Consider the following 288358-nt stretch of genomic DNA (forward strand, 5'->3'; position numbering starts at 1 on the left):
AGACAACTTCTACTTATTTTAAGATACAAACAGGTGCATCCATATGGCACTTACTGCCTGCTGGCTTCTAATAAGTACTTATATTAAAAATATAGGTACTTATGAAACAATCCAATGCCTGATGAATTGGGTACCCCTTTAGAGTTGTGTGTGTGTGTGTGTGTGTGTGTACAGTGTGTTTATCTCCTAACTGACTTTAGCTTGAAAGGATGCAGCTATCTGAAGTTTAGATATCTTTTGACATGATATAAATGCTGCTACAGGAAAAAAAAATCAGGGATTCAGAAAATTACAGTTCTTTAGGTCAGCTTTGTAGAATTTTTGCTTCAGGAACATCTCATGGCTGCATGCATAGATGCAAAATGAACTCCTGCTGAAACATCAGTACTGTTCAGAAGCCATGTACTAATGTCCAACGTGGGCTCGTCCCGATATGTCCCTGAACAGCTGTCATACTGACTGGGGGCAAAAATGAGAAAATGTCAGTTTGTCTTTGTCCTTTCAGTCTTAACTTGATAAATAGAGCTAAACTGTGGGTACTGCTGCTAACAGAATTGTCGTTATGGCAACAAATACAGTGTAATCCAATTCCAAAGAGAAGGTGGGCATTGGAGTGTAAGCATTTCAATGTGACTTTTGAATTCCACAGATGTATTCTTCAAATCATTGTCAAAAATAAGAGACAGGGTAGTCCTAACAAAGGGTCCTAATCAGGATATGAGTACTAGTAAGCTTGGCAATGTGGGATGGGCTGAACAAGAAATCTTGAATTCAAAGGTAATATAGATTCAATGCTTACAAGAGCTATGCCATGTGGAATGTATTTTATGACAAACAAGCACTACTTTGGAATAAAAACAATTTGGCATGGGGGGGGGGATACACTGCAAGGCTTCTAAATTGTTTGTATATACATGCTGCTTTGAGCTGTTGAGGAAGACTAGAGTATATTGAGAAACATATATATAAAATATCCCTAACATCCTTGCCCCCATGTTGAAAAGGCTGCAAAAATGGCCAGACAAACCCATTAGGTCTCTGGTCCACATATGTCGTCATTAAAAGGCTAGCCTCACTTGTGTTCGTTTCATGCATGCAGTTGCAGGAAGTGGCTAGATTTATACTGATTGTGCGTCCTTACAAATCTCCAAAGCAGACTGAAAGCAAGGCAATTTGTTTAAGAGAAGACTAAATCCCTTTAGGGGAAAGTCTGAATCTATTTCAATTCAAGCTTTGGTCTTTATTTAAACCGAATATACACCCTGTGTTGAATGTTCCTGTTATTATTTGGAGCTAAAGCATATTTTTGAACTTAATTATTCTTTTCTATTTTTACATAAAAGTCTTAAACCCAGGAGAGATGACATATAATTATATCCTGAATAATTTTATAGTTTGCATAAATCTGCTAGGGTTATTCAACGTCATGATAAAGTACCTTATCACTCTGCCTCCAGACATGTAATTGAGGTTTCTTCCGTCACAAACCAAATAAAGAAATTAAATGTATAGATGAATATAGATAAGACTGAGCATCAGATTATGGTTCTAGAGATTTGAATCCTCTTTCAGCCATGGAATAGATTTGGCTGGCCTTGGGCAGATCAGTCACTCTCAGCTCCTGGAGAAAATAAAGGTAAGCCCACTCTGAACAAATCTGGCCAAGTAAACCCTCTTGTAGTCTGGCAAGCATCAGAGGATTTTTCTGAATATTCAGGGGATGAGGGAGATGATGGGTTCCAAGATGAGGAATCTATGAGTGTTCAGAGGGAATTGCAGGCAAACAAGGCTGATGTTTTGGATTCTTCAGTTTGATTCCAAGGTAACGAGAAAATAAAAGTACCAGTTCCCTTGAGAAAAAGCCTTGGGAAGACGAGTAGTTTTCAAGGGAGAATAGATTAGACCTGAAAACGCAGGGCATGAAACTAAATATTCTCAGGTAATTCAAGATAAGACCTTGAGGTCCAGATGTGTTCGACATGATGTCATGGGTGTCTTGGAAACTAAAATGAAGTGGCTTGCTTTCAGTCTTTCAGAAGAGAGAACTTACTAAAGGAAATTGGTCTCCAGTTTTTATTCCAAGTTCTTGGTTCATGTATTGTCGAGGTTTCTGTTTCATGTTCCTATTTATGCCTATGTATTCTTGGAGAAATTACTTTGAAGAAGTTCCTGTCTTCATATTCATTGATATAGCTTTGGATTAGTGTTATGCTTTTGGATTACTGGGTTTTTTTATTTTAATCTGGCATTTTTGGATTACTGTTATTGATCATAGAATCATAGAACCAAAGAGTTGGAAGATGCCATCCAGTCCAACCCCCTGCCAAGAAGCAGGAATATTGCATTGTTAGTGAGTAAAAGTCTTCATTTACAATACTGAATGACAAGACTAACAATTGATCCCTCGCCTCTTTTGAGAATTGTATTTTATATCTTTATTGACTCATTTGTGTTTTGCCTTTTTCCTTTTTATATACTTTTTATATAAACATTATTTTGTTGGAGTACTGGAGTACTGGTGTAGGGTGAAAAGGGTGATCCAGTGCTAGAGTGCAACAAACTCCACAACAGGGTTCTGGCCATCTTTGGGGTGCTATAAGTCAAAACAATTTGAAGGTGCCCAACAAAAACAACAAAAATGTTAGTGTCCCACATTTCTTGTCCTGTTCTTCCTTAAAACTATGCACTTTCTTCCAAGGAGGAAAACTTGGCATTAATTGAGAACTAAGGCTCAGTTTGAACATATGCGTTCGAGAGCTTGAATAACAGCCAAGGATTCTAGGAACAGTAGCCAGCAAAAGTTATTTATCCAAATTCTGCTGACTTGCATTCAAGTTTGAGCTACGAATGAGGAAAAGGTACTAACAGGAGCATTGTTTCTTACTTAGGTAGGCAGGAGTGGAAGAATGCTATTAGATGCTAATATTTCTTATGTCATTTCCAATGGACTCAATGTGATCTAAAAGAGTTAAGCATATGAGTAAAAGTCTTCATTTACAATACTGAATGACAAGACTAACAATAGGTACATGCAAGAGGTACACTAACAAGGGCCCTTAATAGATTTAGATTCTCTCATAAGGCAGTGAGTTGTTCACAAGGAAATGTGTCCATGCAAAAATAATGCAAAAGGCCTGCTGAGAATTCCTAGGAAGCCTGGATAAGGAGGCCAGGAAGTGAGATTTTGTTTGCTTTCCATGCTCAGTCGCATCCTCCTTCATAACTACCATCTAATTCTTTCTCTGCCACTTATTTGTGAATCATCACATAGAACCATGTATTCTCCAAGAGACCTCAACTCCAAACACTATGCCTTGGCCTTTGTAGTCAAAACCTATGGTCTGCCCTTCTTTGTCATCTCAGGTTGATGGGAGTGATGTGACAGAAGAAATGAAATAGTTTCTGATTTATAAATATAAATAAGTAGAAGTGACCAGGAAACAAGGGTCTGGATTTTCAGAACAAGATACTGTCTCCTCAAAAAGCATCCTTATCGGTTCAGTTACATTTTCACCAGATTAGAAATGGCATTATGATTGGACTGGGAAGAGGTCAAATATATCTCTGGTGTCTGGCTCTCTGGTGGAGTTACATTAATAAAGACTTTTGAGCAATAGCAAAGCAGGTGTCTTGGATGTGTATCAGGATGGGCATTCACAGTGAGATAGCGTATCTTTATAGTTTTTTTCTTAAATAAATGTCTGGTAGAATAAACATCCAAGCAGCCCATTCTGATGCAACTTAAGATAGATTGAGGCTGTTTTCTCCATCTTGAATTCATAGTACAAATTTACCTGCATTTTATAATGCTGTAGTGATTGTGGGGGAGATATCTTTAAAGGTTTTTAGGAAACCGAGCTAAAACAAGTTTTTCCCCCGTGTCAGGAGCGACTTGAGAAACTGCAAGTCACTTCTGGTGTGACAGAATTAGCTGTCTGCAAGGACATTGCCCAGGGGTCGCCCAGATATTTTTATGTTTTTAACATCCTTGTGGGAAGTTTCTCTCATGTTCCCTGCATGGGGAGCTGGAGCTGACCGAGGGAGCTCATCTGTACTCTCCCTGGATTCAAACCAGAAACAAGTGCAAGGAGGAAACTGGAACCTTTTAAAGGCAGCTGAAAAAGTGGGACAACAGATAATTCATCAGGACAGATGGAGGTTATGTAAATAGGTGTGGGATCTAGAATGAACGAAATGAAGGGTAGTGATCTTTGCAACCATTGAAAGCACACCATTTTCACTTTCAAAGTTCAATCTAATTTATGGAATACATTATTTGAGAAGTGTTAGGTCTGTTTCTGAAACAATATCAGCAGTGGATGAAATGTTGCGTGTAGAGGCTCAACAAAGTCGCGCAAAAATATAGATTAATAAATGCCTGATTCACTTGATACACAATTAAGTCTTTTTCTGCTCAAATTGGAATATCCAGTGCTTTTCACTGATAATGAATTATTTCAGACTGAGATCCCTTTATTAAATAGCTGAACAATTGCCTTTGAAAGCATGGCATCGACACACACCAGCTTATTCGGTCACCTTTCAAAGCTGAGAGCCACTTTGCTCTTAGTCTGAAACCACAAAAAATAGTTAAATCTGGGTAGACTATAAAATGTGGAGACTCTAAATGAAATAAACACGCACAGAAAAAGACGCTTCCTATTCATACAAACACATTTACTGCTCAAGATGATTTACTGTCTGCTTCTCGTGTCTAAGTAAGTGGACTAAAGGCATCAACATAAGCACAATATCTGAGTCTTGTCTAGACTGTTTTATTTATAGATTCAGGAATTAATGGCGTTATTTATAAACAGATTCACCTTTAATGCTAACATTTTTAGCTATTTAGAAGGGAGCAGCTACAAACAAGAACTCTGATCCAAGTTGCTGTGAGTTTTCTGGGATGCATGGCCATGTTCCAGAAGCATTCTCTCCCAAGGATGTCTGCCATTGATGTGGGTGAAACATCAAGAGAGAATGCTTCTGGAACATGGCCATACAGCCTGGAAAACTCACAGCAACCCAGTTATTCTGGCCATGAAAGCTTTCAACAACACTTTGATCCAAGCGTTCATGTATGCAGCAGATCCTACGAATGAACACCACGTCTTCTGCTGTGTCCCTAACTCTAGTCCACATTCCCTCATTTTTCAAAGAGGCTGGTGCTGTTGGAGCTGAGCATATATTTGTAGTGCACTCACATACCTGATCCCATAGCATCTAAGTATGAGATAACTTTCTCTGTGTAGTAATCCTCTGTATGAAAACAACAGTTCACTAAAGTTGGCCCTCCATATCTACGGATTTCGCATCTCTGGATTCAACCATCCATAGCTTTATTTTTTTTTAAAATTGAAAAGGTAAATTTTGATTTCGACTTTTTATATATGGGATGCCATTGTACTATGCCATTGTAGAAAAAGTAATGGGACTTGAGTATCCATGGATTTTGCTATCACAGGGGATCCTAGAACCAACTCCCAGCAGACACTAAGGGCTTACTGTACAGTGTATAACTTATGAAACACCCAAACTGTTTGCTGTTTTGCTTTCATATACAACTGTCAGGGAATAAAGACTTCAATGGCTTGGACCCAGTATACCTGGAAGCAACCATGGGGTCAGGAGACACAGGTACCGCTTTGCAGTTAAACCTAGTCAAAGTTTTTAACCCCAGCCTATAATTTGCAAACTCGATTACTGCTGTAGGAAAACTCTCTTTTAAAAAGACATTTTTATCTGCTGTGCCTGTCTCTGTTATTCTGGTTTGTATTAAAATATGTTTTCTGAATAAATATGTTTTCTGAATAATAGTCTGTCCACAGAAACATGTAGCTTTTCCCCTCCCCTAATAAGAGAATCAGTCTTAAATTTTAACTCTCCTTTCTAAGGTGCATTTGCATTGGAAAAGCAAAACAAAATGATAGGGGATTTAAAGTGCAATCCAATTCAGAAGTAGAAGTCCCATTAAATGAATCTGCCAAGTACATATAAGATTGCACCCCAAATTAGTACATTTTATCTTCTTTTATTTGTCTATGTTTTTTTCCTCTAACGCATGAACCCCTGCATGCATGGAATGACTATATGGAATGGCTTCAGGGGTGTTTCACTAAGTTGGGGGGAATGTACATGGCTCAACATAGCATGGGTTCCAAAGGTATGAACAACTTTGAGGCAGTGTTTTGGATGGACCTTAGAATTTGTAAATAGCTTGTGGGTACTTCTGTATTCTGAAATTACATGACATCCAGAAATAATTTAAAAGAATATTAAATAGCAGCTGGCACCAATGCATAGCCAGAGGCTTGTAATGAAAACTAATACATAATCACATGTAAGTTATATAGTTATTTCCCCCCAGAATGATCGGTACTAACATATAATATTATACATTTGGCACTATGTTTGCCATTGGTCCAGCAATTGGCAAAAATGTTTCTTATATATATATATATATATATATGTATATAAATTTTTGATTAATTAAACATTAGATCTGGCATATTTTACTATTTATAAAAAAATATTTAGACAGTAAGCTCACGTTGAATAACTAGGTCTACTGTATTCTGGAAACTCTTCAGTAGTAATACAGCTTTCTCATGTTCCATATGTACAAAACTGTGTCCATTCGCCTGTAACAGACAAAAGAGAAAAAATTAACATGACAGTTTATAGTTTTGAAGATGTTCAGAGAAAGAGATACCACCATCTTTCTAGGTAATTGTATTGTCAAACTACTCTTACTGTCTATGGCTCAGTCAAAATGAACTTAAAACCATTGAATCTGAATCCTCCTCTCTGTGACACATCTCATATTTATAAGTATCACTGGAATTCTTTATGATCTCCTACAACAGTGGTTCTCAACCTGTGGGTCCCCAGGTTTTTGGCCTACAACTCCTAGAAATCCCAGCCAGTTTACCAGGTGTTAGGATTTCTGGGAGTTGAAGGCCAAAACATCTGAGGACCCACAGGTTGAGAACTATTGTTCTACATTATGTAACTTTATGTTTACTTAGGAGAAGGGCTAAAAAAACCAGCACCTCCGTTACTAAATTGTGAAGATGTGTAACAATACACCAGCAAAAATGTCCAATGCTAATTGAGATCAGGGTGCATGGCAATGTGCACAACGATGATGTGCATTAGTGCACAATGTGAGCCAATGTGCAATCTATATCAGCTCCAACAGCACTGGCCTCAACTCTGATCTGCATTGTGTGCTTATTTGCACCAATGTACATTGGGCACTTTGCTGGCTCTGCCACATAGTAATATAAAGTAGCCTTTTTCTCATGGACATTGTGCAGCTGCGCAACACGAATTCTCGTAGTGTAATCCTGTCTACAAAGATGTAAGGCATCAACAAAGATTCTGGCAAAGAATCCTGTCATCATGGAGTCCTCTCTTCAAGCTCGGTTCCCCATACATTCTAAGATTTCTCTTCCATGTCTCCTATTATCCTTGTTCCTTTTCCTACAATTTGTCGATCTCCTTCTTAAAATGGGACATGCAGAACTGAACCACATTAATGTATTTTGCTTAATTTGTTTATTTGTTAATTTATGACAGGAGAAAACCAGAAGGTGACAGAAAATGAAGCTAGGTGGTGATAAGAGGACATAGAACTGGAAAAGCAAGAAACTGCAGAAGCGGCTGGTATGTGGAGTTAGGTTTTGGGATTTTTGGAATTTTTTTCCATCAACCCTGAATTCTAGAAAATGCTGACTATGTTCTTGAGGTATGCAGACTCTGCATAAAACTGTTAAAGATGGATAAAATTGCACAGATATGTCCTATGCCCTGATTTGTGAATCTGTAAAGGCCGCTGCTTGGCATTTCTGAGGAAACATAATGCTGGAACAAACAAGAGAGATCTGTTGAAAATACTGGATGGAATCCTATTGGTGACATTTGCTTGAATAATCTAGAGTTATGTGGCCATATGTCATTTTGGGGATGTTGTGGAAGGAAGTGCTTTATTCCTCTTTGTGCAATATCCTCTTCCTCCAGCAGACATAGGATTTATATGGTCAGGAGATTTTCTTATCCTGCCCTTCTGGCAAGAGGTTCAGTGTGACATACTGTATATGCGCAGGTCTTAGAATTGTACATTTAAAAATAAACTAGTTACTTTACTCATTACTCTGATCACCCAACAAGTCATTACTTATTAATATGGTCCAGAAAAGTCAGTTGCTGGGATTATAACTCTTACTATGCAATAAGGAAAATAATCTCTGGCTAGTTCAGTTATTATACCCTGAACATTTGGGGGAACAATACAAAAGATATAGCAAAGCAACCCTTCCTGGCTGCAGAAAAAGACAATGACCCTTTCTTTTCCCATTTCCATTTCTCAGACTGAGTCCACACACACAAGCAGTTATAAGTAATGGGCACCTGTCAATTCAAAAGTAGTGAACTACAATCATGGCTGTTACATGAGGATTTTCCCCAGCCTGAGACTGGATCTACACTCCCCTATAATCCAGATTATGTGATATGAACTGGATTATATGAATCTACACTGCCATATAATCCAGTTCAAAGAAGATAAACTGGATTTTATATGGCAGTGTACACGGGGCCTGAGTTTAATGACTAAGTACACTGATTTGAATCACATAGATTACCAAAAAAAGAAAAAAGAAAGTAAAAAGTCCAAATGTGTTCATGTTAATGACTAAGGCATTTTTTACATACAAAAAATTATAGAACCACAGTGTCTATATACCACAGATGTAGAGACCAAGGGGGAAAAACAGAAAAATTGTTTTCATAGTTTTTGGAGATGACAGTGAGGTTCTTATTCCCTTTGTTTTCTGCTGGACTCTCTCCACTACATACACAGACCTGCGTGTTCAGTTTTCTCTATTAGCTTCAATGAGAGAAACAGCTCAATTTTTGTATACAGAGTTGTAACTTCTATTCAAGCAAATAAATGAAAAGCCAGTGCAGACAGAAAGGACAACACTCTTGTTATATTTCTAAGAAAATTACTAGGTGAACATCTATTTGTACAGAATGGTGAGAAAAAAAATATATAGACATCACAATGCAATAAGAGCTTGACAAGGAATGTCAGATAGGAAAAAAAACTACCCTATCCCTTTAATGAGAGAGGAAGCATAATAAAGACAAAGCCAACACACTACAGAGAAATTTCTTTTTATTAATTTAAATGTTGCTTTAACAAATAGCAGGAAAATAATTTAAGAGAAAGAGTACAAATTCCAGACAGATCAAAGACATTCAACAAAGCCTTGAATTATATGTGCAAAACCTCAGTGGAATATTTTCTGGTAACCCACCATATGCTGGGCTCCATATAGATTTTAGGGTGGGTTTTATATTCGTAAAGGCTAATGGTCCATTGTGTTGTATTAATGGCCTTAAGTGCAAAAACATCTGTCTGAATGTCCCTTTCTCATATCCTGATGACCTAATTTTGGCTTCCAACATAAGTATTGAAAAACTCTAACACAGGCCACAATTCTCCATCCACTTACTTCAGAGTAGTCCTATTGATTTTAGGAGGGGGTAAGAGGATGGCAGATGGTTTTCTGAATTGAAATGAGTAAACTTATTTTCATTTTTGGTTCTATTTCAATTCTGATGTAGTGCAAAGGGCCAATAAGAACGTAAAAACATCCTTTACTTCACTTCTCCAAGGGGTTCATCAGAGGATGAGACTATGATCCCAAAGCCTGCAGCGTGGATCACCTGACACACTATAAGTTTATCATAGTCAGGTTTCCAAGCTTCCAGCCCTCTCTCTTTCACATTGTTTTACCTGAAAATTAAATGCCATTGACTATAAAGAGCACATAAAAATGTAAGAAGGCGTAAGGTTTCACTGATATATTACTATATTCTACAGGATGTTGATGTTGACACCAATTGAGGTGGAAAACTCAAAAGAATCCTAGCAATATCCTCCTGAAAGAAACTGATTATTTAGGGCAGAGTTAAAGCACATACACATTGTAATTCTCTTGAAAGCACAATGCAAGAGAAATTAGAATTACAGTGAAACTTTTGAATCTCAAAACTTCTAAACGGGAGGAGCTATGTAGTCAATGGTTCCACACGGAAGTGGCACCATCATGCGTCAAGTGCACAAAGTTGTTTTCTTAAAGATGTATGCCTTGGATAATGACATTTGAGGTCAAAATATTATTTTTCCACTTTAGTGCAAGATGAAAATTTGAATTGAGTCATAATACCAAACCAACAGATCATATATGATCCCCTTCAAGGGTAAGCTTGAAAAGTAGTTGTCCTTAACAAGAATTGCATGCTGGACTTCTGAGTAAGGGAGTATGATCCTTGTAGACGACATGTTCCATTTTCCTATTATTTGGCCTTGATACCAACATGTTTGTTCAAAACAACTTTATCTAGTTTATACTGCTGAAGTTATTTGCCATTAAAAATAATAATCAGAAGATAGCCTTTGTGATGAGCAAAGTCTTTTGTAGATGAACCATATCAATGCATGAGGCAGGCAAATAATATATATTTCAGTTTCCTTAACTCAGACGGTTTGATGATGCTTTAGAGTGGACTGTGTGAGGCAACCCTGGATACTGAAATAGGGTTTAAAAGATATCCAATATTTCATGTGTACTCAGTGCCATCTGCAATAAGAACAAACATATTTCAGAATCTCATTGGGTAACTTTGGTTTCCAAATTACTCAGTTTAAATTCATTGTTAGACTTACCATGAAACCACCCCAGATTTGCTGGCCAGAAGTCAGGGTAATATTCAGGCTCTGAAATCTGAAAAAGGAAAGTATTGTGGCTGTGGTTTGGCTACTTTGCCACTGCCGACTTATAGATAATTGGTTCTTGAATGCCAGCAGTTTATAGGAAAGTCTAAGACAAAGTCCATACGCTAAGGAGTACCTATGACAGTTTAATCTGTGTGACACAGATGTGCTTGATTGATTAACTGCAACATTAACAACACTTCATTGGCCAATTTCACATTATTTACACCCGAAGTGTGTTCTCATGCACAAAGGTTAATGCAATGAGCACTAAAATAGGTGATAGATACATTTGTTCAAATTCATGTTTTATCCAAATCATGTTATAAAAATTTGTGAAATGAGAGAGTATATATGTGTATGGGTAAAGATAACAGAACTTTCCCAGTGCCTGCATACCTCGAGTGCCTTTCTTTTCCAGCATTTCTTTCTCAGATGTGATTAATTCAGGCACTAAAATACATCTGAGAAGTACAGAACAGTCAGAAGTAACCTGCTAGGAAGGCAGTATCTGCTGTGCACTCTTCTAGTTGACAAATAATAACATTGCCTTCGCTTAAGATGTGATTGGACAGACCTGAATTTAAAGAAATGGATCCTCCATGTTACATCTAGTTTGGCTTTCTCTAAATTAGTACAGATTTCATGTAAATATTATAGTTTATGATGCAAAGTTATGGGAAATGGCTTAGTGATTCTAAGAAACGGATGTAGAAGGCAAAACTCAAAAGATGCAAAGATTTGCTGAGCAAAATTCCAAAATATTCTGAGTCTGAACATTAAAAACCATGAAATGTAACATGAACACATACATACAGACACAGGTACACCCCTCTTTATGGTATAGTGACTCCAATCCAGGTCGAGAACATAATGTGCATCTTGTGGGAAAACAAACATTCCACCTGTTTGGTTGGATTGACCCTAGCTTAAATCAAGACACCACACACACACACACACACACACATTTTTTAAAGGGATGTATTCCTGAATACTGAATATTAACTACAACATGTAGTTTGGTCCAGTAGTATTTGAAGTTACAAACATGACAACATTATGATAAAACTAGTACAGTAACTACCGTGTTTTCTTGAGTATAATGCACCATTGGTTGATTTGAAGGTGTGCATTACAAAAACAAATTGTTGTTGAAAGTAATGCACAGCTTTCTCTTACCTGTTGGCATGACCTCTCTATCAGGTTAAGGCTGACAAACTTGCTAGCTTTGGGCTGATGGATAAATGGTGGCTCTCCAACTAAGGCCTCATTTACGAGGCCTTCAAAACTGAAAAGGAGGTTTAGAAGGCCTTGTGAATTAGGCCATTTGTGATGCCATGTTAGCAGCAGTCAACCTTATAATTTACCTACCCATGATGAAGAAACATAATCTCAAATATCCCATTGTTATACCTTGTAATATGTAGAGTTTGCCTTAAGTGTTGCAAAGAGTTTTTATTTGTATGTACGTCTCCTCCCCAAAATACCTTCTAGTGATACTAACTGTCGGTAACAGGTCAACCAGGTCCTTTGGTTTCAATTATGCATTCTTTTGCTGAATTCATTTATAATTCTGAAAAATAAAGTCAGCCATGTCAGAATTGCTATTAAGCAAATCCAGATAAGGGGAAACAGAAATGAGCTGCATTTATCAAGTTTCCATTGATTTATGGTGTAGTCAATATGCATTACCCGTGCTTTCTGACTGAGTAAAAGGTTTAATGACTGTCTCACTTTGAAAAGGTGAATATTTAACCCAATTACTGTATACTTTGGATTATTATGAAGTGGGTCTGATTAAGTGCATAGTCTCTTGAGACCTATGCAACTTCTACTGAAATTAATCGAATCAAAGTACAACTCCAGAAAAGCTCATTTTAGTACAACTTTACTGTTATAGATTACACGGAATATTTTGGATCTTCAATTTAAACTTAAATAAATCAATTAATATATTTTAAAAACGTATAAGAAGTTATGTATATTGATTCCTGGCAGTTCAGAATTAAACCTGACGATTTATTCTAAATCAGAACACAGAAGAAGTACTCTTCAGAATTACAATTTCTGCAGTCTCCATTTTTTACAGCAATATGGTCTGAGGAATTAGAGATTTGTAATGAACACCCATTTCCTCCAATTCTTGTTAATCTACTAATGAGTAAAGTGGCCATAACATCTATGTTAAACTTGACTAAGTGTGGGATTGTTAGTGCTTTGAAAAAGGGATCAACCCCCATGACTAGGCTAGACTGTGTGTGCTAAACTTGCCTTGAAATGATCAGGCAAAACTAGACCATCAAAACTCTCCATAGTTGAGCCTCCTCAGATATTATCAATGAAAAGCATCCTCTATCTTCTATACATATAAAAGTATGTATCTATGTTGGTTTGAAGTACAAAGGCTCCTACATGGCTTGATAGATCTGGACCAAACATGGCACACATACCCTTCATTACCCAACATAATTGATAGGATTGAACTAAAAAACCTACCACTTTCAGATCCAGGGAGGAGGGAGGAAAAAGAAACAATGCAGATTCACTGTGGCTAGGTGAAGTGTGTATGAGGAAGGGAGGGACGGAGGGAAGAAAGAAAAAGCAGGGAAGGACGTGAAAAGAAAGGGGAAAAGGTATGATGGGAGAGGAGGAAAGAAAGAGAAAGAAGGGGGAAAAAGGAAGGGGGAAGGAAGAGAGGGAGTTGGAAGAAAGAAAAAGGAGTGATGGAAGGGAAAGAAAGAGAGAGAGAGAGAAGAAGAAAATGGGAAAGGTGTGTGAGAGAAATCATCATGTGTATAGTTTCTTCTGTTCTGAAATAATATGAAAACACTAGAAAAGTTGCAGAAAAGGTAAATCAAAACCATCAATGGGCAACTTCTGTATCAGGAAAAGCTACAGCATTTTAACTTTTAAAAGAAGTCAGGCAGAGAAGAACAAAATGTCCAGTATCTGTCTGTCTATTTATCCATTTTACATATATATAAAAGTCAGTTATATATGTATATCTGTGGCCTTCTGTGATATAACTGGATTGACTGTTGCTAGGTGAAAGCATGGCTGTTGCTAGGGGAAGTGGCCCTCTATGGTGTCACTGAATAAGAAAGGTGACATGAGCATGAGGGGAAGGGAGGAAAGAAAGAAAGAAAGAAAGAAAGGGAAAAATCCAAGGAGAAGGAAGGGAGGGAGGAGAGAAGGAAAGAAAAAGGAGGAAAGGGAAGAAGAGAAAAAGGGAAAAGGTATGGAAGGGGAGAAAATAAATAGAAAGAAGGAAAGAAAAAAGGAACAAAAGAAGAGAGGGAAGGGAGAAAAAGTAGGAAAGAGAAAGTATAGATAGAAATAAGGGGGGGGGGGGGGAGTATATGGCTTTAGAACAGTGGTTCCCAACCATTTTTTGCCCAGGGACAACTTTGACCAGAGACCACTTGACCAGGGACCACTCTCCAACATTAGTACCAAAAGGGTTATGAATCAGTTTTTGGTCAACGTTAGATTTGGTTTGGTTATTTGGAGTGCTGATTCAGAAAACTGCATTGGATAGACCACATCAAGCTGTAGCTTTTGATACAGAACATACGTCACCCAGTAGTCACAATCTGCTCGCCCACAGAAAACCATCTTTAATAATATGATGTGGTCCATTCAAGGGGTCTGGGTTTGTCAGCGTCAGGGAAGGAGTGGCAGGCAGTGTGAAAGGAGCAGAAATAAAATAAAATAAAATAAAATAAAATAAAATAAAGGGGAAGGAGGCTTGCGGACTAGATTTTTGTCCTCGCAGCCCACTGGTGGTCCGCAGCTCACAGGTTAAGAGCCACAGCTTTAGATCAGAGGCATCTCGGGTCTCATACTGATCTCACTTTCAGCACCTCATCTCACTCTGTATTTTTGTTGTGTGCCAACCCTTTTAGGTACAAATGATGATGATGATGATTGGAGAAGTGGTTGGAAAACAAGATTAACATACAAAGGGGAAGAGAAAAACAGGAGAAATGCATGCCTAGAGAACAGAAGATTCACTCATTTACTGGTTATACTAATAGGGGGGGGGGGCATTTGTTTATTGTGGGTTTTAGGAAATAGTTATTAAAAGTAGAAGGATGATTATATAACAGCATTTAAAGGGAAATAGCAAACAGATAAAAATCAGCATGCAGTGAGTGAGAAGTGTATAGATTTGTTAGTTTTCTTCTTATTATGGAGGTGTCTATCTTTGTTTTATGTTTGTTAAGTAGTTCTTTTTTAAAAAGAAACACAACAGCAACATTGTAATTTGTGTTAACAAGCTTTAGGGGTTTCTTTGTCTTTGAATAATTTTTAAAGGTGGAATAAAATTGCTATAATCACATAGTGTTGTTTATCTCGCACACCAAGATCACTATCTCATGGAAAGATGGCATACTGTTTGCTAAACTAACACCTTTCTCCTAGATATGCTAATATAATCTTGGCATCTTTAAGGAACTTTTTTTAGAGCGGGGCAGCATTTGTACCCCTCTTCTTGCATGTGTCAAGCAAACTGTATGAGCTACAGATTTGGCACAGTGGGTGGAAACCGTATTTCATATTTCAGTTCAGAAAGAGAAGCAGAGCTAGAAACAAGAGAAGCTATAATTACAAGGTCACCTTGAAGAAGGTACCAGGATTTTCAATTTTGTATTTATGAAGGGAACAAAAAGTTCTTATAATTGAATTTCTTTTAAATTTTTGCACCTTTGTTGCATTTTAGTTTAAGGTGGGAACATTACAGGTTTTAGTTTAAGTTTGCAATATTGCTGAACAGTATATATACCGAAGAGTCTCATAGTTGAGCCTTGTGCTGTCTTCCCTTTGAATGCATGTAACTGGGCCACTATGTGGCTGATTTAATATATTTTATGATGCATTGTTGCTGCTATTTTAAAATGAATGAACTTGTATTGTAATTGGTCCCACAGAAACCAAGAAAGAAGTACATAAGCAAGTCTTAAAATTCAAAGGAAGAGAAGGAAATGAATAGCTCACTTCTATGTATTGCCATGCACACCTATCTCTAACTCAACTCAGGGGTCCTCCCTATCTGGCTAGATGTCCCTTCATTTCCAAGTAGAGGAAAAAACAGGCAGGGATTTATCAAGTATTTATCAGAGAAGAAAAAGTGGCAATTATTATTTAACTGATTCCTAGTTGTAATGCCAGCATTATTTCATTTATGCTGAAATCAGTCACTGATTTCAATTAACAAATGTCACAGAGACCTAGAGAAGCTGGCTGTAAGTTTTGTGGTAGATTATCTACATGTTGTAGGAGTTACAGATACTGTTGGAGTTGACGCTCACTGTACACACCAACTAGAACTGTGTCGGTGACCAATGCAGTTTTGGGGGGCTTCACAAAAGAGGTATTCTCTACATCTTTGTGCAACATTCCCTTCCACCCTTCGGAGAGCTTGAAATAATTGGAACCCACTGCCATATAGTTCTGGTGGTTGCACTTGAGAAAATATACTGCAAAATTTAAAAAGATAAAGAAAATTATCTGATTAAAACAGAGGTGTCTAGTGTACTTTCTGTGTAGGACTGATGGTGTTTTTGCACATTCTGGGAATTTTGCATATAGTACATGAGAGAGAATTTCTAGAAAATCATACCATTAAAATGGAGATGGGATGAGGACTTGAGGGAATGGTAGGAGACTACAAAAGTAGGGTCCAGTGGCCCCATGTGGCCTATTCACTATACTTTGCCCACCCCTATGTCACTCTTGGTAAATTAAAATAGAGTCTAGAAAATTGGAACCACTCTACAGTATGCTAATCGCAGGAGATTCATCATCATTGTGTGCATCAAGTCTCCACTGCAACACACAACAATAACAACATGATCTGAAGCAGTATTTTTTGGATTTTAAAAATAACATATCTTATTTCAGCTTTAGGAAGTACAAAAAAATCAAAACCATTTGAGATTCTCTTAATGGTTGTCCCATGTCACATGCAAGTTAACCTATATTATGAACTTTCTTCCAAAAAAGCAAAATATTCCCTTAAGGTTTAGGACTTAAGCAAAAAATCATAAATATAGCTTCTAAAAAAAATACTATCAAAATTCATACCAAGTAGTTTTAAGTTCAAATTAAATAATAGCTCATGGATTATATGGCAGTGCAGACTCATACATATTTTTGCTTGTGCTAAAATATTAAGGAAACTGTGTTATTTCCATCATGAATATCTATTTGATAACTGAAGGAAGATGGTGATACTGCACCAATGATTTATCAAATGGTTTAGTAATTACCCTGCCTCAAGCTATCATGACCAAACATCTTGATTTACAATTTCATACAAACTGTTTTTCAGATTGCTATCCTAAATAACAGCGCATATTCAACAGAAATGATAAAATTTACAAAATTATATTTATTGTGATATATCAATTGATTTTCTGATTTGTACTTAACATCAACACTCCATAGTCGTATGTGTCAATCTGATTATATTCTGAAATGGACTAGGTGTAAAGAGGCATTGGGAAAATATCCCAGAATAAGAATTAACAATACACAAACAGCACTATTGCAGTATTGGATCCTGCAGTTTACATTAACTTATTATTTTCACCATTTCATATCACTAGTGACCAGAGCATCTTTCTGATCTTTGACTGGCAGCCTATTTCTGTTTCAAAACCCTTGGCAAATCAGAAAGATCACTGGGATACTCTGGATCACTGTAGATTGTAAAATTCTCATGTGCAATTCTGAGTTGCTTCTTGTACAGCAATCATCAAGATGATTAAACACAATGATTAAGACTTAATATCTCATTTAATAGGAATAACAAGTGAGAGGAAGAGGAAATAACATCTGGGAACTCAGAGTATCCAAAGAAGAGCAACACTAAATGTTTCACAGAAAATACAGTTTTTGGTATTGTCGAAGGTTTTCATGGCTGGAATCACTGGGTTGTTGTAGGTTTTTCGGGCTATATGGCCATATTCTAGAAGCATTCTCTCTTGACATTTTGCCTGCATCTATGGCAAGCAGCCTCAGAGGTTGTGAGGTCACAACCTCTGAGGATGCTTGTCATAGATGCAGGCAAAACATCAGGAGAGAATGCTTCTAGAACATGGCCATATAGCCCGAAAAACCTACAACAATACAGTTTTTGGATGAATGAAAACCAAGAAGAGGACAGACTGGCAAGCAAGGGAGCATGACAATGAGCCCCTATCATATGATTACTTTTTTTCTTTACTACAAGTGAAATTGTTTGGTGACCATACATTTGATATAAGATAAGAAAGAAAACAAGGCCTTTGTGAACAAGGAGGACATATGAAATACCTGGCACAAATATAATGGAATGCAATATGAAATGGCATGTTATTCTGGCTTTTAAATGTTTTATGTTTACATTCTATTAGTTTTGATTTCTAAGCTTTGTTTTCAAATGCTTATTTGTTTAAACATGTATTTTAGCTGTGTGATGCCTAATATTTCTGTAATGTTTTACCATTGTCTTATGTTGATGTCTAATGTGTTACTAGTTGATTTATGGTTTGTTTCTTTGCTTTCGGTCACACTTTATGGCATTGAATGTTTGCCACTGTATGTTGTAAAATGCCCTGAGTCCCCATTGGGGAGACAGGGTGGGATAGAAATAAAGTTTTATATTATAGTGTGGCATGTGTGCCCAGACTGTTTTAATCCATTTTTGGGGAAATTCTCATGGCCTTATTATAAAGTCCTTTTGGCATATTGTTTCACTGGAACTTTAGTGATCTGCTGCTCAGTCTTGGGTATACATAAGAAATAGTTTACCACTGAATTTTTAGCTTGATTTGTAATTTTGTAAGCTGCTTTGAAAGCAGACGGGTTGCAAAGTAGGCTATCAATACTTACAAATGCAGATACTTCAAAAAAGATCAGTTCTGGATAAGATTACTTCCCTCTAATGCATTCTGATTCCAAGTATAAGCAATAGTACCCATGAATAAAGCTGAGTTTGTAAATAACTCTGCACCCTCAGTGATCACTTACTGTATATTGTCATGCATAAGTTTAGAAATTTTAGTCAAAAATTGATCAAAATGACTTGGTGTTTTGGCCCATGGGTCAATATAACTACTGTTCCCAACTTTTATTTTTTTAAAAGTAACTATCTCTTATTAGAACAGCAAAAGGGGATGGTCCAGTCCATCCTAGGAGAATCTAAAAGAAGCACCAAATCCCTCTACCCTCTTCAGCACATTTCCATTTTTGGTTCTTTTGAATGTGGGGAATGGCAGCAGTCAGGGTGGTTAATCCCTGCAGTGGAGCAAGTATATAAATATATATGGGTTGCTGTGAGTTTTCCAGGCTGCATGGCCATGTTCCAAAAGCATTCTCTCCTGACGTTTTGCCCACATCTATGGCAGGCATTCTTAGAGGTTGTGAGGTCTGTTAGAAACTAGGCAAGTGAGGTTTACATATCTGTGGAATGCCCAGGATGGGAGAAAGAACTTTTTCTGCTTGAGGCAGGTGTGAATGTTGCAGTTGACCACCTTGATTATCATTGAATGGCCTTGAAGCTTCAAAGACTAGCTGTTTCCTACCTAGGGAACATGGCTATACAGCCAGGAAAACTCACAGCAAACTGGTGATGCTGGGCATGAAAGCCTTTGGCAACACAATAAGTTTATATGGTAACTATGGTAACTATAGATAATGTTTCTAAAACAAACTCAGTAAAACAAAAAGCCATTTAAAATAATAATTCTTCTCGTATGGCTTTATTGCACTGCAGTAGCAAGTAATATCACATTAACACTGTAAATTATAAATCAACAGGTTACCACCATGCTACCTAAAGAGTTAATAATGTCTATAGGATCTTTTTTTCTCTCAACCACTATCACAAAATACTGATACTTTTATTTGCCATAAAATGAGAGCATATAATGTTATAATTCATACGAAAGGAAAGGCTAGGTAAGGCAAGAAAGTACATATGCAAATCAAATTTCACCTTGATGCAGTAACATTGATCAGAGGATTCTGGGAACCTTAAACTCCCAGACAATGTATCATTTGCAAGGTTGGAAGAATTCAATTTAGGCCCCATCTACACTGCCATATAATGTAGTTTCAGAATACAGATTAACTGCATTGAACTGGATTATATGGCAGTGTAGACTCATAAAATCCAGTACAATGCAGTTCAATCTGCATTACACACACACGCACACGCACACACACACCATTATAATGCAGTACAAACTGCATTATATGGCAGTGTAGATAGGGCCCCAGTCAAATAGCTTAGTTGTCTCTTCTAGACTAGTGGCTCACACTTTATATGGATCTGAGTCTCAGCCCTCATTTACAAATACTTGCTTCCTCTTCAGACATTTCCAGAAAGTACTATTCCAAACCCTATATGAAAAACACTGCTTCATGTCTCAATTACTGAATACCAAAAAAAATCCCCAACAACTCCTTATCATTTTTAGCAGCCAAACACATGCAAACTCACATATGCAAAAATATATATGCAAAAGAGTCAGTTTGGATGTATAATAGTCAAAGTCTGAGCCATCGTAAGCCAAAATACTTGTGTTTAAAGCAATGTGTGCTCCAGAACATCAGTCCCATTAGCTCCACGGGAATCAGCACTGCATTCTTAATACACAGATCTTGGAAATACGTATAACTGGTTTTATTGTCACTTATACTGCAGCATACATACTTAGGATAAAGGAGTCAAGTAGCCTAAATCCCACCACTCCAATTTAACAGCGATATGAATAATCTTTTCTGATGGCTGACTGACTACACAGAGGATAATATTTTGAAATTTAGAGGCGGAATAGTGGGAGATATTACAATACCTGAATTGATAAAGTACTTCTAATACGTCACATGCTTCTGAATATATTGAAGCCAGCTGAGTCCTAAACTATCACATTGGACATACCTATACAAATCATAGTGACCCAATCATCAACCTAAGATACCTTCAGACTGAACATCCTAGACTTCTCCTGGCAGAAAATGCTGCATTGTGTTCCTGTCATCATGCAGTAACATGACAATCCTGACTTAATTGCCTATATTTACAATGTAGACTAGTGATGAAGTAATAAATAAAGTGGCACTCATGAAGAAATGCTGGAGACATTGGAAAAGAGAAGATCTCCCTTCCACCATAACTGCCACTGCATTGGCCTTGGAGGGAGAAACGAAGCAGCAGTATCTGTCTCCTTCCTTGCTACCATTCCTTTTTTACTTCTTTGTCACATCTTATTTAAATAGTAAGCCTAAGGGCAAATTACTGATGCGTAAGCCATCCTGAGAGCCTAAATAGCTGTAGAGTAAATAGATGAAATAATTAATATGGGAAAAAGCCATGCGAAGTATAGACCAAAGATTGGTTATGAATTCACGTGTCTTTGAAATTACAATGTTAGATACATACAAGGATAGTTCAGGCCAGCTCTCCCATCACCTGAAGGAGGGAAGTATAACAGCAGTGGCAACTCTCTCTCAGCTTCATTGGAAGAGAATACAGTCAGCCTTTCACACTTACTGGAGTTAGGGGCATAGGACCCCAGTGCAAATGAAAAATCACGAATATAGTAATTGCTGCTTTTTCATCTGCCCAAATGTCTCTCTAGGAATTTCTAGGACTTCCAGCCTGACTCTATGGTCAACATAGAGCGAAGAGAGGGGAGGCCAGGGGACAGCACCATCTTGTCTCCTGCATTTGCCATCCGTTGGGGACCCCTCCCCCCAGCACCAACTGCCGCTCTGGGCTGGAGTGAAGAGAGGGGAGGCCAGGGGACAGCACCATCTTGTCTCCTGCATTTGCCATCCATTGGGGACCCCTCCCCCCAGCACCAACTGCCGCTCTGGGCCGGAGTGAAGAGAGGGGAGGCCAGGGGACAGCACCATCTTGTCTCCTGCATTTGCCATCCATTGGGGACCCCTCCCCCCAGCACCAACTGCCGCTCTGGGCCAGAGCGAAGAGAGGGGAGGCCAGGGGACAGCACCATTTTGTCTCCTGCATATGCCATCCATTGGGGACCCCTCCCCCCAGCACCAACTGCCGCTCTGGGCCGGAGTAAAGAGAGGGGAGGCCAGGGGACAGCACCATCTTGTCTCCTGCATTTGCCATCCGTTGGGGATCCCTGCCCCCAGCACCAACTGCCGCTCTGGGCCGGAGTGAAGAGAGGGGAGGCCAGGGGACAGCACCATCTTGTCTCCTGCATATGCCATCCATTGGGGACCCCTCCCCCCAGCACCAACTGCCGCTCTGGGCCGGAGTGAAGAGAGGGGAGGCCAGGGGACAGCACCATCTTGTCTCCTGCATATGCCATCCATTGGGGACCCCTCCCCCCAGCACCAACTGCCGCTCTGGGCCGGAGTAAAGAGAGGGGAGGCCAGGGGACAGCACCATCTTGTCTCCTGCATTTGCCATCCGTTGGGGATCCCTGCCTCCAGCACCAACTGCCGCTCTGGGCCGGAGTGAAGAGAGGGGAGGCCAGGGGACAGCACCATCTTGTCTCCTGCATTTGCCATCAATTGGGGACCCCTCCCCCCAGCACCAACTGCCGCTCTGGGCCAGAGCGAAGAGAGGGGAGGCCAGGGGACAGCACCATCTTGTCTCCTGCATTTGCCATCCATTGGGGACCCCTCCCCCCAGCACCAACTGCCGCTTTGGGCCAGAGCGAAGGGGCCAGGGGACAGTTCCACCTTGTCTCCTGTGCTATTCTAATAATATGTTATAATATAATATATTGTATATACATATAATATTTATAATATTGTAATGTAATGCAATATAATACTAGTAATTGTTTTTAAATGCATAATGATTTTGTATTCTGTATATCTAAACTGTTGTAAACCGCCCTGAGTCGCCTAAAGGGTTGAGAAGAGCGGTATACAAATAAAGTAAATAAATAAATAAATAAATAAACATCCACTGGAACTTGGCTCCAGCCACACTGGAGGACCTACAGATTCCAAGAGAGAATATATTTGAGCAAATCCATGAATAATCAAATCTATAAAAGTCAAAATCATATATGTGGAAGAACAACTGTGGTATACAAAATTGCAATGATAGTAGTTCACTGATAAGGCAGTAGATGAAGCAGTTGTGCCTGAAACTTCCTGGCCAAGTCCCTAAGGAGGAGTTAGTGGCACCTGTGTGCCCCAGCATAAGAGAAAGATGTCACAGTGCCCACAGTGCTTGTTATTTCAAAAGGGAGAAGGATGTGGTGATGGTGCTTGCATATTTGTCTAAAGGAGAGGAAGGAAAATGTGTTGATAGCATGCCTTGGTTCTTTCCCAAAAATAAGGATGGCACTGCTACCACCACCAGTTGTCTCTACATAGAGCTGGCTTCTGAGTGCTTGACTCTAAGGGCCTTCAGAGTTAGTCCCTAATAGAAAAAGTGATAATGTTACACCTCAATCAGTTTTTCTAGTAATTTCTTTCAAAATGCCTGGTTCTTGGATGTTCAGAATCTGGAGCCAAGTATGAAGAGATCAGTCTACTCTGGAAAGCTCTCTAGATGAGTGGGATTTGGATAGAGACAGCAGGAGGGCTTTCACAGCTTCCTGTAATCTGTTTCATTAGACAACTGTTTTACTAAGGCTCATGAAGCCCTGTATGCAGATATTTTTGTCAGTATTCCAAAGACATTTACATCCACATGGCTATAAACTAGGACAAGCTGGATGAGATCTAATTTATTTGTTAATTCTTGTAAAGATTAACAAACTCTGGTGAAGAAAACTGAATTTGTATTTGTGATATTTTTAATTAATGCCTCACAATGTAAAAGTTCTTTTACCTCCTTGGGACTATAATTACAGTATTGAAGAAATGTAATGAATAGTGAAAAAAATGCATGGAAAAGAGTTATAGAAATAAACAAAGGAAAATGTAATTCAAATTGGAGGGGGAAATTGTACCGACTTCCCCTTTTAATATTCTAGGCTATACATTTTCAGAGTAGGTGAAGAGTTCAGTATGACGAAATGAGAACTGGATGTATATCTGTGAAAGCTCGAATGTTCCATAAATCCAGATAAGTTAGTTAAAAAAACATAAGTCCCCCAAAATACAACCGGAATGCCTACTGAATCTTATTATGATCCTGTTCTTGATGTTAATTGCTATTAAGTCAACTTTGACTTACAGTGACCCTGTGAATGAGAAACCTCTAAGTCAACTTGGGCTTGCAAGTTCAGGACCAAGGATTCCTTGATTGAGTCTATCAATTTAGACGGCAAATAAACCCCCTTGATCAAAGTATTTGTGCTATCTTCTATTTTCTCTTCAAGCAGTTAAAAGTTAACAGGGGCAGAAATACAATGTGGACCATTAACTTGGTTCTACTATTCATTTTCACATTAGTCCTAGGTAGGCATCTCTACACCAGCTAATCTCAATTCAAATTAAGCTAATGTAAAATTTACATCAAGAATGACAAGACAGAAGTTCTATATATTCACAACATATGTCTAATGTTCATATTGGGCAAATGTCACACTGATGTCTTACTAAAATGACATGGTAAATGCCATTTCTCAAAGCTTGTAGAACCCAGCCCAAACTTTGATCAGGAGTGTAATTGGTGACCTAACTCTACAAAGCAAGCAACCTATTCCTCTCTGACATGCTTTCTAGAATTTATTAAAATGTAGCTGTATAATCTCCGTTCAATTCATTTTTCTCTTTAAATGGGTCCAAAGATTCCCAAGGGGCCACTTCCATGCCCATTGATTCCTGGCATTATGTCCACTTATGATAGAAGCAATTTCAGCAGTGCACATTCAAAGGTCACCAGAAACCTATTTTGGGCACGCAGGCAGGGAAAATAACAATATGATAGCATGCATATATGATGGAATATTTGCACTAAAACCATGTTTTTGTTAAATGAAAGTCCTACTTACCTGAAGAATCTTATCACCAGGCTGGAGCAGATTGGATGCTGGCCCATCAGGCTGAACCCTAGTAACAAAGATACCCTATAAGTCAGAAGTAACAGAGGTTAGGATACTACCACCAAGAACTAGGCTAAAGATTTGTATATGAATTGATGACTGCCTGAATGATTGATCTTATTTTCTATATTTCTGAACATTAACATTTCATATTAACTAGCATCTAGCACTAATTACCTTATATACTCATGTATAAGTCTAGAAATTTTAGGAATAAAACCAATCCCAAAGCCCTGGATAAACCTATCTACAAGCCAGTGCAGATGCTGTACCTTGTAGAAATATGTTTGAATATGTGCATTTTATATAATGTTCCTGATGATTATGTGTTTTTAAGCTGTGTTGTAACCTGTCTCGAGCAATGAGGTTAGGTGGGTAAGAAATAATAATAATAATAATAATAATAATAATAATAATAATAATTGTCATATAAAAAGTAGAGAGGTGAAAGACAAGAGCTAAGTCCATCCCAAGAGAAACTAGAAGAAGTACCAGCCCCCTCTATTCTCTCCTTCATGGTGCCACGTCAGGCCTTTATAAATTCCTAAGTGAGGAAATGGTGGCAGGGGCCTGGGGTGCTGGTTCTCTTGAGGAGGCATTGGTGCTTTCCCCTCTGCAGAATGAGCAACGACTTATTCATGGTCATATCAAATCCATAATTTTGGCCTTGAAAACTGCCCTTGATCTATACATGTGGTCAACCTATACATGAGTATATATGGAAAGTAATATGATCTTGTTATCACAGAATGAATAATAGTAATACTTCATTACAGGTTAGCCGGTTTATATTTTTATTTCCAGTGTACTAGCTTGGAAGGCAAGACCTCGAACCTAGTTGGCCTAGTTGAACCTAGTATGTTATCCTTGTGGTATTTTAGATCTTCAGCCATAGTCACACATTATATATGGCCAGTTGCCTGAATTTGCCTTTAATGCTCAAGACCTTTATCCCAAAATTGTGAGCCATTTTTAGCAAAGATGGCTAAAAGCAAAATAAAAAGAACTATGGACTTGCAGGAAGGAATAACTCTGCTCATACAAAAGAGTTACATAGCTCATTCATCTGAAAAAGCTGGTGTTCAGTAGTATCACCTAGTACATGAATGACACCAAATTCATGGTGTCACTCCCCCCACCCTCCGAACGTGCTTCTGTGCCAGGCATGGGCAAACATTGGCTGTCCAGGTGTTTTGGATTTCAACTCACACAATTCCTAATAGCCAAGAGGCTATTAGGAATTGTGGGAGCTGGAGTATAAAACATCTGGTTGCCCAAAGTTTGCCCATGTCTATTCTATACAATGCCACACTACAAATTTGATACCAGAAAGTATGACAAAAGTGTGCCTAAAAAGCCAGCAGCACCAAAAACAATACTGCGTACTTTCAAAAACCACATGTTTTAATGCATGTGTGTCAAGCATAAGAATCGTCAGTCAAATCCGGCCTTCCATATCACTTTATGTAGCCTTCAAGGATTTCAGTACTGGGGCAACATAGTTACATTTATACAATCTTACAATTATAACTGGCCTGTTGAAGGCAAGCATAAGGCTGACGTCATCCTCAATTAAAATAAGCTTGACACTCCTGGAAGTGTCATAGTAGTTGGATAAGAATGACAGATCTGACTGCACCACCAGAGCATAAGAAGGGTCAACATTTAAATTAGCATAGAGTTTTAGCCTTTGTAGGTATATTGATACACTACATGTAAGGTGAGTTGAAGAAAATGTGTATGTGGGTTTTTTTTTTTTTTGGTCATATCTAACTATAGGGACACACACACACACATATATTTAAATAGTAACTTTTTGCTGAAAAACTCCACAAATATTTTATAGGTAAATCATTTCTGTGTCACCTCATCTGAGGTGTCACCTGAAGCAATCTGCATCCTCCACATCCCCTAGTATCACCATTGCTGGTGTTACATGACTCTACAATATGAAAATATTCAGTGGATCCAAAAACCTCAAAAAGAGGTTTTATTCAGTTTTCAGAACTGGAGAAACAGGAAAATTGAATGTAGGGTCTGTTTGTCCCTCACATTTCAATCCACAAGAATAGGATGTTCTTGTTATTTGTTGATCTGACTCTCATATTATGTTGTTAGCCAACACATATAGAGATTATGAGTTCTATGACATTTCATAAACCTAGTGAAAATATAAGGTGAGATAAAAACAGCCTAAACTTCATCCTGTTTTGCTAGGAACATCCCATGTACTTCATCAGATTTCAGTGTAACACATTTTTGTTACTTAACCCACATCTGCTATTTTCTCCCCTTTCTCAGACATCTCTCTGTCACCACATCAAATATGCATATTCTACATACATGGAGGAAAGATTCTGCTATTGTATTCAGTGCCTCAAAACTTCAGGGTGTATTGCTAAGAATGAAAAATGAACTAATTGAGACTTGTTTCACACATGTTTTATTTCAGCTGCACAGGATAGATTGCTGAGTCCCTGAAGTCCCTGAACAATCAGCCTGCTTTTCTTCTGCCTTTTCTTATAATCAATTCAGAACCCTTCAGAACCCTATTTAGTTGTGCGTGCTCTAGCTAACTTGATCCCTTTCATTCATATCAGCAGAAATGTTACTTTTCCCTGCTGGTCTTTAACAAGCAGGACAGATTCTTCTGGTAATCCTAACAAGAAATTATGCCTCCAATCTAACAACTATGAAAAGACTACTTGCAAGCTAAAGCCCTATGAGGCATCAGAGCACACACTCAAATAGCTGAAAAGGAATAGATTTGCATGCATATACACACACACTCCAAAATATACCTTCTGGCAAGGGACTTGCTATAGACAGGAAGATTCAGTTTGCCTTTTGTATTAATATAACATGTTCCAAAAGCATGTAGAGAAAATTCCATAATTGTATTGTGTAAAAATCCACTAATTTCAAATGACTTAAAAAGATTTGGCTAAAGTGTTAAAAATAATCAGACAAAAAAATTGCAATAATCTGAAACAATTAATGAAAAAGGTTCAAACTCTGGGGGGAAAAACACTCTGGAAATATATTATTAATGTGGTTAAAATGAATACCATGAAGAAATTGCTGAGTTGAGCTTTCTTATAAAGTAATTCTATGTTATTTCATTTTAGGCAATGAACTGCTAATAATTCAAAATAATTACAATTTTGCTGCATGCATTTGTTACAAGATTAAATCTATTCACCATGAAAACATTTCATGGTGGCCCTTGGCTTCGGTCCACTCAGTATTGGCTTCAATTGGACCAAATTAGTGTGAAAACTGATGTTGTAATTAACATGGGATTATTAATGGAAAGAGCTGCCTATTTGAGTTTAATTCTTTTCCTCCCAAAGTATCTAGTCAAACGAATTGTAATACGTAGGGAGCAATTGCTCTGGCTCTCAGTGGTTTCCACCTAGTACTATGGAACAAAGTAGCTGAAATGTGGAATGCTGTTAACGTTTATCTTAAATAGTCAGTCTAATCAAGGAATTAATATCTTACCTTATCAGAAGGTTTGAATGGATTTCCTTGTCCACTTATTCCTCCACTGATACTAAATCCAAGGCCTGGATTCTTTTCTATCCTTACACAAAACTGCATTTAAAAGATACAACTGTGACTAAAACATTGCATTAAATTAATCAATACAAATGTGCAATTTCCTGTCAAGTGTTGGCTCCAATTAATATTTCAGTGAGACTAATTTCATTAATATAATCAAGTATACAGCCCAATAAAAATATTTCTTAGTGTTTTGTTTTCAGGTCTGTTTTGGGGTTATTTGGGGCACTGATTCAGAGAATTGCATTGGATCGACAGCATCAACTCTAGTTTCTTAGATAGGGTTATGATTTTCTATAGATGAGTACATGACAACTGGTATATAACAAATATTTTGTATTTCATAAACTAGAGCTAATCAGGGAAAATTGGTGTCCTTTTTTGAATCAGTAGCTCTAATGTACCTAGAAAAAGGTATCACATTTGAGGCACCAAAATTTGTGATTTTAGACATAACTTCTATGGATGTACGGATTGCTCAGCCTTAACACAACCATAGAAAAGAAAAAAAACGTTGATACAATTTTGAGAAAATATTTCGTCAACATTTTCATTTTTAAAGGAATCAGACAGAAATTAAATTACAATCTGAAACAACTGTGCAAAGGACAGGGATTTACTGAAATCACAGCATTCCCGCTATCTACCAGATCTTTCCATTTCCACTTTCCATTCACTGCACAAGCAGTGAAACTACTTTTTCAGCAAAAGGTCTTTACTTTCACACAATAAATCCTTTCAGATCCTTTCAGATTTCAATTCATCATGCTTACCTGTTCTGGATAGCCATCCATACTCCTCTGCCCCTTAGTCTGGATGACACATCTTCCTGCTTGTGGTGCCCGAGCGCTCTGGGAAGGGATCTGTATCGGCAGTGGTGGCTGATACTGCTGGATGGTTACTTTATTCATGCTACCCTCATATGGCTGTTCTCGGCTCCGATGCTGTAAACTTTGTGATCCCATCAGAGTCTGGATATGGCTGCCTGCCTGTGTATAATAGGAACACATAAGGAGAGGAATTTAGAAAACTGGAATAAAAAACATTAAAATTTGTAAAGCCTATGCCCCCCCCCCCTATAATTATCCAGATGTTTGCCTTCTACAGTTGCAAGAAGTAATAACTAAAACAACCAACACCAGGAACAGAACACATGAAGAATCAAAATAGAAAATTATAAAATAGAAAAATTACTTTTATCTTATATCTTAGATTTTCATATAAATAAATATTATGCCATGCATTAATACAGGGTATTTCAAAGTGATGGACCCAATTTCACAGCAGTGACAACATATTACAGTTACACAAAAATTACGACTGTTTTATGAGTTATCAAGTTTTATTCGCCATTTTGAGCCAGAAACAAATCTAGGAATAATCACTGGAAACTCTATACCCCACCCTTTCAAGTGATAAGAGTATCATGGCTGCAGAGATATGGGCATTTCCAATTGGGACCATCTTTTTGAAACACCCTGTATTTTATTTTACTACAGCCTCATATCACTTTAGATCAGTGGTTCTCAACCTGTGGGTCCCCAGCTGTTTTGACCTACAACTCCCAAAAATCCAGCCAGTTTACCAGCTGTTAAAATTTCTGGGAGTTGAAGGTCAAAACATCTGGGGACCATAGGTTGAGAACTACTTTAGATACTTTAAAATATGGTTAGTTCAAAAGATGCTAAAATGGCTTTAAATTCTAGTTTAAGCTTATTAACTGTGGATGTAAATTAACTAAAATAAGTAGTTTTGAATCTAATACAGAATTCTGGTTGTTTTAAAGTTGGGAAAAGGTGCTTCCATTGCTTTCCTGTGGTCTATGTTAGAGGAAGAAAGGACAGTGAGACACCAATAGACTAAAAGATATACATATATGACTTCAGTATATGCCAACACGTACTCTATGTATTGATCCTTTTTCAGTGTGTGGCTTCAGTAGGCAGCATATTAAAAAAGTTTAAAGATTTCATCCTGTTAGAGGTGTAGCTACCAGTCTTACAAAATCAACTTTTATATATCTCACCTATTAAAAACCACAAGTTGAAAAAAAGCTTATAGGGGCAATAAAAGAGTCAGAGCTGAACACATTTAACTTGTATGTACATCCTAATGAATACAATGTGTCCGAGCTGAACACATTTAACTAGGATGTACAACTTAATACACTGTAACTTACTTTGGAGTGAATACAAAAGACCTGTGTGGTGTCATTCTCATTTTATATAGTTACTTTTTTATTAGACCAACTTTAGCAAACAAACTATTACAGTCAGTTTCACATGATTCAGTTGTTTCAACCTTTAGCTACTGCAAAAATGTGTCACCAAAAAACTGAATTCAATGAAAGGAGATTAGCATGACTAGAGTGGCATGCAAAAATACCCCTATCAATGGGGAAAGGCAGGTAAATAGTTTTCATAATTCATTTTCTCACCTATTTTAATTAGGTTTTCTTTATTTGCAAAACCTTATATTGCTACTGCATAGACATTCATAACAGCTTCTACTATAAATGAATGAACTAGAAACAAAATTACTTATTCTGATTGGGAAAATACTCTCCATTGTGTAAATATATTTGGCAAGATTTCATTGCATTATATATATATTCCTTTTTAACATCTGTCACAAAAGCTAATTCATTCAAGACAGGAATATTCTATTGACTGCACAATTCAACTGTTGGCAAGGAATATTAATAGTGGGTAGTGTCTAGAAGATTCCAGTAAATGGAGTAGCCACTTAGCACAGAAAACCAGTAAAAGCAAGAACCAACAGGACATTGAAAAATAGGCATGTGGGGTAAAAAAAATTAAATTGTAATTGTGCAGATGGGAAACCAAGGTATCAAGAGATAAGTGATCCTCTTCTGCCTCTCCTGAAGTTAAGAATGTATCTGCATAGGCACTTTTTAACTCAGAGCAAACCAAAATCTGCTCCATGGCATCCACATATGGCATCTTGCCCCCAATGCAAGGGTAGTGTGAACTGGGCCAGTTCTGAATTGGAACTGGCCCTGATGTCCACACAGCTTTTCCCAGGCTCTTTTGTGTGGTGACAGGAGATAGCACTTACCTTTATTGTCCTGTCCACATTGCAGTTGTGGCCACAGAGCTCCACACAACTCCTGGCCATCCCTGGGTGCCTTTGCTGACATGAGCAAGGCACTTGCACTACTCAAAGAGATGAGATGGATCACCCCCTCCTACTCAAATCATAAGGATGCATTTGTTGATGTAGGGAAAGGTGCTTAAAGATGGCCAGGAGATCTTTGGGGCTTCATGACTGCAGCTAAGATGGTGACAGGGCAGCAAACATAAGGATGGCTCTTCAGCAAGGCTAAACCAGGTTCAGCCCAACTGGACAGTGTGGACTTTGTTCCACAGCCAACATCAGTGACATGGAACAAATCAATGTACTGACCCTGTGGCCATTCTGGACCAGGCCTGAGCCCCCCCCCCCACCAAGTAGATGCACCCCGAGAAAAGGAAGTGGTATGAGAACAGTGCAGATGGCAGTCACTCAATAGCAGATGTGAGATCAGGACAACACAATGGGACTGTGAGCTACCTTCTTCAATCAAACTGAACTATGGGTAACCATCGACGTTGTAATGACTGATCATGGTTAATAGAAAATGTTAGATTGGCTTTATTGTACACCACCCTAAGATTTTTTTTTATAAAGGGTGGGTCACATGTTTGCAAATCAAATTCAAATCAAATTCAAGTCCTGTACAAAAAGAAGCATGCTAACATTAATGACAATGTAATACTCAGATACTCTTAAAATCCATAGGAGAAAATCAAGAAGCCAAAACTTAAAATCTCATGGCCTATTTTGGTTCTTTAGTTACTAGTAAGAGTTCACTGGATCGTAACAGCACTACAGTACCACTAATACGGTTTCTATATGCTTCCAATATTATTTCTTGTGGGATAGGTTACCTTTTTAGCAACAGTTTCTGGTGGCACATCTCGCCTTCCAAGAGGATATGGATTCCATTGGCTGCCAGCTGAAACATCTTCCTGTCCATTGTCTAGAATGCTGCTCTGTTGTGATGGAGTCTGTTTTTAGAAAGTTAATTAATTCAGTGAGAGGAAGATCAATATAATTAAGTTATGATTTAAGTATCACATTAGCCCTTTTGATAAACAGTTTACTTTTTTGTGATGGGAATATCTGCATCTGTTTATCATTTTAAATCCACATATCTTGTACTATAGCAACAAAACTGTATACAACTTTAATGCCAGTTCCTGTCAGTTTACTAAGGAACTGGAAAGAACTTACACCATGTATTTCAGACACACTTCTAATGTACATAGAAAGACATATTTAATAATGACACTATTGGCTTCTCCTTGATACACATTTTGTAGAAGCCCCAGATCAATTAAACAAAGACATCAAACTCAAGAATGGGTTGCTGTGAGTTTTCTGGGCTGTATGGCCATGTTCCAGAAGCATTCTCTCCAGACATTCCCACCCTGGACATTCCACATATAAATCTCATTTGCCTTGTTCCCAACAGACCTCACAACCTCTGAGGATGCCTGCCAAAGATAGGAGAGTATGATTTTGAAACATGGCCCTATAGCCTGGAAAACTCACAGCAACTCAGCAATTCCAGCCATGAAAGCCTTTGACAAACACAAGGATGTTTGAGCTGTGTGCATTTACTATTGACAAAAGATCCCTCAAGATGAAGGCAGGAATCCTGTGTGAATTAGAAAAAGGCAGTTCCATAAGATCTATTTCCAGGGAAATAACTGTGGCTATATTGTAAGTCAGCAAGTGGCCATTGTGTAATAGGACCGATAAAAAAACTGGACAAATGTGCACTGAAGATCAATTCTTCCAATACGTAGCTTCACAATTCACTAACAGGCATTCTTACACCCCGGTCTGCTACATGAGACAAAGGGTGACATAGAACATTATAGTCATTTCTTAATATTCAGATGACTGTTATATAAAAGATGTTGCTCCAGAAGGCAGGACTAAAAAGAATATATTCAAATTATACTCTCTATGCACACAGACAGAGATGATTTAGATTCAACATGAAGAAATTCATGATGGTATAAAATGTCCAACAGCTAAAGAGAATGTAGTTAGACTGCCTTCATTCATTTTTTTAAAGGATGAATTATAGATTTCACCAATACAGAAGGAATGAGGTAAAGGTTTTTCCCTGACATTAAGTCCAGTAGTGTCCGACTCTGGGGGTTGGAGCTCATCTCAATTTCTCAGCCGATTGGCCGGCATTGTCCATAGACACCTCCAAGGTCATGTGGCTGGCATGACTGCATAGAGCGCAGTTACCTTCCCGCCAGAAGGGTACCTATTGATCTACTCATATTTGCATGTTTTTGTACTGCTAGGTTGGCAGAAGCTGGGGCTAATAGCGGTAGCTCATGCCACTCCCATTATTCAAACCTGCGAACTTTCAGTCAGCAAGTTCAGCAGCTCAGCAGTTTACTCCACTGCACCACTGGGGGCTCCAAGGATGGAATTTCGTATTTGTGATACAGTGACTAGTGACATCCATAATTTTTGTCCTTTTTTATATAAACACAGAAGCAAGCAACTCATTTGTTGTATTTTCATGGTGGAATTGTTCTGGTTATTTTTCTAATATTTGAGGTTATAGTCTTCTTTGGAGAGCTTAGAACAGTAGTTCTCAACCTGTGGGTCTTCAGATGTTTTGACCTTCAACTATCAAAAATCACAACAGTTGGTAAACTGTCTGGGGTTTCTGGGAGTTGCAGCCCAAAACACCTGGGAACCCACAGGTTGAGAACCACTGGCATATTAAAATCTGCAGCCTGGCTCACTGTGATAACCTTCCTCAGTCTGCGCTCTTCTAGATGTTTTAGAGGCTACTACCAATGGTCAGGGAAAATGGAATTGTAGGCCAAAATATCAGGAGAGATATTGGTTAGGAAAGAGACCCAAAATATGGAAGTCTGCTTACTACACATTTTGAACATTATCTGTAGAAGTGAACAAATTATAGGTCACACTCATCAAATGAACATCTTGGCAGTAGGTAAGGGCCAAAATCACAATAAACTGAACTTCCTCAGGTCACAGATAGGTCTTTAGTCCCTCACTTTCCAAATAAAAGTACCATTAATGATTAAACTATTTTGCAAATAAACTTTATTGTAAAAAAGGGGGAATTTCAATTAATATCAAGTAATTACATTTATTATCAAGTCCTTAAAAGCAAAGAGGCTGAAGCAAAAGGTCTCTTCCAGTGGGAAGACAGGGGAGGAGAGAAAGTCAGCACTCTTCTGTACAAAATCACCTTTCCAGTAGTGAGACGCAGTTGAGCAATAGAGCAACTGGATCCCACTGCCAGCCAAGCCTTGGGGCGGGAATAAGGGGGTCAGTCTCTCTCTCTCTCTCTCTCTCTCTGACACAAAGCTCAAAGGATTGTTTTAAAAGGGGGGAGGGCGCTTTCTTCTCCTAATATGGCAACAGGAAGTGTGTATATTGGGCCTTCTGGGTGAAGGAAGGAGGGAGCCAGAGCAGGAGATGGTTGTGTTGGTGAAGAGGAAGAAAGAACTGGGAGAGAGCCTTGGGTGTGCAGGCTTGCCTGGGTTTCTTCCTGGTCCTCAGTGCAGGAATAGCTGATTTCCCTGCCTATCAATTGTGCAACAGAAGGAGAGAAACAATCTGTTGAGCCTTGCTATTCTTTTACACCTTTTACAGGCCATCCAAAATCCTTTGACGGCTGCAAGCGACCCACACAACATACGATCCACAGGTTGTATGTTGTGGTCTGCTTTAGGATGGTTTATGACAGGATTTGGAAATACGATGTAAAAAACAATGATGTTAGGCATATGATGAGTAGTGATGTTCCTTTTACTTTCATAACATGTAAAATAATGGCCTTTTAAAGGGGCAATTAATAGCAAATACTCATTACCTTGAAATGTTGTTTCAAAGACTGGGATCTGGGAATATTTTACTATGTTAATGGTTTAAAAATTAATGAAAGGGAACACTTTATGGGTCATCTTGCATTACAAACAAATTCTAAAGGAAGAATAAGTGAGGAAGAGCATATTCAATGAATCTAAGAAGAAGCAAAGCTAGCTGAATTCTCGCTCCAATTTGGGAAACAAAGCATCCATAAAAGTTTGGGAAGCAACATTCCATGTAGTGAGAGGGACATTGGAAAGGAAAATATGAGAAGCCTTAAATTGGACTTGATAAAGATTTGGGCTGTTATATTGATAAGCTTCTGCAAAAGCTGCTGCCTGTGAATGCAAACTCAATGGATATACTGCTTGCACTGTGTTTGCGTGAATGAATGCATGTGTATGTGTGTTGTTGTCATGGAGTAAGAGACCCATTGCACAACTGGCCTTCTTAATGAATTATCCATATAAACCATAATCTCTGTTCTGACACTTTCATAACATTAAAGAAATACAATAAAATATTCCAGATTTACTACTAGGCAGGATATAAAAATACTACAAGATTTTCAAGTATTAGAAAAATTTAAAGTTTGGCATTGGGTCATTAGTTTTTCTGATTTCCCATGCATATACAGAAATGCAAATAAACTACATGACATAAGGAAGAAAATACATGGGCAATCAAAGAATTAACAAATCCATTATAAATTTACTCTGGCTACCAGCAAGTTAGACACACACATGCACACACATAACATTTCACTCAACATATCAGATTGCAAGAGATAGCTACACTGGAGCAAAAGTTTCAGTCAGACACATGATTTCCTGGTCATTTATTTTCTTGTGTTGGGTCATTTATCAACTGCAACAACATTCAAACCTTTAGTGCATTGAGAAAATGAATTATATGTCCACATACTGGAATGGACAGTCATAAAAAGATTGGAAAGAAAATGAAAGGAAGATTTTTGCTAATGCAGCAATAATATTCATTGGTATTTTAAATGCATATCTAGTTGGGATTGGTTTAACTTTTGGACAACAGGAACACAGTAACTTGTAATATTCTAGATTAATAAATAATACATTAAACACAATTTAAAAGGGGAAACCTTAATTAATACTAAATAAATATACCTGGTAATGAATTAAATGCATACTTTTAGCTCAGTATAATTTTGGCCTGGAGTATGTTCCTGCTCGACTTAAAATGCTTAAGAAATATCACAGAATCACATATTCAGTACTAGAAGAAACTCACAGCTAATGTATCCTTTGCATACTGGTAAATCCCCTCTCTTCACAATGCCAAAGCTTAATATACATTATAACTTTGAAAGAAACTAATCTTATGTCTTTCCTAAATGACTTTCCATTATCCATGGCTAAGATTGTGAGCACTTCAGTGCTATACAATTAAAGCAGTTGGATCTCATTGTGCCATGATTCAGCCTTATACAATGGATCCATAGAAGCTAAAGTGATATCAAATTTCAACAATTATATATTTCAGATACATTATTTTACTGCCTTTTTGGTGGACAACTATAGCCTGCAACTTAAATCTAGGGTGTTGCAGTTCATATCCATTATTTCTTATTTTCTTCCTAACAGCAATGAAGAATAGTTTTTCCATTGTCTGTGCATGTCAACTTCACACACATTTCAAAATTTCTATCAATTATTAGTAATCTATCAACAATTAGTAAATAGATCTATTCACTCAGGGTCATGAATTCACCTTGAAATATAGTTTGATTCAGTATGATTTAGGAAGACATCCATGAGTTTGTTGTTGTGTGCACTCAAGTCACCTCCAACATTATGGTGGAAGGCAAACCTAACACAGAATTTTCTTGGCAAGATATGTTCAGAGAAGTTTGCCTTTGCTTTACTCTGAGATTGAGGGAGTATGACATGCCCAACATTTCCCCAGTAGGTTTCCATAGTCAGGGGGGAATTTGAACTCTGGCCCCCAGAATCATAGGGCACTTCCACACAGCGCCAAAATCCGTGCCAAAATGGGTTTAAAAACCTGCTTTGGTGCGGATTCCTGTCCCCCCTCCCCTCCCCCAAAAACATGGGTTCAGGGGCTACATGCCATCTCAATTAAAATCAGGGTGGCATGCAGCGAAACCTCCCCCCCCCCCCCCCCATTTACCCCTAAAAATAAATTAAAGCTTACTTGGCCACTTCTCCTTGGCCCTCCTTCATCTCTTGCCACATCATTTTGTGGCAGGAGGAACATTTGTGTGGTCAAGTAAGTTTTACTTTATTTTTAGGGGAAATGGTAGGTTTGGGGGAGGGGATGGGGGTCATCCTGGACCTTTGGGCTCCAGAAACCCAAAAGGTTCAGGATGGCAAATGGGGACTTCCAGGATGGCAAATTGGGACTCCCAGGACTACCCAGAAGCTAGTCCCCACAGGCCCATTACCCCATTAGATCCAGGCATTTCAGGAAGGCCCACTAATGGGATTGTCTAATTAATTCAGGATAACTTAGGTTATTCCAAATTAATTTGTTTTTACCAGAGGCGTCATTTGGACGCTTCTGGTTAAAATCCAGACAGGTCCCAGGATATGGTACTGTCTGGATGGGCCTATAGTGTAATGCATAAACCACTACACCATGCTGAAGTTACATCTCCCAGTAAGATCACAATAGATAATTTAAAATACACACAGGTATATGTTTACACACAACAATTAATTCCACTGTGTTCTACATAAGAAATGCACAAATATAATAAAAATGAGAATGGAACATACATTTTGAAATGCCATTTGAACTATGAATTTAGTCCAGATTTAAACTGGGGTGACAAACTACAATACCTGTAGGCCACAGGCTCCTATGACGCCATCCTAAATGATAAGGTAGTTTGTGATGATCCTTTCCTGATATTTAAGGACTACGCCATTCTAACAGTACTGACATCTACAACATGAAACATGACCCTCAGGCCTTTTTGGCTAACATGATGGCTATATTAGGCTGCAACAGAAGAGCAGAAAAAGCAGCATGACTGTCACGTGGTAGGCCAATTACTTGAGTAAGCAAAGATGTTAAGTAGGTAAATTACATTAGCAACTTTGCCTCTTTTGTTTATTTTGGGACACAAGCATGAATAATATACTAAGCCTAAAAAGGAAGAGGAAAGAGAGTATGAAAAAGTATTAATCTCTGATGTTGGATATCGGCAGGCTATCTCATACTTACTTTCGGTAGAGGTAGCTCTTGATGCATTTGGTTTTCAAATTTAGATTTAGTCTGCAAGTTTAATGTCATGCTTCTGCCCGCATGCATTGCTGACAAACCTCCAGAGCGCAGCATGCCAAGGTTAACAGTGTTGTGTTTATAAGCAGCAGTCTGAGTAGAGGAAATAACAACCACGTGACAGGGTATGAACACACATGCTCATTAAGAGAAAATATTGAACATACATGACTAACTACACATGATCTTAATTAAAGCAAACGAACAATACTAAAGTAGCTGTTTTATGCATGCACTGAGTCGGACAGAAGCACATAGAGTGCTAGTTGTACATAAAATGGTTACCATAAAAAGACATTTACAAGACAGATTCCTGAAGAGCAAAAGGTTTTAAACAGTCAAAGAACATGATACAGAATTGCCTGTGTACTACGAAAGCTACGTAAGACCATGGCATGATTGGATATTTGAATCTTTCTGATTCATTGCATGATTTATTTTCACAGAGATCAACAACAGCAAAAACAAACCTCAGTTCAGATCTTCTAATTACTGTGAGAAGATGTCCATTAAAACCGATTTCAGAGAACATATTGCAGAAGTCACATGTTAGTTTTGAATCTATACTGGTAAAAGATTATCTACTGCACGTACAGTTTAATGTTCAATGATCCTATTTTAATAAGTCAGCAAACAACTTTTATGAATTAGTCTTGATTATTTATAAAGTATTAAATTAGCATAAAGTCAAAGATGTAATTTAACCTGAGTAGATTTCCAGAAAAATAAAGCTGACCTTGCAACATCTGTTTCATCTGTCCATGCAAATGAAGTAATACTTTGCATCTCTTCAGGATGAACAGTTTAGACACAGATAAAATACTCAATTGAATAAGCTTTATCCTTATGAAAATTCGCTGCAATCACTCTCAATCCCCCAAACTATGTATGCCTTTAAAGTATAACTTGTTTACTTGATAAACATAATAGAAGCTTGCATAATATATTAACTGAATACATATGTAGAAAATTACAACAAAATAATGTGCTCCAATAACAACATTTGGGGGTCCTACCACAATTACTTTTCTCAAGACACTCCAATACCAGGAAATCACTGCAAAAGTCATTTCCCAACACCTCCATTTCCAGCACTCTGGAAATGCTCTGGTTGGGATGCTACAAGGTAGCAAATGTAGGTTTGGGTGTCTCATTCAATCATTCAGAAACATGAACATGAATCATCAGCAGTTATGAGACTTTAAATCCAGTTTATAATCTTGTAATTGTTCAACAAGATGCCAGCCACATATTGGTGAACAAGGGGAGCAACAACTAACCTAATGCTTATACTGTTTTCAAATACAGTTTACTGTGTCCTATATTCTTTGAAGATGCACATATGTGGCCGCGTGCATGTGTAAATATGCACATGCACATCAGTTATTAATAGTTTTCTGACGTATTCAGCATGCATCCCTCTCTAATATGAGAAATTTAATAACATTAAATCCCAGTTAGAGTAGGCTCTCTAAATCAACAGTGTTGACTTCACAACAGTGAATGGGTTTAACTCTAGCTGGGGCTAACAATTAAATTTAGCCCTCATTCAGTTTTGAATTTATTTCTTTTTCTTTTTCTTTATTTTCTTCACTTGTATACCACTTTTTTTCCCTCAGCAGGAGACTCAAAGCAGTTTCCAACATAATTATGGCAAAATGTAATGCCTCACATACAGAAAGGCATTTGGTAGCACAGTTGGGTTGCAAATGTTTTCTGGAGAGTACCTCACTAGTATTGACCCCTTTAGGTTAAGCAGACCCTATAATCATTTGTATATACTCCTAATTTCTTATTATTTGAGGGAAAAAAAATCTGAAGGTTTAATTTTCTTGTTAGCAATATGCCCTAAGCCAAACAGTTTGATCACTTCTAAAACTGGAATGTTTTTATTATTTCCTATAAATATTAGAAACAAATTTATTTCATTTTTCAACATTAAATTTAGCTAAGAGGTGGTGAAAGGGCTGCTCGTGACTTGCACTGGAACCCCCACATAGATTCCAAGACTCCCCATTTTCTAACATAAAAAATTCAAATAATTTTTTAAAATTAAAATTTGTGGCCTAGGAGAGACACTAAAATAAAGCGAAGCAATTTTGGTTTCATTTCACTTCCTTGTTAAATAACCACTCAAAACTGTTCCCACAGCTGCTGTTTTCTTTAATAAAATGGGAATGGGGATTGAAATGCAGCTTTTCAGGGTCCTACAGAAGTACCCTGTTTTACCACTCTCAGCAATTGATAATCTCTACCTTCAGAAGCCCTATTTATTGGCTACAATCTAGTGTACTAACTTAAGTGGAATTCAAGTTTCATTGGACTTATTGGGGCTTACTTCTGAGTAGACATGGAAAGCAGCATACTGAAAAAGAAATGTGGCCAAGCTTGGAACCATGTATAACAATATAGTGCTGCCTGGAAAAAGTCATTTTTTCCTACTAGATATACTGAAGGAATTGTAGCTAGACTGAGTGGAGAGTCATGGGAGTAAGAGCTGATGGCATATCCCTTGCTAATCAAGTCTTGCCTGTAATAGACCACTACTGCACATGGGAATTCCTGAGAATAAAGAAGTACACACACTTACATATCTTCTAAATTTTCACAGATGGGGCACATGTGGTCAAGTTACACTAAAATGTAGTTACAATGGCAAATGTTGTTAATGTGGAAGGACACAGTACTAGTTGCAACAGTTAACTTTTGCCAGAGTCTACTGCAAAGGGCCAAGTGTCTTCTACTTCTTATCCTCTCCCCCATCCTGAGTTAATTGCACGCAGATTACTTTTTCACCTTGAATTCAGTCTGCAGCAATTGAAATACAATTTGGACAAAGAAGGAAAGTGGAAGGGGGAGAGAGAAAGTAGGAAATGTTCAAAGCACATGAAAAACTGGGATTGCAGCTGATTAATTGGTACTCACTATTCCTGCCAAACCAGGACAGTTGTATGGTATGCACTTATACATCAAAGAAAAGGATAGCCACAGAACAAATACACAACATTAAAAGGGTCTGATATATAGTATATGCAGAGGAGCCTTTGCCCTTTTTCATTTACCAGATATCTCTCTCTCTAGAGCCTGAAAACCTTAGGTTCAGAATTGGGAAAAGGCCCTAAATCAGTCTCTTAAGTGCATAGAACAACAATAACAACATATCCATTTTACTTTCTGGACCCCCAAATTGCATTAAAAAAACTTTGTTTCCAGCTGGGAAGAGTACTGAACAACAGAACAGATGTTAGCAGCTGGTAGTATTCTGCTTCAGGTCATGACATCAAATTATTATCAACTGATATGTAATTATTTTATATTATTCATTCTCTGAAAAAAAGTAAGATAGAGCCCACTGAAGAAAATCTGTGGTTTAAGCAGAAGACAGAAAAATAAAATCTTGCCCTCAAATTCTGTGTTGACAATCAGAGTTCCACGAAGATCCCCGAGTTGATTTTTTTGTCAGGATTCAAGCAGAGGGATACATATAGAGAATTAAGAGGAGACAATATCTGCATTGCATTTCACACAAGCCTATACAACATAAACTTGTTTCCAAGCTGCACAAAGAATGGCATGGGGGGAGAGGAAGGCATTGGCTAGTGGTCCAGTATTGGAATTAGACCAAGATTAACAGGTAGAAAACAAATGCACTGGAGGAATGTAATTTAAACTGTACACACCTTGTATGGAGACACTTAAGTGGGAGGATCAATGCATATAGGATGCTTCCCAATCCACAGGCCCCTTATCGCTTTGAGCAGAGGGGGCAATTCCACATGTGCACTATATTGTCCCCAAACAACTATGAACAGATAAATATGCTTTTGCAGGATGTCTGCATTCTTATGAGAACTGTGGGCTTGTCTACACTGATAAAAAGATTGCTCTGCACCGTATTTTCCTATCCCCAATGGTTGCACACACCAACATGAGACCACTGTAACTAGGCATACATTACCCCTTGTAAACTCACCTTAGTGTAAGGTGATGGTCAACAATCTCCAATTATTCACATAATTTTTATCCACATAGCCATGCCCACTCTGCTCCCCCCCCCCCCCCCGCCATGCATGTGCATATACATATTTCCTGTCAAGCGGAGATGGGCTGATATACTGTTCTGTCAGCATCATTCTTAAAGAAAATACTGGCAAACTTAACATTTTAAATAACTCTCACCAAACTGTGTTTCATCCACCACTAAATCCTCCCCTCAACTTCACAACAACACAATGCCACTTTGGAGTGCCAGCCAGGTGCCAAAAAACCTGGATTTTCTGGAAAACTGTGGGATAATGGGCAAGGTTTGTTGAACCCAATTAATGCCCAAAGAACTGTATTGCAAGCAGAACATCAATAACATCATGTGTTCAGATCACAGTGCTGAAAAAAAGTGTTTTTTTTTTTTTTACTGTGTAGACAACCTTTGTGTTGGGAAAACAATTACATATTGGATTTAACCACAGATGGTTTTAAAATTTCTCATATACCAAAGAGGAAGTCTCACTTTTCAAAACCCAGTGCTGTGTGGACATTCCAGTTGCTTGCTTTAAATTCTGTTTTAGATTTGCTGAAGTATGCATGACCTACTCCTAGTTTGCCATTTCTCTACTCCTATTAGATACATAAAGTTGTTTTTCACTTCACAGGCTTCATAGGCCAAGTGTAGATAAGGGGAAGCAATTTGAAAAGAAAAATCTACAAAACTCATCCTCACCTCTTCACACAAAATTACAGATGTGTTATGTTCACAAGGCCAGCTGACACTTCTTTGTTCTAAACAGCTTTCTTCCTAAGTAGCTTCCGATAAGGTTGGGTTTTCATTAACACTTGGTTTTATAAAACTTAGTAGGGCACTAAAAGTAAGCCACGCAATTTCAAGATGGACTAGTCATACATATTATGTCCCTCATGACACTGTGCCTCTATAAATTAAGATTGCATTTTGGAATGTTCCTCCATTCAAAGTTAGCATGGAAAGAAAGCAAGTAACTGGCATGCAAGCTAGAATATCCTGAATGATGTACTTACTTCTTTAGAAAAAAAGAATTTTGTTGTGCACCTTTCTTAAAATGGCACTTTGCAGTATTACAATGCTAAAACAGTTGTACTTCATGTCATTACTGGGCAGTTCAACTTGCAACGAATCACAATTAAACTGTGAACTTGCTCCACTAACAAACAGTGATATAATGTAAAATGTTTCTATTTGTATGTTTTTGAACATACAAATAGAAAGGTAATACTATCAAGAAATACAATAGTAATTCCCATCACAGGACTTTGAAGAGTAAGGTCTATAGGCTTCAATGCATTTGTGAATCTCAGTTTTCACATTTTTATGACAACATTTGGGAACATGATTAACCGTGGAAACAAACGCTTCATAATTCAATGTATATTTCTATGCAGGAGTTGGAGGATGTGTGCAGTTTATTGTTGTTCCATGTCTTCAAGTCGTTTCTGATGTATGGCAACCCTAAGAAAAACCAAGTTGGGTATAGGGCCTAAATACTTTAAAGGCACCAGATTCTAATCTTGGAAGACAAGCAGAGTCAGTCCTGGTTAATGCTTGGATGGAAGACTGGCAATGAGGCTACCATATATTTAAGAAAAAGAAACTGTCAAAACAAGCTCTGAATATTTCTTGCCTAAGAAAACCTTATGAAATTTGTAGGGTTATCATAAATTGATAAGTGAATCAAAAGCAAATATACATACATACTGTAAGATGAAAGTATCACAGGAGGTTCTTTGCCTTCCTCTGAGATTTTGGGCCCATCTACACAGCCCTATATCCCAGAATATTAAGACAGAAAATCCCAAAATATCTGCTTTGAACTGGGTTATCGGAGTCCACACCCAGAGAATGTGGGATTTTCTGCCTTGATATTCTGAGATATAGGGCTGTGTGGAAGGGCCCTTAGAGAGTGAGACTTGCTCAAGGTCACCTAGTCGATATCCATGGCTGCACAGCAATTTGACTTTTGGTCTGTAAAGTCATAATCCAGTGCTCAAATCACTACATCATGTTGGTTTTCACACACAATAATTAAATATAACAAACGTCATTTCACAGTCATGATAGATTGCTGAAAAGGGTATCCAGGTCTATGGGAGTCTTAACAGGAGACACGGCATTCAATAAGTACAAGGTAATGCAAAACAACATAACAGCAACAAAGTAATGCCAAAGTAATGATTCTCTTGATTGTGTCTGAAGACTTTCTTTTCTTTAACACAAAGCAGCTATAGTAACACGGATCTGCTAAATTCATAATTCCTTCCCCTAGAGCTGGTATCTCACTAAAAACCATCAATCACAGTTTCCTTTATCCTCCCCGTGAGGAGAAAATATGATTGTATTTTCTACTCAGTATTAAGAAGATGGGGAACAAAATTGATTTGTAGTCTAAGAGGTCAAAGGACTGAACATGTCTCCTTTTGCACCAAACTTCTACTCAAAATAGAGATTCAGTAGCTGGATTATATAACCAAACCAAAAGTTCAATACTAGAACTACATGTGATGCATGTTTTCCAACTGTATTTTCCATATTTCAGTCATTATTATATACTACTTTAAGGTAAAGGTTTCCCCTGACATTAAGTCTAATCGTGTCTGACTCTGGGGGGTGGTGTTCATCTCCATTTCTAAGCTGAAGAGCCAGTGTTGTCCATAGATGCCTCCAAGGTCATGTGGCTGGCATGACTGCATGGAACACCATTACCTTCCCGTCAAAGTGGTATCTATTGATCTACTCACACTTGCATGTTTTCGAACTGCTAAATTGGCAGAAGCTGGGCCTAACAGCGGGAGCTCACCGCGCTCCCCGGATTCGAACCGCCAACCTTTTGGTCAGCAAGTTCAGCAGCTCAGTGGTTTATCCTGCTGCACCACCTGGGAGCCCATATATACTACTTTACTCATCAATACATTTTAGAAAATTACTTATAAGTATTTCAAATAATACAGTACATTTTCCTAATTCCTCGCACTTTGGAAACACTACAGAAGCTAATAAATATTTTTAAAGAAAGGTTTTCGAAAATATATTTACTACTATGTAAAACATATTAGATTTAGATACTATGTTATGTATCCTGAGAATATCTGGATATAAAGGAAACTCAGGTCCACTAATTTCATTTCAAGTAAATACATTCAAGACTGAAGTAACCAAAACACAAGTAATATAATCCATTCCTTCGGTGGCAGAATGTTTTAAATATGAATACATTGCTGTGTTAGTGTATATATGGTGACTTCTAAGCACACCATTTTAAGCACACAAAATGTATTAATGACACTAAAAATATATAAGACAGGTTCTGCATGTAGAATCTGGAATTGTGCTCATCAGTTAAAAGGCTGCTTAGATCAAACTTCATTACTGTTGCGTTGATTCATTATTTTCTCTCATTATTGCAAGAGCTAACAAATCACATTTTTGATACATTTTAAATGCGTAATTTTAACATAATCAGTAATCCATACTGAAGACAATATTACTAGAAGTGGCGATGATAATTTTTGTATTTAAAAAACCCAACAATGTTACATCAGGGATATTATTTTGTAATTTTCACCCAGGGAGCCCTGTTACTAACTCATCATTGATAATTCTGTACACAGAAGACTTCATGTTAAATTTGACTGATAACACAAATCTGGGAATTATGATTAGATAACATATTAATCACTGCAAGCAGATAGTTTTGATATATAAAAATATAAAAACTAAAGGCATTAATTGCAGAGAAATGCCAAACATACCCTGTCTAACCTTCTAGCTTCTATATGTCTAAGTAGCTGTTGTCTCCAGTCAGCGGGCATTTTACCACAGCTCTCATTTCCCTTCACAGGGGTAGGCCTTGTCTTTATATCAGTGTTATCTGGAGGCTTGTCACCATAGTTACCCAAGTTATAGTCTGATGGTATCTTTTCCAACAGAGCTGCCATTGTAGGCCTAGCTGAAACTGGCCTGGTTTGGGAGGTACCATAACTCTCTGTACTGTAGCTTCTTGCAGACAATGGCCTCCTTTGTGTAAGGTTTTTAACTGGAAAACTTCCAGACTGGGCTTTCACTTCTTGATATGAAGGGTGTTCATCTTCATACCTGCCATTTCTTTTGAGGAACTGGGATTCAGGCACTGACATGCTGCTTTGGCGCTCCATAGCTCCTCTATACTGATGTCTGTTATACCTATCACTCTGCGGCAGTTCCTGTGGCTCACTGACTCTTCTGTACATTGACATGTCTGTGGAACTGGCCAGTGAATCAGCTCTTCTCAGATATCCAGCCCTTGATCCCTGACTTGAGAACTGAGTATTGACAGTCTCTTCATTAACAGAAGGCTGGGAGAATGAAAACATGTGCTCCATGGGTGGGTATCCACGGTAGGCTCTTGGGCTGACCAAATCCTTGGAGACATTTTTAGTCTGCTGGGGAATGTATTCTGGAGTATGCTGAAAAGGTGGTGGTATCCTCTTTTCCGCTTTGACTTCCACTGATCCTTGGGGATTGAAACTTTGGTCAAACTGGTACACTTTTTTAGTCACCGAAGGTTTTTGCTGCTGCTGTACCTTAACGCTTCCATAGGTCAACATCTCATCATCCAGCATTGGTACAGACTGGCTACGAGACATGCTAGACATCCCATGTTCTGTCCCCATCATTTTGTCTGACCTCTCGTGCATTCCTGCATTGTCCGTAGTCGCTGCATAGTTCTCTAGTGGTATATTATAAACTTTATAAGCGCCAATATCTATCTCGTCTATACTTTGTGACTTTTTAAATCTGTTTGTCTTCAAATCCCTCATCATTGGGGAAAGCCTTTCTGTACTCTTGCTGATGGAAATCATATTTTTAGAAGGCTCCTGGTGACAATGAATATGTGAAAACATATTACCAAGACTCCTGTTTGCATTTGGATCATGATACTCCCATTGTGTCCCTGGGGGGAAAGTGCCACTCATTTCAGGAGAGCCTTTCACGTGATCTTTCCTATCAGGTAAAGGGCTGCCAGTTGGCGTGCTCTCCAGCTTAGAAGGAAAGGCTGTCCTATCTTCGAAAGGGCTAGGGGTTCTGGTCCAGTTCTGCCAAGGGTTTGATGGAGGCACTTCTGATTCAGGTGTGTTTCTCATAGTGGGCTGTTCAAGTTCAAGGGGAATACCAACTATCCGGTCTTGCCGAATTAAAGGCCTGCGCCCATGAGCAGATGTGCTTCTTGACTTGGAGCTTAAGAGGGGGTTAGCGCTGGGATTCTCCGCTGTGCTCTCCTCTGCCACAAATCCCGTGTTGTCATAGTGTGAGCCATCATTCCAGCTGTCAGCAAAGGTGTCACTCATCGGACGCCGATCATTATGCTGCTGCATGTTTCCTGCCGGAGCAGAGTCCCGCTGGCTGAGCAATGGCTTTGTCTCCAGGGGCTGAGGAAAAGATTGGACAAGCCTGCAAGAAAGATAGATTTAAGAGAAAAAAATTAACCTGTATCTGACAAAGAGCAATCGGAAAAACAAAAGGCCTTACCTTACACTACTGTACAATAAGTACAGTCAGCCCTCCACATTCACTGGAGCTATGGGCACAAGACTGTGAAAGTGAAAATTGTGATAAAGAAATTGCTGTTTTCTTTAATCTGAGATATTTTTTGGGAATCTCTAGGTCTTCCAGTATGCCCTAGAGTCAATCTCTGTGGACTACAGAATTGCACTAGTGGACTTAGAGATGTTCTCTCAAAACATTTTAAGGTCTTTCAGCATAACTGAAAAAGGTTGACCACAGAGTCACACTGGAAGGCCCAGAGGTTCCCAGAAAGAAGATGCTAATCAAATCTGAGAATAATCAAAACCCATGAAAGTCAAAACCACATCTGTAGAGGGACAATTGAATAGTTTAATAAATCTAATAATGAGCAGGAATGCTAGCCTATTAGCAGCATAATAAGAAAAATGGTTGGGAACTTTGAAACTTTTTTTCAGTGCTAACCCTTTATATTTGTAGAAATTGAGTAAAAATCGGAAAGGGAGTGGGTACGTTTCCAGATTTGTATGGCCCCTAATATTTGAAGCAAAAATAGAAAGTGAAGAAACTATCATGGAATTAATTATCCAAGGCAAACAGGCCCATATTATTTCATGGAAAATCAGCTTTGTGTGCTATTTCCTTCTAGAGACCAGAGCTTTGTAACTGAATGTTCCATTTTGAAGATTTGGGGGGGGGGGGGGGTGGAGAAGCTTAGAAATATGTCACCCAAGTTTAAAGAACCCATAAGAATTTATCCATGATTTTAACAAACCACATAATGGTACAATTAAATAACAGGATTGCCGCAAAGGTTATCAAATGTTTTAAGAAGTGAATTAATCACACATACTATAGCTGTTACAGCTGTGCTTATATATACCTTTGTTAGCTGCCGACTTATGGCACTCTCATTTTTTAGGGTTTTCTCAGACAAGTATAAATATGTGAGAGGAAGCCACAGGGAGGAGGGAGCAAGCTTGTTTTCTGCTTCCTTGGAGACTAGGACGCGGAACAATGGCTTCAAACTACAAGAGAGGAGATTCCATCTGAACATTAGGAAGAACTTCCTGACTGTGAGAGCCGTTCAGCAGTGGAACTCTCTGCCCCGGAGTGTGGTGGAGGCTCCTTCTTTGGAAGCTTTTAAGCAGAGGCTGGATGGCCATCTGTCAGGGGTGATTTGAATGCAATATTCCTGCTTCTTGGCAGGGGGTTGGACTGGATGGCCCATGAGGTCTCTTCCAACTCTTTGATTCTATGATTCTAAGGAATACTCAGACATAAGAATAATAAGAATCCCTCTGTTAACACTCATGTTGTAATCATGGGAAAATGTTTAAAAGTAATCATTTTGTGGTATTCATGTTGAGATGAAGTTTTGAAAGTACATTTCTTTTCCTGAAAACTTAGGATTGTTTATTTATAAAAATAACAAGTTGGCAATGAAAGGAAATGTTCACATAAAGGAGGAAAAGATAAAAGTGCAATGAAAAAATGGGAAAAATGACAAAAATATTTCAACCAATAAAAATGAATATAGGAATTAGTTGATTTAGAAACATTAATGTTAATCACATTCTTTCCAAAAATATCTTGAATGTTCATTTCCCTCCTAAATGTCTTGCTGAAATCAAACTCTTAATTGAGTTTGATACCTTGATACATAATTTCATTTGACCATTTGCTCCCACAGCTTCTAGATAATTTGCTTTAATCTAGTGAAGAAAATATTTTGTATAAGCAAAGTAACCAAGTTATATGGGGTACAATCAAACCAAGCTGGTATACATCTGACAGCTTAATTTATCCCTCAATATGAACGGTACTTAATTTTTTGCCATGTTGGCTGTATTGTGTTCCTTATGAATATCTAAATGCATTCAATTCATTTTGCATGCAATGTCAAAGAGAATGACAGAGGGAGAAAGAGAGAAGCGCAATATCCCCATTTGCATGTATATAAAAATGGCTTTTGCATAAACCTAATTATCTGTCTACACAGAAGTTTGGAAGAAAAATCCATATGCAAATGATTCCTAAGCACACAGCTGAGCAGGCATGCAATGTCAAAGCCTCTTTGAAAATTCAACCTACTGTATTTCTATTGGAATAAAACTTCTCTCTACCTAATTTAATCACCCCATATAGGAATGTATAAGTGGCAGAGAAAAACTGAAGGATGCATCATATTTATGGCTCTTTCATTCTTGTTATTGTGTTACAACAATATGATGCTACTCTTTGTGATATACATTGGAGTAGGCAGACAAACCTGAATTCTAGATGGAAGACTGAATCCGGAGCACTATTTTGCTGGTACTGGTACAAATATGTTAAACCCCCACCTTCAGTACATTTCACAAAAATCCCTATCATTTAAAAAAAAGAAAAAATCATTCTTTTATAAAGATCTCTTATAAATTAGATCTCTTATATAAAAATTCTTACACTTCAGGATTTCTTATCTTTATTTACATTCAAAACTGGCATCAGAAATGGACCCTGAAAAGTGAACATACCTGTTCCCCCATAAAGAATTGTTCACAGCATCTTTAGCAGTAGTTTGCAACGACCCCATTTTAACGCGAGCATTCGAAGACCCTGACGAAGCCTGTGAAGGTGAATAGTCTGAGTAGGTTCCTGAAGAAACACTGTTGTTCATGCAGTGAACTTTATCAGCTTCAGACTCATCTGTTGACTCTACAAACGAAATGAGAAGTATGACATTAAAATTTCATGGAAGAGGAAAGCATAACACTGGCATATGTAAAAAAAAAAAAACAACTGCTGTGGAAAAAGTAGTTTCCACTTCTACACTGTTCAATTGTATAGTCAGCTGTGCAGTTTATCTACAGAAATAATTAAGAATATTATACATATGATGTCTTTTTTAATGTTCCCATGTGGCCTTTTCACTGTTGTAATCAATAAGCATGGATTGTTCTGCAGCAGGTATACATATTGCTTCACTATTATCCTTTAAGTGCAATATATGTTCTGTTAAAATGTTCTGTTTGTCCAAAAGAAATGTAACTTGTTGACTGAAATGGAAAAATAAGAGGAGATGGAGAGAGAGGTGAAGGAAATTGTTTATATCTTCCTTGTATTATTCATGAACCACACTGCTAGTGCCACAGACAAGTGGATGTGCTAAGCGTTTCGGTTGCAGACTGCTCACCAACCTTAGACGAAGAATTTAGCTGTTGTGATCTTTATTATCATAATAGTGTACATTTCTCAGCTTTTCACAATTCACTTATAGCCAATTTCGCAGCTATGCAATTAGTATATAGGATGTGTGGCTTCACAGTACATTTGTGATCGATACTAAAGAGTAGCATTCCTTGAAAGTGTTTATAGCAAAGAATGTGTATATTGTCACAGCTGATATACAATATTTTAAATACATGAATGCAGAATTCAAATAATAACCATTCTGAATTCTTGCTTTTGAAATAAAGACTTACATTAGGACCACATGAGTGCTGCCCATGGTGATTGTTGAACTAGAATACTACTACTGCTATTACTACTATTTACGCTGCTACTACTAGCAAAAACAACAATAAAAATATCTTACCCACCTTCCCTATGGATCAAGTCAGGGAACACCAACACATTAAAATAAAAAATAGGGCACATAATACTAGCTTAAATCATATACCACCAATTAAAATGTATATTACAAGTTAAAAGAGCATGTAAAACCAATTCATATTAAAAGTAATCAATGCATAGTTTACATCTTATAATTAAAAAATGTCACTTTAATAGGTCTAGCAGCAAAGACTGGTCTTTACTGATGTTTTGAAATTATGCAGGTTATCCAGCTAGTAGGTAATTCCATAATCTTGGGGTGGCAGCAGAAAATGTCCACTGCGTAACAGAGCCCCGTCTATACTGACCATTCATGCAGTTCAAAGCTAGCTTTAAACTGTGGCAGCCAGAAAACAAACTTCCACAAAAGTGCATGAAAGAAAGACCTTTCTTTGATGATGACTATAGTCTTATATAGACTGTAAGAAAAGGTCTACTGGAAAAGAGAAACAAAAACCAGTATGGAAAGATTATTTTCCCTTTCCCCTCTTCCAGTGAATAGACATAGAATGGCCAATCCAAGATAGCATATTCATAAAATAATTTCTAAATTCACTCCAGCCACTTTTTTAAAATAAAAAAACATAACTTATATTTGGATATCTAACAACTTATGTCTTTGAATAAAATGAGTACCTTTTTTTTCTTTTCCCAAGAGAACAAGTTTGGGTTGGTACAATGGTGCTTCTGCCATTGAGGGTCGAAGTTCTGCTATCCTCATATCATTCACAGGGTGCACAAAAGGGTCCTGCAAAATGCAAAAAAATAAAATAAAATTGCATAATTAAGTAACATTTTAAAAAAGAAATCATGCTAAAGAAACATTTTGTTTAAAGAGCAAAATAAACTATAGTGCTGAATTAGAACATTATTACAGGCACATATACATTGAGTATAAGCTGCCAAAAGTAGTCTTGAACTGGGGCATCTGCAGCATGACTACTCCATTTTCCCCACAAATATGGTCTACTATTCATTGTGATAGAAGAGTATCATCTAGCCTGCAATAACTGTGACCTATCCTAAATACTTGAAAAAACCCTAGCCTTAGAGCTGGCAAATTGGGAACCCCTTCAAACTCTGTGATGCTAAATCTTAAAGAAAGGAAAAAAGTAAACATCAGTTTGAGCAATTTGTCACAAAAACTGTAGTAGATCTGTGCTTGTCTCCTCTGGAGCTCCAGTCTCATTTAGGCCCTGATTACATCCTCTCAGGTTCATTGGGATGGGACACATTAGGCACTTAGAAGACCATTTGGTCACACCTGTTCTCCATCCCCATGCGTTGGGTTTTTAAAAAGGCCATTCCTGGACCTAAATTGCCCCAGGGGAAGCACAAAATGAAGCAGAAATGCACCTCAACAATATTTGGAAACATTTGACGGAAAACCTTTTTTTGGAAATATTTTGCAAACAATATTTTGCATTTCTGGATCACAGTCCCCTGAGCACACAGAGGACTGGGCGACTTGGAAGGTGCTGAACAGACTGCGCTCTGGCACCACGAGATGCAGAGCCAATCTTCAGAAATGGGGCTACAAAGTGGAATCCTCGACATGCGAGTGTGGAGAGGAGCAAACCACTGACCACCTGCTGCAATGCAACCTGAGCCCTGCCACATGCACAATGGAGGACCTTCTTGCAGCAACACCAGAAGCACTCCAAGTGGCCAGATACTGGTCAAAGGACATTTAATCAACTACCAAACTCACAAATTTTGTATTTTGTCTGTTTGTTTGCTTTGTTCTGTTAGAAATGTAATATAATTTGACTGGTTGTCCTGACACGACAAATAAATAAATTTCTGGATCGCCCAGGAGAACCCTGAGAATAGTAGAAATACCTTCCACTTCCCACTGAGTGCATTTTAGGACATTCTAGAGCAAATCTTAACAAGGGGTCTACAGATCCCTTGGTTTCTATGGGAATATTTCAATGTGTCCATAACACTGAATTGAAAAAAAACCCCCAACTTATTGTCTTTATTTTCTTTGCCCACTAACTGCAATTTAGCATTCCTTCACTTATGAATGAATGCAATAAGTTTCAGTAGCATTCATTTCATATCACATTACAGTTGTTGAATATCTCAAAAAAATATTTGAGCAGATCTTGCACAATGTTAGGTTATCAGGTATTGAAATTGTGGGAAAGTTGTACAAGGTTGTTTTGGGTAATGCTAAGAATTAATTTACAGACATGCCTATGTTGAGTGTCATAAAACTATTTGCCACTACATTCTGAGAAGGGGTCTGTGGATTTCACCTGATTGGCAAAGGGGTCAGTGGAACAAAAGTGGTTAAGAACCTCTGTTCTAAAGCAGTAAAAAAGGGGGAGGAAATCTTGAAAACGTTTTTAAAAGATAGACAGAAAGGGCACTAAAGCAGCCCTGGGGTCACTTTGTCTACCTCTGATTTAAAGGGGAAGTAAAATTGTATTCAGCTAGAACAGTGGTGGACAAGGTATGGTACTTAAAGGCCATTTTTGTGGTTTTCAGTGTCCCCTGAAAACTCCCAAATCTAAAAGCCATTGCTAATCCCTATTGGAATAGATTCAATGAATCAATGGCAATTTGGTAAATTAATACCTGTGTCAATTATTGATTCAATTGACCTGCTCATGTTATGATCCTCCTGTCCCTATAATATTTATTTTTTATTTTCAGTGGTTTTCACCTCAAACACATCTCCCAGTAAAAATATGTCAAATTCCCATGTCTGCATTTTAGAGAGAGGGGGAGTGAGTGATAAATAAGCTTACTGGTGCACTATCTTAATAAAATGATCTATATTACACTGGAACTAACACTGATTGTTTTTGTGTTATCGAAAGCTTTCATGGCCAGAATCACTGGGTTGGTGTGAGCTTTTTGGACTGTATGGCCATGTTTCAGTAGCATTCTTTCCTGACATTTCACCTGCATCTGTGACTGGCATCTTCAGAGGTTCTGTTGCTAGTGAGGCAAGTGGGGTGTATATACATCTGTGAAATGTCCAGGGACTTTGCAGCTACAAGGCTACGGAATGCTAATCAAGCTTGCGAATTGCAACAGTCACACTTGCTTCAAAACTCACAGCAATCCATGGATTGTTTTAATCCCATTGTTACTTCTTACCTCCACCGATATTTCCTTTGGTGCCATTGGCCACTTGTGCTCATATTTTTCCTTCACCGCTTGCTCTGAGACAGCTGTTGGTGTTGAATTCTCAGGCCTCACTCCATGGGGAGATTTGCCCACCAGATTTTGAACAGATTTCACCATATTCTTTAAATCTTCTGGGTAGGGAGTTGGATATCGCTTTAAGTTTATTTCAACCTGAGCATTCATTTCACAAAATAAATTAAAAGCACAAACAGGGAATAAAAATAATCATTAAGCATCTAATTTTGATTGCCAAGACCATATTAAACGCAAAACACAGAGACAGTGAGTTTAGGCATTTGAGACAATGTTAACATAAAACATTTGCTATTCTGTGTTCTGAACTGTTAACGCCTATGTCATTTACAACATGGCAAAAACAAAACTGAAATAATTCTCCCCCCCCCCCTTGCCTAAACTTCATAATTTGACAATATTGCTGTTAAATTATATCTCGACGTTCAGACAATTAAATAAACCTTTAATCATTTGGACAGAATCTAGAAATCTGGTAATATTTGGGAAGTCACTGTAGACTTATAATACAAGATTGTGATAGTTATTTGAATGTACTAGTAGAAATCTAAAAAAGTCTAATTGTTTTGAAGTCCTACCTATCAGTTTTTATGGATTGTTCGCCCAGTATGGAAAAGTTTTTTGCCCTGCTCTGATGAATGTATTTGTATAAAAGTGTGACATCACTGATTTTACCACAAAAGCAAAAGTGGCATGTACAGCCAAGGTTCCAGTGCAGACATTAATAGGCATCCATTCAAAAAGCTTGACTGATGTGAAGAGTACAAACTATGGTAGCAACTTACACTTAGCACTGAAGTATAATAAGGAATGCAGAACAAACAAACACATCCAAACGTGGCTCTCAATAACAGATGCAAAATACTACATTACAGGTCAATGTACAACTACAAAGAAAACTAAATAAGGATGTATAGAATATAGCACTGCTGTAGCAGCTCTAACTGGCTTACAATGGAAAAACTATAATTGCTGATAGTGGCTTTGCTATTGGGCCATGGTTTTACTAAGATTGACAGGAAACCTTAAGGACAGCCCAATAGTAATACATGCATTGCAAAAGATACTAAAAAAACAGAATAAGTAAATTTGAATAAAGTCAATTTATCTTAGAGTCAATATTAACTTGCACTGTTACATGTGCTCTCAGATGTGCTAGATAGAATTAGGGTGAAGATATTCCCATATTGATATTAAAAATGATAATTACCAATGAAGTCTAGACTCCCTTTTTAGTCATGGTCTTTTATGTTTCACATTTAAAGTTACCTCAGAAGTAGCATGCCGCTGGGGATAAAAACCTTCCAAAGTGCAATATTCCTGGATAGAAGAATTTCTTTTTTAATTTCTAATGTCAAATTCATGTCAGCAAACAATGATATATATTTGAGCAAAAGGCCCATCAATACAAAGTTTTTTATAGAATTATATCAAACATTTCATTTAAACACAAGATAACGAAACAGACCCTGTTGAACCTCAAATGAATGCAAAGTCTGATGTAGGGCACTGATTTCCTTGAAAATTAGGGCCTTGATATGGAGAGTTGTTTCACTCCTCGGAATAATGTCTTCATATCAGCCAAACAGAAAGATGTCTGCAGTTGATATGTAACACATTGATAATTAAGATGCCAACAAATAATAAAATAAAACCCATGGTGGCTTGGAAGCACCAGCATGGCTCCATCTTTACTCTGCAGTATGTTTACTTAATAAAAATGTAGGAGAGTCATCTTCAAATATTTATTCACAATCTATCATTTTGTTAAGATTTAATGAAGTTAAAATTTGCAAAGGAACAGAACAAAAACACTTCCACAATATTTTTTAAAATACATTTAACATTCCAAAATTCTAGCATCACTGATATATATTTTACCCGTGTAACATATTTAATTTGGCATTTTTGCTATTACTAAATGAAAATACTATAGGTTATCTCACCTTTAACTTTAAGAAAAAACCTGCCATTTTATTAAATTTGAAAATACCATTGTTAAAGCAAAACAGAACATTGAGTACTTCACACACATATATTTATTACTCAGTGTTTTATCACTAGTACTAGTAATTTTATTGATTAGCCCTTAGGCCATATCACAATAAGAAACAGCAGTGTTTTATCACTTGATGGTATGCAACAGTGAAATAAATTGCAATTATCAGATAAATAAATCAGATTTTGTGTTTTAGTGAGCAGTTTTACAAGAACGTTGCATAAACAAGAGAGGGAAAGAATATTAATTTCTATAAACAGATTAGATAGAATCTTGTTAGTCTTTTTATTCACTTAAGTAAAAAAAAAACAATTTCAAAACATTCTGGTTTCACAATATAAAAAGAAATATGAAGTATTTTATGAGACTGATTGCTATTTTCCTATATATTCCCCAAACTTGGAAATTTTATGTTTTTTTGTTATTCCCAAACTATAAATGTGCTGTTTTAGAATTAAACCACTCATGTCAGTCCAGCAGGGCAACAATATATTGCTGGAAGCACACCAGAAAGCTCTGCCTGGATTTGGAAACATATACAAACTATTGAATGTATGGGTGCCCAACCCTATGAGTTTAAGTATGGGGTACGAAGCCATCTGCAGACAAATGAGACAAAATTTAAATGTCAAGGCAAGAATGAGGTACATCCAATGATCTACTATGGAGCTTTCATCCTATCACTTTCCTACTTCAACATTCCACATCACCTGAAAACTTGTTGTTGGGTTTCCTAGTCCTCCAGAATCACATGGACGCCTGCTTTGGGGACTACAAATGGGAGGGGAAATCTGGTTACAGTGACTACTACTATACTGTCAGTAGAACATCCTCACAGGAAACTAACTTTATGATATTAGGTAAAGCTTTGAGATCTAGAACTGGTATGGTAGTTATATTTTGAAGATTCACATCAGGAAAAAGTAAAAAACATAAATGTGGTATATCTCCTCGTGGCTCTAAGACAAATGACTCTATCGGACTCTATATTTACTAATGGAAGATAGAGGAATTTTTAATGAACTTCCTCCAATTTTAGTGTGAAAAAGGTATCATGGCTCTTTTATCTATGGCGTATTTCTAGCTTTCACTTCAGAATACACAGACATACAGTTACATAGGACTAAATCCAGTTATATGGGACTAGAGTAGACCTATTGAATTAATGAGACTTAAATCAACATATGGGTCGGTTCCACTAATTATAGTTGGATCTACACTGCCATATAATTCAGTTTTTGAATCCAGGTTATCTGTGTTGAGCTGGATTATACGAGTCTATAATACATTGCCATATAATTCAGTTCAAAGCAGGTAATCTGGATTCAGAAAGTGGATTATATGGTAGTGTAGATTCAGTCTCAATTGGTCTATCCTAGTTAAGATTAACAATTGCTTTATGTTCAACGACTGATTATGATCAGGGTCTATGTGAAGGTTTAAAAATTTCTGAAGAAAAAACTAAATTATGTCTGTGAGCACCAGGGCCAGCATCATCAATAGGCACAATGGGTGCCTGCTTCAAGCCAGAAACAGTGGGAATAGAGTGTGATGGTGAGACATTAGGACTGAGTGCTGTATGCCATGGTGCACCTATTCCTTTATAGACTCTCTTGCCTTCAGATGTGGTGAACTAGTGTGCTGCTCCACTAATGTTAGAAGAAATTGCTACTGACTCTTTGCACAGAAATTGCACATATTATCTTGGCCCTAAGAAACAAAACCTCTGAGTAATCTTTGGTGAACAAAGGGATTGTAGGTATTGTTGAAGGTTTTCGTGGCCGGAATCACTGGGTTGTTGTAGGGTTTTTCAGCCTATATGGTCATGTTCTAGAGGCATTCTCTCCTGACCTTTCGCCTCCATCTATGGCAAGCATCCTCAGAGGTAGTGAGGTACCTCTGAGGATGCTTGCCATAGATGCAGGCGAAATGTCAGGAGAGAATGCCTCTAGAACATGGCCATATAGCCTGAAAAAACCTACAACAACCCAGGATTGCAGGTATTTCCTTATGCAAGACACTGATATTCATGAAGGAATAACTTGTGCTAAGATTAGAGGACAATAAGGATTCTCAATACACACAAACATTCAAGGCATTTAGTCATTTTGTAACTACGTAAGGATGACATTCCTCAATACTAACATAAGAATTTAATTATCGATATTATCAGTCATCTTTGCAGGTCTTATGGAAGAGTTATTTCAAAGGGCTATTTGCTTCTCAGTTAGCTAATTGAAGAACTCTATGGGAACCTAAGCCATCTGCTTCCATTTTCACTTGAGGTTACTCTTTTTAAAATGGGTCACGCTAAGATGTGTAATTTGAGCAGTCTTATCCCATTTTGCCAAACATGATTCACACAAAACAATATATAATTCTCAGTCTCCCAAGATATTGAAAAGACTGCCAATTCCTTTCTTTATAAATGTCACAAGCCTTAATAGACCATTATGACAATTGTCTAGACAATGTCAAGTAAAGGTGCATACAAAGAAGACAGCTGACTATTTTGGAAAAAGAGGTCAGATTTTTTCAATATAGTAAAGTAGTGCAGCTCCATGTACATGCTGGACTTCCTCTAAGCCAGCTACAGAGGGAGGAAGCTTGTGAGCACCTGGAAAGTTCTATCGATCTCAATGAACACTCTAAAGCAGTGGTTCTTCACCTGTGGTTCCCCAAGTGTATGGGTCTACAACTCCCAGAAATCCCAGCCAGTTTACCAGCTGTTAGGATTTCTGGGAGTTGAAGGCCAAAACATCTGGGGACCCACAGGTTGAGAAACACTGCTCTATGGTTTAATGGCATTCATATTTCAGGAAAGCTTATAGTGCAATTCTGTGCATGTTTATTCAGGCATAATCCTTTTCTCCAATTCTGATTTTTAGATTTATATATGTACAGATTTCGTCAATAATGGCTCTACACATTTACAAGTAATATTTATTCTCTTTGAGTTTTGTTCACTGAACTTTACCTCAAAAAAAAAAAGCAAAAATGAAGAAACACAATTACCTTAACTTTTCCTGCATTTTCCTCTTCTCCCTTTTTTTCTTCAAATTCAAAGGCAACTGTCATACGCTGTTGTCGCTGTTCCTCCCACAGTGTAGGATTAAAACTATCACTGTCTGACTGGAAATCTAGTTAGTTAGAAAATTAATGCCAGAATCAAATGAAACCTCACTCATAATGCACAATCACATTACCAGCAATGCAAAAAAGTGTCCTTTATACCAATTACTAACTTTTTAAAAACATGTAAGTTGGAAACATTTCCATTCTGTCTCTGGGAAGTGATTGCAAATAATTAAAATTTGTCTCACAGTAGGACTCAGATTATGAGCATACTGAGGTAGGTAAAGTCACTGAGGACTTTTGTTCATGGAAAACACCTACCTGGCTCTGACATCAGAGCCAAAAGATAATATAGAGGGAAACCTTCAAGAAATACATAAAGCTAAATATCAACTATACCTACTGAAAAAAAACCTAGGGCACCAATTGCTTTAGAAATACAAAATGGATTCTTTAGGTTGCATTATAAAAGATACAATTTTATTTAGTTAGTTTTTTTCCAGTATTTATACCTGCCCTTCTCACCCCAAAGAGGACTCAGAACAGTTTTACAGAACACATACACAGCAAACATTCAAGGCTTAATTATACAATTAACAAGGACAGACAACACAGAAGAGGTAAGGGCAGTTTTTTCACATATTATTTCTGGCATCTTTGGAGGTTGTGCTCGACTCCAGCCACAGGGGTACTGTTGCTTCATCTTCCATGCAGAGGATCTCTTCCTGATCCTCTCAGCTGATATCCTTTTAGGTACTACTTTTTAGCCTCCCCGCTAAAAAGTAGTACCTATTTTGTCTACTAACATTTTCTGCTTTCAACCCTGATAGGTGTGCAAATGAGCTGGGGCTAATGCCCAACCCGGGCTTGAACTGCTGACTTTTAAATTAGTAGGATCTTTTTGCTGCACAGTGGTTTAGCCTGCTGTGCTAAGCCTAGCCCCTTACAACTACCAATAGTACCACTGTTTGGAACATTTAAGCTGGCATTAAATAATTATTTCATAGATTTCTGTATTTAGAAAACCAGGCTGACAGAACTTTACCTTCATCACCACGGGGCTGCTGAGGAAACATGTAGTTAGTCAGCACTCTTTGCTTTGTTTCTGGATGTGCCTCGGTTTGAAGAGGGATAAGGGCCTTAGACTGTAAGTGAAGAACACACACAAAAACTACAATAACTCCCAAAGGACTATGTGGCAATTAAACAAAGTGATGTTATCTATCAAATAAGAAGAATGTTAAGAAATTCTATGACAAGGAGCACTCTTGTTCATATTTGTTTTTGCTGAAAATATGTTAGCAGCATGATTTTACAGGTGTGATATTAACACGTCAAAATTAGGACATAACACGTCCAACCAATACATAAATCTTTACTTTTGGATGGTTTATTCATTTATATGTTGTTTTGTTGTTTCATTACAAAGAATAAATTGTTATGGTCAAAATCCAGTCTAGTGCTGCTAGCATACTTCCATGGAATCAACATCTCTTGTCCGCTGGAAAGGAAGGGTGGAAATGTCCAGTCCAAAAGCAGCAAGGTGGGCAGTTACGGCATCCTGCTAAGAGCTTTGGGGAGCCCATCAGTGATCATTTTGGCTCATGGAAAAGTGAGCATATGCCCATAGGTCCAACCAGCATGTAACTTGTTTGCTGTGCCACCTAGATGAACAGAAGGAAATACCTGATTCCTTAAGCAAGTCTGAAAAAGGACATTGCCTCTATTAGATTTACCAAGGATATTGTCTCTATATTGTCACCACAGGATGCCCAGAAACACAAATACAATCCCAAATATACATTTACACAAACACTTTCCCTATGTTATAATTTTACAGTTTATATACTTGTTGTTTGTGCTCAATCATTTCTGATTTATGGCAACTATAAGGGAAACGTAGCATGTGGTTTTTCTGGAAAGCTTTTATTCAGAGGGGGTTGCTATTGCTTTCCTCTGAGACTGACTGTGACTTGCCCAAGGTTACCCAATGGGTTTTCATGGCAGAGCAGGAATTCAAACTCTGGTCTCCAGAGTCACAGTCATAGTCAAAAAGGGCTAAAAGCCAATCTCAAGTCCCTTCTACCATGTATAAAATCCACATTATCTGCTTCGAACTGGATTATATAGCAGTGTAGACTAAGAAAACCCAGTTCAAATCAGATGTGGATTTTCTGCTTTGATAACCTGGATTATCTGGCAGTGTGGAAGGGGTCTCAGTGGTCACATAACAGTTCACACTTATGCAGGTTATTCAAGAGCAAGTCTCACTAATTTAAATTTCTAGGCAAGTGCTTGCATACCACCAAATGCAGTTAACATCAAGTGAGGCCTGAGAAGATCTGACTTCAAATCTGCATTTGGCTATGAAGCTCAGTGACTGAGCACGGTATTCATTTTATTCTGAAAACAATAGGCTATAAAACGCAATAGAAATTGGTTCTTGATAGGCAACCCAATCCCAAGATTTTAAACCTTCCTGTAACATTTGGTAATCTTCACTGGGACATCTGTGGAAGGGAAAAACATTAAGGAGGTATGTGTGTGTACTATGAACATATATGGGTCAACCTCTGAATTTTTCATTTGAATTAATGTGTTTTCAAACACTCACAGTTCAATATAAACATTGCAGAAATACAGCTGAATTTGCTGCAAGGACAAAGAAAGTCAGTAAATAAATATGTACCTGGTTGTCTGAGAGCCAGAGTGCAGCAAGTTCTTTAAGCTTTGTAAAAGTGATAGGCAAATTTTTCAATCTGGAAAAAAATTACAGCATTGCGATAATGAGAGTGTTATCATGTAGAGAACACCCTATTTTCTAACATAGAGTTAGCAACAGCTAGTAATACATTGCAGTCAGGTAACAAGGAATGCCCAATTTCCTATCACTTTGTTTATTTTTTTGTACTGCTTTAGAAAATATTCACTTTATTGATTCCCTTCCCCCAATGTTTTCTCATCTAAAAATCCATATTTTACTTAACTTCCTAATCCTCAGACAATATTCATAAGACCCAGATGGTTAAAATAATACATAAAAATACTGCCAGCTTGACTGCACAGATGTGGTTTGTTTATTTGTAGCCAACATCTATGCAGGCACTTAATTTTTATATTTAGGTAAATGGGAGTCTACAAAATGCTATTTAATAGAATAAAATTGACCCTCTTGCTCACTTTCTGTTATTCTATCTTTATCTGGAGGCCCATTTTCTGATTCTACTTAAGAATTTCCTGAAGCTCACCACCACAGGATATAATCTTTATTTTTCCCCAACACTAACTACATTACAATAGGAAAATAAAAATGTCTAAATAAAATTCCTAGTTCTACTGCTGACTAAATTTAAAATTTAAATTGGTGAAATTATGGAAAAGAGATAAATTTTCAATCCAGCATGCCTCTTCATCCTTTAAAATATTTTGTGCCACACCAGGAGCTCTTTTTGGTGTGTGATGCACTTCTGTGTGTTATTCTAGTCCTGTGGAGGTACTCCTGAGCATCAAAAAGATGAAAGCCATGCTGTGAACATGCAGACCCTTTCATGAAGCTGAAGAGTTTTACACGAGTGCCAACTTTATTTTATTACGATCAAAGGCTGCCCAGATTTTATCGTATCAAGGAGTGCTTTTCAACCTTTAGAAAATCTTCAGTCATAAGAAAAGCATATTGTCCCTGAGATAGTAATCTGTACCAGCAGTTAAGGTTTGTGATGGCAAAATGATGCTCTCTCTCTCGTGTTGAAAAGGCAAGGCTATTGCTTCCATAATCAAGAAATAGTTTTCTAAGATCTACAGAGATACTCGCAGGAACACTCCAGCAAGCAAGAGTTCAAAAGTGGCAGGCAAAATCCACAACTTCAACCCATGGCTCATATCAAATAAGGGACTCCCTCCTGGGCACACAGAAGGCTGGGCAACTTTGAAGGTGTTGAACAGACTGCACTCTGGCACCACGAGACGCAGAGCCAATCTTAAGAAATGGGGCCACAAATTGGAGTCCACAATATGCGAGTGCGGAAAAGAGCAAAACACAGACCACCTGCTACAATGCAGTCTGAGCCCTGCCACCTGCACAATGGAGGACCTTCTTATAGCAACACCAGAGGCACTCCAAGTGACCAGCTACTGGTCAAAGGACATTTAATATAATGCCACATTTTTTAAACTTTGTGTTTTTTAAACACATTACAACTGTACTCTTGGTTTGCTCCTGATAAGACAAATAAATAGGAAGTGGAACTTTAAAGCTTGGGAAATGTCAATTCTAAATGCTAATCTTTTCCCCACAAATTTTTATCTTTCATGCCTGGAGATTTTGCACTTCTTCAGCTCATTAATGTTACTTGTTTCCCTATAGTTTTGTTAGAACATAACTTTACTTTCCATATTTCTCTGATACCTCATAGATCAGTCTGCCTAATTGGAAGATTATACAGAGTTCAGTAACTATTCAGATCTTTTCTTCATCCAGTTGAATGGTTACTGAACTCTGTGGAATCTTCCAATTCATAAAAAAATCGATACAAAATGGAAATGAAAGGTGCCCTTATCATGATCTCATCCATTCTCTTCAGTGCAGTTTTCTATTATTCTTGTTTGGGAAATGAGAAAACAAAAACTAGTGGTTTGCTATAATAATAATAATAATAATAATAATCAAGGATTGATATTTACCACTTTACTAAACCAACTAAGGGAGCCCCCAGTGGGGCAGTGGGTTAAACCACTGAGCTGCTGAACTTGCTGACTGAAAGGTTGGCATTCGAATCCAGGGAGCGGGGTGAGCTCCAGCTGTTATCCACAGCTTCTGCCAACCTAGCAGTTCGAAAACATGCAAGTATGAGTAGATCAATAGGTAGGAAGGTAACAGCACTCCATGCAGTGATGCTGGCCACATGACCTTGGAGGTATCTAAAGACAATGCCAGCTCTTCAGCTTAGAAATAGAGATGAACACCACTCCCAGAGCCAGACATGACTAGACTTAATGTAAAGGGGAAACCTTTAAACTGACTGAACTTGGTTACATGGGCTATTATTTGTTCTAGACGTTGTAAAATCCACTCAAACTTCTGGGCTATATCTTCTGGTCCCAACCAAGAATTTCCTCTCGTTCCAATCTTGAATTCTGTCTATATTCATATTATATACCATACTGGGATAAAACCAGGTTCAAATTTCATGTTTTAGTAATGCTTTTTTTTTTGTTAAAGCGGTCTCTTAAAAAAACAGAGCTGTATATAAAAACCCAAGATGTTAAGAGACACTTAAGTAAGTTGAAGTTGACTTTTACTACATTTTCCTGTCATTTGAATTTGTAGATTTGACCAGTATGAACTTTCAAGAACATATTCAAGATAATTATTCATAAATGGACTAGTAATATTTAAGTAATAAAGTAAGAAAAACAGATGATCATAATCTTTTATCAGCTGGAATTCTACATTAAAAATATTACAATAACAACAGTAATTCCACCAGTACATCTTTAAATAATTGGAAATATAGCATTTTCAAAGCAGAGTTCTTGCCTTGAGGGAAAATGTCTGAATCTCATTCAAATGATAAGGGGAACTGTATAATTTCCTATCAATGGATAATCTGAACGTACTTGAATGAACATTTTAATAACTACAGCCAAATGATAACCTTGAAATGCTTTAAGAAATGAAAATTTCACTAACTATAAATCTGGAAGAGATAGAAACACTAGTTACATGTGAAATTTTTAAAGATAAAAAAGGATTACCTGTTGTCACTCAAATTTAAGACTCGGAGTTTTTGCATCTGACCAATCTCATCAGGAAGAAATTCCAGCTTGTTTGAGCGTAGAGACATAACTGTTACATTTTTACAACTTCCAATCTGTGGGTATCAAGTACAATTGAGGAAACACTTGATATGTTTTCATAATTACTATTATATATACACATGGATTAGATATACTTCTAGAATAGGATATATGTTGATTTCACATAATGCCCTATAGCACCCAGTTTACACATAGATTAATCAGGAATTATATCTGATTCTTATATATCATTTATTGATATGAGACAATGCCAAATACTTCCCATATAGGAAGATACATTTGTTTAGAAACTGAAATATAACTCAGTTTGGAAGTACTCGTAATTTAAAACCATATTTCTCTACTCAGACCATCATATGGATGTATAGTTTGTATTCTTTGAGTCATGAATATTGGTACAATGGGACATAGGACTGAAATACCACTAAATTCTAGCAGGCTAAATTCAATTCTGGAATTAGCTAATCTATGAAGCAATGCAGCATCTTTTTTTCTCCAGTAACAATGGAATACTGCCTAGGCATACTTTTCCCCATGGAAAAGGGCAACTTTTCCCCATGGTTTAATTGCCCAATTATCCAAATTGGCAATATGGATTTAAAAAGAAGCTATTGGACTTGTCGTTTCTTGGGGCCCTTCCACACAGCCCTATATCCCAGAATATCAAGGAAGAAAATCCCAAATATATGTTTTGAACTGGTTTATCTGAGTCTACACTGTCATATAACCTGGTTCAAAGCAGAAAATGTGGGATTTTATTCAGCTGTGTGGAAGGGGCTAATGGCTCCTTCTACAATGCCATATAAAATATAGATTATCTACTTTGAGCTAGATTATATGGCAATGTAGACTCATATAATTCAGTTCAAAGACGATAATGTGGATTACCTGTTTTGATAATCTGGATTATGTGGCAGAGTTGAAGGGGCCTCTGGCCCATTCCACACAGCTGTATAAAATCCACATGAATTGGATTATATGGCAGTTTAGACTCAGATAATCCAGTTCAAAGCAGATATTGTGGATTATCTGCCTTGATATTCTGGAATATATGGCTGTATGGAAGTGCCCTCTGTAGATGGCATGAACTTGTATTCAACCATTAGCTAGAGTAGCCATATGCTGGAAGCCATGTACTGCCTGAGTGGGCAAATGCTGTTATGCGCTTTCTCTACTGTTTAAAATGCAGAAGCTGATCGCTTTAACCAGAAGGGAAATCAAACAATCCACCAGTGACACTCCACAGGCAGAAACACTGCACTTGTTGAAATAGTTTCTGTACCTTTAATGACAGTGCAAAAAAAAAAAAAAGAATTTTCAGCAAATGTTGCTTGTGACCTGATTGTGTGACAAGCAAAACTCTCCTATAAAAGAGTTAAAAATACAGGAGCTGTCTCCAGTTTTCAGTCTAACAACTCTATATTCCAGATCCTGATTAGCATACCTAAGCTATGCAATGGAAAACAGAAATGGTTAAGAACAAAAATTTCTGAAAGCCATTACTGATTATCATAATTACTGTGGGACTATTCTCATTTATCAGTGTGCACACTATATACACCTGACTATTTGTATTTCCTGTTTTATACAGGTACCCATATGGGCCAAAATCATTTTAATTTTCATAACATTTCTTGATTTTTTTCTGGAAAAAATAACATTTTCAAATAAACTATATTTCATAATAATCCTTACTTCTCTGGGCAGTTCAGGCAGGAAATTTTCATCTACAGCTAGCGTCCGGAGACTGTGCAGGTAGCCAATGGTGGGAGGTAGAGACTCCAGTTCATTACAGCTGCAGTCAAATTCTTCTAATAAAGATAAACTGAAATTTTAAGAACATTTGTAAGTCTGTTTTACAAAACTATCCATTATTAGTTTCCTTCTGTTTTATCTTTAACATTCCAGATTTGAAAAACAGACAAACAGGCAAAAGACCAACAGTGGATTAAGTGAATTTTGGGAATGACATTATGAAGATCTATTTGAAGAACATGGACATGCATTCAAAGTAAATGTTTAATTTAAACAGAAGAATGGTTCAGTCTGGGACTAACTTTTTTAGAATCTAGAAGTTGCCTTATACAAAACAACGTCTAATTATTAAAGTCCCACATACAATAACATGTTTGAAGTAATTCTGATACATCTCAATATATATTTTGCCATGTGATTAATTGTACACCCTTGCAACACACACTTATGTCAACATGTACACATGCACTTGAATGATAAGCAAAATGAACCATGTTCTGTCAAAAGATCTCTTAATTACAAATTTGGCAAGTTCATATGTGAGGAATTGATACAAGAGTCTTATACTGCTTGGCAACTAGCCTAACAAAAAGCTACAAACCTTCTGCTGTACACGTAAGTAATTATATTTATTTGATTTGGGGGGAAAGGCCCCAGTGAATTATTTCACTGACTGCTGTTGTTATTTGAGGCACATAATATTTCTACATTATTGCCTCACCATTCCACAAACTGTACTAAGAATCACATTTCTGCACCAAGAACAGGAAATAAAATGGTACTTGTGCAATAAATAGTGCCTGTTCTGGGAACTGACTAGAATGAAGAGAAACGTTAATACACAATATGATGGCACAGCATATTTTAAAAATATGTCACCATCAACAGAATCTTAAATATGATAAGACATTTGCTGGTGAAAGCACAAATCAGCAACTCAAATCTCAGGACATCTGTCTCACCCTAATCTCACAAGGATCAGCCACCATTTGTAAGCATGTATTTTCTCTCAAACTGAGAAATAAATTTCTGTAATACTGGGATGACATGACATAAAATTACTCTATGATAAAAATGGAAATTAAAGCAATTCCCATCAGAAGATTTTCGTGCTTTCATTTTGTAAAAGTATATTCCAATCCTGTACTACTAACAAGTTACCCTCATCGAGTTGAATAGGTTTTACTTCTAAGTAAGCACTTGTATATATGTATTTTCACCCTTACATATCTTCATAATAAGACAGAAAATTAACATTTACTTGATAAATAGATCATATGATTGGAATCATAACAATCACAAACTAGGTACTTGTTTGTTTATTGTATTGTGAAAGAGTTTCATGGCCAGAATCACTGGGTTGTTGTAGGTTTTTCATGCTAAATGGGCATGTTCTAGAAGTATTCTCTCCTGATGTTTCGCTTGCATCTATGGCAGGCATCCTCAGAGGTTGTGAGGTCTGTTTGTTTATTTTTTTAACAAGGTGAATTATTTGGGATAGGTACCTATTACTGTACTTAATTTACAAATGAGTGCAAGATCAATTTGCAAAAGTGAACTGAGGGCTTCATCCTAAGAGGAAAGGTTTATAGCTGACCAAGACTCAATCCTTTATCCTCCTATGATCACTGGCAACAAGGAAAATAGTAAGTACTGGATTAGATGTTGTTTTCTTTTCAGTTATATATCTTTAATGTTTTTCAGGCTAAAGAATCTAAAAAAAAAAACCGATCTACAACCCACACCCTATCTTTTCTTCTGTCACTGACTACAAGACTACGCTAGTCTGGAGGATTGAAGTGTGTCACCCTTTTCAGAGCTGCAGAGTGATTAATGAAGTGGGTTGGGAACAGAACAGCTGAAAGCTTTGTTAGACTTTTTATTATATGCCTATGGGTGCCAAGCTGTCATTCAGACCCGGGGAAGTGATCATTTCCAAAAGCAACATCCAGACAAATTGTCCCAGATGCGCATTAGGTTTGTGCTTGACTGAGGCAGTTGCAGACTTAAGTGAACGTGCCTTAGTGGAGCACCTGGCAAAACTGTCCTGCTGCACTTGCCAAAAAATACTTTTTTCCCATGCTATTCCCCGTAGGTTACCACCAGAGTGAAAATGAATAATGATACTGGGAAAAATGGCATCCATACCAATATTGTGACCATGGATCTGTGCAATCTCAATTTAGGTAACCATTCACTAGTGTAATATTGAAATATCAGTTTCAAAGCCCAGGAAACATATTCATATACCTGTTTTCCCTTCTCAGTCCTAAATATTATCCATGTTATACTCCATTACAATAAAGATTTTTTTTGGATATAATCTGAACAAGAGAAAGTCAGGCAGCTTCATGCCTGGGTGGACAACTGTAGTGGCTGAATTAACTTCCTTGAAGCCCTCTGACTACCCTATGAAATATTTGCCAAAAGCCTATGCCAGACTTGAAACCACATGGGAAGTAGTATTCTAGCCTTAGTTGTATAGCAACTAAGATTTTCAAATAGTAATTCATTTTTTTCCAGTGATAAAACAACAAGTTCCACCAGGTTAGGAGCACTGCCATTTCTCTCCCCCCCCCCCCCCCCCACACACACACACTTTCCACCTAGATTTCTTGAAAAATATCCTTTCCAGAATATGCTGTCTTTTGACCACAACCAAAATGTCTTCGAACCAATTCAAACATTCAGCATAATCACTCCACACCACTGTTTGGACTCTCCGCTTTTGGATTGCAGAGATATGATAATATGATGATGTTGAATATTTAGCTACAGTTTTACATACACATTCACAAAGAAAAACAGGATTATAAAACGAAGAAATCAGTGATGGGTTGGAAGGATGATGAGAGCACTGTCCCTACCAAGTGAGAATTTTGTCTCCTTAGGTGAAATTGTCCTTAAGTCTCCACATTTCCAGTACTACAGTAAAATAGAGTGTTAGTTGAATGTTTAGAAACACATGCATTCAAAAAAGGGGTCAAGCTAAAAGCCAATAACTATGATACCAGGAGAATATGAACACAGCAAGAGTTCTACATGTGAAAGTTTTTGTAGCGTTGCACTCTCTGCTCTGCTAGAAATTCGGGGAATGAAAAAAAATTCCATGGGCTGTATGCGAATTCTTATTTGGGGGTGTACACCCTCATTCTGCCACTCCCCCTGTAGCTACCTCCTTGTATTCTTTCTAATGTGCTGCCTCACTACTTCTAGTGCTTGTATAAACTGATCTAACATCCACAGTGTCATATAGAGGTTGTCTGCTGGGCTGGCTCTATTTTGCTTCTCGAGGCATTTCCCCCTTTCATTGTACTATGTAGGCTTCTGACAGATGGGAATAAAGTACTCTCTAGGCACTTCCATCATTTCTCCCAGATTATTGCTGGGTTCGGGGTCAGTACTCAAACCAGAGTAGCGCTTGAAATATGCACCTCCTTTGGGAATAATGTTGTGACAATTTAATACAAAGCAGGTCAAAATGGAATGGAAGTACACCTTTATTTCCTGCCAATTTCTCTCCTTTTCAAGAGAAAAAAGTATATTTTGCTGTGTAAGGAAGCCAGTAAACAGCCTACTTATTCAAGGGGACTTGTAAGTTCCGGAAAGCAACACAATGGTTCTAAATGTTTAAAGTGTCCATTTCAAGATTTGTATTTAGAGGGCTAACTTATGAGGACTGCTGGTATGATTGTCTGTTAGTCTACCTCTCACCTTTGTTTATCCTTTTTTAACCTTCAGGACTGGCGATAGAGAGGACTGAAAGGTTAGAGTGCTCTCTACAAACAAATAAGTAGTCAATGGAAGAGGTGTTAATCTTGTGGCCCTCCAGATGTTTGGGACTCCAGCTGCCAGAAACTTTAGTCAGCTGGTCCAATTGCCAAGAATTCTGGTGTCTGTAGTCCACCTGAAGGGCTACAAGTTTGATACCACTGGTCTACAATATTCACCAGATTCCTTCTGGAATCTTATACTGCTACAAAGCCAGTTACAGCTGTATTACAAATGGTTACAGTTTTTACACACATGCATAAGGAGGGATCTGGTATTCTCTTACAGAAGCCATGTGAAGGCATTTACTCCAGCTTAGAACCAGTTTGGGAGAAATCAGTTTAACTGTTCAGGTGATTAGATTGACAGGTCTTAAATTTATTGGAGGTCAGGAAAGTGATTACATTAACCACAGAACCTGGCAGAAAACCTGTCTGCAGGATCCCCCTCCCAACACATTTCTCTCCATTTCCAAAGAGGTGCATGCCAACACTACAGAGACATAGGAGATTTTGAAGAAGTGACAGTTGAGAATGGAGGTAGTCAATTACCCATCCCAGGGGTCAGTTATCTCCCTGCTAGCCATCCATGCCCATGGGGCATTTTTCAGTACCCCCTCATCCCACACTCTCCAGCCCCAAAGTGCTTCAGCAAGACCAGGGATCTACAATGCACACTGCAATCCATGGAGCCAATTTTGCCCTGCAATTTGAGATATATTGGGATCTGCTGCATAGCATGGAAGAGCCTAACTTGGACTTTCCTGCAATTTTCTTTCATGAGCTGTTTTCACGCTGTAGTGCACATTGGCGGCATGCGTTTTGTAGCTACCATAGATTTGAGTTGACTTGGAGTTGCATTAAATGTGTAAATGGGACCAAAGAGAATGAAGGTGGTAGCAATTTTTTCTCTTGGTCTCTAAAGCTCTTTGCATACTGATATTCCAGATTAACCCAGCTATGTTTTTGAATCTTACACATTACGTTCCTACAGTGTAATGTGTCAGGTTGAAGACATGTGTTGCATACAGGCAGAGCCTTGACGCACCTCCCAAACCCTGAATTGCTTAGCACAACTATTGGAACATTACCTGGAGCAGTCATTGTATGTGCTTACAAAATCTCTTGATAAGTTTTTCAAAACACTCAGACAGAACATTCACAAGAAAGATAAGCAGGGATAAGCACATTGTACTGAACCTATTATTACTTGTTGCAAACATGAGATAAGGGTTAAATTCAGTACACATGGGGAGACTGGAGAGAAATATTCTGTTTTAAACATAAGTTTCAATTCTTTTCATGTTATTTGTATTGCTATCTAATCTGACTTGAAAACATTTAAAGCTGAAAGGCACAATAAAAATACCCTAAACAATAAACAATTTAAAATTTTCTCTTTATTACTATCATAGATTAATATAATTCAGGTGAACGGCGTAACCTTTTAAAGCAGTAAGATTGATTTAAAAGCATCCTCAGAGTCATGAATCATATACCCCCAACATTTAACAGTTGAAAACTGGGACAGGTTTAGCTGAACAATATCTGAATGTGATCAGGGGAAGAACATACATAACCACAACATAACTGACACACATAAAAATGTAGAGTTGAAAGTACAGAGTGTGATTGGTACTTTAGTCCTCATAAATAAGCTAACAGACATAAGAAGTTTCCATTGCTTGTCTGGCCATGCCTCCACTGTCTTTTCTTTCAAGAGAAAAGATAGATAAGATAATTGGAATGCCCCATGGGGACAGAATGAAAATAATTCTCTCACCACTGACAGCAGGAGCTGTATCTGAGAAGCATTAGAATAGACCATATAATAGAAAAGAACATTGTGGGTACAATCCGGCTGAAGATAAGCACTTCTTAAGTTTCATGTGTTTTTAGTCAAGTAATTGTTTAATTCTTTGGTTGAAATCAACTGTGCTAAAAGAAAAACAGACTACTTAAAATGGGCTTGTGACTCTTCAAGCAGTCATCAGTATGATCACAGAAGTGCCATCATAGATTTGTTTCTTTTTGTTGTTGTTGTTGTTCAGTCAAAGAAACCGATGAAAAGATGCAGGGCATCTGGATGCAGAACATCTGGAAGAGCTCCCCAGTCATGGACGAGTACATGGATCTCGCCTGAGGTAACATCACCATCAGCATTGGACAGACCTTACCATTCAAAAGATACATCCTTGATATAAGAACATTTTTTTCTGAGTAAGTACTGCCACATGCAATGCATCGTGTCTGCAGAGAACAGAAGACTCTACTTTAATGTTGAAATAATAGTTTGGTATATACTGGAGACAAGCTTGTAGCCAGGATTTTGATTCAGGGGGAGGGGAATGAGTTTGATTTGGGGGGGGGGGGGCTGAGTCTGAGTGAGAGAAGATCTACCCTAGCAAACCTTTTGTATCGTTATGGAGGGGGATGGAGACTCTGGAACTGTTGCTTAGCTGAGCGATGGACTCCATGTTGGAAAAACCCATGCTCACTGATCACTTGGTAGGTGAAAAAAAGGAGGTATCCTTTTCCAGAGAAATGATATGCCTAATTGGGTATCTAAACAGAAAATACTACCATGAAATAGAATTTATTCCCCATCTCATCCAGCTCTATATGACCCGGGGACATCTATGGATGTCTAGATTGCAGGGACTAGTACTATAACTGTGTTTTTAGTATTGGCAGTTCCTGGCTCACCAGCATTCAGGAAAGACATTACTACATGGGAGAAGCCCTATGAGAATAGATACACTACAGATGGAGAGTTCATAGCTTATGATGAAAGCAGTGAGACATGGAGTCATTCTACAACAGAAAGATGAATGGTTTAATATCCTCTTCAGAGTTGATACCAATGTCTTAGACCCCTCCCATGCCCTTTAAAGAATATGTCCCTAAAATTGACAGCAATACAGAAAACGGTCATTGCAATTTGTCTAAAGATAAGTAGAAGAGAAGGTGGCTAAGTCAGAGGCACCTCAGATAATAAGTACTAAGACACAGTCTTTCCACTCTATGTTTTCATCTCTGCAGAGCCTGTGGAGAGAGGGCTCATGGACTTCCAGACTTACTCGTGTTCTATTTTGAAATGGTCATATGACTGGTCAAATAAATAAATATTATTATTGTTGTTGTTGACTTCCAGACCCAATGAACTAGATCATTTCCTTTGCTCACTGATGAGGAAACCGACTGCAAGTTGAGGTCCAGTGCTGATACTCGTAAGAAAAAAAAATAGCAGCTCTGTATGGTCTACCACCATAGAAGGTGAACTTATAACCCAAAAAAATTGCCATAGTATTAACAACTTTTTGTCAGTTGAGAAAGAAAGACTTAACCGTCAGCAATAACATGGACATAGCAGAGGTTTTTGGGCCATTAGTCACTTCAGCCTCAATAGTCAGATCAGTCACTAAGTAGTAGTCTGGAACATGGCCATCCAGCCCGGAAAATTCACAACAACACAATGATTCCAGCCATGAAAGCCTTCAACAATACACTAAGTAATAGTTTGCTGGTTTAATTAAATCATTTTGAAAGCATGCCCTTTCAACAAACAAGTGCACATGAGCAGAGGAGACCAAATAATCTCATCCAATGCAAAATTATAAAGAAATAAATAATACTTGGTTTTATAGCCGATTTTTCAGTAGTAGCGCTTGCTGCGTTTTTATTGAGTATATTATTTAAATTGAGTTGGGTTTTTTGTTAATTTCTGTAAGTGTTATTTTATATCAATGGGTGTTCCTGATATTTATAAATCTATATGTATTTTATGTGTCTTGTGTGGCACCATCATGTGCTGCTCAGGAAGCTGACCTGAGTCCCACCCAGGAGATAGTGGTGGGATATTATTATTTGTTATTATTAATAATACCAAAGTAAAAAAAGTTTAAAAGATTGAAGGAAAAAACATGCTTAATGGAGGAAAAGAAAAAAAAGTGCAACAGAACAAAATCTAAGGAATATTCTCACAGATGCTATCATCACAATGGTCAAGAAGTGATGGAAGGAATTTTGAATGTGTGTCATGAGAGATGGCTTCCCTCCAAAACAATCACTGCCTATTATTTATGTTTAAATTGCTTTTAACCTCATTTAGATTTTTAACTAAATGTTATTTGATTGTTGAATTGTTTAAGGTATTGAACTTTTCCTCTGCTGTAAGTCACCTTGAGTCGCCTTCGGGGTTGAGAAGGGTGGGATATAAATATAGTAAATAAATAAATACCTTAGAACATCTGAATGTTTGTTCTCCTTAGGCTTAGAATCCCATGTGTACAAGAAAAAATTGGGTGAATCATGTTCCTGGAGGATACATTTCCTATCTATTCTACAATCTTAAACATATTTAAAATGAGTAAGTGCCACTGAGCATGCTGGGATTTACTTCCAAGTACAGGATTATGCTGTACACTATGGCTGACGGTAAAAATCTACAAAATCTTTTGAACTTACTTTCCAATGGCATTGGGCAGGACTGTGAGCTGATTGTCATCTACTTTTAGAGTAGTAAGCCTTTTCAAAAGCCCTGAGAAGACAAGAAGAAAAGAAAAGGAAGATGAGATGAGATGTGGCATTAGCATACCGTTTCCTTTAATTATTTTTGTAGCACAAAGTGCAGGGTTTGAGTGTTTTGGGCTTTTTTTTTTCTACAACCACTGAATGGTGCCTATTCAGTAGAAGTGAACTGAAGTGAAGATCTTTTTAAGATAAAAGGTGCCTGGCATTCTAATTCAAAGTATCTTCTTCTTGAGATGAGCAGCCAGCTGTTCCAAACATACCTGAGAGCTTTTGCCATTGGCAAGTGCATTATTTACAAAAGTAATTCATACATTAGCAACAGTAAAATAAAATAACTGTAATCATACCATTTAAAATTAAATTCTTACATTATATATTTGCAATTGTAATTTCATATATAATTAGACATATGAAGACATGAATTAGATATAACATGAGTCATTACAGGATATTTCTTCTTAGCAAATGCCTAAATAAATTACGTATGTGACTTCTGCTGCATGTCCTGGAATTAAAAATACATTGGAGATGGAATTTCAAAGTTTAAAGAGAAGTTGTGTTGCTGTTGTGTGTCTTCAAATTGTTTCCGATTGATAACAACCCCAAGGCAAACCTGGGGCTGGTAATGCATCACTTGCCCATGATTCCTAGTAAGTTTTCATAGCTGAGTGGTGAATCTAATCCTGGTCTTCAGAGTTGTAGCCCAATGCTCAAACTACTACATCACACTGGTTCTCTGTATAGAAAAGTGGAACCCTCTATATATGAAAATGAAATACACTCTTTATCGTGAAGCAAAAATTCAAAACATTGTATCTGTATTCTTCAGATGTAATGCAAAATTGTGTGTTCTTATAGAGGCAATACAGCTAATGGCTCATGGTTATTGACTCAGATAATGCATGATGGCAATGATGGTAGGAAGGTTAAATCTGGTTCTCTGCTTATAGGAAATGTTTGGAAACAAATTAATTGAAATTCCTTTTTGTAATAACAGACCCTCAAAATTAACCATAACATTCATGCTGTTTATTTACCTATAGAGTCTGGCAGTTGTTGCAGCATGTTGGAGGACAACAGTAGATCTTCAAGGGCTTCACATCCTGATACGTCCATATCTATACTTTCTATCCTATTTTTTGACACATCCAAGTATACCAACTGCTTTAATCTTCCTATAGACTTGATGACAACACATAGGAATAGGGTTAGTAGCGCAGATTGAAAAGGCAAGCAATAGCTAATATGTAAACATAATGCAATACCATGAGTTTGTACATTTAGTCAAAAGGGACTCCAAAGGCAATGTATTCAGTCCTGATGTTATATAGGAAAACAAATATGGATCTAGTCTCACATAAGCTGGGATCCCAAGAAATCACAAAACTCAGCACACACTACTGCAAGGAATGAAAGCCCTATAAATGCCCCTATATTTCCTTCATTCCATTTTCTTCATTCGTTTAGAGACTATGAGATTGAGATCCTTGGGAGCTATGGGAGAGAATGACATAAAGCAATGGTTCTCAACCTGTGGGTCCCCAGGTGTTTTGGCCTACAGAAAGCCCAGCCAGTTTACCAGCTGTTAGGATTTCTGGGAGTTGAAGGCCAGAACATCTGGAGACCCACAGGTTGAGAATCACTGACATAAGAGAAAAAAATTACTTTTGATTTTATATTACAATGCAGTTTGGTTTCTTCACATAGCACAAGCTGCATAAGTGCAAACCACAGGGATGTTGTCTTCATGTTTTATGATCTCACACAAATATACATATCCATGCTCTCAATTTAAGAAGGCATCTTTCTATATATTTTACATGACTGTATTTAAGGGATTTTTTTTCAAGTCAGGAGCAACTTGAGAAACTGTAAGTTGCTTCTGGTGATTAAAATTCCATTTCGAAACATCTTGTGCCATCACAACCAAGATATTCCTTAGATGATGCACCATACTTATTCTTATGTTTACAAGTTAGTGAAACTAAAGCATGAGTAAATCTAGAATATCATTTACAGGATATATTTTGAGGTTTAATTCAGTTCTCTCATCATCAGCTTCCATGATGACTTCTAAAACCAGTTAGGACTGTCATGGTTGAGGGAGAGCTTACAAATGAATATTGCAGAAGCTTGAGAGACAAGAGCCACATATTATACTATGCTATTTTTCCAAGATAATATTCTTGGAATGGTAATACTATCATGGCATCGTAGTCCTGTCATGGTATCTGGATATTAAAAAATGATAGTATATTGAGTCGGATGATATGGACAGAGTTAATCATAATGCAGGATTTGCAACAATCATGTAGGTGAGTAACACTTCTCTCTTATTTGGTATGCATCTCAAAAACTGCTTAAGTATATTTTCTAGTTCCAACGGAATAGCTATTAGGAGTCTGATTATATAGTATCAACATTATTGGTTCCAGATACAGCTCTTCAGAAATATCTGTTATGCAAATCTGAGTGGCAGCCACTTTATTATGCCAGACATGTTTAAATTATGCAACTTGAGGAGCCTGCCACAGAAAAAAATCAACTTAGTTCAAGTTCAAATGCACACACCTCCCTTCCTCCTCCAGCACGCTCTAGCTCATTTGAAAATACATTTAGTCACTAGGAGTGAGTGTGTGTGTGTGTGTGGGGGGGGGGGGGGGCTCTTTCACATTTGCAAACAAGCACATAAAATTTAACTTTCTCAATTTCAGAAACCTGTGCAGTGCTGCTGGAAAAAATGTATCATTTACTGATGGACATTCAGTAATAGTAACAACATGAATAGTTTGTCCACAAACTAGTATGAACAAAATGTATACTCACACTAACCTTTCTGTGTTATCAGAAATACATGAAAAAAGCAACAAGAATTTCCAAAATATTCATTTTTCATATTTCTGCACAAAACTATACAACAAATATCCATACCCCAGGTAGTGTTTGAAGGGCATTATTGTCCATCCATAATTCCTTTAGATTTTGTATTTGCTCCAGAACCTCAGGCTGTAAAAAAGTAGGTTTTTATATATACAGTACTTAATTAAACAATTTAAACAATCTTACATAAAACTAAACAGAACTGCAACTCTTTAATCTGCCTTTTCTGTCATTCTCTTATAATAATGCTGTGATTGCAACTTGTGATTGTTATGTGAACTATTCATAAAAGTAACATTCCTGATTGTAAATGGTGATTTCTAAACCAGTGGCCTGACCCATGAAGCAACTTCAGCAAACTATTTAAAACCAAGAAGGTTAGAAACCAATTACACAAGGGTAAATCTGGATATGGACTTTTTCTGATGTGCTATTGAATCTTTATGGTTTATTCTTGAACTGTTTTTAATCTTTTTGATAAAAAATAAAAGCTAAAATGTGATTAAATTAACTACATAAAGTTCATTGAATCCCAAAGTGACGGAAAAACTGGATGATGATGATGATAATGATGATGATGATTTCTGAAGTATCGGGTGCTTACATTTCTCTGTTTCAGTGCTCTAAAATGAGACCCTTTTAATGCATCAATCCATTCCCCAGATTAAGTCACATAACAGCAAGTGAGATCTAGAGGGACCGTTTGTATTCTTTCACTCTTTATATAAAACATCTCACATGCAGAAATACACAGGGGATATATTTCTGAATCTACCGTTTGAACAGAAAGCTGTAGGAGGACCAAGAAAATTCCTAGAGAACTATCCTCTCAGATTTGTATTGCTCCTCCAGTGAGACTCCAGAGTAACATCTGGCAGAAGCATATCATAGAATAGGACCTTAAACATTCCTAGAAATTGCTTTTTCTGCAATTATCAGTATACCTGCATGGGCAGTCCCTGCCAGGAGAAGAAAGTCAGAGGGATTGGGTCAATTTAATAGTGAAGTATTCTTCTGTACAAAAGCAATTTATTAGGCAGTTTGTAAATTAAGTTTTCTTACCAGCTCAGAAAATTCATTATTGCCTAGGTCAAGCCTCTCCAGCTGTGTCAGTTTGTGCATTGACCTGTAAAAAAGAAAACCCTGATCATGACAATTGTATCCAGAAGTAACAATTAGACCACATTTACAGTAAAGAATCTTATAAAAGATATGGGGTTTATATGTTCTTAAAATTATATAAGAGCATATTAGATAACACACTGAACATTTCTAATTTTTCATAGTTGAGACCGATCAGAACAAAACATTCAAAACCATGTGATAAACCTAGTTAAAATGAGAGAATTTTGGGAATATATTATGTGTCCATAAACATTCCAAGACACACATTAGTCTTGTATTAATAGGCACTTTAAGTAGAAAGGTATGATATATCAAAGAACCACAGAATTGTATTCCCCTATCTTCTAATTGTCCTGATTTGGACGGGTCAGTCTGGATTATTCCTCTGTCATCTAACTTTCCAGCTGCTTTTAATTCTCTTTCATTTATTTCACTTTGTCCACAGTTTACTGAGTTCAAATTAGAAAAATAGTTTGTTCTCAATTAATTCAGCAGTGAAGAGAGGAGGCTGGGACAAAATTTTGCACTATGGAATTAGCCACTGTTATAGTTTCTCCTTGGCAAGAGCCAGACGATTCTGATGAGGATAATAGGTTTCAAAATGAAGTGTCTGAGAGCATTCAGAGAGATTTGCAGACATGCCAGTCTGAGACAGGTCGGCTTGATCCTGAAGCAGCAGATGTTGTGCATTCCAGGGAAAGTGAAGGTGAACTTTCCCTGGATAAAAGGCCCTAGGAAGATGCAGAGGGCACAGACGTCTTGAGGAAGTGCAGATTAGATCTCAGGACTCAGGGCATAAATAGCAGGCAATTAAGACATTCCCAGAGAATTAGAGATAGTGTTTAAGTCCAGATGTGGCAACGATGGTGTCATGAGGGCCTTGGTGAGTTTAAATTAGGTGTTTGATTCTCAGCATTTCAGAGAAGACAACTTTGCCATGGGGAAACAGTCTTCTGCTCATGTTGCCAAGTTTTAAAGTCTTTGGTTCTTGTAATGTCAAGATCCTTGTTTCATGTTCATGCCTTTGCCTTTGTACCTTGGAGAAGTTTTGCCTGGATTAAGTTTCCTGTGTTCATGTTCCTGCATTTTACCTTGGATTATTTCTATGTTCTTGGATTTTTAGTTCCTGTGAAGTTTCCATGCATTTCATAAAATACTTTTATTGAACTCTGACTGCTTTTGTATATTGCTGTTTATATCCTGACTGTTACTTTTGGATATATCCTTTTCCCCCTTTTATTATTGCTTATTCAATTGACTCTTTATTATTGGACTATTGGCCTCTGGTGTGGTGCTGGGTGAAGAGGTGCCCTCAGGGCTAAAATGCAACACTCCTAGCTTGTGTGTTCTTCCCCATTAATCATTTTTGCCCAACCTGACCACACTGATGTTCCTTGGCTATGCAAATCCTAGTCTTAGTGAAATGTTAGAAAACAGGAAGCCATCACTGGAAAGGCCATTGAATGGAAGGTTCCATATGCACAACATGATGCCTGCATTTTATAACCAATCCAGGAATTTCCCATTTAAATGCTTTATAGCCACACATTGAATAAACATATCAGATGGACAAACTCCTTTTTTTAGAAGAAATTTAATGGAGGGAAAACTCCACCAAGTGTGAATTGTCCTGCCATTGTTTTTTCAATGGCTTGGCAAAAGTAAAGAACATTAGAGAGCTGTGGCATGTGGAGTAAGCAGCCTAGCGGAAAGGGTTGTATTTCACCTGTGCTTTGGAAAGGGTTGTATTTCACCTCACCGCCCCGAGTCGCCCTCGGGCTGAGAGGGGCGGTCAATAAATGCAAGAAATAAATAAATAAATAAATTTGAACTAGCCAGATGGATAACATGGAAGAAAAATATTAAAATACTTTTAAATATAAAGAGGAGAAATCCAATCAAACCCAAATGCAGCACAAAATCTATTCAAAGTTTATAAAAGGAAGTAAAGAATGTAAGCAAGCACAGCACATAATCAAGAAAAAGGTAAGAAGAGAAAAGGCGATGTGTTACTCTGCTGATGGTTTCAGACTATAAAACAGACTGCTGCATCGCTTTTAACATACACATTGCAATCTGCATTACTGAGATTCCAGTCATCTGAAATAATAGTTATTCATTGTGCTCTCTATATATCTTGTGCAATTCAGAAACCAATTTCATTTTTATTTTTATTATGAAAATATTTAATAGTTCATATCCCTCCACAATTCTATACCATATAAAAGACATTCTCATAAATTCCAGGAAACATATAAAATACTTCTGAATTGTAATTTCCTCATGAGTCTATTAGCTGCTATTTGTAAATGCATGATTTACAACTGCTTCCTAAAAGAGTCAAAATTTGCCTATAACAGGATTACATTGATCTGCTTGCTCTGGACCAGTATATTTCTATTATGCCTTGACAATAGATTTTTCAGGTATTAAGCGTACATAAATAATGGAAGCATATTTTAAATGCTCTGGTATTAATTTTTTATCACTGTGAAAGGATAGACTCAAATGTGAAGAAATGCATGAGTCATGCTATTTGGTAATGAAAAAAAACTGGCATTCTTTGATATTTAGAGTAGCTTGGTTAATAACAATACATACTAATTCCTGGGCATAAATCCAAGTCAAATAGGGTTGCACAGGCTGTGGCAGTCTTCTGACCATGGAGGACTTGGTACAAACTGATCTAAAAACCCAATACATTTTTAGTGTGAGTTGGGGGGGGGGGGAGGTAGAGAAAAATATGGGGTGAGATTTTCAAGTGTATCTTAATTGCTTTTGAAATAGATGCTTAAAAACATTCTGCCTAAAAATATTCTGCCTTTCTATAATGTAGAGCAGTGTATTTGAAACCGTGCTCTTCCAGGTGTTCAGATCCCAGAAGTCCCAGTTAGCTAGCCAGTTCTTACAAATTTTGGGTGCTGAAGTCCAAAATACCTGGAAGAGCACAGTTTCAAATCCACTGATGTAGAGGAAAAGTGGTATCCAGAGGTCTGCTGTTCTAGGACTCTCAAATCCATAGGTGTTCAAGTCCCATTATATATAATGGTGTACAAAATTGGGATCTTATATAAAAAGGTGTAAAACTCATAATGACTTCTCTAGACCATATCAAACCTGGCTTCAGTCATGGATATTCACCCCCCCCCCCCTTGCTATTTTTGTTTATGTGAGGCTAGAACAGCATGAAGCAGAAGGAACAATAATGGAAAGAAAAGATGACAACAAATTGTATAGGCTACTATTTTCTTATACGATTTACTATTTAGAATTATCATGAGTGCTGGTTGTTACATTTATGCTACATAGGAACACATTTGTTAGGCATACAAATGTATGCAGAGTATTATCAGAAGAATGAAAAAGTGATACAAATAATACAAATAATACTGCGTTTGCTAGCACCTATGTTTCACATCCCTCTTTAGGGAAAATTTGTACTGCTCTTTAGGGAAAAATATGAAGAAATATTGGTGCGAAATTTAATTTTAAATTGTTCTTTCCCCTCAATTCAAATCCATCCTACTTATGATAAAATGCTCATTTTATATAGACAATATTACAGTTGCTCTAATATCAATATATCCCAAGATAACACAAATAGTGTTCAGTGTGCTTATTTCTTCAAACATAGATCCTTGAGGATATGGTGATGTGATTGCTATGGTTTTATGTTCTTCATTTCTTTTACGACTAAATCTAATAATCACACTATGCTTCTGTCATACTTTCCAACGGTCCTGGGCCAAAGCTAATATTTTATTGTTTATACTTTCTACATTTGAACCAAAATCCAATACATTCAGGCATGTTCAATCCAGTTCATCTTCATTTTATGACTGTATGTGTTCCCCACACCAACAAATATTTGTGACTCTGTAAGAGAGAATCCTAAACTTTTTCCAACAAGTCTTTAAAAAATCAGCTTAATTACCTATCAGTTAATTGACTAATCAAGCCCCCTGGTGGATCAGCGGGTGAAACCACTGAGCTGCTGAACTTGCTGACTGAAAGGTTGGCAGTTCGAATCCAGGGAACAGGGTGAGTTCTTGCGGTTAGGCCCAGCTTCTGCCAACCTAGCAGTTTGAAAACATGCAAATATGAGTAGATCAATAGGTACCTCTTCAATGGGAAGGTAACAGCGTTCCATGCAGTCATGCTGGCCACATGACCTTGGATGCATCTACAGACAACAATGGCTGTTCAGCTTAGAAATGAAGATGAACACCACCCCCCAGAGTTGGACACGACTAGACTTAATGTCAGGGGAAACCTTTACCTTAAAGGAGTATATAATAATGACTGAAATATGAAAAATACATTTGGAAAGCATGTATCACATGTAGTTCTAGCATTGAACTTTTGGTTTGGTTATATAATCCAGCTACTGAATCTCTATTTTGCATAGAAGTTTGGTGCAAAAGGGGATAAGCACTCCCCCTCCCCCAGAGTAGGACACGACTAGACTTTATATCAAGGAGAAACTTTTACCTTTACCTAATTGACTAATCAGGCTGGCATCTAAAGGCAGGATCCAATGCTTGACTTTCACTGAAGTATGAGGAAGGAATGCCCTACTACCCACAATTTCCCACTCCCACTGCAGTAATTTGTCCATAACAACCACAGCAGTTAAAAATAAGATTGTCAATTTTTCAAAACAGGAATAAGGGGTAGTTGAAATTCATGAGATGTAGCATTGAAAATTAGGGAAGTAACTATTAACAAAGCTGTATTCTACCAAAATACCTATTAAATGTATTGAGCGTGCATATGTCATTAACAAGATGCCAGACAAACCACTATTCACATACACATCTCACATGCACTTCTTTCTCTCTCATCCCCCCCCCCCAACATACACACACACAACTGCAACCTCTGTCTCCCTCTCCACCTCGGCCTGTCATGACTCCTGGAATGGGTAAGTGAACAAGGTGTTTGGGCAGTTGAAGTCATAATTTATTAGTCATTCTGCTCCCCTGTTCCTCACCAGACAACATGCTTTCTTATTCTTGCAAGTCAGCCTCCCGTTTTCTTAAAGGGTCAAGATTTGATAACACAGGATTTTTGGCAATCTGGTCAATATACAGGTAGCCCTCCAGACTTTCAGATTCGATTATTCACAGATTTGCTTAATATGTCATCTTTAGGAATCCGTAAGTTCTCCAATGTAAAACATCCTGAAGTATCTAGAAATTCTCAGAGAGATGTTCTCTCTGGTAAAAAAAAAAAATGTAGTATTTTGAAATCCACATTTTTTCGCTATTGTAAAATCCCCTTTGAAAGCAGAGAACCTACTGTATTACAGAATAAAAATGCAATAGTTTAAATAATCTAACGGATACAGTACATATTACATAAAGTTGACTCTAACCTTGGAAATCAATATGATTTTTAAAAAAGAAAATGTTATATTAAACCAACAAGAAACTTCTTCAGATTTCATATTGGCTTTAACTAACAACCTCTTACATAATGCTACTTCACATTTGGGATGTAAATGTTCACCTATTTCATTTTTTCATGCAAGGACAAACAATTACATTAGTTTTCTCCTCACTGTGGGAGTAAATGAATAAACCCCTTTTTTCCCAGCTCCAGCAGACCTCTGAGGAAGCCTGCCATAGATGCAGGCGAAACGTCAGGAGAAATGCCTCTAGAACATGGCCATATAGCCCGAAAAAACCCACAAGAACTGAGTGATTCCGGCCATGAAAGCCTTCGACAATACATTAAATGAATACAGTTCATCATATTCCCCCCATATTTGAAAAGTCCTAAAGTATTTCAATGGAATGTCCTAAAGTACTGTGTTCTACAAAAGAAATGCATTTTCTGTGTAAAAAACAGATTTTTAGACAAAACAATAATTGACATACCAAGTCTTAAATGGTTCAGTGAGCTGTTTAGATCATGGTAGGCATGTGCTATCGATTAAAAAAAGTTTCAAAACTCATTACAAAACTGGGGGGTGCTGGCATTTAGTTTCTAAAGTGTTTCTAAAGAATAGTTAGTAAAAAATATTGTTACTATAACAAGAAAAATGAAATTTCGTTACTTTTTTTGTTAAGTAATTCAGCAAGTGGGGAAACTTCAGGGGCTCATTTCTTCAATATTTTTAGAGCTATCATGATGAAACTTGCTATAATTGTACCACACATTTTTGACTGTTAGCCCACCAAACAATTTTTGTGGATTTCTTTTATTTTTTTACAAACAATATTTTTTTAAAAAACCACAGGAGCTATCTACTTGAATTTTATATACAATGAACAAGATAAACAGGACATCAATCCCCAGAAGTTTCAGAAAGATTCACACATCTACTGATTTTTGGGGATTTTAAAAAAATTAGACAAAAACATCTATCCCCCTTCCAAAAAAGTCACAACAGCAATCCCTTGAATGCCTGTTTATATTACAATTAAACACATAACTTCAACTTAGCACACATTTATACTATTACTTACTTACTTTAGTCCTATTTGCTGATTCAATATATTTATTTATTATGTATTATTTGACTCACTCTAAATGGCTGGCTGCTGCAGACTTCATTGGAGCTTTCTGATGCTGACCACTGCATTCTGGGATATGTAGTTTAGGGCAGGGCCTTTGAATTCTCTTCCGCAGGAGCCTTGCCTTTCCAAATTACATTTCCCAGAATGTTATGTCCTCAGCCTCCTGCCCAACTCTGCTAGTTCCACCCCCAGCTGCTCTTCCTTATGGCAACCGGCAAAAGGATCTTAATTTAAAACACCCACAATGACCTTTTGGGTAAAGTTGCTTAATACTTATACTGAAAATTAAACTGACCTCAGGAGGCATCTGAAAGTTACAGAATCTTAACAAAAATTGGTGAGTGTTTCGATTCTAGCCCCTCTTACCTGCATGTTCTAGCCCCCCTTTCCTCCTGTAGTGATTCATATACACAAATTTAATAAATTTGCTAAACCTTACAAAGAGTAATGATTTTTTTTCACACCCCTAATAGTTATGCTTAAAACTCAAAAGTTTGGAGAGAACTCAAAACTGTGGATCAGCCCTTTCTGCTGTGATAAGAAATGTATTTTCCAAGAAGCAACACAGAGTCTAGAAATTGTGTTATCCTTAAAACTGAAGTATTTTTATTGTGTTATTTACTGCATGGCAGGGGGTTGAACTTGATGGCCCATGTGGTCTCTTCCAACTCGATGATTCTATGACAATACATACATTCTACTTTAACACTGTAAACTGGAATAATTGTAATGGAAAATATGTGATATTTCCCTTTGCATGCTGTTCAACAGTTTACAAATACATGCAAAATTTAAAATCTGCAATGAGAAAAGGCATCTTTAAATCCTGAAACATCCCTCAGGAAAAGTGGTCAACTACTATGAGACTCCCCTCTCCCTGAATTCTTGGTCCTTTTTTGTGGAAATGTTGTGGCAGCTTTGTGCAAAAGAACCAATTTTTACAGATAACTTTTTGTGTGCAAAATTTTAAAGAGAAATGATTTTTGCACAGAGAACTATTTTGTATCATTTTTTAAAAAAAGATGCTTGACATTATTTTTTTTCCACCAAAAGCCCCAAAATAAATAAAAGTATTTTTTAAAAATATCTCCAAATCTTACTCAGTAGGAAAAAACTTGAAATTATTGCTCTCACATACAAGAATGAAATAAACAAATATTTACACCCCCAGCTCTCACCAATATGCAGACAATCATGTGAGGCTAGAAGAGGATAGAAAATATTTCGGTTGTGACAAGTATGTCCCACAACTGTTTGGACGCAACTGTTTTACCTTGTCTTTTCTATTTCTAATAAAGAAAACAATAACAGGAGTTTACTTTCTCTTACTCTATTTGTAATGTGCCAGTACAAAACATATGGAAGTTGTTTCTTGAACAAATGTTTTAAAACGTAAATTGATCATGTTATTGTTGAAAAATGCTGCTACTACCATATTTTATATAATTTTTCCATGTTGTTTTTATACCACAAGAAATAGATATGTAAACTCCATGCTTGTCCTGAAAGATTCCAGACACTTTTCCGTTTTTGAACTGTTTTTTTAGAAATGGATGTAAAGTGACCTTATCATGTTGGAACTCATACTGTAAATTTTGACAATGGACAATGCACATACACACATCTACCAAAAGACATATCTTTGATAAACCCTTTACCTCTTCTCTATACTATATACATCAACATATATACACCTTTCAAGAAAGTATGACAAATGAAATGATGGTGTACTAACTTTTAAGAATATTACATTTTAAACCCATTAAAATGTCCTATTTCTATACTGCACTACAACACCAATCTTTTCCAATACAAACCTTATCCGACATCTCAGCAAAATGCCTACAAAGTTTTCTGTTTTAAGGTTTATAAGAATACACCTACATTTATTCTAGTGTTGAAGAATAGTAACACTGGCAGAGCTGTTTTTTTTTCTCTATGCATAAGCCAGAGCTATTTGAAACAGCCCAGAGAGACCCAGAGTGGGATTCAGAAACCATTTCCCATAGGGGACATAAGTGTCTGTTAATACGCATTGAGGCTTGTAAACATGTGAATATTAAGCACAAGCCAATCTTGCCTCTCTGAAATGTCTGATGCACTCTGTGAGAAAAAAGGTCATTTTTGAAGCAACTTCAATAGTGAAGATTGGAACCATTAATAAAAATGTGAAGCTTACCTACAGAATTCCTATATTGAGATGAATGCCACTTCAAATGTATTGTTATTGTTAAAGAGTAAAATACCTTTGAAAAAGTATTACGCAAGATATAGTGGCTGCTTCAGCTATGTTATAAATTAATAAATATTGATCTTGAAAATGTATGGCTGTGCTGTGAATGGATAAATTTCCTGGGAACTGACCCAGTGCACATCTAAGTAGAAGTTCACACATTCAGAGAACAGATTTTCTTCTTCAAGAAAATGTGCACATTCAAAACCACAGCAAACATTTTTCACAAAGGTCATTATGGTAAGAGGCAGCCTCCATCAGCATGTACTATCCCCAAACTGTTTTGGTTTCATAGTATAGTGTGGGAGAACTACCTCAACACAGCCTATTCGTGCTGATGCTCCTGATGCTGCCATTTCAGGTGCTCGAAAAGGTGCTGCCTTCACATCCTCTGCTGTTGGTGCCATAGTACTCTCCCAGGCGATGGGGCAAGGGGCACACTCTGGATCTTCAAATGCTAAGATGAGAAAAATCAATTTCAATGCCCAAAAGATGGAACTGCTAGAGCAGAAGTAGTGACTAACACTACCAAATGGATTATGGCACTAAAGAGAGAGCTTACGTATAACAAAAGGAAAGAATTGGAAACTAAATTATCTGTCTTTCTATGTCATCTTAAACAAAATGATAGATCTGAAGACTGAGAAGAAATGGGGGTATTTTCCCACAAATTTAGGCCATATAGACACAAGGTCAAGGGCAGAAAAAAGAAGATTATTCTTTGCAGCAAAGTGTTTTCACAAGGCTCTTCACTGAAATGATCCACCAATTCATGATGGGATAAAATAATTTGGAAATTAACCTAAACAGCTAAAGTAAAATCTTAGTTTTAGTTCTGAATCCTAACCCAGTTTCTCATGCTTAATGTTTGACTTGTTGAAATCACCATTCTCTGATCATGAGATTATGATGTGGCCGATGTACCCTGTGAATGACCCCTAACCTAATAAAATGAAGTATCAGGGCTGTTTGATCCTGGAAACTGATACGTCCTCTAAATCTCTAAATATCAGAGAAAATATCCATTAAATGAATTCAAAAAAATGAAGATGACAACTTATACTGTGAAAGAAATAAAGCACAAATAGTTTAGATGAGGCTGCAGTCTTATCAATGAACAATTACATGGAGTAAATATCATTGAACTTTGTGAAGCTTACTTCTAAGTAAACATGATTACAATTGTGTTGTATAGAAGATGTTAATACGCACTTTTATATTCCCATACAATTGCATTCCTTCTCTAACTTTTACTCCTTCATGTATCATTAATAAAATTCAAACCAAATTATTGCTATATATGCTTATCAATTCAGAACAGGGAAACTGAATTAATATCACAGGACAATGATAGACACAAAGAAAACTGGTGTTATAGTGGGATCCAGTGTAATTACACTGGTGTACATTTAGACTGCCAAAATGCTCAAGCTGAGGTCCCATCTACACTGCCGTATAATGCAGTTTGAAACTGCATGATATGGCAGTGCAAATGTGGCATGAGATGAAACCCTGATAAAATTAGTATCAGAGTCCATCTGCATAAAAGTAGACATTTTATTCTTGTTAATTCATGGAAATAATTTGCATATACCACAAAATAAGGAATACCTCTAATGTTATATTGTTTAAAAGTTGCTTTTTTGCTATTATATAGAAACATTATTTTAAAAATATTGCCTAATAGACCAGTTAAATTGATAAGTTAAATTATCAGATTAATTTCGTTTTGAAAAACTTTTTTGTTTTCTTATAGAATATCACTTATTTTATGAACTCAAAAATGATGTCTATGATTTACTTCACTAAATCAGGGCAATGTATCTTGTATGATGGCAAGCTCATACCATTTTGTCTACCTATGGCGTAAGTTTTGTATACAGATCTTCATTTAAAGTAATTCTTCAGTGGCAGCCATCCCAAATTAATTCATAACAGTAAAAGCCTTTTTAATTTATGGGATGCTATGATGTATTCAAAACACATTCACATTAATAGATATTACTTTTTATTGACAATTATTGAACCGTCAGTAGTTTAGGCTAAATTAAAGTTATATTTCTTTTGTTCTCTAAGAAATTAAGTAAATCTACCAGTAAATTAGGAATTAAGCCTTTGAAGAGTTACACACAGACTTAATCCTTTTAAATCGCAAACCTATTTTTAATCAAACATGAACCTGTTTGAATCTTGAGCCAGATCCTTCCCTCTGTAGCTCAAGATAACAGAGATACCAAAACAGTTTCAGAACAAAACATATAGAACAGACAGCATTGATTTTTGTTGTTGCCTTCCTAATTCTCAAGTATGAATGCAGTGTCAATTATACATATGAGAAAAGTTAAATCTCCAGGCCAATGTGAATATCCCATGAGTGATAGAAAGCTTTTCCTAATACACTGCAAATCTGTCTTACATACATAATCTTGTATTGCTCAAGTCAGTAAACTTGTAAAACCCTTCGGCAGACTGATTTGGGAATACTTACACTACACAGTGCAATGCTCCAATATTCCCTCAGAATTATTTTAAATAAAGGATCTTTATTTTAAAAAATCTTGCTCTGGAATCAACAATTAGATTAACCAGAAATTGGCTTTCATCCAAGAGCATCCTTGCTTTGATCCAAGATAAACATGGCATATGCCAAGTAATTTACCCATGTATTACATACTCATATTAAAGATGCCATGTAATTTGGGATGGTAAGCAAAAAGATGCTATTTAATATGGGAATATGAGCATAAACTCTTGTTATTTACTGATGGATGATAAGCTGGTGTTGTTACATTCAGGGTCTGAACATTCTGTGCCCTACCTGATGAGCCCTATCAATGACTAGAGAGCAGTCATGGGCAAAATTCAGCCCTAATCCTAATCAGACTGCCACGTAGGACTAATCTGGCATTTGGGATACTGGATTGGACCTGCATGTTTGGTCATAGTAGAACTGCCTCGTGTCAGTCTCCTTTCTTGAGACTATTTAGCCAAGACTAAGCACAAAGCTATTTGAGATTTATCACCTAAGATTTTATTTTATAACCATCAGATAGGGTTTATATATATATATATATATATATATATATATATATATATATATATGTAGAATGTCCATTTATAGTACAGTGAAAAATATACGCACCACCACGTTTGAATAATTAAAATTTGATAGTAATTGTTTTCCAAGTGACATCCCAAGAAAAAGCCAAATACAAGACAACACCATGTTCTGGTTTGAGATAGTATCACCTTAATTTTCCATTGCTTTCTAAATGACATCACTACAAAAAAGCACATAATAGACAAACAAAATCTTTAACACATGCATAAATCCGTATGTTATTGGTGCTATTGGGCACCTATTTAAAAAACCTTACTTTTGATTAGTCTTGGATAAATTGACATGTCGAAAGGAGTGAGTTGTATGGTAGTCTCACTGTACAAAAGTTCTTGATGGCTTTGGTAGGATCAACATATTTACATAGTAATTCACTTGGTGCAGAGGATAGAGGTGTGCAAGAAATAAATGGCTATGGCTGTGGTAGCTTGTAAGGAGTCCATATTCCTAGTGGTTAATACTGTAACCCACACATTTTACTACACAAATTACACTAACAGGTTTGCTCTCATAAAAAGCTTGATTATTATATACAAGTATTATCTTAACTAAATTCAAAATCTCAATTCAGATTTATTAGAACTTGCTTCATAACTCAATATCAAATTACGTTGTTCTGATATCACCTCAGAAAAAGGTTGTTCTTCATTAAAACATATCAAAAGTACCACCCGTATTTGAAGCAATTTTGACTAGCACAGCTTTAATATTATGACTTCAAGTGGTCTTTATGTATCCTAATAACAGTCACCATAAAATGAGCAAAAATAAGGGCAAAAGAGTAGGACCCTTCCATGTATCGCTGTATATTAAGAAATGGGATAACTACAATTTACTGGGACCTTTGCTGATGGAGTCACTATGCATTAAAGAAATACATTCTTTAAATTATCCATTCACATTACATTTTAATGAACAGGGTAGAGATAAATCTATTCATTATAATCAAATGCTTTCTCCACATCCAAAAATATAATTATGATGGTGACAAGGGTTTTTAAATCACCCTAGTTTCTAGGATTTGCATTTTCTCACTCAGACATATTTCTGTGGAGATTATTGTCACAAAGTTCTCCTTGGAAACTAGTTACCATATTTCTTTTCAAATTTCTGTTTCTACTAAAATTTATTTAATCTCCACCAGTGTATGGTTATTTGATCTCAGCAGTCCCTGAGTTACAAATATCCAGCTTACAAATTACTCATAGCTAAGAATGGAGGTGAGACAATAGGTGAGGGGGGAAATCTACCCCTATGATGGGAAATTCACTCCGGAAAGAGTTATCATTGGGAAAAGATGTCGCCAATGAAGCTTTTTCACCAATTCTTGTTTCCAAAACAAGCCACATTTTTCAATATCCAAATAACACAGGGACATAAAGTGAGGTGAAAATAGGGGCACAGATAGTAAAACAAACTCCACAGGGGTGTTAAGCCTTTCCTATCCTATTCGCACACACACCCTATGCTATCCTATATATATAATATATATATCCATCTTACATACAATTTTAACTTAAGATCAAACCTACAGAACCTATCTTGTTTGTAACTTGGGGACTTAGTGTACATGATTCTGCTAAGGCTTCAGTGTTTTATTGATTTACCTGGAACAACCTTAAATCCAACCAATACCATTTTTCAACATACATATATTCTGGGACATCCTAGACATGATGATCTTTAAATTCTTATTAAATAAAAATAAGAGAATTGTACAAAACCATCACAGATTGATCTTTCTTCAGAATACTGAAAACTCATCCAGCCAAGTTTAAATGTTACACATATATTTTAATTCCCAAGAGTCGTGTTCTTGCAGAATTAATGTGGAACTAAACTTATAAGGAATCAGTTTACAGCACTGACACATGACATTGTAAGCAATGTCTCTCAATTTCTCTCACCTTTCTGTATGTGTGTATTTGCAGCGAAAACATACAATTTTAAAATTATTTTCTTTTTTTGCAGTAGCTTTGTTGTCATTGTGCTATTGCACAACAAAATAAAATGTCTCCCCCCACATACAACAAATAACACACCCACCCATCCCTCCACACAGCCCTCAATGCCACATCAATGCAAAGCTATAGAGTTTGACATGGCCACAGATCTAGGATAAAAGCTATATTTCAGTCTGTTTATCCTTGTTTTTGTCACATTGTACCATCTGCCAGATGGCAATAATTCAAAAAAGAAATATGCTGGATGAGATGGATCCCCAAGAATTGCTTAGCTTTCTTAAGGCTTCGGGACCTATAAAGTTCTTCCAAAGAGAGGAGAGGGCAACCAATGATTCTCTATACAGTAGTTGTGACCCTTTGGAGCACCTTTCTATCTTCCAGTGTGCAGCTATCAAACCATGTGCAGATGCAGTAGATTAGGACACTGCCTATAGCGTAGCAATAGAAAGTCACCTGCAGTTTTTCATTCAGTTGTTGGTTCCTCGTAAGTCTCAGGTAGTACAGCCTCTGCTGGGCTCTCTTAACCAATGCTGCTGTACGGGTGCCCCAGGTCAGATCCTCCTTAAGTGACACCCAGGAACAGGCCACCTGCTCCACTTGGTCTCAATTTATAACCAAGGGCTGAATTTCTGGCCTGTTCTTTCTATAGTCCACTATAAGATCCTTGATGTTAAAAACCAGATTATTGTCCCTGCACCACGGGAGAAGCTGCACCACAGGAGAAGCTGATCCACCTCATCCCGATAGGTAGGCTCATCTCCTCTCAGAGATAAGCCCCTCCACAGTTGTATCATCTCCAAATTTGGTAATAATATTGCTATGGTGGGTGGGGTGCAATCATATGTGTAAAGGGTATAAAGCAGAGCACTCAGCACCCAGCCCTGTGGTGTCCCAATGTTGAGTGATAGTTAACAAGGTATGATTACCTAATCTAGCCCTCTGGGAACATCCAGACAGGAAGTCCATAATCCAGGAACAGATTGAATATGACATTCCAATAGATGTCAAGGTGACCAACTTGGATTTTATACACTATAGAAAGCATGGATGGTGTTTGTTTTGTTTTCTTGAACCTCTGAACCTGGACACTGCATCACTCTGATAAAAGAATTTGGGGGTGTAGCGAAAGTGTTCTTTCTGTCACGGACAAGACAAAAGGTTCTTCTCAGTAATTGTATTTCTAGGAATTGAGTCTGATTCACTTCAATAGCATTGCAAGCTGCTTGAGCAGAAACTAATCTGAGGAAAAAACATCTCACCCTTAAACAACTACAGAAATTTTGCTTGTCAGTTTCTTGCTGCCTTCTTCTTGTTCTTCTGGTCACCAAATGGCAGCAGCAGTCCCTGCTTGGGACTTTACAGTTGCAAGGTGGGGAGAGAGGTGCAGAGCTACATATGCAGAGCATTCATTACACTACACAAGAATAATGAAGGAAAGATATAAAGGACTGGACAGAAACCAAAAGAAAATATTTGTTCTTCATTTTTTTAAATTTTGTAGTCAAAACACAGTTTTCTGCAAATGCCCTTTTTTCTTTCTTTCTTTTTTCATGAAACGAAAGGCTTTGCAATTAAATCCATCCCCCTCAGCATACATGCACATTGTAGCTCAGTATGGATTTAATTCATGTCAGGTCTCAGTGCTGGAGCAATATAATTTTGGTACAAAATTTAGTTACTAACACAGGAACTCTTAAACACAGCCCACTTCACCTAGTCACCCATCCAAGTATAACCATATTTGACTTTGCTTCAAATTCAGATGAGATTTGGTTTCTTGTATTTAGGCTTGTATACAAAAAAGTCAAAATAAATTCTTCAAGATTTTGTAAACGGTTCTACTACTGAGCTGTAGAGTAAAATATTTTAGTGATCATATTGCCAGCATTGTACAAAATATGTGACATTGTGTCAGGGAGGTTGTGTAAATCAATAATTTAAGGTTTTCTCTTGATTTCAGTCATCTAGCAGAAGAATTCCTTTCCTTTTTGAACAGATTACTTGATTAATAGATTGGCAGTGTATCACTGACATTGTGCCAGATCTAATTTTCTGGAACATGCATTCCTAACATTGTTTTAAAAAGGCAGAATCTAGGTCATTACTCTGGACAAAAGTATTTGCAGCTATAAAAAAGCATTACCAACAGAACTCATCATTTTACTGTCTACTATATACAGACAGGAATTTTCTGGGAAAAAAGACTCCACTTCCCTCAATATGTGTGGGGGCTGTATGTGTAATCAGGAACGCTGTTGTTGTATGCCTTCAAATTGTTTCCAACTTATGGTGATCCAAAGGTGAACCTATCAAGGGCTGAGGGTGTGTGACTTGCTCAAAGTCACCCAATGGCTGAGTGGATAATCAAACCATGGTCTTCAGAGTCAACTATTACACAATGCTGGCTTCTTGATGAATACTTATTTCTACTCCTCATATATTTATTTACCTTATTTCAAATGTCAGAACAGATCTATACAGGAGACTTTCTCATTTATGCACTGACTGTATATGATTGGTCAAGGCCATCCCCACCCCCCACTCTTATACACTTGTAGGTTTCTGGAAAAGTTTTCTGAAGACTTGTAGCAACCCACAGAGAACCACAGGAACATGACGCATAATATAGTTTAGCTGAAATGTTTATTTCAGAGCATCAAAAGGATATATGTGATCTAAAACATTTAGTTTTACAGCAGTGGTTTCATTCATATTTGAAGCTTTAATCTGTGACTGTTCAGAATAGAAGTTTATCATAACTTAGAAGGCAGATTATAGTATTTCCCACAGGGAGTTATCTAAGATAATGGGGTGACCGGAAAATGAAAGCCCATATTGTCATAATACTAAAAGCAGAATCTGAAGATTTTGTATTTCAAGCCAGTGAAACGGATTTTATCAATTCTATTAACTGGAATATGTTTTGAAGAGAGATGTGTTTGCTAGATAATTTCTCAGCATGTGGTTATTCTGAGAATAGAAATGGGTGAAAAGTAAAACACGAATCAGGGTGTGTTCCATTTTTAACCAAGAGGCTGCTCACAATTTTCCTACCTCAACATTCCTATATAGGCAATGTGGGTCAAGCATATATCTGCTCTTCCAAGCACAGAGTTTATCTGTCAGCTGATGGAACATACTTCCATGCCAATGTAGTGGTTGGAGAAGGGTGGGTTGCCCATACAGCTCTTGGCTCCATTCTATAGCAAGAAGATGACATTATTCTTGCATACTTCAGGTTTCATAGTACTCAAATCACACAAGTATCACTATTTATACTTAAAAGTAAAAGTACATTATGAACGATCAGCTATGCTTTCAAGTCCAAGCTGATTAAGATCACTAATTCATTCTTCCTAATGGTAGAACCAGTCCTAAACATGTATAACTTCCCTAGAATTATAAATTAAGCATCGAAGAAGGCTGTATTCATATTTATGGCTGATACTTATGAAATATTCACTACGTTAAAAAATAACATTGGAAATTATGTACCAACAACAAGGTCATAATTATAAGTTTAATACATAAATTCCAGGAGCTAAACACAATTACGTGTTTTAGATTTTATTTTCTCCCTGGTTTGTATGTGTATGTGCATGCGCGTGCACACATACTATGATGAACCTTTATGAAGAATGGTACATAAATACTATAACTATAAAACATGATTATTTATTAAAATAGCATTTACTTTGATCGATTCATGGCTGTCAGGATAACAGAACACAACATTTTATGGCTTCATTGCTGATAAGCAAGATAACTGTCAAGTTATCTTGCTTATGTGAAGGGTTATCCATACAAAGTATTTTATAACCAGGTACGTTTTTTTTCTAGTACATAAGCAGTTATATTTAGAAAGCAGAAAATCTCAACAGAGCAAATTTCCTAAAGAGAGGTATATTTAAAGAAACACAGAAGGGCAATCCCTTTCCTCTTACTAAAATTGGTGTCTCATGTACAGACATATTGGATAGTAAAATAGGTTTAGTATTTAATCTCTGATGATTGGGATGCAGAATGGACAACTAGAAAGACATTTTGAAACCATGAAAAAAAAATCAGGCGCTTCTGCAGTGAAAAATACATTCATTGTTTTTTTTTAAGTGAAGAGGAGGAGAAAAGCATAAAACTCAGGACCTCATCACAGTCCAGTGTTGTGATTTGCCAGCCTCCATGGCGAATCTGGGCAGCATCCGGGTGGCAGCGGGGCAAGCCTGGCATCCCAGCCACCAGCTGATGTCTTCTCTTCCCATGTGGGAAAACGCTGCCACTCCCTGTTGTTCTCTTCCTTCCACCACTGTTTCCATTTCCCTTTATACAAGGCTGACAGCACTAGAAAATCCCAGGTAGAAGATATACAAATGGAGACCTTTTTCATTGAGCTGTAATTTTAAGTATTCTCTATGTCCATTTTTATATATATAAACAAAACAAAAATGATTAATTCTAGGCAAGAGGGAGTGTTGCTGAAGGATGATCTCATTCATTTTTATAAGAGGTTGTAGACTTGCCAGATTAAGCTGCTGAGTTGTGCCCAAGGTTGCTGAGATGTGTGTTGGGGATTTAGTTTCATGTACATTTATAGTATCATGCTTTATTGCCATTGGTTTTGATTGCATGTGTTTATGTTATTCTCTTTGGTGAAAAAAGCATTATAAATGAAAGCTATTGGTGGTGTTAGTGTGAATAGATTCAATTGAGGAAGTCACAATACTGAGTCTGTAAGACCTAAAAAAAATTTTAAAAATAAAAAATAACAAAAATGCAATTCATTGAGTCAGCATAATTAAAATTGCTTATGATTTTTTTTCAGAGAGTTTCCATAAGAAAGGTGCTAGGGTACCATATACAGTTGTCTCGCTCCATTTTACGCACCCTCTTTTAAAGTATTGGAAATGTTGATTCATGTAGGAACCAATGATACTGCAAGGCATACGTTTCAAAAGATCACAAATGATTTTCGAGCTCTAGGAGCAAAGCTAAAAGAATGTAATGTACAGGTGGTCTTTTCATCCCTCCTCCCTGTTGTAAGACACGGACCCACAAGAGCCAGAAAAATAGTACAGGTCAATGACTGGCTTAGAAAATGGTGTCAGGAGGAACGCTTTGGCTTCCTCGACCATGGCCTGCTTTTCCAGGAGGATGGCCTACTGGCAAGGGATGGGGTGCATCTCACACAAGTAGGAAAACACCTTTTTGCTCACAGATTCGCAAACCTCATTAGACGCACTTTAAACTAGGTCCACCGGGGGAGGGGGACAACAGCCTTGCGAACACTACTTTACCCATAATGTCTGGGAATCGCCAGAAGGCTAAACGGAGGGCTGCACAAACACAACAAAGACCAAGTACCAAAAGCACAATAATCCCAATTAAACAGCTCAAGGGAAGATCCCAGGGGCTCACATGTCTTTACACTAATGCACAGAGCATGGGAAATAAACAAGACGAACTCCAACTCTTAGCACAACACCACAAATATGATATCATAGGGATCACTGAAACCTGGTGGGATGACTCCTATCGCTGGAATGTAGATATCGAGGGGTATAACCTCTTTCACAGAAACCGAACAAAGGGGAGAGGAGGCGGAGTAGCCTTATATGTCAAAAACTCTTATGCTGCAGAAGAGATTCAAGAGAGCAATCTGGGAAACCAGCTTGAAATCATCTGGATAAGAATCAAGGGAACTGGGACTCAAAAAGATGTCGTTGTAGGCGTCTACTACAGACCCCCAAGCCAGGAGGAAGAACTTGATGAAGTCTTCTGCCAACAGTTGACCAAACAGGCACAGAAAAGAGATGTAGTAGTCATGGGCGATTTCAACTATCCCGATATTTGCTGGAAAACAAACTCGGCCAAGAGTACAAGGTCCAACAAATTCCTCGCTTGCCTTGCAGACAATTTCATGGTCCAGAAGGTAGAAGAGGCAACAAGGGGATTGGCTACTCTTGATCTCATCCTAACAAATGCGGAGGACCTGATCGATGCGGTCGAAGTGGTAGGATCCTTAGGGGCAAGTGACCATGTGCTCCTGCAATTTGAGGTACAAAGGAAGGCCGAAACTAAGACAAGTCAAACCCGCATTTTGGACTTTAGGAGAGCTGATTTCCAAAAAATGAAGGAAACGCTGAGCAGCATTCCGTGGACACAGATACTAAAAGACAAGGGAGTTACGGATGGATGGGAATTTCTCAAGAGTGAAATACTCAAGACGCAATTGCAAACCGTGCCAACAAAGAGAAAAAATAGGACAAGTGCAAAGAAGCCAGAATGGATGTCCAAAGAACTTCTAACTGTGCTAAGACACAAAAGAGACATGCACAAGAAGTGGAAAAAGGGAGAAATCACCAAAGAAGAATTCAAACAAATAGCCAACACCTGTAGGGAAAAGGTCCGCAAGGCTAAAGCACAAAACGAGCTCAGGCTTGCCAGGGACATTAAAAACAATAAAAAGGGCTTCCATTCTTATGTCAGTAGAAAAAGGAAAAACAAGGAGGCGATAGGACCTCTTCGAGGAGAAGATGGGGCAATGCTGACAGGGGATAGGGAAAAGGCAGAACTACTTAATGCCTTCTTTGCCTCGGTCTTCTCACAAAAAGAGAGTCTTCAACCTCAGCAAGATGGAGTGGATGAGAGATTGGAGGACATCCAACCCCAAATTGGGAAAGAAGTTATCCAGGAATACCTGGCCGCTCTTAATGAGTTCAAGTCCCCAGGGCCAGATCAACTACACCCCAGAGTATTGAAGGAACTAGCGGAAGTCATTTCGGAACCATTGGCAACCATCTTTGAGAGTTCTTGGAGAACGGGAGAAGTTCCAGCAGATTGAAGGAGGGCCAATGTGGTCCCAATCTTAAGAAGGGAAAAAAGGATGACCCAAACAACTACTGTCCGGTCAGCCTCACGTCGATACCGGGCAAGATTCTGGAAAAGATTGTTAAGGAAGCGGTCTGCAAACACTTAGAAACAAATGCAGTCATCGCTAATAGTCAACATGGATTTATCAAAAACAAGTCATGCCAGACTAATCTGATCTCTTTCTTCGATAGAGCTACAAGCTGGGTAGATGCAGGGAATGCCGTGGATGTAGCGTACCTGGATTTCAGTAAGGCCTTCGACAAGGTCCCCCATGACCTTCTGGCAAGGAAACTAGTCCAATGTGGGCTAGGCAAAACTACGGTGAGGTGGATCTGTAATTGGTTAAGTGGACGAACACAGAGAGTGCTCACTAATGCTTCCTCTTCATCTTGGAAAGAAGTGACGAGCGGAGTGCCGCAGGGTTCCGTCCTGGGCCCGGTCCTGTTCAACATCTTTATTAATGACTTAGATGAAGGGCTAGAAGGCATGATAATCAAGTTTGCAGACGACACCAAATTGGGAGGGATAGCCAATAGTCCAGAGGACAGGAGCAGAATTCAAAACGATCTTGACAGATTAGAGAGATGGGCCAAAACTAACAAAATGAAGTTCAACAGTGACAAATGCAAGATACTCCACTTTGGCAGAAAAAATGAAATGCAAAGATACAGAATGGGGGACGCCTGGCTCGAGAGCAGTACGTGTGAAAAAGATCTTGGAGTCCTCGTGGACAACAAGTTAAACATGAGCCTACAATGTGATGTGGCGGCAAAAAAAGCCAATGGGATTTTGGCCTGCATCAATAGGAGCATAGTGTCTAGATCTAAGGAAGTAATGCTACCCCTCTATTCTGCTTTGGTTAGACCACATCTGGAATATTGTGTCCAATTCTGGGCACCACAATTCAAGAGAGATATTGACAAGCTGGAATGTGTCCAGAGGAGGGCGACTAAAATGATCAAGGGTCTGGAGAACAAGCCCTATGAGGAGCGGCTTAGGGAACTGGGCATGTTTAGCCTGAAGAAGAGAAGGCTGAGAGGAGATATGATAGCCATGTATAAATATGTGAGAGGAAGCCACAGGGAGGAGGGAGCAAGCTTGTTTTCTGCTTCCTTGGAGACTAGGACGCGGAACAATGGCTTCAAACTACAAGAGAGGAGATTCCATCTGAACATTAGGAAGAACTTCCTGACTGTGAGAGCCGTTCAGCAGTGGAACTCTCTGCCCCGGAGTGTGGTGGGGGCTCCTTCTTTGGAAGCTTTTAAGCAGAGGCTGGATGGCCATCTGTCAGGGGTGATTTGAATGCAATATTCCTGCTTCTTGGCAGGGGGTTGGACTGGATGGCCCATGAGGTCTCTTCCAACTCTTTGATTCTATTCTATTCTATTCTATTCTATTCTATTCTATTCTATTCTATTCTAAATTATCACCATTAAAAGAGATGCCAATTATATAGAAGTGTCATTTTCAAGTGATAAGTTATTTAATGATCTATAATGTCCCAGGCTAATTATACAAGTTGAAATGCTTGAAACCATAAGTGGAATTTGCATTTTATTTCAAATGTTGAAATACCTGCCTTTACATATATGTATATTATGAGATATCTTGGAGATGGAATCTTGTCTAAACATTATATTCATTTATATGAGTATGCCTTATCAACATTTTTCAATAATTCTCAAAACATTTTCAATGTTCAATATGTTCAATAATTTTATGTATGTATGAAACAAATTATGTGTGCATGAAATCACCAGAAAATAAAGGTATTCTCTCAGCTACCTTTGTGGATAATTTTGAATTTTTGGGTATTTCAGATTTTTGGACAAGGGATCCTCAGCCTGTGCTACTTTTTACAAAGCAGATATGAACCTTCCTTCTGCAGTTATAATATGACCATGTTCTTTTACAAAGTGATAGGTTTTCTTAAATTCTTAAACCCTGCCCTCCAAAACCCATGTTCTAATTATTTATATTCAGTAGATTATCTCATAGGCCAGTGGTCCAACCCCCCCCCCCATCTTCTTATGGAAAAACATATTTTAAATTGTACCACCTTCTAGAGACATAGATTCATACTCTGCATGTTCTTGTACAGTCCAAGTAGTTATTAAGGGGGATGCAAGACTGCCATCAGCCCTCTATCTCCTCTAAACATATTTTTGAGCAAAAAAAATAAAAAACAATAACAAAAAAAAAACATCCCACAAGACATATCATTATAGTTGGCATTTTTCAGCCTTGCTTCAGATCACTTGTTGCCACTTACATCTGACAGGAGACATTAAAGAAAATATTAGCCATTTCTTTCACCAAATGTCACTAGGAGACAAGGAACAGCCAGAAATATCTTCAATATTATAAATAGCTAAATTCATTTTGTACAAAGTTCAGACTTACATTACAGCATAAAACTAAATGAAGAAATGGTTTAAAGCCTAAGAAGTATCATAGTTCTATTGGAGTGAGGATGCCATCTTTTATTCCAGAAATTTGCTATCAAAGAAAATGGGAAAAAAATAAAATAAAAGGGTATTACCTGAGGTACCCTTTTTATATCCTGAAATCCCCAAAATTAAGTATTCCTTAACTGTCACTCTTTAACCAAAGCATTTTCTTACAAGTACAGTACATAAAATAAGGCATCACAGTAATTTGAGAAAATCTCATAGACAATTCAAAGGCATTTTGAATTGTATTTAACCAATACTGATCCCCACCCAAATATAATCCTCAAACACCTGTCCCTAGCAGAGTGATTTTTAGCAACTACCTCTTAACTGGGCAAACATTGATTCCCATAACAGTAACAGACTGGTTTTTCTTTTTTGCTGTTTTCATATAAGTGGTGCAAAATGAACATATGTAAGGACAAACAGAAACTCTTTGTTGACAGAATGTCTTTGTTGATGGTGAATGTGACTAATAACCACAATTGTAAAGCCACAGCACATTCATGCACATATACCCTCTCTGTACTCTGCATAGACTATTACAGAATTGCTTTAAAATGCTCTCTTCTGGGGATACTTTAAGTACAGATGCCTTTTCCTGCCCTAAATTATAATAACCAGGATGATCAATAAACTCACCACCCACAAACGCCCATATCATCTGCATTCCTTGATTATAATTTGCACAAATGCAGAATCTCTCCTTTCTTTTCTAAGTCCAAATGATATGATTATGGTTGTTTTCACAATTGTATCCAAAACTACTAACAATCACTAAATGTATGATGTTGAAAAGAATCCATCTGGCTGTTTCCTTCAAAAGGACATTGATCTGTTTATATGAATATCTAGAGATCTCTTTTTCCAAAATATAACAATTAATACAACAATATCCAGGGGGGTAACCATGGACGTATGCTGCTAGAAACAGCACAGACTTAACAAGTTCTATGTGGCATAAGCTTTTGTGGGTTGCATGTAAAAAAAGGCAGGTGCAATCTACAAAGCCTATGCCAAATAATCTCGTTAGCCTTTAAGTTGATGCAAGACCTTTTCCAATTAATATGTATGCGCTACTGAGAAGTTTCTGGACACCCAGCATTCATTTCCCAACCAATGTGCGAAGGCATCATAGCTCAGCCAATGAAAACACAAAGCTATTCTAACTAGCCTAGCAGATAATTAGTCCAATGCTGTTACAGTACTAGAGAGGGGCTATAACTGCCGCGCTCCTGTTCCTTAAAATGACTCAAGCATAGGCTCAATCTTTTGAACTCCTTGGGAAGCTGTGAAATAGAAGTCATCTGTTAATAGTGCCATAATCTTGAAAAGGGATGCCTAGCATGACTTTTTAAACTTCAGAAGTGATGACTAAGTTCGGTTCAGAAAAACATTTGATAACTCCACTCCATTTGAACACATGGAGCAATTATTCAACATTCTACTTCTCTGTTCCAGTTTCCCCAATACATATATTACATGGCATGTTCACTATTTTTTAAAAAAACTCTTGTGTTTTGTACGCATAGGACTAATTTAAAAGTGTTTATTCCATGTTCTACACATTAAATCAATATCCTTTTCTATATTAACCAGTGTCAAAACAGAACTACATTGCACGTTATATACATATATCTATTGCAAATGATAATGGAAACCTGTTCAGGTTTAATAAACCTTTAGCAGACAAAAAAGACTGCAATACATATCCCAAGGTGGATTCTTCTATGATCCATCAATCTGAGTGCTTAACCTTGTTTTCCTATGCAGAGAACCTTACGGGGTACATGGGTAAACCACAAATTGATGTATTTCACTGTAGGCACACTTACACCAGTACTGAATAATATATATTTTTGTTTTCTAAGTATAATATTCAAAAGTTTCATGTTTTTAAAAAGTTAAGAGAAAATTCTTCCATGCTCACATTTTTCCAAATCAGAATTGTTTAAATGCATGAAACAAATTGACTGCCATTCTGAAGGGGATAAGGAGGTAGGGCCAGCAATCAATGTCAAATAATAGTTTTACTCTTTTAGGATTACCGTCGCTAGCACAGAGGTAGTTTGAAGGAGAATGAGTTTCAATTCCTAATGAACAGCATTTACTCATAACCACCATGCAGTTATACTAATATGTGAGATGTGCTTACAGCTCCTAAAGTCAAACAACTGTTTGAGATACAAAAACTGATTGAGAAACATTAGAGGACTCTAAAGCGGTGTAAAGTGCAGATGAAGTACAGTAGTATCAAATGTTAACATAAGGATTTGCATGTCAAACATATGGTGAGCCACACGTTGATGGAAGACCACACAATTTGCCTCCACAAGCCCAGGTCTAATACAAGTAAAATTATTTCCTTGGCTGAGGAATAATCTTATCAGAAACTAAATATTGCTGACTTAGAAATACTATGCAAGTTGAAAATATTGTCAAAATGGGTAATTATGTCAATTTCTTGCAAAACAGCTAACTTTGCTCATATATGCCTAGTAAGTCTCAAAAACATATCAATGAAAGCTTAATTGTACAGGGTAGCAGAACTATAGAATTCAGTAAATTAGATTTAGGAAAATAAGGTTCAGATTCTGGGGCTTATAAATAATATATACCTGATATTATGTGATAAATAACTCTGGATCCATTTTTCTGCTGTTAATAATAGTAGAACTCTTATTGTCCATAGATAGAAGGAAATCATAGACAATACATTGAAAATAATGAAATGCACTTCAACATACCTTTTCTGTATAGTTATGCACAAAATGCATAACCTGATCAGACTTATTTGAGATCAGAAAAAGGACAGCGAGGAAATTTTTCACAAGATAATAACACTCCCCAAATGCTACATGTTAAAACCATTATGTCTTCTTTTTTAAAAAACAGACAAACACTAATATGGTTTTCGATAGAAATGATAATCTTCACAGTTCTGGGCTTATTCTATGCAAAATTGATTTTTTTTCCTCTGTAGAGAAAATAATATGTAGAAAAAGCTATTTTTCGTTTAAAAACACTGTAATTGGATACTTAATCTGCCCAAAAATGTGTGATTGATACTTTCAAAAAGCAGTATTTTCTATGCAGGAAGTATGTTTGTACATAAAATTATTTTTGACTATGCAGAAATATATTTTTATGTGCAAAAAAGCTCGAGAATTTTTCCGCACAAAAATGCAGGTTTCCGCTCAGAAAAGTTGTTTTCTGTGTAAATTAATCATGTGCAATAAATCCCAAATTTTGAATAGGTCTTCATAGATTTTCTCACAATGGGAAAAACAGCTAAAACACCAATTGCCTGTTTTGAGCAGAAAATTAATGAGGCATTACAACCTATTGATGGAAAGTAGTTCCATACCAACAAAAGATATCTAGATACTTCATGCCACTATATTGCCTTGAATTAGACCAATCCTATCTGATATTGAAAGTTGAGCAGGGGCAGAGCTGCTAAATGAATGGAAAACCTCAAATAGTAAAGAGTGTCTGAAACCTTTGACAGCAACTATTGGTATGTGCTGAAATATATCAAGTACATGGACCAAAGTTCTGACTCAACATAAAACAATTTCCTATATTTTTCTACACTTTCCCCGAGTAATTCAGTCCTTCTATATATTACTTTACTGAATTTGACTTTAAGCTATGTTAAATATATATTAGAATGTAGGTGTGGTGCCTTTTTGATGGTGTTTAATTACTTAGAATTTCTAGTAATTTATATTGTTGCTTTAAAATATATGCCCCAAAAAGGTTGTTTTCCAAAACTTATAAAATACAAATTACAATGGGAATAATTCAGCAAAACAACAACATTCTCAATGGATGGAGGAAGGGGAAAGCTATCCTCTGAACATACAGGTAACTAAATTATAAATGCACTTACTTTGGTAGAGTTTTCAAGTGATTCTCTCGTAATTCCAGTATTCGTAATTTAACAAGTCTAGAAGTTTTAAGGATTAAAAAATAAATTCACCATTTGACATTTATTAACTGCATACACAAATTACTAGCACGTTCTTTTTTCTAACAGCAATGATATTACCCATATATTACCATGAAATTATTCCTTTGCACCTGGCCAGCCTCTAATGAGAATATAACCATATGTCTTCAGTTGGAAATAACTGCTTTAAATTATTTTTTGCTGATTATTCCAGTAAGATGAGGATGCTAAACAATATTCAGCAGACATTTCCAGCTCTAGAATATTAAGTAACTTCAAGGCTGTATTAATCAGCTATGATTTCTGGCAGGGAAGATTCAGAAAATTCTGAAGCCGCATGAGAACAATTAAATAGAGGAGGTTAGGGCTAATAGAGAATGCTAAAATAAATGCATGTTACAATCAATTACTCTCTAGGAATTATCTAGGTCCTCCAGGTATCTGTGATATGCTTACACAAGTTACCATAGAGTCTTGCTGAAAGATCAAACAGATTCCTGGACAGAATATCTCTCTAGGAATGATCTATGTCATACAGCAAAGCTCTACGGTAACTCCTGGTAGAAGTCATTCATTTCTATAGAGAAACATTCCATGGTATGTTCAGGTATATTTCCTCCAGAGATACATAGTTTTATACTTAATAAGCTAACAAATTAGAAATGTTACTAAAATTACAAATTACCAAAGGGAAAACCACGAAAAGAAATAACTGCTACTAGAGGTTTCAAAGGAGTAAAGAAAAGCTATTCTAAAAGAGTGATGCTCTTTTTATTTGAGAATATAAAATCTTAACCATGTCAATAAATTTTGACAGGTTTAATAGCTTTGCCATTATTAATATTTTAAACTTTAGAATATAAAGCATAAACTTTTGAATTTTACATGGATTAAGTGTATGTCAGTGATACACAACTTGATTTGAAAAATCCCTAATGATTGGTTAAGTAAGAGAACTTTCGGAAAGCAATATATTACTGTAAGATCTGTTCAACAGTGAAATATGTTTACTTGAATCTAGTGTGCATCTTTTTTGACTATATTATGTAGCCAAAATTGAGATGTGCATTATATTCGAGGGGACATCATACTCATGTAAAATATGGTACACTGAGTTGGAAGGTGGTGGACTCTTCATCTTTGGAGGTTTTAAACAGTGCTTCAATTATGTATTGCTACAAGTCAGGGACTTGGACTAGATGGCCTTTGTGGTTCCTCTCACATTCTATAATTCTATGCAACTGATGTTTCAAAGGAATTGTTACCTTGGAGTCCAAAACTGAACTTAGTTTTCTGTTGCTCAATCTCAAGCCCCCAAATAACCATTTGAACTGATATAATAAAAATTTTGGATAATGATCTGTTATGCATTTCTACATTTGCCTAATCACTCTTAGCTATCTCACCTTCCTACAACTCAGAAATTATTTGCTTTCCCTCATTATCCAAAGAGATTATGCAATTATCAAGACCATGCTTTGGATTGACAAGTGTAATTCATTATTTGTTTTAACAGCATTCTTGATTAAAGGCTGGGCCTCAGCAGTTTACAGCATAGCTTCCTGCTTTGGGTGTTCTATGATTATCCAGCTCATAATGATTTTTCTCCTGTTTTTATCATGATCCCATCACACCAGTAGTATTCTAGTACTAAGATAGATCTCTTTATCCAAGGGTACATCATGAAGAAACATTAATTAATTCACTTCTAATTCAAAAAGTAATGGAAGAACCATAGAATTTGAAAAGTACATATTCTAGTTTATATGAAATCTGTATGTTTTTTTTTTTGTTAACACCGAGGCAGTATATTGAAAACTTACCTTCCAAAGTTAGCTGGAAGAAATTCGAGAAAGGCATCATTTAAGTACAGCTGGGTCAAGTTTAAAAGCTGGGTGAAACCATCTGGGAGCCTAAAAAAATGAGTTAAAGATTTAGCTTTGATACTCTAAGAACAATACAAATATAAGTCCCAACAGACAGATCTCCTCAGTTGTTGCACTGTGAAAAAATTATTGAACCATTTGTTAAAGCTAACATCTTGCCTCTTGCACACCTCCTCTTTCGAGGAGAGATTTATGTACCTGACAATTTAAGGTTACATCATCTTTTCATATGTCTGTGTAAGACTTTCAGTGGTGGATTTAATTTTGAAATGAGAACTAGACTGTATCAATGTCATTTTTATGATCTCCAGAATGAATCATTTTATTGATACTGAAAGAACATGGAGTTTTACGCAGATTGAGGGCACTGTCCTATGAAACGCATTGTTATAAAGTTACTGTTTTTTCAGTTTTTCTTATTTGAGCTATATACTGCACTTTCTTTGAATTAGCATAATTGAATTACTGAAAAAATGCAAAGGAAAAATTGTCAATGTATTGGAAGAAAGCTACAATGTATGAAAACCATATTTTTGTATATTTACTCCCTAACAATTGACTTACTTAATTAATCATGGTTGTTTTGAATTAAATTGTTTTATCTAACAAAATACAGTCAATACAACTGTATTTGACGCATTTGGTCTTATAGAATGTAATGTAGAAAAAATAGCATATTTATTAAATACAGGAAGTCCTCAAGTTACGGACAAGATAGGTTCTGTAGGTTTGTTTTTTAGTTGAATGGGTATGTTAGTTGGAATAGGTACATTTTAAAGTACAACTTCAGCCATATATATATATATATATATATAGAGAGAGAGAGAGAGAGAGAGAGAGTTTTAGTTTTGGATAGCATTTAGAAGGGTTAACACTCTTGTGACATTTACTTTGCTGTCTGTGCCCCTGCTCAAAAGATTTCACCTCACTTTCTGTCCCTGTGATAATTGGATTTTGAAAAATTGGGTTTGTTGGGGAAACAAGGGTTTGTGATAAAGTTTCAGTGGAGACACCTTTTCCTCATGATAACTCTTTCAGGAGTGAATTTCCCTTCCTAGTGGTAGATTTCTCTCACTTCCTGTTCTTAAGTATGAGTTGTTTGTAAGTTGGATGTTTGTAACTCAGGCACAGTATAACACCCTTAAAGGGCATTTTAAAAATAATACAATGCATATTTATCTAAATTAAGTCCTATGGTATTTAACAGGGTCTTTTCAGGCTATTGAAAAAAATAACTATTTAACTGGATTTACTCCATAAGAAAGTATGCACAGGAATGCAGTCTTGCCTAGTAGACTTGCATACAATTCTCACCCATTTTGGATCAACCTTGTCATTACTGCTACATACAAATTATATAGTCACCAAAAGTAACTAGTATGCTTTCATAAAATATCCACCACAGACTGATGTTTCAAACATATTTTCTTAAATTGTATCTTTATAAGCATTTAAGATGTTGTAAGACAATAGAAAATCCAAGAACAAGGATGCAAAAGGTGTCATACATATCTGAAAACCCTCTGGATTTGACAGAGCATCTACTGATGTAAACAACAAGCAGGAGAAATCAATTAAATCTATGCAACAATGTTACTTCTCAAAAACATGAAGTAATTGGTATTCTGGGCTATATATATGATATGGTTTTAATTTTCACCACAGTAAACGTGCCGCACACAGGAGTGAATAGTATTCTGAAGACATAGTACCTTGGACGCATAATTCAATACACTTATTCAATTCCCTGCATTCATTATAAATACATGGAGGTGGTCCAAGAACAGGTATGTTGGCTAGGGATCATGAGACTTTCAGTGCAGCAATATCTGGAGGGCTGCAAACCCTCAATCTCTGCTTCAAATCAAATTAAACAGCAAGGAGTCCCCTATTCTTAAGACAGTAGGAAGGAAGTTAAATCTCAAAAGGTACAGCTTTCTACAAATGGGACCACAAATGAAAAATCTCTGTTATTGTTGGTGCTAGCTTTGGCTAGCTCCCAGTTTAGACCCATGATATGTACTGAGTATATCAGACTTTGTATGGGAGAAGACTTTCTCTAAGGACCTTGGTCCATTATCATGTGGAAAGTTAAAAGTTAACTGCTATTTTAACTGATGGAACAGCTGATGCAGCTGTTCCAGCACTGGTGAAATGTGATCTACATTCGAAAATCCTGCCACAATCTGCTCAAGTTTCTAAACAATTTTTAAATATAGTAGCATACATCAACATAATCAAAACATGTATAGCAGGCATGTACAAGCTTGGGCCCTCCAGGTGTTTTGGGCTTCCTAACAGCATACTGGCTGTTAAGAATTGTGGGAGTTGAAGTCCAAAACACCTGGAGGACCCAAGTTTGCCCATGCCTGACATATAGCATCATGTCTAGGACAATAAGATTCCCTTCACACCACAAATATTAAAAAGATGCCATGTATAACAGCTACAATCTGCACATCCAGGAACAGAATTAGATATAGAGGCATCAGAATTGAATGCCAGAATTTTAAGGGGCAGCACGGTCCCATTACAATGGGGATCTAATGAAGATTTAGAAAGTTTCCTGTCTAAAATGTTCAAAAACTACAACTAGTTGTAGAGCACACTATGTTAAATGAAACAAAGGTCTGACTTTGTACATGGCAATTTATTTTTTAAAATAAAGAAACTGAGGCTATGGAGCAGCAAACTACTTCATTGATCAATAGCCATATCAATTTATAAAAACAAAAACTAAACTAGTACTTCATTCAATACAACGTTTAAAGATATCACCATTTTTTTCTTCTACCAACCACTATGGAATTGCTATGCCCGTTTAGTTCTCTCTGACTCATTCTATTCCTGACATGTTTTTTATTACAAATGATAATGCTACTACCTCCACATTACACTTTCATGTGTAAAATACTGCACATATAAAATGAAGAAACAGTTAACTCCACTGGTGGATACTCACTTAGAAATAGGATTGACACTGGCTTCAATTATTGTTAAACACTTACAGCACTTTATGTTTTCTGGAAAATCTTGGATCCCTAAAAAACAAAAATGTTTTGTTACATGTGGCACACATTATTGTTCTTTAAAATGGGAAAACTTTCATTTTAATCCTAAAGAGATTGCAAGAGTCACATCAAGTATGAACTATTTAACAACTATGATTGTGATTTAGATCCAATTATCATGTATCAGTACCTCTGAAAAAACACCAGTTATCACCACTGCTCCTCATGTGAATTCTCATGTTTCACTGATATCGTCTTCCCAATGTCAAGTGGGCAGGAGGAGTGCCTTGCTGAGTAAGTGCCTTAGAATCTGATATGCACATGAAGTTATCTCAAAATCTTATCTACAAACAAATCTGGTATTTGTAGTAGCCGGTCAGTTGAATGAAATATGTCCCAAGCAAAAATCATAGCTAAGACTAACTAAACATCTACTTTAGCAATGTATCGAGCATGTCATAAATATATAAAAAATGTCTACTTGATATTCATTTTAGGGGTCATTAATGTTGTAGAAGAGGTATCTTGTATCATATTTCTGATCCTTGTACATCAGGCTTTCGAATACTAGACCAGATAGAAAAGTGGAACAAGCCTTAAGTAAATGTATAAATAAGTTCAACCAGCTTGATGCAAGTCCACAGCTCCATGAAACCAAACTTAGTACTATGTACTAAGACAGCCAAGGCGGCAGCGGGGGGGGGGGGGGGGTGGGTGTCAAGAAATCGGCTGCCATATTTCCCCCACAAAAGGGATCAAAATGCAAAAGATACAAAATCTTGATACTAAACTGAAAAAAAGATTCACAACTCATACTCAGACCCCATCCTGGGAGAAAACCAGATGACTTGTTGAATCTTACTGAGTAAAGAAATTAGGGACAGACTAGAAAAAATTTATACTTGTGACATCACCATTGAGAAATCCCATTTTCAAGTGCCCATCAGCTAGAATTGAGGCAATTCTTGATAGAACAGCTAGTTTTGGAATACATAGTATACTGGACGGTATCTGGAAATGATCTTCTTAAATATATGTCTTCCATAATTTATTGTTTCCAAGTCAAAATTTCAGTTTTAATGTATTCAGAACAGGGTACTGTAATGTTCCAATGCAGAGAAGAGACTTTTGCTTTAAACAATATTATAATTCAAAATAAAGTTTGTAGAAACATGACCGTTTCACCTACAACTTGATATGAGTGCAAGCTCTGTGTCAATAACAGGAAGTTCTGCAACTGTTTTTTTAATCTACTCATGTCTATCAAGAATTCGTCTCTAGGGAAGGAAATGAAGTGCTCTGGGGGATTTTACTGACTTTGTATGTGTATCCCTATTATTTTTATTTCTTAGCCCATGAGTCACCACTGACACATACTTATGTTAATTTTTTATTAGGCATGTCAGGGCAATAGCCTGTGGACGTTTATTTGGTAAATGAAATGAAATAAATCATCTGGGATGGATAAAATGCAAGAGAAGTCATGGAGGAATGACAGAGAAAAAACAAAGTATCGCAACTGAATTTATTAGCCAAGGACAAAGATAATGCCCTCTTTCAAATACTCCTTCTCTTTGTAGAGGAATGAACTTTTCTAGTAAAAATAGAAATGTTAAAGAAGATTATTGTTGGGTGTCCTCCTAGACCCCACAAGTCTTCAGTCCCCAATGAGTAATTAGACTAAGAAAGCAGGATTTGAAAGAGGGATTCCTTTCTCTATTCCTATCAATACCTTCCTAGAAGGGGCTTTATGTCTCTACTCCTCTCTTCCTGTTTGCTACTATCTCCTCCCCATGTGAAATTTAGAAATGTGATCTCTTTGAGGTATGAGGAAACTTCCTCTTTGCCGCCATTTTGATTGGGTCTAGGCTTCAACAACATGGTCGGCCTTCATTTTCTCCCTCTTCTGCCTTTTGTCTCCTCCTGTGAAGACACATCTTGCCATTCTCTAGGTAAGATGTAGCTGAATGCATATTTTTCTGATATCTTTACCTTTGCCTTCCTTAGAATATGAGATTTAGAAAGATAGTAAGCTCCAAAAACTTTCCTAACCATAATGTATTTCTTTTCCTTCAATAAATACTTTTGAACTTATATTTTGACTCTGCAATCCTGTGCCATCCTAAGCAACAGAAGGTTATCCCAGCTCACCACACCTAAGTTTCTGCCGGTTGTGAAGTGTGCTTCTAGCACTCTGCTATATTTTTGGTGGAATCACCACAAGAGAAGGTTATTTTTTAGTCTAACCACTCATAGATTCCTAACAATTGTAATGCATTTGGCAAGAGTTTTTCCTACTCTTTCATAGGGATGGGTTTGTCCACAGAATCCTAAACCTCTTCCATTGAATAGGACTCTATAGAAAAACCTACAAGATATGCTCTTGGTGTAATATTGCTGCCTAAGAATTTTTGGAGCTACCCCACTTTTCTCTAAAAGAGACAACTGTAGCAGTACAGTTAACCCTTCACATGAAAACTTAATGATACTTTTCTTGGATGACAACTCGCAGAATCCCAAATCCTGAATGGCCAACCCCACGCTGATTTTAATAGGGCAATCCAGGTGAAACCGTAGCTGTTGTCAATCAGGATTGCTGAATGCCTCAATGGGTGCCAAAAACAGAAATCTGCCCGTTATAAGCAAAGTTCTTAGGCAGCTTTAAGAAACACACTTTAAGTTGTAGTTAATATTTTTATTGTAAGAATGCCTTTCTTTCTTTCTTTCTTTCTTTCTTTCTTTTGTTGGATACTTTGTAGGGGTTAAATGTTTTCAAAATATAGTAAAAAAAATACTAGATGGCTTTACTTGGTCTGAAAAGTGAGCTCTAAGAATTGCTGTTGCATATACAGAGGAAAGCTGAGAAAGTTTAAATTAAATTGGCTCTAAAATAAAGCAGGCATTCACTGCAACGATGTGGGAGATGATTTAATAAAAATAAAAATAGCACTAGCATACCCTAAAGACAGACCGAATATAACATAATTTTCATCTTAATGATACGGCCCGTGCATTATGTAACACTTTTTATTCTGACACCATTTAAAAAGCAGAGTGCCAGAATGCATAGCACTGGAAATTAAAGAGAATCAGTTATGTGCAGTGTAGTCAGACTTTGGCCTTTTGAGACTTTCTTCAGCTCAGGAACCCCCCCCCCCCCCATGGCTTTTAGAAATTGCTTTGCTTTTGGTGAGTCCCAATTTGAAGACTATATTAAGGTGTATTCTGCAGAGCATGCAGTCTTCCTTCTTATTGGACAGTAACACCTTCAGCTGGTCTTCACAGATGAAACTACCAAAGCTGTCATTTATATGAACACGTTGTTTTTGTGTAAAATGTAGCACTTTCCCATTAACTTTTGCATAAAGTACCATTTTTGTGCATCATTGTGTTTTGTGTAAAATTTCAAAAATAAATGGGGACTAAGTGCTTGAAATTTCTCACGCTTATGTGCAAAACTAAAATAAATAAATTGCATCTCAATTTTGAACAAAAAAGCTTCAGTAGTCCCTTGGATTAACTATCTTATATTTAAGGTTTTGTAGGAGTATCATAGAGCAGTAATGTTTTTATATTATTACTTTAATATCGTATTTATAATTACTAAAATTAAGTTGGATCCAGAGTTTTCTGTCACAGCCTTGAAAGGGTAAGTGACTATAATTTAATACCTTTGGTCTCTCAAAAACCTGCTCCAGACAGTTGGAATACTTTCTGGAACTGAAGTAGTGAACTAAGGATGAACAAAACATGTCTTTCTTCCTTGTAATAGTGGGGTTATTTACCAGATTACGGTCCTATGAACACAAAAGTTCCTTCTATTCCAGGCTAGCCAGTTAAATCTAAACCATTAAATGAAAGTGTTGGATTAATTTTAAAATTGTCTTAGAGATCTCTTCCAAGGACATGAATCTTTTCCCCACTTTGATAAGGCCAAGAGAAATAATTATTCTCCTGATAGAAGCTTGTAGAGATCAAAAGCATGTGATCTTCCTACTACACAGGCTCTGCACAAGCAAGAGAAAAGAAAGGTGAAGAACAAAATTCCCTCATATATTATATATATTACACATCTCTTATATACTATCCTTAAAGGCAACTGAGATCCTTCCATGCTGTCAAAATCATTATGCATGAAAGAAATTGTCTAAAATTGTCCATTTTTCAGTCTGGTGCAGCAAATGATAAAAATCAAAATAAAACAGTTTCTTTTAGTGGGCACTTTATATTGGTTTTTTGTTTTTGTTTTTTGTAATTCTGTATGTAAGAAATCAGGAAGCACCAACCGTTTGTACAGTGAGCAGTCCCTAACCAAAATGGCTTTCAGCTAAAATTTGAAGGAAAATAATAGATGAAGAGGATGGGAAGGGATGCACAAGGAAACACAGGGAAAATGCATCATTATTTTAGTTGCCTACATGTTCAATTAGTAATAATAATATGTAACCTAGGGTCTGGAAGATGGAACCTTGAGATCTAACATTTTAATCCTCCCCTGAATTTAAGAACTAGTAGTAAAGCTCAGGATATAAGCAGAATGTTGCATTGGTTTGAAATACTGATAAAGCATTTTCCACAGATTACATTCATTTCTCATTAGCAATTAGCAGCCCAAAAAGGCAAACAAAAATTATCTTGTTTGTCACAATATATACCAATAATTACCTGACACTCATAATTTGTCTACCTACAGAAAAAGTATACAAGCCTCTGCATGGATCCATGAATCCTTGAAACAGTAGTTGATTGATTACTGATCAGTTTCTGATTCATTTATGTCTTTTCCCTAGCACTAAGTCATTGTTTCCATTATTTTTTTTAATAGAAAACAGCATCTAGCTGGCAACTAAAACTGCACTATTTTTATGGCATTTGGTCATTATCAATGTAAGCCTTTCAAACTGTTGTGTGAATGTGGTTTATCAAAATGAACCGGTTTATTAAAACTCCTCTGACATATTTTTTAAAAAATGCTTTCTTTGTTTCTGTTTTTTGTGCATTGCCTCAGGTGCCCTGGAGGACTGAGAGATGACAAACAAACACACAAATAAACAAACAAACATGTTTGTTTTGCAGATGTGCATCAATTTCTGATTCATGCGGCCATAACCGATGAAACAGAAGGCCACTAGCCCTATAATCTATATTAACTGGCATGTCAAATAAGGTTAAAGCTGTGAAAAACTGCGATAGAGGAATTTTCTTTATGCTTTAATTACACAATAAAATTCAGCATTGTCACTATGCAAATGATGCCCAATTAAGACATACAATGGTGCACTATGTCCTTACAAAAATGATAGGGTTTTTGGGGGGACAATCTTTGGGCATATCCCTATCACGCCTCTGCCAAACTGGTATTTTTCCTATTTTCATAACTAGTTTGAAGAGGTGAAAAAACAAATGGGAGAACACAATCACTATTTGCACAATAGCAATTAGCACATGTTTGTGGAGTCATATTTGTTTTCTGGCATAACTGTGGATACACAGCAGTTAGTAAGCTACTTTTTAGCCAAAAACAATTTTGTAGTTGGAGTACAATGGCAGAAGATTAAAGGAGAGCGGAAATGCACAAAAAGGGAAAACTAAACACTATTTAGAACTGTTTGTGCTTAAGTTAGTTAGATCATTATTATATGCATGAGTGCAAAAGAAATAAGATAAGTTTTAATGTTGTTTTATTATTGCTTTAAAAACTCCTCTTATGATCCTATAATAAATGAAATCCAGTAGAAGAACCATATTCCTTACCATTTTTACTGATGTCAAGTTCTTTAAGATTAACTAAACTGGCAATGCTGGTTGGCAGGCTTGAAAGGTCATTGTCTGGGATACTCAGTTTACGCAGAGCTTGACAGTTGAATAATTGCTACAAAAAAAAGAGAAAATTGATTACAATACTCCCATGTAATATTACCACAGTATTAACATTTAAAGGCAATACAAATATAGCATAAAATACCGAACGTTTGCTCATAGTCAGTGAGGCCTAGTTCACACAATGCAAGACTGCTCTCTCAAGTGTGGCTAAGCATGCTCAGACTATCCTGAGTAAACTGTCCCACATAATGTCATGATTCCAGGAAAAAGATACATCAACACAAGAGAAAAATGAACACTTCTCTTTTCTTAGGACCTTATCAGACAGTAAAATGCCTCGTGTCTGATGTCCTTTGCATATTAGTTTTTATGGGTTCCATCACATGATGCATGGTCCATTTCACAGGAAGCATAGCAACCTGTAGGCAAAAGATCTACAGACAGCGCCTTTTGTAAAACAGGTAGGAATCAACTTTGCTCTTGTTTATTTTGTCTGTACATATCAGATGTGTGCTATTTAATGTGTGATGGTTACACCCATCTGCAGGTTGTTGGTAGCTCTCCCTTTGTTAACAGATCTTAGGTCTCTTAATGAAAGAAATGGATTAACAGATTGTGATGTTTACATGTCTAGAAGTACTTCAGAGTGGTCTATTAGGGTTTCCCATTGAAAAAATGGTTTAAGAAGATTATGGATTTCCCATTGAAAGAAGTGGATTAACAGATTATGGCATCTATATAGCTTGAAATGATTTAGCAGATTGTGCATTTCCCACTGAAAGAAGTGGCTTAGCAAATCATAGTGTTTGCATGGCTAAAAGTGGTTTAGCATATTGTGGGTTTCTCTCTGAAAGAAGTCTGGTTGCTGATGACAGCTTCAAAAAGTTAGAATAATTTGACCCTAGGTGCATAAACATTTTAGATTGAATCAGTTAGAACTACAGGCTTAAGCAAATAGCCCTATTGGTACTGTTCCATTATCTGGACGGAGACTACAAGAGGGTGCTAGACAGAGAAGGATAGTCCATTTTAGGGGGTGGGGGAGGAGTTGAAGGAAGAAAACAATTTCCCCCATTTTCAGTGGTTATTCCCCACCCCCACCCCCAGCCTCCCATATCATAAATGATGGTTGTTTCAATGAAAGTGACATGGGTGGGGAGAAAAACAGGAACACAGGGGGAAATGATTTAACTCCTTCAACCTCCCCCCCCCCCATGAACTATATTTCTCTATCTAGCACCTCTTTGTGGCCTCCGTCTGCATTTTACTTGTTGTCTAAATAAATTCAATACTAGTGTTTGTTGAGCCTCCTGGACATTCTACAATTGGGTTGTCACAGTTCAAATGACCCTATCTTGTATTCCCATACAGCATATTGACAGAGGATGGTTCCTCCAGCTGACTTCAATTCTTAGTCAGGTACATGTGGTAGGATGTGTTCTTTCAAGTAGCAAGGAACCCAGCTGATTTTGTTTTGAGGGCTCCCAACTGATGTTGAGACACAGATTCAAGTACCTTAAAATTGGGTGCTTTTCTCTTAAAACAAAAGTTGCAACAAGACCCTGTAGTTAAACTAAAACAACTACTAAAACAACTACCATGGACAGCTTCATGTGTTCGTGTTGTTCGGGAGAAAGAAATGGAACTCTTTGGGTTTAGGTCTCATAAGAAATCGTGAACTCTATTGAAAAATAAAACTGCCCAGTAGCCTGTTTATAATACATAGATATTCTTTTATGGATACTTGTAAAAGCAGAAGGTATAATAATGTGCTTACTTTGGATATGTTTTAATGGATTTTAACTGTGATTTTTTCATACTATTATGTCTAATGCTGTTCTAATGTTTGCATTTTTGTTTATTTTAAATTGTGTGGTCATACTTTTAATGTAAGCCACTTTCAGTCTCCTTCAGGAGTGATAAAGCGAAACAACAACAACAACAACAACAACATGATGGTTTCCCCTTGACATTAAGTCTAGTTGTGTCCAACTCTGGGGGGTGGTGCTCATTTCCATTTCTAAGTCGAAGAGTCAGCGTTGTCTATAGACACCTCCAAAGTCATGTGGCTAACATGACTGCATGGAGCGCCGTTACCTTCCTGCCAGAGCGGTACCTACTGATCTACTCACATTTGCATGTTTTCGAACTGCTAGGTTGGCAGAAGCTGGAGCTAACAGTGGGAGCTCACTCCATTCCCCGGATTTGAACCGCTGACCTTTTGGTCAGAAAGTTCAGCAGCTCAGTGGTTTAACCTGCTGTGCCAGTGGGGGGCTCCAATAATAATAATAATAATAATAGTAATAATAATAATAATAATAATAATAATAATTTGATTGGCCATAATTCTTAACATTTCTTCCCAAACCACATGTTCATCCAGTAATAGCTCATCTTAAATTATTATCAAATATCATAGATAGACATTATTATCTCAGAACTAATGACATGCAAATAAAACTTTTTTCCTACTGATACAAAAATTGAATTTCTCAGTCTGAAAGGCATTAATCTAGCAACACAGAAATGAAACTTAGGAATTTAGAAACAGATACATTGCATTTTACCTACTACAGACATCAGAAATATATTTTCCCATAATTTTTATACTACAGAATTTTATAATTTCATTTCTAACTTGTAAGAAAAACCTAGACTACTGAATTGGCAGTTTGGGATAGATGACTGATAATTCTTTGTTGATTTCAATGAACTGCCAAATATTACAGCCAAAAATGCATATTTCATTGTAAAATTCAAAAGGTGTTTACAAGGGAAAAATGAAATGTACGCCTTCCAGGTTTACTATTACTCTATATAAATGGAGAATGTCAATATATTCAAGTACATATATTTATTTATTTACCGCATTTTTATCCCACCCTTTTCAGCCCAAAGGCATCTCAGGGCAGCGTACAGATTGGCAACAATTAAATGCCGCAGCATACATACATAAATACATACGTATCAATTAAAAACAGTTAATACCACATAATAAAATCCATATAAAATCACTTAAAACTGTAATATTATAAATACAGCTGTCCCACTATATCCATGGATTCTGTATCCACAGTCTTGATTCTGCCATTCTAAATAATGCCATTGTACCAGGATGGGGGGTGAGCATGCACACATTTTGATATTAAGGGGATCTTGAAACCAAACTCCAGCAGATACCAAGGGCCCACTATATGCACATATATCTCCTATCACCTCGTATCATAAAAAGCTTGCTTTTGTTTAATGTCTTCTATCTGAAATGCATCAGTAACCCAACTCTTAAGCTAAGGTTCTATACTTTATGCCTTCTGTTGATATCCTACTGAAATTTCAAGCCCACTGATATTTCAGCTTGACTCCCAAAGGAATCCATTTAAATTATCTCAACATGATATCCACGTCATCTTCTCTGGATACTTTGTGGGTTTGGGCAGGTAGAATGGGCATAGTAGCACATAGACTTTGATTATAGTTATTCAAATGAGTGTATGCCTACCATACTGGGGGATGTGGGAGACAATCTATCTCTTCATGACACAGTATATTCCATACAATAAGATATCTATCTATCTATCTATCTATCTATCTATCTATCTATCTATCTACTTGGTTCCATTACCACTCCATTTTATGCACACTCAAATATGTGCTTTATCTTTTTTGTATACCTTAAAAAAAGTAATCTTTAAAAAACCTAAAACCCTTTTATATTATTAGTATCACAGATCATGATTAAAAAGAAGAAATAACTCTGAACTATACACTCACAAATTGACCTCTATCACACTCCATTTCATCTCTATGAGGCAGAAAAATATGATTTGGTATCCAGAGTCTTCACTGAGAGCAGATATATACAGCTGGGAAGTGACTCACTTCTCTATATCACTTTTCTTTCAACCCCCTGGTGAGTATAACTAAATTGCTTCTGAGTTATAAACAACTGCCCAATGAAGTGAACAAAGCACAGCATTGAGCATTCAAATTTGGCCAAAGAAAGGCAGCTTAAGCAATAGAACAAAGCAATGCTGGTCAGATCCACCCAAGGAAGAACAAAAATTACTTTTAAATACAGTGCTCAAAGTATGCTATCATACACATATTAAAGAATAAGTCTTATTAAACTCAGTAAACTGTATAAAATACTGTACATAAAATTACTTTTAGGCTATGTGTATAAGGTGTATGTACAATTTCATTTTTAGATTGGTATCCCATTTCCATTATCATAAAATGCAATTATTCCAAAATAAAAAATCCAAATCCAAAACATCTCTGGTCCCAAACATTTTGGCTAAGGAATGTTCAATTTATACCATATGAATGTGCATTGGTTTAGGCATCACAACATCTAGATGGCATGTTTTATTTGTTCAAAAAGAGCCACAGATACATATCTGAAATGACTGCTAGTAAATAATATAACGTCTTCAACTGTGAACAGCACTTGAATAGGTGTGGAAGAAAAGAAGGCAAAGAAACATATGGCAGAATGTGTGTATATGTGCATACAGGAAGGAAAGAAGGGCCAACCAGAGGCGGCCATAGGTAATTTTCAGCGGTAAGCAAACAGTATTCCCCCCCCCCCAACCAATCACTGATACATATTTTCTGCTCGTCGTGGGAGTTCTGTGTGCCATATTTGGTTCAATTCCATCATTGGTGGAGTTCAGAATGCTCTTTGATTTTAGGTGAACTATACATCCCAGTAACTATAACTCGCATATGTCAAGGTCTATTTCTCCCCAAGAGTGCCTCAAGAGCGCCCCTGTGCAAAATCAACTATACTGCAAATGCTTACTTTGCGTAATGGGTTGAGCCACCCCTGATGCCAACAGAATTATAAAATATGTGGAATGATTTAAAACCTAAATCAAACATGTAATTCCAATATATGTTTTCCTCTGCCATATTTTTCAGTCCTAATCAGTCCCCACAATTAGACACACTCACAACTAACTACTCAATGGGGTTGATAAATCAATACTTGGACACACTTTTTGTCACTTTAATACCTTACTGTCCTATTTACAAATATGCTAATTTATTTGGCTTATGGGCTTCCAGTGGGCAACAGGATGGTCATCATTATGCAAAAAGAATACTGGACTGGAAAGACTTTCAGACTGATATATTTTCATGTACCATGGAACTCTTTCTCTGATCATTTTGTGATCCTCCCATCTATCTCACTAAGGAAGAGAACAAACTGAAGACAAGAACAATCTGCCCACTGAAGTGAGAAAAGGCCACCACTGCCAGCTATAAAACTATACACAGCTATAAAGATGATACAGTGGCATAGTGAAGCCTGCCTCCACCACAAGGTGCTGCTGTAACATTTCAAGTCCCATTACCAAATGAGCAAGGACAGGAAAGAAATTTGTTGAGTCTGCACACTGACACACTATGGTGACATTTGCATGTAGGAGTACTGGCTATTAACTACTAACTGGATTTATGAGCCAGCCTTTCAATTGCCGTAGTGTGCCTTCAAGCCATTTCTGACATAACAACAAACCTAAGGCAAACCTAATGGAGTTATCTTTGTGAGATTTATTCAGTAGAGGTGAGATTTTCTTGCTTTGGGATAAATGGAATTTAAACTACAATGTGAGTTCCTTGAATTGCACCTGTTGTTTCAACTTGTGTTGAAATGTGCAATGAGGATTGTTCCAGAAGAGGCAAGGGATAATCTGTTTTGCAATGGAAAGAAAAGATAAGGAACAGCTGGTAAACTCTTCTCAGTGTGACAGAAGGCAGTGATAGGCATAAAGTGATGGTAGTTTGACAAGGATATATCTAATTTCTTAGTGGTGTATCTTTTGCCAAGTTCAATGAAAGATCTGGTGTGTGAGCAATGTTAGGTGTTCTCAACACCAGTGATCCAGAAGATCCAAAGCTGTAGCTATCTACACCAGTGATCCAGAAGATCCAAAGCTGTAGCTATCGATACCATCGATCATGGTATCCTTCTGGGTCGTCTCTCCGGGATGGGCCTTGGGGGCACGGTTCTGTCGTGGCTCCAGTCCTTCCTGGAGGGACGAACTCAGATGGTGAAGCTGGGAGACGCCTGCTCTGACCCCTGGCCTTTGACCTGTGGGGTCCCGCAAGGCTCTATTTTGTCGCCCATGCTTTTTAACATCTACATGAAACCGCTGGGAGAGGTCATCCGGAGTTTTGGAGTTGGGTGCCATCTCTACGCGGATGACACACAACTCTACTACTCTTTTCCACCTAACTCCAAGGAGGCTTCTCAGGTGCTAGACGAGTGCCTGGCCGCTGTGTCGATCTGGATGAGGAAGAACAAGCTGAAGATCAAGACAGAGGTCCTCCTGGTCGATCGCAAACCAGATCGGGGTATAGGGTGGTCACCTGTGTTGGACGGGGTTACACTCCCCCTGAAACCACAGGTCCGCAGTTTGGGCGTCCTCTTGGATTCTTCGCTTACACTTGAGGCTCAGGTGTCGGCAGTATCCGGGAGGGCCTTTGCGCAACTGAGACTTGTGCGCCAACTGCGACCATACCTCGTGAAGGCTGATCTGGCTGGGGTGGTCCATGCCTTGGTCACCTCTAGAATGGATTACTGCAATGCGCTCTACGTGGGGCTGCCCTTGAAGACGGCTCGGAAACTTCAATTGGTCCAGCGGGCAGCAGCCAGGATATTAACAGGAGCTCATTATCAAGAGAGGTCTACCCCTCTGTTTAAGGAGCTCCATTGGCTGCCATTTGTCTTCCGAGTCCAATTCAAGGTGCAGGTGCTCACCTACAAAGCCCTAAACGGTTTGGGACCACCCTACCTGCGTGACCGCATCACCATCTACGAACCCACGCGCTCGTTACGGTCATTTGGAGAGGCCCTGCTCGTGATCCCACCCACGTCGCAAGCGCGCTTGGTGGGGACACGTGACAGGGCCTTTACTGTGGCGGCCCCCCGACTTTGGAACGCCCTCCCAAAAGATCTCAGACAGGCCCCCACTCTAGCCGTTTTCAGAAGGAACTTAAAAACTTGGCTGTTCCGTTGTGCCTTCCCAGACTAGGAATCCCCACCCCAAGTCCTAGTAGCACCTTAGCATAACAAATTGTCGCTGCACATCGCACTTTTAACCTTACGTGCCTCCTGCCATTCAGCACTTTTAACCCTTGTACCCCAGTGCGCCGGCCGAACCAGTTTTTAATAATGTCCTGATGTACTGCCATTGTTGTTATTTTGCTTATTGTTTGATTTGCTTAGTACTGCGGTGTTATGTTATTTTGCTTATTGTTTGATCTGCCTTGTTGTTGTGATGTTATATTCTCTATTGTATTGTGTTTGAGGCTTCGGCCTGTGTAAGCCGCATCGAGTCCTCTGGGAGATGCTAGCGGGGTACAAATAAAGTTAATAATAATAATAATAATACTTAGTAGTGTGTATTGGGTGGCTTCAGATATTAAATCTTGCCTTTATAAATGAGCGCAGTAGTATCCTCCTGTAGTCACCATATATCCATTTTGAAAATCTCTTCAGTTTTTGCCCTAATTTCACATAATCTAAAGCAACCTTAACATTTTTGGATGCTGCTGGTCCAGTTTTGCTTTTTAGACTGTGCCTTTGGCAATCAATGCCTCTTCTGCTTCATGGGTGTCTGTGAATGCATATGCAGAAGGGAGACGGCGAATGAATGTACTGGCACAGAGAAAGAGCCACACAATTCAGCAACACCACACATCTCATGCAGTTTCTGCTATAGTTTCACTCCAGCACCTTTTTTCCAGTGGGTTACCTCCATAGGAAAAAGCAGTCCCATTACATTAGTAGTGCAAAACAGTTGTCAATGGGTACAATTTTCACAATTTTTTGTTATAGCTATATCTTTTGTTATGTGTCTCCAGAGGTTAACAAGAGATTCAAATCTCAGTAGTCAGCATACTATTGCCCTCAATTTCTTTTGCAGATGACTATCTTGTGTTGTATTGTTCAGCTCTCATTACCTGTTATTTCAAGCTATTTTCTAAGAAAATCTTATTTACAAAGATCTACAAATATTTATTTCAGCTTGTTAAACACTACCTCTTCTTATCACGACACAAAGTGTAATTTACTTGTCTAAAAACTAAAAAGAAAAAAAATCACCTATAAACCATGGCTTTCATTTGGTATCACTAATTAGCGTCCAGAGAGCTCGTATTTTCACAACCACTGACATTTATGCAGCTTTACATCAGTCCACAGACAGATGTTCTAAATGCCTGTTTAGTCTTCACACAGTATTGGAGACAGCAATAGCTGTATAATAAAACCCATAACATCACTGAATCATGTACTCAGGAAATACCGAGCTGGAATGGCTTTAAAAGCCATCAAACCAAACTTCCTCAACCTACGATTACGCATATTATTTGCAGAGAGTATTTTAGGACAGTCAATTGCACTAATTTTGCAGTCTTGCCAGCTGCAAAATTTGAATTTTGCCAACTGCAAAATTAAAAATAAAATTTTCTGTGACAAGTTCATGGGTGTCTGTGAATGCTTATGTACAAGGGAGACAGAGAATGAATGTGTCCTTAAGATAACATGTGAATTATCTATTCTGTGCTCTCACCAGTGACAGCCAATAACATGAACCATATTATGCCATGGCATGGCATTTATTATATATAAATCATGCCTTATATTTCCACAAAATGTTAATGGGAGAGGAGAGAGATACCAGTCTAGGTTTCACTATGTCTAGTTCTCCAGCCTGAAAATGTATAATACCCTTTTCATTTTCAACAAAGGAAGCATATCACTGACTTTCAGTTAACATACACTGGAACTGAGAATTTACTATGAATTCAGAAACTTATTCCAGCCTATTATAGATCAACTTCTATGCCTTGAGTACAATGACTTTAACAAAGAGTTTTTCACAGATATATTTCCAGGAACAGAATCCAATTCAACCCCTTTATATCTGCTGGAAGAACAATATATTTTCTAAAATCAGATATATTTTTTTGTTATTTGCCACTTTGAACAAGTTAGGCATTTGTCAATACAAATTCATAGATAGCATTCCAGAATGTTTATGTTACAACTTCTCAATTTGCTTCTAACACAATAAATAAATAAATAGATCTAACAACTGCATGTGCTTATAACAAAAAAAAGTCAGGGTTTACCTTAGGTAGCTCTTCAATTTGATTGGCATCTAGATAAAGTTCCTCTAATGTCCGTTCAAAGTTAAAAACCTCCTTTGGCACCTGCTGAAGGCTGCAATGGGAGTAATCAAGCACTGAGACTATTTCTTCTTCCCCTCGAAAACATCGGCATGGCACCAATCGGCCAATAATTTTCCTTTTGGTTGTCATCTCCAAATGCTGCACTGAAGGAGGAGAGAGGAGAGAGAAGAAAGAAAAACAGATAAATTGTTGCCCAATTCATTACTCATTTTGTTATAAGATACCTATTTGGAATGCCTAAAGTTAGTTTCAATAGCATGTTTAACCTCAAACCAGGAAATTCTATAAACTATCAATATACATTATATAAGGACTTTTACATTACACACAGGGTATGTATCAACTTCCCATTTTCCATGTTCTAATCCTTTCCAGCTTGGTTAATTCTGTATGCAGTTGGCAAACCAGGCTAGCAAAATTTCCTCTGAATGCAAGAAAAAGTTTTGTCCTTACTCTTTTTCTTCACTACACATAGACATCAGCACTCATTAGAGCTTGGTTGAACTCCTAACTCCCAAAATCCCCAAGCAGCACATCCAGGACTTTATTAAGCTCTACAAGTTACACTGAATTTGGTCACTGGGGTTAGTTTCACCTCTCTCTACTTTGTAACATAACGGTACATGTCCAGGCTACCAAATATGGTGGAACGCCTTTAGTCGGATTTTGCTAGATGTTTCTGGTTATTGTCACTCCTGCTGCCAGTTACTTTCTTATACTATGGTTTCTTTTTTCTGGCATTCTTTCTGGCAGGTTTGAGCAGAGCTTAGTAATATCTTCAATCTATACATTGGGGCCTTCATATGTCATTATACTTCAATGTTTTTCTTCCCTCACAAGTCCCTCTGCCTTAGCACTAAAATGGTAGTCCCCAATGACATTACTGGTGTTCTCAGAAAAGTCATTTCTCTGTGAATTTAAATAATGATGTCAATGATATTTCCTTTCTTACTCTCCCAGTCATTGCCTCTTAAACCGTAAGAACCTACCCCAAATGGGGTCCCTTTAGGTAAATACTGCAGTCATGAAAAATTTGGCAACAGTAAAAGGTTCCTGAACACCAATCATAGTCGCAAATCTGTAAGCAACAACATAATGTTTTCTGCAGTGGACTCTGCAGAAATTTCTTCAGCTTTACTCCACCAAAAGGAAAATCTGGCTGATAGCAAGCCTTGCAAATGCCGATTTATTATCAGTGTTTGATTTTATGCCTATTTTATGCCTATACCATACCTGGAGTCACATAAAAAATTACTGGGCAGAAAGGAGTCGCAAGCCCTACTTCCAATCACCACCAAGGACTTCAAGCCCAGGAAAAGCCAAGTACATTTCACAGGCTATAATTTCCTTCTTTTGAACTTCAGTAGATTACAGCTTTCAGCTGTGTACTTTTCTTTACTAATCTTATATTCTTACATTTTGTACATTTAACTCATTAGGTGCATTGTGACTGGTAGTGATTTGGTTACTTTTGAATTTGCTTACAATATTTCCATGCTCTGGGAATCCACTTGCTACGCTTCCATTAAAAAAAAACTGGGGGAAGGGAGGACCAAGAACTTTGGCTATATAGCTGCATTTAGATTCAGATTTTCTATGTATTCCAAGACAAAATAGTATGTGGGTGAATGTGCAACATGCACACTCTTTCACTAACTGTCAGACAGAAAATCTGTGTCAGTCAAAGTACTACTGTGTTTAGGAAAGTACTACTGTATTTGACTGGCTCAAAAATGTAAACTACAGTTTTTACAGTTTTTACGTGAATCACAGTTCAAACACTAACCAAAATTAACAAACGGGTTAAGTACAGTGGTCCTATCCTATCCAAATGCGGAGGACCTGATCGATGCGGTCGAAGTGGTAGGATCCTTAGGGGCAAGTGACCATGTGCTCCTGCAATTTGAGGTACAAAGGAAGGCCGAAACTAAGACAAGTCAAACCCACATTTTGGACTTTAGGAGAGCTGATTTCCAAAAAATGAAGGAAACGCTGAGCAGCATTCCGTGGACACAGATACTAAAAGACAAGGGAGCTACGGATGGATAGGAATTTCTCAAGAGTGAAATACTCAAGGCGCAATTGCAAACCATGCCAACAAAGAGAAAAAATAGGACAAGTGCAAAGAAGCCAGAATGGATGTCCAAAGAACTTCTAACTGTGCTAAGACACAAAAGAGACATGCACAAGAAGTGGAAAAAGGGAGAAATCACCAAAGAAGAATTCAAACAAATAGCCAACACCTATAGGGAAAAGGTCCGCAAGGCTAAAGCACAAAACGAGCTCAGGCTTGCCAGGGACATTAAAAACAATAAAAAGGGCTTCCATTCTTATGTCAGTAGAAAAAGGAAAAACAAGGAGGCGATAGGACCTCTTCGAGGAGAAGATGGGGCAATGCTGACAGGGGATAGGGAAAAGGCAGAACTACTTAATGCCTTCTTTGCCTCGGTCTTCTCACAAAATGAGAGTCTTCAACCTCAGCAAGATGGAGTGGATGAGGGATTGGAGGACATCCAACCCCAAATTGGGAAAGAAGTCGTCCAGGAATACCTGGCCGCTCTTAATGAGTTCAAGTCCCCAGGGCCAGATCAACTACACCCAAGAGTACTGAAGGAACTAGCGGAAGTCATTTCGGAACCATTGGCAACCATCTTTGAGAGTTATTGGAGAACGGGAGAAGTTCCAGCAGATTGGAGGAGGGCCAATGTGGTCCCAATCTTCAAGAAGGGAAAAAAGGATGACCCAAACAACTACCGTCCGGTCAGCCTCACGTCGATACCGGGCAAGATTCTGGAAAAGATTGTTAAGGAAGCGGTCTGCAAACACTTAGAAACAAATGCAGTCATCGCTAATAGTCAACATGGATTTATCAAAAACAAGTCATGCCAGACTAATCTGATCTCTTTCTTCGATAGAGCTACAAGCTGGGTAGATGCGGGGAATGCCGTGGATGTAGCGTACCTGGATTTCAGTAAGGCCTTCGACAAGGTCCCCCATGACCTTCTGGCAAGGAAACTAGTCCAATGTGGGCTAGGCAAAACTACGGTGAGGTGGATCTGTAATTGGTTAAGTGGACGAACACAGAGAGTGCTCACTAATGCTTCCTCTTCATCTTGGAAAGAAGTGACGAGCGGAGTGCCGCAGGGTTCCGTCCTGGGCCCGGTCCTGTTCAACATCTTTATTAATGACTTAGATGAAGGGCTAGAAGGCATGATCATCAAGTTTGCAGATGACACCAAATTGGGAGGGATAGCCAATAGTCCAGAGGACAGGAGCAGAATTCAAAACGATCTTGACAGATTAGAGAGATGGGCCAAAACTAACAAAATGAAGTTCAACAGTGACAAATGCAAGATACTCCACTTTGGCAGAAAAAATGAAATGCAAAGATACAGAATGGGGGACGCCTGGCTCGAGAGCAGTACGTGTGAAAAAGATCTTGGAGTCCTCGTGGACAACAAGTTAAACATAAGCCAACAATGTGATGTGGCAGCAAAAAAAAGCCAATGGGATTTTGGCCTGCATCAATAGGAGCATAGTGTCTAGATCTAAGGAAGTAATGCTACCCCTCTATTCTGCTTTGGTTAGACCACATCTGGAATACTGTGTCCAATTCTGGGCACCACAATTCAAGAGAGATATTGACAAGCTGGAATGTGTCCAGAGGAGGGCGACTAAAATGATCAAGGGTCTGGAGAACAAGCCCTATGAGGAGCGGCTTAGGGAACTGGGCATGTTTAGCCTGAAGAAGAGAAGGCTGAGAGGAGATATGATAGCCATGTATAAATATGTGAGAGGAAGCCACAGGGAGGAGGGAGCAAGCTTGTTTTCTGCTTCCTTGGAGACTAGGACGCGGAACAATGGCTTCAAACTACAAGAGAGGAGACTCCATCTGAACATTAGGAAGAACTTCCTGACTGTGAGAGCCATTCAGCAGTGGAACTCTCTGCCCCGGAGTGTGGTGGAGGCTCCTTCTTTGGAAGCTTTTAAGCAGAGGCTGGATGGCCATTTGTCAGGGGTGATTTGAATGCAATATTCCTGCTTCTTGGCAGGGGGTTGGACTGGATGGCCCATGAGGTCTCTTCCAACTCTTTGATTCTATGATTCTATGGTTTTACTTCCTACTGTTTCAGTTGTAGGATGCAGTCTAAATACATCATAGGAAAATTCCAGACAAAAAAAATCTGTACGTTTTAAATTTTGCACCACATTTACATACTTTTATCACAGTACATTAATATCAACCTTTCGCTATTAGTTATTATTAATTTCTCACTGTGTCTAATTTATAAATTAAACTTTATCTTAGGTATGTATTTATACAAGAAAACATATAGTAGTGTATACTATTCATGACTTATACATAAGTATATATGGTACAGATTGACACATATTCAATATTTGTTTCAATACAGATCTCAGCAATGCTACTGCCCCCATCTCAGTTTATCATATAACTATTTCTCCCTTCCTTTCCCTCCTACTCCCTCATCCCTTGTCTCATCTCACACTCTCACAATGTGTCACTCTCTTGTTTCTTGAACTTCTTGAACTCAATCACTTGTGCTATTTATTCTCACTTCTTGCATTCCATTGGTTGCACCTCTCACTCTGTCTTCTCTTCTATATTTTCCCTTGCCTTACTTGCAACCTTGTAATGAAATCTGTGCTTCCCTTGCTTATGAATTCTACTGCCTTCCCTTGTATTCTATCTTTGCTTCACTTTGCCTCTTGACAGGGAAAAGCTGATACTTTCAGAACAACTGGGCAGAATATGAGCAGTGTACATATCTCAACTTCTAAAAGACTTGTTTAAAAATAAAAATGAAAGTTCAAAATCTGAGCTAGATAATGATCTAAATGAGTGTTCATAGAGGCATGTTAGAATCTGGGTAAAACACGACCAATGAGATGGTTTGGCAACTCTTTTCTGGGACATTACTGTATTGATCCATTTGCATGTATATTTCTTTGTAGATTTAATATAGAATTTTACATTACATTGTAAACAGGCAAGTTCCTTGCTTTGGGGTTTTTTGTTTTTTGTATTTTTTGGTTTAGATTGTTTGTACCATTGAATGCTATTGTCACTGCCCCACTGGGACCAATCTCTCACAGTAGACAGACAACATTTATTTTGTAAGAAAAAAGATAGACATTACAATTCCTATATTGCCGTACTCGTGTATAGAGTACCTCTACCTTCACCGATTCCGTTATGTTAAGGGAGACAAACACATACATTTTTATCCTAACCAGTTTGCCTGTGCGATCAATGAAAAAAATGTTTCAATACTCATTATGAAATTAGGGGGTGAGGGATGGGGTCTGTATCGTAAGTTTAAAGGATAGGTTTCTGTATAGGTTTATAAAAGCTGGATAGCATAGAAAGCTGAAAGGAAGAAAATCAACTCATTTGAAATATAATGCTTGAGAAGAGTACCAAAGGTATTATGGCTACTAATACATTAAATAAATAGGTCCAATTGAAAATTAACTCTGAACTCATCTAAGAATGCAAAGTGACTAATCTAGGGCTTTCATACTTTGAACATATCATTATAAAAGACTAAGATAGTAGGAAGTGATGGCAATATTACAGGTGAATAGCTTCAATTAAGGAACCCAGGCCCCTGAGTTTGCAAGACCTAAGTAAGGCTATTAATAACAGGGAAACTATCTTTCCTAAACTGGAAATGACTTAACAACCACAAAGCTTAAAAGAAACAAATTCACTTTGTGGTCAAATGTATATAGCAAACATTTACTGATCTCTTGTTCTTTCTTTCATGTTAAAATATATTTTTGCATTAACAGAAATCTGCTTACTCTTTCCACCATGATATTTTGACTATAACTTCAAGCTCCATCAAAATATCAAAATAAGGAACTCTGACCCTAAATTCTCTCTAACTCTTCCCAAGTGCCAAAACCTCAGTGTTTTTAACATCTCTCTGTTAGGGAAAATTTTTAAATTAATGCAGTTTGACAACAACTTGTTACTATGGAAATCAAGCTCTTGTGGTTCGTTGAGGCACCAAGACTCTTTGGCAGAGAAGGCTTGTAAAATTACAGCTCTCATCATTCCATAACACTGAGCTGCTCTGCTTCCTTATGGTTTTAGGAAACCTAATTAACATTTTTCCTCATTCTGCTGACAACACCATAGTAGCCATGTCATTAAACCAACACTTTCGTTATTATTTTCTAAGAATTAACTATGATCCCATGCATGCTTTTTCAGGAGGAAATAACACAAAATTCAAGAGGCTTATTCTAATTTAGGTCAAAGTCTACTTTTATTATACATAGCATGCATATAAACTGTATTATTATGGCATAGGATTGTAAAATTCCCTATGAAACAAACTATATAAATAAATACATTAGTTCATGGTTACTTTGTAGGTAAGCTTATTTTTGGAAGTTTTTCTATTTCTGCTTGGAAGAGAGGGATTTTACAATTCCTTATTCTTCCCAACTGATTTTCTAGTATGTGGACCTGGCTTTAGAACAGGGAAAGGGAACGCTGGTGTTGTAGGTGGTGTGCTCTCCCAAGTCCCATGAGGGATGTGTGCAAATCCCATATCTGTACCATAGCCCACTTCTGATTCACAATATCTGGCTGGAGAAAAATATTTCATGAAAACTTCATACTCAAGTTCAGGTTTGTGAATTCTGAATAGTTAAGTCATGTGTTTACAAGTTACAACTCATTAAGTTCATGAATTATAATATCTGAATATATAATGATTGGCAAAATCACTAGCTTTGAATTTAACTTTTCATCTTATTTGCAAGTATCATTGTGCATGATACTTATTTGAATTGGACTTGCATGGCAATGTCAAATATCCCACTTTGAATATTCATAACACAAACTATATTACATGCTAAAAGCATGAAAGCCAAAATACATGTACAAAAGGAGTTTTTTGAGCAGAGATCATGCTAGGTTCCTGAAGAATATCATGTTTTGCTCCTGGAAAAACCGTTGGAATTATAAGGGGTATATTCATACTTTTCAGTCCTTGAAAAGTATGCTATACAGGATTGCAAACCCTTTGGAAGAGAAGGTATGGCAGCAATGGGGATTGCAATGGGAAGAGGAAAGTATAAAAATCGTCATCAAAAAGGGAAACCTCTTCTAGGTTATAGGTATCCCACCCAATAAATGGGATGAACATTTCCTTTTATTGAGGATTATATGCCAATCCAAACCAGCATGGTGTTGTGGTTTTAGCATTAGATTACAATTTGGAAGACCATGGCTCTATCAGCGTAGCTATGGAAACTCACTAAGTGACCTTGGACTAGTCATGTTCTCTTAGCCAAAAAGGAAGGCAAAGACCTTGTAAACAAATCTTGCTAAGAAAATCCACTATTAGGTTTACATTTGTTTTTGTGTGACTTCTAGTAATTTCTGACTTATGGTGATTCTAAAGCCAACCTAACATGGAGTTTGCCTTTGCCTCTCTCTGAGGCTCAAAGAGTGTGCCATAATAAACCAAAGTAACCTTAGTCAAACTTAGAAGAAGAAGAAAAAAACAAGTGGGGCAGAGGTAGTGAAATGCCTCCATTTAGATGGTGTAATAAACAAACCATGCACCAATAGAATGCTTCTAGACCATGGCCATGTAGCCCGAAAAACCAACAACAACCCATGCACCAAAGCTTTTTGTTTACCCTTTGTCTCTGCTTCACTGGTTTGTTTCTTCTTCTAGGCTTGATTAATGTTACTTTGTTTTGTTGGGAGATGAACAAAGTAGAGAGGAAAGCATCCATGCTCAGATAACATAATATACAAAGCATGGATTTATTTAGCTAACACAGAGAGAGGTTCCTTCTGTTCTCTGGCCATTCGGTCAGTCTACCTGGCATTGGTACACTGAGTTTCTATAGTCTTCCAGGCATAAAGATATATACACATATCTTTTTCTGTCCACGGGTGTTATGGTTTTGGTACTTTCCTACTTTTCTATCTTCTTATATTATTTTCCCACTTTCGCTGTAATTACATAAAATTCAATAAAAATGTATATAAAAAAGAAAAAGATATATACACATATTTAAATATAACTGTATCAGTTTGCTACCTGAGTCTGAATGGACAAAGGTCAAGAAACAAACTAACATTCATTATTCTGGGGCTAATTAGCAACTATTTGCAGATACAGGAGCTCATTACAGTAACTACTCCTTGTTTATTTTTTAGCATTTAAGCTCAAAAATAGAGACATAATTTCATATTCACTTCCTATCCCATTCATCTGGCAAAGAAACACTACTTCATGTGCAAACATGTATTTGACAGCACACTATTTGGAAGAAGCAAATCACTTAAAGATCGCTCCACTGATGGAAACTAGAAAGTTCAATCAACATGTGCCAGGGTAGAAATGATTTTCTATATTATTGTCCTCACTTTCTTCTTCTAATTTCCAAAGGAATTTTACATAATATCTGGAAACTATAAACTAAACAGAAAAAGTGAAGAGAGGACTGAGAAGTAATGTGTCAGTTATCGTCAAATATCTGAAGGGCTGTCATGTGGAAGCTAAATCAAGTTTGTCTTCTGCTGCTGCAAGCAGGACCATGTATGTGTTGGATATGGAGCTGCTCTGGGGTAAATATACACCAGAGTAAGCTGTCCAGTGTAGATGCGACTTTAACAAGTTACTGAAAAAATAAATGGAGATGAAACCAACTACCCTGAGTTTCTGCTCTGAGAAAAAGGTAGAAGGAGGAAACAAAATGGGGGGGGGGGGGGAATCAAATAGACTGACCCCTAATTTTAGTCCATAGCCATTGGATGAAGTTAAAAAATGCTGATATTTAAATGGGTCCAAATCAGTTAGGAATAATAATAGGCCAGAGAGTTTCCAGAGGCATGGCGATACAAAACTTGCACCCTGCTCCCCAAAACACAAACACAATACTGTATAGAGCCTTGTGGTGTTTTTAAAGATTCATTCTCTTTCTTTCCCTCCCTATAACTACAAATGTTGGTGCCCACAAACATTTATAGTTATAGAGAGGGAAAGAGAGTGTTTTCCTTAGATTCATAAAATATATTGAGAACTTCCTCTCTCTCTCTCTCTCACACACACACACACACACACACACATGGGGAGAGAGAGAGAATGATGGAGAATACATGGCTGGTGTACTGAGAATAGAATAGTAAACTGTGAAGTCAGAAGAAAATTTAATGCAGAACGTCCTGCAAGTGACAATTACACTATTAAGAGTAGCTACTATTTGCAACAACAAAACAGTTATTGCAGATAACAGAAATGCCAATTATGTAAGTCAATTTAAATGCATGGAAGGAAGGAAAGCAAAGAAGAGAGAGAATGTTCTAAAACCTTAACTCAATTTAACCCTCGGGCAGTAGAACTGAACTCTTTCATGAACTGCATATTAGCAGTCTCTTTTTCCAATTCTCCTCTTTTACATTTCTTTCCTGACCAAAGCACATTCTCCCAAAATTTCTTAGATATCATATTTTGCTATCAGATTTAAGCCTATTTATTATTTTATCAAGACAATGGCCTGCATGTCTTCTGTCGAACATGGTCATTGCTGACCTGAAATGGCACGTATCACATTGAAATTTGAGAAAATAGTTGAAATCTAATTTTGTGAATAAGTAGAAACTGTGCAACAGTCTGTGTCAGACCAGGTAAGCAAGCTGCAACGTCCTTAATTTGAATACTATATATGAAAAACAGAGAAGTCAGTAGCAGTGTATTCCATGCCAACAACCGTTGTCTTCTGGACCATGTGAAATTGCTCTAATTGTGTTGTGAATGAAAGCTAGACCTTTCACAACTGATCTTGGCAACTACCATGGGGAAATACAAGAGCCAGTGCTGTGTAATAGCAGAGTATTGGGCCAGAACCAGAAGACCAATATTGAATACTTAATTAAAGAGAACCAAGAAACAGACTCTTCAGCTTCAACATTATGGTACACATTAAAGGCAATTCTAAGAGGAAACTGCATTGAGGAACATAGTTACATACAATGACTTTCTCAGGAAGGAAGAAAAAAACATACTGGTAGATATCCAAGCTCTTGAAACTCAACACAAATTAACTAATATTCAATATTATTCAAGTTAAATAAAAGGATATTGTTACACCTAGAACTAAAATCACTTCAGGTTGAAAAAATAAAGCATGGTCTCCAACATACTAACACGAGCTTATGAAGCAATAGATGAATATAGGCAGTCCCCAAGTTACAAACATCTGGCTTAGAAATGACTCATTGTTAAAAATGGAGTAGAGACAACAGGAAATGAGAGAAATTTACCCCTCGAAGGGAAATTCACTCCTGAAAAAGTTTTCATGAGAAAAGGTGTCTCTATTGAAGCTTTATCACCAATCCTTGTTTACACAACAAGCCATTTTTTTCAAAATCCAATTATACAGGGACAGAAAGTGAGGTGAATTCTTCTGAACAGGGCTACAATCTTGAGGCCTGTGAAGTCTTTAAGAATGAGGAGGAGGACTTTTTGGTGGAGTCTGAGGTTTCTACTTCTGAGCCTGTTACTTCTGTGGGGGCAAACAAAAGTGTTTCTTCTAATGATGGGAATTTTTTTGTTAGATTTGTTGTTAGGGAAACAGAAAGTGGTTCTCATGAGAATCTGTGAGGGATTGTCTCCGAAAGGAATGTGGAGGAGACAGGAGCAATGCCTATAAATCAATGATTACAGTTATGAAGAGATAGTGCCAAGCAGAGAAGTTCATTGTTCCCAGAGGCTGAAACATAAGCAAAGGGAACCCCAGTGTGATAAAGAGTGATGTCATGGTTAAGTATTAGAATTCTTAAGCATTTTGAGATAATGTTCATTGGGAGATCAATGATGGATTTTCATGAGTTGAGTCACCTGTCTTGGGAGCTCCGAGTTAGGAGGTCTTGTCTTTGGTTCTATGTCTTGCTTTCCCGTTTAAGATCGGGGCCTCTTGATTAGATTACAATTCTTGGTTCAAGTTTTCAAGGCTCTAGATGTAGTTTTGTTTTAAGGATTGAAACCCCCTAAATCACAGTTTTTTGTTTTACCCTTTTGGGATTTCGGATTCATATTCAGTGTTGGTCACTGTTATCTGTTATGCTCAAGAATATCAATCTTATGAATATAACTTTGAAAATGCTTTCACAGTCTGGTTTTTTATTGTACCCTAGTTATGTCTCAGTCTGCTGATTTTGGAATGACTTTTGGATTATTGTCTACTCATTTTTGAAACTGCCTTTTCTATTATAAACTGATTACTTATTGTTGAATTGTGCGGTGTTTGGGTGAAAAAGAGTCACGCTGGTGGCTGGGCTGCAACACAAAGACAGCAAAACAAAATGGTGTTAACCCTTCCCTATGCTATCCAAAGGGAATGTGCGTGTTTGTGTATGTATGTGTGTGTGTATGTATGTCACACACACACACATATATAGCTAGAGTTGCACTTAAAATGTACCTGTTCTAACTTACATTTGATTGATAACTTACATTATCAATCAAATAGTTTATTGTACAAACAGTTGTATGTACAAGGTGCACAGAATAGTACCCTCAAAGTATATAGGTAACAAAAGATAACAAGCAATAAAAAAACACTATACACTCTGCATTAGAGTCCAAAGGATATATCTAGGGGTTATTACACCTATCTGAGCAAACAAGGTGGCAAAGTCATTAATCACATAATGGTCTCTCCTGGCTTGTTTCCCCTAGTAAATACATATGAAATCCTGGAAAGCATGGAAAGCAACCATTTTCTTTAGTACTGCCCTTAAGTCCAATACTTGAAGAGGTAGTATTAAAGAGAACAGAAAATTTAACTGGAGAATTGTTGGGGGAAAGAAGGTTGAAGTGGTAAATTGGACTGGATAGCATCATCAAACAGAAATTACATAATTTGACAAGCATACATTGACAACTCCGGAAAGCGACTGAGCAAAACATTTAGATATCTATCAACAAATTATAAAAGAGCTTAGACCTTGTAACAACATCTACAGATAAAAATATTCAGCCTGCAGAATATGGCCGGTTTGACAAAAAATGCAGGGATGCAAAAAGACACCTAGCTCGCTCTATCTATCTATCTATCTAAATCCCTCAAAAAACCATCTGGGAAAAACATAGAAAATGTAACTAAATTTAGGACCAAATATAAAAGTCCACTTAAAGATAAGAAAGATGAACACATAAAATCAAAGTGGCAGGAACTGGATCAGTAACAGAATGGAGGGAAGACACAATTTTGGGAACTTGTTACCAGAGGACTACAAGGGGTAAGATGTACACTGGAAACCTCAATCACTGTCTCTACTTGGATTAAATACTTCTCCAGTATCTTCTGCAACCAGTCAAGCATCTTGGAAGTGGTAGGGCTGGACAAAGATTTCTCTATTCTACCTGAATGAGAACCAGTATCTGGCAATGAAGTTGTTTGACATACATACAGATGCAATTTACGAACAAACCTACAGAATCTATCTTTTCAGCTCAAATATTGGATTGTTATCTGAAAAAATGGTATCATGATAGAGATTTTATGGGGTTCAAATGGTTCACAGAGGCCACACTGAACCGTCCCTGCAAAGTTAAGTGGTTTTACAGGCAACACATCCATCCCTGCCAAAAATGTGCTTTTATTTAATCATGTCAGTGTAACTTCTTTTACAGTGCTTTTGTGAGGATAAAATTGGAACAAGACTAGTCATAATGACTAACTATATATTACCTTGAGCTCTTTGAAAAGTGGAGTATAAATGTAATAAATGACAAAGAAATAATGGACTACTGGGTTGTTGTGAGTTTTTGGGCTGTATGGCCATGTTCCAGCAGTATTAAGAATTAAGTCCTATTTTTGATTGATGTATCGATCCTGGGCAGTTTTTAATTTTGATTTCTTTCATATATGCATTTTTAAAAAGAAAAACCAATTTTGATTACACAACCAGAATAAATAAGCAGATAAAAGATGCTTCCATAGCTATACAATGTGTCTTCTATGCTAGAACCACTTCACTGGCGCCAAAACACTCAGATTCTTCCTTGTCTCAATATAGAGAACATCCTGCCTGCCTCTGGCAATCACAAAGGAGATTAACATATGAATGCTGTCAGGACAAATCCCCCTTTCTCCTTCATGATTTTCCCAAATCTGAAGAAGTAGTGAAGGAGGCAGAAATAAACATCACTAAAACTAAAGTGCACCTGGTTTCATGTTTATCAGTGCCAACAACAATCTTTTTGTCTGGCCGCTTTTGGCCAAAGGGCATAAGCTAAAACAGAGAACAAGGAATAAAGCAATTTTTATAATTTGGCTGGACCAGATGCTGACTTTTGATAGATCATACAGTAATTACATTTTAATTACCATTAGTGGTTAAAGTTTAAACATATGTACAGTGAATGCAACACAGCCTGAATGTCCTTGGATGAGAAAAGGGAGTAATCATCAGGTACACTCTCTTATCACAATATCAGAAAGCATTTATAGGATGGGGGATCAAACACTATTCTCAATGAAAAGATAGAAACATATCTAGTAATATACAAGACATGCAGATATCACCTCACACTCGGGGCATTCATATCTTAATCCATTCTCATTAATGGTAATGTTACAACATTACCATTCAAAGTTACAACATGTCTGCCCTATTTTTAAGAGTGGTATCTTCTCAAAAACAAGATTTATGATATCCAAACAAAAAGGGATGATATTTAAAAATGTTTGAATACACTTCCACTTGTGCAATGTGACCTATCTTTCCATCTCACTGCATGATCCCTTGATCTTCTAAATTGGCTTTAAAGGGTATGCCCCTAAACCTAGATAATATATTTTGAGGGTGAATGAATGGTGGTAAAGGACAAAATCAATCTCTTCCCTTTTTGCTGAACATTTAATTCAATCAATGAGACAGTTAAGGAATTGTTCTGATTTTTGGTAAAATGGCACGATGGCCAGAAAACACATTCAAGGATTAGAATACCAACTATCAGAGGTGGCATACGACTTCATAACGATAGTGTGAATACCTGGCCTGAAAAAATGGATTTAAAATAATAGTTAAATAAAAATAGTTAAAAATAATAGGAGTCAAAAAGTTAGTTTGTTCTCTAAAGGTGCCTGGAGTCTTTGTGTGGGAAAGGGGTGGGTGGGGGGGGGCACAGAGCCCACAATGAACACCCACTGGTCATCACCTACTCTTTGACCCATAACAGCAAATGCCTCTTCCCATGCCATATGTTCCTTGGTGGGTAGACAAGATATGTTTGGGAGCAGTTATCAAAGGCAGAAGACTTGATGAAATATTCCTGTCATCACAGGATAGACATCTGTGGTTTCATCTACCAACATTTGACAAAACATGCAGTCTCTAAACATTTCTAGGTTCTCCAGATGAAGCTATAATACACTTTCACCAGACATTACCAAAGAGTTATGGTGGAAAATTCCTACAGGGCAGTGGTTGTCAACTGTCCAGGTGTTTTGGCTACAACTCCCAGAAATCCCAGCCAGTTTACCAGCTGTTAGGATTTCTGGGAGTTGAAGGTCAAAACATCTGGGGACCTACAGGTTGAGAACCATTGCTACAGGATAACTGTCTAGGAAATTCTAGGTCCTCCAGTGCAACTCTATAGTAACTTCTAGCATAAGTTCCAATAGGGTTCACCATTATCCACAGTACATTCAAGAATGTATCCTGATCTCCCACCTTCTTTGGCAGGTTGCCTCCAGATCCTTCTTTGAAGCTGCCACAACAATGACTAATATTCTACCTGATGCCACCTATGTTCCCCTCTCATTCCCTGACTCCCATTCAGTAGTGCTACTGCTTCCCATTGCTCACCCATGCCTTCCTTTCCTATCCCCAGACTTCTTACAGCACAGCTGGACTTGCTACAAAATTTTTATTATTTTGTTATGCAAAATGTTGTATATCATGACTGACTTTGCAATGGATGTCAAAAACAAATGAAAAATAATGTTACTAATGTGAAAGACAAAACATTTCCAACATAGTCTGGTCCCAGGTGTCCTTCCAGACTGCTAGATCCTGGTAATTTGTACTGGTCAATGGCCCTGATGGTCAGGTAAATGTTATTCTGCCTATTCCCATTTGTGGGCCATTGTGGGAAGAGAGTGCAGGAGGAAACTGACAAGCCCATGCTCTGATCCAGCAAAGCTCTTCTTTGCTTTTCATATTCTTTTAACCCGGATGCATACACCCACATACAAACAGAAGGCACAATCCCTCCCTCACAACCCAAACATTACTTATACTGTTTCCTTTGCTGACAAATAGCTATTTGTTTATTTATCGTGTCAGGAATGAACCAAACAGTGCATTGTATTTTTAAAAAACCACACACACACACAAAGTTTGCAAACTTGGCATTCTATTAAATGTCCTTTGACCAGTAACTGGCCACTTGGAGTGCATCTGGTGTTGCTATAAGAAGGTCCTCCATTGTGCATGTGGCAGGGCTCAGGTTGCATTGTAGTAGGTAGTCTGTGGTTTGCTCTTCTCGACACTTGCATGTCGACAAATAACTATTAACTATTAAAAAAGAAATCCTTATCTGACCTTTGCATACAAAGCTACACAATCATGGTGTTTATCCAGGTTTGATATTGTATAAACATATGCTCCTTGGATATGACATCTTTTGTAGTTTCTAAAATCATATAAGGTTAACATGTAATGGAGCAATGACTTGTATTTGGAGACCTCTCCAGAAAACACGTTTACCCAGAGGCTTTCCAAAATCAGCATTAGGATTGCATATATTTATTTTACTGCAAAGCTGGTGCTTAAGATGAATCGCAAATGCTATTTTGATGGAAACCCAGAACAAACATAGAGGAAATGCAAAATGAGGTTACTTTTAATGTAGTGCAACAGAGAGAAACATTACAGCTTTAAAATGTCAATAGAACAAATATGCTATTGCTATCCTTCTGTTATTTCTGTTATTCCAAAGAACACAGCTATTTCTTATTGAACATAAACAGCTTTTTAGTTAAAGCCAAACAATCTTCTTTGTTGTTTATCTTAAGAGACTGAGCAAAGAGTGAACTACCAGGATAAAGCAAATTAAACTGGGATTCCTAGCTACATCTATAGGATTCGTCCATCTAATTTGGGGTGTAGAGGACACATTTTGCCATAATAATCTACCTGTATTTAGAACATAAATGAATATTAGTTTTTAAATATGAAGGTACATGAGAATTTTAATGAATTTCAATAACTTCATGGTGAAGTGTAGTTGAGCTCATACTTGGTTGCACCAAACTTAACTCTTTGCTCCTCTCTGTAACATTTGCTCATAAACAGTAATAATCACTACAGTAGTTACAAGCAATTTTATGAATTAGGTTCTTGTGGGTTTTTCAGGCTATAGGGCCATGTTCTAGAGGCATTTCTCCTGACGTTTCGCCTGCATCTATGGCAAGCATCCTCAGAGGTAGTGAGGTCTGTTGGAAATAGGACAATGGCTTTATATATCTGTGGAATGGCTGGGGTGGGGCAAAGAGCTCTTCTCTGCTAGAGCTAGGTGTGAATGTTTCATCTGACCACCTTCATTAGCAGAGAGGAAACAACCAGGCACAGATTACCACCTCCCAACAAAAGATTTTCCCAGGCTCAGGCAGGCCCTCAAATGCTAATGAAGGTGGTCAGTTGAAACATTTACACCTAGCTCAAGCAGAGAAGAACTCTTTGCCCCACCCCAGCCATTCCACAGATATATAAAGCCATTGTCCTATTTCCAACAGACCTCACTACCTCTGAGGATGCTTGCCATAGATGCAGGCGAAACGTCAGGACTTTATAGGATTTATATTTATTTATAAGCATGAATGTATCCATACATGTAAATGTACACAATATGTATGCAATATGGGTGACTAGATGAAGTACCCTAATTTATAGCAGATGGGTGCAAGATGGATGCTGAATGTTGAGTGGCAACAAAGGGAGCAGAATGCCACTTCGGGCCAGAAGTTTAGCAAAGCTGGTAAATCATCAACAATTATAAGATCTATCAACCAAAAGGTTGCAAGTTCAAAGCCTGGGGTTGGTGTGAGCTGCCAACTGTCAGCCTAGCTCATTGTTTACCTAAGCAATTCGAAAACAGTTTTAGCTGTGGTTAGAGAAATTAGGTACCGCTAAAAGTGGCGGAGGTGTTTTATGATGCCATAAAGAAAAAAGATCAGAAAATGCTGGATGACCAAAAGGAAGGAGGAAATCCTGACGGCTCTTCCTCATAGAGGATAGAACAACAGCACCCCCTGGACTTGAGCCCAACCTTCCATGAAACCTCCTTCTGTTCTGTCTGTCTGTGTATTGTCTATACAAAGTGGCATTGAATGTTTGCTATGTGTACTGTGATCCGCCCTGAGTCCCCTTTGGGGTGAGAAGGTGGAATATAAATAAAGTGGTGTTGTTGTTGTTGTTGTTGTTATTATTATTATTATTATTATTATTATTATTATTATTAGGTGTGTTATGGAGATTAGGAAGCTATGACTCATAGCAGGTATCACACACCTTGACCACATTCACAATGATGACATCCAGCAACGCTTTGGCATTGTTCCAATTGCTGACAAACTATGAGAATCATGCCTAAGATGATATGGTCATACTCTCTGAGGTGAAGATGAGTCTATTTGAAAGATTGCTCTTGATTTAGAAGTACCTGGCAAGAGACCAAGGGGACAACTGAAGCAATGCTGGCTGTACACCCTGCACAACAATCTGTAAACTACTGGCATGCACCCTGATCAGGCACACAACCAGGTGAAATGGTAGCAACAAACCAGTAAAGTAGACCCCACCATCAAGCGGGACAAATGCTGAAGAAAAAGAAGACGAAGAAGGGTACAAAATGCTACTGGATCAGACATAGGCAAACTTCAGCCTCCAGATGTTTTGGAGTTCAACTTCCAGCCAGATTACTGGCTGTAAGTAATTGTGGGAGACGAAGTCCAAAACACTTGGAGGGCCAAAGTTTGTCCATGCCTGTACTAGACAGAAAGGCCATTCTCTACTTCAAAATCCTCAAGGGTTTCATTGAATAGGGAATCTATGCCAGATGTTGATATCTTTCTAACATCACTGACAAGGTTTGAATAAAAGCCAAGAATCATAGTTACTGTACAATATAATAATCTAATCAAATACTAAATACTGGTGATGTGATTTTCCCAATATAACACTAAATTATAAACAGCATCTCATTAAGATACATATTTCAGTCAATAAGAAAATCTGGGACTAAAATCAAACTAAAAAATAAGTTTTCTTTCGTTAGGGATTCTACTGGCCTCTTTTCCAATTTTTCTGTGAATAAAAATATATAATATTTATCCCATAAAAGCCAGTTATCCTATTAGGCTCTCACAGACAATGTATAATATCCAAAGCCTTGGCTTGAACAGCAAAGCATAGGGAAAAGTGAAAAGAAGGGCTGGAATCACTGAAAGCAGAAGCTTTGAAAGCTAACAGGAAGACTAAAATGTCAGAGGCAATTATCCAAGAAAGCCTTAGGCTACAATGATAGCAGTACGGTGTTGGCCTTAGGAAGTCACCACAAAATATAATTCTGAGATGTCTTTAACTGTGTCCTGGTTCACAAGTTCTTTCCAAAAGAAAGACTTCAGGGAATGCTAAAGCAAATCTGGGGGTAGATGAAAGAAGAGCGACAACTGAGATACTTTGTTCAGTGTTCCATGTGGAACTTCAGATCTAAACGGTTGAATCATTCTGGGAAAGCTAACTAGGATGGAGGTAGATACAGAGACAACTGGGTCAGATGGAGGTGGCAGGGACACAGACAACTGCTTCCTTTGCAGGGACATTACTCTGAAAACTAATAGGAGAGGTAGATCACATTTATGACATCTAAACTGAGTATCTTATCTATAAATAAGTTCTTATATAATCTTTTTATTTATTACCTTTCTTCACACATAGCCCATTATGGTGTATTATGACCGCAGCAAACATTGGCCCTATACTATTAAACTAGACAAACAGAAGTACATGCAGGTGGCACCTAATTAATTTCCTTGCACACACATACACACACATGCATGCACACATACCCCTGCATTAGTGTCCAGTATTCATATTGTCTTTTACTGTTCATGTCTATATCACGCTCACACTATATATGGCATGAAAACATTCTTCATCTATGAGACCACTATTTTTATCTCCTAGAATGCTGTAATTTTTGAGTTTGTGTCAGGAGCGACTTGAGAAACTGCAAGTCGCTTCTGGTATGAGAGAATTGGCCATCTGCAAGGATGCCCAGGGGACATCCAGATGCTTTGATGTTTTACTATCCTTATGGGAGGCTTCTCTCGTGTCCCCGCATGGGGAGCTGGAGCTGACAGAGGGAGCTCATCTGTGCTCTCCCTGGATTCTAACCTCTGACCTGGCAGTCTTCAGTCCTGCTGGCACAAGGGTTTAACCTACTGTGCCACTGGGGCTCTGCTGTAATAATTAATAAAATAGGAACCTTTTCTCTCAAATTGGCATCATCCAAATGGGCTGTATTCCTGTCACTGTGGAACTTTAAGTCCAAAATATATATGAAAGGTATCAGGTTGGAAAGGGATGAAGTAGATTGATTGCCATTTGAGATTATTTATTTATTTCATTTATATCCCGTCTTTCTCTTTGCATAAGATTCAAGGTGGCTTGCATCCAATTAAACACAAGATACAGCTTAAAAATGGATAATACAAAAGTTAAAAACAAGTGAACAAGCATATTCAAAACCCCACAAAGTTAAAAAGTGTATTTAAGAAATAATGAAAAAGATAAAGGCACAGCTCAATTAAAAGCCCTTTCTGTCCCATGAATTATGAGGCAAAATCCTGCCACAGTTTGGGGAAGGGAACCAAGAGAGAACCTTTTTGCCTTTTTCCAGGCATTCACATCCCTTGATAAAATATTTGAGGGAGCTGGTATTTTTTAAATCTTACTTGGCCCAAGTGATTGTCAAACCTGGGCAAAATAAAACATCTGGAAAGTATTATTCCACCACCACCAAAAAAGTAGGCTACTATTACAATAAGTGTCATCTAGAAGAAATACTCCCAAAGCAGGAAACATTTTAAATTAAAATGTTTGTGCAATAGTCCATGAAATTATATTTTGGACACGCACCAACTATTTACAAGAATTACTGCGTAATATGATTTTTAAGAAACATACAAGAGAGCTAGCACTAATATACATGTTCCAGTAGCTTCAAGTTTTACTTTACGCTTTTATTCTGTTGTTGAGAGCCTGCAAATTTATAGTGACCCAAGGTAAACCTGTCAGGGGGGGGGTATTCTTGGAAAGATTTGTTCAAAGGGAGTTTGCCTTGCCTTACTCAGAGGCTTACTATGGTTTGTCCAAGTAAGCTTTTGTATTGCCTTAGTTTGGGTCATTTTGGCTTCTAGGAAGAGTTCGGCCCCATTTATTGCTCATATTGACAGCCTATGTTATTGGCAGAAATTTCCTCCAGCATCACATTTGAAATCAATTGATTCTCTCCCTTTTTTTCAGAACCATAAAAAGAAATCAGAAATATGAATGTGACTTTACACTGTATTCCTATAAAACAGTATAATGAGGGCTGAGCTCGCTGATACATCGCAGTAACCACAGTGTTACTGCTCTATCAACAGTGATTAAAATTTGTATTTTTGTATAGTAAATATGGCAAACAGGGAATGGCAAGAAATGGAGAGGCTGGAGCCCTGAATAGAACTACCACACACCACAGCATATGGCTACCGGCTCGTCTAGTTTAATGTCACTTATTGTATTTTCTACTAAATGCATTATTCTGCAGAGCATTTCAATCCAATGCTAAGTATATAAGCACTACCCTTTTTACCAATGTCTAAACCACAGATAACAATCTGTATGATAAATTCCTTTCTTTTGCCTTTTGAATTGCAGATTACATCAGAGGGGAAAAAGGAAACACAGCAGAAAACCAAATGTAAACAGTGCTGTTTAATATCTTGGTGCCTGCTCTTCTTTATAATTATCTGTAAAGCTTATCCTCTTAGAAAGACTCCATTTAATCTGGAAATAAACCATTGGTTGTAAGGAAATTAATTAAAATAAAATCTGATCTCCCTTCAATTAGAAGATCTTTTGTGCAGCAAAATCACTAATCCTTATTTTCCACTAATCAGAAGGGGGGATGCTTTCTCCCCAGCTTAAAAATCAGAAACAAACAGCTCAAAATCAAAACAAAAATATACTTGCACTCATATATTACTGGCATTTTATTTTCACATTAACACATTACATTTGATTAATCTTCTACTCTAAGAAGTATGAGAAACTAAAAAGAAAAAAGATAGTCAAACTGAAATTCAGTTTTTATTGCTCTATATTTGTGAAATATTGATATAATTTCAATTCCCTGTTGTGTATATTATTGCAGAGTTATTTCATGCAAAATTCTATATTTTATGGTTAATTTCAGCTTCATTATATTACCATACTTAGGGTGACTCCTTTCACATAATGCATGTGTATCTTGTACATAAAAGTAATTCAAAGAGTTGCAATCCTGTCTGCAGTAGACCATTTTAAATGGAAGCCAAAGAGATACTAAAGCTTTATAAATACCCAGGAAAAGAACATGAACAGTTATATGGCAGAATATCTTTTGTTCCCAATGCATCACAAGACATTCTAAATGCTTTTTGTACAGAGCCATAGGGCTCCAGGCTTTGCACAAACAATGCTTTGTAGCATGAAAGCTTTGTAAAGACAGTGCTTTCTGGAGAGGTAATCTAACTTTGAAGCACACCATATTTTAGCTGAAAGATGCAGCTAAAAAAAATTAACAAATGGGATGGTTACCTAGGTACTCACGACACTGCTTTTGTCTTTAGTAGTTCCCAAGCACGTTGTTGGCAATCATTTAGTCATTTGTTCATCTATTCACAATGTTTAAATGAATGTTCAATATTTACAAATCCTCTCCTTATATTGTTGGCATATATGATTCAAATTATATTGGCATCACATTTGCAGTGGAGTGTTCTGTTTTGTTATATCTTTGATATGTGTGATCTTAGTAAAGTATTTATATTAACAGTAAATAAGTGTCCCTGAATAGGAATATTGCTCTTATTTGTCATGCTGGCAAATAAATACTTGAAGGATTTCAATCAGAAAAACAGTTAGGTAAAAAAAGGCTGAAACACCCTCCCATGAAGAGTTCATACTACAATCTCCTTTACCCATTTTACTTTTTAAAAGACTCATAAGTCTCCATTAAAGTAAAGGAATGGACAAAAGTAACCCATTTTGCCCCATAGGCAATCAATAGGATGGGTCATTTCTGTTTGCCTTTTGAATTGCTTCTAGGGGCCCTTTCCACACAACTTTCCACACAACTACATAAAATCCACATTGAACTGGATTATAAGGCAGTGTAAACTCAAATAACCCAGTTCAAAGCATATATTGTGGCTTATCTGCATTGATATTCGGGGTTATATGGCTGTGTGAAAGGGGCCTAGGTGAGAGACAACTTGTGAACATTCAGATTTTGAGGGCTTTGTCTGTCAATAGCCCTTGATGGGTTTCTTGTCATCGGCAACAACATCATGTGATACAAACTGTCATTTTTGGTTCTGGTCCTGTTACTGTGCCAGTTCACCAGCTCCATGAAATAAAGTCCTAGATCAGTGGTTCTCAACCTGTGGGTCCCCAGGTGTTTTGGCCTACTACTCCCAGAATTCCCAGCCAGTTTATCAGCTGTTAGGATTTCTGGGAGTTGGAGGCCAAAACATCTGGGGACCCACAGGTTGAGAACCACTGTCCTAGATCAAGAGATCTGAAAACAATTCTTTGTGGAGCTGGAAGTTGCATAATTTATTTCTAGCACAAGGAGTTGATGCACTCTACTCTGTGTAAAAGTATGGCTAAACATGAGTTAATGAATACGTTACACATATATTATATGGGTTAGAATACAAAGGTCATATATTATCACTAAAAATATCACCTGTAACAAAGGTATAATGCATATTGTCCAACAATTCACAGGTGCAAACAGAAACATATTGGCTGCTAAACAACATCAGGGTATGGTCATGATGGCAAAGGTTATGAATGACGAAGAGCAAAGAGCAAACAAGTTACGAGATGCTGCAGCAGTTTGAAGATGCCAGCCATAGATGCAGGTGAAACTATAGGAGAGAATGCTCTGGAACATGGCCACACAGTCTAAAAAACTCACAGCAACCCAGTGATTCTGGCTATGAAAGCCTTTGACAATACTGTTTGCTTTTGCCTGAGTCTACTGAAAAGGGAAAGACTTCCTTCCCTCATTGAGACCATTGAATACCACCTACTCTTGACCTTTAACTCAGTTTGCAGCGATTGACGTCAACTAAGAGCAAAGGGACAATGTGGGACGAGGAGAGAAAAACTGGAGTATTTTAAAAGCAGCTGGGATGGTGGGATAACAGAGGTGGGGTGGGATGACAGAATTAACCAGGACTGTTCCTGCCAAATCAGTATGGTTGGGGGGATGATAATGATGACATAATAATATTTTTGCAAAGTAAAGTAATGATTGGTAACACCAAAACTATATGTGTTACAAGTAACATTTATGTGTTACTTCTAAGCCCTTGAAGGGTCATTTTAAGGAGATCATTAACAATTTGTGGCCATTTTCTACTTTTAAGTACCTTTTTGTTTGTGTTTTAAAGAAAAAATAATAAAAAACATGTTAGTAACACATTACTCATGAACATATGTGAATGTGTTATTCAACACATAATTAAAAGTCCCCTCCCCCCAAAAGTAGTGGTTAAGAAAATGTTCCAACCTCTGCCTTGTTCTCACTGCAAGGAAAAGCCAGGGCATTGTTGTGTGTGTGCATGACAGAGCCAGTTCAATTTAGGCAGAGAAAGAGTCAAAATGTAGTCTCAAACCTATCCAGTGAGAGTACTTTACATGAAGATATATAATCAAAACCATCAGCACAGTTATTTGGAATACATCCTGCTTATTTCAACAAAACTTAATTCTGAATAAGTATGCTCAGGAGTGAACTTTTAAAAAAAATGCTCACCATATTTGAGAACACTTTATGTATGCTCCATTTACCCTGTTCACTCAATTTACTCTCTTCAGATATTTTAAAACACCTTTAAAAGCATTAAAACACTTTAAAAAGCATGAAAATATAATGAACAGAAAACATTCCTTTCAGCAAAAAAAAAAAAAAAGCTGGCAAACTATTCCAAAATTTAATTTTTAAATCTAGCATCACCAGGACCTACTCCATTATACTGTGATTCTGTCTATTTCTTCACAGAGTTTACTTCATGAGCCTGAAGCAAAATACTCATTCAGCAGCAAATTCCTGGATAATCTATTTGCAAATGGCATACTGCACAATCCTTATGCCATACATGCTGGCTTTAAGAGCTCTCACAGGGCACAAAACTGACCCCGGGCAAAGTAATATGTAGAGTTAAGTTGCTGGTAAGTAGAGGCTGAAGCCTGAAGGACCATTTCGCTTGCAAGAATGATCCCCCATTGAAGCCGAAGCATAGCAAAAGCTATACAAGTTCATCTTGCTTATACAGACAGCCTGAATGCATTATGAATATGTAGGGATGCTGCCAAGCTCATATCTCAGAGGCATTCACATGGCAAAGCTGTGCTTTCCTGAGGGATATGGAGGTGTCCAAACAGCAGCTGTTATGTGCAGGACTTTATAGTGGCTTTGAAGTGCACTGTTACAATCACAAAAAAAGAGAAATGAAGCTGGGCAAGAGTAGCTCTTTGGACTGCCCCAAAACATGTGTAACATCAGGAACATGGACTTCTGTCTTTGGTAAATTCTAGTTCATGATCTCAGGTACCCTCAGAGAGAACACACCATTCATTTCTACTCTCAGGTAGAGAAATGGATCCTGTGTATCATGTGGACACTATGGAGTCCATTTAACCCTCCAAAAGCTTATATAGCTTGTGCAGATGGGCCCTGAGTCTGTCCACCTGGAGTGCAGTCTTTCTCTTTTTCTACTTACTGCCGTCTACTCTTTACTTTCTTTGGTATTGTATTTTGTACTGAGTAATGTCTATTTAGGATATGGCTAAAGTATGACAGTTATACATTAGTCATTTTGGCTTCTAGAAAAGTTCATGTTTAAGTGATAATTTCTATAAGCTGCTTTGTACAAAATGCTGATTAGATGATGGTGTTAAAACACAGATTTCAATAAAAAGTCTGAGAACTACGCAAATATTTCCCAGAACCAATTTTTTTTTAATGTACAAGAAAATTCATGCCATAGATATCATAGCGAACAACCAAAGCACACATTATTCCATTTTCTACGGTTGTAGGATTTTAAAAAAATAACATTTAATAATTTCATTCATGTTCCAAACTGCCTGCAACACTCTTTTAGTTTTGATCATATAAATTAAGATAACTGATTATGGCTGTTCTACAAAACAACAACTGAATTTCGGGCATTCTTGAAATGTAGATACATGTTAGGCAGGAAACACCCTATTTGCCTGTCATTACTCAGCAACACCCAGCCTCTCAACCCTTCTCTTCCCAAAAGAAACAGGTTTTCAGCCCCATTTTTAGCTGCTCCCATTCCCCCCTTCCCATTTACTTGGAAATTCCCAAAATTAGGAGGGGGGGGGGGTTGCCATTTTCATTCCAGTAATATTCTCAATTGGCAGCAATGGAGAATCTTACTGGGGGGCTTGTTTCTCCATCAGTTTTATGCCTATCAGGATGAAACTTGTCTCATTTGTGGGCCAAATTTATAGCTACAAGTCTGGAAAGTTTCAGAATGTTTTACCAATTCACTGAGTTTTGGAACTTTTTTTAAAAAAATTACCACAATATTTTTTTTAAAAAACCCACAAGGGTGGGTTCTGGGAATTGCAGTCGCAACCAGCGTGCCGCAAGATGGGAGGAGAATGGAGACAGTCAGCCAGGCGTCTGATGGCTGAGAAAGAAATGTGAGAAACAAAGAGAGAGAAAAAAATCTCAACTCCCATCATGCCCCAGGAGGGAGTGCAGAGGCTTCTTCAATGTCTGTGCCATGCAAGGGGCTGCTGGGAAAGTGAATTCTCAGTGGGGCCCTCTCTGGAGGAGTGGCCTAAAGAAGCTTTTCCTGTCTTATTTGCCTCAAACTGACACTCTGCCGGGAGGTGGACTTTGGGGAGGGATGGAGGAGACTGCCAGAGAAGAAAGAAGAGGAGGAGGTGTTGCTGCCAACGTTAGGTGCCCACTCCTGACTGACACCTGCAAAGCCTCAGGTAACATGCCACTCAGCCCCATCACCTCCATTAACCAAAAGATCCAGCTGTCATGATCAATTTCTGGCTGAGCCTTCAGCTGCCCCCACCCGGTCCATTTTCGGTTATTCAGCAGCCAAATCTCCAAATTTCCCCAAAACCAGAATCGTCAAATGGAATCGTGCACACCCCTAGTATATATCTTTATTATTGCTCCTTATGTGAAATTGTGTTTGCAATTGAACAAGTAAAACTAAGAATAGTAGACAGGTGCAAGGAGCCAGGCAGAATAATCACCCATTTGTAGTATTGCTGAAAACATTTCAGTAGATTCCATGAGATCATGGCTTCAGTTTGTCCATCGCCAAATTTTCTTTCTCCCATTCTTTGCTATGTGATGTGCTAGAGGAATGTCTAGTCTTAGAGGATTTGTGAAGTGCCATGTTTTAGATAAATAGAACAGTAGCCAATTACATGGTTGATTACATGTCTGTTAGAGCATATGGACCATCATTAGGAGAAACATTGCAGTGATGTTTTTTTAAAAAAATTACTGCACTGGAAACTTGTCTCATGCATACTCTCACTGCCTCTGTCCAGAATGTTAGGATTTGAAGCAGAGCTTGTAGTGAACAGAAATAAAGTACTGAATCCTTTTTTTTCAATTGCCTATTGAATCTATCTAACCTAAAAATGCAAAATTAACGAATACACAAGATTGCCAGTAAATATATGACACAAGAATGTCTGTTTCCTCCATTTCCCCTTGTTTCATGCTTTTCTTTAATATACGTATGTGTATGAAATGTACAGTGCATGCTTTGACTGTACTAGCCTTTGTTTAGCCTAAGCAGCTCAGCAAATAAATAAATGTCTTTAACCAAAGGGGGCATTTTACCAAGCCCCTCACATTTCATATGTTAAAGCCAGGGCAAGCAATACCAGAGTGTGGTTGAAATGGCAAAAGATATTAAGAGGCAAGAACATAAACACTAGGAGAGCCTGCCACACTTTCACTTTTGTCTGAGCCCACAGGGAAGAGCAATGTTTCACTTTCACTTCTCTCTCTCCCTCTTGCTGAGTTAACTCAATTTGCTCCTTGAATTCAGTTCGCAGCAGGGAGAAAATGAGAGGAAGAGATGAATATGGGACATTTTAAAATGGGGATTAATTGAGACTGTCCCTGCAAAATCTGAACAACTGAAGGCTTTGTTTTAGTATATGTACGTATTGTCTAAGGAATGCATATATGGTGGTACATAAAATACGTCCTCACTAGCAGTTTTTAGGAGGAGAATCACATCAAAATATTTTCATTGTGAAAAACCATGGGGATTCAGAATAGGTTTTCATAATCATTTACAGATCCACTGCCAAGACTCTACTTCTGGAAGACAATCTTACATAACCATAAGTGATAGCTCATGACATTATATTGATATATCCATGATCGATCCAAATGACTAGGTGTCCTCACCAGTGCCTGTAGCACCATCATGTCACCTAATTCACTGATATCAAAAAGAAGTGAAACCATAATCAAAATGTTGGGTGAATGAATTTGCTAGTTACTGAGAGTGCATTTAGAGTTTTGATGACCCAAAGTACCCTTGACTAGTGATGAGCAGAGAATCCTCTGAATTGCAAAATTCTAGATTCACTCTCAGTAACTAGCAAAATAATTAAGGTAATAACAAGTGCAGTAAAAGATAACAGAGCTCCCAAATTTCACAATTTTTTTTTCATACAGATGAGATAAAACCATTTCATGCTTTCAAGACAGGAAGCCAAGAGAATGCGCTTTTAGTCTACTGGGCTTCCAGCAGCTTATAAACCATTGTCCTTTATTTTTAAATAAGTATATCTTTAAAGCAGAGATATACATCTCTGTCTGAAATCCTTAAGATAGGTCAGACATAGATGTTTTAGTATCAGCTTACCTTTTTCTTTCAAGTTCTACTTTTTAACAAAAAGTAAGTCTGACCTTTGAGGAGCAGCATAAGATTTCATTGATGGAGCTTAGTCAATGAAGTCCTAAACATACATCAATCTCAGACCTCACCTCTGAGGATGCCTGCCATAGATGCAGGCAAAACGTCAGGAGAAATGCCTCTAGAACATGGCCATATAGCCCGAAAAAACCCACAAGAACTGAGGATACTTCAATCTGTTTGTCTGCCTTGCATATCCGAATTTGAACAATTTGTAACTGCCTGCTTTTGTAATGCATCTCCCACATAAAGCTGGATAGTTATTGGAATGAGTAATTTTACAAAATGCTCAGAGTTTCTTTAAATGTGCAGTATTATCAGGACTAGAGAAGACTGTGTTGGGAATTCCTTAAATACTTCTCTTGAAACTCTCTACCTGCTCCAATGGTCAGAACTGTAGCATAATAGTATGATGTCTTGAATCTCTGTTTCCTTATACAGACAATTCTGATGAATGTATGTTCCAATTTTCCTATATTCCATGTACTAACATTCTCCTCCTTTTTTCTAGCCACAGTTTAAGCCATTCTTGTCACATATGATCTATACAACAATCTTGGCATAAATTGGAAAAGTGATTGCTGGCCACTACAGCATCATCTCATTTCTTTATGGAAATTGCCTGGTCCTTTATTTGCATGCAACCCCAATCATCAACCTGCTATGGAGGCGGATTGAGGATGGCCTTTCCTATTATCCCAGTCACTTTGACTTTAGCATGAAGACTGCAGAATTTGCAGGAAATATTAACTGTCCATTTCACTAGTTGTAAAATGCCCAGAGGGTTTGAAATATATACTACTATACGTGGCTATGAGAATTAGGCATACACCCAGATTGCCTTCTCCTCCAAGACTCATGCTTGTTTCTTTGCCAAAGTTTTATTGTAATTTGTATGAAATTCTTTGAAAAAATTACCCATTCTACTGCATTCAATCAGAGTTTTAGATACAGGTAGTCCCCAAGCTATGAACAAGGTAGGTTCTGTAGGTTTGTTCTTAAGTTTGTATGTAAGCAGGAACAGGTATATTTATTAAGTGTAACTCCAGCCATATCTTTGGATGGCACAGGGAAGGGTTAACAACCCGGTGGGGGGTTGTTTTGCTGTCTGTGCCCATGTTCAGAAAATTTCACCTCATTTTCTGTCCCTGTGATAATTGATTTTGAAAAATTTGGCTTACTGTGGAAACAAGGATTGGTGGTAAAGCTTTGGTGGATACACCTTTGCCATAATAACTCTTTTGTGAGTGATTTTGCTTCCTAGGGATAATTTCTCTCACTTTCTGTTATCTGTCCTCCTTTCTTAACTACAAGTCATTTGTATGTCAGATGTTTGCAACTTGTGGACTGCCTATATAGTTTTAAAGCTTTAAGTCCCTCTTTGGTGCCTGTTTGAAAACTTCATATAACAGCTTTCACATTAGAGAAAAGCAATCTACAAATGTCTAGCATAGCTTTTGAGAGCCAGCATAGCTTAGTTGTTTGAGCATTGGATATTGACTCTGGAGACCAAGGTTTGACTCCCAGTTCAGCTGTGGGATTTCACCAAACAACCTAAGGTAAATCACAGGAGGACAAAGGCAAATCCCTTATGAATAAATTTTACCAAGAAACCCCTGTGATAGGGTCGCTTTAGGGTTTCCCTAGTGAGATGACTTGAAGCATGCAACAAAAACAACAAAGCATAGATTCTACCAGTGTAGGCTGTTCTGTTAGATCAAATGGGACAACTCACTTCTGCCCACTTCATTGCTAGTCATTCTTGCAGAACTTCTCAAACAACTCTCATCCTACAATTACTCATAACAGATTTTTTTTTCCTCCTTAAAGGACAAAATGATCTTGCTCATCCAAAGAGGAACAGCTAAAATCATTGATAATTCAGAATGGGAACAAAACTGTATAGTTTTCAGACTAGTTTTTGGTTTGACATGGTGTGCAAATCATGCAGCCATTCAGTTGTTGTTGGAACCCAGCTCACAATATTCTTCACCATTGACTCTTCCCACTGGGGCAGCTGGAAGGATCAGTCCAATAGCATTCGTATGTCTGTATAGTTTCACTCCATCACCTTTCCATCTACTGAAATCTTTAAAAAGTTACACCTTCAAGGAAAGCTTTTCTACTTATCTGACCCCCACCCACAGGATTAAACACTAGATATTTCAGTCCTGTATTTAAATAGAAACCTAAATGAAGAACTAGCTATCTAAGCAACCTTCCTATGAATAAGTCAATGCATTCAATATTGGAGGCAAAAATAGTTTGATTTATACTAGGCTTTTAAGACAATAGAACTGTTTTTATATTGACTATTAAAAAACTAAATGCATACACATTCAGTCATGAAGTGAGAGCAAACTGGTATAGTAATTTGAGCATTGGACTATAGTTCGGGTGACCAGGATCCATTTCCCCATGCAACCATGGGAACGCACTGGGTGATCTTGAGCAAGTCACACACTCTCAGTCCGTGAAAACTCCATAATAGGTTCACCTTAGAGTTGCCATATGGAGATACAGCAGGGTGCAGTGGTTTGAAAGTTGGATTGCAACTCTGGAAATCAGGGTTCAATTCCCCATTCGGCCATGAAAACCTACTGGGTGGGCTTGGGAGAATCACACACTCCCAGTCCCAGAAAAGTCTATGATAAGGTCACAAGTTGGAAACAACAAAAACATTAAATAACAACATTAAACAGGCCAACAAGTGCTAGTCCTGTTTTAGAACACTGAAAACGGAATGGATATGAACAACACATGAACACACATATCTAGTAATAATACAGTATGTGTATTCCTGGCAGAATCCTGGCAGAATCCATTCTTTATTAACAAGCTTCCAATTAAAAATAAGATATACCCTAACAGCAACTGAGTATGTAATTACTAAAAAAAAATATCTAAAAATTCACATTCCCAGATCCCAAGGCAAGATCAGAGAATGGGTAAATTAGATCAACCTGGCTTTTGTTCTGAACACCCTGCTCTCTGTTCCACCAGACGATGAGCATAAAGTGCCACTGTATAAGTAATATTTCCCTGGAAATGACAAAAACAATGCATTTCCTAACACTTGTTTGCTAAGAGTGGAAAGTGTGGAGAATGACATGTTCTGATGTGAAAGGTTTTTTTTTTCTTTTAAGCATATTTGTAAAAAAAATAATGACACATTTTCCTACAATTTGCTTATAATTCTTGGCAGATGTTGTGTATCTAGAAGCTTGAAAGTCCTGATGTTTCAACATATACCATTTATGAGTAAGGGGGACAATCTAGAAAAGAAAGTACCACCATGTTTAATTCCCCACATCAATGTATGCTATAGAAAACAACACTTTATTTCCATCTTCAAATATAAGATGTTTATAAGATCAGAGTTGCTCATGTTATTACAGAGTACTTCGGAAGATAGCTCTTGAAGCTGACAAAATCTATGGGGGAGCTGTCCAATTTGAAGGCCCCAAGTGCCACAATTCTTTTGTTAGAGTTGGCAAGAGAAGTGTTCTGCTCATTGACCGGTTTTTACGGAATGCTGGTCAATGCTTTTAATACAGTATCCAGTATGGAGAAGTAGTTACCATTATCTTCTAAAAACATTGCCTGCCCCACTTTGTCTCCTTCACAATTGCATTTGTGTCATCTACAGCAAACCTAATAGCTCATTCTGGATATCTAGTCATCCTTGGCATTCCAAGTATTCTTGGAAGTTCAGCATTATATCTACTTTCTGAGCTTGGTTTTTCTAGAAACTTGATCCCAGAAGAAATGGGAAAGCATGTTCTAGTTCCTTGGTATTCGTATTTATATGGTTTCCTTAAATATATATTTAATTTGTAGGACAACATCAACTATAGCAGAGAACAAATGAGAAGCTATAATTTTTCAGGTAATTACATCAGTTTAACTTTAAGACAGGTACTTGAGGATGAGATATTTAATGCTCCATGTTAGTATTGTGCAGTAGATGTTTGTAAATATTTCCTTGTATTTGACATATTGCAAGATCTGTAAACTAAAAACAGTCAGATTGAATAATTGAACAATTAACTTTATCTTTCCAATGCAGAAATGCTTGTCAAGATTTTCTTTCTTTCTTTCTTTCTTTCTTTCTTTCTTTCTTTCTGGTAGCATAGTTAGTATGAAATCATTGCAGTTAATAAGAGTATACACATATACATGTTAGTTAAATAGAAGCCATTTCAAGATGTAAGGCATTGTTAAACACCATGCAAATGCGAAAGTGGAGATATAAACTGGAAAAAGAAACTTACAGGTCCTTATCAAAAGGTGGTGCTTATATGTTATTCTTTGAACATTACATTTTCAAAACATATTGAGATTATGTTATATGACTGGCCTAGCCAACACTACACTTCTCCCGGGATCAAAAAATACCAAGGGACCAATTTAAGGGGAGCTTTGAGGAGGCAATGCCATGCTGTTTTGAATCCCTTGAATGATTTCTGGCATGAGACAAGTGGTGATAAATAAATGCTAGCTCCAAGTAAAGAAAGTAAGAGTCCCCCAAGATCACATAAATTTCTAAACCCACTCATTCCCCATCAGTCTCATCTTATGATGCTTAAATAGTTCCACAGGAACAATCAGTGCAGAAAAAGTGATGGTCTCAGAGCAGCAAATGTGCCTCTTCCAATATGTGTCACAGGTTAGCTATGCAAGTGTCAGACATGCTTAGCATGAGTATGTTCACTCAGAAGTAAGCCCAAGTGAATTCGAATATAATTCTGTAGGAAATTGTTTTATACCTCATAATTAAAGGCTAATTGTGGGACAGGGGTCATGCTAGGTTCAACAGAAGTTACTCCTAAGAAAGTGCGGCCCTCTAGATGTTGCCAGAGCGCAACCTCCATCAGTTCTAACTAGCATAGGCAATGGCCAGTGTGCTGGCAAATGCAGCTCAATAACCTCTGTGGCACTGCATGTTTCCCATGACAAGTTTGTAGCATCGTGGCTTAATGTGGCAGTCTTAACCATGCTTAATCCGAAAGTCCCGCTGTATTCCCAGCACTTTATTTTACCTTATAGGATTTCCCTTAGTATAGAATGGTTGGGAATGTCTTGCCTGATTCCTGGAGGCTCGTTGAGATAGATATTCCTGTAACTAAATCATGGGCAACTGTGATTCACATGACCCATTAATTGGGTGCCAAAGTTTTAAAAAGTTTCCTGCCTTTAATTTCCTACCTGCTGCTTTGAGGTTTTCCTATTATCTTTAATGTTAATAAAAATAGTGTTTGCAAATCTCGTAATTTTTTTTCTTGCAGATGATACTATGTGAAGGAAAATCATTTCCAATGGAAAATATTTAATTCTCCAGTGGATATGTCAATCTCCTTCCTAAAATGTCAAGCATGACTGAGCTAGATTCTCTCTTTCTCCTCTGTGGAAAGCTTTGCCTGCGGATTCTGTGATTCTCAAAGCAACACTGACAACAGTCCTATTGACATACTATAGAGCACTGTTTCTCAAACTGTGCTCTTCCAGGTGTTTTGGAGTTGAGCTCCCAGAAATCCCAGGCATCTTATCAGCAGTTAAGAATTGTGGGAGCTGAAGTTCAAAACACGTGGAGGAGCACATAGCAGAGTTTCTGAAACTCTGTTATAGAGGATTTGTGAAAGTTGGAGCATGCAGGGTGGCCTGCCCCTAATATCTAAATGTGCACTAGATCCCATTCCTTCATTTTCAACTCTATAGAATAGAAATACCAGTGGAGGAATTATTTGCAAATTATTTGCAAAGCCACCTTGAGTCCCCTTTGGGGTTGAGAAAGATGGGGTATAAATAGGGTAACTAAATAAAATAAATAAATAAATAAACTGAATGCAGATAATGAGGAGCCTTAAAAAGACACATTTGTGAAGACCAGATCTACCTCTTCCCTGTCTCAAACAAAAGTAAACACTTGCTTTGACCCCTGTACAGATGTCCAGCTCTGATGTGAATAAGAATCTTTAAGGGAAAAGAGTAATTATTAACTACAAATACTGAACCAAGACATCTCTGGGTTTGTTACACAGGGACTGGAGATCTGACATGTTTATTTTGAGTTTTTCTTAGATGTTTATTTAAAGTCCCTAGGGTACTGAATTTTTCATCAACACATTTTTCCTCTGTATTTTTGTAGGACAGGAAAGGTAAACATGTGCTCAAAAACTTTTTTAAAACTCTGCATATGATCTTATTTTACTTGCATACTATCTGTTTTTGAGATCAACAGATGAAGGAAACAAAACATATTCCGAAAATTACAGTGTAAATAAAACTCCAGGAATATAGGCTAAAGATATGCTAGTACAACTTCTTCTTTAAGCAGGCAACGAGGTCTACCTCAGCATTACTTTCCATGTGTTAGTCTCCTTGATGGTGGAAAAGAATCTGATTCACAGCAGAAAGGAATGATGGGGGGGGGGGAGATACCTGAAACCACGGAAAATAGCAAAGCTTGCATTTGGAGTATAGTTGCGTTAGAAGCACCCAAAAAATAGCACTGGAGGACCTAGAGAAGGGCACAATAATTCATTAGGGGTTGAATATTTTTGGAGTATGCTTAGGTGAAACTTTGCCATTGACTCTGTATATAATGGAACAGTACTGAATTCAGGTGTTATTGCTTCTTAAAGCGATTCACACAGTCTTTCCACATGACATTCAGGTCTTCACTGTACACCCAAGAATGAAGATGTATAAAATATTTCATCAGGAAATATTTCATTATACCAAAACTGAGCAAACATAGGGTGCATGCACTCTAGGCAAATATGGTGTAGTAGAGACATACTGACGATGAAAGGGAGGAAAAAAACTGGTCATGAAAATTTTAGATGTAGCTATGAACAGTTTCTTGTTTTACCAGAAATCATGTTTTACCAGAAATCATTTACTAGATCATGACTCATCCTTCACAAGCAATTAAAATGGCAGATCTATACATCTTTCTGTTAAAGTAAGCACCATTGAATTCAGTGGAACTGATTCATAACTACACATAGCAGCTGCAAGATTGCTTTCCCATAGTTCTATCCTGTGTTTGTTCAGGAACAAGTCTAGCAGAGTTCAATTAGACTTACTACCAAATAAAGTTGCACAGAGAGTCAGTGCATTGTAGTGGTTTAGGTATTGGAGTACCAGAGTTTGAATCCCTGCTCAGCCATGGAAACCCAAAGAAAACTCAGTGAAAGGGTTGTTTAGGGTGGTCATAAATCAGATATGACTTACATAATGCACAAAACAGCAGCAATGCTCATTAGTGAGCCAGCATGCTATAGTGGTTTGAGTGTTGGACTTGGATTCTGAAGACCGGGTCTGAATCTGTTGCTTGGCCACAGATACCCACTGTGTGACCTTAGACAAGTCAAGTTTCTCAGGCTTATAGGAAGGCAAAGGCCTCTGAAGAAATTCTGCTAAAAAAGAATCCATGATTGGCGTACCTTAGAGTCATCAAAAGTTAGAACACAACAACAAGGCTAATTACGGAGTCCCCAATTTGTGACTCCTTTATTAAGAGACTTGATGGGTAACACATTTCACATGCTGAAAACATGTTGACAACTCATATCTAATTAAAATTATTAGTACAAAAGCTCATGTCAGCTGTATGGGGAGTGCTGATAACTGGATCACAAATGAGGGCCAAGACTCTGCCACTGAGCAACATTTTTCTGAAGAGCACACCCAATGTGTGTGTGTAGGGGAGGGGGAGCACAATGTCAAATAAAGGACCGTTACTCGAGAAAGAGAAGGAAAGAAGGTTTAGCAATTCCAAAAGCATTCTGTAGATGCCTCTTTTTTATTAAGTTAACTAGATCAGACCCTCCAGGGGAAAACTGCTCTTTAAAATATTTTTAATGAACAAGAAAGGAGGAATATGCATATTCATGCTGTAGCAATATTCTTCGAAAATACGCGCTACTCATTCTTTGCGAGATATTCTTATTGTATTACATATCCCAATATGAATGAGGAAATATTAGAAAGTGATCATGAATTCAGCAGGTGATTTGGCTTTTTAAAAATAAAAATGTTCAGAGTGTGTGTGTAGAAAGGGTTTTGAAATCTCTAGAATTAAAAGAAGTTATGCAATACCAAAGCTTAGTGTTAAAAAAAATTGAGCAACTAATGCTTTTACATCCATAAGGATCTTCATATACAGACCGCAACTGCATATTAATATTGATGAAAGAATGAGCCTGAACAGAACTAAAAACCTTGTGGAACCCAACCTTCTTAGTTCAAACATTTATAGTTCATTAATCTGTAACATAAGAATTCTGAGTAGCACTTCCAGTTACAATGTACTGAAACAGGAAATACCATATTGCATTTAAATACCACATTGTGCTCACTGTTTCAATTAACACGTTGAGTTTATTTTAAACTAGGAGTGGAAATAAAGGCTAGAATCATACAGGAACACTATAAATAATTTAAAAATATATCTACCTTGCAAATAGAAGACTGACACTAAGTCAACTGAAAGGGGAAAACAACATCCTTAGGGTACATCTACACTGTAGAACTAATGGTGTTAAACTGCATTAGTTCTACAGTATAGATGCACCCTAAGGATGTTGTTTTCCACTTTCAGTTGACTTAGTGTCAGTCTTCTATTTGCAAGGTAAAAGAAAATCTCTCAACATTTCAACAATTTTCAGTTTTTATAGAGCTGCAGTTCCAAACTATCTGCAATATCATATATTCCCAATCTCTGTTTTAAATATTAGGCAATATTAAGAGTAATCACTCCCTTGTTGATATGGATCCAGTGAGCACATATGGTACAATTCAGCTAACCTTACAGCTGAGAATTAGTGTTGTACCTTCATATGTCTACCTCAACTTCCTGGTTTGCAGAGATCGCTGTCATCATCTTCTCACCCAAAGTAGCCCTATTCCAGACTACATAGTGAAACAGTTTTTTGCTTTAAAACACATGCACTCACTCACTATTTCTTTCACTAATTTAAACCACAGTAATCTAATGGACAAGAGTAAAAATCTACACAAAGGTCAAAGCTGCTTATGCAGAGCTCCTATCCATTACAAGCAATCAGACACACCAAAATGAAATGTCACTAAATATTGGATAACATCTCTGCATTTGTCTATGGGTTTCTTGAGAGGTCACAAATGCAAGAGTTGGGATAGAATTGGTGATCTTTGGAAGGCAGACAGAAGATGACGACAACACTGGATTGATTCTTTTATTGTACTAAAGACAGTATCAACAGAATCATGGATAACTTCTCTTTATCATGAAACAAGAAGTCAGTAGTAAATTAGTTAGCTAGGAAAGATTATTTGTTCCATGTTGAGAAGGTAATTGAGGATCACAGGAAACTAAAGTTTGGAAGAATCTGATACAGTTCTACTCCCTTATCCATGAATTCAAGTGCAGTGATTCCACTTGCCCACATTATAAAAAACATTTTCCCTCAAGTGTTTGTGGGGGTTGTAGGGTGCATCTACATTGTAGAATTATTGCAGTTTGATTCAACTACCATGGGATAAAAAGGAAGTTAAATAAATAAATAAATAAATGCAAGGTGAGCACGATTTTTTTTTTCTACCGTGTGGACAAGCCCATAGAAATCTGATAATTCATTTTGCATCCAGACCTGTTCATCTTGCAAATGCAACTGTGTTTTTTTAAAAAACTAGGACAGTGTTGAAACCCCTGTTATAGTGAAAGGTTCCCTTGGAGTCTACTTGGTAGATAACATGCTGCTAATAGCTTGGGGAAGCAAGACATCCCCTTAAATAAATGTTATGCTCAGTGAACTGCAGTATCATTTTTGCAGTACAATGCTTTCTAGATAACTTCATTAGAAATGTGGGAAGTACAGGGATATGATATGCCTCTAAATGAAACTGGGGCATCTTTATCAGAAACTACATCTATGAATTTTACATGCATATTATTAGGTTTTTAACACGTAAGGGAGAGTAGCACGTCAGTACCATTTGAGAATCGGCTATGTAGAGTTATATAGAGACATGTTAACTATGGCACCTTCTACATTGCCATATAAAATCTGCTTTGAATTGGTTTATATGACAGTAGACTCATATAATATAGTTCAAAGCAGATAATGTGGATTATCTATTTTGGTCATCTGGATTATATGGTAGTGTAGAAGAACAAACTTCTTTTGTTCCAAGTGTTCAGTTCTGGGTGCTTTTAGGAAATGACCTTTCTTATGGATTTTAGCAGTTGACAGGAGTTGGGCAATTTTATCCCTTTTACAACTGTATAGGATTTCTTGAGATTATTTCTTTATGTCTACTTTGAAGAAAGACCCAGTGAAAGATGGGCTCACATACACTGGCCTCTTAATCAGGGACCAGTCCAGAGCAGAAATGTTCCAAACTTACCCAAATGTAGCCACAAACACCATCTCCAATCTGCAGCAACAGTGGGGCAGAGTCCAGCCTTTACATTACCATCCATATGCTGACATCAGGCACTCATGCAACCAAGGAGAAGGAAGTGGGAAGCAACAATAGCAATAGGGAGCTGATCCATTATCTTTTCCCTGATATGCATAGGAAAAGGGGATGGAAGCAACAATTCATGTCGTCAGTGGATCGCATTGAACCTGATCCTAATTTTTTCACTATGCTGAAAACCAAGAGAGCCCCCAATGGCGCAATGGGTTAAACCCTTGTGCTGGCAGGACTGAAGACTGACAGGTCGCAGGTTCGAATCCAGGGAGAGCGTGGATGAGCTTCCTCTGCCAGCTCCGGCTCCCCATGCCGGGACATGGGAGAAGCCTCCCACAAGGATAGGTAAGTAATCTTGGGCAAATCATACTTCCTTCAGAGGAAGGCCAACCCTTGTGAATAAACCTTATAAACATAAGCCTGAGATAGAGTTGCCTTAGGATCGCCTTAAGTAGAAAATGATTTGAAGGTACACAACAACCTGCAGACAGAAACATAGTTCTCTCCACAGGATAACTTTTTGCATCAGATTCATACTAGCTACTGCCACCAAAATGATAGTGGTGATATATCAAAAGGAAGCAACAGGCGTTACAGTTTTTTTCTTAGTATTTCTTTGTAGAAAAACTCAGAAATGTAAAGCTGGTACCCAGGTATGCTATTTTTCTGGAGTTGGCACTAACCATCACTCAGGAGGAAATATTTAGTGGTGTACATAAAAGAGCATATCACAGACACTGGGAATATGTATTATTGTGAAGCTGCCATTCAGGCCTGCCGCCAGAAAAAAATAGAGGGGGGGGGGAATGAAACTTTTTTTTAGCAAATCATCAAAAGTAGGTCCATAACACAAAACATTTTAAATTAAATGATTCATTCTATATGTTATATAGACTTAATTGAATCAAATTTCTATTTTAGTTACAAAGTTTAAAGTCTTTAAAAAATAGAAAATGACTCTTAATTGGTAATTTATGGTTACAGAAGAATACCACAACATCTGTTGGAAACACTTGAAAACTGTGTCAATACACTTTGACAGAAATCAGACTCCATGAATAAACTTTAGTGGACACTCAAGAGTGCAAATCCAGTCAGTCTTTCTTGCCCCATTGAGCTTCTTATGTATATTCTCAAATGTTTAAGAGTTCAAAATGACTTTACATTTGTAGCTGTTGACAGTGGCAATGTTGCAGAAATCTGAAGAAGTTTCTTCGCATTCAGAAAAAAACTGTCAACCAAAGACAAGTTATGCTTCCAATGCATTTGATTGGGGTTTTTTGTTTTGTTTTGTTTGTTTTTGCAGATGCAATCTTTTTCCATTTTCTACACCACAGGTTAAATTCTTCCATCAGTGTGTTAGTATCTTGAACGCATTCATTGTAAAGTTTTGTGCACTTGTTCAAGCTGGATTTGAAATGGCCACAATTAATAGGGAGAAACACTGGCAGTTCCTGAACTACTTCCCTCTGCGTTGTAAACCTTTCTTGAAGCTGACTGCAGAAAAAGTGTTGGGGTTCAGTCTGATCCTGATCTGTGTGAACAGGATTCTCTGATAGTTTTTCAAACTGAGCAAGCTCTCCCTGACTCTGACAGTGTGGAATCCGTTGTTGATGCAGAGGTCAGTGGGAATGAAAACGAAACCCAACAGTTAGAAGAGAATGTTTTGGAAGTTAGCCGTGATATCTCCCCACCTGGGCTTGATAATGAGGTCCGAAGAGAACAGATAGTGAGAGATAGATTTGTTTCCCAGTCTGTACGAAGGTCACAGCGTCTTCAGCAGAAAGAGGCCCAAACAGAAAAGTCAAGGGGCGTTTCTATGAATAGCTTCTTTGGTTTAAGAGCATCCCTGCCGGGTGCTTCTTTAGGTCAAGCAACGTTCGGGACTCTGGCTGGTCTTGGCAGAATTCCTGTGTTCCATGGCCAGTAATCCCAGAGGCTTGTAGTTTCCAAGTTCATTGTTAGTAAAAGGCTAACAGACTCCTGGTTATTGTTTTGTGGCTTTTGAAGTTTTGCTCAAGTTCAGAGATCCTATTGACTACTGTGTTTTTCTGTGGCTTTTTTACTCTGCATTTACCTTTCTTTTGTAACCAATTTTTTCATCAATAAACAAGGATTGCTTTTCCTACAGTCCAGAGTGGTGGATTTAATCTTATGGTCTTGTTTTTTGAACTGGGATGCAACAAAAAGTCCGGAAATGGGATGTATACTTTTAGCCTATAATATTCCATTTGTGTTGGTGAAGTTGCCTGCATGTTGCTTTTACCAGTCTACCTGTGTGCATCTCCCTGGCTTTTCTAAGAGACCGTCAACACATTGCAGGCTACGAAAAATGTCCATATCTGTTGGGGTTCAGCCTGAGTTTGAACTTGAACCTGATTCTCTGTTTGTTCCTCCTGATGCTAATGAAAATATATTTACTGATGCTAATGAAAATGTACCTCTTGATGCCAATGTTCCTGAAATTAGTGAGGAAGAAACTTCTGTAGATTTGGGAAATGCCAATGCTCCTGAAATTAGTGAGGAAGAAACTTCTGTAGATTTGGAAAATGAAAGTACCAGTGTTCATGAGAATGTTTCAGAGGGAAGCCATGACCTTTCACTCCCTTCTGCACCTGGTAACTTTAATGAGAACAGAAGGGGCCAGATCTGGCAGGACAGAAGTACATCACTCAGCTTGCGAAGGTCTTCCCGATTAAAAGAAATACAAACAATGGCTTCAAAGCAGAGAGGCGGTTCACAGAATCAATTCCTCGGCTTTAAGTGCCTTCCGCCGGGCTGACTTTCTCAGTTCAGGCATCGTTTCAGATTGATGAAGACTTTGGCAGTTCTCCCGGTTTCTCTGGCCATTGTCTTGAAAGATTTCTAGGATATCAAGTACGGTTAGTGGATTGCTAACAGGTTCCAGTATTTTACAGTGTGGCTTTGGGTTTTGTTTTTGTCCATTTAAATTCATGTTTGCTGATTTTGCTGTGGCTTTTGACTTGCATTTTTTCCTTTATTCTGTAACCATTTTTCTTCAATAAAAAAGGATTGTTTTTCACAGTCAAGTGTGGTGGATAGTTATCTTAGGGCCTCGTTTCCTGCTCTGGATTGCAACAATATCTACTCTTTATAATGTTCTGCTAAGCTGAAGGGATAATGACAGAAGCTTTCTTAGAATATGTATGGTTACTGCTAATTCAGCATTCAGAACAACTAAAAGAAACTATCCAGCTTGAGAAGAAGTCTCAGTTGTATAGAGGACTCTCTTTTAGTTCTTCAAGTGTTCCTACTACCACACTGCCTGTGCACCACTAATATGAACTCTCATATGGTTTTTCTGCAGATGCAATCTTTTCCCATTTTCTATACCACAGGTCAAATTCTTCCACAAAATATTGGAAGTCTAGCCCAATTTTTTCCAGTGCTTTTGAAATAATGTCTGCAAGTTCTCCACCTGTCATATCACTTATCTTCACAAGGCCTATAAAGTTTTCTCTTATTCCTGCAACGTTGACATCAACAGGCCTTATCGAGAGTGATAACTGTTATGAGGTACTCACATCCAAAGTTTCATCTGCCAAAACAGAGAAACACTTTGATGCATTGCATCTTTCAACAATTTTGGGCTATCTTGTCACCACAATGTTTTATTAGTTCATTTTGTATTTGAGGACTAGTATGGTGGGCATTTATAGCAGCAATTTAGAGATGACTTTTGAGGTCAGTGTCTCTTGATCTGGCATGAGATCTTAACAAGCCCCTGAAATTACCATCATTGTGGAAAGGTTTTACCCATGTAATAGGTCCTGAATCTTTACTCCCTCTTAAAGACAGTTCTTGTCAGCCACAGAGTTTCCACAATTGGCAGAAGTTTCTTTATGTTTTCTTCTGCTTTCTTCCACATTCCTTTACATGATGTTGGGTTACATCAGGACATTTTCCATTGTGAATTAGCAAGAAGTTTTCAACTAAGCACAAGTTGAAGGGTCACTTAATTTTTGCTTCTCATAGATTTAGCATGGGGATTTGGTTAACCAGTTAAAATTAATGAGTAAACCAGTCTTTTAACCTGAAAAGTTTTGGGGGCGGGGGGGTGGGGTTGAACCGGACTATAGGCTTGCTGCCATTCCTGATGATATACAACATCAATCTCTATATTGGTGATGCTCCACATTCAAAATGGTTTTGCAGTTCAAACTTTACTTCGCATTTTGAAACAGCAAACCCCCCCCCCAAAAAAACCCCCAAAAAACCAAAAACAAAAACAAAAAACTGAACACTGTAGCAGCCTGGCATTTAATCACTAGCCCAGTAGGTATAGGAAGAGTGGATTACCATGAAGGCAAGTGGGTGGGTTGCTGAATTACAGAACATTCCACCTTTTTTCTGTGTTTAGTACAGAAACTGAGCAGGCTGTTAGAAGGGGAAATATCCCACCCACAATATCCAGCACAGAAAATCTGTTTCATTTACATGCTTCTTTTACTTCAAATGGACTGAAACTGGAAAATGTGTCTCTCCCTTTGCATGGAGAAATTCTGTTCCAAAAAGTTCCATACCTATCAGTTCCATAATTTCTCTTAAATTATTCCAGGGAGCTTATTTACAATCCTGAGTCATAGATACATGAACATGCATCATTATGTTGCAGGTACCAACACTGCATCATTGAGCAATATCCATATATATATATATATATATATATATATATATATATATATATAGTGATTTTGAAACTCAGTGTAAAACAAGTTTTGTTTATTTTTTCATGAAATCAAGAGTGAGGTTTTTTGTATGCAATTACACAATCCTTTTTTCTTAATAAGACCCAAAAAGAAGTTCAGAATTCCCCTGAGGAAAACATTAACTACTTCAGAGATGGCTTGCAACTTGGCCTCATTAATTGTTGTCTTGTCTGCTACCAGGATGAAGTGCCAATTAAGAACCAGAACACTTAAGGGTTTTTTTTCTCACCACTAAGAATCTTAACCACTCACCCACCCACCCCATTCCTGAGAGTCTAATGGCTGTCATTCAAGTACATGGCAAGAAATTCCTGATTTTGTTACAATAATGAACAAAGAAATAATGTGTACAGAACTCTACTGCAATTTAATAATAAATTCTGAAGTGGATGAAAACTATTAGAAAGATTCATGTAGATCCTAGAGTGCAGAAGGGGAACAACACATTTGGTTTTAAACATTAGGGGGAAAAGTTAGAGATCCATTCACATGATACGTTTCTATGACAATTTTTAAGTATTTAAAGGTACAACCACTTTTTTTTACTTCATAACTCAATAATGTAAAGTAGCAATAAGGAAGTATTAACTCTAGCTTATACTTCCTTATTGCTTCCTTACAAAAAAATACTTAACTATGAAAAGTTGTTTTGTTGTTTTGAACTCATGATAACCTAAAGATAATCTATCACAGGTCTTTTTTTCTTGGTAAGATTTTTTTCAGAGGCTGTTTGCTCCTGGAGGCTGAGAAAGTAAAACAAACAAATAGGTTTCCCTGGCTGGGGGATTCAGACTCTGGTCTCCAGTGTCATAATCCAATGCTCTAGACAATATTGGATCTCTTCTATGAAAAGTACTGTCAAACATTTCAGTATAAGCTTTTTGTGTGAATAAAGGCTTCAAATAATTAAAACATGATGTCATTAATTTAAAAAAATGGTTAAAGAAAAGCTCAAATGGCAAGTTATGTTACATGTATTAAACAGAACAAAAATGAAGAGCAAACTTGGTAAGAAAATAACCAAAGTATGAAAAGAAGGGGGAAAGATGGAGATAAAATACACTTGCTGAAAAAAATGTATACACAATCTATAAGCAAAAGTGGCCTTGAATAAGGTTAAATAACCTAACAAATATTAAAGCACCTTCTGGAAGTCAATTTTCAAAAAGACAAGCATATCTGTAAGAGATAATAATACAGGTTACACACTTTTTTTTGCCAGGAACCAGCAGCATGGAGAGACAGCCACAACAGATAAGGAAGTGTTATATCACTTTGTATTATGAAAAAAAATAACATATTCCCCCTGTAAAGAATTTCATCTGGCCAACAGAAAGGGCAGCACTCAGCAAAAACTATTTTATTATAGGCCACAGCTCAGTGATTTAACGATCTTCTTTCCCCATATAGATCCCTTTTCAATTCACAGTATCTTATAAAGGTATTCATTCCTATGTCACTTTTCCACATTTTGTTATGTGATAAAGTGAAATGGAAATGGGCTGAGTTGCAATTATTATCACATGATGTACACAAGATACTCAGGACTGTGAAGATGCAAAAAATTAAGTTCCACCTGCTGCTATAATATTCATTGATTCTGCCATAAATTGCATGTGGTTCTCAAATTACCATAATTTTCTTGGTTCATCACACTACAAAAAATCAGCAGGAATTTGCTTGTTTTAAAGGACTCTCCCCAGTTTGCCATTTTTTGGTTGGCATGGCAGTTGGGGGTGAGGGGCAAAGGAGATACAGTCCAAGGCAGATCCATGACCTAATCAGGACGACCTGACAAAGTGGAGGACAGTGGGGGAAATAATGGGGCAGTGTGCACTGGCTCCTCTGGGCTCCATTTCTCTCTGCTTCTGCTGTCATGAAGCCCATGGAGCCCCTCCAGAAGTACCCTGCACCATATGATGGGCTCTGAGCGATTCCGTGCTGGCAGTACAGTGAAGCAGGGAGAAGACGCTTCTCTGCCTTCATCTGATGAAGTCCTCAGAAAAACTTAAAATCAAATAATTACTTTCTTGCAATGGTTAAAGGAAGAGTTGAATAAGAGGAGAATCCCACCCCCTGATGTCACTTCAATGCTGGAATGCTGTCACAGAAGCAAGATGGGCTCATTGTACTGTGATGGCAATGTGGAACAAATCTATGGTTATTGGTGGGATTTTCCATCAATAACAGGGAACAAAAGAAGGCAGATTGGCAATGGGAAGTAATGGCAGTTTGCCTCTCCTGTTTGATAAAGTCAAAAACATTATTCTTTTGTGATATTATGAAAGGAGTGAATTAGCAAAAGCATACAACCCCCAACTCTATTGTTCCTGGTTGGGTCATCATCCACAACTTGGAGTCACCATGTTTGAAAAAGGGAATCTTTTCAAGCAGAATTTTGAATCAACTGGAGGCACTCCAAATCCAGCTAGGGTTTGAGCAACTAGGGAAATGAAGTGCAGTGTCATTTTTTCGTAACTGGGTAGCACAGCATCAGTTGCCAAAATAATAGTTTAGAGAAACTAGGTGTACAGGCAGCCCCCAAGTTACAAACATTCAAATTATAAAAGACTCACGGGGTGAGACAACATTGAGAGAAATCTACCCCTAGGAAGGAACATTCGCTCAGGAAAGAATTATCATGAGGAAAAGGTGTCGCCACCAAAGCTTTATCACCAATCCTTGTTTCCACAACAAGCCATTTTTTTTCAAAACCCAATTATCACAGGGACAGGAAGTGAGGTGAACAGGGGCACAGATAGCAAAACAAACATCACAGGGTGTTAACCCTTCCCTATGCTATCCAAAGCTATATAGATAGATAGATAGATAGATAGATAGATAGATAGATAGAGGCTGGGGTTACACTTAAAACATGTACATGTTCCAACTTGCAAACAAATTCAACTTAAGAACAAACCAGCAGAACTTATCTTGTTTGCAATTTAAGGACTGTCTGCAATCAGACTAGAGCAGGCATTCTCAAGTGGCCCTCCAGCTGTTTGGACCCCCAACTCCCAGAAGCCCTAATGAGCTTGTTCAATTGTCAGGAATTCTGGGAGTTGAAGGCCCAAACAGCCGGAGGGCTGCAGTTTGAGGACGCCTGGACTAGAACTTGGCAGAACTAATCAGGACATCGAAGAGAATACTGGATAAATGTTTTTCATCTCTTACAAGGTATTGCTAATCAATGAACTCATGCTGAGGAATCTCTAAATTAGGGAATGAATGTGATCTCCATGACATTCGTTTCCTGGGTAAAGTTTCCTCTCTTGCTCAATGTTCAGCAATTTCACTGTTTAAAATACTCAGTTGTTATAACTACTGTAAACTAGCATCCTACATTATGTCAAAGAAAGGAGGCATTTGATTGGAGAAGAAGTAGCAAAAAGAACAACTGGAGGAGAACAGGAAAGGGAGGAAAACCCAATCACTACCACAGGTGATAGTTTTTTTAGTGGCTGTTCCCAGGCTGTGGAGTTTCCTTCTATGGATTACTATATAGACTTGTCCATCTTGCAAGGGAAGGCCTTTTGCTGTGCCTTCTTTCTCTTTTCCATATATACTTTTAGAGTCTTTAAAAATGTTTTTGTGGTTTCAACATAATTTGTTGTATTTGTTATTCCACTTTCCCTGCAGATCACTAAAGGACATAAAAAAACTATCAATTGAATTAAAATAAACTTAAAAGCATACTCTGTTTAATTTTGTTTTAATATTAACACATATTTTGTTTGTTTGTTTTTTTGTAAATCATGTGCTGAGCTGCCCTGGATCTCAGAACATTAAAATCAAGTACATAGTCAATGAAATACGAGAAAGAATGAGAGAACAGATAGGACATGTATGAACTGGTATGAGATAATGAAAGAAAATGAGGATGGCTCTGCCCTCAACTACTTCCAGCTCTGCCCTTGCCCAGTTTTGGTTTCAGCTCCACCTATCACGGACCCTAGAAGATTTTCCATCAGCAAATACAAAATGGAAAGGCAGGTGGGTGGGTAATATTTCTCCTGACCCTGACATAAGAGTTAAGGAGATCAGACCCTCAAAGCTCAAAAGATCCAGCTGTTTAAGAGAGAACACTGTTATCTTAAAACCAGAGGTTCTGATTAACCTGGATTTATCTAGGACAGATCAAGCACTTGCTTTCCAGCATAATTTAATTTGGGTTAATGAAAGCTAGTAAGGTTAAAACCATCTTGTCATGCTCAACACAGAAAAGGGCTTTGTTTCAGTAAATTGTGTTTTATGCTCTTAAAAACTAGATTGCCTACATTGCCTGAAGATTTGTAGATGCATTTTGGAAAACAGGCAAAGTAATAAAAAGAAGCATCTGTCACTCCTCTTATTCCCCTTGATTGCAGTTCAACATGTAAAATAGTCCTATTGAGACAAACATGTATGCTATAAACAGAGTAGAATTATTTGACACTGAATCACTGGAAACAAGAAATTTCTTTAAATGTTGTTCTTGTCAATTTAAAAAAGGCTAGTTATTCTTTCCCTTGTTTCTTGTTTAATTTACACATTAACCTTTTTTCTGCCTGGACAGAGACATAGATGCCTTCCCTTTATTCAGCTCATTGAACAGAGGGGAAGAATAAATGTATGCCAGCCTGATACTTTTAAATGTGACACATTTATGAAATGAACAAGTTGGTAGAGACAACATCCAAAGGTGCAGAGGGCAACTGCCCTCACATAACACTCTGCACAACAAGGTGAATATATTTTGATCTCCTCCCCCCCCCCCCTTTTGTTAACACTCGATTCAAACCATTAAGGCAAACTCCCTCTGCCTTTTAGGCTGGACCAACAGAATTGGTTATTATTATTTACTCTAAAGTCAGATTTAAAGCACCACTATGAATGAGATACCTTCAAGAAGCCCAGTTGTTAATTGTCTTGTTTAGGTATTGCAAACCTAGGGCCATGGCTTCCTTGACTGAAACAATTCAGTTATATTGGTCTTTCTTTTCCACTGCCTTATACTTTATCAAGCATTATTGTTTTTTCCCCATTGGGTCATTTCGTGTCATGGTATGTCCTGAGTGCAATAGCCTCGGTTTAGTCATCTTTGCTTCTAGTGGAAGTTCAGACTTGATTTGCGCTAGGACCCATTCATTTGTTATTTTAGCAGAATTCTTCTCCAACACCTTTCAGATGCCTTTTTCCTGTCAGTTTTCTTCATTGTCCAGCTTTCAGAACTATATGGGGAAAACAGAAATGCTATGGCTTTACTGTATTAAAACAGTAACAGACCAAAGAAAAGTCTTATTGGTGTCTACCCCAAGACGTTAATTTGGCCTTTAACAACCATAATTGAGCAAGTATTGGAAAATTAAACTCACTTAAATGCAGGCACGTATTTCATTTATATGTTCTTTAGACATTATTAATGACAATTTTCTTCTCCCAACCTAGCAGTTCGAAAACATACAAATGTGAGTAGATCAATAGGTACCACTCCGGTGGGAAGGTAATGGCACTTCATGCATTCATGCCGGTGACATAACCTTGGAGGTGTCTAAGGATAATGCCAGCTCTTCAGCTTAGAAATTGAGATGAGCACCAACCCCTAGAGTTGGACATGGCTGGACTTAATGTCAGGGGAAAACCTTTACCTTTACTTAATGACAATTTTAACGTGCAAAATGAAACTATGACATTAAACAAAACACATAAAATCTGCTGCAGGAATACAGCTCCTCTTCATACATTCACTCACTTCTCTGCACCAGCAATGACTCAAAATGCTTCCTTCCCCAGCATGTCTATTTATAACTGAATAAAGGAACCAGCAGTACAATGCAAGACTGAAGCCTTCTGAAGCACAACACAATACCATTTCATGCATTATGTAAAAACAAATCCAACCAGTTACGGTATCCTGATAAACTGACTCCTTATGCATATATGCACGTGTACGTACATGGTTGTGAAAGATGGGGAGTGAGGAAGGGAACTTCCCATTAATCTGAAATGAGCATGGGTCCACTCCAATTTTATCAAAGATTGATTAATGGATTGTGATTAAATATTTCTGGTGTGAACTTTTAATGCACACAATGTGATTGTGACAGGCACCCCACCCAAATTATGTTTACATCCCCTCTCTGCAAATTGGGTCAAGAGAAGGAGTCCCATGCCACCATCTTCAAAAGGCAATTGAGGGCAGTACTCAGACAGCTATTATCATAAAACTGAAAGTTGGCTGAGTATCATAAAGATTAAACGTGATGAATAAAAAGTAAGCTTTCCTTCAGGCTGATGCACTCGTAATATATTACTAGCCCATTCTCCATTCATGCATAGTATTTCTTATGTCACTGCCCATATTCTGAACTGCCGCACAACCCAGCCAATCCTGAGCATGAGGGACAACAATGCCACAGAAATCTATGATGTGGGAAGGAGAAAACTAAGCTTCAAAAAATGCATCCCTGCAAATACTAGTGAATACTTTTTTTCTAGATGAGTATATCATTACTGGAAGTGCCACAGAAAATATTTTTTTCTGAGAAAAGGATTTGGCTTAAACAGTTAGTCAATTATCAATTTAATCTGCATAAATTGAGTTAACTTCCAATTCTTTGGCTACTAGCTACTCCTACAACTATGTAGCACACAGTACACTTAAAAGATCAATTTTAAATACAGTATTTACATCTAATGGGCCATACTTGATCAGTAAATGTATCTCACATTATGCCATCATAGATTAGTCCCATTACGATTGGACAATCATCAACATTTCTTTATGGCTTTTCTTTAAAATTTGAACAAAATTGTCTTGTAATTATAATTAGTTGCACACTGTTCATTGATAGTTAGATCTTAGACAGCTTTCGGCTAATCCGATGTGATGATGTTTTGATCATGGACTAGCAATCACGGACAACGAATTGGATTATGATTTTAATTATGAGATGTTTCCGGTCTGTATTGGTGGCCCAATACTGTGTATGTATATGTATGTATTTTATATTTTATTTTATATTTTTAAATTGGAATATTGTAGTTTTAAATATGTTGTAAACTGCAATGAGTCGCCGTATAGGCTGAGATATTAGCGGTATACAAGTGTACCAAATAAATAAATAAATAAAAATAAATAAATAAATTAGACAGTGCAGCTAAACAAATCTTTCACATAGGAAAGCTAGAAGAGCTCATTTTTCATTCTGCAATATCACAAGATATTGCAGTACAAGATGAAGAATCATACAACATATCAGCAAGTAAAGCTGCACAAAGAAATCATTCCACATTTTGTGAAACTAAAAAAAAAATCAAGTTTTGTATCTTCAAGTTATGGATCCATCCACATACAATCTTCCCCAATTGTGCCATTAGAAGATTTTCAAAGTCAGTCAGAGAAAAAGATGCTGAGCTGTCAAGTTGTCAAAGTATTTTGCCAGGAGATCATACTGATTAACAGAAAGTGCTGATTCAGTATTGTTGAAGATCTCCTTTTTAACATTAGCCCTTTCCTATCCCAATTTCCAATTAGCTTTAGATTGCTACAGTGGTTTAATCCTGAAAACATGCTGAGCTATCTTTTTCTTCAAAATCTGACTTTAATACTAATTTGCATTTTAACACTGACAACAGTTCTCAAGTTTCATGTTAATTTCATTCATCGAAATAATGGTTTAGACTAAGGCCACTATACAATGATGAAGTAAGATGCTCAATAGCAAACATCTAGAGGATCACAACATGCCTACCACACTTTTATTTAAATGCAATCAATCAATATCAAAGCTTTCTGACTATTTAATAGAAGATATGAAGTGGCTGGTCCAAGTGAACATGATGGCAACCCAGGCCCAAAAATCCATCTTGTTATGTTTAATCAGAAAAAGAAAGCAGAAATTTCATATGGCTTTTACACACTCCACAATCTCAAGTATGTGATACCTAACATTACCCTTCAGAGCTTCAGAATGTTGTTGTGGCATAAATACTAGGATTTCAGCTAGTGAGACTGCTTTATTCTCTGTGTTGTTGATTTAGTATGGACTAGAGAAAGAATTCTTCAATGTTTAGCAATTAGCCTCAGGGCAAATTTACTTACAACAGTATTCACTTTAAGGGCTAGTCAGCTTTTATAATTCAAGCATCAACTATCCATAACATGAAGCACATATGTATTTTCTCTATGAAAGAAGGGGGTTGCCATAGTATTCCTTGTAACTGCAAGTAAAGTGATACCTATAGTTAGTGACTGAGCTCTTGACTCAAATTGCTGTTATCTCAAAGCAAATTTCTCACTGAAATGCTAGTAATCCATTTCCGCTCACATTTTTGTTACATGTTTTTAAATAAAAATGTAAATAACAAATAATGTATAAATTCATATTCACATGGAATAATAAAATAGAAAAATAAACTTTAAAATGGTAGAAGCATAAAGTTATGACAAGAAAGCACACTTGAGGCAACAAAATGTGTGTTGGCCAATGTAACAGTATGGCAAAACCTGCACATTCACATGGAACAATTAAAAAAGTAAGATCAACTTTAAAATGGTAGAAACACCAAGTTGTGGCAAAACGGTAGTAGCACAAAGTTGTGGTATGGAAGCACAAGGTACAAAGCGAAGAGGCAGAAGCATCATTTGCTTCATATTGCACTCATTCTAGCCTCCCTCCTTCTCTTGCTTTCTCTCTCTCTCTCTTCATGAAGCCAAACATACCAGGAAGAAAAAACATACAAAATCAACTAACCTAAAGTTCCTCAAAACAGACAAGAGCAAAGTAGACAGAAATCTCACAAAGAGGACAAGAGCGTGAGGCATAGAGGCAGCTCCCTTGAAGCCCTGCACTCTTGTGTTAGTACTCCCTCTGGCACTGAATCTTAACTCAAACTGCTGCTTGTATGTCAAAGTGAAACCGGGTCGAGTGCCAGCTCCTAATGCTAAATGCTCTTAAGTTGGAACACTCTTAAGTCAAGGTTCTACAGTACTCCACTTATGTATGTCATCTGAAATTACACGGTAGCCATCATAACAATCCACACCCTTATTTGGAACTATTGATAATAATTCAAACTTTCCCTACAATTGAAAAGAGATTGCTACTTCAGATTCCAGGAGTTAAATCTGCTCTTTGGCAATTTATTTATTATTATTTATTTGGAACATTTATACCCTGTCCTATCTCGACCTCCAAGGAGGGACTCAGGACGGCTACCAACAGGCAACAATTCGATGCCGAAACAATAAAACACATCATAAAATACAATCAAATGCCTAAAAAATAAATACCAATTTCATTAAAACAGGTTGCCAAGATAAATCATCATCCAAATCCATCCAAATTGAGGTCCAATAAAATCTCATCATTGCCAGTAAAATCAATCTAATCTGCAAACAGTTGCTCCCATAACTAGGATTTAAGTTTCTTCCTGAAGGTCAAGAAGGAGGGGGCAGATCTAAGAAAAAACAAAAAGAAAACACAGGAAACAAAGACAAAAAGAAAAAAACGGGAGAAGGAGTGCTGAAATGATCAGATTAGGGGTTATTAGTTTTAAAACAAATTTGCATTTTTATGTGGTGAATAAACCTCAGGCAGTATAAGGAAACAAAAAGATAAATAATGAGATTCTTAAATTGATTCTGCATATGGTTTATACATTTTAGGCCATAATTCAAACTATGAATTAGGCCAAATCTAGCTACAGAACACCCTCATATCTGCAGGGGATATGTTCCTGGATACGTGAAACTATGGACAATAGCGAACCCTATTATTTTCCATGATATGAACCATGAAAGTGGTTCATATTCAAGGTGCAGGTTCTTACCTACAAAGCCCTGAACGGTTTGGGACCCGCCTACCTGCATGACCGCATTTCTGTGCACAAACCCACACTGTCACTTCATTCATTTGAAGAGGCCCTGCTCTCGCTCCCGCCTCCCTCGCAGGCACGATTGGTGCGGACGAGGGAGAGGGCCTTCTTGGTGGTTGCCCCCCCGACTCTGGAACTCATTTCCCAGGGATATCAGGCATGCCTCAACATTGGCAGTTTTTAGGAGGAGCCTGAAAATGTGGCTGTTCCAGTGTGCCTTCCCGGAATAAGGAATAATTCCCAGCAAAATGTCCTAAATTGCATGTTAATTATCCGCTTGGATTGCACTCCCCTCACTTCTTTAAAACCCTCCTATTAGATATATCCTACCTTGTTCATGCCCAGCGTTTATTTTTTAATTTTTTAACTATTACATCTGGCCCGGCCATAGGTTTTTAAATCCTTGCATGTTAATGTTTATATGTGATTTATTTAACTGTATTGTTGTTATTTTTTGTTTATTGCTTTCTTGTTTATTGATGTGTTGTTGGGCATGGCCTCATGTAAACCACTTCGAGTCCTTTGGGGAGATGGTGGCAGAGTATAAATAAAGTTGTTATTATTATTATTATTATTATTATTATTATTATTATTATTATTATGGTACTGAGAAGACGATGTAATTTGGATTGGAGGTCTCAAGTGAAGAATAAGTGCAATAATGGGTAAGTGAAACTGTTTATATTGGTTCTGCAGATACAGGGGTCATAGTGCACTTGAAAAGGAAAGTGTGGCTACTTGTAAATTAACATAAACTTGTGGTACATAGTTTGGTAATACATATAATTAAGTCCCAGAGTTTCTTATTCATAAAGGATTTAACAAAAGTAAAAGCTAACCTGAAAGGGTCATGAAACACAAGGAAAACCAAGTGTGATTAGATTGAAACTCTTGAGTAAGTGGATATGACAAGAAAGTATAAAATCATGAATAGCTTGGAAAAGAATAATGACAACGAGGAAAGTTTATCAGGTCAAGGCTTCTCTTGTCACCGTTGTCCTGTCTATCTTACTTCAATCATAAGCAGTGCAGTACAATAACTTGTCATTGTGTTCAGCCCAATATCTAACATCCTTCTGGCATTTAATCAATATAACTTCATAACAGCCAGAGAGCACCAACTGTGGCAATGAGGTAAGTAGAACTGTGTAAAAATCAAATCTAGTACTCCTGTTTCCTATGTCACCCAGTGCAAAATCTATTACACACTTTGTTTTATTTCAAAGAGTGCACAAATACCTCAATATGCTACTTCATTGATCTCTGCAATACATGGTACATAGAATAATGTACTTCTGAATTCAATTTTACAGTGATGGGAACATTATCTATCTATCTACTGTATGCAGTTCCTCTGATACATGTTTTAAGCATTAGGCCACCAAATGTTTTTTTTTAAAAGATGGAAAAATTTTCTTAGGACCTAGGACTTCCGATATTTCAATCAGTTTGCATACTGAAGTTGAGGCTTCTGTTCCAAGCAAACTCTGATCAAAATAAAAAGAAGTAATCCAAATGTTTGTAACCTAGAGTATTCTGACATATCAGCTAGAAAGATCATCAGCACATCATTTTTCAGAAAGGGCCACAGAAATCACACCCCCAGACAATATATGTGCAGTAATGATGCTCATTTGTGCCTGAATAGCAGACATCCAAAGAACATTCAAACAACAATGTTCCATGTGAGGGAGTGATGCAATCTTATCAGAAAATATATGTAATCTAACCATATGTCAGTTAGAAGTTTAGCAGAAAACATATTTTTCAATGTTAATTTGTTGCAACTAACATTCCAAGGACAAAATTGTAGCACATTGCTTTGATCATTATTTAAAAATTACTTTCCCCCATTATAGGAAAGGACAGAATGCTGCAAACCATTGACATATGCAAAATGTACATATAGAACAAGGCCATATATTCCTGTTGGTATACAAGCAACTTTAAAAGGCAGTTACATGTCAGAAAGAGTGACATAATCCCTTGTTAAATTATAAATATAATATAACTTTGGGTGTATTTATTAGTGTAGAATGAAATTAATGACAAATAACTGTTATTTATTCCTACCAAGCTTGAATCATGTCTGTCCTCTTTTCTTGAGTATGGAAAGCCAATTGAAGATGTCAGAAGGCCTGATCTTAGTATGGATTGAACTTCATTGGAATATGCAGTTCAATTTACTTGAAATAAACTGTTAATCATTTCAATACTGTAAGAGTGACTCTCACGTCCCATTTGGAAGGCTGCTCTCATAATTTTTTTTTTCATGTCAGGAGCGACTTGAGAAACTGCAAGTCGTTTCTGGTGTGGGAGAATTGGCCATCTGCAAGGATGTTGCCCAGGTGTTTTGATGTTTTACCATCCTTGTGGGAGGCTTCTCTCATGTCTCTGCATGGGTAGCTGGAGCTGACAGAGGGAGCTCATCCGTGCTGTCCCCGGATTCGGACCTGCAACCTGTCGGGCTTCAGTCCTGCTGGCACAGGGTTTTAACCAATTGTGCCATTGGGGGCTCCGCCCTCACAAATGAATATAGAGAAGAGTTGGAGGCTTTGATTTTTTGGGCAACAACATTAAGATAGATATATAATTCTCAAAGCGTAGAAATGTTCTCCCACATCCATGTGGAGAAAAAGGGGTAAGGAGACATAAGAAGTTTAAAAGAAGCTTATAGAATATTTTTTAAAAATAATTTTTATTAAGGGGTTTTCTTACAATTGTATGATAAAAAAAATAAAAGGATTTAGGATTGAAGGTAGGATGGAATAGGGGAGGGGGGGAGTCGGGGCGTCGGGTAAAAGGAATCGGGTCCAGGACTAGTGTGGGATGTGAAAAGGGCAAAAGAGAAGGGGGGATATGGGGAGGAAGGGAGAGGGGGGGGGGTAGATTGAGAAAAGGATTTCTGACTTCCTCAATCTTCTTCTCTCTGGTTCCGTATTTTTACATCTTCCTGTCTTCTGGACTTGCTTCTTCCTCTTCTTTTATATCTTGTCTAATTTTATATACTACTAAATATGCCTCAGATAACTTCCAGTCTGTTTTTTTCATTGGTCTTCCATATGAGTCCTTTAGTGCAAAGGTCAGTTTATCCATGTCTTTAATTTCAATAACTTTATTTATCCATTCTTCCTTTGTTGCTACTTCTCTCTGTTTCCATTTTTTTTGCCAAAACTATTCTTGCTGAAGTGAGACAATAGTTAAAAACAAAATATCTTTATTCTGGTCTAATTCGATTTCTTCATCTATTATTCCCAATAGGAAATACTCCGTTTTTTTCTGAATTTTTATTTTTAAAATCTTCTCACATTCTTGTATCATTTTCCACAATGTTTTCCAAGAAGCCTACAGAATATATAACAATCTGGAGTCCATTTTCAGGAAAAAAAAGTAATTAACTTGTTTTTGGTTTAGTAATGTAAAAAGGGGGGGGGGGGGGGAGTGAATAGCTCCCAGCAAAAAGTTCAGTTTCTTCACTGTTTGCTTTTTAAGCAAGCGTTTTAAGCTGAGAGAGTTCTTCACAAGAACACACTCTTAAATATAAGGGTTTTTAGAAAGGTTTTACTACCCTCCTGGTGATTTTCAACCACAATTCATTGTTGAATATGTTATCTTGATATCAGAGTTTGGTTTTGACCATGAAGTATACATTAATATAGAAAGGTGTGACCTCCATTATAGGCATGCTGATAACAAAACAAAAAACTACAATTTCTCTTTTCCTATTGTGCTCTTTGTGCACCTATAACCAAAAATTTGGATGCCAGAAACTCAATATGATAAATAAGCAACCAGTTAATTGGAAGGAGAATCATGTATTAAGAAACCATTCCCCCAGAACGCTCAAGATTTTAAATGACTTCTTGACTTAGTGTGCTAATTTCAAAATCAATGTCAGCTCAGCCACTGAAAAGAACAAAAATATGGACCTATCGATTTTAAATTTGATAAGGTCTATCACATTAAATGGAAAGAATGAAAAATAATGAAAAAATAGTGTCTGTCTTATAACAATGAAGCACTATTAACAAAAAATACATAATATAGAGATAGATTGAATACATAAACAGAAAAGCACAAAAATGATCAGATAAACCGGGTAGAATATTAATACACATTTCACATTTTTCCAAATGTGAAATTAAATGGGCACTTTTTTCACATTTTTCCAAATGTGAAATTAAATGGGCATAAAAGATTGAGATTAAAGACCATAAAAAAAGGAAAAGAGTGAGATTATTATAGCGAGAATAAAACTCATCTTTTTTGCCTCTCAGCAACACTGACCTTAAAACAGGCTGTTCTACCAACGCCTACTGGCTACAAAAGGATGTACACATGACAAATGCTACATATTCTAAGCAAAGGCAGATGGATAAATGCAAATGAGAACTCTCTCCTTTTAACTACATCCCCCAAAGGCTTGGAAAGAAGCAAGGATAAACAAGTAGCCCTGTGGAAAGAACAGCAGCCATTCTTTTCTTAAAAGAAAATGTATTAGTAGTTTCTTGCTTTGTTTTTTAAACTGGCAAGGCCTTTTTACAAACTGTAAAAAATCATACTGTGCACAAAGAGTAACAAAGGCTGATATTGTAGGTCTGAATTTCCCACTGGAAGAGTTAAGAATAACAGGAGCCTAAGCATGTTTGGCTTCAAGGGGGAAAAGAAGGAGCTTAACCTCCCAAGCTCCATGCTGAGATTACAGAGATAATTCCTCCCACTATGTTGGTCCTTTCCCAATGGGTTTATGCTACAAATATTTGTTCATGCTAATTAGGTCAATTGGGAAAGTAATTTTACAAAGTCCCCAAAAGCATTTTAAGCCTTAAAATTGAATGGTGTTGAAACTATGTATTGAATCTTTACACCATTCTTTTCTGGAGTTTGCCACCTGCCCCACTGGAGAGAATGATATTAGAGGCAAAGATGAAGTACTTTGGCCACATAATGAGAAGACAGAAAAGCTTGGAGAAGATAGACGCTGGGGAAAGTGGAAGGAAAGGGGAAGAGGGGCCGACCAAGGGCAACGTGGATGGATGGTATCCTTGAAGTAACTATCTTGACTTTGAAGGAACTGGGGGTGGCCACGGCCGACAGGGAGCTCTGGCATGGGCTGGTCCATGAAATCACAAAGAATAGGAAGAGACTGAATTATTAAACAACAACAAATTCCATCTGACCCTATCCTTATATTTCTGTTGAAGGCGCTACATTAAAGATATTAATTGGGATTCAGAAAAACAAAAGAAGAAGATACAAATGCAGATCTGGAAACATGACATTTTAACTATATGTAAATAACAGCTTGGATTATATTGTTCAAAAGGTGACCCTGAAGAAAAAGAACTTTAAAAAAAGCAACAATTGAACTATTTTTTAAAAAAAATCACAAAAATTGAGGTTTTTCCTTCCCATTCCCTTACTTGTCTATGTGACGGGCATGCAAATACATTTCTGTGTCAAATTCCTAGTAGTCTAAACTTCTTTTTTGGGATTATTTTTCAAAGTCACCACACAAAATTTGGCACCTGAAAAATCGAGTGTTTTGTTTATACAGTAGAACATGCCATCTACTGGACATTTCTAGTGATGTAATTAGCAATAATTAGTATCACTCATCTTCCCCCTCTGTGTATAATATTTCATAAACCTTTTAACAATTTCTCCTCCAGTTATCTCATCTAGGTATCATCAAAATATGAACAATATTTTTTAAATGACAAGGAACTTCAAAGTTAATACTTCTGTCTCCCATTCCAATTTAACTGTCCTAGTCTCACAAGACTAATTTCTCTTAAATATATATAGTCAGCCCTCCACATTTGCCACGGTTAGGAGTACAGGTGCACCAAGAAAGTGAAAAACTGGCAATAGAGTATTTATACATTTTTACTTGACAACTCTTTTTAAGGAATCTCTAGGTCCTCCACCGTGGGTCTATATGAAGGTTGATGATATACAGTCGTTGTAATGAAGGATCTAGAGATTCCTAAAGAGAACATTTTAATCAAATCTGTGAGTATTCTAATCCATACAAGTCAAATTCACAAAGATGGAGGGTTGGCTACTACTACATCAGGTACTGGAGGTGTCCTCTACTCAAACATCTCATAAATGTTCAGGGGCAGCCCTATCTTTAGGCAGTGTGTTTGCTATCTCAGTTGCAAATCTGAAATTCTGGGGGAGGGGGGGGGGATCTTCAAAGTATTTCCTGAGCTCCCTGACTATTATTCTTTGTGTCACCACATCAGTAACAACACTGGGTGGCTTGTTGGTTGAGTGGTTGCCTTTTCTCCAGTTCGTCATACAACAACCTGAACAATCAAATAAGCAAATAAGCAAGCTGTGAGGCAGTGATCCCAGTCCAGTCATGCACACCCACAGAAACTGTGTGCACTGATGCACAGCTCTGCTGTACTCCCTGGCATTCCTCCTACTGCATTCACTGAAACCATCAGCCAACAAATACCTAGTGGATCAGTGGGAAAATGTGTTCAACAGACCTATTTCTGCCCTGCAATCTGTTCTCTACTCCTTACAAAAAGGGCAAGGAAGGAAGCAGGAATCTTGTCTCTCTTTTGATATCCATGTGTCTTAATGTTGGCTCTGTATTCCCAACTTTGCTTGTTGTACATGGCAGCCTGATAGGTTTATCTCTATTCATTGTTCCTGAAATGTTTGAACAAAAAGAAACACAACTGATGCTGGTTTAAAATTTAAGCACTAACACTGAATTTGTTATGCATACTTTTACAACAGCATAACTTGCTGAAAGACAGTTCTTCTTCTAAGATTTCATGCATTCCTTCTATCCCTAAGAGTTAATCTATAACACTGAATAAAATTTAAAATAATATAGCCTAGCAATCACTAGAGGAAATGGAAACATAAAAAACACAATCACAATTCTCTGACTGTACTGATACTTGTTTATTTATATCAATTTTTGTATTTAATCATTCAGTTTTCTTACATTAGCTCACCTGCAAGTATAAAATGGTTTGAGTATCATATCCACAGATTTGTGCACCATTCCAAATTAATTAGTGCAGGACTAATCATAGCTAGTGCCTGATATGTCAATTAGAGTGAAGGACAAAGAACACAAAAATATATTTTATATGGATAGAAGATCAAAGCAGAAGTTGATTTACGGTTTGGTTTAATTTATATAGATTTTATCATGCAGTGAGCGAGATATTACTTTGTCATTTTCCTAGCCGAATGTGGCATACAAAATTTAAAAACTACTATATATAAAAAATCACATCACAAAAAATACAAAAATTAAAATATTCATAGAATATATTTGCTGCCAGCTAATAGATTCTAGAAAATAAACAAACCTACTCACATTGGCTGACATTAAGCCCAAAGAACCCAATGGTAACGCAACACACACAGTATTTATTACAGCCCATAGACCCATCAGTAAAACCAATAGTCATTATAAACCAATGGTATCTCATTCTGACACAAATAGGATAATGTAGTAAACAACATGTGTGGCAAATTTCATTCATACAAGTGCACCAAAGGAATTATACTATAGATGTATCCATACCTAATGAGTATTTGTCAGCATGGTTAAATATTTTTATAGGCTGTACATTTAGCATAATGGGTTTCTGGAGTAACCAATACAAAACAATCTTAGTGACTGTAGAATCAAATGTCAGTGCAAGCAGTCACGTTCTGCTACATCATAAGGCTTGTTTGCAAATAAATATGCATAGGATAGTTGTAGAGGTTTATGTCCAGAGGAAACAGAAAAGGCAACCCTTTCAGATTTTACCTTAATTGGACACTTTTGAATCACTCACAGCTTTAGAATATGTCCTTAGTATTTCTACAAGACAACTTAAATCATGTCATTATTGAAGACACTTGCAAATTTAATCTATTTTTACTATTGCAGACAGGTCTTGGAGAAGGTTCTGCTGGGTATGCAGTTCTTACAAGTGATATAGTTACGATCTTCCTCATACAAATTTTATTAGCTGCAGTCTGAGAATAACTGCCACTTTACTCATCTATCCTCTGTCTGTGCTAGAAATCTGCTCAAAATCTAGAAGCCTTCTACTGATTTAGCTCTGAAATTTATGCTTTAAATGTGCTAAATTGCAGTCATTAAGAAAAAGGAAAATAGGAGTGTGAACTGCTGCAAAGAGCAGGTCAACTTACTTTTTTCTCATTCAATTTCTACATCCAAGAACTCTCATAAATGAATTGAAAAAATAGTTTGCTCTGTCAGTAGGAGAGAGAAGTGACAAAAAAAAATCTTGAGTGGTGCCTTTCATTCCCAATCACAATACTAGGATCATTTGAAGTACCATCTTTCCTTGGAGAAAGGGATGGTATTTTGTTACTGGCAAGTCCCCCCGTTTTATTACAATATATGATGTGTTGTCGAAGGATTTCATGGCTGAGTTACTGGGTTGTTGTGTGTTTTCTGGGTTGTATAGCCATGTTCCAGAAGCATTCTCTCTTGACATTTCACCTGCAACCCGGAAAACACACAACACAATACATTATTATTAAGCTCTTGCAAAAATTAAGTGCACATTATTCTGTGAGATTTACTTTAGAATTGGTGACTAGAGACATTCTAAAAAATCTTAGAAAGAATGATCTGCAAAAATATGATAAGATTTCTGCTTATTGCATACATCTGGGGGAAAATATAGATAATCAATTATTCTTTTTAAAAGAACTACTGCAAAATGTGATTGAATAGTAGTTTAAAAGGTTCTTTTAATTAAAAAATACTTTGTTAAAGAAAAAAGAATGAAGAAGAGACAGTCAATTTTGATTAAAACTACCTTATAAAACCCTTCAGTCACATCCCCACAGTAGTTTACAAACAGAATAATTAAAATGTAAATATATTCCCCCTCTTTTCCCCCCAAAGCCATATTCATTCAGTTTGGAGGGTATTAAATTTGCTATGAAGATTCTATTCATGGAACAGTACAAAGAAAGAAAACTAAATTCTAATAGAATGGACTATCTGATCGGCTAACATTAAAAGGAATGATTGAACAGTGTTAAAATATCGGTAATTACTATTTGGTAACCAGGTTTGTCCAAATGATGAGCAAGAAGTACACATTCACCTTGTTTTTAAAGGGGGGCTGATATAAATGTCATATGCACTATCAACCAGTGATTCGTCAAACATTTGACACATGATTATTTCATGAACAAGCAAAGATACTTCATATTTCAGTGAACTTGATTTTAAAAATTTCAGAAAGGAACTGGCATAAATGATCATTTAATTAAAATTGTGTTTTGTCTGATATTTATTACTTTGGTATGTATGTATGTATTTATTTATTTAAAGTATACTAGCAAGGTCTAAATCAAGGTAAGGCAGTGATCTCGCCATAGAAAAATTAAATTGTGTTCCAAGAAATAGATAACTACTTTTTTGCCAATTACAAAATGAATGCCCACCATATGAAAACTTCTGGAGACCTAACAAGGACAGATAGTACTCCTTAAAGGCACACCCTGGTGTATGAACCAAAATGCAAGGTACCTGTTATTTTACTTGTAGTCTTGAAGAACACATGCCCAATGTTTCGAATGATATAGTATCAGAATTTGAGGAAATGGGAATCCTGCTCTGCAGGTTGCCATTACAGATAAGTAGTCTTACATTGCTGTTTAACTACCATCATAAGATACTGGAAAGCTGCCTTACATGGACGTGAACACAGAAGGTGCTTGCAACAAGAAAAAAACTGATGATATTGTACTTTTCATAGCACTGTTTGATATTACTTGCATTTCAAAGTGCAATGATTCACAAGTGCTGTAAGACCAAATGGTAGCTCTGAACACAACAACAATAAAAATATAGCATTTATTGAGGTCCAATAAATAGAGTGGCCATGCAAAAACAACAATGTGCTATAATTGCTATAAAAACTTATATACTCATATATAAGTAAACCTCATATGTAAGTTGAGGGCAGCTTTAATTCAAGAGTCATTACACTGAGAGGAAAGCATCAGTGCTGCTTTTGTGAGACAACCAGCCCTTTCCAAACCAGGCATTCAGAAAAGTCCAGAAGCAGTATTGTGGGGCAAAGAGCAGAGGTGGTCAGTGCTTATTTTAGGTTCTCCCAAGATAAACCAAGCTCTTAATCTGCTCAGTAGTGGTTCCTTTCCCAATCAAAGTTAAGGTAAGGCACTTACATTAATCCATGGGTAAGTCAATCAAGAGTTTGGGGATTAATTTTTTAATTGAACTTCCTAGGTTTATGCACCAATATATAACATAAGAATATGTAATATATACTCATGTTATAATGTATATACTATTTTATAACATGAAAGTCAGCAAGCTAAAAAAGCAACTCTTATTTGTGTAGTCTTAACAACCACGTATTTTGTCTCACAGTGAACAGTTATGTCTTCCTAGAGGACTTAAATCAATGTCAGTGGCTCCTAGGACCTCTTGTTGTGTGTCTGCAAGTTGTTTCCAAATTACAGCAATCCTTTTAACATCTTTGAACACTCAGTTATTATCTGTAGAGGGGAATGGGGATGTGAACTCTAGGCTTGGCTTTCCTATCCACAACTTTTAAGTGTTTACTAGTAAGGTCTAAAGCAGTGGTTTCCAACCTGTGGGCCGTGAGACCTAAAATAAGGTCTACAGCCAGGGGTGTGTGCCGGCGTTGGAGGAGAGCAAGAGAGAGAAGGAGAGGGAGAGAAGGAAGGAAGGAAGGAAGGAAGGACGGAAGAAGGCCAGCACCATTTCCCAACCAATTTTTTTCTTGGTATCTTTGTTTTTCAGTCTGTTTCTGAGGTTATTCGAGGTGCTTATTCAAAAATGGCATCTGTGGGCAAGCAGATGACGACTACTGGACGGAATATGTTTTGTATCAGAAACTAGAGATGTTGTGGTCTATCCAATGCAATTTTCTGAATCAGCACCCCCAAATAACCAAACCGAATCTAAAGCTGACAATAACTGATTCGTAACTCTTTTGGTATAATGATGGAGAGTGGTCCCTGGTCAAATGGTCACTGGTCAAAGTGGTCCCTGGTCAAAAAAATGTTGGGAACCATTGGTCTCAAGATAATAAGTAGCAATGTTCAATTGCATAATCAGAAAATTTAATGAAGGCATGGCTTTTGATCACCACCTTTGGTTAAACATAAGCAGTATCTTCCACTGCCATATAATGCAGTTTGAACTGTATTATATGTTCAGTGTAGCCTCACATATTGCAGTATTGAACTGCATTATATGAGTCTATAGTGACGATGTAATGCAGTTTCAAACTGCATTACATGACAGTGGAAATGGCACAAAGTTACAATTTTAGTGGAGCTACATGAAGTATGATTAAAACTAGATCCAGTGCATTAAGAGTAGTTTAAAAAAGCAACTAATATTGGGCTGAATGCAATTGCTAGTCCCAGTTATATGGCCTACTGAATCAAACACTGAAAATAAGCCAACTTTTACCTAGATCCCGTTGATTTAATGCATTTACTCTAGGTGGATCTAGCAACTGCATTTAATTCATTAATTTTGTCATAATATTGCTTATCACTAAGAAAGTAGTTTAAAAACATTCTCAAAAGACTGCATAATCCAGTACATATAAACAGATGCAAACTTGCATTGTTGTCGCTCCTAAAATAGGATAGAAATAACTACTGAATCCATAAAGAAAAACAAACATATCAGTATACAAACATAAGTTAATAAGGTGCCTGGAAACAGTCTATGGATTCAGTGTAGGGATTTTTTTTTCTCCAGCGGTGCTGATCCAGGGTGCACATTCTGATAGAATTAGTTTGGCTTAATTAGTTTGGAACTCTGTTCTGATCAAAGAAAGAGAATGAGGCCATAAAATACAGTGCCTTATTTTGCAGATAAAAGCATGAGTGTCACTTAAAGCACGTAAGAAATCCAATTACAATTATATTCATTCTCTCTATGCAGACGTAAAATAACTCAGTTCAATTCCATCCTGATCAAATGCAATGATATTAAATAACAGATTAGGTACAACAGAAACATATGTCTGTTGATCCTAAACAATGAAGAGCTCATGATTTGAAAAAACAACAACACCCTTGTCTACACTGTTTCAGTTCTCTCCCATGCCATTCAATCATACATGCATCTGTGACTAATTCCAAGGCTCTGCTAGTGACATATAAACATATTCTTAAATGGTCTATACTTACAATTTCTCCCCACCCCAAGGGCTGTCATGACAACTCAAGGGCTCATCGACCCATTCCTGGGCACATGTATTTGTTTACCTAAATCACTTAATGACATTATCTAGATAGAATATTTAGCAATTTTACACTGCCTTTCACCCTGCCTGTGTTGTGTCTTATTTTTTGTATAGGGGACTTTACCCCCAGAACCAAAATTTATTTGTTCCATTTGGGCCAAGAAAATGAGGAGGGCATTTTAAATGTATGGCCCTTCAAGTAAGGATGTCATTTTTCACTGTTCTTGGCCCGCCTCAAAGAAATAATTAATAATTTTGATAATTTTCTTCCTCCTGTGAGAAAAAAAAACTTCAAAAAACAGCTTTTAGAATTCATTCACAACCGGGAGGAAAATTTGTATTAACCAATACAGTCTGCCTCCTGCCCAGATCTACAGCTGTTTCACTATACTGCGATGTTTTGGTGCTAAATTCGTAAATACAGTAATTACTACATAAGATTACCATGTATTGAACTGCATTTTCTGTCAATTTGTTGTAAAACATGATTTTTGTGTGCTTAATTTGTAAAATCATAATGTAATTTGACATGTAATAGGTTTTTCCTTAATTCATCCTTATTATCCAACATTTTTGCTTATCCAACATTCTGCTGGCCTACTTATGTTGGATAAGCGAGACTGTATTGTTTTGAAATAGAATTTCCAAATATCTATATGCAGGAAATTCTGTTCTCTGTACAGAAGAGGTGTTATCTGTTCAAATTAACCATGTGCAAATTTTGCACTTAATCTTCTGCACAGGAAATACAATTCCATAAATATCATTTTCTGTGCAGAAAAAGGATCTCCTACACAGAAAATGTTGTTTTCCGTGCAAAACAACCTCATGAAAATTTTGCACAGAATAACTCTCTGCAAAGATCCTTAGCAGTCCAGGACTCATCTTAGCAGGTTTTCTTGATACTTGAAAGACATGTTTGTTGATCATTTTTCATGTATAGTCAAATATTCTTTCCATCACTACCTCCAAAGCCATCCAACCATCGTAATAACTGCAGAAAACCTATAAGAGGAACTCTGCACCAGACTTCTCAGAGGTGCAATTTCAATCTTTGTAGAACTTCTCCCCTTTGCTTCTCTTTTTGTGATCAACAGGACTAATAAGCAAAACATCAGCAATAAAGGTAAAGAAACATCACTACATGCAATGAAGCAGGAGGAGGAAAAAAAAGACCATGGACACAGTAGCTATGAATAAAATACATGTTAGAGGAAGCAAGCTGCTCTGCTTCATATTGGCAGATCTTGCCTGTCTTTTCTCACTACTGTTGTATAACTGTGTGGATACAGCAAAAGGACTCAACCCATATCTCATATAAACCAACAACACTTAGGTGTTCAACCATGGTTATGAATGTGTATATGGATAAAACACTGGGGACAAAACAGGCAAGTAGATATTTTGAAAAACATACTACAGGCAGTCTCCTAGTTACAAACCTCTAACTTACAAATGATGCATAGTTAAGAACGGGTGGGGGTGAGTGAGACAACAGGAAGTGAGAATAATCTATCCCTAGAAAGGGAAATTCACGCCATTGAAGCTTTTTTCACCAATCCTTGTTTCCACAACAAACCAAAAATTTCAAAATCCAATTATCACAGGGACAGAAAGTAAGTGAAATCTTCTGAAAAGAGACACAGGCAGCAAAACAAACACCACAGGGGCGTTAACACTTCCTTATGCTATTCATAGCTGGAGTTATACTTAAAAATGTACCTGTTTAAAATTCAACTTAAGAACAATCCTACAGAACCTATATTGTTCATACCTTGGGGGCTGTCTGTATTCTGGGCATCTGAGTTTTCAGTATAACAATAGTTGTATTGATCTGATTTGAAAAAAATATATAAAGAGAAACTTGAAAGGTAAATTTTCTGAGATGAAATTGTAAATTCTGCTTCCTCTGACCTGCATTATATGTCTGTATGGCATGAGTAAGTTTTTGAGAAGACAGAAAGAGTATTATTTCATTCACTTATTCCACTTGGAAAGAAATTTTATTTTAACATTAGATCAGATTTTCTCAAGCATGGAGATTAGATGTTCTATAAACTACATAACTCTATAAACTACATAATTTAACAAGTTTATGCTACACTGAATTAGTTCATCTTTAAGAACCGTATCCCATATGGGAGGATGGGAAGCAGGGAGAAGCATCCTCTAAGTGTGTCATTCAGTGGACTTTCATTTCCAAAGGAAAATCAAGAATTTAACAATCGTTAAATCCAACAGTTCTATCCCCTCTTGAAACACAACAGTTTCCATCCCACCTTAAATACCTGGTTTCAGTTATTTGTGCAGGGAGAGCAGTGGAGTCGATTCCTCCCTAGCTTCACAAGTCTCTGTTTCTATACAATTTAATGACGAAATCCACTGAAAGCAGTCCTGCATCATTTGATGGGCTTCTTTAAGGTGAATAGAAACTATAAGACGACTATTCCCCCCGCTTCTCTCCCATCCTCTTGTGGGATGAAGTTCTAAGAAACACAGGATTCTTTGTTTTGACTTTGTATCTTCCCTACAAGGACAGAGATGCTGCAGCACAAGTTATTGTAACTGAAATTAAATTAAGTATCTTAATATATCACATTTTGAGCAAACTTTAAGGACCTGTTAAGACTCCTACTAGGACTTTGCTAAGAGCACAAACAGCGAGAAGTAAGAAGCTCACAGAATAAACATAAATCCACAGATTTCTTATACCTACTTCTTTCAGGAACTCTTTTGCAGGATCTATAAAAATAAAAAGGTTCTTTGTGATAGTTTTATATTGATATATATAGAGAGAGAGGTAGAGGGAGAGCTTATATATGAAGCGTCAATGAAACAAAACACACAAATACATTTTTAAAATGCAGGCTATAACTACTCATTTGGAATATTTTTGAAGGGCTAAATAGCAGGAGTGGCACTGATGCCAAGATTCATAAGCAGGAAAATCAAGCTTGCTGAAATTAAAGCAGAAGGTGCTGTGGAAACAGTTGATTTTATTTTGAGGAATTCAGGTACACATCTTGATACTGATGACTTAGGAAATCAACACTTATGTAAGTTCCTTTGATTCAACTGGTTTACACTACTTTGGAATCACAACTAGATTTAGTCCTATATCTTTTTTTAATGCCCACAGTGCAAGCCCATAATAGGGTCAAACATCTCTCCAGTAAATCACAAGTCATCATACAAGAAAGCTGAATGAGTACCCAAATTTTTAAAACCCAGGAAAAGTGACTTATTTGCTTTAACAGTCATGATAAAGAACCATATCACATAAAGCAGATGTCAAATGTAAGTTGTGAACAATGAATCTAATTGCAAGAGGTATTTATCTTATCACGTTTTGAAATTTTCCATTTTAAAGAAGAAATGTTCTATTACATTCAGTTTAAAAAGCGCTCTATGTAAATAAAGATTCCCAAATGCAATTACTTAGTAAAGCAAGTTTTAAAAATCAGAAAGAGTAGTTTATTTAAAAACGTATTACTTAGAATAATGAAGAAAGTGAAAAAGAAATAAATTATAGTAACAGGTTATGCAAAACAGATAAATTGCCCCCCTGGGAAGTACAAAGTTTCCAGGAAAAGGGAAAAATATAATAATTATATACCTTTTGTCACACACATGTGCCTGCAATGAATTAATGAAAACACAGCTTTCTGTTTTCAGTCACATGTATGGGGATGTAGGGAGCAAAATGAAATAGACAAAATGTGGGAAATATACAAGGATGTGTGAGAGAGAAAGGGAGAGAGATTCAGCTGGATAATAGTCAGGTAATAACATATTCTGTCTAGGGGAAGTATATCTACAATCAAAATGCAAGATGACCCCTGTATTCACAGGTGATATTTCCCCAAATTTCGTATGGATACATGAAACCATAGATAACAGCAAACTCTATTATTTTCGGTTGGATGAATGATGGAAGTACCTTGTACAGAGGATATACCTTGTACAGAGGATATACCTTGTACAGAAGGCCCCAAGTAAATGACCGAATGAGTGGAACAAGGGATGAGTGAAACAGTGTAAATTGGTTTTCAGATACGGAGGTCGTATTTACACTGGAAAAGCATGTTATGCATACTACGAAAGTATTGCAAGATATTTCTTCATGTATGACCTTCAGAATGACAATTCTAAAACTCTCAATATTATCATTAATATCATCAATATCAGGTAAAGAGCATAACCCTGAAGTTCGGTAAACCAGCCATATGACTGTACATTAGACTCATATTGTATGTATCATATTTAGCGCCTTCAGACGGTGTCTTTTCAGATTGTGCTCCTCGTGATATCTCATTGTACTTCTCTCGGGGCTACTTTCAGAAAATTGGTACTATTTTATAAGGAGTTTTACCACCCCATTTTCAACTCAAAATGACACAGCTGTGATTTCACATGCTTTTAGCGCTCTACAACCTGTGTCTTGTTGGTCCTACCAAGACTTGCCCATCTTCTCACTTCCCACTCAGGTTGCATCTACATATACTGTAGGATTACTTCTGTTGGACACAACTTTAACAGCCATGGCTCATTGCCATAGTATCATGAGAATAGTAGGTTTTGCAAGATTTTTTGCTTCCTCTGCCAAAGAGTGCTGGTGCCTCACTCAACTACAAATCCCATGATTTCACAGCATTGAACCATTGTATTAATTCTACAGTGCAAATATACATTCCTTCTTTTTCCCCTTTTCCTTCTCGTGGTGCAAGAGGCTAACATGGCTACTTCTTTCAAACCAACAGATCTCAATTTTATAATGTTAATGAAAGTGGAACGAAGAGTTAAATGTTCCAAATGACATATGCAAATTAATCAATGGACAACTACCTTGCCTGGAATATTTAAAGCCTCTTTATGTTTCATGTAGGGGGGGGGGGGATGAATGCTTCTGGTATTACCAGACACAATTACACCTTTTTTTAGAAAGCAATTGCCTTTTTCAATTAAATATTGGTTAGACAATGTAGAGAATTTTTTGTGACATGATCTTAACTGTTTACCTCATTTTGGTTAGATGTGTTATAATTTATTGATTTTATGAGTGAATTCTTTGTAGATGCACATGTTCTTTTGAATTTCAGTCCCATGATGCAAAGGTTAACTGAGAGTCAATGCTGTTGAATTCCATATGCTTTTACTATTGCAAAATGATTTATACCCCATGGTTGGAAAGAAAAACATTTACATCTATTCCTCAACAATCATACTATCAGAATGTGTAACTTCTAGATATCTTCAAAACTTCTAGATATCTTCAAAAACAGGCTGGATAGGAATCTGCTGAGGACATTTTGCTTGAGCTCACACATTTAATGTAGCCAATGTTCCATAGGGCTCCTTACAATTGTATGAATCTATGCTTTGTTATTATACTTTAAAAATGCAACAAACAAATTACAGTGAAATATATGCGGATATCTGGGACTTGCCATGCCCTAATTCTGCAAACCATGCTAATTTAATATTAATCCAAGGGTAAGAAATCCAATACAGGTTGGGTATGCCTTTATCCAAAATGCATGGGTTCATAATTTAGATTCTGAAGCCAGTTGGATGTCTTGTGCAAATCACTCTATTTCAGCTTTAAGGAAAGGCAAAAGGCAACTTCTCTGAAAAAATTCTAACAAGAAAATCTATGATAGGCTACCATATGTCAGAATTAACTTGAAGGCACATAACAACAAGGGATGTGTTCAATACATATTATAACAGCAGATTCCCTCAGACTGACCTTATTTTTTGTTCACTGTTTCATAAGTATTTATCATGAACAATTTAAATTGGTATTCATTTGCCTTACCCTCATGGTAGACAGTTACTCAGGGATGTGAAATGACCTCAGTTTGAATGTAATAATTATTTATTATTATTTTTAAAGTAATGTTCTTATTCACTAGATATGATCCATGTTGAGGAAGCTGATTAAATGTGACTAAAATGATAAAATACCAAATACACAGAAGGTGCTATACAAAACAATTAAACCATTAATCTATGGATACAACATAATCACATATGATTTCAGATTATATTGATATTAATGAGACAGTATTTGCAATGCATTCCTACCACCAAAATGCGAAACAGATCTGTCAGTCTGAACTGAGTATGACCTATGAAGCAACATCTTAAGATATAATTAACAAAAACCATGTTCATTTCTAGACAAACCATGACAAAAAGGAAAGACCCGGAAATAACAGATAAATAAATAAAACATGAAGCTGTTACACATCCTAGATTTAGGGCCCTTCCACACAGTCATATAACTCAGAATATCAAGGCAAAAAAAAAATCCTACAATATTGTCTTTGAACTGAGTTATCTGAGTCTACACTGCCATATATTCTAGTTCAAAGCAAATAATGTGGAATTTTATTGAGCTGTATGGAAGGGGCTTATGTCTCAGCTTATTTCATTGTCCAAATCCATGTGAGTCTCTCCAGAATACAAACATATAAAACAAGGTGTATTTGTTCTCCCAGAACTATGCATTTTTCTTAAAATAAGTACAACAGAAATGTAAATAATAATAAATGAATTTAGGTAATTTAAAGTTCAATTTCTAACAAAAAAATGTGTACCAAAATAATAAATTATCCAGGCGATAAATGGCGAGAACATAGCAATACAATGCATGAGTAGAACATTGCCCTTGTTGCAGGAATTTGAAGTAACAGCCTTCCTTAAATCAAACTCATGGTGTAGTTTACTTATTTACCTGATTACAGGCATGTAGCCAGGCCGGGGGGGGGGGGGGGGGGGGCTCAAGGGGCTTCAGCCCCCCCCCCCCCGAAATTCTCATGGTGGTTAGTGAAAAGGCCTTACTGGTGCATTATTGAAACTGTTATGTTTATTCATATCATGATCTGATCACCATACTCAATATATCCCATATGCATGGGGGTATTGGGGTAATCATCCAAAAGGTTTGCTAGGCTAGACCCTCTTTTACTCAGACTCAGCCCCCCCGAAACTCAGCCCCCCCCGAACCCCCCCTGAAAAAAATTCAGCCCCCTCCCCAAACGAAATCCTGGCTACGGGCCTGCCTGATTATAAAGCCCTATCTAAACATATTCAAATGCAAACATTTAAAATTAAGCTATACCACCATATCTCCTTATTATAAGCCTAAACTGAGTTAAGACTGTACACAACCTGGGCCAAAGTCATACGTACATTTTCATATATGAATGGATATTTTATTAATCTCCATGGGTTCAATTTTTGTATATTGCTGCTTCTCCCAGAAAGTATTTGCTCCATTTCAAATGCCACCTCATTTCTTCCAGCTATTGCAGAAAAGAAAACGTCTCCACTTGCTTATGGTATTCTAGATGTTGCCCATAATTTATTTCTTATACTTTCATTCTTCCCAGCAACAAAAATGTCTGGTAGTGGTACAGAAAATTAAAAACATAAAACACCTAATAATAAAAAATGATAAAAGTAGGACATAACAATAACAAAAAAAACCCATTGGGGAATAAGAATAATGCAACACATTAAATGAAACAGTGCAAAACAATTAAATGCACTCAAATAGTTCCGATAATGTTTATAGAAGAAAAAGGGTATTTAACTAATGCCTAAAAGGCCGTAAGACAAAATGAACCTTAAAGGAAAGAGCATCTCCTATTGAATCTAAATGTTTCTTACAATCTTCATAGCTATGTTTGGCAGTCAGTTGTCACAAGTCGTCTCCGGTTGCTTCTGGGTTGAGAGAATCGGCCGTCTATGAAGACGTTGCCCAGGGGACGCCCGGATGTCTTGCAATCCTGCGAGAGTCCAAAAGTGGCAGGCCCAAACCCAGCACCTCAATTCATGGGTGATACCAGATGAGAGACTCCCCCCTGGGCACTCAGAAGACTGGGCGACTTGGAAGGCGCTGAACAGATTGCGCTCTGGCACCACGAGATGCAGAGCCAATCTTAAGAAATGGGGCTACAGGGTGGAATCCTCGGCATGCGAGTGCGGAGAAGAACAAACCACTGACCACCTGCTGCAATGCACCCTGAGCCCTGCCACATGCACGATGGAGGACCTTCTTGCGGCAACCCCAGAGGCACTCCAAGTGGCCAGATACTGGTCAAAGGACATTTAACCAAATACCAAATTTACAAAATCTGTGTGGTTTTTTTTTTCTTTCTTTTTTTTTCTTTTTCTTTTTAATCTCTGTGTTTGTTTTGCTCTGTTGGAATTGTAATACAATGGTTGCTGATGACACGATAAATAAATAGTTGTCACAACATTTGGCTGCCATGCTGAATTCAAATTGTGAGATTACCAAGTGTGACAGTCAAGTTACATAATTGTAATTATTCCACAAAGTGACATTACAGAACAAGTTAAAGGTTTTCAAACCTTTGTACAAAAAGGGTAACTTTGTGAACAAAACAAAAATCCTAAAAATGTTTTAGATCTCTTGTTTATTTGTAAAAGCAAACATGTCACATGTTAAAAATGTCTCAACAGTGGGAAAAGATACTCTCAAGGTTCTAATAATTTAATGCTCATGGGCAATAAAAGACAATTTCTGACTCTAGGTTTTTTCTATCTATCTTGCCACACCTTCTTTGTGCTCCAGATAAAAAATAAATTGCCTAAAAAATGTAGATTTTGTGACAAAGCATGCAGTATTGAAAACTATTTTTGGCTGTAGAACTTTCATATGCAATGAACCATAATTGCTGCAAGAGTTGACAGTCATGTTTATAACAGGGAGAAAATCTACCACATAAGGACTGTCAAAAATCCCATTTCAAACTCAAGTGTGGGATCAAATTAGTTGATATGGAAATTTGTTCTGTTCTCTAACACCCACAAGTCCCAGAACATTAGGCTGAAGTGCTGGCATGAATAAGAACCATTTGTCAAAGAAAAAAAGAGAAAAAAATCACAGGGTTGTCAAGTGTTTTAAAACTGAACAATTCAGAGGTGTTTTTAAAAAATTGTGTTGCAGTGATTGATGCACTGACATGGAGATACACATAACAGATTACAGATTACCTAGATCTGGTATTGCCACAAAACAAAACAAACACACACAAGAACTATCAAATCACTAATTTGGATACGAAGGTGCAGAGCATTTTATAAAAGCTGCATGGAACATACCAACATATCTGGATTCCAAAACTTGAAATCACCAGTAAGCAAACGAAGACATGGAAACAAATGAACAAAACAACATGGGAGTGATTACCATCACAGTTTGCACATGGATACTCAAGAGCACCTCTGCCCTAATTTCTAAAAGTAGGCAAAAAAAAGCAGCAGCCTTCACTCAGCTGGATTCATAAGCCTTTCTCTCCTGGAGCCTGCTCTCAGGAGCTGGGATTGTTATTTTTCCATTCACCTGAGTTACCTGGTGGTCCCCATATCAGAAACTTGGGTCTCTTCCACATAGCTGAACACAAGGGCCCCTAGCTGTGTGGAAGGGCCCCTGGTGACTTTACTTTGAACTTGAAAGGAGCTACTCAAAGTGTATTAATTCTATTCGGGTTTGCTGTTGCTGTCCTGTGTCTTCCTGTCATTTCAGACCTATGACAAACCTAAGGCAAACCTATCACAGTTTTCTTGGTAAGATATTTCAAAAGAGGTCTGCCACCACCTTACCCTGAGCCTGAGAGTGTATGATTTATGCAAAGTTTCCTAATGAGTAGAGATTCAAACTCTGTCTCCAGGGTTGTAGTCCAATGCTCAGCTACATTATATTGGCTCTCTCCATTCAGCATCTTGGAAAGATCTAAGTTTGGATTAAGTCCTTGAACAGACCCAATAATGCACTGACACAAAGACACAAGGTTCAATACACACAAATAACATTACTTGTACTACTATCAAATAATGATTAACTGACTTGTTGGAGACAAAGAAACAAAGCTATTAATTCCTAATACCATCCTAAAATTTTGAGGATTTTTATGTCACATCAAATATACATGGCAAAAAAAGACATAATATGTCCTTCTGATGCTTACTTCTTTTCAAAAGTATTGTATCATAGATGCAATTTGCAAGGGATGCTGGCAATGCATGAGGGCCAGGGGGAAGAGATATGGGGCATAGTGGCCATTGCAATCTCAACTGTGTAAAACAAGCAACATCTTTTTAGCTCACAAAATAAAAGATATAGACTATAGGGAGTCTGGTTATTTTTCTACTTCATTTTATCCACAGCTTTTATGTGTTTTATAGCATGTCATCATTTGTTGCATTTTAGAAAGGGCAATAAGAATGGTTAATAGCCAGGACTACAGAAAATCTGAAGGATTGCTTATGTTTTCAGATGAAGGCAAAGATAATAACAGTAGTTCAGAGAAATCAGTGTTGAAAGCTGATTTTAATGGAAGCAATAAATACACAAGGATTTGATACCATGGAAAACATGCAAAAATAGCAAATATAGACATTCCAACTTAAGTTGAGCTAGAACAACACAACTATGCAACTTTCCCCAACTGGGAACCTCTAACTTCCCATCTGGGAACCTTTAACCGCCAACAGCAGTTGTCATGCTAGGAATGGTGAGATTTGTAATCCAACATCCAGTTCGGGAAGATTGAATTTAGAGGGCATGAGATGTTCATCTCTGTCTTCTACAACCTCATCACACTAGAGCATGAATCCACTTCAAATCTGGTTTCTGCCTGCAGTAGAATTCTGGGAATTGGAGTTTAGTGAGGCCCAGGACCTGTCTGGCTCAGCAGTTTAAAGGACCCTCCCTAAACTACGAGGCCCAGAATTCTGCAGGAAGCAGAAACTGGTTTTAAAGTGGATCCATTCTCTAATGTGATGAGACTGTAAGTAACAGTGCTACTCCATGTGGTGAGCCATGGACTAGTACCAGTTTATCGCCTACTGGTTGCCAGTCCACAGCATGTTTCCAAGAAAGAAACAGAAGGCTGGTTCCTGACACTTTGGGAAATGACCACAAAGGTCATCCAGTCTAATCCCATTCTGCCACACCATCAAAGCATCTCCAACAGATGGCCATCCAGCCTCTGCTTAAAAACCTCCATAAAAGGAGACAACATCACCCTCTGAGGCACGATGTTCCACAGTAAACTAGCTTTTAATCTCATTAAGTTCTTCTAAATTTTAGATGGAATCTCTTTTCCTATTATTTGAATCCATTATTCTGTGTTTTGGAGTCCGGCTAGCATCCTGGATGCTGAATAGGGCCCGCATGGCAACTAAACAGGGACTCTGTGATCCTCGGAGGCAGCAGGGAATCCGGACTGTTCAGCCATACCAAACACAGTCAGCACTGTTGGGTAGCCTAGCCACCCTAGAGTTTTTCATGCTATAGACTTATGCTTAAGAATGGTAATGCCATATGTGAAGGGCAGGTGAAAAAGCAAAAAGAAAGCTAATTACAGCACTTTTTCCCAAATCTCAATTTGAAGACCATTTCATGTTTTTTAATGAAACAGTGGTTGACAAAAAAAAAGATGCAAAATGATTGCAGTAGCCCCCACAGCTGTGATTTGTCAGTCATTCTATTTAAACAAGATTGGCAAATAATTTTAATTACATGAAATTAAAATGTACACACTGCAGTCCACTGGTGCAATACACATATAAGTCAGCTGTCAAACTTGATAGATCAATATGAAATAAATGGAATCCAAAAGTTAAATGTCCACGTAATTGGACTAGAATGTTTTCCTACTATACAAAACTGAATTCTAGAATCTGAAGCTTTACCAATCTGTACTGTGACACAGAACATGTCTGTTTTTCAGTGCCACCGATTATAACTCTAATTAAATAAAAAGCAGTTTAGACCCCTTGGTGAGAATGGAGTTATCGCCTTTTTACTACCATGCCATTTTCCATGACTAAAATTGACATGCCTTTTAATGGCACCTTCATAACATCAGATGTGTTCTCAAGAAGTGTAGCTGTTACCCTATCTAGCTGTCATTTATTTTTAACTGAGACAGAGACACAGATCCATTAAATCTTTTTCCATCTCTCATTTTTTCTCTCTAAAACAGTATTTTCCAAAAAGGTTTAGAAACAGTATGAATTCCATTGGGGCAAGACACAAGCATACTCAAGGCTAAGGCTGATTTTGCATCTCTGCTTCAGATGGGATCACCACTATAGCCTTCTACATGTTGATGCCACAAGAGACAGTGCCTGTTCAAAATTGTGTATACTTCTGAATAACAATGTCAAAAATATCATAGACTCTTTCTTTGATTTTTTTGGTTATTGTTGCAAAATGCAATAGCATATTTCAGGTATGCCCTTTATACATGGTATATCTGCCATAAGAGCTCAGACAGCTTGATCAGCTGTTGTTATTTAAGACACAAGTTTTTTTTTAAATCATGTCAGAGGCGACTTGAGAACATTACTGCAAATTAAGTTCTTGTGGGTTTTTTCGGGCTATATGGCCATGTTCTAGAGGCATTTCTCCTGACGTTTCGCCTGCATCTATGGCAAGCATCCTCAGAGGTGAGGTCTGTTTGAACTGGGAAAAAGTTCAATTACTACAAATTGCTTTTGGTGTGAAAGAATTGGCAGTCCATAGAGATGCTGCCCACATATATTGGTTAGTCTGTCTTTGTGTGTGTATGCAGGTTTTATATGTTTTTAAAGGTCTTATTATATGTACTTTTTCATTCTGTTTTAAATGTGGTTTTAGGTTTATATTGTTAAGGCATCAAATGGCTGCCTGGTTGTAAGTTGCCTTGAGCCACCTTCAGGTTTGAGAAAGGTGGGATAGAAAAATTGTAAATAAATAAAAATAAATAATAAATTGGATACCCGGATATGTTTCAATCCTGCTGGGAGGCTTCTCTTATGTCCCCGCAAACTAGAGCAGACAGGCAGGAGCTCACCCCATCTTGCGGATTCTAACCGGCAACCTTCAGGTCAGCAACCCAACCTTTAGGTCAGTAGTCCAGCCAGCACAAGGATTTAGCGCATTGTGCCACTGCGGCTCTGCTAAGACACATGTGAAGACTTGTGTCTACCCAGACAGTTTTAATGACCACTTTTAAACTTGCATCTTATATTTAATCTTTGCTTAGTGTATTTTAATATGTATTTTGTGGAAATATGTTTTATTATGTCTATATTAAAGAATGTTTTTGATGACTGTGTGTTTTAGCAATGTTGTAACGTGCCTTGAGCTATGAGGACAGGCAGGCAAGAAATAAACATTGTTATTTTTATTGTTGTTATTATGTATCTGAAAGATACACAACTGAATCATGAATAATCGGTTCTCTACATATGCAGGTTTAAATTTTACAGATTTCATTATTTAGAGATTTGATGACTGTAGGGTGCATCAATACTGTAGAATTAATACATTGGGGCACCACTTTAATTGCCATGTCTTGATGCTATCGAATCCTGGGACTTGTAGTTTGGTGAGTCGCCAGTACTATTTAGAAGAAGGCAAAAGACCTTGTAAATCTATTCCCATGATTCCATAGGTTTCAGACAAGGAAGATAAGGTTTATCAAAATGGTCCCTCTCTGGGAATCTCCAGATCCTCCAACACAATTTTATGGGGGTTTTTTAAAAAAAATTATCATAAAAAAATCAAATACAATACAACTGTATTGTTATATTGACTGTTCTCGGCTCTATTCTGTACTCCACACCCTGAGTCATCATGTTGTTGTTGTTGTTCATTCGTTAAGTCGTCTCCGACTCTTCGTGACCTCATGGACCAGCCCACGCCAGAGCTCCCTGTCGGCCGTCACCACCCCCAGCTCCTTCAAGGTCAGTCCAGTCACTTCAAGGATGCCATCCATCCATCTTGCCCTTGGTCAGCCCCTCTTCCTTTTACCTTCCACTTTCCCCAGCATAATTGTCTTCTCTAGGCTTTGCTGTCTCCTCACGATGTGGCCAAAGTACTTCAACTTTGTCTCTAGTATCCTTCCCTCCAATGAGCAGTCGGGCTTTATTTCCTGGAGGATGGACTGGTTGGATCTTCTCGCAGTCCAAGGTACTCTCAGAACTTTCCTCCAGCACCACAGCTCAAAAGCATCTATCTTCCTTCACTCAGCCTTCCCTAAGGTCCAACTCTCACATCCTGAGGTTACTACAGGGAATACCATGGCTTTGAGTCATCATACACATCATTTTATACAAATACAGCTCTATCAGCTCTCTTCCATTTGCTCTAATTTTATCCATTACATATAGTTCTTGTGGTATGCTTTTTTGAATTGTTCATCTATAATTTTTCTTGGTTATTTGGTGGTTTAAAATCACCAATACTTTTGAACATGTATCTAATAAATAGCTTCCATGTATTTTCCGTGTATTTACTTCTATCTGTATTCGTAAGTGAGAATAAGGATGACATTTGGTAAATAAAAATCTTATTTCACTCTTGCTATGTGCTGCAAGTCTTGAAGTAGTCAGATTATGGGGAAAAACTAGAGAATTTATCAATAAGAAAGGGTTAAATAGGATATGGCCTATAGAGCCATTGGAAAGGTTAACCTATAAATCAAGATTAGCAAAAGGAGAAATAAAAGAAGACCAGTTCAACATACTGTTGTACTGGATGACGGAGAGATCCCTAGATTTAGTCCACAGGGATTGACCATAGTGTGATCGGGATCTAGAGCAATGGTTCCCAATCTTTGGTCCTCCAGTTGTTTTGAACTTCAACTCCCAGAAATCTCTGCCAATTTACCAGCTGTTAGGAATAGTGGAAGCTGAAGTCCAAAACACCTTGATGACAAAAAGTTGGCAACCACTGATCTAGAGGTTCCTAGAGAGGTGTTCTCTCAGGTTAGCAAAACAGGAACTTTTTGTTCATTGTTTTTCCAGTTTCACAAAGGTCCTGCACCCTTACCCTCACAAAAGAGAAGGACCTATTGTGACAATTCAAAGGTAGTCTATATGAAATTATTCTGTTAAATTCTGTAATTTTTGCAGTCTATACTCAATCTTCACTGTTAAGGCACTTTCCCCTCCATTCACTATAGCCAAGCTCCTCAACACTGTGAATCAATTCAATTCAGTGTCCTTCTGTCCTGCCCTTCACTCCCTTAATCTCCCAACTTGTTAGTTCTCTGTTCTCCTACAAATTGTTTGCTCACTTTGTCATGTTGGTTACAGAGGAATTCGACAGAAGTCAGGTAGAAAAAAATCGAATGAAGGACAAAGCATTATCATGATGTATTTCATAAATATGCAGGTACAATCACTTTAAGAAATGCAGAATGGAACAGTTCTGCACACCAGAGGTTTTGCTTCCTTTAAAATCTAAGTTATCCTTGTACCTGGTTTAAAGAAAGTAAAAGGCTTAAACCTGGTGAATGTTCAGCTGCCAAAAAACCAGGCAGCACTTTGAAACAAGGTTATGAAGGAAATTTCTTGTGGGATGCACACCCTGCCTATGAAGAAAAATAACTAAGGGCCTGTCTATATGGACAAAAATATACCTCATCCTGACACATGACATTTGTGATTATCCATATCCTAACAAGGTCTTTGGCCTTTAAACCATGTTAAAAAGAAATGTATACACAAATAGTGTATATACAGATTTCACAGATCTGTTTAGTATTATATTAGTATTAGCACACCATTGCATACCAGAACAGCTAAAGGATTCTTAGGTGGAAATACATTCATATGCATGACAGTAAGAGGAAAAAGCAAAGTGGCTGCCAATAGTGTGAATGCTAAGTAGTTTGCAAGCTAGCTTATATCAAGATAAGTTTGACCAGAAGACATCTGTGACCGCTTAAGACCAATGTGTGCTGAGTGTGGTAGTAACAAGACAAACTTGGTTTCTACGTAGTCAGAAAAATACAGAATGAATAAGAATTTTTTCCAGATGTAAAGGTATCAAGTCTGTTAGACCCATTCATCTTCTGTGAACCAGGAGTATACACAGTATAAAAGACACATATTTTTGGGCACACTGATTTCTGGGTAAGTTTAATCAGCATAAGAAACAGATTTCCATGGATCATACCTGTCACTATTATGTTACCATGCTTTAATGTTTCTATACTTTGTTGTTTGCAACACGTCATCAGTGTGAATAACAAATCCAAATGAAACCAGCTACCACACCAAATCATAAACCATTGATGAGCAAAGTATAACCCAAAATGTCAATTTTTGTACCCTTGAATTTCCTGTGTTAATTTACTATATCTCTATCCCACTTTTCTCACCTTGAAGGGAATTCAGCGCGGCTTACAGTTTAACAAAATTCAATGACACATATCCAACAATATACAATATACATTATATAAACAGTAAAACAGATAAAAACATATAAATACAGTAAAACTATTAAAACATGATGCCTAGTCATGCAGTCGTCATTTGTGTTGCTACTCCTTCCACCCAGAAAAAAATGACAAAAGTGAGGGGTTTTCCATTGTAAAGGCCATTGATATTTAAACAGGTTGCTGGGCTCTAAAGATGACCCCCCTCCAAAAAAATCCCCCAAATCCATTTCCTGATTTGTTTTCATAATTTCTGTACATTTCCAGAGTTGTGAAGACAATATATATCCTGATGACATAATATGTTCCCAAACTTTCAAAAGTTCTCTACTTCTGTGATAACCAAAAGCACTCCTAGCATTCATCTCTACAGAGAGACAAAAAAATGTCTTTAAATAACTTTCACTGCTGAATCACTCTCACAGTATGGACCTTCTCTCAGATCTGACTCTTCTTATTCATAATTTAAACCATCTGTTTCATGTCCTTTCCTCAATACATACAGTACACAATCATTCTCCTTATATTCTCAGGATGTCATCTAAATATTTGATAGTTCTTATCTTCTCTCAAGGCTAACTGTACTCTTTAAACTCCACATTCACTGCTGGTGCAAAGAACATGACTTCTAATGGACAACTTTACAAAATTCTTTTAGCTTTCCTAGGAGATCTTGATAGCAGATGGAGAGAACCCGCCATCTTCCAGACAACATTAATGCACCTCCTATCAACCAAAATCATCAGTTACACTGGGTAGCAATGATGGGTGTTATAGCTTCACAAGACACATCATAGGATCTTTTGCCATTATTGCTATGAAGAAAAGTCATATTTTTTAATTGCTGTAAACAAGGGAGAGGAGGGGGATACTTCTACTTATATGTAAACAAATACCAATCATTAATAAGTCAACATCCTCATGGAGCCACAGCATAAGCAGACAGACTCACTTGCTTCAAATTGAGAAAGCTGACTCACGCATGCAAATGGATGAATTTGAACAGAGCTGAATTAAGATTGTGGGGACCTTAGAGCAGTTCCAAAAATAGGCCCCCATTTCTGAACATGTTTGAGCCGTTCCAAAAATGGTGGCATAAAAATTAAATGAAAGAATAGATGAACAAATGAATTATAAATGTATAAGAATGTATAAGTAATCAATGGACATTTATACATGTACACTAGTGAAGCTGTAATGACAGTTATGTAAAGTTTATTGCAGATTAGCAGATATGTTCTGTATCCAAAGTGCATTTCCACCATGTGCATTAACAGCCTGATATGCATTTCTAGTAGATTCCAAGAATATACAATACGACTGCCATATCTATGAGAGATATACTCCTGACTGGACTGTGGTTGTGTGAAACCACAGATATGATCAAACAACATATCACATTCCCAGTTCAGCATATGATAGAGTTGCAGTGGTGGATAGAGCAATCCAACACAACTCAGAGGTAATGTTCGGGAGAAGTATACCATAAAATCACCTGCAAGATCTAAATTGCTAGAAAGACCCTTTCATCCTTTCAACTGGGGATAGGGCTTTATGGTTATTCCGGAAATAATCGGAAATAACTGAAGATGAAGCAAATTACACTTTCTTTTCTTTCAACATTTGATCTCAAACCAGTAAGTGAGCTAGAGCAGTTGTATCAATAGAATAATTGATAATCTTGGTCTTTCACACTGAAATGAACAAAGGGCAACCAGCCTGTTCATTAAAAAACCCATATCTAAGGCAATTTATGAAATAGTGCAATAGTATTTTGAAAGTTTTATCAACTGGAGCCCATTTTACTGATTGTTGCAATGGTCTGCAATAAAATGAGCAAGTGAATGTCCTTACTTCTCTTCCATTGATATTCTGCCATTTTCTTGCAAATTGACACTCAGCATCCCAAATTTTACCACACAATATTTAAGGTTACTTTCAATGTATTTTGGTATAATTTTATCTGAATTTTTAAAAAGCATATACTTTAAAAGCTCCCTAAATAAATATACAATGAATTGTTATGGTTTCAAAGAAAATATAATTGCTTTTTGGATCAATATACTTTCCCACTTAAACTGTTGTTAGTCTACATGGCAGGCACTAACCACCCATTACATATAATTTTATCTTGCAGAAATGTTCAACAGAATTAAAATCTACAGTAGTTGCAATCCTGAAAATAGTAAAAGTGTGCCATATGTCCAGTGTTACTAATGAATGCATATATACACTTTGCTTTGAAATATTGCCCACTTATGGTTTGTTAATTTCCCATAGTCTATTGCTTTTGATGGATTAGCAGATGATTATGCAAAGTAAAACCATCTGATTACATCTGTAGTATTTGTAGATATAATACCATGACTCTTGATCCATCCAGAATAAAATACATCTCCCCAATATTTTTTTAAAATAATATTTTTAAATATTACCTTGCCTTAATAATGTGTTCTAGATATATTTCCCCCTGTATTTCTTCTACTAGCAGTTGGTCAATACTCTTTAGAATTTTCTTATCATCAGTCTAGTTCCCACAACCAAATTCAATAAAAAACAAGGATCTTGAATAGAGCTTTTAAAAACCATTTCAATTGCAATCTTCAGAATCACCCAGGCAGCACAATTTATGTCCATGCCAGCTGGATGATGCCAGGCCCTGTAATCCCCCCTCTTCAATATGTTTTCTAAGCTCTGATTGGGACCTTTCATAATGCCCAATAAATTATTTAGGGTAAATACCTCTGTCTCTGTTATTACTTCGTAACATGTTCAGACCTAAATATTGTTGCTAATATATCCCAAATGACATTATGTATAAAGAAGGACTAATAAACTTGAAATATCTCCTCCAAATTACATCTGAAAACTGCCATGGTATAGTGGTTTGGGTGTTAAATTAGGTCACGGGGGGGGGGGAGTTCAAATTCCTGCAAAACTATGGAAACCCACTGGGTGACCTTAGAGAAGCCACAGAGGAAGGCAAACCCCCTCAGAACAAATATTGTCAAGAAAACGTGTAATGCCATAGGTTCATTTTAGGATCAACATAAGAAACAACTTAAAGGCATGCAACCACCTCCACCACCAAATTAAAGCAACACATATTAAATATCTGAGGATCAAATCTGCTCTGCAAGTTCCTCTACTATATTAAGAATGAGTGAAAATTTTTGTTTCACCTCATTTTTTAAAAATGGAATTTACAAAAATGAAAAATGCATTAAAAGTGTACAATCTCCAAAAGTTTGAGCAGGAATTTCCTTTGAGCTCTTTCTTTATCAGAATTTCCCAAAAGTTATAAAATTTGAATACACAAGAAAGGAAAATAGGTAGATCTGTCAATTCCTGCATCAGTATTTGTGGACTCCTATAAACAAAAATACAAGTATAGCAGGCTTAAACTGCTATACCTTTTATTGATAGATGGCATTTTCACATTTTTTGTTTTACATAGAAGCCTTATACACTGTTTTCTGGAATCAAATCCTCCTCAATTCAAAGCTCATCTACCTGAGCCATTTAATCAGCACTTTGGGCCAACTCTGGAGGTGGCTCCACTGCCTGCCTCTATTCCACAGTGGTGGTGAGGTGGAATTTAGACCATCTAGGTGGCCCAAAACCAGTTCAACCCCACTAGACTGTCACCTTACCTTGACAGTCTGCTGTCACTGCTTAGAGATCCCCCTTCCTTTTTCCTTGGATCCAGGGGCATTTTTGCTTATCTCAGCAAATGTTCCTGGTGATGGCCAGGAGCCCTCCAAAGCTCTTCGATAGAGAGAAGGTTGGCAGCATGGGCCTGATTCATACCCAATTCCTGGTGGTCAGGGAAAAGGGAATGGTGACACTAGGCCATGTGGTCAGAGGGCCAGTTTGGATCAGAATAAGTCCAACTGCCCACACTAACCTCAAAGTACGAGGCTACTACAAAGTTTCAACAAAACTGGAGCATTTCCTGATTTCTCTTCATGCAAGGTAAACTGGGTTGCCTGATTTTGCCCTGCATTGTGGACTAGAAGTCCCTGGGTGTTACCTGAATGTTCAAGAGCAACTTCTGGTCCAGTGAGCGTATAGGCCAGTATAGACAGGCCCCCAGAAAGCTTTACATCCTTTCTGTGCCTGTTTAGAAACAGGCACAGAAAGGATGGCAATGTAAATTGGTGAATTTTCTTTTGCCAACTAATTAAGCAAATTCCAGTCTGAAGACACTTGGAAAAAGCCCATATTTACATTGACTATGGATTGCAGAGATGCTCAGGTATTATACAAAATAAACAAAAATTTAAGAAAAACCACAAAAGTTTTCCTTACATCTCGTTTTACTTAGCATCCTACATCTTCAGTAATCTATATAGCCCATGAGATCTCTTCCAACTCTTCCAACTCTATGACAACCACAGGAGATTCCACCTGAACATGAGGAAGAACTTCCTGACTGTGAGAGCTCTTCAGCAGTGGAACTCTCTGCCCCGGAGTGTGGTGGAAGCTCCTTCTTTGGAGGTTTTTAAACAGAGGCTAGGTGGCCATCTGTCAGGGGTGCTTTGAATGCAATATTCCTGCTTCTTGGCAGAATGGGGTTGGACTGGATGGCCCATGAGTTCTCTTCCAACTCTATGATTCTATGATTCTATCTCTTCAGTAAAATTAGCAAACACTGTTGGAAGCTTCTTCTTCCTCTTCTTATAGCACTGAAACTTTTCAACCCCCATTAAGTGGTTGTCTGTTCCAAACATATAGATTACTGAATATGTGAAAGCAATGAAAGTTAGGGAAATCACCATTTTAAAATTATAAGGGAGAATGTGCATTATGTGCTCTGATGTTATGAGGTGTCGTTTTCACAGAGTTATATCCAGACTCATACGAGCAAAAGTCTTATATCTCCTTCTTACAATGTCTCCCAAAAGCCACTCTGATGGTTTGGGAGCTTTAGCATATAGAGTGGGTTGCAGCTTTCTCAATCTTCCTCTGCCAAATTTTTACTGATCTCATTTTCAACTGAAACCTCTCATGCAACAGAACAACTTTCTCATGTATGACATTTCAGGTGATAGACACAATGGAGGGGGCCAAGTCACACTCTCTCAGTCTCAGAGGAAGGCAAAGGCAAACCCTCCTCTAAACAAATTCTACCACAAAAACTCTATGATAATTTTCATAGTGTCACCAAAAGTCATAAACAGCTGGAAGGCATACAGCAACAGAACTTATGGATTATATATTCTTATGATTGCAAAACAGTTGAAACATCACAAGGTAACAACTGGTTAAGTTAATTTCTTCTTACCAATGGAATAAAAGTTGAAAGCTATAACAGTTCTAAAATCTTAAGAATGGCAAATCATCAAGGAATTAGGTACATAAGAAATACTTCCAATTAATATAATACAGTATGTTTCCATATAACAGACCTGTCTCATATTATAACTGTTTCACCCATACACTATATAAGAAATGTGTGTGTGTGTGTGTATTAAAACCCCAAATTCGCCAAGCATAATTCACAGTGACCACTAATAAATAAGTTATTTGAGTTCCACATATTTTAATGGAAGAAAAATATGCAGAAACCTCTCTCCTATTGGAAAACATTTAGGTTAAGCGTTCTGCCATTATGTGGCATTTTCATTAATATCAGCTGAGCTGCTGAACTTGCTGACCAAAAGGTTGGTGTTTCAAATCCAGGGAGTGGGGTGAGGTCTTGCTGTTAGGCCCAACTTCTGCCAACCTAGCATTTCAAAAACATGCAAATATGAGTAGATCAATAGGTACCGCTTCTATGGGAAGGTAACGACACTCCATGCAGTCATGTTGGCCACATGACCTTGGAGGTTTCTACAAACAACACCAGCTCTTTGGCTTAGAAATGGAAATGAGCACCACCCTGTAGGGTCGGACATGACTAGACATAATGTCAGGGGAAACCCTTACTTTTTTAAAAGAGATACTGCTTCATAATTGGACACTAAGAGTTCTGGTACAGCAAGCATGGGCAAACTTCAGCCCTCTGGGTGTTTTGGACTTCAATTCCCACAATTCCTAACAACCTACCAGCTGTTAGGAATTGTGATGGGCTGACGTTTGCCCATGCCTGCTGTACCAGAACTCTTAGTGTCCAATGCCTTAATGCCTGCTGTACCAGAACTCTTAGTGCCTGCTATACAATAAAAATACAACACTTAATTCTTATTAATACAGAATACTTATACTATAAGCCTGTAATTCAGTGTTTGGAATTTTTATATTTGTCAGTAATCATTACTATCATGATTTTTTATAAAATATATTTTTATATATACTTTTTATAAAATATATTTGCAAACATCGGGTGAGCAAATGTTTACAAATTAGTTAATATTATTTTACAAGAAATATGATATACAGATAGCTTCTTGGCATATATGTTTGATTTTCCAAAAAAACTACAAGATGACTTGAATTCTCATTCAACTTTGGATGGAAAGGAATCTCATTGTTAAAAGCATGATTTTCTCTAATGTGCTAGCATCCTTTTTTAAAAAAGCAGTGAAAAATCAATCTTATCTAAAATCTACAATATTTGGGGAGCGGGGAAAAATAGGCCAATCTCCTAGTGACCTATCCATATACCCACATTTGATTCCAGTAAGAATACATATTCCGTACAACTGGGTTATCTTTCTGGATTACAAATTGCACTGTTATGATTTCTTTAAGGAGGTGCTACTTTTTTTCTGGCACATACGCACTGCCACATTTGATGAAGAAATGTGGAGGTTGCCATGGTAAGTCTGCACCTTTTGTTGAATACTAGAATAAACTGATGCATAGAACAGACACCCACATAACTTGTCAGCACAAGTTACTGATTTGTGTGTATGTGTGTGCATGTAACACTAACAGGAACATATTAAATGTAATTGCTGTTATTCAAATTTCAACCTTCTTTGCTTTCTAACTGCCCACTAACACCCTGAGAGAAATAAGAATAGAAATCTGTGCTGAGCTCTCTTTAGGTGAAAATGTCAGAGGCCAAGTACAAAGCATGAAAATGTTACCATGGTGACAACATTATAAATACCTATGGTAAGAATATATTTATCTTCCTCTTATCAGGAACTTAGGCTTTATAGAGGATATACTATTTCTAAGTGGGCCAGGAAGAGACACATCCACAGAGATATCAACCTGCCTCATTCTTACAGCACAGGAAAAGCTAATTAAAATCTCATCAGGCATAACTCAGAAACCAGGTCCTCTAAACTCAAAAAGGGACATGTGTGTCAGAGACCTTCTGTGATGGCCGCAGTTGCAAGAAAGCAACTTATGGTGATGGGCCACATAAAGTTCTGGTCCAAATTCCTAAGCTGGACTCTGTTGAAAGAGAGGGGAAAGAGAAGCTGGAATCTAATAAAAATCATTAAAATACACAGAGTGCTATCATTAAAATACACAGAGCTAAACTTAAAAAATGAGGCTACAATATGTGAGTGTGGAGAAGAGCAAACCATAGACCACTTACTACAATGCAGTCTGAGCCCTGCCACATGCACAATGGAGGACCTTCTTACAGTGACACCAGAGGCATTCAAAGTGACCAGCTTCTGGTCAAAGAAAATTTAGTTTAATGCCAAGTTTTTAATTTGCTGGTGATTTTCTATACATTACAACTGTATTCTCAATTCGCTTCTGACATGATAAATACAAAGTTCTATTATTGACAGAGGCTATACATACCAAGTGTACACCTTGTGATCAAATTAAGGTAACCTCACTACCTTTGTGTAACCACAACGCCCATGGCTTTCCAATGGCAACATGTTTTTCTTATACAAGTTGCTTGCAAGGAAGACTTTCATCTAGAAACTCAAGTCTAGAGCTATCTATATCTAATGGTGAAATAATTACTCCTTCCCATGGCTGCAAAACATTACATAGAAGGTTTTCCTATCTTTCTGGACAATGATGAAAACAGTTAAATTTCTAGGAAAATTGGAAAATTAATTATTTGCTGAAGAATAAGTACAACTAGAAAGCATGATTTCAATTCAAATATACTGGATATAGTTTTATATATGTCTAAAGGTAAAGGTTTCCCCTTGACATTAAGTCTAGTCGAGTCTGACTCTGGAAGGTAGTGCACACCTCCATTTCCAAGCCAAAGAGCTGACGTTGTTCATAGACACCTCCTAGGTCATGTGGCCAGCATGACTGCACGGAGCGCCGTTATCTTCCCGCCAAAATGGTACCTATTGATCTACTCATATTTGCATGTTTTCAAACTTCTAGCTTGGCAGAAAGCAGGTCTGGGAGCTCACCACATCCCATGGATTTGAACCATCAACCTTCCAATCAACAAGTTCTTCAGCTTAGTGATTTAACCTGCTGCTCCATTGCAGCCCACTTATATATTTCTAGAGATATTAAAATTATTGGGAATTCACACTGGTCCAATGCAAGGCCTTTGTAAGCTTTAACTAGAAACAAAAATATCCTATTTGTAGATTTTTCTACAATAGACATTATAACTTCCAGTCTTTGTAAGATACATTGATTTAAATTTTAGTTAATCAAGAAAAGTGACACTTTTTCTCTCTCGCTCACTTTAAAAAAGGAGAACCATTCGATCTACTCCAAAAGTACAAGGAACAGAACAGCACCACCCAATGCCTCAGCAGCCCTGGCTGGACACCAAGGTTTGTAGAAATAACAGCTGTTTTATTACCACACTATCCACTATGGGACAATACTGTGAGAGATATCCAGAACCTCCCACTGAAGACTATGGCCCCTTCCACACATTGAACTGGATTATACGGCAGTGTGGACTCAGATAATCCCACTTAAAGCAGATATTGTGGATTGCCTTGGTATTCTGGATTATATGGCTGTGTGGAAGGGCCCCATGTATGCTCAAAAGATATGGGATGTTGACTGTCAAGTCAGTTGGGGGCTTCAGTATCCCAAAGCCACAATCAGCTTGGCCAAGCATCAAGTACTGAACTGAAACTGCAAACACCTGGAGGACAAAATTTGAGAATCATTACAGTTAACCAAGGGCCCTCCCACACAGCCATTTAACCCAGAATATTGAAGCAGAAATTCCCACAATAACTTATTTGAACTGGGATCTCTGAGTCCACACTGCCATATATTCCAGGCCAAAGCAGATAATGTGGGATTTAATTCAGTTGCGTGGAAGGGGCCCAAGTTGGGAAGGAGCAAGGTTACCAGGAATCCTGAACAAGAGCTTTCCACACTGATGTTTTGCTATAACTTCCAGCTTTCAGATTTACCACCTTCTGTATGATGTCATGAAAACAATCTCCATACTTCAGATGAAGAATCATTAAAAGGAAGGTAGATACAGGTAGTCTGTGATAGGCCAAAATTATTTCTCGCATGAATTCACTGTAACACTGGGATGGCTCTGAAACAACTGCAAGGTTGGGTCACACATCTCTCTTTCACAGATTCCCTGCATCTGAAGGGCAAACCATTCTTACATTACATTCTTACATTACAGTTACATACCATTGGAGAAGGGATGGTTGAGAAACAGAGTTGACAATGGTGGGCTGAAATAGGAGACTGTTTCTCACTACACTTATAAGATCATGAATATATATTTCATGACATTCTCATGTTTCTTAACAGCCGCAATACAAGGTGTATGTGTGTGGGAAGAGCTATAAAATAAAACACCAATTTGGGTTCTCTTTTAAACAACAAAAACAAAAAAGAATACTGTGATACCCACACCTCATTGCTGAGCAATTACACTGGGGGCAGTCTGTTATCGGCCCTCCTATTCTTTTACATCAGAGTTACATACCACTTCACTCTTTTTCTGAAATGTTAACATCAGCAATCCCCAACTGTGTTCTTATCTGCAGGCAATGGAAGCATAGGAGCAAGCCCATGGATGTGTCAAAGGCTTTCATGGCCAGAATCACTAAGTTGCTTTGAGTTTTCCAGGCTGTATGGCCATGTTCCACAAGCATTCTCTCCATACCCATATCTATGGTTGTGTGACCTCACAACCTCTGAGAATGTCTGCCATAGATGTAGGTGACACATCAGGAGAGAATGTCTCTGGAACATGGCCATACAGCCCGGAAAACTAACAGCAACCCAAGCCCATGTATGTTGGTATATGTGCACATACACTGCAAGCACCTGTAACTACAAGATCAAGCCGTTTAATGTCCCTAAACTGAGTGGTTTTTCTTTTTTTCACACCTTTTCCCAATACGCTTGGAGGCAACAACCTAACTCTGTACTCTCTATTATTTGTTGATTAATCTCATTCCTGCAGATCTTGATATCTCAATATTGAGGTCAATCTAGTTTTGCCATATCTAGGAAGTCATCAGGAGTCAGTACTGTGGAGTAAACGTCAAAACCTTCTGAGGACCCTTCGACACAGCCATATAGCCCAAAATACCACGGCAGAAAATCCCACAATATTGGCTTTGAACTGGGTTATCCAAGTCCACACTGCCATATATCCCAGTTCAAAGCAGATAATGTTGGATTTTATTCAGTTGTGTGGAAGGGGCCCGAGAAAGACCCATTGATCTGTCTCTCTTTGGGCACAAGGCTCTGGAGGAGAGCAAGAAGGACTAGCCACAAGAGCATGTGTGAACCAAGGAAAGGCGGTCCAGCCTCTGTTCACTTGCTCCTCTCTCGGCTAGGTGCCTTTCCACACAGCCCTATATCCCAGAATATCAAAGCAGAAAATCCCACAATATTTGCTTTGAACTGGGTTATCTGAGTTCACACTGCCATATATTCCAGTTCAAACCAGATATTGTGAGATTTTCTGCCTTGATATTCTGGGATATAGAGCTGTGAGGAAGGGCCCTGGGAGATATTGGGCCCTATGGCACTGCCCAGAAAGAAGTGCATCTCCTCAATTCCTTGCCTTTTCCTTCAGATATAGTGCTGTATCTCTCTCCATCACTAAAATAGCTGAAAGGATGGAGTGCAAGGAAATAGTATTTTGCATGTGCAAGGACCAAAGTCTTCATGCTCTCACTTGTTCTCTCTGCAGATGTGAAGAAGCAATAGGTATTGGTCCCAGCTGCGCAAAGCTGGAAAGATACAGGGAGACCTTGGGAACATGCCTGCTTCCTATCAGTCTTCTACCTGCATAATATTGACACAATGATCATCAAGAAAAATAGGCCAGTGTAATATGAAAAGGGGGATTGGGCCTCATGGTGCTTCCTAAAGGGAAAAGCCACCTGGGTGGCACAGCACAGGGGAGTGGCCCTGGTGTGCAAAGTGGCAGAAAGCGGCAGCAGTTCGTGCGAGGCGCAACCGACTGCCCCATCTTCTGGATTTATAATCTAAGATATTAACACAAAGAGAGATCATAGGAAGGGAGGGGCAGAGCCCCCCACAGAGAGGCAGAGAAAGCACAGGTGAAAGGGCTCTTTCCATCTGTCACTTGCCCGGTCCTTCCTGCCATGCTGCCGAAAGCAGGCAAAGGGAAGGAAGCGGTGCAAGGAGGAAGGATCCAGCCTGCAACGGGCAAAGCCTCTGCTTCTCATTTGCTTGGCTGTGAACAGAGTGGCAGGGAGGATGGAGTCTGTTTCCACTGGGTTGCTGTGAGTTTTCCAGGCTGTATGACCATGTTGCAGAAGCATTCTCTCCTGACGTTTTGCCCATGTCTATGACAGACATCCTCAGAGGTTGGAAACTAAGAAAGGGAGGTTTATATATCTGTGGAAGGTCCAGGGTGGGAGAAAGAACTCTTGTTTGTTGGAGGCAAGGGTGACTGTTGCAATTAATCACCTTGATTAGCATTCCAAAGCCTTGCAGCTTCAAGACCTGGCTGCTTCCTGCCTAGGGGAAATCCTTTGCTGGGAGGTATTAACTGGCCCTGATTGCTTCATGACTGGAATTCTCTTGTTTTCAAAGTGTTGTTCTTTATTTACTGTCCTAATTTTAGCATTTTTAAAATACTGGTAACCAGAATTTGTTCATTTTCTGTTTCCACTGCTTTATTCCCTCATTGAAATAGTCCAAAGCAGACGAGAAGAGAAGCCATCTTTTTTTTTCATGTGTTAGGAGTGACTTGAGAAACTGCAAGTTGCTTCTGATGTGAGAGAATGAAGCATCTGCAAGGACATTGCCCAGGGGGTGCTCGGATGTTTGGTATTTTACCATCCCTGTGGGAGGCTGCTCTCATGTCTTTACAGGGGGAGCTGGAGCTGACAGCTGAAGCTCACCTGCTCTCCCCAGACTTGAACTGCTGACCTGTTGGTCTTCAGTCCTGCTGGCACAAGGGTTTAAGGCATGGTGCCACCGGAGGCCTCTTCGCTTCCCTTTGAATCTTTCCTTCCCTCTTTCTGAATCCGACCATCAGTAGTGCTCCAAAGAAGAGCCTTCAGGTGAGGGAAGGAAGAAGGCAAAGGGGTGGCTCGGGCTCTTCTCATGAGAGCTCCACAGGCGAGACCCGAACTCCATCCAGGGCACACCTTCCTAGAGTCTCCCTCTGGAACCAGATTGGGCCCAGCATGGTCCATAATGGGAGAAAGGATGAAGAGGAGGAGGAGGAAAAAGAGAAGAAGCCGCCGTGGCAATAGCAGGCAGCCCGTCTCTGTCTTTCCCTCCGCAGTGGCAGGAGATAAGAAAGAGAGAGAGAAAGGGGGGTGGAGGGAGAAATGGATGTGCCCAGCAGCCCCCTCTGCTCGCCCACCCTTCCTCTGTCTTGGATCATCATGCCTCCCAACCAAGGGAGAATGGCCCACTGGTTGCCCAAGGGCCAGGTGGGCACTCCCCCTTGGAATCCGCACGTCTTTCCAGAGGAGGGGGCGAAGAGGTGAGGAAGGTGGCATATCCCCCCCACACACATACACACACCCTTTCCCCCCTCCCCTCCCCTCCTTCTCCTCCTCCTCCTTTGCAGCGAGGCTTTCTTCCCTTAGCAACCACCGCATCTCCTCTAGTTACCACCACGAGCAGTAGCATCAGCACCCCGGGGTGCCCGCCCCCCTTGCCGCAACCCACCCACCACCAAGAGAAGACGTGGGGAGGGGGGAGGGTGCCCCAAAAGAGCCCGTCCTGGGCCGGGGAAGAGGCCTCCTCCTCCTCCTCCCACGCCCCTTCCCCAGGAAAAGGACGCAGCCCGGCATAGGGACCGACAGGCAACATTTGGAGGGAAGGGGCTTGGTTAGAAAAAGAAAAGCGTGGGGAAAGGAAGGCACGGCGACCCCCTCCCTCCTCTCCCGACGCTGCGGAATACCCCCCCCCCCCCTTTTCCAGGTGCCCCTCCCTGCCTCTCTCTTCCAAAGGCGGGCGGGCAGGTACCTCGTCAGCTGAAGCCTCTTCGCCTTGTGCCAGAGCCCCGCGCCGACCACCCCACGCGCGAGCTTTTCTTCATCCAGTAAATCCTTTAGGGGCCGGAATGAGGAAGAAAGGAAGGAAGGAAGGAAGGAAGAGGGGCTTCTCCGGCTCCTGTCGCCGCAGCCTTGGAAACGGACACGAGGAGGAAAAGGAAGAGGGAGGGAGGGGGACACACGCTGCTGCTGCTGCCGAGCCGCCCCCTCCCCAGCGCATTCGCAGGAGCGAGACTCCACTCGGGAGCGCGGGGCTGGGTGGGGAGGGAGGGAGGGAGGAGAGGAGGGGGCGGGAAAAAGAGGGAGGGAGGGAGGGAGGGGAGGAGGGGGCTCCTGGGCTCCTCCCCCTTTCCTCCTCCTCCTCCTCTTCCTCACAACCTCTCTGCTTGGACTCAAGCGGGAAAAGGTGCTGGAAGCTCCGTCCTTTTATTCTGCCTTCACAGGTGTAGTGGTTGCAGTGTGGGAGTCAAGGAAGAAGACAAAAGGGCGGGAAAAGGAAGCCAGGAGGGTCCCACTCCCTGCTGCTTCTGTCTCGCTCAGCAGAGTCCCCTCAGAGCCCGACCAAGGAGAGGCAACACGGGCATCCCTTTCCCCGCAGGAGGTGTGAGAGGCGGCTCCTCTGACTGAATCCAAGCCACAACGTAATAGGGAGGACTGAAGAGAAGCAGCAGCGACACCCCACCTCTACCATCTTTTTCCCCAAGCTGTTCTCTCCTCTCATTTTCCTCCTCCCGCCTTCCCCTCCTTTTCTCTCTCTGTTCTGTCAAAAAGGAGGCATGGAGGGGGCGTGGCGACGAGGGGCTCAAAGCCCCGCCCACTCCGAGTGCCTCTCTCTCCCTCCCTCCCTCGCGGTCCTCCGCACGTGGCCACCACGATCCCCGGGCAGAGCGCACGCCCCTTGCTCCGCCCATTCTTGCGCAGGCGCCCTCGGCTCGCTCTTTCTCTCTCGCTCGCGCCCCCCCCCCTTCCCTTCCTCACCGCGCGCTGCCACCCAAGCTATCTCATAGCCCGGTGTTTCTCAACCTTCCTAAAACCCCTTCATACAGTTCCTCTTGTTGTGGTGACCCCACAATCATAAAATTATTTTCGTTGCTACTTTACAACTGTAATTTTATTATTATTATTATTATTATTTATTATTTTGCTACTGTTATGAATCATAATACAAATATCTGCTATGCAGGAAGTATTTTCATTCACTGGATCAAACTAGGCACAAATATCCGATACGCCCATATTTGAATACTGGTAGGGTTGGGGGAGGGGTTTAATTTTGTCATTTACGAGTTGTAGTTCCTTGGATTTATAGTTCACCTACAATCAAAGAGCATTCCGAACTCCCCCAACGATGGATTTGAACCAGACTTGACACACAGAACTCCCATGACAAACAGAAAATATTGGAAGGGTCTGCTGGACCTTGAGTTTTGGAGTTGTAGTTCACCTACATCCAGAGACCACTGTGGACTCAAACAATGATGGATCTGGACCAAACTTGGCACAGATACTCAATATGCCCAAATGTGGACACTGATGGAGTTTGGGGAAAATAGACTTGGACATTGGTAGTTGTCGTTGCTGGGATTTATAGTTCACCTACAATCAAAGAGCTTTCTGAACCCCACCAATGATAGAATTGGGCCAAACTTGTCATACACAACCCTGCCCCCCATGACCAACAGAAAATACTGTGTTTTCTTATGTTCTTTGGCGACTCCTCTGACACCCCTTGCGCACCCCCCCCCCCCCAGGGGTTGAGAAATGCTGCCTTAGATAAATCACATTCTCTTAGTCTTAGAGAAGGCAAACACAAACCCCACTGAACTACTAAACCACATTCTGAATCCCACCAATGATGGAATTGGGTCAAAATTCCCATACAGAACCCCCCCCCCCCCCACGACCAACAGAAAATACTGTGTTTTCTGATGGTCTTTAGCGACCCCCCCCCCCCCCCCCCCGCTGTCATAGCCTGATAGATACCCCAGTACAGAGGTAGGGCTCCCCATTCAGCCCACACAAACAACAAACACCGGCGTCTGCTAGGCAAGTCCTTGCAGACGACCAATTCTCTCACACCAGAAGAGATTTGCAGTTTCTCAAGTCGCTCCTGACATGAAAAAAAGCCCACATATAAAAAGCATGGGGACTATACTGTACTCTGGGTTGTTGTAGGTTTTTTGGGCTGTACAGCCGTGTTCTAGAAGCAAACACAAAAACAAAACTCAAACACAGGAGAGCTCCAGAGAAAAATAAATCAGGGACAGCTAATCACCTCTCAACAAGGAATTCCCCCAGGCACTAAGAAGCCACACCTTGAAACTGCCACGCCATCAAATGCTAATCAAGGTGGCCAATTGAAACATTCACACCTAGCTCCAACAGACAAGAGTTCTGTCTTCCACCACGTACTTTCCACAGATATATAAACCCAATTTTCCTAGTTTCCAACAGGTCTCACAACCTCTGAGGATGCTTGCCACAGATGCAGGTAAAACATCAGGAGAAAATGCTTCTAGAACATGGTTGTACAGCCTGAAAAACCTACAACAACCCAGTGCTTCCAGCCATGAAAGCTTTTGACATATACTGTACTCGTCCAATGGGATTCTACAGTCCTTCAGTTCCATGAAAATACAGGCAGTTAGGAATGCTGGAGTTCAGAGGAACTCTGGAAGGATTTCATGCTTTCTGTCATCATCCCCACGTATTAGCATATTATGTCTTCAGAGGACACTTCTCCTCCCCCCATATCCATGGATTTTATATCCACAAATCCACCATCCAGGCTTTAAAAATCCAAAAAGCAAAGCTTAATTTGGCTGTTTTATTTAAGGGACACCATTGTGTATGATGGGACTTGGAAATCTCTAAAACAGGTATAGGTAAACTTGGGCCCTCCAGGTGTTTTGGACTTCAACTCACACCATTCCTAACAGCCCCAGACCCCTTCTTTTCTTTCCTTTCCACTTAAGTGGCTGAGGGGGAAAAGGAAGGGGCCTGAGGCTGTTAGGAATTGTGGGAGTTGAAGTCCAAAACACCCAGAGGGTTGAAGTTTGCACCTACTCTATATACATGGGAAGCTTGAAAGCATTCAAAATTCAAGTGTGCAAATGACTGCAGTCTGATTTAAGGTAGCCAATCAAGGCAACACATTTATGCAACCAGTCCCATTATTAGACCCTGATGGAAGTCTGAGTAAATGCAATATAAGTCCTCTCTTTCCAGTTTCTCAGCCCTGTCTCATAAAAACAAATGCTGTTGTGTGAGTGTGTGCAATATCAATGGATTTGCTCTGGGTTTTAGTCTGAATTTTAAAGCATCCTTCCGAGGAGCTGACACCTAGGCAACATTATTTCAGCACCATGGAGAGCTCCATAAAGCCCAGAGATTCTGGCTGATAACCATCAAATGCCCTGAGTTCCTGGGGTGCATTTACATCAGACATGAGCAAGCTTGGACCCTCCAGGTGTTTTGGACTTCAACTCCCACCATTCCTAACAGCCTCAGCCCCCCCCCCCCCCCAGCCACTTAAGTGGATTACTTTAAGGAGCCAAGGTGCTGTTCCAGCAGACATCAGCCAACCCCTCTCCAATGCCAGTGATACAGCTTAATGGTGTAACATTAGAAAATGTTGATCATTTCCGCTACCTTGGCAGGTACCTCTCCACCAAAGTCAACATTGACACCGAAATACAATGCAAGTACAGCATTTTTCCAGATGAAGTAGAGAGTGTTTGAGGACCAGGACATCTGTAGGGATACCAAGGTGCTTGTTTATAGAGATATTGTCCTCCCAACCCTGCTATATGCCTGTGAGACGTGGACTTGTCTATAGACTTCACATGCAACTCCTGGAATGGTTCCATCTGAGCTGCCTCCGAAAAATCCTGCAAATCTCTTGGGAAGATAGGCGGACAAACGTCAGTGTGCTGGAAGAAACAAAGACCACCAGCATTGAATCGATGGTCCTCTGCCATCAACTCCACTGGACTGACCACGTTGTCCGGATGCCCAACCACCGTTTCCCAAAGCAGTTCCTCTACTCCGAACTCAAGAATGGAAAACGGAATGTTGGTGGACAGGAAAAGAGATTTAAAGATGGGCTCAAAGCCAACCTTAAAAACTCTGGCATAGACACTGAGAACTGGGAAGCCCTGGCCCTTGACCGCTCCACCTGGAGGTCAGCTGTGACCAGCAGTGCTGCAGAATTTGAAGAGGCACGAATGGAGGGTGAAAGGGAGAAGCGTGCCAAGAGGAAGGCGCATCAAGCCAACCCCGACCGAGACCGCCTTTCACCTGTAAACCAATGTCCTCACTGCGGAAGAAGATGCAGAGCAAGAATAGGGCTCCACAGCCACATACGGACCCACAAGAACACTGGAAGACAATCATCCTCGGAAAACGAGGGATCACCTAAGTAAGTAAAGTAAGTAACTTTAAGGAGCATCATGGGACATATGGCTCTGTCTTCCAACTGCTCATTCTCTCCTGGCTGCACAGCAACTACAATTCACATCCCTTCCAACATTTCACAGGTTAAAAAAACTGGAATGCATGTGGCCAAGTGATGTCACAGTGTGGTCAAGTTAGCAAAGGCATTTGTGAGGAAGAACTTACAAGCTTGGAAAATCTGCAACAGTTTGCTTTTGCCTGCAGAGAAGGGAAGGTCCAATCCCTGTTTTTTCCCCAAATCCTCTATGTAGATAACTTCTGAATCAGTGGTTCTCAACCTGTGGGTCCCCAGATATTTTGGACTCTAACTCCCAGAAATCCCAGCCAATTTACCAGCTGTTAGAATTTCTGGGATTTGAAGGCCAACACATCTGGGGACCCACAGGTTGAGAACCACTGTCCTAAATGTCCTTTGACTAGAAGCTGGCCACTTTGAGTGCCTCTGGTTTCACTGTAAGAAGGTCCTCCATTGTGCATGTGGCAGGGCTTGGGTTGCATTGTAGTAGGTGGTCTGTGATCTGTTCTTCACTGCACTCGCATGTAGTGGACTCCACTTTGTAGACCCATTTCTTAAGGTTGGATCTGCATCGCATTGGGACATGAGAGAAGCCTCTCCACAGGATAGTAACACATCCAGGCGTCCCTAGGGCAACACCTTTATAGATGGCTGATTCTCTCACACCAGAAGCGACTTTCAGCATTAAAAGCCACTGAAAAAGAAAGACAGCAGATGAAGCAGGACTGTCCCTGGTAACTCATGACATTTGGAAGGTATACATTCAAGGCCACTCCTTCATTCATTCTGGTAAAAACCGTCCTGATCTAAGTTCACTGGGCTGTATACTCAGCACTCTCCTTCCCAGTGATGAGCAAGAAAAGAGCATGTCCTCCTTGCCCAGTTTCCCTGCTCTTCCCTTTTCTCTCTGGGTGATGTGCAATAGGGAGAATGAAGATGAATGAGGCAACTGCCTCAGGCAGCAAATGTTAAGAACACGAAGAGCAGCACATAGTTTTTGTTTCTTTGCCATTTGCCTTTTATATCTAGTGTTTTAAAAAGACAGAATTTGGAAACACTATTCAGTGTGTACATTAGAAGATACTGTTGGACTTTGGGCCCATTTAAAAGAAAGCTGACTTAAAATGAAAGGTAGTTCAATCTGCCTTTTATCCCTTTGGGGCATCCTTCCTTCCTTGTTGATATCTGGCCCTGTATCACAAAATCTCTGAGTGAAGTATCAGAAAAATCAATGTTGACTGATTACAACAATTTAAATCAATAAAGAGTCCTTCTACTTTTTCCCTTTTGCAATTTTGCACAACATGAGTTGAATCCAGATTTAGTAATGTTTCTAGAGTGAAATCAATGAGACAGGGTAGTCTTTACTATAGGTTAGTGCTGATTTCAGTAGGTCTGTTGTGAGTCAGACTAGGGGTGCATCTACACCAGGCATGGACGAACTTTGGCCCTCCAGGTGTTTTGGACTCCGAGAAATCCCAGTTTACCGACTGTTAGGAATTATGGGGGTTGAAGTCCAAAACACCACGAGGGCTGAAGTTTGCCCATGCCTGATCTACACTGTGGAATGAATACAGTTTGACACCATTTTAACTTTCATGGCTATAGAAAATGGGAGTTGTAATTTTACGAGGTATTTAGCTTATCCTGTCAAAAAGTGCCAGTGCCTCACTAAACTACAATTCCCAGGATTCTATAGCATTGAGCTATGACAGCTAAAGTGATGTCAAACTGCATTCATTCTAGAATGTAGATGTAACTTAAGACTAGACCAGTGGTTCCCAATCTTTTCTCCTTCAGATGTTTTGGGCACCAGTTTCCAGAAGTCCTGGCTAAAATGACCAATGGTCGGTAATTCTGGGAGTTGTAGTTCCAAACATCTGGAAGGCCTAATCATGAGTCAAGACCTAACCTATTATTTCCATTGTGTTTCCTTTCTCCTAAACAAGCATTTGTTTTCCATATGGAAGATTAAAAAATAATCCATTCTTAATATTCAACTCCCATGTTATAACAATAAGATTTTTCTCCCTCATGAAATGAAGTATAGCCACATGTTTCAGTCAGAAACAGGCTGTCAAATGAGATGTCAAAAAAGAAAACTCAGCTTGTCTGTTTTCAGGTCCATTCAAAATGACAACAAAGTAAAATCCAGGTTTCATTCTTATCACTAAACTGTCACTGGCTTTGATGCATGGTGTCTGATACTGTCCTTTCCCCCATAATATGTGGGACAGGCCTTGTTTCAAGGGAAGGTCTTCCTACAAGAGAAATTAGTTTTCTGCTCCTACAATGTTTTTATTCTTTGATTTTTACCACAAAATGATTAGAAATTAGGCTTCTTGAACATGAATATTATTTGGGTACAGGGATTAATGTACTTGGCTGACATTCTTTTGGTGTCTTACACATGTGTGAGCAAATGGGTGGATGGTTTTGGGCAACACAGCTGTCTTCTCTTGAAGTTTACAAAAGTGGAATTACACATGTAGTGCCATTGCTGCACAATGATCATTGTGCACTACACATTCTGTATTGTATGCTGATTGCTTCATCCCATATTGTGCAATGCACTTTGGGTGTGTAGTGCTGTGATCCGTAATAAGATCGCATACCAACCCATGGGTAACTTCAAGAGAGTAAAGGTGCATGATGTGTCTTTGATGTAGCTTCTTGTCTCTTAACAGCTTTTAAAAAATACATTATTTGTCTTAAGTGTTGCAGTAGAAAGAGAAACAAACGTTACAAAAAGAAACATCAATTTAATTTCAAAATAAAACATGATTAAAAATGGTGTGGATGATTAATAGTTGTGCTAGTCAATGCAATGAAAGGGTACCATTCCACAAGTTTACTGGAGCAAATTACAGCGAGTGGTTTATCCACACTTTCTGGGATGGGTGTCCACACATTCTCTCAGGACTAGCCCTACCCCCCCCCCCCAGACCCCTTAGAAAAGTAATATAAACTTATGTATCCTCCATTAGATGCCTTGGCTAGCTCTCCCGAAGCATGGTATTCCCACAGGTTACCGGGCTTATTTAGCCCAATAAACTGTGGGAATACTGTCTAGACTGCAGTATTCTGCAGTCCAGACCCGGAAATAGTGAACCCAGAAATAGTGAATTTATCCTGCGCCTTCCAAGAAGGTACAGAATAAATCCACTATCTAATTAATTCGCTACAAACCAGGGTTTTCCTGGTTTATAGTGAATTAATTTGGGACTGTCCAGAATGTTGTATGGACAGTGCCTCCTTTATTGCCGGAGTTCCCACAATAAAAGTCCTGTCTGGACAGACCTCCAGTTCAAAGAGGATATTGTGGGATTTTCTGCCTTGATATTTTGGGCTATATGGCTGTGTAGAAGGGACCTAAGTTTTCTACACAGCAGAAATTTCTGCAAAATCCCAGCCCCCTGATTTTGAAGCCATTTCTCTGTCACCTGAATCAGATAGGATTCTAATGACTGTGTGCTTTGAATGCTTAGCTATTGCAGAGGAAGGGTCAAGGTTTTTTTATGATTGTTTTATGTTGTGATATATATATTTCTAAGCCAAAGTAAGTATTATTTACATGATCTAATAAGGCAGAGCATCATTGCTGAAAGAGTACTTTTTGATAGCCATAAAATGGTTGCATTGGTTTAGTACAGGGGTGGACAATTGTATTGTGCTCTGTAGATCTGCAAATAGTTTTTTTTTAATAGGGAGTGATTTGAGAAACTGCCAGTTGCTTTTTGTGTGAGAGAATTGGCCATCTGCAAAGACGTTGTCCAGAGGACACCTGGATGTTTTCCCATCCTGTGGAAGGCTTCTCTCATGTCCCTGCATGAGAAGCTGGAGCTGACAGATGGGAGCTCACCCTGCTCCCAGATTTGAACCTCTGACCTTTTGATCAGTAGTCTTGCTGGCACAAGGGTTTAACCCATTGCATCACTGGGGTCTCCTAATTTTGGACTGAAACACTTGTAATTTTATACCATTGCTTATGGCAGCTAGGGCTGGTTGTCCACATAGTGGAAGATAATGTGATTTTCATAGCATCAACATGTGCAATTTTACTTCAAGGAACATACCTAACCACCATCTCCAAATTTGTATATTTTTCTTCATTCATACCTTTTGCCATTTGAACCACACTCTTATGTTGCTTTACCATATGAAGAGGGGCAGACCAAGGGCAAGATGGATGAATAGCATCTTTGAAGTGACTGGCTTGACTTTGAAGGAAATGGGGGTGGCCACGGCCGACAAGGAGCTCTGGCATAGGCTGGTCCATGATGTCACAAAGAGTCGGAAGCAATTGAACAAATAAACAACAACGACATGTATCTCACTTTATATATGTGAAATTTGAACAGTAACTGTATATAGAAGAAATTGTTTTAAAATACTATGATTTGGATGGTATATTCTAGAGATGAACAACTGGAGAAGAACCATTTGGAGTTATCTATGCTTTAATTTAAGAACTTTTCTGGTACCAATACAAAGCAAGTTGATTAGGACAGAGAAAGAAGAGTGTTTTAGAAGTGTCAGACAGAAGATAACTTGCCTCAGTTCTGCTTTTTTCAAACTGCTGATGCTAGCTATTTCAAATGGTTTTTATAACCATTTCTGTAATGTCTGCCAGGGTGTTGTGGGCTGTGTAGATTTATTGCCTTCAGTATGAAGTGTTTGCTGGTACTTTTAACAGAAAAAATTAGTCCATGATAAGAGCACTTGAATGCTCTAACAAAAGCTATTAAAAGATATAGCAATGAAAAGAACTACCAAAGAAGCAACAGTTATCAGGGAGTTAATCCCATCTATAAGAACATACTACTTTCAGGATAATGAGTAACATTGATCATGATTACATTTTTTTCTTCCCACAATTTTTAGAAGACCATAGAATAAGGATTCTCAGACCACTTCACATATGACACATTTTAGCTAGATACAAATATTTAAGCAAATCACACATGTGTATGTGTGTACACATGCGTGCGTGCACACACACACATCAGCCATGCTTTGGTCTATTTTCCCCATAAGTAAATGAATAATCTTCTTGAACATTTCAATCAGGTTTTCATACAGGTCACTCCACTGACTAAAATTGTAAATGATCCTCTCACACGGGTGTCAAGCTCATTTTTCTTGAGGGCCGCATCCGTCTTATGATCGCCTTCAAAGGGTTGTTGAATCCACGGACAGATAATTTGAGGATACAAAGAAGGCAACTCTCTCTATATATAGTGGTCAGTGTCCTTAAGGTTTTACTCAGTTTGGGTCCCCAGGTGTTACTGAACAATAGCTCTTATAACTTTTGATTTAAGGATAATGGGAATGGCAACCCAATCATACTTGTGGCTCTGTGGTTGGGAAAAGATTAAAGGACATTTTAACATCAGACATCACATGACACCCACAAGCCTTGTATCAAAGTCAAACCTCACTGTCCTAATGAAATAGATGTTCTTGTATCACAACTACCATCAGCTCTAGTCATGATGTCTAATGATGAGGAACACAAGAGCTGTATTGTCGAAGGTTTTCATGGCTGGAATCACTGGGTTGTTGTAGGTTTTTGGGCTGTATGGCCATGTTCTAGAAGCATTCTCTCCTGACATTTTGCCTGCATCTATGGCAGGAATCCTCAAAGGTTTTGAGGATGCCTGCCACAAATGCAGGCAAAACGTCAGTTCAGTATCTGGAGGATCACAGAACATGGCATGGTGGGTTGGATTTGACCCATGGACCTTGATGTTGACATGTGTTCTAGAGGCAAAGTCTCAGATCAAACATTTGTGTGTGAAATATTTCATTACATCAATTCTAAGTAGCCCTAAAATCACAGAGGCTCTTTTCAGTCAATGATTTTCTATTTTTTAAAAAACTTTTTTTTTACAATTTTACCATTCTGTGAAAATTATTATATTTTTTCATTTTCAGTTCTAATGAAACTTTAAAAGCAGAAGTGCACAATTGGGACACAAAACAAGTTTGCATCTTAAAACAATCAAATGCACAGAGGGCAACAAATGAAAATAACTGTTATATTGTCATATTCTTGTGGGAAGTGTGTGTGTTTGTGTGTGTGTGTGTGAGAGAGAGACAGAGAGAGGGAGAGAGAGAGCATTAGAGAGACCAAAGACGTAATTTTAGAACTCATGTATGAATGCAGAATACTTAGAGATATTTTGTACTTGGGCAGCCCCCAAATTATGAACAAAATTGATTCTGTAGGTTTGTTCTTAAGTTGTAAGTCAGAACAGGTACATTTTAAAGTGTATCTCCAGCTACCTACCTACCTACCTACCTACCTACCTACCTACCCACCTATCTTTGGAAAGCATAGGGAAGGGTTAATACCCCCGTGTTGTTTGTTTTACTGTCTGTGCCCTTGTTCAGAAGATTTCACCTCACTTTCTGTCCCAACTGGATATCGGAAAAAAATGCTCTTTGTGGAAACAAGGATTGGTGATAAAGCTTCAGTTGAGATAACTTTTTCCCATGATAACTCTTCCAGAAATGAATTTCCCTTTCTAGGGGTAGATTTCTCTCACTTCCTGTTGTCTTATCCCCATTCTTGAGTCATTTGTTTGTAATTTGAGGCCTGCCTGTATACTGTATTGTGAAAGTACTTTCTCATTTGCCTAAAGCTGTGCTCCCCCCTCCCCCCCTCAAAATACCTCAGGAACCATTCATTTTCCTTGCCAACCTCCTCATCCACCAAAGTTCTGGATACCATCAGCCATATGTTTACTTCAACATCACAAATCTAAGAGAAACAATATTAGATTCATAAAAGCAATCACATCTGCTTTCTTCCAAAGCTGTTTGTTTCTCTGGCAGCTGAGCCAATGCAGTAATCCAGGTGGCAGCTCAGCAGTACAGGCGCCTGTACCTTCCAGACGGTAGGCCAGGCCATCTGGTATGTATGTACTTGAGAGCACAACCCTGGGTGAAGAAGACGGCTGCAGGATCATAATTCCAAGCTTGATCTGCTGTCAGAAAAAGACAATGCCACGTCAGCAGTCCTGTCCCCATTGCTGCTTCTCTGTGGGTAGTTTGCTCAGGTTTTGCTGCTGGCTCTTTAGAAATTGTTAGGTCACCAAATCTCCCCTGGAGAATGATCCACTTCTCTGCCTAGTGAACCTTCTAGTTTACTTCTACCAGCAGTTTTGAGATTTCAGCCAGAAGGCAAGAAGAAAAAATCCTGAGCTTATCTAAAGCTTTCAACACTATGACATCTTGCTTTCCAGTGTTGCCTTGCCTATGATGAAAGTGCAGGTTAGACTTTCATTTTAGGCAGCTCCCTCTCTAGAAAGCTCAGCAAAAATGCCAAATATTCCAAATATAGTTTCTAAAATAAAGCTTTTAGCTAGCTCAGTGTTCCTTGTTTCTTTTAGTTTTCCCTCCTACCAGTCTATATGGCATACATTGAACCTTGAGAAGAGGCGAGAAAAGAATTAGCAGCACCTATCTGTCCATCGCTCACTCACTCTCATTTGTAGCTTCTAAGTTTTCTTTCTCCATCATTAAAATGAGAAAATCACACATATTCTGAATGATATACATCAATATGTGTAATATGTCATTTAGTTCCTCACTTTAAAAGGCAACTGCAAATGTTGTTCCTTAGATCTTTATTAAGATCTTTCACAAGCAGTACTTTGTCCTGGTTTAAAATGTATGCTCTGAAAATATGTGTGACATATTTCCTGACTATACTTCTGTCTTTCTTAACACATTCCAGATTAGCTCAAGAACTTGTAGAATGGGAGTGCATTTGCCCATGCTTCAGAAACATATTCCAGTGACATCATCTCCTAGTTTTGCCCTAAATCAATGTTATAGTTTTTGGCATGCATGTTGCTATATTTCCAGCTTTATGTTCTGTTGAGCCTTGAGCACTCAACAACTAAGTTAAAATTTAGCTAGTCTTTACCCACATAGCTTTTGGCTAAAATCTTGTTGGTTACGCTAACTCTCAGTTACACCAAAGTATATATTTGGGAGGCATTGTGGAAGGAGGTATTAGATATCTCCTTGCTCAATATTCATTGCCTACAAAGATACCCCAATATAACCCATGGCATGTTGAGCCAGCCTTTAACTGAGCAGCAGTAAGATGGTGCTCTGGATCTGGAGTAATTTTCCAAACCCTTCCTGCACTTTTAAAATATTTTTCACCCCTATGTTTTATCACCCCCAAATGTGACCCTATGAAATCCACAGAATGCAAATCTGACAACAGTTTTGTCATGTTGATCCTTGAGCAGAAAGGTAAAATGATTATATCAGTGCAATACTTATGTATTAAATATTATTTATCAAATACGTAATAATTACAACACACACATCTCAAAAATACAGAAGGCTGGGGAAATGAGATCCCCATCTAGCTTTATTACGTGTTCATCCAAGCATCCACTGATGTCTTATAGTACAAAGAATCCTGATAGATTCTTAGCAAGGAGCAGATCGCATAGTCTCAAGTCTTCAGCTTCCCAGGGAACCTGGGGATATTTACACATTTTAGAAATATGTTGAATTGTCATCCTTCAGTGCTTTTCATGCCGCAGAGGAAAACGAGGCAAAGTCGTATTAAAATACAAAAGACTGCAGACTGAAGCACCCTTAAAGCAAAATAAGTTCCACTAGCACCAATGAGTAGACTAGGTTTAAGGAGTGTTTTTCCAGAAGGCCAGTAAACTGCTGAAACGTTGCTGTGTCAGAAATAACTGCTGCATTTTATGTGACTAATAAACATGCTTAAAACTGTTATATTCTTTGCAATTCATTATAAGATTAACTTATTCCTAAACCAAAAAAACATTATCTATCCAATAAAATGATGAAAACATGAAGAGGACTTTGCTAATGATGCATTATTACAAATTTAATGAGAAATCAAAGTTGACTTGGCAGCAAATAACAACAAACATCACTGAGTATCTGGGTAAGCTATTATCTCTAACATAAAACGTCTGTACAGGTGCTTCTTGAAGGTCTGATGGTGCATCTACACTGAAGAATTAATACAATTTGACACCACTTTAATAGTCACTGCTGAATGCTATGAAATCATGGAGGTGTAGTTTTTCAGTCTTTAGTCTTTTCTGCAAAAGAATGCTACCCTTTCCCAGGATTTCACAGCAATGAGCCATGGTAAATGGTGTCAAATTGCATTAAATCTCCACTGTAGGGTCATCAGCTGGTTCTATATACATTAGAATTGGTTCAAATGTATATTTTAAATATTTTAATGTATATGGATGTATTTATTATGCGTTTTTATTATGTTGACATTGAATTGTTGCCTGTTTGGAAGCCATTCTGAGTCCCTCCTCAGAGGTAGAGAAGGATGGGTTATGAATGTTTTAATTAATTACATAAATCAGCAGTTATTTGGAATATTAGAAACTCCTTTTTTTGTACAGAAGCTTGAAATAACTTTGCATTCACAATGTTTGTTGCCCTGATGTTTTATATCAAATTGATATCTTATGTATTGGGTTCCTGGGGGTGGAAAACATTGAACATACGCAAAAATCATTCTCAAAGCCAGGCGATCTTCTGTAGTTATAATTAAGCTAGCATATTATAGCTAGTGTAGTGCAGTGGTTTCAATGTTGGACCACACTTCCAGAGAAGAGGGATGCTTCTACACTACAGAATTAATGTAGTTTGATACTACGTTACCTGTCATGGTTCAATGCTATGGAATCATGGGAGTTCAAGTTTTGAAAGGTCTCTACCCTTATCTGCCCAGGTTTCCATAGTATTGAGCCAAAGTGCATTAATTCTACAGTACAGTATAGACATACACTAGGGATCACCTCACATGTGCCACCGGAAACACCGAGGATCACCGCGAATAGTGGCAATTGAGGCAGAGCCCACCCAGGGGGCATGGGGACCTGTTACCCCATGCCTCACACTGTCTCTCATTACACAGGGAAAGGTTTCAGGCAGTTGGGTTGCCCAGTAGATTTCTATGGAAACACAGGATGCCTCCTGTCTTTCACTGCCAGCTATTTTTCGGCAGTGGTAGGGTGTTTTTGGCAGTTTCACCACAGAGCCGCCATGAAAGTACTTTTCCAGCATGTAATGGAGCCGGCGGACTTTGTGGCAAAACTACTAAAAACCTGTTGCTGCTGCTAAAAATAGCAAATTATATGTAGATATGGGGCAAATTAGATGTAGATAACATACTGATAAATGTCAGTATGTTACCTACATATAACATACTGATGAATGTATGCCTATAGGTGTCTGTTTGAAAAAAAAATCAATGAAACTAATATCCTGGCAATTTAAATAAAACAGAAGCCTACAATATTTTGTTTTGAAAATGCCGATATCCTGATTGATTTAGAAATACATCACAATCTGACCAACACTCATGTGAAGCAATCTCATGATAAACCAACTAGGTAGCAGTTGGTGTAATAGCTCAGCTGAAAAGCAACTAAAAACATTAAAAAGCTTTTCTAAGTCCATATTTGTGCTTTTTCTGTTATGCAAATACTTTGGTTTGTATGTACGATTTTTAGAGAGCTGTCATATAAGAGAGTGAATCATCTTCAAAGATTTTGCAGGACAGATCTTTCAGCAGCAACCTGCTAGAATATTTATGACCTTGTGTGTCCGCCTGACTAAATGCATGTGTGCCACACATATAGCCATGCGCCTTTCAGGCAGAAAATTTTCCCTCCCCAAATTTCCACTGAAATGTTTTCCACGATGGTGATCAAAGATTTTCTATGCTAGAAAACAAGTGCATGCAGGGATTAGCATAAGCTAGACATCAGAGATGTGGAGTGAGAGTGAGTTGCTGACGGTTACATTTGCTCTTTCAGGAGCTTTCCCATTCTCCCGCATACTCAAGCACACACCCCTAAATCTGCTCTGAAGGTTCCCCAAACTTCAAAGGCAGATTCAGGAGCGGAACTGAAACAGTGAGTGAAAACTTATTCTATCTGCTGTATAATTCCACTGGACACAGTTGTTGACACATTGTTATATACAAACAACAAGATCTGGAGTCTGTAGGCTCACAGGCTCACACTGTGAGTGTACTGGAAGATTTTTAGAGCAAGAAGAATGATATCAGCTGTCTCACTTCCTCACACACCCCTGTTTGCCTTTGAACTTAGCTGTCATCCTCACAGAAAATGGAAGGAAAATTAGTTTTCCTAGCAAATATCTGTTACTGTGCAAAATATTATGGGGATGGCTTGCTCTTGAATGGGCCATTAAGACTCATTAGCATTACAAAAACACCCTGTTCTTGATGCATACAAAAAGTGTTAAAACTGGTGTGTTAATAAGGATTGAACTGCATTTTGGGACTCTTCTTTGGAATATAGCTTTGAAGATTGTCACAATGGGTCCTTTAATATTTATACAAGTATCTGTATTTAAAATGCTAAACTACATATACATACATGCATACACACACACACACATCTCCATGTATCCATCCCCTTATGTAATGTCGATTAATTACTCTATTTCCAAATTACCTTAATATTTGCTGTATCAGAAATCCAAGTAATTACCTAAAGTTTCATCTTCACCATTTAGTTCTTGAAAATATATTCTCTACTAGCCATCCCCTGCACGTGTTGCTGTGGCCCAGTATGGTGATCTGGGAAATAAAGTAAAGAGAAAGTGTTGATTTCCAATATATGTAATTTCTTTATGCTTGTGGGTAAACAGTGTTTCTTTATCAGTGTTGATGTGGAGATTGTGTGGTTTGCCTACTCTGGAATATGCAACATATAATTGTTCTTCTTTAGGGGTCCCTTTCAAATCTATGATACTATACCTGTGTGTGTGTGAATCATATATATCCATCTATATCTATGGCTGGGTGGCTCGTTGTCAGGAGGGCTTTGATTACATTTTCTTGCCCTGGGGAAGGGGACTGGACTGGATGGCCTTAAGTATTTTCTATTGGTCATGGGGGTTCTGTGTGGGACATCTGCCCCAAATCTGTCATTGGTGGGGTTCAGAATGCTCTTTGATTGTAGATGAACTATAAATCTCAGTTACTACAAACCCAAATGTCAAGGTCTATTTTCCCCAATCTCCGTCTGTGTTCATTTTTGGGCATATCAAACATTTGTACCAAGTTTGGTCCAGATCCATCATTGAGTCCACAGTGCTCTCTGGATGTAGGTGAACTACAACTCCCAAACTCAAGGTCAATGCCCACCAAACCCTTCTAGCAGGCATGTAGCCGGGGGGGGGGGGGCTTGGGGGGCTTCAGCCCCCCCCGAAATTCTCATGGTGGTCCGCGAGAAGGCCTTACTGGTGCATTATTTAAACTGTTATGTTTATTCATATTATGATCTGATTACCATGCTCAATGTATTCCATATGCATGGGGGTATTGGGGTAACGATACAAAAGGTTTGCTAGGGTAGACCCTCTTTCATTCGGACTCAGCCCCCCCCCCGAATCAAACTCAGCCCCCCCCCCGAAACAAAATCCTGGCTACGGGCCTGCCTTCTAGTGTTTTCTTTTGGTCATGAGGGTCCTGTGTGCCACATCTGGTCCAATTCCATCATTGGTGGAGTTCAGAATACTCTTTGATTGTAGATTAACTATAAATCCCAGCAACTACAGCTCCCAAATGACAAAATCAATTTTTTGAGTGATGGTCACTCCTTGGGTTAGTAGGTGTCTTGTGGCCAAATTTGATGTCAATTCACCCAGTGGTTTTTGAGTTATGTTAATTCCACAAACAAACATTACATTTTTATTTATATAGATCGAATACGAATATATGCTTTGATGTGATCATGAGTTATAATATCACACAATAGATGTGATAATATTTGCCATATTATTATGCAAGGGCTGGAACTGAGGGTGAGAAGAGATGAATTTTTGAAATTGGGACATTCTTTTGTATAATGTATACTGTGTACCATGTCCAGTGGTGATACAGTACACATATATTGTCTTACCATATACAGGCAGTCCCCAAGTCACAAATATCTGAGTTACAAATGACTCCTAGTTAAGAACAGGGGTTATACAACAAGAAGTGAGATAAATCTATCCCTAGGAAGGGAAATTCACCCTTGAAAAATTTATTATGGAGAAAAGGTGTCTCCACTGTACCTTTTTTCCAATGCTTATTTCCACAACAAATCAAAATTTTCAAAAACTAATTCTAACAGGGAGAAAAAGTGAGTTGAAATCTTTTGAACAGACAGAAAAGCAAATGTCACAGGAGAGTTTGTTATACAAAACTGAAATTTTATATATTTTTGCTGGAGTTACAATTAAAAATGTACATGTTCCAACTCAGTTGTTGTAGGTTTTTGGGCTCTATGGCCATGTTCTAGAAGCATTCTCTCCTGACATTTCAGCTGCATCTATGGCAGGCAACCTCTGAGGCCAAAAACCTACAACAACCCAGTGATTCCAGCCATGAAAGCCTTTGACAATACATTGTTCCAACTTACATACAAATTCAACTTAAGAATAAACCTACAGAACCTATCTTGTTCATAACTTAGGGACTTTCTGTATACTGTATCTAGTGGAGCTATAGGTGCTCAGACATTGTTTCTTCACATACACGTCTTAAAGATTTTTCTGGTGAATCTATATTAAATAACAGTTCTGGCACACAAAGAGAGGAAATCAGAAGGCAAAAGAGGGAATTTAAAATGGCTTCCAAGTTCTTATTGGAAACTGATGGTCATGAACTAATCATCAAACTTTTAGGACCTAGTAGCTCACAGACCAGAATGCATTCCGATTTGTTTATTTGTTTATTTATTCAATAAACAATGTCCCCAAACGTGGACTCAAAACAATTGGACTGTCTTTCAGATCAATGATGCATTTTTAGCCTCTAGCTATTGAGAATCATTATATAGGAAGATCAAAACAGTGATAGCTGTTTTGGTTTGAATTTAAGGCTCACCCAGGTCCTCATGATTTATGTATGTTTCGGTGGTCTTTGGTTCTGATATTTTCCGATACAGCTCCTGGGCTTCTTTCTGCCTTCACCTCAGTCCTGATGCCAGATGACATTTTGTTTATAACAAACTACTTTGCACATTAGAAAAAGTACTTAATAAAATAAACACAAAATTTAAAAAATCACATAATTATTATTCATGTCCAGTTGCTCAATGTTGAAAGTGTTTTACAAATTTCATGAATGTGTCTGGCATGTAGACAAACATCAGAGAGAACCCAATATGTTTTGTAAAACATAAAATAGCCATGTTCTGGTAGTGATTTTCTATACCAGATGGTTAATGGTAGAGTCAACCTTCACAAACATCACAGGGTGATACACCTACACTGTAGAATGAATGCAGATCGACACCACTTGAACTGTCATGGCTCAATGCTATGGGATCATGGAAGTTGTAGTTAGATGTGGCACCAATGCTCCTTGGCAGAGAAGGCTAAAGGCCTTGTAGAACAACAGCTCCCATTATTCCATAGCATTGAGCCATGTAATTAAAGCAGTGTCAAACTGCTTTAATACTACAGTGTGTGGATGGATGTGTGCATTGCTACTGAAGATTTGAATTGAGATCTGTGCCTGAAGCACAGCTTCCTATCCATTGGACAGCAATGATCCTTCCACTATAAAATTTCCTAATTTACAAGGCCATAATTTCCCTATTGAGGTTTAAAATTATTGTTTTGTAATCTGAAGGTCAACTCTCCCTTGCCCAATATTTGAAAATCTGGCAGTTCATAGAAATCTTCCCTTGTCATATTGCCTGTGGGGTTACAGTGCAGGTTTAAATCTCACAGTTTGTAGCCTGGGATCATCATTCACCATGACATTTATATTAAAACAACTACATAAGCATATTATGATTAGGCTGAATCCTGCTATCCTGTCATTTAATTTAAGGAAAAATAAAATACCTTCCAGGTAAACAGCTGCTTGCAACAGAACAGATGTTAATGAATCAGGAGATGTTATGTTGAACTAAATGAAAGCCAGTGGCATTTTAAAAAAGGATCGTACCAAAAACAAGACAAACCTGGGAAACAAGCTACAGGAACTGTGGGGGAAAAGAATTCTGCCCCCACCCCAATGAAATCTTCCTCCGATTCCCAAATTTCTAGATTTGTGGTAACTTTGAACTTCAATCTAGGGTGTGAAAAATTGTAAATGTCTCATTCTCTGCAATTCTACAAATTTAAAGATTGCTGTTGCTGTTCTTTTTCTGAAACCGAATAGATATGAATATGAACACTGTCAGGCTGAGACACTGTCAAAGGTAACAGTGGTAATCATGCCTTTGAACCGCTATCTATTCTTTGGATTAAAAATGGCAGAAGTTTAATAAGTAAGATAAACTATTGAACTCCTAAAATCCTGCTCTAACATCCTGAAAAGTTTTTAAAAATTGAATAAATAAACCTGAGAACCCACTGCACACAAGAAACAAAATGGACTTAAGCAAGCACTGAAATGTTTTTAAACATATCGATATGATTCCCAAGTACTAAAGAGCCATCTTGCCATGATGGTTTGAGTGTTGGAATACAACTCTGGATTCCAGGGTTCAAATGGGCATGAAAACCCACTGAGTAACCCTGACAATTTAGATACTCTCAGCCACAGAAAACTTAGTAATACATTCACCTTGGAATCACCATAAGTCAGAAACAACTTGAAGCCACACAACAACAAAACTAAGAACTCCATTATTAGTACTGCATCCTCTGGGAAGCATTCAACTTTAATTTTCAAACCAATGTCCCACTCAACTTTTGAAATTTAGTGACAGTTAAGCAGATGATTTTTCTTTCCTCCAGAAAGACAATCTCTATGAATGGTTGGTATTCCAAATATAATATGTGAACACATGTTGGAGACTGCTTTGAGTTCCCTCAGGGATGAGAAAGTGCTATATGAATGAAGTAAATAAAATAAATAAACCTTACTTAACTATGTTTGACAAAGGACTTCTTCACACATGCCGCCGGAATCTCTTAGTATCGCAGTAAAATGCAGTGATTTTGGCTTCATCCACCCAAGGGGTGTGAGGACCTGTTACTTCGCACCATCCCAGTTTCTCCACATCTCATCACATGGGGGAAGCCTCTATAAGACAGCTTGAGATATTGATTCCAATGGAAAGACAGGATGCCTCCCGTTTTTTGCCGCCAGCTATTTTTTGGTGGCAGCAGTGGGTTTTTTTATTTTTATTTTTTTGCCAGTTTCGTCATGGAGCTGCCCTGGAAGTACTGATGGGAGCCATCGGGCTCCATGGCAAAACTGCCAAAAAGCTGCCACCTCCAAAAGAACAGCCTATATGAAGATGCCCTTTGGCCTCTTCTACAGTGCCATATAATCCAGTTTCAGAATGAAAATTAATTCATTTGAACTTAATTATGTGGCAGTGTAGACTCATATAATCCAGTTTAAAGCAGATAATCTGGGACCAGATACTGGATTACATGGTAATATATATCCAATCTCATATAATTCAATTCAATGTGGTTCAATCTGCATTATATGAGTCTACTCTGACCATTATAATGCAGTTCAAACTGGATTATATGGCACTGTAGATGGGGCCTCAAACATTCCATCATCACAATTTAATATCCCATTGGGTGTTATATTTGGAGAATATACTGTCTGGTCAGGAAATTGTATGAGTGTCATAGATTACTAAATTACTTACCACAATGTTTTTGAATTGGTAGAAATCCTGGAGTCTACCTCTGCTTCAGTCACTGAAACTCTTTGAAGAGCATATGTATATAGGCATACCTCAGTTAACATCACGTCTGACCAAAAAATCCCCCACCTTATTACACCTACCTGACCTACACCATTCCCTCATTATTCTCTGTTTATCTGGAAGAGGTTTAGCATATCACATATGGGAGGGTGAAGAAGAAGAAGAGCAGGGATTATAACTTTCAGTATCAATTTGCAGCAGTAATGTGTCTGCAGTAAACTATGCAGTACAGTTTGTGCTGGGAGCAAGTGGCGCTACCTTATTTGCATGGGAGTTATAATTTTTATAGTCTTTAGCCTTCTCTGTCAAATAGTTCTGGTTCTCCACTAAACTACAATTTCCAGGATTCCACAACATTGAACCATGGCAGGTAAAGTGGGGTCAAAGTGCATTAATTCTACAATGCAGGTGCATCCTGCAACAGGCTAGGTAAACAGTAGCTGCTTCTAGGAACACATCTCTTTTGTTAACTAAGGTATCTATGTATATCCAATCTACCATTTAAGCATGAGCTTTTTTTTTTTTAGGCCACTATCTCATTCTTGTTGTTTAAGGAGCATGATATAATAGTTGATCCTAAAGTAACTCATTGGCTTTCAGTCTACTAAAATATATGATAAGCTGCCCAATGCAATTTAGAAGACCATTTATGTAGTGTCACTGTGTTGATCTCTATATTCTTGATACCAGAAATGTCATTTAAGTAGTTGTAGGGCAATGGTTCTAATAACCAGGAGTTAAAAAAACTGGCAGTGAAACAAAAGTGTGAAAATGCTTAGATCAGGATGATGCTGGTAAACTGTGTCAATAATATCTCGTGAAGTCTCTTCTTGTACTCACTTCCCAAAGGGATTAAAAAGTCAAGCTGCAAACATGCCAAGCTTGTGTGATTTCAGAAGATTTAGCAGGAACTGGTGTTAAAGATGTGAATGCGTGCAGAAGGGACAACCTCTTGGTGTTTCTGGGTTATGGGCTGTAACCTGAAAGCACGTGGAAGCTCAAATATTTTCAGGACTGTCCAGTGGACCACTGACATGTTATAAATAAAGGCTATTGTGCTTATCTCAGAGGAATGACTGGCAATTGCCATGCTTTTTGTTATGCGTTTTCAAATTATTATTTTACAACAATAGAATGCAATAACTCCATTTTTAATGGGGACATTTTTTAAATTTAGTTTTGGTTTACCTGAAATGATTTTTGACATTTTGGAACAGTGGCACAGACATGCATGTGCACACACACACAGACCCATATAGGCTGTTACTCCATTCCTGTCAGTCAATAGGCTAAGGAGATGTACTAATCATGCTTCTGGCCCACCACCCCCGCTGTTCAGCCAGACACAGGATTTTGCAAAAGAACCCCCTGATGACTCACAAAGCTGTGACTTGCTCTAAATTCTGCGTGATTCATGCCCTGCTTCTTCTATTTCATCCACATCCCCACATTGCATCAATATGTACAATGTGGTCTATAATGCATAAATGTGTCCATAAAAATTATTCTAGATGAACCACATTGCATCATTATTGAATGAATGGAAGCCATTCTCAGTTACATCACAAGGGCAAGGAAATTAAAAGAGGCCAGCAGAAAGCTCCCCTGAGTGCTTCCCCTTCATCTGCAAAAGTCAGTGTCCTTGCATTTACAAGGATGGTAAATGTCACAGCTTGTGATCTCATCTTCAAATAGCATCTATCCATTTGGTTCCTGCTTTAGATGGCTACAGTTTGCAGAAAAGGTCTAACCAAGGTACACTGCAGATGCTGGAAAATGCTCCACTGTGTTCTCAAAAGAAGCTTATTGTGTCATTGGAACAATGGATATTGGAAAATATGTGGATTAAGAAATTTTCCTCTGCCAATTTTTTGTCAGTCGAGGCACATGAGCAGCTATATGATGATAAGGTAAGACATCTTTTGGAGCACAGCCAGCTTGGATCACCAAATCATTGATAGAAGGCACATGGATGGACACGATGACTTGGCCATAATCCAATACACCATTAAGTATGCTTAGGCCCATTTATTTCTATAGATTTATGCATCTATGCAGGGTTGTGGCCATAGTCCAAGAATCTTATGAAATTCTGCAGTGGTTAAGAATCTTTGTAGTCAGGATAGTAACTATTTTACAGTGTTTCCTACATAAATGATCTTGTAAACTGCATTGAGAAGATTAATATATATTTTAGTGGATTGAAGGCCAAGGAATTAGGATCAACAAGTATATCATGATCAAAATATTCTAGTAGTTTTCACATATTAATTTCACAATACTGTTTGTGTCCTAAAAACTTTTAAAAATGCATTTTGTGTCCGCCATATTTTAATCATTGTTATGTGTACTTTAATAAAGTATATGTATTTTGTAGAAATATATTTTGGCAAGTGAACATATATTCCATATTTTGTCTGTTCCAACTATAGTTCCGTCCTCATGATGCACTCCCCTCCCCCCACCTTTAATGAAGGTCTAACCCCATTGTTCATTCCTTTTGAGCTCCTCCATCAGGAACACATTCTCCCACCACTTATCTCATCCAGGGTTTTATCAATTTTATTCTAGTGTATTTGGCTTGCCCACTGTGTTCTATTTCTCTATCATGTTATTTTGTAATTGTTTATTTTATTTTGTTATTTCATGTATGTATTTTGATGGTATTTTCTGCTTCTTTGTATTTTATTTTGCTATACTGTAACTTTGGGCTTGTCCTCATGTTAGCCACCCTGAGTCCCCTTTGGAGAGATAGTGGTGGGGTACAAATAAAGATTATTATTGTTATCATCATCATCATCATCATCATCATCATCATCATCATTTTGATATGTGTATTTTATATAAAGATTATGTGTTTTTTGCTATGTTGTAATCTGCCTTGAGCATAAAGAGAGGTGGGTAGTAATAATAATAATAATAATAATAATAATAGTTCTAGGTTTTAACAAAAAAGTTTGAGGGTTTCCCCTCCTATAATCTACCTTATAGCATTCTAGACCATTAATCCTTGGAGTCAAAATTTATTATCATAAATCAGAATCGACCAGATGGCAGTTAACAACAACAAACTGCCATTAAGTCAAGTTTGAGGTGTTGCTGAACAAAGCACTCAATATTACTTTGCACAATTTTGACTTCATCAATCAGTTTCTTTAGCTTCCTAACTGACATCAGTTGACTTTTACAAGCTGTACTTTAGTTCAGAAATGACGCCTCTCCGTCTTGTGTAAGGGCATGAAATGTACTCCTCAGCTGATCTAACAGTCCTTATTTAATATATAAGCCTGCAACTACTGGCATTTATTTTTCTGTCAGGCATGCCTCAAGGTGCTCAAGGAATAGAGAAGTAAAGTATGAAGCAAAATGAGTATATTTGTCTGTCTTATATGGTTTTTTTAAATATAAGAAGCTATCTTTATTGAGTCAGACTATTTGTCCATGTACCACAGTTTTCAGAATAGTAACCTTAATGGATTGCTGCACCTACAATTCCTTTTGGCTGAGGTCCTCTAACAGGCAGTGGTTCTCTAACAGGCAGTCTGATGTATGTTCTTACCATACATCAAGGGAACCACTGACTGCATAGGAAAGCTGATGAAGAAACATAACCTACAAACTATCTACAGACCCACTAAGAAAACCCAGTTCAGCAAAGGACAAGAGGGATCCTCTCAACTCTGTAAGAGTCTACCGTATACCATGCAGCTGTGGACAAGTCTACATAGGGGCCACCAAATGCAGCGGCCAAACAAGAATCATGAAAAGCACTGCAGACTACTTCATCCAGAGAAGACAGCCATAGCAGAGCACCTGATGAACTAACCTGGACACAACATATTATTTGATGACACAGAAATGCTGGATCACTAACAACTACCATGCCAGACTACACAGAGAAACCACTGAAATCCACAAGCATGTGGACAAGTTCAACAGAAGGGAAATGAAAATAAACAGAGTTTTTTTACCAGTGTTAAAAAACTCTAAAATCAGGACAGCAAATGAAGAACAACACGGGAAAAACAGGAGAATTCCAGACAAGAATCAATCAGGGCCAGCTAACACTTCCCAACAAAGGACCTCCCAAACAGCAAGCAGCCTGGCTTTGAAGCTACAAGGCCATTACATGCTTGAGACAATTGCAACATTCACACTTGCCTCAAGCAAACAAGAGTTCTTTCTTCCACCTTGGACATTCCACAGATATATACACTTCACTTGCCGAGTTTCCAACAGACCTCACAACCTCTGAGGATGCCTGCCATAGATGTGAGTGAAACGTAGGAGACAATGTTTCTGGAACATGGCCATACAGCCTGGAAAACTCACAGCAACCCAGTGATTCCAGCCATGAAAGCCTTCCACAACACACCAAACAGTTAGCTTTTGAAAACTCTGCTCAATTGTTGTTGTTTTTATTGATGATATTAATGTGTGCCTTCAAATCATTTGAAGGCACACATAACACAAAATGACCCTAAGAAGATCCTATCACAGAGTTTTCCTGTAAGATTTGTTCAGAGATGGTTTACCATTGCTGCATTTTGAGGTTAAGAGAGTGAGACTTGCCCAAGTGGATTTCCATGGCGAAGTAGGAATTCAAACCCTGTTCTCCCTAACCTTAGTTCAGCACACAAACTACTATTCACACTAGCTCTTCTCCTCAGGCAACCCAAATTAGAAAAATTGTAGTGAAGGGAGAAAAGACATGTTTCTGAACTTGACATCATTTACTTCAATAGAGTCATGAATATTGTAGAGCTATATCAACCAAGTCAATGATATTGTAAGATATAAGTTGCTAGGCTGTGATGATTGATTCATGTGATGGTTTTGAAATATGTGCTGCACATGAATAGTTTTGGAAACTGAATTGGGTGGATTTAAAGTACTGGAGTATAAGTCAATCTCATAAGTAAGTTGAGGGCCAAATGTATGGATTTTGTTTTGATCCATGGATAAATTTGAAGATAGACGTCAGTCAGGGTCATGCAATGAAATGGATGGGAGATTTTGAAACGTAGTGACAGCTAAAGAGAAGGAAAGGTTCTGTTTATTGGAGGGTTACAATGGATGTGTGTATGTCATCACTGATTTTAAAATGACTACATTTATGCAAATTTAGATATTGAAAAGAATATAAATGAGAAAAAAGAATGAGAATATAGTATGAAAGAAAAAGTGAGTGAGGTGGTGGGTGCACAGGGAGGCAAAGAGCAAGGAGGCCTCTATTACTCTCCTTTGACCAAACAGGAAAAAGAAAGGCCTGGGACCTGCCCCATCTCCAATGTAGATCTCTTCCTTGATCCCCCACCTCCTTCCTCATCAGGTAAGTGTGGTGAGGTCCTTATACAGTGCTTGAGGTTAAGCAGACACCCATTTTTAGGGAAGTTTCACTGCAGAGACATTGTAGTGGTCTTTTTTATAGGTTCAACCTGTTGGAAGTTGAATCTAAACAGATAAACATGTTGCACTTGTAGCTGAGATCTCCTTATACAGAACTGGCTAAAGAGAGTCTAATATGTTCTCAAATAGCATTCAATAGCAGAGTAGGAGAAGTTCACCAGATTCCATACAGGCCTCACTCATCAGTATCCAACGATCTGGGACCTTTAGTTTGATATGGAAACTGCCTCTACTCTCCTCTAATGCAGACCGCTTTCTTGATTCCCACCAGCATTCTTTTCTCTTTGGTTTTCCATTTTGAAAATAACCATAGCATGCCTCTACATTAAACCAGCCTTTCAATTCATGATGCAGAAAACGGTACAGTCATAGGACATGTCCACTTGGATATAAATCCTGTTTGAGTTCAATAACGATTATTCCCAGATGAGAAGACAGGACAACAAGTTTGTTATATGCTTCCAGGCCACCACACTACTACAGTCTGATTTATGAGTGAAGCTAACTGAAGGTATGCAAATGTTAGGAAATTGTTCATTCAGACATACTGTTCTTTCTTTTCCCTGCTGTTCTCACTCATTTTTTCTCGTACTTTTTTTTCTTTTTCATTGATTTTTCTCTACATCCATCCTAGTGTTTCTTCAGCTTTCTCTCTTTCCTCTCCCTTCAGGCAAGACTGGATCTTTTCTCCTACACAGGGTCACACCAAAGGTCCTCTGGTTGAAAAGTGAATAACTTAGACAAAGTTCTCATTCAATGAAATCCTTTACTTGTGATCTTCATCATATGTACATTACCTCTGTTCTGAATGTGGGTAGTGCTCACCTAGTCCAGCTACAGCATGCATTTATTTTGTGACTACAAAATATGCACAATCATCAAAGAAAATGGATCTATAAATTTGCTGGCATTCTCTGTTATTGAAACATATTTAGTTTGCTTTCTACATATCAGTTCCTTATAGCTAATAATTCTTGCTGATTTGCATAGCATAAAAGGATGGATGACAACAAACTGTGCTATTAAGATGGAGAATCTTGTGGCATGATCAATTAGTTCTTTAAATGGCAGTACAGCTGGTCATTATTACACATATAAGATTGACACAGCTCTTTATTTATTTCCTTAAGAGTAAAATAAGAGATGGAAATAACTATGTGGTGCATCCATACCATACTCTAACCATTCAGAGCATTTTAATAACTTCAGTCAAGGGAGTGACAATCTCATCTTTTTAGCCGCCTCTTCCCATGGGACATTTTTGCCCTCTTTTGCTGCATTGTTTCACAGCAAGGACTTGCCCTGCAAATAACAATAAGACTAAGAGCTAGACTGAGCTGTGTAATGTTTTAACAGGAAAGAGTTGTTCCTGGAACAAAGATGTCTTGTAGCATTTATTTCATAATAATTCCCTATGAACAGAGTCAAATTAAAAATAAAATAAATCTATATTAATTTTATTATCTATTTTCTGCACCTTGACTAATTACTTCTTGATTTAAACTTGTTTTTAGTTAAGCCCAAGTGTTCACAGTAAGAAAGATATTTCTATCCCTGTGTATATTTTTATTTTTATAGCACATTTCTGCCTAAAGAGGTCTTTGGATAATATATTCTGAAACAAAACAATATAATTAAGAACGCAGAAAGCACATTTTTAAAATAGATAGTGAGGAAAAATAAAACTTCTAAACCAACCAGACTACAGAAGAATTAAATCAGCCTTTATGGCCTACCTTTCACTTGAACAAAATGGGGCCAGTTTAGGGAAGGCTTTTCATAATCATGGTGATGCCATAGAAAATGCCCTGTCCTAAACTATATAACAGAGCATCGTAATACAACAAAATCTAAATTCTATCAAAGAGAGATACTTCTTGGGCAATCAAGATATGGAAAATACATCATGTACTCTTTTGAAGCTTCATTAGCTTCCTCACCAAGATGTTAAAAAGATATTAAAACCATACAGGAGAAGAAAAGTGATGAGGTTATAGTCACAGACATACATTTTTGCCTCAGATATTTCTGTTGTCAGTGATGTAGTCTAGAGGGATTTCAGTGTGGGCAAAGACCTCTTCCCTTCTTGACCGTGTGGGGACCAGGGACAAAGGCATTAAAAGACATGTAATTACAACTCCATTATCAATAGAAAAGTAACTTCCCTCAAGATCCAATCTGTCTCTGTCTGTATCCCAAGAAGACTATAGGCTGCTAGTGGGTTCATACTGGAGGAAGATTTTTTTCAGATATCTTGGCCACAAACTATTTAGGTCATTATAGGTAAGAACCAGAAACAACCTTGCAGCCACTGTCATTGTTATGGGAACAGTGCTGTATATTTTACAAAATGGAAAGTTGCGGGAGTGGGTTCCCTGTATGCCACATTTTGCTCTTGCTGTAGTTTCGAACACTTCAGGTGCAGCTCTAAATAAGGAATATTATAATTATCAACAAATAAGTGATTAATACATAGTTCCATGATGCTGTAGACCAGTGGTTCAACTCCCACTCCTAACAGCTGGTAAACTGGCTGGATTACCTGGGAGTTGTAGCCCAAAACACCTGGGGACCCACAGGTTTAGAACCACTGTTGTAGACATCTTCTCCAGGAATGGATACTGATGGTGTAGGAAGGAAAGATGGACAAAGGCATTCTTGACCACAACAGATTCTTGCCCATTTCCAGAAGTACTCTAAAACTACACTTCTCCAACAGTGTAAACTCTCCTGCAGCTCTTCTTCATCTGGGAAAGGATTCCTCAGATTCTGTTAATAAATTAAGTCAGTCCTAGCTGGTAGGATAAGAAGTTGTTTAGCTATATCATTCCCAGCCAGGTGAGCATTTACTAACAGGAAGGGATAATTTGGCTATATTATTCCCATACTTGCATGACTCCTATCAAATCTTAGATTGTAAGGACAAAATGTCAAAACTTCAGTGTATTCTCTAGTACATTTGATATCATTTAATGCTCTTCATTAAGTCCGGCTATATACCATGGGCTAGAAAAAAATCACAGCTTGGCTTTGCCAATCAAATTGAAATTAAAGTTGTCTGCACAGTCAGGACACAGAACACAGTTTCATGCAATGGTCTGTACAAAGCAGTAATTTAAATGATTCAGCTGAGTAACAGTTAATGATTGGGGTTCTGCACAGCAAGATGAACAGTTCACATTGCTACTTTGATCTCATCTTCCCCCCATCCCCTTCTGCCACAGAATTAATGAAATAAAAGACTTGGGTTTTGAATGTTTGTTTAAAGAAGCTCAAAGAAGGACAGCAGTTCTTCCACAGCTCATGGAAAAGTGTCAGAAGGAAAATCAATGCTGTCAGCATTCCTTGTAGAACTGGTTTGAAACTCATAAGGAAATCTTAAAGAAAGCCTTATTTTTAATAAACATGGAAACATTTGAAAATCTTAAACTTTAAGCCATTTTTCTTGTCTCTACAATTTCCAGAATCCCAATTTTAATTCCCTATAAAGGGGTATTTCTATATTAGTGACTGCACTGTGCCATAAATAGTGGCATTTGCAGTACCACGGACAGTTCCAACAAGCTCTGTGGGTGTAGTAAACTGGGATTTCCCTCGTAAAGAAGAGAATGACATGCATAACCTCCATGCCTTTGTTGCTACAGTAACAGAGAAAGTGGAATAAGACAAAAAGGTTGTTGTTTTTAATCAGCTTGATTTTAAGCAAGACCAGTGTAGCATGCAAAGCTGAAAATATGTAACTTTATTTTAACAATATGTGTGGAACATGTATTTTGGATTTCTACAGCTTCAATTTGTCTTCCAATTGTGAGAATGTAATAGATTTCTAACTATCTATGTATCTTTTATTAGTCAGGTTATAATGGACTTAAAACAGGATCAGGTTTGAAAATCTTTAATCAAGAAAATCGTACGTATATTTCATACTTGAATTTACAACATGAGTTCGACTTTATTTCTTTATTTACCTATTGATAGAAATATTTATCATTGAGAAGTCTATTTTGCCAAGGGGAAAAATGAGACATTTCTGCTAGATTGCTTTTTTAGTTCCAAAATAAAAACTGTATTGTTTGAGGAGCCAATCCATCTAGTGATATCTGTTTGTGAACAAAGTAAAATCCATGATGGCTCCATCATGTCTGCAGTTAACCATATTCAGGCTTCCAAGGACCACAAAATGGTATTTTAAGAGTCTAAGGTATCACACTGCACTTTTACATCTACACTTTTTGGTGGGTGTTGCAAGATATATTTAAGCTGGATGGCTGGATGGCCATCTGTCAGGGGTGCTTTGAATGCAATGTTCCTGCTTCTCGGCAGGGGGTTGGACTGGATGACCCATGAGGCCTCTCCCAACTCTATGACTCTATGATTCTATTATTCTTTTCACCTTTCTGAAGATTGCTTCATAACTCTATGTCCAGTATGATAGTGATAGATAAGTGTCTCATTTGCCTTACCATGGAGTATGTTTGGTAGATAGATCCCCCAACCCTCCCCATGCTTAATCAAGTTTTATCTTATTCTTTCATTGAGAAGTTTCAGTATGGACACATGACTAGCAGAAACTAGCTAGAAGAAAGAGGTTACTTCACTACTTGTGATTATTATTAGAGGTACAGTGAGCTTTTGTATCCACTGGAATTTGGTTTTGGGACTCCCTATGGATACCAAAACTGGTGGATGCTCAGTTCCCATTATATGCATTGACATAATCAAAATGGTGTCCTTTATATAAAATAGGAAGCTAAAACACTGTTTTTTTTAATGTGATATATATTTTTCAATGTTTTCAAGCCATTGATGGTTGAATCAGTGAATACAGAACCCATGGAAATGGTAGAGCTGGGTTGCTGTGAATTTTCCGGGCTGTATGGTAGACCGATTGTATTAACAATTTTTGTAAAAACAGGACAAAAATAAAGTAAAATCACAAAGATAGCACATTTGTGAATATAACAGTGTTGATGAGCAGCAGGAACAGTGTGAGTAGGTTAGGCCTGGTTGTGTATTACTCCAAGGCACTGAATAATCAGTAGCTCTCCAAAGTGGCAATGTCTGATGCTGGCATCAGGCTATCACAAGGTAAATAGAAGAAAGGGATTTGTCTGGGAAATGTATCTCTGGTGCAAACCTATTTTGCTGTGATTCTCAAAATATTTCTTTTCTCATAAGGGCTCACATGCTGAAAATGATCAATTACAGAAAAGTGAATTTGTGTGGTTATCATCAGGGGTTAAGGGCATCCTTTTCTCATAATGCATGTTCAGGGTCTCATATGTAATGACTGAATGTGCCCCAGATTTGCCTCTCCAAGTTTGTATCAAAAATCTTTTGATCTTCATAAAAGTGCTTAATTAATTGCTTCGTTTCTGCCAACAACTCCCTTCCAATGCTGTTTCTGAGTCATATCACACCTTGTCCCTGAGGGTCAAGGAAAGCCCCATTTTGCAAACACTGTTGTATTTGTATTTCTCTGGGCACACCTTGTTCAGTATGGAATGTTTCACCTATCTTCTCCTTAGCATGTGGATTTCTATGTCTACGACTCTGACAAATCTATACCTACTTGCCAATATCAACTGCTGAGTTAGCTACAGTCTGACATCAAACATAATTTTGTATAGACCACTAACATATCCTGTGTTAACCTCCACAGGAAGCTGTAAGTCTTGACATTTGTTGATTGAGTTTTTAAAACATTCCCCCTCCTCGTTTTAGTTTATTATTTTATCTGCACCCTACGATCCCACCACAATGTGTCCAATAACCCAAGAAGCCCAAAAAGTGTAGGAGTACCAGAAGTACTCAAACCATCAGCAAAACATTTGGATGTACTGAAATGTTTGAGTTGGTTGTGTTGCTAGTACATAATCTCAGGAAGATCACATTGTTGCTTTAATTCAGTATAATTTATGAATTTGTCATCCAGCCAGATTAATTAACTTAAAGTAATAATCCCTCTAGTGACTCGTGCTCTTCCAGAGAAAGGATTTATCTCTTATCTGCAAGACTGGATTAGCCCTCAAGGCTAATTTACCATGAGTATATGGGTCAAATTTAGGAATTTTCCTCATGATTATTAAAATGAAGTAAATGTTTGGATCAAAATGTTTGAAAACTATAGTGCCAAAGAAGATAGATTGAAGAAATGCCTTTGTGAAAAATTCAATAAAATGACTGCAGAAGGAAAACTGTGATATGTATTTTGTAAAGTGGCAAACAGAATACCCCTCTTTGAAGTTTACTGAATAATATAATTTACACATTCCTTAGTAAGTTGCTGACACTTGTAAATGAACTTGGGTCCCATGGTGGTCCATGCTCCGGTTACATCCCATATAGATTACTGCAATGTGCTCTACATGGGGTTGCCTTTGAAGACTGTTCAGAAGGTCTAATTGGTCCAATGGGTGGCAGCCAGGTTGCTCACTAGAACAGCGTCCGGGAAGCATACAACCCACCTGTTATGTCAGCTCTACTGGCTTCCAGTCTGCTACTGAGCACAATTCAGAGTGCTGGTTTTAGCCTATAAAGCTCTGTCGGAACGTATCTCCCCCTATGAACCACCTAGGAGATTAAGATCTTCTGGGGAGGCCCTGCTCTCAGTCCCACCTTCTTTGCAAGCATGACTGGTAGGGACGAGAGACAGGACCTTCTCAGTGGTGGCCCCTCCCTAGTGACATTAGATCAGCCCCCTTTCTCCTAGCCTTCATAAGGAGAGTAAAAACCTGGCTCTGCAATAATATAATATAATTGGAATTTGTGCAATGACTATGGAACGTCAGCAGACTACGATTTTTGGATGGCATGATTTTACTATTGAATATAATTTCAATTTTTTTATATGTATTAAATTTAATTCAATGGATTTTAAGCTTAATGTTGTATGTGTTTAAGACATTGAAAAATTGCCATATGTAAGCCGCCGAGTTCCCCTTGGGGTAGAGAAAGACGGAGTATAAATAGGATAAATAAATAAATATCCTGTGGGAAATGTCATCTTTCTAAACCTCTTACATCAGGAATCAAAAACACTGAAGATGTTGTTGGAGTACAAGACCCAGCATTCGCCACCACAGAATGTGATGGCTAAGGTTGCTGAGAGATGCAGCATAAAGACTTCTTAAAGGCTGAAATTTATGTATGTATGTATGTATGTATTTATTTATTTATTTATGGAATTTGTAGCCTGCCTTTCTCAGCCTTATGGTGACTCAAGGCTGTTTACAGAATTGGCAGAATTTGATGCCAAACACTCATAAAATACAGTTAGTAACATTCAACCAGTATTATAAAACTATGTAAAATCATTAAAAACATATCATCACCAGTGTCGTCCTGTTGAAATCATTATCCAGCAGTATCATCTAGCCATTCTGTGTTCATTCTTCCTATGTCATAATTATTTATTCCATTGCATTTCCAAATGCGTGTTCAAAAAGCCAAGTTTTTACTCTTTTTGTGAAAGCCAGGAGGGAGGGGGCTAATCTAATATCCCTAGGAGGGAGTTCCACAGCTGAGGGTCCACCACTGAGGAGGCCCTGCCTCTCCTCCCCGCCAGATGCGTTTGCGAGGCAGACAGAATTGAGAGCAGGGGCCTCCCCAGATGATCTTAAATTCCGAGATGGTTCATAAGGAGAGATAGGTTTAGACAGGTAAGCTGGGCTGGAACCATTTAGGGCTTTATAGGCTAAAGCCAGCACTTTGAATTGTGCCTGGTAGCAAACTGGTAGCCAGTGGAGTTGGCGCAACAGAGGAGTTTGCGCTCCCTTTGCACTGCTCCCGTTAGTAACCTGGCTGCCACCCTCTGGATGATTTGAAGCTTCTGAACAGTCTTCAAAGGCAGCCCCACATAGAACATGTTTGCCGTAGTCTATATAGGATATGACCAGAGCGTGGACTACCGTGGCCAAGTCAGACTTCCTAAGGTATGGGCGCAGCTGGTGCACAAGCTTTAACTGTGCAAATGCTCCCCTGGTCACCGCTAAAACCTGGGGTTCCAGCCTCAGCAATGAGTCCAGGATCATACCGAAGCTGCAAACCTGCATCTTCAGGGGGATTGTAACCCCATCCAACACAGGCTGTAAACCTATGCCCTGTTCGACCTTACGATTGTCCAGGAGTACCTCTGTCTTGTCTAGATTCAATTTCAATTTGTTCAACCCCATCCAGACTGTCACAGTGCCCAAGCACCGGTTTAGAACATGAACAGCCTCCTTAGTAGCAGGTGGGAAGGAGTGACAGAGTTGGACATTCTCTGTGTCCAGGTGATACCGCACCCCGAAACTCCGGATGATCTCCCCCAGCAGCTTCATGAAATATTCCCACTTGTTTTGTAGATAGGCCATAAGAATTATGACTACAACATTTCTGAGTACATCTATGAATATCATTTGACTTGGTTTATCTTTGCCAAGAAACCTTAGATATTATCATTGTCATACACGTCCATGTCAATCCAGATATTACTGATCACCATTTTCCTACAAAACTGAGCATAGCTGATAGGTGTTTTGTTATTATGATCTCTAGGTAGAGTGTCTGTTCATATTGCTTTTGTAATTTTCAACTTTGGAATAATCCTTTCCAATTTCCTCAATCCAAGGCCATTATCTTTTTTTTTTCTAGTGTATAGTATATCCTGAAAGTTGGCCCTGTTTTTCTATTATTTCTACTAAATTCATGTCACTCCATGAATATGAAAACATCACTGGCATTTTGCAGTGAGTGTCTTTATATTTTATGCATGCCCAATTTTTAGTTACACACTAGAACAGGACTGGGAAGAAAGGACATTTCAGGCTAGAGAAAGTGGTTTAACTAGGAATGCATCAGAATATTGCATTTGTTATAAATCCAGTCAGAGAGCTATGTATGATTTCAGTTCATTTGATGAAATTTCCATGGTCCCTTCTAACTGAAGCCCTATTCAGGAATTATTGAATTGTGAATTCAACACACATGTTAGACACACCTCCTTCCATTATATCTTCCACTGGATTCTGAAGGTGACTCCATAAAGAGGAAGTCTTCTTTTGTCTCTTCACAATACTAATTTTCTAAGAAAGGTTTCCAGAGTAAAAGGAAAGTATCTTCTTCACCATGTTTTTCTACATACACAGAGAGCCATAGGAATGTGGAACAATTATCAACATAGTATTCCCTTCCTCCTTACAAAATGAATACACACTTGAATAGAACTAATAATAATAACATAAAAATAGTGACATAAAAACACAGTATGTCACAGCAAATGAGATAGATGTGCTGGATTTTGTATCACAAAATCACAAGTCGAACATTTCTAAATGCCTAGGACTGCGTGATGTATTTTTGAATGATGCGCATGGATCCAAGTAAGGTGGCCTTTTGCACTTGACAGATCATGATTTTGTCAATGTGTATTGTTTCCAAATACCGGCTGGGGTCTTTTGGCATGGCACCCAGTGTACCGATGACCACTGGGACAACCTGTACTGGTTTATGCCAGAGCCTTTGCAATTCAATTTTGAGGTCTTGATAATGGCTGAGTTTTTCCTGTTGTTTTTCATCAATTCAGCTGTCACCTGGTATGGCAACATCAATAATCCAAACATTATTATTCTTACCTGCTTCTCCCCATGGTTTGAGGTGGATCACAGCACAGTAAAAACACACAAAAATACTATAGAAATTCTACCAACATGCATTTTAAAATGCAATTCCATAAAAGATACGATACATATCAAGCATTTCTATAAAATGCACATTAATCATACAGGACAGAGACCAAAACAAGATTCTATGATTAGAATATCTGCCATATTTCAAGAACATAAGAAGAAGAAATTTAACCTTGGTCGGTACTTCATTGTGCATCCAGGCTAAGACAAACAGGTAGGTATCATTCATTTTTGTCACTGTTTTATGCCACTTAAACAAATTACTGTGTATATTAGATCTCTGCTGCCTATAATGAATGTTTTCTTTGTTTGTTTTTTCCTAATGAACTATAATCTTTCTGTTTGGAAAGATTTATCTTATTTTGGACATAAGGTTTTGGGAAATTACTTTATTTTGGACACAAGGTTTTGGGAAAGAGATTTAAAGTTATGTAGCTGATTTTTTCTTCTTTGCACCTGATGGGTCTGGATCACTTTTACATAATGTCACCTTGAAAAAAAAGAACTGGTACCTTTGAGGAGTTTCAGTAGTCTATCTGTGATGGATTTATCTATCTTATAGTTGAAGGAAACATGTGACCTTGTGAAACACTTAAAATGCTCCAATGACAGTTTCTTGAATTTCCCATTATACAAAGAGCCAACCAGCTATAATGTCTGATGGAGTCTTGAGCCACTCAGGACACATATCCTAGCTGGACAGTTTCTGAGCCAATCAGGAGCTGGTGCAGGTTTCTTGAATAGCTGTCAAATGAAATAAAAATGCTCCTTTTTTGCAATTGTGGTATGTCTTACTTTGAAGTGCTTTCTCTGCTGACATCCTCTTAGGCCACTGAGAATAAGCATCTGACTTTGCCTTCTGGATTAGCTGAAATTACTTAACAGCCCCTCTCTAAACTACAAACCCCAAAATTCTACAGGAGGCGGCCACAGGATTTAAAGTGGATAGACACTCTAGTGTATAGGAAGAGGTGGTTTGCCATCGTCTTCCTCTGAAACATAATAGCTGATGCCCGATTTACATACTAACCAAGGCTGATTCTGCTTAGGTTCCAAGATAACAAAGGACTGGAGTTATCAGGGTATTATGAACTCTAAATGACACCACAGTGGAGTATTTATATTGTAAGTAGATTCTGCAGTTTCAAAGGGCACATGGCTTGTCTAAGAAGGGTTTTTTTTCTGCGACAGTATATTATAACAATGTTCTAATTTTAGCTGGAAATGTACGTTATGTCAGCCTTCCCAAATCTGATCTATTCAAGGTGAATTGGACTATGTCACACATCTTTACCTGAGTCAATTCATCAGAAGCAAGAAAATACTTTTAAAAAATACACACACACACACAAACTCATACCATTGACTTTTAGATCTCTTCCTGTGGTAAACTAATGCCATCATATCCCAAATACTTTCTCCTTTACTGCTTTTACAATACCTAAACATGTTCATGTGAACTTGTAGTTACACTCCTATTCCTTCAAATTTTCTTGTAGTAGATCAGGTAAGAGATACCCCTCATCTCCTTCTAGAGCAGTGGCTCTCAACCAGTGGGTCCCCAGGTATATTGGCACACAACTTCCAGAAATCCCAGCCAGTTTACCAACTGTTAGGATTTCTGGGAGTTGAATGCCAAAACATCTGGGGACCCACAGGTTGAGAACCACTGTTCTCACTTCTCTTCAAAATCATTTCCCATCTTTGTATTTCTCACTCCCACTTTTCAACCATCATGTCCCTCCTTCTAGCAATTGGCATGCAGAACAATATTTTTACCCATCTTTCTTCCTGTTGTTACACGTTATCTTATTCACGTGTCAATGCAAACTTGCTTACACAAATCTTAAAATACAAAAATGTACCAATCATGTTGCTCTGTCAAAAATCACAGTCTCTAATTTCCAGATTTTAGCTAGCCTGGCCAGGGGAGGGCACCAGTGAAGGCCACCAATATACAGGAGTCTAATGAATCTAAGGACACCAGTCTTGACAGCCTGAGATTAAGCATGCTTACTCAGAAGTCTTCAGTGTGGCTTTCTTGTAGAAAAATGTGCTTAATCTCAGTACAAAAATAGAACTAAGAAAAAAAACTAGGCTGAAGAACCTGTCTGAGCTCAGAAACAATGATTTGTTTTCTGTTGAAAGTGATTTAGCATCCAACTGGGAGAAGTCTTTTTTTTTTAATGTCAATGTTTGCATACCAAATGAATTATATTTCTTCACTGACCCTGTGGTTTTGTGTTCTGCTGGCACATCAACACTGCCTAGCTTCAATCTAATAGCATACTCTTTTCATCCATTAAAAAAGTTATTTCCAAATTCTATTGAATCCTTAGTATTGCATGAGATGGCATGAAATTTCAGGAAATAATTATCAGCCATTCAAAGAACATCAGAGACCTCAACAATGACAACATCTTAACCTTTAAATGTGTAAGAGATGAAATGTTTCTTTTCAGATTGCTAATTCAGCATTTCAGAAAGGTATATCTTATGGGATATGAAATGAAAAGGCAAGGTTTTCAGTCAAGTTTTTAACATGCAATCATCATCATCGTTCATGTATAAATGGACTCAGCCTTCTGGAACAGAGAAAACGTGAAGTACAACTTCATTTTTAAAAGGAATGAGCTGAGCAATGTCAATGCCCCTTTTGTCCCATGACCCACACATTAATCCTATTATTTTTGTCACCATCAGTCTGGTGTGGAAGTCTTGCTCCATTTTAAGCAGCTTAGGAGATTTGCTACAGAAAACCAGACTGCAGAGCATAGAGACCATGAATCAAGAAAGATGACAGGTGTTCTGCACATGAACAAAGCCGATGTCAAATAGCCTTATTTCTGGATGAGGCAGCTTTGTGAGAGACATCACCACCAGCAAACAAAGGAAGAGAGGGCAGATTTTGTATGGAAACACTACAAAACAGAGTAGCATTGTCACTGAAACATTAGCCATTTGATGTTTAAATACATATTTGAAAGCAGAAACATAGACCAGTGACCCATATTGTCCTTGTGCCAATTATATGAACTACAATGAGGTTCATTTTTTTTCTCCTCACCTCCTCCACGTACTCCAAGAACCTGATTTGGATAGCCAGAAATCTCTCCAGAGCAGAGTTTTTGGCACCAAAAATGCTGCCCGGGGTGTGTGTGTGTGTGTGTGTGTGAAAATCCCAGTGCTCTCACTAGTGTCCCATTTGATTTAGACTATAGAGTTAATCTAACTCTCTAGAACTGGAAATGCACTGCTTCAAAATTCTAGCAAAGGGATCATCACACAGTAAGCATATCAGGGAGATACTGCTTATCCAGATGATGATGGTGGATATGTTGCTTTCCCCCCAAAATTGGGATTCAAGGCAGTTTACAGTTTAAAAATCAATACAACCAAAAACATACAAATGATGAGTATTAAACTAGGATTAAAGTATCAAAATGATTTCAACCCACACTTAAATGAGGATAAAAATTCAATCTAAAACAGTATGGTACCTTCAAGACATTATTTTGAATCTTACTATTTTAAAAACCTGTTAGAATAAATAATAAAAAGGACAGCAAAAGGATGAAAGGGCAACAAGGAAGGGTCCATTCTGTCCTTTCTAGGAAGGAAGTTCCAGAGTCTAGGGATAACCACAACATTGCTTCATCACCAGTGTGCTTAGGACAGTGATTAGACTGAGAAAAAGGCTTCTCTCAATGATTTCAGGGCTGGATAGATTCATAAAGGGAGATATGGTCTGCCAGATGGCCTGGAACATTATAGGCCTTTATAGGTCATAATCTGCACTTTGAATTGTACTCAGAAACAAACTGGCGGCCAATGGAGCTGTTTTAACAGGGGAGTAATAACCTGCCCCAATTAAGAGTCTAGTTGCAGGTCTTTGAACTAGATAAAATTCACTCTTCAAAGGCATTCCCATGGAGAGTACATTTTAGTAGTCCAAACAGGATGTAACTCTGCCTCATCACACTAGAGCATGGATCCACCTTAAATCCAATTTCTCCTTCCTGCAAAATTCTTGGATTTGTAGTTTAGTTAGGTCAAGGATCTGTATGGCTGAGCAGTTTAAAGGCCCCTCCATAAATTACAATTCTGCAGGAGGCAAAGACTGGATTTGAAGTGAATCCATGCTCTAGTACAGTATTTCTCAACCTGTGGGTCCCCGGGTGTTTTGGCCTGCAACTCCCAGAAGTCCCAGCCAGTTTACCAGGATTTCTGAGAGTTGAAGGCCAAAACATCTGGGGACCCACAGATTGAGAACCACTGTTCTAGTATGATGAAGCAGTAGGTTAGAGCAATTAAAACAAACATTCTGATTTGGAAGCAAAATCAGTTGTACCTGACCACAAGTTAGGACTGAGCTTCAAAAGTAATTCATTTTTGGAGCCTGGCTTGTACACAAACATAAATCTTTAAGCTGTGAGCTTTTTCTTCTTGCAAAAGTCCTATGGCGAGTTTTAAGCTGGCACGGACAAGATTATGAGGAAATTGTTTCCTAGAAGTCCTGTTGTGACTCCATTTGAGGCCAGTGTGGATTTTTCCAATAAGTAAAAAAAGAATCTGGTTGAGTCTCAAACCACTTGACTCATACAAGTTCTATTTACTTTTGTACTGATAGAGACGCAGGGTCAAGATGTTCTGAGCTCTGGATAAAAAAATCTCAGTGGGTTTACTTCAAGTTTTTTTTTATAAGAGCAACTGCAGTAATCTTTATTATTATAAATGCCATCACAGTGGCTTCTGAGTCTTCTTTATTCTTAGGGAATGCATTGCTACATGAAATAACATTTTGTTTTTAATATTTTAAACTATGTAAGCTAAATCCGCTCATTGGATCTAACTAGAATACTTTCACTGAGTCAATGTAACTTTAACAAGTGCTACATTTGCAAGTTTATGTTGATTCAATGGGGCTGGATATTGTAGAGGTCTTGCTTTGCCTCCAATTATTTGTGTAAGACAAGGTGCCTTACAAGCATTCACTTCACCTCCACTATGCATTCTGATCTGACAATAGATGTCCACTGTAGATGTGATGTCTATTGATTTGTCATCCCTCTCCCCTTCCACATGGAGAGAGAACTTATGCTGAAAAACTACACAGCCCAAGGTGAATTTCCTATCTAATCAAGCATGACTGCTAGGGAAAGGGATGCAATAATTTTAAAGCATTCAAGGACAACATTAAGGTATGATTGAACAGAAATCTTCTTTTTTTCCAGCAAATTTGTATTAACTAAACCAAAACTGTGATAATCATAAGATGGCAACTAAATGGCAATTCTTTGAACTCTCGTTAGTTGTGTTTTGCAATTTGCACAAAGTTCTGATATTTTTCTAAGGTTGTTTAACATTCAAGGGCACACAGAAGTTCACAGTGTGGCACATTTAGAAGTGTCAATCAACTTTATCCTTGGGTTGTTGTGAGTTTCCCAGGCTGTATGGCCATGTTCCAGAAGCATTCTCTCATGACGTTTCACCTGCATCTATGTTAGGCATCCTCAGAGGTTTTCATGACATATGTTGTGTCCCCATACATTTTGTTATTACAATTTATGTATGTGTCTGTATCTTTTATAAGGAATTAGTAAAACTGAATTACTGTGTCACAACATGATGCATGTCTAAAAAGTGAGTTAGCAACATGAAATGTTTGGAAAGATTTGGCTTAGGCCAAAGGGCTTCAACATGGCCAACACTTTCTGTACTGGCACTTCTAGACCCAGAGTGATGGCTTTAAAATTTAAAGACTTTAATGCAGATTACCAGAACAATCTGGTGCTAATGTTATCACTATACATGGTGCATTACAAAAAGAAGAAAAAAACCCCGTTCTCTGCCAGCAGGCTTACAATCTACACAACACATAAGAAAAGGGGATAGCCACAGTGGAGGGGATTAAATCCAGATGATACTGCCTACAGTTGCAGTTAAGGCTTGCTAGAAGGAACATACAACTCTGCTGTTGCAACAGATCCACTGGCTGGCAACATATTTCCAGGTATAATTCAAAGTGCTCATTTTAACTTACAAAGCCTTATATGGCTCCGGTCCAGCTTATCTGAAGGATCATATCTCTTTCTGTGAATCTGGAAGACATCTACTGGGTAGAGCCTTCTCTCTGTCCCACTATCCACTCAAATGCATTTGGTGGAAACATGGGAAGAGGACGTTTTTGGTGGCTGCTCCCAGACTGTGGAACTCCATCCCAATAGGGACCAGAATGGCCCCATCCTTGCAGATAATTACTTTTCTCTGCCAGAAGGCATTTGGGGAAGGATAAAGGGCAAGCTGCTGGTTGTGGGTGGGATTCTGGGGGGATTGTAAGTTTAAAATGCAATTTTAACTGTATTTATTATATTTTAACTGTATTTTACTCTAAATTCACGCAGTACTATTTAATTGTTTTTTAATTTCTGTATTCACTTTTAAACTGTAGGCCCCCCTGGTGGTGGGGTGGGTTCAACCACTGAGCTACTGCTGACCAAAAGGTTGGTGGTTTGAATCCGGGGAGCTGGGTGAGCTCCCGCTGTTAGTTCCAGCTTCTGCCAACCCTAGTAGTTCGAAAATATGAACTGTGTACAGCCCCAACTCAGGCCATACCCCTCTTGCTTTCCTCATAATTTCTTATTATGGCAACAGATGATTTGATTACATCCAATTTGCCCAAAGTAATATTTGTTTGCTCAATTGATGTGTATTCCATCCTTCACCTGACATAGAAGCCAAAGTGCCTTATGGCTGTTTTTAAAAGATCAACTAAAACTTTACTTTGCAAAAGTAAAAACACATTTTAAATGTTAAGTACAAAGATAAAACCATTTGAAGCAGATTATAATCTTACTTTAAAGGATAAAAGCTGCAAGCACACTACACCACATTGAAAACATCCAAACAATTTAAGGACTAAAGATTTGCCTCAATGGGGAAAAAAGCCTTTGTCTCCCAGCAGACTACAAAGAGGAGGCCAACTGAACCCCACATGGGACAAAATTCCACAGCCATGGAGGAGATTCTCCCTTACAAACTGTGTTTGTGATGGTGATGGGAAAGTCCTCCCTTGAAAATCATGGTGGCTCATATAGAGCCAGGCCCGTAGCCAGGATTTCGTTTCGGGGGGGGGGGGGGGCTAAAAAATTTTCAGGGGGGGTTTCGGGGGGGGGCTGAGTTTCGGGGGGGGGGGGCTGAGTCTGAGTGAAAGAGGGTCTAACCTAGCAAACCTTTTGTATCATTACCCGAATACCCCCATGCATATGGGATATATTGAGTATGGTGATCAGATCATGATATGAAGAAACATAACAGTTTAAATAATGCACCAGTAAGGCCTTTTCGCGAACCACCATGAGAATTTCGGGGGGGGGGGCTGAAGCCCCCGAGCCCCCCCCCCCCCCGGCTACATGCCTGTATAGAGCAATAGTCTTTTACAGATTCTGGACCCAAGCCTTGTTTAGCTTTAAGCATCATAACCAGCACCTTGAATTTCTGCCTAGAAATGGACAAGTAGCCAGTGAAATTGCGTGTTGCCTGCAAACAACCCCAGTCATCAGCCAATGAAGTTTCTAAACAGTTTTGCAAAAGCAGACTCATTATCCTCAAAGTGCATTACAATAATCCAAATAGGATGTAATTCCATTTTACACCAGAACAAATCATTCAGGAAGAAGTAATCTTGTTTTAGAAAATAATTATAGTCCTTGAGAAGAACAATTTGCCTCTAAAACAAACCAGTCACTCGCATGCACTTTTAAAAGTTTAAAAATCATTATCTCTCTCTCTTTCTCTCTCTCTTTCTCCCACACTGCCATATTACTGAAATTTAGTTGCACAATATCAACCTCAAGATTAGGACAATAAAAATGGGAGAGAGCATATACCGCCTTCCATTATATTCCAAGTGGAGTGAGGCAGCATAAGAAAATGGTATTCTCGGTGGATGGCAAAACTAGCAATGGAATGGCCTCCCAGAATGTCATTATCAGTCAGAGCTGGTAGTGAGCAGCACTCTTGACCACTGCATCTATCTGAGATGACATTTGGTGATGTGGATCCAGGTGCACTCCCACTCTTTAGAGCAATGGCTCTTAACCTGTGGGCCGCAGCCCAGCAGTGGGCCACAAGAACAAAAATCTGGTCTGCAAACCTCCTTCCTCTTTATTTTATTTTATTTCTACTCCTTTCAGCAGAGTTGACCAGTCCTTCTACTTTTGGTAATAATGTTGGAGAGTGGTCCCTGGTCAAAGTGGTTCCTGGTCAAAGTGGTCCCTGTTCAAGAAGTCCCTGGTCAAGTAGTCCCTGGTCAAAGTGGTCCCTGTTCAAGAAGTCCCTGGTCAAATGGGCCCTGGTAAAAGTGGGCCCTGGTCAAGTAATCCCTAGTCAAAGTGGGCCCTGGTTAAAAAAAATGTTGGGAACCACTGTTTTAGAAGGAATGTAACCCCCACCCAGAGCTAGTTGACAAATCACTAACCCTAGGTTAGAGCCTTTAATGCCAAATACCTCTCTCTTATCTGGATTCGATTTCAATTTATTTTTCTTCATCTAGACCTCCTTCACGCATTCATGCAGAGAAGACCCACTATCCTTAAGTAAGTCTGTTTTTGAAGGCATCAAAATGGTACAGGCAAGTTGAAGAGGCACGGGTTAATTCTGTTTTTTAATATCTTGTCAACAACTTTGTACCTTTCAGTATCTGTCATTCAGCCAATGTCATCTACCTGGTGTAGTTCAAGGTCTAATATAGCATCACTTCTTCTCCTGCACTATTGATGGGGTATGTTATTGACCTCTTGGCTACACTAGACCCTGAACTATGCACACAGCATCTATTTACATTCATTGTGTCTAATGCAGTTTGGAAATTGACTTGACTGGAGATATTTTCTGTGAGTTCCTGTAGCTCACAAAATGGAAACAATTATTATAGGGAAATGAGCCTTAGCTCTCAAGAGTTAAATAGCATCTTTGGTGGAATCAGAAAGCGCATCAGCCAAATGCCTCAGTCTGCATAACCAGCAGAGGTGGATGCTTAATATTTCTATCAAAAGTCTCTCCAAAATGTGCTCCTCTTGTTAAGCAGTTGTATCAAATAAATACAGAGTGCATTATGGTACATTAGAAGCAAGAAAATGTCTGAACCTGAAAGATGGAACAAGTTGTTTCTGTCTTTAAAATACTACTTTCTAAAAGGAAAGGAATATTAATAAGCAATAAAATTGTATAGTAATATCCTTCATCATTTATAATAGTTGATGGTTTATGATAGTACAATGCATACTCTTACATAACAAAGTATGTGTACATGGGAGGATACTGATTTTGTTCACATCTATAAAACATCTGGTTTTAAACTGATTTAACACATGTCAAAAAGTATAATCTGATTTTTGATTGATTAAATGATTTCTAATGTCTCTGTTTTTCAAATTGTTTCTCACTGATTTTGGTTTTTACACTGACCTCTTGTGATAGAGGTTGGGATATTAAGTATTTTAATTAAAATAATAATAATAATAATAATAATAATAATAATAATAATATAGCATAACTGATCTGCTTACTAGCATATTTTGTGGCTCAAAAGCTGATTTGTTCACTGGCACAGTTTGTGGCTAAAACATATGTAGTCTGCTACAGTCATCCCTATATTTCATGTATTTTATATTTTCATAAAAAGTACATGAAAATTTCCACACAGGTATACCTCCCCTTAGGCACACTTATGTTACAAACATAACTTGAAGAATTTTGAGACATAAAATCAAAGAAAGGTTTGCCTTAGGTACTGAGAGTGACTTAGCAATATAAGATTTTCCTTGAAAATTATTCACTGGTACATACACAAATTATTTCTCCATTTCTGTGTCAAGCACAGAATTCATTTGATTGAAAGTAGTAGCTTGAAATAGAACACTGGGAACTCACTGAAGTTTTGATTGATGAGCAAAATCATACATGCCTTTACCTGGATGGCTTGATAACATTTTTTTTCATTTTTTGTCTGTTATTATCTGCTGATAATTCCTGCAAGATCTGCCAACAGGCCCGTAGCCAGGATTCTGATGGGGGGGGGGGGGGGCTGAGTCTGAGTGAAAGAGGGTCTACCCTAGCAAACCTTTAGTATTGTTACCCCCAAACCCCCATGCATATGAGATACATTGAGCATGGTGATCAGATCATGATATGAATAAACATAACAGTCTAAATAATGTACCAGTAAGGCCTTTACGCAGACCACAATGAGAATTTTGGTGGGGGGGGGGGGGCTGAAGCCCCCAAAGCTCCCCCCCCCCCCCCCCGGCTACATGCCTGTCTGCCAAGGAATCAGCCACTTTGGAACTGGACTGAGCATATTTAAGGCTTGTAAGGCTGTTGGTCCAAAATGACTGGTTCATTGGCAGATCTTGTTCCCTTTGTAATAAAGAAGAATGTGTAATTGCTGAATACAATGTTGATTGAGTCAATGTGTTGCAACGGTTTGAATGTTGGACTAAGGACTCTGGAAAACCAGAATTCAAATCCTTGTTTGGCTTTGAAACCCTTTGGGTTGTCTTGGGCAACTCTCTCTCTCTCTCTCTCATGTCTGTCTGTCTGCCTCCTAAAGATAAAAGTAATGGTTTCCCCTTGACATTGAGTCTAGTCAATTTTGACTCTGGAGGGTGTTGATCATCTCCATTTCTAAGCCGAAGAGCCAGCGTTGTCCATCTCCTAGGTCATGTGGACGGCATGACTGTATGGAGCACCGTTACCTTCCCGACGGAGCAGTACCTATTGATCTGCTCACTTTTGCATGTTTTTGAACTACTAGGTTGGCAGAAGCTGGGGCTAACGTTGAGAGCTCATCCTGCTCCGCAAATTTGAAACACCAACCTTTTGGTCAGCAAGTGCCACAGTTCAGCAGTTTAACCTGCTGTGCCACCGAAGCTCCCTCTCTCTCCTAGAGAAAGGCAATGGCAAACCGCTCTGAATTGTTCCTAGAAAAACTTATGTATCTTATGATCATCAGAAGTCAGAAATTACCAAATAGCAAAATGCAACGTAAAAATGTATTTCTATGTCGGTATTTATTTATTTATTTATTTACGAAATTTATATGCCGCCCTTCTCACCCAGAAGGGGACTTAGAGCGACTTACTATATATATATATATATATATATATATATATATATATATATATATATAATATTAGCATAGTACAATATAAGTATTATATATTACTGTATTGCACTATACCATTGTATTGTAATATTAGTAATATTACATGTAATATAAAATATAGAATTATAATATTGTATTATTAGTAGTAGTAGTATTATATTGTATTACATTATATTATAAAGATTATATGTATATACAATATATTATATTATTAGTAAAGCACAGGAGACAAGATGGAACTTGTTTTGAATAAACGATCTTGATTCAGATCCACCAACTAGAGAATGGTACAAAGGACACACATCTAGACTTAAACAAAAGGACATTTTTGAACATTTTTTGATCCAAACATTTTGTGTTCAGCGCTAAACCAGTGAGGTAGGGCTCAACTAGAATTTTGCATGTTTTCACTATTTTAAGATTACATTAATTTTTAATGCTGTATAAGTTTTAGACATTCTTGGACATATATAATGTATAGCAGCCAAGTGTAATAGAGAGGGAAGATTTTAAATGTTTGATTTATCAGATGGGGAAATATAGAAAAAATAATCCCACCGCTGCCACCTAATTAAAAAGAAGCAGCGATGTAGTATTAAGATTTTTAAAATTTGGATTATCAGATGGCGAAAAATAGAAAAATAATCCCAACGCTGCTCCTTTGAATTATAACGATGACACCACCACTACAGTCTAGCTCACCAAAATATAAAGGGAGTATAGTTGCTGAACCAAATGTCTATTTAAAAGTTAGGAACTGGGAACCGCTGGAACTGAGAGACTTAAAACAATTCTTCAAAAGAAATTCCACTGCCACCATATTAAGAATAAACAGGCTGAGGTATTATTGAAAGGTTGTTTAGTATCACCCTCTGTGTCACTATAATTTTCTTAGAGGCTGTTAAAAGCTGGCTTGAATAGTACTTTAACCCCAAAGTTATTCACACTGAGGCTGGTATAAGTTGATAAAAATAACAAGAACGTTGATTGAACAGGTGTGAATAATTCAGGTACAAATGCTTAACGGTTTCAGTAAAATACTAACACAAAAAGCTTATGGTTGTGTTTGAGTAAAGATCTTAAAAACTTCTGAGTTGCAAGTCTTAAAAGTTACAACACAGAAAATTACTTCAGGAAATTAATATCTGAAAGTAACTCCCAAAAATACCCCTTAGGAATCTAGCCTTCCTTAGGAAATTAACAGACTACTAAAAGGGTTCTGCTCCACACCGTATTCTAGCTATATTCTCAAATAGCAATTCTGAATACTACACAAAAGACTGACCCAAACTTCTTCTTCGAAACCCAGACTGCTCTCGCGAACACCCACACTTCTTCTCTCTACCTGATCCAAAGTCCAACTCCAAACTGGGACCTCAAACCTCATTTTAATAACCACTTTTTTTCCCTTTAGATCACTCAGGCTCTGCCCCATCTTTCTATCCAATCCTAGCCTTCTGATTTTCCCTCCAAGAACATGCCCCCTCAAGGCAAACCTAACCTAAGATGGTGTCTCCCTGTCCCCTTTCCTAAAATGGATGCTGTGGTTTCGCCAGGTTCACTCCCTTAGGCCTAAGCTAGCCTGCTAAGATAAGGGAATCATTACAACATACATATTTTCCTTGAGTTTTGCATCATGATATTGGCAGATATGAATGCAGGTGTGTAGCTACTGAGCTATCAATGTCACATTTGGCCTCAATGTTCACTGATGGTTCTATGCCACTGTTTTAGGCTTTGTTATCCAAGGCACTGAACTGAAATAATTTCAGTGCTGTGGAAAATTCTATTAAATTCAGACATGTGTCACTCTGTGGGCATGGAAGCCACCAGCTTCTACTTTGGAAAACCAACATTAAAGAAATTCACTGTGGTTACAGAATTTGGATATGAAGGGGTTAAAATCCTTTGATGATGAAGAAAAATTGATAATTCTTTTATGTTTCATGATGAATATTTCCTCACTTGGAAAAAAAAGTATTATAGGCTTATGAAAAGAATGCACTCCAACATTTGTGGGATAGGTTTCAGAACCTCATCTTCTCTGTCAGTTTCACATTTAGCATAGATAAAGAATGTCCTACTTTTTATATGTTATTGCTCTGGAGGGAGAAATTTATCTGACTTTTAATAAATATACCCTCATCTATGACTAACTGTTTCTTCTTGTTAAAACCATGGGTCAGTTGCTTATTATCTAGTTTTGTAAAAATGTGCATGCTGGACCTTAGATGAACAATGCTTGCTGCCTTTATCGTAATGATATCCATACTGGCATTCTAATATGCTTGGCAATTGTGCATTATTCAAATAGATTTGTTCTTTTTCTGTGACCTCCAAGTTAGATCATCTACAAGGTAACCTGATGTCTTCAGAACAGTTCCTGCCATGCAGCGCATTTCTGACTAAAGGGAGTAAGTATTTATCTCCACGAGGCCTTGCCAAATGTCACTTTAACCCAAATACTTTGGGCTAGCACCATGATTTTTAAAAGTCTAATGGTCCAAGGTTTGCTTTTAGAGTTTTAAAAACAAACCTATTCTATGCCTTTCAACATTTTACATATATTAACCAGTATACATATGGGCAAGTGTGGCCAAGATGGCAAAAGTTATTCACGAAGAAGAACCTGCAAGCTAGCAGAGCTCGCAGCAGTTTGCTTTTGCCTGGGCCTACTGTGAATGGCAGTATCCTACCTCTTCCTCTTCCTCTCCTCCCCTTATCCCCAGTGAGTCTTTCAAGTGTTTTGATACATCTCTCAGGATGTGTCTGTTTTTGGATGCAGCTGTTTTGGCTATACATGGATCCATATGCAGCTTTAGAAACCAAGACGATGTTTATAATTATGTTTCTAATCTGCATTTTCCTCCAGTGGAAATGTTCAAAGTTTCAATTGAAATGCTTAGAAACAGTTTAATAACTCAGTATTGAATTGATATATGATAAGATACACATCAAAACTGAAACAACTGAGTAATAGACATTAGCTAATCCTGCAATCCTCTTCATATTTACACCTAACAGTCTCTGTTTTACCAAGTTTCTCATTTTCCTATTTCCATTGTATTATACTCCCATTTATGCTGACCTGCATTGGATTACTAGACTTGTTCCTACATGGAAAATTTATTAATATCTTCATCCTCTTTTTCAAAATGTATGTACACTTCAAGGACCACACTTTCCTTCTTTTTACCAGCCTCTCATTTTACCAAAGCAATGTCTTGAAGCATATATTTATCATACACTTCTTGGACCTAAATCATTTGTATTACAGTGTAGAGCATGGGTGATAAAAGTATGGCTTTCCCCTTCCACCAGGAGCAGAAACCAGATTCTTTGCACAAACATACCCATAAATCTCAACCATTGCCCATGCTAGCTTAGACTAGTGAAACACAAAGGTCAAACAAATGGAAGACCAAAGGTCCCTTACTCTTACCTTTCTTACCTTTCTTACCTTATCTTTGCATTTTAGCAAAATCTAGTTTTCCTAAATTTCAGTCTTCTTCCAATGAAGTGTGTTCTCTAATCAGGCTCTTACATCCAAGTTTATAATGAAGATTGCAATGTATTCAGTGTCTTACCTGTCATTGCCTTCTTATCCTACCATCACTTTTGAGCCTCAATATCTTTCTATAATTTACTTAAGCATTTTGGAGGATATGGTAATTAAGAGTGTGCATGGACTTTTGCTTCATCTCTGTGCCTTTGGTCACTGACATAGATAAGGGCAGCTATTTCCAAAATAGGCACAGTTATTTTCTGTGCTTTACTTCGCTTTTATTGAAAACATGTTTTCCACAGCTTACTGCCAGAAGCCAATTTTCTCCATCAGTGCCTCTTTCCTTCACATTTTCAGAAGAAATAGCTATCTTCCTAATCAGTGGGCATGGGCACACACACACACAGAGGGAATGGTATCAGAAAAAGTACAATTCTTAGGTTATTGTGTGGGTTGCCAGTTAAGTATCAAAGTGCCTAATTGATAGCTGTTGATTACTTTATATGCAGTTCCTAGCAGTGACAATAATTTGAAGTCATATTCAAGTCCAGGAATGGGGAACTTTTGGCTCCTCATAGATCCCACAATTCACAATTACCTGTCCAAGTTGGGACATCTGGGAGAGGAACACCAGAACATCTAAAGCAGGCATCCTGAAACTGCGGCTCTCCAGCTGTTTGGACCTTCAACTCCCAGAATTCCTGGCAATTGAACAAGCTTGTTAGGGCTTCTGGGAGTTGGAGGCCCAAAGAGCTGGAGGGCCATAGTTTAAGAATGTCTGATCTATAGGATAAAAGATTGCCCGGCCTGAACTAATTCCTTGTTGAGAATGATGTACACAATACAGAGCCTTTGACTTTAGACTGATGGACATGGGCAAATTGTAGGCCAATCAAGTGGGTGCCTTTCCCCACCATTTCAGGTTGGGGCTGCCTGTATTTGTTCTGTAAGCTTCCCCTGCCAATGGGAGAACATACGGGTATATGCCCACATGTACATGTAGAATTCTTTGTGGAGGTTTAGGGCCCTCTCCAGTGAATCTTCTCAGAGTCAAGCAAAGAGAAAGACACAAAGTGGGAGAGAGCAGAGGATTACTAGACTTGCACTTGTTGAGGCAGATCCTTCTTCCCCCAACTCAAAACAACAGAGCTGAACACTACAGTACATTACATTAAACTCCTCCAAGTCATCATGTTCATAGTATCCATAGCTATACAAGTTATTTTGGAACATCATGCAGAGACTATCAGAAAAACCCTTCATCACTCTTGCCAGTAGAAATAATAAATGAAATATGTAACACTTTATTCCCCTTTCATTATCACTCACATCTGTTTTCTGTAGAAAACATTCTAGTAGGGTTGTGAAACTGCTCTAAATTTTGGTTTGGATTAAAGGAATTAGCCAAGTTTCTGAACTATATTCCTAAAAATAGGCTTAGAACATATAAACCTCATACTAAACCCCGGAGAATATTCAATACTTTACTAACACAGAATCTGTCAACTGCTAGTGGATAGGTGCCTTTTGTCTGATGTAGGGACAGCCAGTTTCATGAACAGCCTCTATGGGTATATCCTGACTTCTCTTCCTCTCCTATAAACATCTTAAAGTCAGGAGATGACTCAGTCATTGCTTCATCTTAGCTCTGCCCTTCCCTGACATCTTCAGAATGAACAAAGCCTGGTAGACAGATGTCTGCTGCCTCCCACACATGAAAATTTTGCATCAGTGTTTCTGGCAGAAACATTGCTATTGCCACCAATGTGCCATGCACTGTAGATATTTGCAGTTATAACCACTTCAAATGTGACATGTGCTCGGCTTGTTTTTCAAAGAAAGTGAAGATGCTGATTTGACATTCAAACTTGAAATGTCCTGAAAGAACATATTGAAATGTATAGAAATGATACACTCAGGAAGTAGTTTAAAAGCTACATTCCTTATATGTAAAGCTCTGGCTAAGTAAGGTGTCTGATCATATTTTTTTCATCTTTAAGACATATTTGCTTTTGGAATTCTCCATGTACAATGTAAGAGGAAGCCCTGAAACTGCAAATGCTGGAACATTTCTATTGGAGTAGTGGGAACTATGACACATCACATTTGGCTAACAACACCAGATTATCGGGTGTAGTATGATACCATTTAACTGCCATGACTCAATGCTATGGAATCATGGGAGTTGTAATTTTATAAGGTTTTTAGTCCTTTCTGCCAAATAATGCTGATGTCTCCCCAAGCTACAAAACCCAGGATGCCACAGCATTGAGCCATGACAGTTAAAGTGGAGTCCAACTGCATTAATTCTAAAGTGTAGATGCATCTGTTATTTTTTTTAAATGAAAACTGATAAGCACATCACCTACAGAAAAATGTTTTAAAGAGAATGAAATAACTCTAAGTTGGCTTTGTAGGCAATACAGACACTAAACATGTTAAAAACACAGTGAGTCAATATGATACTGGTATTTAGAATTACTTCATACAACAAATGCATTGAATAATGTGTAGTACCCAGAATATGGTTGACTCACTGCCCAAAAGCAAACACTGTAGCTTTCCTTGATCATCTCTTGCTGGTGCCCAGCTGTTTCCTAGGTCAATGACAGTACTGTTCCAAGCATTTCAAATGGAGTCTTTTCATGACGAGAGCGAAGAGTTCATTGAACAAGTTGGCTAAGACTTCTGGGAGTTGGAGGTCCAAACAGCTGGAGGGCCACAGTTTGATGATGCTTGATCTAAATGCTATCAGCCTCTGATGTATGGTACAAGGCATGCCCACCTTCCATCTACTTCACTGTCATTTCAATATCCTCTGAAGATCAATGAAGCAGCATGTGAACCCTATAATGGTCCTCCCCCATCATTTAGTGATGCCTGAAACAAAACAAAAAGTCATTACGCATTATGCAACTGTAGGCAAAGGTAAAGGTTTTCCCTTGACATTAAGTTTAGTTGTGTCTGACTCTGGGGGTGTGTGTGTGCTCATCTCCATATCTAAGCCAAAGAGGCAGCATTGTCTGTAGATGCCTCCAAGGTCATGTGGCTGGCATGACTGCATGGAGCACCAGTACTTTCCCGCAGAAGCAGTATCTATTGATCTACTCACATTTTCTAACTGCTAGGTTGGCAGAAGCTGCGGCTAATTGTGGGAGCTCACCACGCTCCCTAGATTCAAAACACCAACCTTTCGGTCAGCAAGTTCAGCAGCTCAGTGGTTTAACCTGCTGCACCACCGGGGCTCCCAAGGTGTAACTGTAATGTAGTTATATTACAGTTGGGGGGGGGGGATATTTACAAATCAGTTTTCCTCTCCCCAAGAAATGGGGAGAGAAAAAACATTTGTCTGCCTCACACGAGGCAGGGAGGAGTTCTGGAGGAACCCTCCAGAACATCCGGGGGCGTGGCCTGCTAGCACAGGCCAGGCCCTCCCAGGCTCATTCCGCGCCTGGAAGTTGGGGAGAGAGGTCGCAGAGAAGAGCGAAGACAAGAAGTCTGAAGAGGTTCAGCAAAGAAGAGAAGAAAAGAGGTTAAGGGGATAAGAAGAGCATCTACAGGTCTGTACAGGGGTCCTGGGGGAGGGAGGCTTCACCCACCCACCCCTCTCCCGGACGAAGGCTGGGCCCTTCAGGGCCCTTCACGGAGGCCTTGGTTATGGCAAACAAGGGCACACGTGGCCAGGGGCCTGGAGCTGGGCGGCTTGGCAGGCGGCTAGCCGGCCATTGACATTCCCTGGCGCATGGTCACCATGGCCTAGGATTGGGCCCGGCCTCGAGCTACCTGGGGGTTCTGGCAATAGGGTTCGTGTTGAATTGGCGTCCGTCGCTGCCGGGGCCCGCAGCGTCAATTTTGGTCGCCGTCCGGGCCGTTGATGGGGCGGCTGCCATTTTAGGATAGGCCCAATTTCGTTTGCCACATGGGGCAAAATGAAAGTGAAAGGTATTTCAATTACTTTATGTTGGGCCGGATGCGTGTTATATGTAGTAGGTATGATGTTAAATATACAACGTTACACAGGTAATAGGGGAGTTATACCCTTGGCTACAGAGGTTGCTGACCTAAGGTCGATAGTTCTTATTCGGGAGCGGAGTGAGCTCCCGATGTTAGCCACAGCTCCCAAAAAGAAAAAAAAATGGATCAGGGAGAGAGCTCCTGCTGTTAGATCCAGCTTCTGATACCTATATATATATATATATATATATATATATATATAATTTTAAATAGGATCAGAAGGGGAGCTCCTGCTGTTTGATCCAGCTTCTGATAGCAAAAAAAAAATGGAGCAGGGAGAGAGCTCCTGCTGTTAGATCCAGCTTTTGATACCCCCCAAATAATATTATTATTTTAAATAGGATCAGAGGGGGAGCTCCTGCTGTTTGATCCAGCTTCTGATAGCAAAAAAAAAAATGGAGCAGGGAGAGAGCTCCTGCTGTTAGATCCAGTTTTTGATACCTCCCAAATAATATTATTATTTTAAATAGGATCAGAGGGGGAGCTCCTGCTGTTTGATCCAGCTTCTGATAGCAAAAAATATATATATTATTTTAAATAGGATCAGAGGGGGAGCTCCTGCTGTTTGATCCAGCTTCTGATAGCAAAAAAATAAAAATAAAAAAATATTATTTTAAATAGGATCAGAGGGGGAGCTCCTGCTGTTTGATCCAGCTTCTGATAGCAAAAAAACAAAAAAAAAGGGAGCAGGGAGAGAGCTCCTGCTGTTAGATCCAGCTTCTGATACCCAAATAAATAAATAAATAGGACGTTAAATTAATAAACCCTAGCTTTAGGCTCGGGTCACGGGTGCAGCATTAAAAAAAAAAGGGGAGAGCTCCAGATGTCAGCCCCAACTTATAATAGCCTCGCAGTGAGACTCAATGCACTTAAGCACCAAAAATGCAAATGTGAGTAGATCAATAGGCCCCAACGGTAGGCTCTGACCGCTGGGGTGCGGGAGAGCTCCTGATGTCAGCCTCAACCTGTTATAGCCTCACAGGGAGATGCAATGCACTTAAATCAACAATAAATGCAAGTGTGAGTAGTTCAATAGGCCCCAATGGTATGCTTTGACTACTTGGGTGCGAGAGAGCTCCTGAGGTCAGCCCCAATTTGTGATAGCCTCACATTGAGACTCAAGGTAAATGTGAAGAGATCAATAGGCCCATCGATAGGTTTTGACTGCTTGGGTGCGGGGTGAGCTCCTGATGTCAGCCCCAACTTGTGGTAACTCACAGCGAGGCTCAATGCAAAGGTGAGTTGATCAATATGCCCCGGGCTAGCCTGGGCTTACCTTGCGAAGGCACTTGAGAGCCCTGCCTTTAGGCTGAGCGGACGCAAGTAAATAGCGTATTAGTTGCTGGGACAGTGGGTCATCCGAGGGGGAGCTTAAGGTGAGCCTGAGAGCCACCACGTTATAACTATGCAAGAATCGGTGAGGCCCAGATTTAAGCATTTCTGCATTGCCCTAGGCATATATATATAGATAGGTGATAAAGTCATTGTCAACTTGTTTGATTGGTGCTTTTATACTTGTTGACACAGTCACTGGTTATTTTTCTTTCAGGATGGCGCCGAAGAAGAATGTGGGCGGCCCTAAAGGAAAGGGACCTGCCAAGAAGACTCCGGCGAAGCGTCCCCTCCCTCCTAATGAATCATCATCGGAGGAGGAGGACGTTTCAGCTGAAGAATTGAATGCTCTTTTGGCTAGGATGGACAAATTTGAGAGGGAGAGGGGGCTTTTAACGAGGGAGGTTGGGCCGCGCCCTGCGCGGCAGGCTAGCAGGAAGCTAATGTTTGAAAATCTGCTCTCCCGCATGTCTGTTCTAGAGGCCGGCCGAGCAGCGGCGACACAAGAAGTTGATCAGAACAGCCAACCGGAGCCCAATCAGAGGGAACAAGAGCCCCCCGCCCCAACACCGCAGGCGGTCGTGGGTCAAGTGTCGACTGACAACCTAGCAATCACAACGCTGGCCAGCGCGGCCCCGGCTCTATCCCGGTCTCAACCGGTTAGCGCTGAGGTACAGCCTACGAAGAAAGCATCACCATTGGCCCCCACACCGGCTGATCCGGTCATGACACCTCCTTCGATGACACCGGCTGTGCCAGAACCGGCGACATCGGGTCAGTCTTCTATACAAGCCAGCGTCGTGGACAGGCCTTCGACACCCGCAGGTAATAGCACCACACTGGTCTGGCCCTGGGGCCTGTGCCAGGCACATAACACTACACCTACTCTCCCGAGGGCGGCCCTGGTTACAACAGAAACTTCAGTTGCTAAGGCTAGTCCTCAAGTTCCTTCGGTTGCCCCTATAACCTTGGAAATGGCCAGGTCGGGGGATGACAACCAGTATTGGGGAACTGATAGATGGGTTTTGCCAATAGTTCCCACTGCAGCCTCATCATCGTTGGGGGCTCATTTATCTCAAGGAACCATAGACAAGATACTCAGAAACGAGTATATAGATATATTTTCATTATATTTTAGAGAGTTAAGTAAGAAGGAAAAAGAGGATTTGGATGAAGAACGTAAAGAGAAGCTAAAGAAAAGGCGGGTTGAGCAGAATTGGAAAAATTGGATAGCTTGTTATACCATATATGCATCCCTGCTAGTGGAAGCTCATCCTTACAGGGCCAAGGCCTTGTTTAAATATCAAAATATAATATATGGGGCATATGTCAATTACACGGGTCAGGCGTGGCTGGTTTACGATAGTCGCTTTCGTTCTGAGGCGGCCACGATGCCCAACAAGCGATGGGACCTCATCGACAGTCAATTGTGGATGGAGGTAATGAATACAACCAGAGCAGTTTCTGGTGAGAAGGCCGATAGCGGCCATACTATACAGAACACTAAAGAGAGTCAGCCCTTTAGGCAGGGAAGCACAACACAACAGCCGCAGAGACAAAAGAGTATGTGCTGGGAATACGCGGCCCAGGGAGCTTGCGCACGCGAGGACTGTAAATACCAGCACGCCTGTGCAATATGCCAGGGTAATCACGCAACCAAGAGTTGTTACAGGGGAAAACCTACTGGAATTGGGCCAAGAGGCGCCCAGTTCAATAGAAAGAACCCAGGACAGGTTAATGTTCCAAAAGGGCCCCAGCCCAATCAAGGTGGGTCCGCTTAATTGCTGGCTTAAAAGATACCCTGACAGAGCTGCAGCAAATTACTTGCCTCACAGCTTTACTACACATCGGTTTATGAGCGGGTTTTATAGCATGCAGCGGCGTTGACTGCATTTTTGCAGCTCTACGGGTGAGTGAAGGGGTGGCATTACCCAAGAACGATACCTCACAGAGGCCTGCATTGGGACGGTTTGTGCTCCCTTTGTTATTTGTTGCCAGGAGTGGTTTTTCCTCCTGATGCGTTGGTTATCCACCTCGGTGGTAACAATTTAGACCTGCTATGCAGGTAAAGCCCTCTTTCTGCAAGCACGGGCGGACATTCGAAGGATTTGTTGGTCATGGCCCAGGGTGCACGTCGTTTGGTCTGCTATCATACCTCGTCGCAAGTGCAGAGGTGACGTGGGAAGGCTTGAAAAAGCCAGAAAACGAGTGACTCTGGCCATGTGATTGTTCTGACCCACGGGCAGACAGTCGAAGGATTTGTGGGTCACGGCCCAGGGTGCACGTCGTTTGTTCCGCTATCATACCTTGTCGCAAGGACAGAGGCGACATGGGAAGGCTTGAGAGAGCCAGAAACGAGTGACTCGGGCCAGGTGATTGTTCTGATCCATCAGAGTGGTTGTTACATTGAGCACCCAAAGCATCACTCGTGACGACGAGAGGTTGTATCGGGGTGTTGGTGTACATCCTTCGGAATTGGGCAACCAACGATTTTGGTTAGATTTACAGGAAGATATTTTAGGGGTGTTAGAGGAATTGGTGGGGGATGGGGGCGAAATGGACATTTGCCCCCAATCCGTGGCGTAAATAGATAGGGAAATTCCTTTAGTTGGTGTGCACCTAGGGCACCCCTTTAAGGGGTGAAAGGCACTTAAGTAAAACACTCACCTACAGTTTAAAGGGGTGAGGTGTAGTTAATGGCCTTTAATGGGAAGGAGTCTCGATACAAGAGCTCTGGAAGAGACTCCTCATTCCTTTCCCTTGATGGTGATACGGTTTGATTACCAAAACCCAGGTGCTTCGCCCGGAAATTGTTATTATCGGGTAGTGATACTACCTGGGTTAGGTTACACCAGTTCCTTACACCCTTGAGTTAAGTTAAGAACTTAAATAGGTAACGTTAAATAAAAGTTGCCCAATTTGAATCCAAAGCATTGGTGTTGTGTCTTTTATTCTTGTGTGTTTCTTCGTGGGTTGGCAGACAACAGTTTTCCTCTCCCCAAGAAATGGGGAGAGAAAAAACATTTGTCTGCCTCACACGAGGCAGGGAGGAGTTCTGGAGGAACCCTCCAGAACATCCGGGGGCGTGGCCTGCTAGCACAGGCCAGGCCCTCCCAGGCTCATTCCGCGCCTGGAAGTTGGCCCACCACTCCCGCCCATTAACAGTATATCTTGCGGTTGCCTGCGGAACCGGGTAGGAATTTTTTCCTCTTCTTGTTTTATAGGGGGGTTTTTTGCCTACCCTATACTGTTTAGGGGCTAGATAGAGGAAGTGGGCTACGCTTTAAATAGGCCAGGCGTAAATAGATAGGGAAATTCCTTTAGTCGGTGTGCACCTAGGGCACCCCTTTAAGGGGTGAAAGGCACTTAAGTAAAACACTCACCTACAGTTTAAAGGGTTGAGGTGTAGTTAATGGCCTTTAATGGGAAGGAGTCTCGATACAAGAGCTCTGGAAGAGACTCCTCATTCCTTTCCCTTGATGGTGATACGGTTTGATTACCGAAACCCAGGTGCTTCGCCCGGAAATTGTTATTATCGGGTAGTGATACTACCTGGGTTAGGTTACACCAGTTCCTTACACCCTTGAGTTAAGTTAAGAACTTAAATAGGTAACGTTAAATAAAAGTTGCCCAATTTGAATCCAAAGCATTGGTGTTGTGTCTTTTATTCTTGTGTGTTTCTTCGTGGGTTGGCAGACAAATATAGGTATGTGAATTTACTTACCTTCAAATTACATCTGGCTCTCTTCATTCATGTACTCTAGAATGTATTCATCATTTGAAAATATGTATTTAAAAAATCCAAAAAAGCAAACCTTAATTTTGCCATTTGATAACGAATCATAAAATAATAGAATTGGAAGAGACCACATGGGCCATCCAGTCCAACTCCCTGCCAAGAAGATGGAAAATCACATTCAAAGCACCCCCCGGCAGATGGCCATCTAGCCTCTGTTTAAAAACCTCCAAAAAAGGAGCCTCCACCACACTCCAGGGCAGAGAGTTCCACTGCTAAACAACTCTCAGAGTCAGGAAGTTCTTCCTAATGTTCAGGTGGAATCTCCTTTCCTGTAGTTTGAAGATATAAAGGACATTATTTTACTATGCCATTATGTATAATGGGACTTGAGTATCAATGGATTTTGCTATTAGCCAAGCCAAATTGGATATCAAGGGCCCACTGTACTGTGAACATGTTAGATCAGATAACATAAAAACAAAGGAAGGATAGAAGGAAGGAAGGAAGGAAGGAAGGAAGGAAGGAAGGAAGGAAGGAAGGAAGGAAGGAAAGAAGGAAGGAAGGAAGGAAGGAAGGAAGGAAGGAAGGAAGGAAGGAAAGAAACAGAAGTGAGTAGGTAAGTCGTATTGTTAAAGAATACCTCTCTGGATATACTTCCTCATAACCCTATAATCTGTTAGCTTTTTAGTTATCATTAACCAGCTTGGTCCGACGTACCAGAGCTTATTCTCCACTGGCATATCCTTTAAAAGCCAGGGTCACCTCTGTGCTGCAATGAGATGACAGAATAGAACTTTGTGCAGCATCGTGCAGCATGATAAAATCGGAAGTGTCTAATTTAGATTTGTTGGGTTTATGCACACCAAAAGCATTACAGCAATCGCCTACAATATAGTCATGCATGTGGACTGATTTTTATGGTGTATGAATGCCTTGCAGGTCACCCTGGAGGTTAAATATAAAGCAAGCAAGGTTCATTAGTATTGCAGATGCCTCCAGTCATTAATGAGCAGGCAGAACAGGTCAGCAGAATGTTCGCTAAGAGAAGATCACGAACTGCTGTGATGAGTCAAGAAACTGTAATGTCTTTGAATTTCTATTTCCATATCAAGGAGAATGTGGCTATCTAATGTGCAGACCTGCACCTTTTGAGAACCTCTCATGTCTAGCTTGAGTTAATAAAAAAATCAGGGAGACATTAGATGAGCAAAACATCTTGTCAACCTACTTGTCGGGCATACCTGCAATCCTCCTTCTTCCTGCTGCATTGTTTTGAACTTTTTAATCAAAAGAGGTCTGTTCACTATCACTTCCTTCAGTTGCAGGGTAAAGTTTCTATTTATTCACTTGAAGTTTGTTCCTAGTCACAATCAGGCTGTCAAGTTACTGCACCAAAGAGACACGGATCTTTGCCTTTGACTGCTCTAGGCAGTGTGCTTCTTCACCATACAAATCCTTCAAGGAAATCTATATCTTGGACTAAAAGCAGTCTTCTCCCACACAGAAGTTCCAAGATATAGCTGATAGAATTGGGACTGTGATCAGAAAAGGTGTCAGCATTGTCGTTTTTTTATTTATCTGTAAGGCTTGGAGCACTATTTGCTCACTGACTTTATTGCAGGGGGAAATCCCAAACTTGCACAACAATTGGAGATCAGTAGGAAGAGTTCCAACAAAGAAAACACTGGCAGTTAGTACTCTTTGCAATTTTTATTTGCATTATAAAAACCTTGTTTCTTTAATGGTTCCTTCATAAAGAGCACATAAAAAGGTAAAGGTCCTCCCTTTACATTAAGTCTAGTTGTGTCCAACTTGGGGGGCGGGGGTGCTCATCTCCATTTCTAAGCTGTAGACGTCTCCAAGGTCATGTGGCTGGCATGACTGTATGAAGCACCATTACCTTCCCTCCTGAGTGGTACCTATTGATCTACTCACATTTAGATGTTTTGGAACTGCTAGGTTGGTAGAAGCCGGGGCTAGCAGCAGGAGCTCACCTCACTTTCCAGATTCAAGCCACCAACCTTTTAGTTATCAAGTTCAGCACTTGAGCGGTTTAACCCACTGAAGGCTCCAAAGAGCATATACCTTTACAATAAGATTTCATGGAACAATGGATGACGAATCTGGAACATGTTTTTGATGACGAGACGACAGTGAATGGGTATTGTAGTAACTGTTTATTAATTGTGTAATGTGTTAGGTTGTTAACTGTTTTTATACTGTAGCACTGAATTTTTGCTGTTCGGATTTGTTGTGAACTGCTGTGAGTCGCCTTCGGGCTGAGAACAGCGGTATATAAGTAAGGTAAATAAATAAATAAATAAATTTATTCCCATTGCATTCCCTACTTGCTGCTGCAGTCCTAGCTGATCTTTGGATACCTTTATTTAAAGTTTTTAAAAATTAAAATTAAAAATTTTAAGTTGTTTTTTTTTTTGCTTCCTCTCCAAGGATCCAGATAATGCCCAGTTTCAGAAAGACTGAAAATAGGAAACAGTTTGATAGAGAGCTACAGGCAGATTGGGTGGTTTGCAATAGATCAGAAATTATTTCTGTCTATAATACCAACTTTAATGACATGTTATGATGGAGTTTTATATGCAATGATTTATGGGCTTTGTTTTTCTTTAGGTTACAAGTTCCTAGTCAGGCCATGTACTCAGTTCTACATTCCCAGATCAGGAATTCTTAAAACTTGACATATATCGACCTAACTGAACTAATCTTTTCCACCATTAGTAGATTTTGTTTCCAGTAAAAAATGAAATAGATACCACATGCTTAAAGTCTTTGTACATTCTCTAAACTAAGAATAGCAAAGGATCTAGACACGAGTAAGCCACTGAAAATTCTTAAACGAAGACACTGAAAATTCTTAAAGGAAATGTAAGTTCCACAACATTTTGTACAAGAAAAAAACATTATCACCAGGAGGGATCTGCAAATAGTTATTGTCCAAGGAAAAAGATGTGGACTTGCACAAACAATAAACTCCTATGTTTTGTGTGTGTGTGTGTGTGAGAGAGAGTGTGTCTGTGCCTTGAAGTCATCTGTTGAGTTTTGGCAACCCCAGGAATTTCATTGGGTTTTTTAAGGCAAGGAATATTTAGATGCAGTTTTGTCTGTTCTTTCCTCTAAAATCTACAACACTTTGCATTCCCACCCAAGCACTAGCCAGGGCTGACTTTGCTTAGTTTCCAAAATCAGACAGGGTTTGGTGCCTTAGGGTTTATATCCTCTCAAAAATCCCATCTATTGACACTGCGATGGGAGGGCTCTGTGAAGGGTGAGCCATCAGAGCATTGGACACTGTAGTTCAAATGTATTTGAATGAAAGACTGGAAGCCTATATCGTCATATTAATTCTTTCTATTCTGCTACTTTTCTCCTTTTTTTGCATTCTTACAATCTGCCATGGAGGTCAAGAAATGGTTCTGAATAAGTAACTCAGCGAATGAATATTATATCCAGCACTCACTTAGGACTCCAGTATTCATTTCTTTATGTGCAGGGAATGAAATAAATGGACACCATTCCTTTCAGCTTTTTCATTTACTTTGAAAATAATTTCTACCCTTTTCATATATCCTTGCTTTCTGTGTCAGTAATGGCCTCTCATTTTAATGGTAATAGTGGCATCCTTATCCTAAGTCTTTTCTGTTTGCAGATTTTATATATATACACACACACACACACACACATTTTATTTGGTTTTTGAGAACACATCTACCAGAAAACATAGAAAAGAATCAGAAGATGAATGCAATAGTAAATACTCTGAATTAAAGAATCATTTCTTGTAGCACTGAGATCCCTGTCAACTTAAACACTTTTTCCCTAATTTGATGCTAAACTTACTGTAAACACTGAAAAATTTCTAATTTGATCAGTTTTAAAAGTTAAATATATTATAATCTGTGCATAAACCTGAGGCTGAAACTGTCTAGGACATGAATATGGAATTTGGAATGGAATTATTGTGATTATGCATCATATAACTAATTCTTTTCTTGATTGCATCAATCCTGGTTTCTGTTAAAACAGTCATGTTTGAAAAGGAATTATTCCTAATTTGCTCTAAAAAGTGGCATCATATTCATCATGAAGGCAACATTGGCTTGATTTATAAAAGAAGCAAATTCATTACTCAAGTCTTAGCTAAGCTTGACCTAAATTCCACGAGAAGTTCTCAAATCCAGTGCATTTCAGAAGCTATGGAATTGTCAAATTATCAAATGTGGGAGCTGTTTTCTTGAATTATGCATGAAAATGCTATCAATGTGATATTTAACTACTTGTAGTTTATGATGTCTCTATTTTTTTTAAAAAAAAATACAGAGACAGCATGGTGTAATAGTTGGACTACAAGCCCTGCTTAACTATGGAAATTCACTTGAGTACCTTGGGCAAGTCACGTGCTCTCAGCCTCAAAAAAGAGCCAAGCCCCCTCTGAACAAATCTTGCAAGAAAAAAACCCTTCAGAATGGTCTTAGAATTGCTATAATTCAGAAACTACATGAAGTGCACAAAACAAAGCTTTGTTATTGTTTTTTCGTTCAGTCACTTCCGAATCTTTGTGACCTCATGGACCAACTCACGCTAGAGCTCCCTGTTGGCTGTGGCCACCCCCAGCTCCTTCAAGGTCAAGCCAGTCCCTTCAAGGATACCATCCATCCACCTTGCCCTTGGTCAGCCCCTTTTCCCCTTTTCCTTCCATTTTCCCCAGCAACAAAGCTACAGAATACTAAAACTAAAAACTAAAGGCTACATGTCAAATATTGGTAGCTGGCTTTTTGGACATAGTCTTTTTTTTAAAAGACAAACTCCAAGTGACATGAAATGCATAGTTCTGTTTCTTTTAAAAGCTATACATAACTTCAGTAGGAGATTCAGGGTCAGGATCATAGGGCATGGAAAACATATAGTTTGGAAGTGACATGTTAAAGAAAAACTGCAGCTACTAAACGATTGAGTGCAGCGAATAACATTCAAACATTCAAACATGGCCATACAGCCCGAAAAACTCAGCAACCCTGTTATCAATACTGGTAGTGTTATGTCACAGGACCTTGCTGTTGGTGATTTGCTGCCCAGGAGTCCCAAGTAAGGTGTCTCTTCGGTACTCTAGTAGTGAGACCAGCTACTTTTCAAAACATCCTAGCCCTTTTCCAATTGTTGCATGCCACGCACCATGAACTAGAATCATACTGTTGGGGGCATCACATGAACCATCCAGGCTAAATCCCTACCATGTGGGAATAGGCAATCAAAGCACTCCCAACATATTTCCATTCATCCTCTGACTAAACAAATCCAGAGAATCATAGAATCAAAGAGTTGGAGGAGACCTCATGGGCCATCCAGTCCAACCCCCTGCCAAGAAGCAGGAACATTGCATTCAAATCACCCGACAGATGGCCATCCAGCCTCTGTTTAAAAGCTTCCAAAGAAGGATCCTCCACCACACTCTGGGGCAGAGAGTTCCACTGCTGAACAGCTCTCACAGTCAGGAAGTTCTTCCTCATGTTCAGATGGAATCTCCTTTCTTGTAGTTTGAAGCCATTGTTTCGTGTCCTAATCTCCAGGGAAGCAGAAAACAAGCTTGCTCCCTCCTCCCTGTGGCTTCCTTTCACATATTTATACATAGCTATTATATCTCCTCTCAGCCTTCTCTTCTTTAGGCTAAATATGCCCAGCTCCTTAAGCCACTCCTCATAGGGCTTGTTCTCCAGACCCTTGATCATTTTAGTCACCCTCCTCTGGACACATTCCTGCTTGTCAATATCTCTCTTGAATTGAGGTGCCCATAATTGGATACAATATTCCAGGTGTGGTCTAACCAAAGCAGAATAGAGGGGTAGCATTACTTCCCTAGATCTAGACACTATGCTCCTATTGATGCAGGCCAAAATCCCATTGGCTTTTTTTGCCGCCACATCACCTTGTTGGCTCATGTTTAACTTGTTGTCCACGAGGACTCTAAGATCTTTTCACACGTACTGCTCTCGAGCCAGGCATTGTCCCCCATGCTGTATCTTTGCATTTCGTTTTTCCTGCCAAAGTGGAGTATCTTGCATTTGTCACTGTTGAACTTCATTTTGTTAATTCTGGCCCATCTCTCTAATCTGTCAAGATCATTTTGAATTCTGCTCCTGTCCTCTGGAGTATTGGCTATCCCTCCCAACACATTTTGAGGCAGTAAATTTCATTGTAGAACTGT

At 38.2% G+C, this 288358-nt stretch overlaps 1 protein-coding gene across 9 annotated transcripts; it reads right to left on the reverse strand.

Annotated features, from left to right (window-relative positions):
- Positions 1 to 6489: 6489 nt before the first annotated feature.
- On the reverse strand, positions 6490 to 222350 carry LRRC7 (leucine rich repeat containing 7). 9 transcript variants are annotated; one of them, XM_067467826.1, is made up of 27 exons: positions 222060 to 222350; positions 126786 to 126988; positions 117570 to 117687; positions 111767 to 111845; positions 108742 to 108831; positions 106859 to 106915; positions 79742 to 79805; positions 78731 to 78805; positions 76837 to 76981; positions 75734 to 75806; positions 67437 to 67566; positions 65679 to 65794; positions 62614 to 62683; positions 60970 to 61069; positions 59865 to 59989; positions 56120 to 56170; positions 54788 to 54988; positions 52310 to 52421; positions 50596 to 50776; positions 46327 to 48004; positions 38494 to 38643; positions 32277 to 32396; positions 29100 to 29315; positions 28267 to 28359; positions 24712 to 24786; positions 10739 to 10796; positions 9165 to 10652 (listed from the first exon to the last, which is right to left on the reverse strand). In XM_067467826.1, exons 2-27 carry the CDS (start codon positions 126972 to 126974, stop codon positions 10633 to 10635), a joined length of 4386 nt encoding a protein of 1461 aa, XP_067323927.1. In that variant the 5' UTR covers positions 126975 to 126988; positions 222060 to 222350; the 3' UTR covers positions 9165 to 10632. The 9 variants fall into 9 exon arrangements, with proteins under 9 accessions (XP_067323926.1, XP_067323928.1, XP_067323929.1 ...); XM_067467825.1 differs by lacking the exons at positions 9165 to 10652; positions 10739 to 10796 and adding an exon at positions 6490 to 6641; XM_067467830.1 differs by lacking the exons at positions 9165 to 10652; positions 10739 to 10796 and adding an exon at positions 6625 to 6641 and having other exon boundaries at positions 24712 to 24769.
- Between the last annotated feature and the right edge of the window lie 66008 nt (positions 222351 to 288358).

The sequence above is a fragment of the Anolis sagrei genome, chromosome 4, assembly GCF_037176765.1.
Source record: "Anolis sagrei isolate rAnoSag1 chromosome 4, rAnoSag1.mat, whole genome shotgun sequence".
In the NCBI taxonomy this organism is placed as follows: Eukaryota; Metazoa; Chordata; class Lepidosauria; order Squamata; family Dactyloidae; genus Anolis; species Anolis sagrei.

Coding starts and splice junctions, on each gene's coding strand:
- LRRC7 (XM_067467825.1), bottom strand. CDS start 126,974: ATGACAACCAAAAGGAAAATTATTGGCCGATTGGTGCCATGCCGATGT. Junction 78,806..79,741: donor ATAATGAATTTTCTGAGCTG/GTAAGAAAACTT, acceptor ACTTTTTTACAG/CCTGAGGTTCTGGAGCAAAT. Junction 28,360..29,099: donor TGGATGGCTATCCAGAACAG/GTAAGCATGATG, acceptor TTTTAAATGCAG/TTTTGTGTAAGGATAGAAAA.